We start from the raw sequence: 243,811 nt of genomic DNA, 5'->3' as shown, positions 1-243,811 counted from the left end.
ACTAGACGACACAGTATATATTGCATACATATATACCCATGCACCTTTTCCTCCTTCAGCACCTTCTTCTTGACTATGGAGCCAATGTAACAAGTACATTTCGCCACTGTGAAATCAATAAAGTCAATCAATCAAATTCAGCTTCAGAATGATGCATCTGGATTGCATTTAAGTAAGGACTTTGAATAGACTTTGACTACAGTCCAGGCTTTGATTAGACCACTTTAAAACCTTCATTTTCTTAATTCGGAGCATTTGTAAGAAGGATTTACTGGTGTTCAGAGGAGTCAGTGACCCTAAGAAACTGATTTTTGTAGACCTTTGACAGTGTGCCTTGAAACCTTCCTGCTCAATATAAGTGCCTGATAAGTATGTTTTATCATCCAACCAAGTGGTTCCTTAGATAGACTGTATGCTTTGTAATGTCATATCTATTCCAACGAACCAAAAGCAATGGATTCATAATTATAAATTCCAGTAGAGCTCTGAGTGAAATAGTCAAACTGAAAATATTTTCCCATATACTGTAGGCAAAAGAAGCACCAGACTAGGTGTTCTAGACGCATAAAAGTTTTTCAGATAGACATCAAGGCATGCATTAGAAAAAACTGACCGTTGCAGGAAACTGAATCTATCAAAACTGAGACATTTACGGATATGATTAACACGCTAAAAGGGACTGGATCCTCCAAAGAGATGGGAGTGAAAGGAGATGAGATCATTCCTCATTAAGCTCTAAATGTCACCACTGAGTCCCACAGTATCACAGGCAAAACCATAAAATTAATAATAGAATGCTATTAATACTTTTCTATGTCTTTTTTTCCACTACAGCTGGAAGCTACAGCTTGTTTGAGAGATATAGATATGTGCTACCACATGACAGAAGGCTGTATAAGATGTCAGTCTAAAGCCAACAGTAGGTGGGAGTGAATGTTTCCCTCAACCCAGCAGATAATAGTACATTGACAGCAAAAATAACTAGATCATTATGATTCATTGGTCTCTGGGTTTTGGTTTTTATTTTTGTTTGAGTTTCGATCACTTCCTAATTCTTTATTAGCATATAAAATATCTTGTCACACTCAGTTCATTGTTCCTTAATGACAGAAATTTGCTAATTTTTTGTTCAGTCTGCATGTTTTCTCTGTTCCTCACTTGTTCCCAAGATAGTTCATCTGGATCTGATGGCATTCTCCACTTTTCCCTCAGTAAATAAGCTTGCTGATTTTCACTCTTTTTGCAGGTTATTCTTGTTACTTGTATCTGCACACACAAAAAAAGTCCAATAAGCTTTATTGGAATGGCAGTTTTAAACATATTGCCAAAGCACAAGTAAATACAAACATCTATTCAATTTTTTCCAAATAAATTCAGAATCAAATTTATTTCCAACTTAAAAGGAATCTGACTTGGTGTTGGTGGTGCAGACAAAATCGATATACATACAGAATACGGGATCTATAGATGTATACGGTATAAACGCACAATATATACAATACATGGTAGATAACTATGTAACATATACATAGGATGTTGTGTATTAATGTAATGTAGGAAGCCTGAAGATGCTATGTTGGTATAGCTTCTAGGTCCTGAACAGGGGAGGGAGAGAGGCAGTGTCAGCATCACGTCTGCAGGCCTGGTTGATAAGGCTGGTAGTGGATGAGAAGAAACTGTTCTTGTGCTGCCAGGTTTTGGTTCTGATGGACCGCAGCCTCCTGCCAGAGGGAAGTGACTGAAATAGTTATATAATGTAATGTATGCATGGATCATGAAGTTCAGACCCAAATGCAGAAAACCGAACAGAGAGACCAGGGAAAAGGTTTAACGGGTTTTATTGAAGAGGTTAAACAGAGGGAGAAGTGTTGCTCTGAACACTGCTCAACCGGAACTGTAAAGTGAGGGGAAGACACAGCGGTTAGTTCAGACTCAGTGGGGAGTTTGACTCGTGAACTTGGAGAAAAGGATTTGGTTGCCAACTCACGTTTCCAGAGAAGTTGTTGAATCCTTGACTCCTGTCTGTGTGCCGTGGTTCCAGTGTTTGTCTGATTCTGTGGAGGGCGGAACAGGGTTTACCCAGAATGCGGTTGTTAGATGGAGAACGGAGAAATTGACTACCACTCAGATTTCCTGCGGTACTTGAACGGGTCATAGTGGAGAATAATCCCTTTCTCAGTGAGAAGCTCAAACGATCTCTTGGGGAAAGTGGATCCAAACCTCCTGTTTGAACCCCAGCTCAGTTTGAAGTTCAGTTGATCCTTCCAGGGAGAGAAGGTCCGAGAAATCCAGTTTGCAGGATGACTTCTTGCCGAGAGGCAAAGACAAAAACAAAGTTAAACTCAGGTTGACAAAAACTCAGTTTGACTAGAGTACCCTAAACTGGCAAACACTCTGGGGTCGAGGTAGTGGCAGTCAGCAGCTTAAGAACACTCCGTTTAACGAGGAAACCATCAGCAGGTGTGTGAGGAAGCGAACCAGTACCAGGCGCCTCCTGGTGGATGAAGGAGACAAACACAGAAACACAAACACAAAGACAGGAGTCCTGACACTTGGATTTACTAACTCCAAGTCCTACCCTGCTATATACTGGAACAATTGTGTTAAAGATGCCTAAACATAATACAACATATACTCTTATTCCTTTTTTATCCTTGTGCAACATCTGGAATGTTTCTATTTCTACTTGAAATCTGCACCATGTGCATCCAAAGTTGTCCGCATTTTGGTGCTTTCTCAGCATAAAAAAACACAACATCTATTTTTAATCTTCAATCAGAGAATCCATCAATTGCTGAGTCAGACAATGAGGAGGAATAAGACTTTTATAGTGGTGTCAATCATTGAAAGGATTAAATATACAAAAACATTATGGGTGATGATTTGAAATGTTCCTCTAGACATTGATACTAAACGGAATAAGATCTCCAACAACCAATTTTCTTTTTTGTGTAATCAGAATATAACTCCAGGGTTAAATCCAATGCATCACTTTGTTTTTAAGGTCTAATTATTTACTTCTGGAAGCAGAACTGTTTATCAGTTTCCATATCCTGGTTTCTGTGGGATTTCCTGCAGTGCATGCATTACAAAGCTGTTTGCACAAAAGATAAGAGCATCTTCAGAGAGTCATCAGAACAACAAATTAAGCTCCAGCAGGTCAGAGATAAAAAAAAAATGCAAATGCTTCCAGTCTGAATGTTCTGTACTATCTTGACAACCAGCAGATGACACAAAGACAAGATATGGACAAAATTCAAGTGACTGGGTGGTCTTTACTCTTCATCTATTCTACAATTATTTCATTACATTAAAACCTAAAATAATTACACTCTCATGAAGCTCGAGAGACAGTGTTAGACCATGAAATAAGAAAAGCTTTGAACCCAGCTTTACTGCTGAACCATAGAGTTAGAAAGTAACCTATGAAGGCAGCGGAACAAACATGGATTCATTTTATTTACATAGATTTTTTTTCTGAAGATTATTTATGGAAGTTTAACAGAAAAAACACAAAGAAGCAGATTTAATCTGCAAAATGAATGTTAATCCTCACATGTTTTTTTCAAATTAGCAAATTTATGAGTAAAATTAGCTACATTTTTGTTTTCCTACTTCTTTTAAAAATATTTTTTACAAAAGATACATATATAGGTATGGCACATATTCTTTAAAATGTGCCATACTTGTTAGGACAATTCATTTGTGGCTTAAGCAGGGTAGAGTTTCTTTTACAGCTTTTGACTATCATTACACTGTCACAAGTACAGAGCAATGAAATTCACTCTCTGCATTTAACCCATCCCCTCGGGGAGCAGTGGGCTGCCATTGTGCGGCGAGTTTTGCAAATAACAATCTTTCCAAGTCCTAAATCCTAGCTGCCAGTGCAGTCTTTGGTGGAGGCAGTGTGGAGATCCCTCTTATTGAAGCAATAGTTGTCATCACTGAATGCAATCTCAATGCACACTGATTCTGCAGCTCTCAGAAATGTCATATCTCCAGAGAAAAGAACCAAAGTTGTTCCTCCAAGATGTCAAGCTTTCCCCAGCAGAGCAATATTCATCACAGGCTACATCCACAATCCATGTCTGTAGAACGGAGACGATGGAAAGACCTGCCAGCCACCCTGATTTCGATGCCATTGAAAATTTTTGGGGTCAGATTGTGCTTGATGCTTGTTGACAATTTCAAAGCAGAGCAGTAGATACTTTTTAGGAGTGGATCCCTGATGAACTAGAGATATAAAGGCTGAAGATGTTAACCCAGAGTCTGTGGTAAATGAAATGTCTCAAGGTATTTTTTGCATTTTCCAAAATATTCTTGACTTTATGGATGAAAGCGAGACAGACGCTAGGGTCTCAACAGGCGCCGCCCTGATCCCGCCCACTTTGATGGTTTAAAACAGTTCATGGTGAGTCTGAAGTCTGCTGCAGGGAAGCAATACAATAGATCAATACAAAGTGAAATGCTATGTTTACTCGTACTCGTACTCGTACTCGTCGTCTCCCGCTTTATCCGGAATCGGGTCGCGGGGGCAGCAGACTAAGCAGAGACTCCCAGACTTCCCTCTCCGCAGACACCTCCTCCAGCTCTGTTGGGGGAAGCCCTAGGCGCTCCCAGGCCAGCCGAGAGACATAGTCTCTCCAGCGTGACCTGGGTCGTCCCCTGGGCCTCCTCCCAGTGGGACGTGCCTGGAACACCTCCCGAGGGAGGTGTCCAGGGGGCATCCGAAGAAGATGTCCGAGCCACCCCAACTGACTCCTCTCGATGTGGAGGAGAACCGGCTCTACTCTGAGCCTCTCCTGAATGACCGAGCTCCTCAACCTATCTCTAAGGGAGAGCCCAGCCACCCTGCGGAGAAAGCTCATTTCAGCCGCTTGTATCCGGGATCTCGTTCTTTCGGTCATGATCCAAATTTCATGACCATAGGTGAGGGTAGGAACGTAGACCGACCGGTAAATTGAGAGCTTTGCCTTTTCGCTCAGCTCTCTCTTCACCACAACAGACCGGTGCAGCGTCCGCATTATTGCAGCAGCCGCACCGATCTGTCTATCGATCTCCCGCTCCATTCTTCCCTCACTCGTGAACAGGACTCCAAGATACTTGAACTCCTCCACTTGAGGCAGGGACTCTCCTCCAACCTGAAGGGGACAAGCCACCTTGTCCCCTTCAGGTTGGAGGAGAGTCCCTGCCTGATATCTTTATTCACACAAATTAGCTGTGAAAGAAAAAAGATTTAATCATTTCATATACTTATTTGAAAATTTTACAATTGAATTGCCCAATTTGAATAATTATATTGTACATTTATTTTGTCACGATTAACCCTCCATAGCTGTGTGTTGCCTTTTATAACAAAAAGGTAATTTGACCCAACAGTGATTTGGTGAGTGAGAGCTGGCAGGTGAAATAAGAGATTTTTATTAGGCTATATTTCATTATTATTATTATTATTATTATTATTATTATTATTATTATTATTATTATTATTATTATTATTATTATTATTATTATTATTATTATTATTATTATTATTATGTAATAAATTGGTATAGTGGCAGGTACTGAGATGACTGTGTGACATGTATCCTTAAGTAGATTCTGCTTTTCACCAAAAATCCCCCCCAAAATGAGCCTTCCTCAATTAGCTAACCTGTTAAAATTCTAGTGAAAACATTGCAAAGGGAAAGATGTGAGAGAAAGGAGAGAAAGAGGAGGCAGGCTGAATACTGGCATCAGAAAGAAAGACGGCTGGGTGCCTCTGCCTGGCTGCAGGAGCTTGGCATTCAAAGGATATTGGGTTGAATTAAGAATGCATTAACATGCGGTAGGTGGACCTATTTAGTTTAGTTTAGATTGAAAGTAAAGACTTCTTTAAACATAAACTGTACAGTTTGTTTCACAGACATTTCCTGAAAGCAAAAATTATCTTATATTCCACAGATATTGTTTGAAATATCTTGCCTTTGGATCTGTTAATTTTACACCAAAAAGACTAGCCTGAAACAGATCAGGTTCTATAAAAAACAGAACCCCTAGTGAATCCAGAAAACAGGAGCATGCTGAAGGACAGCAGGTCGAGCTAAAGGGGTCAGTTGCTTGATGTGAGGGGCTCTTGGGGAGGGACGTCAGCAAAGCAGTGGTTCTGTCTGCCTCTGTGGAGTCCCCCCCCGCTCCCCCCAACACTTTCTCTGGCTTGTATTTGATATGCTGCTCGTGTCGGTGGGATCCTGTTTGCTTTTCCGTAGAGCAGAATGGTTTGGTGGATCGGAGCCTATCTGTCTCAGTATTCTTCTCTGTAGCTCAGAGGCACCGAGTCTCAGCGCCAGCTTTCCTTCCTGTCTCTGTGCAGGGCCAGGCCTGCAGTGCAGGATGGGAGATAACCTACTAATCGCTGGCTGGATGCAGCGTCTGCAGCACGATAAGGTCGAGCTTCTTCTGCCAGTAAAGTTTAAATGTCCCACTGTCACGTGTGTCTATCAGCTGTTCCTCTGGTATTTACTGCTCTTTAAGTTAAAAAAAATATGGTTATTACATCCCAAAGAAAATGTATTTGTCTCTTTTGACTTGATTTGCACATATAGTTTTAATCATACATCTGTGCAAATCAAGTCAAAAGAGACACATAAAACATTTCAACAAATAATAGAAAACCTAAACAAATATGTAGCCCTCGTATTATCTCCGTCAGCCATGTTTATAAGCAGTGACAAAACTGTTTTTCCTTTACGTACCAAGATGGGCATTCTCTTGGAACACTGTGTAATTTATATATTAGGCCCACAAGGAGAAATCCAACCTCCATCTCAATGAAGGAAAATTTCCAACATTTGGACTTTTCCTATTCCATCACTTTAAGGTCTGCAGTATATGAGAGTTTGTGGCTAGAATTGCTTTAGATTATCTAACCTTTGGCTTTTTCTCCCCATCCAAGTTGAAAAGAACTCTTAGAACCAACCTGTTTTTGTGTGTATGGTGCACCAGCTCTTTTTTAATAATTTTTTTTTATCAGTTTTGAAATAAGTTTGATCAAGGTTTGGCTTTGCTTAAAATATTTTTGCAAACGTCAAACGGTGGGCTTGTCATGTGGCATTGAATGTAAACAGAAAGTTGGAATTATTTCTAAGTTGTGACGCTCTTAGAACCACTTTGCTTATGTTTCACAATGTTTTGACCAAATGTGTAATGCCATATTCCATTTAGTCCTAGACACTGATAAGGAGTGTTTTAACATACACATAGACCGTGAGAGTGATAAATAAGACATCCAGTGCAAGTGGCTTTGCTAAAAACATCTGCAAACCTACTCATTTTTGTCTTCATATTTTGAAACGTTGTGCTCATCACATAGCATTGGATGTGAACAGAAAATATTGAAACCTCCCAACCTGTCATCTTTCTCCATTTAAGTTAATCTTTAAGTTTAGTCTAACCAAATACTCCGCCCCTGGAAACAAAGCTTTATACTTAGTTGGTTAAGATCAGACACTGATGTAAAAACCTCTATAGAATCTGTTCCATTTTTCATTTCCTCCAAATCATAGAAAAATTAAGAATGTGGCACCAATTTTATTTATTTTTTTTCCCTTCACAAATTAATGATCTTGTTTATAGTGCTACTTCTTCAATTAGTGGTTCATTAAACAACAAGAAGGTAATTATCCAATGAAATGGTCTCCCTGGAATATTACTAAATTGGTGAGAAAATGACCCCTACTCTCATAGAAAAGTCTGGATTATTCTGGAAAAATATTAAACAACTGTATAAAATGATGCATTAACAACAGCATAGGTTTCATCATTAAAACAGGAGAATAATAACAACCCTAACTTGCTAAACTTACAAAGAGCCATGCTCTGGTGAACCAACCATTACTCAGCTCTCAACAGTAATGGCTTCACAGGATTCTTTATAAATAGAAACAGCACTATTAAAGTTTACATTTTTGGTACCTCCCAAAGAGGATTATTTTATCTGGATTTGGTGAGACATCCCCTAACAGTAAAACCTGATCCGTCTTTGAACTGTTTTCATCCAGTTAAGCTTATTGACTTATCAAAATGATTAGCTTAATTATAACCTTCATCTTAAATGTTAGATTATCTAAGGAAGATTTGGCACCCTGATTAAAATATGAATGATATACCTTGAGTAAATTGCTATTTTCCAGAGGTTTTATTAAATAATGAAAGCCTTACTTTAGAAACGTTCATTTATAAAGATAGCTAAATATACAAAAAAAAATGAGATCTCATTGTTCTTTCTTATCTAAAGTAGTTGGTAATCATGTATGTTCTGAGATCATTTGCACTGTAATGACCTGTTCAGAGAGTTTCTGTCAGGTGTTCATCATAGCACTAAAACAACACTGATGAAAGCTTAACGATATCCTCGTGTCCTGAGATAACAGAGTTTCTGTACTTTTCCCGTTAGCTTCTAGTGCTGCATCTGATACAATTCTTTAAAATGTTCTCATTGAATGGTTCTTCTGTTAAAGTTAACAGTAACAGTATCTTCATCGTGATCCAGAATTACCGTGGAGTACCAGTGGATTCTGTGCTTAAGAAAATATGATTTAATATATATATCTATATATATATATAGATATATATACATATATGTGTGTGTGTGTGTGTGTGTGTGTGTGTGTGTGTGTGTGTGTGTGTGTGTGTGCGTGTGTGTGTGTGTGTGTGCGTGTGTGTGTGTGTGTGTGTAGGTGTGTCTTTAAAACCTGGTGGGGACAATTTCCTAGCAATATGCTACATTTTGGGGACTCATAGGTACTTGTGGGGACCAACAACTGGTCCCCATAAGGACAGTTTCTCTTCTTGGGGTGGGGGTTAGGTTTAGGACTAAGGTGTGAATTGAGTTTAGGTTAGGTTTAGGGATAGGTATGTGTCGGTAATGGTTAGGGTTAGGGCAAGGGTCATGGTTAGGCCATATAAATTAGTGGGAAATGAATGGAAGTCAATGGAAGGTCCCCACAAGGATATTGTGACACAACATGTGTGTGTGTGTGTGTGCCTTCTGTTGTTTAAATGATCAGATGGGATTAGATACATTTTGACTGTTATGCTGATGACACTCAGTTATATTTCACTATAAGTCCTTATTAATTAATCAGCAGACTTTAAAATTTAGGGAAAAATATTGGACAAAACAAACTGTGTAGTCAGTCCACCAAACTAGAGTGGAATTTATGTATTTGACTTGGAACCTGTCTGTTTGACTCAACAGAATTAATTTCTTTTATATATAAATATATTTTTTTTTCTTTTGCAGTGTTACATGAATAAGTGCCATGTATACAAACTGAACTGAAAATTATAGAATAAAACAAGTGGCTTTAGATCACATTGCATTTCCTCAAGTTGTGGCTGTGGTGGTGCCTATTTCATATGGACGGTCATGTTCAGTGACACAACAATAATTTCTTCTGTATGAAACTCAATGAATTTTCATTTCTCTGTTCGTTTTAGAATTATTATATTATGATCTCTAGTCTATATTTTCAAATAGGAAATGTCTCTCTTTCAGCAGAGGGCATCTAATTCAGTTTTAGGCTGCTGATGGGATGTAAATAAACATATCACTAAGTTTTATAAAATCTCTCTCATTGTTCTGCCATTTCACAACCTGACATCATTTTGGCCACTTTATTGAAAAAAAGGAAATTTTTCTGATTTTATTTAAGATTGTGAGAAAAAGATTTTATGTGGTTTTACGACGCATATCTGTTTTAAAACATAAATCAAAAAATGAAATAAATCAAAAATGCTTCCCATCTAGCTGCTTGTCCCATGAACAGCTGCTATCTACACGTATGTAGGGGACAGAGTGAGAGCGCGCTACGTTCCCTGATGTGTGGTCTTTACTGGAGCAGCCTTGCATCTGCTCCCCTGCATACGATTGTTTTTGGAGCCGGAGCCGTCTAGGCTCTTCCAGCCTTAGGGTGAAGGACCAGCTATTCTGTCATTTCTCCATCTATTATCGTGACCTGCTGACCTGCTGACTGTCTGTGTGCCGGCCTATAGGTTTTAGGAGCAACTGTGCACAACTGCTTGAGAACAGCTGAGCTTCTGAACAGATCCAGGGAGCTGCCTCTCCTTCACAGTCTGATTTGGAGGGGTGCAGGAGCTGAAGGCAGAGAAGGTGCAGGGTCTAAATATATAATGGTCAGCAGTAGGACCAGCGTCTTCCATCTGGTTCTTTCATTATTTAGTCAACATTTTCATCCAGCCTGAATTATCAGTCTCTCTATAGTCCACAGGATGATTATCTGAAAACTCATTCAGAATGAAAAATATTATATAGTTCATAAAAATGTTTTCACCTCATTTTTAAAAACTCTTAAAACATTCTTATGCATACGAAATCGCTTACCTTCAGAATTCATATTAATAGTACACAGCCTCGTTAAATGTAATGTCATTTAGGAAGAACCATTGCAGTTCTGCAAGCGTCTCAGAGGTTCACTATAAGAACGGGAAACTTAAGACAGCACATCAAACAGCACAGCATGGTGAAAAATGGTACTGGCAGCTTTTTGGCTTTGAGAAAGCACTAAATATCTATCCTAACCACATAATGAAAAGGCAGATGAAACTACAAATGCGTAACCCTGAAAAAAGAAACCTGTTAGAGTTTGCAAAACAATTAAGACTGGAATAAATGTACACCTACTGAGTGGATAAGTGCCCTAAACACAAAGCTGGGGCTGCATTGGAATAGTATATATAAAATATATAAAAGTGCTAAGAAAAAGCCAAGAGAAAAAAATCTAAATAGAGTTTAGAATCAGTGTCACATCTAAATATTGATTTTCAGATATGCTATTGTTAAAAATAAGTAGAAAATTGTGTCTCATGATGAGCAAAGCTGATAGAAACATGCCCTAAAGCAGCTGTTACTGCAGCAACAGGTGCCTCTAGAAACGCTGACCTAATTACAAATGTATATCAATGTTGAGACGTTTTTGTTTTCAAATAAGGGTGAAAACCAAAAACTCACTTTGACTTTACAAATGGAACAAAGTGAGATGTTTCAAAATTTTAAAAGGCACTATACTCGTGGAAAACTACAAAAAAAGGGCTGCATTTGTAATGATTCCCATATATATGTTTAATTTCGCTTTAATGAAACTGTTAAAAACATTAAACTGTAAACAATAATCAAAAATTAGAAGAATATTTATAAAATTAGTGTGCTTGCCCTTATTTTGAGCACATAAATAAAAGGAGCTGCCAATACAATGAGTATTTCGGTCCTTTAAATAAGAGTATTCTATATATTTTTTATTAATTTGTTTTAACACACCATACACTTATTTCAACAAAAGTTAATTGACTTATATTTTAATATTTGCAGTGTACTTCAACATGATGGAATTATCTTTCTATTTTTGGTCGGACTTACAATAACATTTCATCCTAAATGTATTATTAGCGTTCTTAGACACTGAAGAGGCCTGATGATGTAACTGTCCAAATAAGTGACAGCTCATAGGGTGGTGGTGGTGGGGGGGTCTATGTGACGTCAGATCCTGCAGCAGTTTGTCGGCGATAAGGACAGTGAGCAACTTTACATCCACAAATGCGGTTTCACTCGTCTTATCGCCGTTCTGTGGAAGGTTCTGAGTAGTGCAAACACAGTGGAGATATGCTGTCTTTTCTCTGACTGTAAGTTCATGCCTTGCTCATGAGCCCTTTCTGGTTATTAATGATATCATCGCTGCATTCTGATTGAGGACGTCTCCCCTGCTGCTTTATGTGATTATGTCCTCATCCCTGAGTAAATACTGACAGGACAGGATCAGCTCCTTCACTTCTGACTCCCTCATTTCTACAGGCTGTGCAATTTATTAGCCATTGTGACAGTTTCCTGTAAAGCTGGGCTGAACATGACGGAAATGGGGAGGTATGCAGATAAAGTGCTTAGAAACATGGATCACAATAGCCATTGTGTTTTAGATACAGGTCAGTCTGTAAACCTCCACAATATTTTTCCACATACCTTTTAAGGTGCAATGTTTGTTCTTTCTTGTTCTTTAAAATGTTGGGCCTAATAATTTCCCTGAGTAACGAGCAAACATTTCTTTATGGAAAATTACAAGCTGGTAGGTAGAGAAGGCTAAAAAACAAAAGGAAATACCTTTCAGCTTCATAATAAGGGAGGGAAAAACTGCATTAATTGAGGATTTTTGGCTGGAAATATCATAAATTAGATGCTGCAAATAACCAGATCAAATTCAAAATCAACATTTGCCACCCTGACAAGAGAGGCACTGTCACGCCATGAACTTTTAACTGGGAGTCGTAGGGACAATAACCTTTGACCTTTCTGGTTGTATCGCTCCAGAAGACAACAATGAGGACACGTATGGACATGCAGCTGTTAGAGCATGCCAGGAGATGTTTAATGATTCTGCAGCAGCCGTCGGTGGGCTTCACAAACTGATCGACAAGCAGCTGTCACATCCTCTTTGCAAATATGCCTGCTTTTTATTTTGCTGGATTTGTGTGAGACTTCTAACAAGAGCAAACAAGACTAAGATGAAGGATGTCAGCTTAACATTACTGACAGGATTTAGGATTTAATAGATAGAAAATGTTGGACTGTTGGTTTAACTTTGGACTCACCTGTAGTTTAGGAGAATCACGGATCAAAGGTTTGAAATTTTAAGAAATAAAAGATCTCCTAAATAAAAGTGTATAATTATATAAATATTCAAGCTTTTTAATTTTCTATTAAGTTAAAAAAAGTAATATTATCTGCCCTGACTGTCAAAGTCAGTGGAAGGGCCAAAGATTATCAACAAGGTGATTGGTCTGCAGGTAAACTGCTGTTCAGGTTATCCAATTAGATGTTAGAAGATAAATGATTTCATTATTAGTGCAGCATAGGAAATGATCAAATAAAATATATACTTCAATTAAATCATGTTATTTAAAAATGAGTATTCCATATAAACAAAGTATTTGTCGGCCTGTGACCGTTTTGTTCCCTTAAAAATGTGAGGAGTGTGTATGACTTTATATTGGATTTAGTTTTCTGTTATTATTATTATTAAGTTTTAATTTATGACTACTTAACGGTTACCTTTTCTGTTTGGAATTTATCCTTTATAGGTTTATGTTTATACTTTTTGAATTTAGTGTTTAATATTAGTTTTGTTATTTGGGTCTTGCCATGTTTAATTTTTGCCGTTAGGGGTTTGCCATATTAGTTTTTCCAGTTGCTTTCTAATCTATTTCTCACTTATTCCTTAGTTTTAGTTTTGTCTTTGCTTTCTGAAGTCACTATTTCCTTACTCTGTTTTTCCCATCCCTTCTTCAGCCCAAAACCTTTTTGTTAATTAAAATTAGAGAATTCCTTGTTGTTGTATTTCCTCATCTCTTCTACCGTTTGCAACCGTTTCCTCCCTACGTACCATCTCAGTTAATTTACTGTATTTATCTGGTCTTCAGTTCATTTCTGTTGCCTGTTTCTTGAAGAGAACATTAAACTCTGTATAAACAAATCATGTGGCTCCCCAGCGTCAGTTTGCATTTTGGTCCAGAATAACTGATAATGGAAATATCTCTAGAAGACTATTTTATCGATATATTGATTTTAAGAAATGAACAACATATAAATTGATGTAAAATGTATCAAACTAACAGTAGCTCAGCATGTTTACAGTTTGAAGTGGAAACATCAGTAGCAGAGCAGCAGCTGCATGAAGGTGGTGAAAGTTGTTCCCCCATTTTTTTTTTTTTTTTTTTTTGCAGATCAAAAACAAAACTTGGGAAAAAAAAAAAAGGATGCATCAGTGACCTTAATGGCTCCCATCACTGCCCTCTCCAGGACCTTCTTCTCTGCCATGTTTATCTAGAAATGAAAATGTTGGGTAACAGTTTGAACAGCAGTGGGCCGAGCACACAAACTAGAGGGACCCCAGTGGCCAATGTAGTGAAGTTATAGAAACTCTCTCTGTGTTAAGACTAACTGGCTTTAGAAAACAGTCTTCAGGCTGCTGCTGGAGCCTTTGATCTAAGGGCGAGGGGGGCTTTATATACATACTCCAAACACCTGTTTTGTTTTTTTTTGCTTGTTTTTTTCTCAGCCTTTTATTGTCATTACACTGTCACAAGTACAGAGCAACGAAATGTACTCTCAGTATTTAACCCATCCCCTCGGGGAGCAGTGTGGGACTGAGTGTCTTTGCTCAGAGACCCAGAGAGGCAGTCTGTGGGACTGAGGCTCGAACTCAGAACCTTAGGATTCCAAGTACAATGCCCCAACCACTAGGCTGCCACTCCCCAAAGCAGGCAAAGGGTCTTCCCTAAGGGGCAGCTCATTCCCCCCAGCTGGAATATGAACCCAGGCCTTCTGTTTTTAGAACGGGTGACTAACCACTTGAACTAGCCAGCCACCAGTTAACCTGACAGTCATGTTTTTGAGATGAAGGAAATAGCATGAGTACCTGGAAAGAACCCATACATACATGGATACTCTCAACAGAAGGCCTGGCTGGAAGGCAGCAGTGCTTGCAATTGCTAAACATCATAACAGCAGCCCCATAGAGCTCTATTATTTCACACAATCATGGCATTTTTACAATATTTCATCTGTAACTGTGTAAGGCTGATCACAAGGTTGTCTGAGGTATGTGGTTAGGGTTAAACAATGAGAAATGGGTGCAACTACTTCTTCTATTTGCCAGCATGAAAAAAGAACATGTTTGACGGCCCAGATTGAAGAGACTCTTATAGCTAAATTTGATATTAACCTGTTAACCTGGTCTCTGTATTGTGGAACTGAAATATCTCTATTTATTTATTTATTTATTTTTTGACTTAGGGATGATATTTCTTATCCTAGAGAGCCTGCTTCCACACAGCTGTATGTTGTGAAGGCGTTTTCCTCTCTAATGACCCTGTGACGCTCATTACTGGTGATCTTTCTGCTCGATCAGGCCTTTTTATGTCGCAAACTTGTTTGGTTTTAATGTAACCCTGAGTAGAAACCTGGCCTCTCCCTATGTTGTTTTTTTATTACAGCTGCACCCCTCTACATAATCATAACAATGCCACCTACCGTCTATGGGCATATATTTGTTTAAATCTGATGCCAGGTCCACTAGATAGGTTTAATAAATCTCCTTTGTTTGGTTGCTGGTCAATATTTGAGAACAAGGAATATTGTCTAAATCTTATTTTTAATCTAATGCAGCTGCGCCATCTAGTGGACAAAACATTTTATACTTAATTTACCAGTTCCCCAGATTTCTGAGCTACTGCACTGCAGAAACTGAAGTGAAAAATAAAACATATCCCCTCAAAAATCTATGTTACCTTTAGCTGTGCTCATTCCTACCCCCATCGATGGTTCTAGGAGGGACCAACTGGGGCCGGCGCCCCTGTTGAATTGGCCCTGGACCCTGTTCTGAAAACATACACTGCAAAAATTTAGATATAAGTAAATTTTTAAAGGGTTTATTTTTCCTTGATTTAAGCAGATAAGTAAAACATTTTGCCAATGGAATTAGATGATTTACACTTAAAAGGAGAAAAAAGCATCCATGCTGTTATTTTAGGTGCGTAACATCCAATAATCCTATTTTAAGGGCAAAAATATGTTGCTGTAGCATTTAATTTTATTTACCTCCCCAAATGATGTGAAAAAACACTTATTTAAAGAAATCTGTTCCAAATTTTAGGTACAATTTTCCAGTCTAAGATTAAATTGATGACTTATGATGGTCTGTGCTGAAAGGAAAGTTCCTTGGACCAATTTAATACAATTTACACTATTAAATATGCAGAAATTACTGTCAGCTTCATGCTTCAGTTGTACTAGAGGTCCCCAGGTTCATCCGTTAGATCAGGGCTCTGGCTCTTTTAATAGACAGTATACACAGCTTCAATATGTGACAGTATGTGATCTTCTGCAATAATTACTGTGGAGAATTTGAAGCTTTCTGCTTTCCTTTGCAAAGTTATGATTGTTTTGGACTTTTAATTTCGGTTAATTTTGGGGTAAACATTTTTGCACAGGATTCAAAATGTCAGAGTATTTCAATTAATGAAATTATGTACAGTAAAATATCATTACAAGATTCAATAAAAAGGTATACATCTTCATATTTAGTTTGATAAAACACACAATGCAGTTTCAGTTTTCCCCTTATTTCACAGTTTTTCATTTTGGGTTAACAGGAATGTTTCTCCTTTCCAGCTGAGTTTTTTTTTTTTTGACAGTTTTTATTATCTAGAGTAACCCGGGTCCTGTCACTCTTACAAATAAAATAAATTATCTTTCTTTTTAGATAGATCGCAACACCTTTAATTTGAGGCAAATACAGATTTTTTTGTTGTTGTATTTTTCAGCAGCGTGTTATCACTGCAATACAGTTTCCAGAGCATTAAAATGGAAAAAGCTCAGCTCATTAAATAATTTTTATTCATCGTTGCATTAATTAGATTTTTATACTTTGGAATTATTTAATTATGACCAAAGTTAAATGCAATTCACTTTATTTATCTATACCACCAATTCACAACACGTCATCTCAAGGCGCTTTACATTTCAACCAGATCATACAGCCAAACTGATTCAAAGTTGTCTCTCTAGGGAAAACCAGTTTTTTTGCATTGACTCATTGATTCAGAGACAATCCCTCACACTAATCATGCATATAGTGACAGTGGAGAGGAAAAACTCCCTTTTAACAGATTTCTGTTAAAAGATTTCTTAGAGTTGTAGTAATTTTATTTGGGGTGGATTTTGTCCCATTATAGCTGCAAAGGACATGAAGAATTTGAAACTTAATTTTAAAAACCCAATTGCATGTGACCTGAATCAGATGAATAAAAACAACTAGAAAAAAATAAATAAATACATAAATAACATCTAACATCTATATATGAGTATTTTTAAGGTAAATTCCAAATTGAATTTTTTTTTTTTTTTACAAATGTCTATTTACAAAATGTGTTCTTTGCTTGTAAAAGTAATGGGACAAAATTCACTCCAAAGTAGTGCTAATAGCAGTAGGGGTAGTCTAAGAGCAAAGAAGCTTCTGGATGACCTGGAAATAACATGTTAAAGAGAAGTAAAGCAGTTCACTGCCAGGACTCCTCTGCTGAGGAAATACTTGATGGATCCTGTTTGCAGTTTGCTGTTGGATAAGCCAGTCCAATTGGAGGAGAATCTAGTCTGATCTGATGAGGCCAAAGCTGAAGTCTTAGAAGTCACTACAAACACCAAAGTTAGGAGGAAGAATAGTTTCGAGTTTGAAGAATGAGACAAAATCCAGATAAACTATGCATGTTAGTTTGATCACATGCATAGTTAATGTAATTTACACAGATCAGTTAATAGATGACTCTAAAGGCATTCAATGAATTTATCCTTAACTTTATCTGTGGACTAATTTGCTTTGAATTGGTTGCATGAGAGGATTACTGATGCAGTTTATGACTTCTGGGGGGATTTTCATGCCCAGTAGATGCAGTTACTTAGAAAATGTGTAATTTTTCTTTAATACTGTTTAAGTTGATTTTTATCAAAACTTAATCCATCAAACTTAAACGTGGAGAAAAACAAAGCACTTCAAAGTTTAAAGAGTTTTTTTTTATTAATTTCTTAAAACAAAAAACAGTATTTACATCAAAATAATTACTTTTTTTTCCAGTATCCTGGGCGGCCTCAAAATGGGAGGTAATGTTGGGCTGATTAGATCTGAGCGCATCAGTCTTTCCATGGTGAGGTATTGCTGTGGGAAGTTGGCACTAGGTTCTTAATTGGACCTTTTTTTTTTACATTGTTGAAGTAATTGGGTCGTATCCCCACACAATGAAGAATAAGAACCTGTTTCTTGCCTTTACTTGATCAGTTGCTCCTTTGAGCAGCGTGTTAATGAAAGAGTGGCACTGATTAACATTTAACGGCACCTCTCCTCATCAGTGTTTGCTTGGTTACAGTCTAATAATCTCTCCTCAGTGGTTTGGTTTTAAACAGTCCTCTTGTCGCTCAGCTCCATGGAGGAATCGGTTGTGGGCCCCTGCTGTGAGTGTAGATCTTCTGAAAACACAAAAACAATCCAGTTTAAACCATTTTTCTTTTTTTGTTGTTTAATTCAATTCAGTTTATTTAGATAGCGGCAATTCACAAAACGTTTCATCTGAAAGCACTTTACAGTTCACCAGATCATACTGTCAAATTGATTCAAAGTTTTCTATACAAGAAAAACCAGTTGATTGCATCGACTTATTGACTCCTAGGCAATCCCTCACACCCAGCATGCTTGTAGCAACAGTGGAGAGGAAAAACTCCCTTTTAACAGGATGAAACCTCCAGCAGAACCAGGCTCAGTGTGAGCGGCCATCTGCTGAGGCCGACTGGGGTTCAAGGAGACAGAAGCAGAGATACAAAAAAACTTGTCAACCAGCTCCACAGGCGGGCCCGGTTTAGAGATGCACATCTAGGATGAGTTGCAACATTTCAGCGAAGCCTCACTTCTCTTCTAGAATTTGCTTAAAAAAAACTTTTATGCAATGTTGAAACTGGTGTTGAGCAACGTTTCCTTGGTACCTTTATATACATTTTTCTTTGAAAACTGACCTGTTGTAATAATTTTGCTTCTCCTCTATTTAACTTGTTCTGAGAAATGAACAAATTTGGATGTCAACATATTTAACACTACCCTATGAGTCAGGAAATAAAAAAAATATCAAATAAACAATAAATGTAGCGGGGGTTACATCTCCAGGAAGTTTGTGATACAGCATTGATGATCAAAGTTACAACTCTATTACAGCCTCAGATTTCACTGCATTTCTCAGTGCGACCAACGTTTAAACAGCTTAGAAACTGTCACTGGCTTTTATTTTCATTTAATCTTGAGTTCTGGTTTCTAACCTCATTTTAATTTTGATATGTTTTTTATTATCTATTAGCTAGTTTAGCTTAGTTTTAACTTTTTAACGTGTGTAATTTCAGTTTAGGTTTTATACCTTTCAGTCATACATTCCAGAGGCAAGACTAAAAAAAATTCAAATAACAGCATTAAAATCCCAGACAAGGACAGACAACAACACAATTGACCTAACTGCCATTTCTGCCATCTACTGGCGTAATGTGGTACAGCAATAAAAAAAGCATAAACAGCAACCAATAACCTCACATTAATGCATTACCATAAAGAAATAAATGAAAACTGAGTACATTCACTCTCAATTTTCTTTTCAGTTAGGCCTTAAAAAAATATTTAAAAAAAATAATTTTCGATATTTCATTAGTTTTAGTTAACATTAATTTAGGGCTGCAACTAATGATTATTTTGCGAATCGATTAATCTATCAATATTTTTTTTATTAATTGGACAGCAAAAAATTCCTTAAAGAAGATTTTTTAATGAAATTAAACCAGGGGAAACTAAAACTTTTCCACTTGAGGAGTTCTGGACAGAGCTTACTGACAGTCTTTAAAATGTTTACTGCTCTAAGTGGGTTGCTCCCTCAGCTCAAGGCATGTTTTACAGTCTCTATACTCCATTTAACGATTAACCAATTATTAAATTAGTTGACGATTATTTCAATAATTGATTAATCACGATTAATCCGATTAATTGCTTGAGCCTTGCTTCTGACGCAAAGGAAAAATGCATCAGCAATGATCTCATCAGGCTTTTTCCTTCAAAGGGATTTTCAAATCAACTCAAAAGCTTTGTTTCAAAGCCTCAAACCAAATCCTTAAAAAATATTTATTAAAGCTCTAGGGGACGATTTTTTCAGAACCTGAAGTCAGCAGCATATTAATGCAGGTCTGCATGGTTCACCATTCTTAAAGGTCCAACATTATGCAAAATTCAAACAAACATTTAACAGTTATATGTGTCCTGAAGCCTGTGTATGACGTTCACTAATGAAAGAAAATGATTTCAGTGCTATCACTGCATTTCTCCAATGCTTAGCTAAGTTGTGCTCAAAATGGACTGAAAAGCCCTTTATGATGTCATGAGAGGAATAAGCTGTGGTCTGTAGCAGCCCTTCACTCAAGCTACAGCCTTCATCTATGCTGTGTTCAAATTCAGGGGCTGGATCCTCCGAAGGCACGATTCGTAGGCCGATGAGGTCATAGCGCAGCGCTAAGGCCTGTTCGGGTTGGGAGACTCCTTGTTATGCGGCCGACATATGCATCCTTCTTTTTGCCCATTTTCAAGGACAGGTCCGGTGTTTTCTACGTACCCTCGGGTACGTAGGAAACCTAAAAAAAGTGTGGCATGTATTTCGATTCAGCTTCCTGAGTAGGCCTCAACTTTACCTGGATCTCTTTAATAAACGGGCACATTTTCATTGAAACCCTGTTATTGTAACTCAGGCAGTATATTAAGCTTTGTTCCCACTGCAGGTCTTAATGCTCAAATTCCACTTTTTTTGTGGTCCTTCTCATTATTTTTTAAATGCTGCCTTTATCTGTCTACAACTGTTAAAAGCTCCAACTTTACCCGCATGTGAGAACAATAAGTGCATCTCTGTGTGTAGCACAACTGTAAAGAAGGAGAAATAGGTGTTATGGCACAAAAGAAGCCATCTACTGTGTTAGCAGGGGTTGTGGGGGAAACGAGTGAGTGAGTGAAACTCTTCCTAAAGGGACGCTTTAAGGAGGTTTGACTCCAGTTTCAGCACAACAGAGTGTTTGGATGTGATAACACAGAAAGGAAAGGTTAATCACTTCACAGAAACCCAGTTTATTAAGAACTTTATCATGCATGGGTTTTTTTGATCAAACATGTCAGCACCTCTACTCCCTCCACAGGAAGGAGACTTGAAACAATCCAGAGTATCGGAATGCAGCGAGGGCGGATCATAGCATGCCGTCTAACACAAAGACTGAAACTAAAGTGTTTTTATAAGATCCACATGCATTAACTCCATGCTCCTTCTCTGCGCTCTATTGCTTTTTATTCTCCCAAGGTCCTCTCCTACTCGCTCGTTGATCCGTTTCTGTAAATTCATGTAAACTTTTCTCACTTTGAAGGTGAAACCAACCTGAGAAAGTAAACTTTGGCTACTTTCTTTACGAAATCCCGCCTCTTGCGAAAGCACTGTTTTTGCTACAAACAAGTGATGGTGAGATGAAGCTTCATGAGGCATTGAAGCATTTGGGCAAATTGCTTCCATGATGCCCACAGTTCATGAAGCTTCATGTCACCACCTAGTGGTGGAGCGCATAACTATAGTTAGTAATATAGTCTGTGATAGTTTTGCAATTGTTTTTGTTGTTATTTTACTTTTTAAGTTCCTTTGAAAATTGTTCATGATTGGTGTTTATAATAAAATATTTTGTACCTTACTCGTGCATAAAAATGTCATAGAAGAGAACAATCTTTTAAGGTACACTGTTTTTCTCTCATTTTAGTTAAATAAACTCAAGTAGACAGACAGCAAACTGGGCAAGGATGAGTAAAATGAATGATGTTAGTCATTTCTATTCAAAAATAATGGTTTCTCCACAGTTTTTGGTTTTAATTGGGTTGGAAGCTATGTTCAACCAATCTTTTGGTTAAAACAACCTATTTGGCAGTTTATTTACCCAATGTATATTGGTAAAAGGGCAAACCAATGCAAATTGGTCACATCGGCAAAAAGTATTAAGCATTATAGCAACTTTTAAAAGCTTACAGCAGGACTTGTACCAACAGCCATTTGATTGGAAGGCTGTCTTACAGCTGACACCACTTACAGTAGTAACAGTTGCTTTGAAAGCAGTACTACTAAATACTAATACAACTGTAACCAGTGGCTTGCTCAGATTATGACCGTTATATTGTTAAATCTGACCAAAATTATTTTAACCAACTAGACTGTTTGTTTTTGCAACCAATCTATTCTTAGAATCTATTCAAACTCTATCCAACTGACCTCAGCTCTCCTACAAACTCCTACATCTTGACTGAATACTGAGGCTGTTTAAATGTTTGACGAATTTTGCAGGCGAAGTGGTCACATGGTATGGCGGAATAGCGAGGCTTCGTAAGTCGTAGGTTTTGGCCCCTACCCTAAATGAAGTAAGCCTTGATAGTTACTTTGCAGAAACACCCCATCCACTACTTGACACACACTTTAAAGCCTCAGCTGATCTAATAACATCACTATTAATTCAATTCAGTTTATTTATATAGCACCAATTCACAACATGTCATCTCAAGGCACATTACAGTTCACCAGATCATGCAGTCAAATTCTTTCAAAGATTTCTGTCTAAGGAAAACCAGTTAATTGCATCGACTCATTGATTCAAAGGCAATCCCTCACAATAAGCATGCTTGTAGCGACAGTGGAGAGGAAAAAACTCCCTTTTAACAGGAAGAAACCTCCAGCAGAACTGGAACTATCTGCTGAGGCCAACTGGGGTTCAAAGAGACAGAAGCAGACATACAAAAGGCAACTGTAAAAGGCAGCCCCGTCCAGGAAACACACAGTCAGGCAGACGAGTTCTAGTAACATTAGCAAAGCAGCTTCATGCTAATTGCTAAAGTGAGTTTCTTATTAAATATTTTAGTTTTATCAGTGTCATGAATGTGTTCTAACAGCACTCACAATATGCACTAAAATTTATGTTGAATATTTATGACGCTGGTTGTTCTCTGGATTTATAAATACCACACATGATAACTATCTACTCACTAAATAACCTCTGAGATGAATTGGATGGACTGATTTTTCAGTATTTAAATTCATGCCACACTTTTCAGATCTGTAATGTTCCCTCCACATCAGGAATATGTAAATCCAGACAGAACACAGACAAGGCGGTGGCTGTAACATGACGAGACGCGGATGGTTGTGGCACAATTAGTTGTACTTTTTGTTGCAGCTTTCAGTCAATGGAAAGAATAAGGTCATAGGTCAGCAATGTCCTCAGCAGCTGGGGCATTCTCTACCTCTGAGCTTGCAGACAACCGAGTTGCCACTAAAGTATTTAGTTATGTCTGCAGTTATGGAGAATTAGTAAGAGAGCCAGTGTGAGCCTTGAATAGAAGCCTTCAGGAAGGCCCTCACCCTGGAGCATGGTGAAAAATCTTAATGTGGGAGTGGTCAGTCGTGACTTACCTTCAACAAGTCGCTGGACTGCTTTCCTGTCTTCAGTAATATACATGGTGGTGATGAGAAAAAATACTCCTCCTAAGATCCCAACGAATGGACAAACAAGGAGGCTGTACATCAGGCTGCGGAAGTTCCAGTCATGGGTTTTAGGATTAGATGAGCGTATGGCGTCGGATATCTGGGGAAATGGAAAGGAGAGTTAAAGACAAGAAGCAAAAACCCACAAAGGCTGCAAAGGGCAAAAAAAAACTAAAGAAAAGGATTTCTCACCACTCCTAACAGGTAGGGACTCCCAGCGTCACCAAGGAGATGACCAAAGGTGATCTGTAGAGCCTCGGCTGTTGCCCTTCTGGTTGGTACGACAACATACTGAAGAAATCGAGTAAAATGGCTAATTAAACCGAGAACCAGCAGAATGCTTCATAATTCATCAGAAATGATCCCAGTTTGACCTCACCAGTAAGATGTCAGCCAGGACAGCCCAGTTCAGGGACAGCAACAACTCACCAAAGAAAATAAATACCTGAAACGAAAACATTCAAGTTATAGATGATGGGGGAAAAAAATATGATAAAGTGATGGTAAAATAAAAAAGGTGATTAAGTCACTTTTTATTTTTTCAATGAATGAAGAAAATGTTAATCTAATAGACAGGGGTGGATTTAGCAAATTTGGGTCCCTAGGCAAAAACAGGCAAAGAGACCCATTATGCAGATACAGAAATTTTAATAGAATAGACATACATTATTTTTTGCTACCATTTCTCCCTCTCTTCTTCTTCCTTTTCAAGTTGTTCTCCTCTCTATGTTTTATGCTCAGCTGACTTTTCATGCTGTATACAAAAAGGAATGAAAGATTTTTTCCAAGCACTAAGCTCACTTAGCTGATTGCTCCTTTCTGCGTTTCCAAAAGGACGACGGCCAAACTAAATAACCCAGTCCTCCTTTTCACTGCTTCTCTGTTCTCCATTTTTCATTTTCATCAAATAATAGCTGCATAAATCTTGACAGCAGACAATATAGAGGAGAGCAGGAAGCGTGGTTATAAATCTACTTGCTCTGGAGAGCAGAGTTCACTGCTTTTAGATGTTGTAGCCAGAGTCTCCAGTAGTAGAAAAAAGTTGTTACATTTGACGCTAGGAGCTTTTTTTAATAAATAAATAAAAGTGCTAGAGGGGTCTGAAAAGTCGCTAAATAAAGCAAAAAAAGTGCTACCAGTAATTTGGCAACACTGCTCTTCTCATTGTTTGTGCATTTTAGCGAAAGGATTTTTAATACTTGTAAATACCATACTTGTAAACAGAGTTTTATGGGGCCCCCAGGAACTCGGGGCCCTAGGCAACTGCCTAGTATTGCATATTGGTAAATCTCCCGCCTGCTAATACATTCCTTGTTTTATTTCTCTAGATTTAATGGAACTAATTTGGAAACTGGGCTACATTTAAAGACATGTTCGAAGAAATCATGAAAAAAAAAGTTTCTGCCTTTTATGCATTTTAAGAAGAAACCACATGACGGTTTGTTTTAAAGAAATTTTGAATGGCTAGTTAAGAGCTAAATTCCTCTATTAAAATATTAGAAACTTGATAATTTAATGCAGTGTCTCACGTAAGCAGCGGGAACGCTCGAGGATGCAACAAAAATGGTGATGAAGAGGCAGGGGACTGATCCGAGCATGCCCACTGCACAGATGAGCGGGTCAGCATGTGAGAACTTATCCCTAAAATGTCTGGACAAGGTGGTGCCCAGAGCTCCTCCCAGAATGCCCGTCGCCACCGTCACAGCACCAAATATATAACTGTGGAGGAGAAAGGCAGCAATTATTGAAACTAATGTTGATTTTTTTAACTTTAAGACAAATGCAGGTCAAGGCTGGAGATGAAACCTGTCTGTGGAGTCGCAGGTGTCGCCGGTGCATGAACGTTCAACACCCTTGGTCATGTGAGCCCTGGCCAGGAAGGTGGGCAACCAGAAAGCCAAGGCCCCGGTGAGGAAGGCCAGAGCCGTCACTCCGAGTGACGACCACACATAACTTTTACTGAGATCAGAGAAACATCAGAAATAAGATAAAAATTCCAGAAAAAAGTCCAAAAAGTTTATTTTTTTCTCTCTTTTTAACATCGTACTTCTTCAGAAGATACTTTACATCCTCCTTGTAGGAGCTGTGACCCGTCACTCCATCTCCGTGGGTTTCTGCGGCCCCTCTGGGTGGGTTAGGACAAAGGAACACCATCAGGATGAGTCCCACTACACCCATGATGGGAGTGATCTGATAAAAGCAGGGAAAAAGCCTCATTTATTTCTACACACCTGTAGAAAACCTCAGTGTTTATAAATGCTGCAGATCAGTGGTTTTGAATTGTAGGGAAAGTTATACCCTGAGAGCCCAGCGCCAGTCCCCTGTGAGATTAGCACTCCCTGCCCCTGTGATGTATCCAAGACCGCTGAAAACAAGGAAACAATGTCAACAGCTTAGAAACAGGTTGAACTTTACGAGAAATAGAGTTAAATAAAACAAGACAAACATATAAAAGGGTCAAATTAGTATAAAGACTGAAAACTCTGTTTTCATTTTTAAACAGAGAGGCTGCTTTTAGCCAATCAGAGAAGGATGGAGAAACCTTTCTTCCTGATGAATGAAAGCCGCTTTAATCTTCACTTCTATGGACTAACAACCCAGAAAAACAGGAGTTATAACTTAGACTGGGATTTTTCCCCCAAAGGGTTTTAATGTTTCTCAGGGTTTAAATACACCGGGTGGAAAAATGTTTTTTATTTTTGTCTTATTGAAGATTCTTACTTTTAACAAAACAACATTTTATACCAATTATTATTCACATATTTTTTTTAGATAAAGCCAAGTTTATTTATTTTATTTAAGCTTTTCACGCTTCGGTTTGTGCCATAATTCCAGCAGCTCTATGTTGTGTTTTATTTTCTACTGTTAAAACTAAATTTTAAAAGTTTCAAACAAGAATAGAATATCACTGAACAAATTTTATTCTAAACAGAGAACAATATCAAACACGACCCTTCAGCTGTTATGTAACTCAGCAGTGCAGTCTTCACAATCCAAATACTTAACCATATCTACTAGGTCTTCTTTTTCAACATTCAACTTCAACTTCCCTAAAACGTATAATCCTAATTTTGTACTATTTTCAAAGTATTTCTGCTTTTCTCGCCTTTAGCTCTGTCAGACTCTTACATGTCCCTCAAAACTTTGAGCTCCCTCTGTTTAAGGAACCACAGGCGCCTCATCATCATGATCTTTGCTTTTGGTAAAAATACAAGGAGGTTTTTTCTTCCCACTTTCACTACATGCATATTTGGTATGAGGGACTGCTGCAAGACAGACTTAATGCAATCAGACAAGGTAAAGTGTTGTGAATTGGAGCCATACAAAAAAAACCAAATTAAACTGAATGGGAGCAACTCTTTTCATTCAGTTCAAGTAGAATCGGAAACAAAACTTGAAGCGTTTGCATGTTCCTCTTTTCTGTAGTAATAACTCATCACCACTTCCACTAGTTTCTCTCTACGGAGTGAGTTTTGTTCCATTATTTTGCAAGTCAAACACACATATTGTAAATGGAAATTTAAGAAAAATGCTATCCAGAAATTAAAGTTTTAAAAAAAATTAACCTCTTAACATCCACCTTATTTTGGGTAATCCTCGCCTATTTTGCATACCCAGATGGAAAAGCAAATAACTTGAAGAACTGCAAATAACTGTAAGCCCAAATTACATGTGCAATACATTATTTGAAAGCTTACACTCTCTAGTTTCCTAATATATAAATTAAAATTGGTTGACTAGAGACCAACCTGCATCAGTTCAAACATGACTCAAAGTTTGGTTTTTTTATTCTCGGAAATGTTAGGTCTTTTTTGAACAGCAGTAATAAAGACATTCTTGAGGAAAGGCAGGTTTTATTGTATCATATTTGTTCTGCATCATGTCAACCACAAATGCAGAACATTTCAGACCTCTAGCTATAATAGTTCCAGAGCTGTGGCGATTGGAACTTTTGGTGTCCCAAAGGCTCCACCTGCTGGTAAAAATTTTACCGGTGGAATTTTAGGAATTCTGAATTATTACAACTTTGCTGTTTTCCTAGACAGTGACTTTAAAATGTATATATATATATATATATATATATATATATATATATATATATATATATATATATACACACATACACACACACACACATTTCTTTTTTAGATTGTATTTTCCAGATCACGTTCTCTTTACTTCTAGGTGCGGGCTTTCCTCTGGATTGATTGGCAAGGCCAAATTTCTATTAGCAACAACATTTTTATTGTTCAAAAGGAATCTTTGTTTTGGGCTCGAAGTGAAGAGAACATCTAGAAAAGACAATTTAAAAAGAATGCAATTAATAAAATTCCTTCTAAAAATAAACACATTTAAAAAATTTGCATTTGGAAATATTAAATGGATAAAACTATAAGAAAAAAAGAGTTTATACTAAAGGAAAAGTCCTATCATATTTAGAATTCAAACCTCTGAAATTACTTTAAATTTGAAATTATTACATACTGTTCAATAAATCATAAGTGTTTTTAACTAAGAGTAATTTTCATTTGAATGTGCTTTACTGGAGGCATCCATGTTTGTCAAAGAACACTACTGCCACCTACTGGTTTGTGACGTCACGGTGCGGTATCGGCTGTTGATCAAGTCCCAGTGCTGTATCTGGTGTTTGTCACAATGCGCTATTATCCAAGTCATCTTGAAAACATTCTTCTTCCAAATGTTGGCTACATATGACCTGTTTTTTCTCTGGCCAGAAGTTTGATGGCAAATAAAGATGAAAGATGAAATAACTCTTTTGTTTCACTTTTACCCGATGTATTCCAACATCCAGCTGCCATGCACATGGAAATTGTCAGTTTAACTGTAGCTCTGGTGAATCTCAATGGTGAAGTCCTCTGGAAATCTTCAATAATTGTTGTTGATTGCAGATGTGTCTAGTAGTTCCCATTGATTTTGCTTGTAAAGCGGGGAGAATGGCGCTAGGCTTACCGCACCGTGACGTCACTGCTGGAAGATGGCAAGAGTGAGGTGTTACTATATTTGGGCAAAAATGGCCGCTCCCAGACTGAGTGATCGCAACGAAAATTATTAAAATTTTTTTTACTGATTAAGGCTAAATTCATTAAATCACCCCAAACATATTAGTTTTAGGTATTAATAATAATCCATTAATTATTTCTTGCTGACCGCAGTTTTCCTTGCAGCAAAGTTACTTTCAAAACCCTTTTTTTTTCTTTTTTCTTTTATTAAAAACCTTTTTAAAGTTTTATTAATGGACTGCATTGTTTTCAAATTTCCCCTCATAAAAGCTTCTTTAGATGCAACATGATGTAACAAAATCCAACCCATATCCTCCTTACCTGCCTGCAGGCATTTTACTCTACTATGCTGTATGCCTTTCTGCGCACTGCATCTGAACTTCACAAAATATCTCCATCTTACTTGTTAGTAACTACAAAAAATGCATCAGACTATTCACCAACGTTCCTTGCCCTCCCTGGAAGCTTTTTGCTTGCTGGCCTTCTGTTGCACTTTTTAAAGTTTTCTCAGAAACAGTGTCTAATGTCACTCTAGGTAAATACATGTAGGAAAGCAGTCAAAATAATGTACAAAAATATTTGAATTTGAATGTGGGGCTTTTTAGTAAATTAAGCATTTCACTAATCTGGAACAAATAAAAAAAAAAGCCACAATGAAGAAGAACTCCAATATGACGGTTGCAGTGCACCGTAAAAACCAAGAAGCATATCCTGTCTGATGCAACTCTGTGCAGCAAATTAGAGCTATGAAAGTGATCTAAGCACAGAAGTGCAGGGCTATTGCTTCGACTAATCATTGCATACATTGATAAAACTGTAGTGGAAGAGCCAACTGAGGCTACTGAGGGAGCTTCTTACCTTCCTACAGGTATGAAGATGTAGAAGATGCAGATCATGACGCTCCGCTGACCCCCTGAGAAAAGATCTCCAATGATGGTGGGAGCAACGGTGGAGTAGCTGGCCTCTCCAACGCCGACGAGTGCTCGCAACAGAACAAGAAGCCAGAATTGCTAAACAAGTCAGAGAGCACAGGAGCGTTTCAAACATTATTCTAAGAACCACAGACATTCTCACTGTTTGGACTCATAACGGCTTTTATATCACCTAACGAAGCTTGATTACTAAAACTTCAAGGGATTTTATTTGGATTTAAACTGGTAGATCCGCACAAAATAATGCATATAATGGAAAAAAGTCGAAATCTCGATAAGTCATTTTTTTCTTAAAATAAGTGCATGTTTTCTTGAATTGAGGAGGTAACTGAGACACTTTGCCAATGGAATGAGACAATTTCCATTTAAAATAAGAAAAAACTATCTGATTGTTTTATTTCAAGTGTTTATTATCTAATTATCTTATTTTAAGAATAAAAATCCTCATTCCACTGGCAAAACATCTTATTTACCTACTCAAATTAAGGGTAAATACACTTAATTTAAGAGATTTTGAATTATTTCCAAATCATTTTTGCAGCATAATAGTGAAGGTAAATACTGCCTGTGAAATGTTCAGCTCCCTCTTCTCTGATGGTTCAAAATAAAATTAGTTACTACCCTGAATTGTAAAATGCATTTATTTGGATTTTACAACTTTAAAAGTTTCATCATAGGAAGGACAATAATCAGAGAAGCAACCAAGATGTTCATAGTAACTGAGATCCAGATCTTTCCAGTTTTTCCTCTCGCCACAAGCATGCTTAGTTTGAGGGATTGCCTTCAGGTCAATGAGTCGATGCAATCAACTGGTTTTCCTTAGATAGAAAACTTTAAATCAATTCGACTGTATGATCTGGTGAACAGTAAAGAGCCTTGAGATTACTTGTGTTGTGAGTTGGCACTTTAGAAATAAACTGAATTTAATTGAAATTTTGTGGAGGAATCTGCAGCAGGAATGTTAGAAGTCATCAACTACATAAAGTAGAGCAACAAAATAAAGCCTTTGTTAAAACTATGGAAGCCCTGTTTGCATTTTACAACAAGCGGATACAAGGGAGATTTTTTACAGCAGGGCTCTAGAAGCTGGTCCTAAGGAAAGATTGATAGAAAGAAAATTTAAGATGAACTTGACAGAAAACCTGCTAGAGGCTGAAAAATGTTTGAGACTGTCACAGAGTCAACTATAAGGACAACAGCCCAGAAAATATGGCCAAAGCTATAATGGGGGTAGTTTTGATGAATTAAAGAGGTTTAGTTAAATGTAAATGTAAATCAGACTGATAATTTGTTGCAAGAGTTAAAAACAGGTGCTGGCAGAAAAAAAAAAAAAAAAAACACACTCTGTGGGAAAAAAAAGAAAAAAAATATAAGTAAATGGAAATGTTAAAAAGAGACTTTTCATTTTGTTACAGCTTTTGCTTTATTTTTTCAAACAAATAAAGATGACCAATGAAAATGTTGCCAGAATCAAGCAGACCAATACAAATGCTCCTTCGCTTTGGATTAATGAAAAAGTGAAGACAATCTCATTTGTAAATCGCAGTCTGGATAGAATTCAATTTAGAAAACTCAATCTGAACAAGAGAGATGTAGGGGGGAAAAACATAATAATAATTTTTATTATTTATTCTTATTCTTTAAAACATGTATTTTCAAAGAATGGTTTTAAAACCTTCATGCATTTTTTTTCTTATTCACAAAGCGTGTTCCTTGTTTGCAACAATAATGGAAGAAAACTGCATCCATAAAAACCCAAAATGACTGCGGCTGCGATTGCAGTGAGAAGTTAATCTTGCAAACAGTGACTCTACATATTATTGACTTTCACTTAAAAGAGAGAAAAAAATCCCTCCACATCACAACCATCTACTTTCCTTTGCATTGAGCTGTTAAATGGAATCCCAATAAAATTTTCTTAAAATAGTAAAATACTTCATCAAAGGTACATATAAAGATTAATCTCTGTTAAATGTATCATTTTGCTAAGAAGACCAGACAGAAGTTATAGCAGCTGCAGCCTGATCTATGGCTTCTGCAAACATCAGTTCCCGTTATCTTTATTATCTTAAAATAAAGATGATGTATCCAGCATTTTTATGAATCATCTTCTTCATTACATAAAGCCTGAAAATGGTTGTCGGTTTGAATCCCAAAAATCTAAATTCAGTCCATCTATAATTTAGCTGCACACACTACTGACACCTGCAGATGTAAAGTTGACCAAAAACCAGACTTCTACTGTAAAAATAGAAGCCGACGGTAAAGAACCTAAATGTCAGAGGAAGTGACACCATCTGACCACTTCTCATTTCTCCTTCATGTTCTGTCAAGTGCATAGCCTTCGAGCTCAGCAGCTTCCACTTACCGACTTGCTGACAAAGGAGCTGCCTGCTGCAGTCAGGAGCCACACACTCAGGCCACACAGCATGATGTATTTGCGATTGTAGCGGTCCCCGAGGTAACCAAAGAGAGGGGCCAGGAGCAAGAAACTACAGATGAAAACTGCGGATGAATGACACATTAGGAGTTTATTTACAGTGAATAAATGATACTTCCTGTCACATCAAACATTGATGTTGACTGTTCATTGATTTTGGGGATTTATTTTTTTTATTTTTGGCTTCTACTGTAGTTTTAAAGACTTTTTCTGCTACAATTACATTCTGAAACACCTAGGTACACAGTCACGCTATATATCCGTAGCAAAAAGACCTAAATCCAGTCAATCATGATAAACGAAGCCTATAATTCCAAGTAATTGTCTCTTTAGTGTTTTTTTAATTCCTTTTTAGGCCTAAATAGAACCCCAGCACAGGGTGCAATGAGCAGACATAAACAGATGTAGCGCCCTCTGCTGGCAGTATAGCTGATCCCTGATTGGCCTGTAATGCCTTACTGAAAACCAATGGCTCAGGGGATAAAGCTTAAAGCTTCGCTAACACCATTAGCACTATTAGCAAGGACATGTCCTCGTGTGTCTATCAAGTTCGCAGAGACAACCAGATTTATCCCTCTTTGAATCAAACACTGTCTTGCTCTTTTTTACACTTAATCTTGGACTTTTTTTCTCAACGACACTGGGAGTTGGAGACTCACTTTTTTGACCAATTGTATGCAGGCACTGTAACATGGTCCATGTCGCAATGTGTTGTTATGGTAAATATATACAGAAAGGCTATTTCTACTAACAAATTAAGAAATGCTTAAAAAACAAGAATAACAAATCTTACATAGTAATAGGATGACATCATTTATCCCAAAAATTTGAAAGCGTTCAGAGTGAGATACTGGCGGATACTATAGATGTGGGAAAAAATTGATATGCCGATATATCGTGATTTTCGACTGCCCGAGATAATATCGATCTTTCAGTTCCTAGTATCGATTTTTCTAAAACGAAACATTTTACCTAAAACAATGAGGGACATTGGGCTACCTCTACGCTTAATTTGATGACTGGGAAAATTATTGCAATTTATAGTGATATTGTATTATTGTGTTAATACCCAAGTATCGTAAAACGGATCGCATCGCAACACCCATGCCAATACTCACCCCTAGTGCATACATTTTTAAAATGTCAAATAGCATGACTATGTACCTTTAATGGAGCTTGAGGGAAGCTAATGCGCTGCACCCCCACTTTTTCAACATTTTAGGCATACAGCAATGCTGGGAATTAAGCTTAGGTGAGATATGCGACCTTATTTGCATGTACTTGTCTAGCAGTGATTAATTTTCTCTTACATGCAATTATGCTTTTTTTTCACATATTTAAAAATAAAATAAACAAAAAAGAACCACGCGTGTCATAATTTCTCCAGAGATGCTGCCTCATACCTGTTTGCAGCAGTCCAGCCGTGCTGTCGTTGATTGTGAAGAATTTCTGGATATCTGCAAGAACGCCTAAATAAAAAAAAATAAAAAGCCACAATATCAGAGGATCAAAAGGATGTTGTGTGATTGAATCATTTTGCCTCTACGCTTGCAACATCCTTTTTTGTATGGAGGGTAACGAGCGCCAAAATATGATATATATAACTTATTAAATATTTATTTTAAGGTGTTAAAATATGGAATAAATTAATAAATCTATAATAACTTATATAGAAGCTCGGTCATCCGGGAGGGACTCGGAGTAGAGCCGCTGCTCCTCCACGTCGAGAGGAGCCAGTTGAGGTGGCTTGGGCATCTGTTTAGGATGCCTCCTGGACGCCTCCCTGGTGAGGTGTTCCGGGCACGTCCCACCGGGGGGAGGCCCCGGGGAAGACCCAGGACACGCTGGAGAGACTATGTTTCTCGGCTGGCCTGGGAACGCCTTGGGGTTCCTCCTGAAGAGCTGGAAGAAGTGGCTGGGGAGAGGGAAGTCTGGGCCTCCCTTCTTAAGCTGCTGCCCCCGCGACCCGACCCCGGATAAGCGGAGGAAGATGGATGGATGGATGGATAACTTATATAGACCTCAGTTAAATACATGATTTTATTTTAAGAAGTAAATACAATTATTTTATGATTTAATAAATCATTTGAAGTTCTTGAGCTTTAATTACACTATGAAAATAATAACTGTCTTAGTCATTGTTTTAGTTGTCTTATCTTGCTTAATTACAAATAGCCAATCAGACGCCAGAGTTTCTATGGGGCGGCCCTCATCCCGCCTCTTTGGTTGTGATGGAAGTGTGACGGTTTAAATCATTTTATAGTGTGCACCAGCACAGGAATATGAAATTATTTATTTAAACTTAAAATAAGTACGTTTACTTTTCAGATGAAATCAATAAATGTAACCAAGGCCCATATAAATAATCATACATTTATTAAATAAATTCTGTATTTCTAGCTTTAAGAAAGTAGTGAAAATGATTTAAATAATTATTTCACAAGTTATTTGTGGTATTGTTTCACTGGTCACCCACCGTAGTTTTCTATCTTTTTAATAACTGATGATTGTTTCAAATTTTCAGTGATTTTCCATAGTTATAATACAATCTTCTACAATATACAGTTTGGTCAGAACCAGAACCAACATTTATCTCTATAACAAATTAAAATGAGCAACACACGAAATCAGAGTCCTCTTCATCAGTAAACACATAAACTTTATAAGGGTGTCAGGAAATTAGTATAAAATGGTGGCAGGAAGAAATGAAACTGTAAAATACTATAAGAGTTTCTGTCTATGAAAATGTTTGGTTTTAATCCTAAATGTTAGCAGGGATGGACAAAATGGCAGCATTTGGGGAGAAACTGGCAAAGGTGTGATATGGCCTCTAAAAATCTTACCTGCTATCGTATAGCGCTCCATGTAGTTGAGCAGGTTGACATAGCAGAGAACAGCTATAGCTACATAGGCACGTCTTGGTGAAATGGCTGGATTGTCTGTTGCCAGCGGTGCAAGTGAAGAAACGCTGTTTACAAGAGCGCCATAATGTAGACCTGAGCTGGAGCCCAGGCTGCGTCGAGGAACTGGGTCGTCCTGAGAGGGGATTCCAGATCCCTTTTCCTCCATAGTACTGAAACAATCTAAAACACAACGAAAAACCATGTCAATTACAACATACAATTTTTGACTACATATGACGGAAATTAGTCTCGCTGGTACAGAGGTTTACAGTCGGGGAGGATCATACTGTTTGCAGACGATACTGTGATCTGCAGGAAGAGTTAAATACCAAGCTGACCGAATTTTCTATATTTTTGCATTACTTTTAAACTTAGCAATACTTCTAGAAAATTCTATGATTACGACACGACACAGAGGCCCATTATGCTCATCCAGTAGGCTGAACGAGGGTTGAAGTTTATGCTGCAGAATACTAAGGGAGCGAATAACATATCAGAAACGCACTGTCAAGTACAAACAAAAGAAAATCCATACTCTCCATGACAACAAATAGGTGTCAAGATACAATTAAGCTGTTTGACAATAGAAAGTATTTAAAGATAAGAATTGGATTGACCTGAACTAGAATGAAGATGTGTAAAAAGCTGTTAAGCTGTTAAGCTTTAATGTTGTATAAAGCACTGAGAGCAGGGAATCAATTATTGTGCCAATTATGAGTTATTTCTTCAAATTAAATTTTCTCAACATGTTTTTAATGAAAATTTCAATTTTACTATATTTCTAAGTATGAGATCAAAGCCCTTTGCTGAGTAATCAATCTTTTCACAAACATGTCTGCATAAGTATGCTTTTAAACTTTACAGCAGTTCTGAATATTTGCAATAACTGCCTCCGTTGTGATTAAATCTTAGAACAGTCGATTACTCCCCCACACCAATAGTAAACCCCACGATGTGCACCATCCCTTGTGTGAGAAGATCAACTGATTTTCTCAAAGCTTTAAGATAAAAAGCCCACAACCTAAACCAACATATTTCAGCTACACACAACCCGCTGTAAGGGCTGCCGATGCTTTGCTTTTGAAATCCTATTTCCTACAAGTAACCCTGTTTGTGAAACATGTGTTAACACAGGAAAATTCACAAATGCACATAGGCTGATTTCACAACTGTATAAAATATAGGTGTTTCAAAACAAAAGAGAAAGCAGAAGGAAGCTGTTTGCTAAACTGTTTTGCAGCTCCTCCAAACCACACAAACTGTTACGGTATGCAGCAATGGTTACCCGAACATTTCAGCTCTTTCTGTAGATTCACACTAAATCTATACAGCTCTGAAAAAAATAAACAACATGAAAAACTTTTGAATACACTGCAACGCTAAATGCATTCTGTATTTTTAAAACTGCACTCACAGAAAAGCCCAGAGTCTTTGTGACTAAGTGACAGAGTCCATGGAGTGATAACACTGAGCCTATTGTGAAGGGATCTTCTCCAAACAACACCCTCAGCAGACTGGCACTGTTCAAAATTCAGCCTCTACACCTAAAGTCCTGCCTGTTTTTTAATCCAACCTACTGTAGCTGATTATGTAGTTAGTGTGTTTTGTTTTTGTTTTTTTACATGTGGGACATTGAAGAAGCTGAAAGTGTCTAAATAGGTAGAAAGAAAACCAAAAAACAACTCACCTACGGTGCGGGTTAGACGGTGCCCCTGGGAGAATGATTTAATTATCTCCTCTCATTTCATATTTAAGGACTGGATGTGAGAGAACAGCCTGCTCCTCGGTGACTCAATGAGGACTGAGGAAACTAACGGTTATGTCGTTTCTAGCTTGACTCAAGATATATTAAGTTAGTGCAGAGGGCCCATCCCACTCAGGGCTGGTCATATGCCTCCAAATTTGGCTTGACACAACACTGCTTAATGTGCTTCTTCTTTCTGACTTTCCCCACTTCTATGTAAATGGTAAAATGGTAAATGGCTTTTTTTCAAGTCAGGAGACTTGACCAAAGTGCTTTAAACTACACTCAGTCATTCAGCCATTCACGCACACACTCACACACTATGTTTAATTTTTCTCCCAGAACATGTTTAATGGTGTTTCATTCTTCAGGTCCATTTATTGGGACCTTTACCCTTCTTAGTAGATAGAAAGTGTGCAGGTTTCAGAGCATAGATGAATATGCTCAGAGTTCAATCAGCGGTAGACCTCTGATATGTTACCATTATATAAAAAAACAAAAAACAAAAGTGGGTCAGCTCTACCTTTTTGTCTCCATTTTTCGGGGAAATATCTGCATGTTTAGAGCCGACTTAATAACAAGGAAAATGTAAATTAAAAAGAGGTGGAAACCCCTCAAACAAAGCTACTTTATTTCTGTATCTGACCTTTTTTTTTATTTCTCTGGTTCTTGTTGCATCAGTTGTTAACCTGATTACACTTCTGTAACAAACATGCAAATATCCCGCTTTGATCCTAATTAAAAGGACATCAGAAAAAGAAAAAAGAAGTCTATTTTTTTCTAGTTTTACTAGTTTAGTTATCAGTACAATCTATAACAGAGGAGCAGAACCACAAGAGTGAGTTCACCCCTCATAGGACGGTGCTATTGCTATCTATCAACTTCCTCCCCCTCAGAGGATTTCTAAAAATGTAATCAGGTTTGAAATAATTCCTCACCTTTACTTTTAAAGTAAAGTAAAACACAATAGCTGGAAACTTAAAGTGGGAGATAAAGATCAGAGACTTGATTAGTTCATCAGCTTTGCTTTGCAAACTCTTAACAATCAATACCCTGATTGCTTTTTATTGCCTCACAATGTGAGAAAAGAAACAGATGTCTGTTGGTTTTCTCTAACTCCACCTAGTGTTCATTATTAGTAAAGTTTACACACCAAATCTTTTAACAAATCTTATAAGACAAACTGTTCCGACGACTTAAAGTATCTTGCTGATGAACAGCAGCAGATGTCTGAACATTTCCTGAACGTTACAGAAAACACCTGATTTCAGTGATTATCACCTTACTGTGTTGCTCAACAACATCCAACTTCAGGAAGTTTTTACTTGTTCAAAATCAATGTCATGATTTCCATTTTTTTTTTTCTTTTTCACTTATTATTACATTGTCAATTTCAATGGATTTAACTGCCGGCTGATTTTTATGTCTTTAATGGAAGGGTCTGTAAGCTTTCAAGCACAACTATAAAAAAGATTTTCATGCTGAAGTTTTTTTTTCTCTCCTGGGTTTCAGAAGTTATGATGTGAAACTATCATTTTTAACTCAGACCAAACTAAAATGTATTTATGCATATAGCACAGAACTATAACTCTCTCATATGAAAAATAATCATAAATTAAAAAAAGCAATCCAAGCACGTTAAAGGAGAAGTGTGGTCATATTCAGAATTCAAACTTCTCAAATTATTACATACTGTTCAATAAATGATAAGTGTTTTTAATTCAGAATTATTTTCATTTGAATGTGAGGCATCCATGTTTGTCAAAGAACACTACTGCCACCTACCGTTTTGTGACGTCACGGTGCGGTATCGGCTGTTGATCAAGTCCCAGTGCTGTATCTGGCGTTTGTCACAATGCGCTATTATCCAAGTCATCTGGAAAACATTCTTCTTTGAAATGTTGGCTACATATGACATGTGTTTCGCTGGCCAGTTCAATTGCAAATCCTCCCTCTTCAATTCAATTCAGTTTATTTCTATAGTGCCAATTCACAACACATGCATTTCAAGGCACTTACAGTTGACCAGATCATCCAGTCAAATTAATTCAAAGTTTTCTATGTAAGGAAACCAGTTGATTGCATCGAATCATTGACTCAAATACAATCCCTCACACTAAGCATGCTTGTTGCGACAGTGGAGAGGAAAAACTCCCTTTTAACAGGAAGAAACCTCCAGCAGAACCAGGCTCAGTGTGAGCAGCCATCTGCTGAGACCCACTGGGGTTCAAGAAGACCGAAGCAGAGATACAAAATAAAGCAACTGTAAAAGTTATAGTTTTACAGTAGTAAAACTGTAAAACTATAACGTTTAAGTATAGCTCTGGTGAATTTCAATGGTGAAGTCCTCTGGAAATCTTCAATAATTGTTGTTGATTGCAGATGTGTCTAGTAGCTCCCATTGATTTTGCTTGTAAAGCGGGGAGAATGGCGCTAGGCTTACTGTACCGTGATGTCACTGCTGGAAGATGGCAGGAGGGAGGGGTTACTATATCTGGGCAAAAATGGCCGCTCCTAGACTCGATGATTATGAAGAAAATTATTGTTTTAATTTTTTTTACTAACTAACACTAAATTCATTAAATAACCGCAAATGCATTAGTTTTAGGTATAAATAATGATCCATTGATTGTTCCTTGCTGACTGGACTTCTCCTTTAAGCAGTGGCACTTATCAATTAATTGAATGTCCTCTGCACATAAAAATAACCGTCTGAGGTTCTCAGCAGGACATTTCATTTCAACGGCTCCTTACTTTGAAAGTGATGCTGAAATCAGGTGCTAAATATGCATGAGTGAAACAGCTGCAGAAGTTGTGCCTTTGAAAACGTTTACCCAGAGGTGACAAACATACTGATATTCTTTTCTTAATTAAAAGTACAGATAACTGCGTTAAAAAAAAGGTCTTTGCAAAAAGCAGTGTAACGACTCAACCCCTTTAAATAAGTAAAAGTAAAAAAGTACAGGTTCTACAGCGTACTAAAGCATAAAACTAAAATGAAGTTTTCATCTTAAAGCACACAAAATAATGTCAAATATAAAAAAAAAAAACAATTTAAATGCACAGAAAATAGATTGATTTTCTTCTTTTGTTGGCTTTGTTTTCAGAGATGACATAAAGTACTGAATCTGTTTAGTTTCGTTCAAGTTATTAACGGGGGGGTATGGTTAGGGTGACTGCAGATAAGGTAATATAGCCTGAACTGAGGTCCTGATTGAGCAGCTGATTAGTTTTCACAGCATTTAAGTTGCAAAGAGCATCAACAGTGACACAGAAATTAAAAGAATTTAAAATCCAATAAAGGGGGAACGGATGGGAAAAGACCTGCATCTTAGGATCTGATCCATCAACTGCTATGTTTTGCAGGCAGGCCCAGTAATTTACTGGGTAAATCTGATAGTTTGCATATTAAGGGGAGATATAAACGTCGCCTTCCAATGTGGAGAAAAGAACAACAGAAAAAGGAGTGGGCTTCATTAACAAAGAGCAAAGAAGATATGGGTGCAGCAGAAAGGAAACCTGGTAAGAACACTGATAAGGTCATAGCTTTTCTTTCAGAATTTGCTCATGTGTGTCACGGCTTGCAGTTTACATCACTGATGGGAAGTTGCACCATCAAAGTGAAACAGGCTGTAACCAAGATACTCCCACCACCATGCTTCACTGGCAGCGAAATACATCGATTTCTACTCTATGTTTCTGATCTGCATGGTGATGAAGCCACAAAGCTTCACTAAAGTTCTCTAAGTTTGAACTTTTTTTTACCCAACTGTTTCTTCAAAGTTGTGAAAAATCAAAAAAGAGCTAAGCCACCAAAGGCGGTTAGCCCTGCAGATCTGGCCCTGAGCTCTGTACTGAAAACTAAATATACTTCTAATGATGATGTGTGCTGAAGCAGACATACAGTTCCCTTAGAACCATTTCTTTTTTTTTTCTTTGCAGTTCTGTTTCAATTAGGACTTAAACATAAAGGTACCAGCTTCAGTTGTGTTGAAATAGGATCAAAGTTTCTATTTGATAAATGTTATTTTAACCAAGTATAAAAAAACAACAACTCTAATTTGTCAAAGTTGAATTGATTAGTTTTAATTAATATTTTATTCTGAATCAGTTAAAAACTCATCATTTTAATTTAAAGCATGCAAAGGGTTAGATTAAAAAAATAAAAATATATTAAACTCTTTGAATGTTTCATAAATCACTGTTCAATTATCTGAAACAACTGATAATCTATACTGTTCACCAAGACTGACCAGTTTGCTTTCATTAGTGCTTCGCGCACTCTTGGCATTCTCTTTCAGAGCTTCCAGATGCAGTCATCTGAAGTGGTCTTCCAGCTGTCTTGAAGGAGTCCCCAGAGATGCTTAGCACTTGTTGGCCCCTCTGCCTTCACTATGCGATACAGCTCGCCATAAACCATCTCGATTGGGTTCAGGTGTGGTGATTGTGGAGGCCAGGTCATCTGGTGCAGCATCCTATCACTCTCCTGCTTGGTCAAATATCCCTTACACAGCCTGGAGGTGTGTTTGGGGTCATTGTCCTGGTGAAAAATAAATGATGGTCCAACCAAACGCAAACTGGAAGGAATAGCATGATGCTGCACGATGCAGTGTCACCAGCAAAGCACCCCCACACCATCACACCTCCTCCTCCATGCTTCACAGTGTGAACCAGGCATGTAGAGTCCATCCGTTCACCTTTTCTGTGTCGCACAAAGACACGGTGGTTGGAACCAAAGATCTCAAATTTGGTCTCATTAGATCAAAGCACAGATTTCCACTGGTCTAATGTCCATTCATTGTGTTCTTTAACCAAAGCAAGTCTCTTCTGCATGTTGCCTGTCCTTAGCAGTGGTTTTCTAGCAGCTATTTTACCATGAAGGCCTGATTCACACAGTCTCTTTTTAACAGTTGTTTTAGATATGTGTCTGCTGCTAGATCTCTGTGTGGCATTGACCTGCTCTCTAATCCGAGCTGCTGTTAAGCTGCGATTTCTGAGGCTGGTGACTCGGATGAACTTATCCTCCACAGCAGAGGGGACTCTGGGTCTTTCTTTCCTGGGGTGGTCCTCATGTGAGCCAGTTGTTTTGTAGCACTTGATGGTTTTTGCGACTGCACTTGGGGACACTTTCAAAGTTTTGTTAATATTTCCGACTTAATGACTTTAATTTCTTAAAGTAATTATGGCCGCTCATTTTTCTTCAGTTAGCTGCTTTTTTCTTGCCATAATCAGCTGTGTATCCACCTGACTTCTGCTAAACACAACTGATGGTCCTAACCAAATTTATAATGCAAGAAATCGCACTTATTAAACCTGACAGGGGACACCTGTGAAGTGAAAACCATTTTTAGGTGACCAGTAATGGTGCAGTAATCCAAGCAAAGAGTGAATACTTTGAAGAAGCAAGAATATAAGACATATTTTGTGTTGTTTCACACTTTTTTGTTAAGTATATAATCCACGTGTGTTAATTCATAGTTGTGATGCCTTCAGTGTGGATCTTCAATTTTCAAAGTCATGAAAATAAAGGAAACTGATGAGAAGGTGTGTCCAAACTTTTGGTCTGTACTGTATATATTTGTATATTTAGTTTAGCTGTATTAACCTTCATCTTTTAAACACTTAAACCACTTTGATCTGATTTTAAACCTCGCTGCAGCACACTGTCATTTTCTGTTGGGTTTTAAATAAAAGCAAGATCATGTATTAAATTATTTCATTTGAATTTCTCCAATGTGAGATCAATAACGTTCAATTATTATTCGATTAGAATAATAATTAAACGTAGAAAAGTAAGAAGAAAGTCATACAAAGGAGTAAAAGGGTGAAAATTGGGACCAAATTTGAACATTTGGCCTAATGCAAAACAGCGTTTGGAGTAAAAATAAAAAAATTACATTCACAGCACCCTGAACAGACCAATCCCCCAGTTAAACATGGTAGTGGCAGCATAATGGTGTGGGAATTCTGGTAGGAGGTTATGAGAGATAAATGGAACTAATTAATGGGCAAAAAAATGTGGTTCTCCCTCCACCAGGACCACATTCCCTGCAGCCAATGTTACAAAAGCCACATTATACAAATTAACCACATGCTTCCTGCGTTTGAACCCGAAGCTAAATCCAACCAATAGTCTATGCCAAGAAAATCTATGGACACTTTAGGGAAAATCTATGTCAACTTGAGCTAATTTGCTTTGAATTAGTTAAAACTTGTAAGTAATTTTATAAAAAGAAATACAATTCCAATGAAATAAACATTTATTGTGGCAACATGTGGAAAAGTTTAAGAGGAAGACATGCAAAGCAGCGTTTGATGGCATTAAGGATGCAACACTGGGGATTCTCTAACTCCATTACCCTCAGACTCTGAAGCAGATTCTGCCTTTCAGCAGAGTTTCAATCATTTTACAAATATGTGCCACTTAATGTTGCTAAAGGGTTTTTTAAAGAGTGAGTTTTCTCATCCGCTTACTGATCGATTAAACTATTCACGTTAACATCCGTAACACATTCACCAGCTCTCTCAAATGCTTTATTGCTTTACTTACTTAGACTCGGTTCAGAGGATGGCGGTAGAGGGTCAGTCACAGCAAACGCTGCACTAAAATTTCCCACGAAGAAGAAACGTCGGAGGTGGGTTAGAAGGCGGCGAAGAAGAACGAGGAGAATGCTAATCGGAAAATAGGAGAGACGGGTCCTGTTTGGTGAACGTGAAAACAACGCTGTTACCTCGAGTTTCCCCCCCTCCCCTGAACAGATCTGCACCCCAACCGGTAAACTATGACAGAGCCTCAGTCAGCGCTGCTACTCAGGAGACAGCTTGCAGGTAATTAAGCCTCTTTGGAGAGAGCTGGGTACCTGGCTAACAGCGGCTCTTTGCTACTTAGCTGTGATATTGTGCTGGCGCAAACTGTTCGTATTGGACCGTTAATATTCAATGACATATGAATGTGTAACTATTTAAGCGGAGCCAGTCTGACTGCATGTCTTCAGTAAAGAGAAAAATACCGCGTTACTGTGATGGGATATAGAAATGAAATGATCTCTCAGTGTTTGCGAACTGTCACTGTCCAGAACCGACGACATGCAGCTGTCAGGGGAGCTAACAGCTAGCCTGCTACTAGCCATACCTGCCGTTACTCGATATGTTTACTGGAATCGTTTTAACCGAAATAATCTAGTTACGTTTGGCTTTTTCCCAACATGACGCGTATTTTCTCAACACTCTTTCGAGTATTATTTTATAACATAAAAATAAAGCGATGTGCCAGTAGTTGGGTCCGTTTTCTTTCCTAACCGCTTTAAATTGTTACCATATTTAGCCACCGCACTATAACCGTAGGCTAACGTTAGCAGCTGCTAGCGACGCCAAGCTAACAAGCTAGTGCTAACTCTCAGAAGCTAAAGCTAAGTTTGTATTAAATGCTTGAGCTCAAGAGAAACTGGTTTAAAAGTAATATTGTAGACATTTTGAAAATGTTTATAAACTCATTTTTATTTAAGAGTTGAGCCTTAATTTCAATAACGATAAACTCATCTTTTGAGATAAACACAGGTTCGTACTTATTAAAAATATGAATATTCTTTCTTTCATGGTGTCTAAATGATTAGATCAGAGCTTTGAAGGAGGGTGGCGACTCATATACTGTAAATTTTTTTTCCCCTCTCATACAGCTGGTGGCAGCAGTAATACTCTCAATTGGAATATTCAAAACATTTTAATTTTTTGTGGTTAATTTTACACATCAATATGCTAACATTAAACATGATAAGTACAGAATTCCTGCTCTTTTCAGAGCTAGATTTTGTGTTTTATGGGGTAAAGAGAAAATGATGTCTCTGCAAGTCATTTAGGAATCTTCAGAGAAATCAAAGATAAATAACAATTTAAATAAAAACTTAGAAAAGAATCAGTTTATGTAGATATTAGTGCTTGTAAATATCAATTTTAAGCAGAATGTTTAAGTAAGTAATGACAATGATGATTGATTTAAGCCCCAGAACTCAAAACTGAGTTTTATCCACTATACCTTTTATCTAGAAATTACGGATTTTTTAATATATTTGTTAGCAAAGGCTGTAGGAAAGTATAGTTTGTCTTTATTTAGAAAATATGGATGTTTTGCTCGTTCATTTTCCTATTGGAACAGTGTAGATTGACCGTGAGGTTCTGGTGCCTATCTACTTTTGGCCACCCCTCAGTGTACATTGGTTATTGCCTGGCCAACCTTATAAAAAGATTCTGGCTACACCTCTGATTTGGATAGCCTTGAAACCCTAATTCCAAGATTTGTATCTTAAATATAGTTTATTTTAGGGTCATTACAAACTCTGGACCATTTAAGATCCTATGGTGAAAGAAATTAGCCAACAGTTTAAAGAACTTTAAGAACCATTTTGAATAATCCTATTGGAGATGATATGACTGATTTAGAAATGTAAATTAAGTGCCTATTAAAATCCCAGAATAGGGTAACTTTTCCCTCAATTTAGATGGATGGGAACTTATGGCAGGGGGCAGAATTGATCTTGTTTTTATAGGTATTGCCACAAAGCTTAAGGCAACCCTCCTTTTATAATTGGCCTGTTAAGTTAATAAAGGTTTGTTATTAGGGCTGCAACTACATTTTTTTTTTGCTATCATATTTTTGATTAATAATCAAATAGCAAAAAATTTATTAAAGTAGATTTTGTATAGAATTTAAACCAGGCGAAGCTTAAACTAAGCCCTTTTAATATTCTGAATAGAGCACATTCAGGAAAAAAAAAACACAAGATTTCATCTTAAATGCAAATGTTTATATATATTTTTACAATACTGGCTTAACTCCTGCTTTGAGTGGGTTACTCTTTCAGCTAATGGCATCCCTTAGTCTCTATACTCAGTTGCATGATTAATCGATTACTAAATTAATTGAATATTATTTCAATTTGATTCAGCCAAAATGTAAAAAAATTTGGTTTTACCAGTTAAACGAAATGCTTTCAAAAAGTCTTAAGTCCACAACCACTGGAACTTGGATATATATTAGAGCTGAAACAATGAATCGGAATAATCGCGATGAATTGATTATTAATTGATAATTAATAATCACTGATTATTGAAAAAATCGTCAACTAATTTAGTAATCTATTAATCTTTAAATGGAGTTTAAAGACTGTAAGACATGCCTTTAGCTAACAGAGCAACCCACTTGGAGTAGTAATTATATCAAAATCATTAAAAAAAAATTTACATTTTGCATTTAAGATAAAAAAACAAACCAGTATGCTCTGTCCAGAACTCTTCAAGTGGAAAAGTTTGAGTTGTACCTGGTTTAATTTAATAAAAACCTTCTTTAAGGAACCTCTTATAATCCGATTATTAATTGATTAATCTATTATTTATATATATATATATATATATATATATATATATATATATATATATATATATATATATATATATATATATATATATATATTAGCACTTTTGACTTGGACACCTCTTTTTGATCTTGGAAGATATCTATTGACTTATCAGACCAGTTGAAATATCTTTTGAGGTGTGGGCACTTAGGATTATTATGTACCATCTGGAATGGTTAGTCCAGTCAGTGATTCTACAGCTTTTGTCTCATCATATAGTTTCTTTATAGAGTGAAACCAAATGGTCATAAACTGTCTAAAACTTTTAAAGGAACAGTTTTTGATCAAAGCATACATTGAATATTGATTGGTATAGAGTAGTGAGTCAGTTTCTGTTGTTTTGGTTGTAATAAAATGAAAATCTGAGCTAATGGGACAACAATGAGATGATCTTAAAAACAGGAATGGTTTCATAAATGAACCCGATTCTTTGCTGATACCAGAGCTCTGTTCGTTTTAATGCTGTCATCTCTGTCCTTCTTTTAAGTAGCTGTCATATACTGCGCTCTACAAGCAAATTAAAATGTAATAAATAAAAATGTGATAAATCAAATGCAGATGCCCATAAAGGGTTTAACGTTTTTGTAATTTTTTTTAACATGGATAAAGCCCATTTTTTTTATCAGTCTAGAATTTTCTTCGTTATCAGGTCTGATCTAGATAGTAATTGCTGGTGCATCTCTAGCCTCGCGCTTAGGGCCGGATTTATCAAGATCCAATTTTGCGTGCAGTAATTTGCGCTCGCAAACTGGAATTTTGCGCGAGGGGCTGGACCATGGTTTGCGGGGGATTTAACAAGAGCGATTGCGTAACTGGTGGCAGGTGCAAAACTGTTGGAGACGCCCTATTTAAATGATGGTTTTGCGCATTTTGTGGTTTGCGGCAAAGTAGTTTGTAGTTTCTACAAACTACTTGTAGTTTCTACAAACTAGTGCATTAAGAAATTTAAATCTTACAATGATATATAAAGAAAAAACTTTGGCAGCCTTTATTCCCTAAGGTGGTATGTGGCTGAATTTCTACTTCACTGCAGTAAAAAAAACAAAAAAAAAACAGGTGTTTTGTATTGGCCTGTAGAAAAATGCACATACCAAATGGCTCACAAGAAGTGACTGTGGATGAGATTACGCATCCCCGCAGCATTGGCATGTTGCTCCACAGGCGCAGGGGGAGAACCCCGACCCCGTCGGACAGCACTTCTGAAAAACGAGATTGGGAGATCCCAGCTCTCGCTGCAACCGTACGCTGGAATGACCCAGATGCAAAAAAAGTGCAACGTTGCAAGGAGTTTTGTGATATCTGGTATTGCGTGGGTCCTCCTTGTGGCTGGCTCCAAATCCATTCGGAGTTCCCCTAACAGCTCCAAAATGGCAATGCTGGATAAACAATATGTTTTGATGATCGTTTCCTCGTTCGTTCCAAAAATATTCACACGGAGTGAAAAAATGCGTTCTCTGCGTCTCCTTGCTTCATTTCGATGTCTCCTTCTTGCGACAATAACCGCTGCCATGTGTGCGCAATTGCGCATACAGACCATTTGCACCTTCTTTTGAAACGTGTTAAATATAGAGTCAGATACCGTTAGCAAAATTGTTTTTAGGTTTGATAAATCACTTTGCGAGTGCTAAATTAATATATTTACATGTTCTCCTCCCACAAGACGCACTTTTGCGTGTAAACGCCCCATATTGCATATTCATTGCAGAAAAAGTACTAAATGGATAAGAGGCGCTATTTAGCACATTTTAAAGACCAAATCCTTTTAGCACGCTGTTGATAGATCAGTTTGTACATTTTTTAGCGTGCGCAGTGAAATGGCTCACGTTTTTATACACGCAAACCTTTGATAGATCCGGCCCTTAGAGGAGATACCAGACAGAAGATGCTTCCACTAAGAGAACTGGGCACGGTTATTGGAGGTCCTCACCCCCTGAGCAGGACTTCTCTGCTACTGTGTTTAAGGAGGAACAGTTTGGTTTTTGCCAGACCTCCAGTCAGTGGGCCGCTGGCATGAAGATGTCTGTACATCCTCACTGCCTGGCAACACTCACTCACTGGCATTTGCCAGGGGACAGCAGAATGGGCTGGTTCTGGACTGGTTCCATGTTCTTTTGAAAGCAGGTTCTCTCTGACAGACCTGAAATGGTCTGGAGTGTCTGTAGAGGTTTGTGGTCTCCACATTGTTCAGTAAACTCTTCGACACATTGTTAATTGCTTTACTGCAGCATAATAATGGCTCATATGGCAATATTATGCAGGCAGTTCCTGTGCGTGTGTTCATACAATAAACCCTCGTCTCGAGTCTGGTGCCGTCTCAAAAGCACAAAAAATACTTTAAATATGCGTACATAGAGTTGTTCTAGTCGTTGTTTTAGTTGGTTTTAGTCGACTAAAACTGAAAAAGGTTTTAGTTAGATTTATGTTGCACTTCATAAAACAGTGAACCTTTACAATTTTGAATAAAAACCAGACTCTTTACCAGACTGACAGCTTTTGCCTAGATACTACAGTAGCTGGTATAAAATCCTGCCGTGCAGTTCATCATTGCTGTGGGGAGGTGAAAACTTTGTTTTATAGAACTCAAATAAACTTTTTTTTATGAATTAATGTCCTACTTTATAAAAAGCTGTCTCACTAAAACTGTGAAAATAGCAGATCTAGTTCAACACATCATATTGGTTAATATAGCGGACAGACAAGCTAACAAAATGTACCCTGGGCCCTAATCCACGGCACTATTGTCTCCGGGGTCGGGCTCCTCGACGACTGGGCCCCTTTGGGGTTTGACCTCAGGGGTCAGGCTCCTGGAGCTCTCTTCTGCCCTTCTCTGGTGGGTGCCCAGTCATCTTGGGTTCTTTAGATATGTGTGGGCAGATCACCTCTTTATCGGCTCAGGGCCCTGTAGGACGAGTCTGGGGCCGCCCACACCTGCTATTAAGAATCCTTTCCTTCTGAAGAAGCTTTGTAAATCCTTTATACCCGAGCAGACCCAAGCATACGTACCACAGGAGTTTGGTTCCAGTTGTTTAAAGATGCAGGTATAAACCACCCTGACTAATATTGTGTAATCACCATAAGGTTTTGACTCTGACACATGATTATCTAAGGATACTCGCTGTTCTCGAAGCATTTTCTGATGTTTACTTTGGTTGTCTGTTGTGTAGTTGCTGTTATGTTCTGTTTTCTGTTTCTCTCACCTCATACAGGTATGGAAGCAGAGTTTTTAGAGTTATTTTATATCTTCTGTGTCTATTTTTGCTTTTTTTGTTTTATTTTCTCTAACTTTTCATGTACTCTTTCCTATCTCTCGCCCTTAGTTCTTATCCCCTCTTCCTTTTTCTGTCCCAAAAAAGAAAATTAAAAACATCCACTGGACTTTGTTTCCAAGTGTGAAAACTTTTGGCTTCCCATCAAAAGCTTCTTGTATGGGAAGCGAAACGTCTTCGAAAGTCCATTGGGTTTTTTTGGGTTTTTTTTTTTGGAATGACTGACCTGGATGACTAAGAATCTTCACCAGTGTATTCCTTTTTCTGTCTCCTTGTTTGTTGTATAGGATTTTACTCCCCAAATAATTTTTAAGTTTAATATACAAGTATCAAACGGAACCTTATAGCAACAGTCATACTGGTCTGCTTAGCAAAGCTGTTGACTATGGTTGGCTCGCTCTGGGACGTCTATTAACTGAGCTACAATTGGAAAAACAGGACAAAAAAAGAGAGATTCAGAAGATTGCACATACCTCGTCCAGTCAAACCAACATATATCACAAACTGTTTTTGTCTTTAGTGTGTAGGCGATCACCATATTCGGTGGGTTCAATCCCCTCAAAATGCGTTAAAATGGTCTCTCTTTTTTTTTTTTTATCTATAAACAGGGTTTCTGCCATGTCCATTTGAAGTATTTTAGATTCTACACTAGAACTAGCCAAATCCAGTCTAGATTTATTTGATGAAATTGCCCCTTACTGAAAGGCTGCCTGCAAGCTGTGAATCAGATGCCAACTTCAGTGATACAACTCTTAATTTTAGCAGGGTCAGCTGCAAATTAAATATAGCTCCTCTAATAATAGCAGCCTTTCAAAAGCAGCCAAGTTCAAACCACATCTGGAGTTTTGATCCTAAATGTTGTTCTTTCCCCCTAGGATTGGTTATATTAACTGTCAGAGGAATAAATGTGCCCCTTTTATTCGTTTAAAAAAAAAATCATAAGGCTTCTTGTGCTACTCGTGCTTATTTTTCACTTTGGGCGGTTTAAAAAAGATCCTGAGAATGACAGACATGTACTTGTCTGTTTTAATGTCAGCAGTGTAAAGTTATGGGTGAAACTAGTGCAGTTGTTGTGGCGTTCCTTAAACCCACCAGACAGAGGTTAACCCCAAGCAGGTCTGAGCTTTGCAGCTGCAGCTCTCTGTCCACCAGACAACAATCTTCATTCAAAGATAATCTGTTCAATACTAAACCAATGCCAGTGCTGAAAAAATATGGGCAGACAAACTGATACATGAACCGGCACAAATATTTGACTGATATTTGTGTTCTGGGTTTTAATTATTTTATTTACTTATTTTTCTTTTTTTTTCTTTTATAGATACTAGTGATGGGTTAATGAGGCATCTTGAAGTGTTAGGAAATATTGCCAAACTCTATCGATACTCTCACAGAATACTGACACCTGCTTGACATTTAAAGAAACTACTGGCAGCTTATTTAACAGGCAAAACTGAATTGATTTGATGACCAATTACAATGATATAATTTAAGTTACTGTAGGTTTTATTTTATTTCATATCAATGTTTAAATTGAAAATATCTTTGATATTTTTAGATGCAGCTAATAATGTAAACATATATCATAATGTGAAAATTTTGGGGAAAATGTCAATGAGGATGCTTGTGTACTATGTTTTTAAATTATAATTTTAAAACAATAAGTTCAGTGAAAACGGTAAATAAACTAAGAGTCGGTTTGAAATGAACTTTAATTCAGATACGTTGAGTGATAACTGAAAGGAAATGTATGATATGGCTAAAACGTTCCTATTCCTTTCAGGCTGGTCCAAAATTCTTGATAATTATAATGATAAACCGCAAAATATGGGACTTTGTTTTTTTGTTTTTGCAAATGCATAATGTTGACATCTACGTTTTTAAACACAGTTTAGTGTGTCAGTCGGTTAGAAACAACTCCTGTATTGGTCACATGACTTCCTGGAAATGACACGCGACAGTGCTTTGCTCTATGGGCTCGACGCATCGGTGTTGCTGGACCCATCCCTAACAGATATTGATCATATGCACATGCATGGCGCAGATTCATTGGTACGTTCTTCTGCCGTGCCCTGACATCACATAAGATGCATGCATTGCGGCCTCCCTTCATTTGCTACACATTGTAAATGTTATCTTTAAGATTAACCCCCCAAAAATCTGCAGCAATTATTTAGGATCGGTTAGACCGATTTGAAAATAATCAGTACTGGCATTTGCCTTACAAAAAAAAAAAAAAAAAAACACCTGTAGATTTCTGGATATCAACATAACACCATTGTGATACTGAGGATTAATATTGGTTATGATTAACATTTTTATAGTTGTATTCTTTTCCTGCAGTGCAGTGTCACGATAGATGGGGAAAATCCATCCAACACACTATAATGCATGATCAGTTACTTCATCTTGTTTTAAAGATCATTTTTACAATTCCTTTTTTCTTTTTTAATGAAATGTGTTTAAGATTTACATCTTAAAAGGTAAAAAATCTAACAAGAAAATATTTTATTTAATGAAGTAAATTTTGTTGCGTTGTTGTTGCAAGCAAAGATGAAGTGGAAATTTGAAAAGAAAAATTTAATCCAGAAATGAAACTGGAAGTAACTGTGCTGTTTTCTGAAATTTTGTCTCTTCAAAATTTGTTTTATATTTCAATATTTCTCAGATTAAATTTTACAAACTTCATTCTTTTCAAATTGTTTCACAGATCACATTCTTTTTCCTTCAATCCCATTACAAACGTTTGCTCCTGACCAATAAAAATGTTAATATTTGTCAGTATGAGGAAAGCCTGCCCCCAGAAGAGTGGGATCAGTGAAATGCAATATGTAAAGAAAGCAGTTTTAATGGAGAATAATCGATGGATCATTATTTAAATCAGTGGTGATTTATTGAATTTAGCGTTAATCAGTAAAAAAAAATAAAAACTAATTTTTTTGTTGAGATACTGAGTCTGGGAGAGGCCATTTATGCCCAAATATTATAACGCCTCACTCCTGACATCTTCAAAGAGTGACGTCACGGTGCGGTAAGCCTAGCGCCATTCTCCCCACTTTACAAGCAAAATCAATGGGAACTACTAGACACATCTGCAATCAACAACAATTATTGAAGATTTCCAGAGGACTTCACCATTGAAATTCACCAGAGTTATAGTTAAACTGACAATGCCCACGTGCATGGCAGCTGGATGCTGGAATACATCGGGTAAAAGTGAAAAAACATTAGTTGTTTCACCTTTCCAATTCATGATCCTCCCCGGGCGGGTTAGGGTTAGGGTTCGTCGTTGGATCGCCAACTTGAAGAGAGAGGATTTAACATCAAACTTCTGGCCAGAGAAAAAACACATATTTAGCCAACATTTGGAAGAATGTTTTCAAGATGACTTGGATAATAGCGCGTTGTGACAAACACAAGATACAGCACTGGGACTTGATCAACAGCCGATACGGCACCGTGACGTCACAAACCAGTAGGTGGCAGTAGTGTTCTTTGAGTACATGGATGTCCCCAGTAAAGCACATTCAAATGAAAATGACTCTTAATTAAACCCACTGATCATTTATTGAACAGAATGTAATCATTTGATATTTAAAATAATTTCAGAAGTTTGAATTCTGAATATGAGCGGACTTCTCCTTTAAAAAATGAGAGGAAGGGAAATTTAAAATAAAATCAAACTTTAAAAATATCAATTATCAAAATATAAACATTTAATAAATAATTTTTAAAATTATAATCTGAGAAAACAGCAAATTTACTCACAAAACCTTTTTTTAAAATAGTTTCTAAAAGTTTAATTTCTGTCATATAATCTTTTTTTCTTCCAATTTTCATTTACAAAACATGTTTGTTGTTCGCAACACTCAAACAAAAATCCTTCATAAATGATGTTTTTATATAATTACACATATATTTTTAGTATTTATTTTTTTTAGGTCGGTTTTCTCTTTTTTTAGTGTAGAACTTGGGAGAAAGACTGCAGTGTTGCAACAGATGTTCTTCCAATATTTATTTTGTGTGTTTTTTACCAACATGCATCTTCTTATGCGATTCCCTGAGCGAGCATGGCTCACTGAGCCAAATGTTGGCTCGTCTCCGGAGCACCTTTGGAAAGTCAAAGCATCAGTAATCAGAAATCGTTTGGATGCTTTCTGTCAGCTGAACCGTGTCATTTTGATCTCTGTTATCTAGAGCTGAACAAAAACCCAGTGGAGGGATTCTCAGCAGGCCTCATCGAGGACAATGATCTCTACAGATGGGAAGTCCTCATCATTGGGCCTCCAGACACACTCTAGTGAGTCAGAGAGTTGATTTTTCATCCGTTGAACCTTTTCTAACTGGGAAGCTGCTTTGATATCAGTCTATTTTCTTTCTTGTGTTCACAGTGAAGGAGGAGTGTTTAAAGCTCATCTGACATTTCCCAAGGATTACCCCCTCAGGCCACCCAAAATGAAATTTATCACAGATATTTGGCATCCCAACGGTACGTCACTTTGTAGGATACTTGAACTCATTTCTCTTCCTGTTTTGAAATGGTTTAGGATATAAATGTGTATGTGCTTTTTTTTGTAATTTAGCTTATGTTTAAAATGCCCTTTCAAAAGTTTGTTTTGGTCTCATTTCCTTGGATCTTAAAATTAAAGAAGTCTGGATTTTTTTTAAATCAAAATTAGAATTTTTAATTGTTCAACACTAGAACTTCCAAGGCCGTCATTTTGATGATTGTAAGATTTTAAAGGGAAGTAACTTTATTTACATTAATCACGTTAACTGACTTAACTGACTAATGTTAACTGACTTTTTCTCTTTCTATATTTCCTTCATTTTCATGTAGTTTTTTAAAATAAAATAAAATAAAAAGTAAAAAAAATAAAAAATAACAAAAAATAAATATGTTTAATTTTACCTCTATCTCGCACAGCCACATTTTGACGGCTCTATTACTTGCATTGTAAATTCTTTCAGTGGTTGATTGACATTCGATACCGTTGCCTAGCAACTAACATTCTACCTCCATCTCTTTTGCTACGTTCACACCTAAAGCAGCAGAAGCAGCTAGTTTAAATGCAAAGTCAAAGGTTGAGGCTCAGCAAAAGGTCCCGCAGCGCATCTGAGCAGCAGGAGCGGCACGTCGTGAGGTTCTGAGCATCTGATGCACGCGATGCGCTTCAGAAGCAGTAGCTGCTGGAGTTGGGGAAAAAAGTTAATTTTGCTGCTCAATGCGCCACATCAACTAATCAGAGGAGCTTATCTGGATCTGGCTGGGGGACGGACAGAAGACAAAGAAAGGATAGGTTAACTCCGCCCAATGCCTATCGGACCCCCTTTATCACCGCGCAGTTGGAGCAGCAAATTTGATTTATCCGCGTGTCAGAAGTAAACTTATACAAGCATCATAAATAAAACAGCAAGCGCATTTTTGCTGCTCTTGCTGCTTGCGGTAGCATTAAACTATACTGAAAAACGGCTTTCAGAAAAGATCTAAAAGCGAAACAGGCTTTAGAAATATATTGATGATGGTGATTCGGGCGGAGAGGAAGAGACCGATGAGGAGGACGTCTCAGTGACCCATCAGACAATAGTGAAACTTATTAAAGTTTTGGATAGCACTGCCCACACCTCAGCCGGTCCACTCAGGGGCCCTAAAGCCAAATCAGAGCCCTTGATCTACTATAATCTCACACAGGTTGGGCGTGGATCGGTCTGATTAGATAATTAGAAGGTATTCTGTAAAACGCGAAGGTGGCTTATGGCTGTACTTTACGATCTCCTGGACATAGCAGCTATAAATACCTTGGTTTTGTTCAGGAGCTGTTTGAACGTCACCGTCTCACTCAGAGATTTTATCTTTACCGACCGCATGCGCTCCGCAGGTTACCAGCCCCTCCCCTGCAGTAGAGCCAAAAAGACGCTCATATGTTTGTCATAAATGTGAAAGGGTGGTGCAGGAAATATTCGGGGATAATCAATCAATTTCTGTAAATTTATTTCAAACTTTGAACCTGTGCAGTAAAATAGTCTTTTACTGATTTATTTTGAATACCAATTTAGACCACAAAAAATGGAGTACAACTTCCCTAGATTTTTTGAATCGTCTTCTCTGCTGCATTAAACTGCTTAAATGAATCAGTTCTTTAGTTAAAGCCATTGGATTTTTGTTTTTCTGTTTGTAATTAAAACTGAAAGGAAAAACAAGTTGGATAGCAGATAAAAAATAATGTCACATTTCACATTTTAAGAAGGTTTAGTTTTCTGTATCATTTCTTTTAGGGAAAAATTGCATTTTAATTTTTTTTATAGTGTTTATGAAGTAGTTTAAGCCTCTGATTGGCACTTTGATGATGTTGGAGACTTTGTTCTCCACCTTCTGTTTCGATGATCAGTAGTGTTTAGATCCGCTTGGCCGGTCGGATACATTTACTTAGTTTCTTTGGCCGGGCAGTCGGTCGTCTTGGTGGTGAGTTTGGGGTCGTGATCCTGTTAGCATTTTCCTCTCTGACCGTTTCCCAAGGGTAGAGATCAGGTTCTGCTTCAGTATATCACAGTACGTGTTAGCATGGACGTCCACTAAGACAGCAGCCCCACACCATGACGCTCCCACCGCCATGTTTATCTATAAGGAAAACATTTTTTGCCGCACACTAAATACTATCTAAAACAAATTAGCTTATCTTGATCTCATCAGACCACAGGAAAAAAAAGCAAAAAACAAATCTGGACCCGAAAATATAAAAGTCTTATATGAGCCTCATATGGCAACACAGGCTCTAAGTGTATTACCAAACAATAAAAAAGACTACGTGTGCTTAGATATATAATAATCATTCATGATTAAATGTTTATCCTGGAGCAAATGTCACATAGTAGCATGAGGTGAGGGAGGAGCAATGAATGCTCTCACCGCGTGGAATCCACAATGCGCCGCTTCACTTTCCTTCACTGCGAGGTTTAGGTTTTGTTGCATTGATGAAATTATAGAAACACGATAAAGGAATCTTTCTATGGTGGACGTGTTTCTGTTGGGAGGCGATGATTGAGTCACAAGGAACCATTAGGAGCTGACATCCATCAGAGTAGAGCTCTAACCCTAAAATCCCACATTTTCATGGAAGAAAATGCACATCAAAGCTCTACCTGTTCTATCTGTTAATGTTTTTTACATGCTTGCAACAAAACTATCACCAGTGGTGGAGTTAGGAGATGCAATCCACTTCTTAAATCTAGTTTTGCTCTCCTCTCATTTATACAGAAGATCTGCGATCATACTTTTTCTCTCAAATTTAGCATGCCTTCCCTGAAAATGCCTTTCCAATTTACGGTACTCTTGATTACAAATGATTTGGTCCATTCTTTTTTTAAATCCTCTGTTCTCATCAGGTACCTTCCTTTTTTCCCTTTGGGATCTGCGTTGAAACGTGTGTTGCAGGCTATGATCTGATCTCTATGGTGCAAATTTTTGTTGAAATGTTTACATTTATTTTTTGCATTTATTATACAAATGTTTACAGCATTAGAAAACATAGTGGTTGCCGACCCCTGACCTAGTGTGTTCATAGGAGGCTGAAAAACCCGATTAAAATCTTTTCTAAACATCTTTACTTTGAGTGGAACTAGTGACAAATGGCAGCTAATTTATTTCATTTGTTTTTAGTTGACAAGAGCGGAGACGTCTGCATTTCTATTTTGCACGAACCTGGTGAGGACAAGTACGGCTATGAGAAACCAGAGGAGCGCTGGCTGCCCATCCACACCGTGGAAACCATCATGATTAGTGTTATCTCTATGCTGGCAGACCCAAACGGGGACTCGCCTGCCAACGTGGATGCTGCAGTAAGTCAGCTTCCTAATAGTGTTTTCTTAACCACAATATGTCGATATTGGAATTTAATATCAAACATTTAATTGGTTCAAGAGTGATATCATACCAAGTATCAAGTATTGTTGCACTAACTGGGCTTTAATCCAATGCCTACTGAAATAAGCGAAAACATTTTGATCTTCTAAGTGGTTTGTTGATGGGTTTTTTTTGCAGAAAGAGTGGAGGGAAGACAGACACGGAGCATTCAAAAGGAAAGTCGCCCGCTGTGTACGAAAGAGCCAGGAGACGGCGTTCGAGTGATATTTATCCAGGATCTAGCTTCTTTTCTGTTTTCAGGGTAAGGATCCCACTTTTCCAGCTTCAAATTATCAGAACAAACTGCTACTTTATTTATAATGAAATGGATGCAGCAGGTTAGATACTAACCATTCGTTAGATCGGGTTGGATAGTGTGAGAAGCTTTCAGTTGATTCTCCTCAAACCAAAGCTTTATTTTATATTGAGGTAATTTGATGAGTTGGATGTTTAATTTAAAGATCAATATGAGAATAACTGTAGAGTTTTAAAACGCTTCAATGTCCTACAGCCTCTTGGAACAAACAATATAAAGGAAAGTAAATCCTTCATGTTGACTCTGATTTTCATTTTAAAGCCTTTCCTATGATTTCCAGATTCAATTTGAGTTTCCTAGTTTTTATTTTTATCTTATGGAAATCTGATTTTAATGCATTATTAAACGTCTACAAGTGGAAAGGAAAGGAAGGACAGAAATGTGTTGGGATTAATTAAAAATAGGAAATAGGAGTGCATTTGTTAAACCCATGAAAAGGTCAGTTTGCAAAAAGAAAAAAGAGCTCTTGTGTTTTTACTGTGAGAGTAAATAAGCATCCATTTGTGCTTTATTTACAGCTGCTAAAATGTAGATTTAATTAGGGCTGATTGTGATTAATCGATTATTTCAATAATCGTCAACTAGTTCAGTAATCAATTAATGGTTAACTGTAGTTCAGAGACTGTTAAACATGCCTGTAGCTAACAGATGGCCCAATTAGAGCAGTAATTATGCCAAGATTGTGAAAATGGAAAAATATTGTCTGTCAATATGCTCTATCTAGAACTCCTCAAGTGGAAAAGTTTAAGTTTCACCCGAAAAAATAATCGACTGATTAAACGATTTGCAAAATAATCGTTATTTGCAGCCCTAGATCTGATACTCCTGTTGTGTTGTACTGAAAAGGCATTTGCAGTAGTTTTGTAACTGAGTTCCTCTTAACTCCTTCGTTAATAACGATCAGGAAACTCCTGCTTTAAAAAGTGTAGTCAGCAAACTTCTCCCTTCTGAGAATCTCTGTGTAGTTGGCAATTCAGCTCCTTACGTTTCTTTCTGGCAGTTCCAGATCGTTTCTAAATGCATTTTTAAAGAGAGCATTTCTCCCACCTGATGCAACAATTCAGTTTATGTATATAGCGCCAATTCACAACACATGTCGTCTCAAGGCACTTTACAGTTCAACCAGACCGTACTCAAACTTTTCTATCCAAGGAAAACCAGTTGATTGCATTGACTCATTGACTCAAAGGCAATCCATCACACTAAGCATGCTTGTAGCGACAGTGGAGAGGAAAACTCCCTTTTAACAGGAAGAAACCTCCAGCAGAACCAGGCACAGTGTGAGCGGCCATCTGCTGAGGCAGACTGGGGTTCAAAACAAGAGTTTTTGTTTTCGATGTGACATACCCCAAAATTTTTGTAGAAGCTTGCAGCACCATGCTCAGGCCAGACCAGAGATGGATGCTAAAAGGTATGAAGTCAGAATTCTGACATAAATGCACACGCTTCTTAAATACAGTACGAGCAGTTTTATTTACAACACACACGGATAAACCACTCTCCATGCACATTTTGAAAAAAATTTTCTGAGTTTTTGCGGCACAAGTGGCTCGCTTTTTTCGACAGTAGGCTGACAGGAAAGGGGGTATGAGAGAGGGGGAGAGACATGCAGGACCATAGGCCAGATTCGAACCCCTTGTTGCCTGCGTTGAGGACAAAGGCCTCTGTACATTGGTCATTTGCACTAACCTTTGCACCACCTGCACGCCCACTTTTTGAACAATTAATGTCTGCAGATTTAATACCATGATGCCCCCAATATAGAGAGTCGAATATCTGTCATTAACCGACAGGTTTTTTCTGTTAAAAATGCTTGAAACATAAGACAAAAAGCTTTACATTGGCTGCAAACTGATTAGAAACTGATTCAAGCCTCACTTTTCTCAATATGAGCAGTGAAGATAAAGTAGCTTAGCTCATATGAAGTTCTGCTACTGCTGCCAGAACGCATTCATGACTGTGTTAATCTTGAAGCAAACAGCTATTAGCCTAAAGATGCTTGCTGTTGCTAGGAAGAAAAGGCTACTTACTGTTTTAGATTTAGGCCATGTTATTAATCCCACCAGGGGCAGTTCGTTTGAGCTGCATAGGAGACAAAGATAAACATAATTTATTATCTAAAAAATGTTAAAAGAAAATATAAGAGCTTGGTGATTAGAGTTAATAATAATAAAAACACAAAAAAATAGTAAAAGATCGCACAGTTTAAAAAACAGACACAATACCGAGTCTAGAAGTCTGTTTTGTTTGAAATAAAACTGCTCATTATTCTGATAAACCAGACTAAATGTGACATTAAATGTGTAATTTAGTCTGGCCCCAAAGAATGAAACATCGAAAGATTGTTAATGAGAACAACCTTTTGTTTTTCAAACCATGTCTGTGCTTATTGGCCAAAGCTCTGACCAATGAGTGCAACTGACTGTGACGTAGGAAGCGCAACAGAAAGCTGCTGGGGGAAAGTAAACAAACAGCCTGTCCGTAAAATGGCGAATACGTCCTTCTTAAAAAAATTAATGAGCGTAGAGCCTCTTCCTGCTCATGTTTCAACGAAAACTCCCAAGTTTAATCTTTCCAAAACTGATTCCAAAGATAAGTCTAATGAGAACTGTTTAATAGTTGTTGCCATCTTCCTTGTTGCGCTTTTTCCAGCGTTGCGCAGCTTTGTCGTCCCGCCCTCAAAACCCCGCCCGCTTTGAGTCCAAAAATTCAAAACACATCTCTGCGTTGTGATTGGCCCGCCAGTTCTAGGGCCTGGGGCATTGATGGAGGCTAGACCACTCGCAGGCCAAAAGGATTTTGGCCACTGGCGGGTGCGGCTAGTTTACCAGGCTAACTGTTCATATCAGTATTTATTAGGGTTCAACGATTTTATCAAAAATTTAAATCCCGATACTTATTCAACCAACATTGTGATTTTAGTGCGATTTTCCTTTGTACTATCTGTAAACATGTAGACATTTCATTCAAGGGTTACAGTTTTTTATGACCTTGAAAGCTTGCTTGTCCAGATTCAATTGTTGCAGGACTGTCCTGTCACCGCTGTGTGAAAAAGTATCAAAAACTATCATGCATGGATATTCATGCTAGCTGCAACTCTCCCCTTCTGTGTGGCTGCAAACCAACCTTAACTGCCACCGAAAGGGCTGGAGTGAGAAATTTGGTGTCTTGAGGCTGATTTATACTTTGAAACCAGGTCGTCTGCGTAGGCGTTGCAGTGAACAAAAAGACGTCCCCGCCCCCTCCGCAGACACTCTGCTGCACCTCTCCCAAATTGTAGGTGAGCGCAGACAGTGCTGCAGACAGGAGGCTGGCTTGTTTTGTTTTTATTACTGAAATTGCAGAAAACAGCTCGTGAAGTTGGACCAGCTAGAAGACCAATGTGCGCAGGAACGCGGGGACCCTTTTCCCGCCTGGATCTCCGCTATTTTCGCCGTCATGTCCCTCCGTTGTCGCACTAAACTCGCCCCACTTCCTCATCGCCTCGGCCGTATCTAGACCCACAGCGTATATCGCAGACCACGCTTCAAAATTGAGTTAAATCCATAATGTCTGCGTCCAGCCACTGTGACACTTTCCTTGATGTTCTCGCATTTAAAGATAATGTGGAAGATTTTTTAGAAGACCGGCCCTCTCCACATAAAAAAATAAGATAAAATGCACGCCCTGTTTAAAAGTGGCTGTTCTCATATCTTATACAAACTCACTGTGTCCACCTACAGCAGGGATATATAGTGGACTTTATAGCAAACTCAGTTAACTGACCGTTCGGAAAGATGATCGCTGCCTTTTGCTCCATTGGTCACAGACTCCTCCTCCATGCCTGCGCTTCTTTGTCATTAGCTCCACTAGCAACAGCTCATGGCAACAGAGGGCCGCTGTGACAGCATAATGCTTTGTGAGGAGAGCTTTCTGCGCTTCTTCTGAGGCTTTTCTTTCTTCTCATGCACTTTGTAGACACTTTTTCTCTTACGACCCTTGGCCATTTTCAAAGAACGGGATGGGAAAGGTGAGCTTCAATGACTCTATGAAACCGTAGCTCACCACACATATACGGCTGAAAGTGCACATGTGCAGAAAAAGATAGCCAACGGGACAAGCGCGTAGTCCTTACATAGAAAATTTGACTATATTTTAAGGTTGTTTATAATATAATCTGCAAGTGATCCAGAAATCAGAAAATTAACAGCAAAATACAAACATGTTTATTTAGTATCGATATCAAACCAGATTAGTATTTTATCCCGATATGTTTGATAACCCTATAGATGTATTTTATGTAGCTGCTCATTAAAATGGGGACAAATCCCTGATCAAGGAAAAGGTGGAATAAGGAAAAGAAGAACAAATTGAAATCAGTTTTTTTTGGTCATTCATAAATTTTGAATCTAAATAATTAGATTTTATTTGTTCATAAGCCTTGCAAAGGGAACTGCTTTCTTTATCCACAAAAAGGTTAATTGAATGGCTTCAATCAATAAAACCTATTTTAACACTGCACATTTTTACTGAGATTTTCTTTACATAGCACTACTTTTGTTTTGAATTTGTGGTTTATACTTGACAAAATATGTGTAATCTTAAGCGATTACTTGTTTACCATGATTTTAATCTGTACCTTTTTTTTTTTTTTTTTTTTAAACAATAGGCTTTTTTTTTTTTTTTTCTTCTGAAGGTCTCCAATATGAAATCCAAGATGGCACTGTTTCCTGCACTCTTCCACCCTGTCGCCAGCCTCGTCCTCCTCCATTTAGGCTGGAACAGACTGGCCACTATGGGCTGCAATATAACATTAATGTGACTACCAAGGCTGACAGAAAAATCGCCAAGCAAGTGCCAACACACACACAATAAAGAGAAAACATGCACCCAGAAGATGTTTAAACATTTTTCAAGTTTCTGAACTGCTTCAACATTCAGGAGGATATTGTAAAGACATGTATATAGCACAGACTAAACCGGATAATATATACGCTCCCTTTTCATCCATCAAGACATTTAGACCAAATATTTAGTGCTGGTATGGACAGATTTATTTTTGTCTTCTCTCAACTCCAGCATGCGATAGATGTCATTAGGCTGTTTTCACAGGAGGTCTTAATCATTTTGCTGCCGGAGGAACATCATCTGTGAAGAGGCCGTCTGAGCGACTCACCTGAGGATTAACCCCAGAATATATTGGAATGGATTTTATGATCTCCCAGATCTCACCTCATCATATCTAAACCTGGACTTTTTTTTTTCGCCTCTTAGTCTTACCATATTTTAATTTGGCTCAATCAAACCTGTCTTTTTTGTGCATGCTGTTACCTTTTTTTTTTTTTTTTTTTTTTTTTTTTAAGTTTTTCAAAAGTGCCTCCTAATAAATTTCTTGGCCACTCCCCCCCCTGTATTTGCTAAGTGTTCAAAGTATTTGGAGAAATTGTCATACAGTATGCCCTGCGATGGACTGGCGACCTATCCAGCGTGTACCCCGCCTCTCGCCAATTGACTACTGGAAATAGGCACCAGCACCCCTCGCGACCCCAACTGGGACAAGCGTGTTAGATAATGGATGGATGGATGGTCATACAGTATGAGTTCATTTAATAGCCGGTACATCGGGAATCTATAATTAGGGTATTTGTAACAGTTTTTGGTAGTAATAACCCTCCTAGCAAAGATTGTATCTGCTCATTTGTATTTGCTGATACAATTTGAGGTCCTACTAGTTAATTTTACCAGCGATTTGTTCCCTTTACTGTGTTCAAAGGAGCCGTTATGCATGCTTTTTTTTCTTTTCTCCTTTGGATGTTTTTGGTGTTTTTTTTGTTTGTTTTTTTTTTTCTTTTGAAAGTGTTGGAGTGTTTCCACTCGATGTTTCGGTGTGGCCATTTTGTTTTGGCGTCCTTTGCCCTTATTCACAAGGAATATGCTAATTCTACCCTCTGATCTAGCGCAGTTATGCTCAGTGTACAAAACAGAATGCTGATGTATATTTTTATTCTGATGAAACCCGTCACCTGTAGTGAGTTCTTCTGAAACATGACCTTTCTTTTTTCAATAAGCCTGGGTAGTTCGGCTTTGTTTTTTTCCCAAGCGTCATGCAAATGCAGCTGTGGAAATATGGAGTGACTTCCATTATTGTTCCAAGCAAAATAACATGTTTTATAAAAAAAAAAATCTAGAAATTGAAATATTCTTAATAAAACAAAGTTTAGAATAACCTTGCTTTTTCTCAGGTTTTATTGATCAAAAATAAATTTTTTGGACCATTTCAAAATTTCCCATTTTTTTCAGTTTTTTTTTTTGTTTTTTTTTCAAAATTTATTTCTAGATTTCATGCTTTCAAATAATTTTTTTTGTTCTCAGGTTCTTTTCAAACCCAATTAGACTGTTGTTGCTAACATCTAGCAGACCAGTAGAAATCTGTCCAGAGTTTGGATATAATGCAATTTCAGAATCTTGAGCCCAAAAAAAAAAAGATATTAAAGAAGAAAAAAACAAAACAATAAAATGTGAGACAGTCAAGTAACGCTCAAATTGTTTTTTGATTAAGATGTTTTTTAAAGTTTAATTTCTTGGTTACATATATATATATATTTTTTTACATATGTTTACAAAATGTGTTCTTTGCTTTCAACAATAATGAAACAAAATTCACTCCAGTGGAAACAAGTGTTTAAATCTCTGCCGATTATGCACGTATTCCACACTTAGACTGGAGAGCTGTTAACCTTTCAACATAGGTGCACTTCAACTGTGGCCAGATGCAATCTAAAAAAAAATTTGCAAACATGAATAATTAGTGTTTTAATACTGCCTCTCGCTTTTTATCTTAAAGGAGCTCGCCTGTCCTTCACTCCTCAGCTGTAATATTTGTGAACTTGGCTGTATTGAGGAAAACTGTTTATGGTTCCAATCGGCTTCCAACCAAGAGTTAGCACACCATAGGGCGGTAGCTTGGTGGGAGAAGAAAACCTCTTTTTTTGTTATTATTTTTTGCTAGGGGGACACAACTACTGGATGGAGCAATGGATTGTGAGCTTTTCGCCAAAAAGTCCTTTTCTCTTTTAAAACATTGAAGATAAGTTGTAGCTTGGTCTTCCAGCATGACAACCTGATATAAAACTGAGACTTGGAGCTGCTCTATTAAAATCTAGTTTAAAGTCTTGAACTGTACTAGCCGCTTTTCTTGGAGGATGCAGTTGAAGGCTTTGCAGTCAGAAACTCTAGAGAAGATTAGAATGGAAGAGTGGCCAAAATCTGCAGCAGCGCTTAAACCTCGTCCATTACAACACAAACTATCTGCATCTAGAATTTTAAATAAAGGTTTGTATACCAAACATCAAGTTCTGTTTCCAAACTACGTCAAATGCTTATTTTATGCAATAAAATGCTAAACAAGGGAAGTGTTGGCTTCGTGGTTAGAGCAGTGCGCTTGTGCTCTGAGAAGGTTGTAAGTAGCTGCTTTTGATCCCCACAGCCTCCAATCTGGGTCCCTGACCAAGACCTTTAAGCCCACACTGCTCCTCGGGCACCGCACAGTGGCAGCCCACTGCTCCCCAAGGGAATGGGTTAAATGCACACAGTCGATTTCTCCATTTTGAGATCAATAAAGTTCAATTTATTTTTGTTATTTCATTCATTTATTAAACCACATATCGTTCTGGGTTTTATTTTAGATTCTGCCTCACAGTTAAAGTTTATGTCAAATATGGCAGACCTCTCCCTTTTATAGGTGGGGAAACTTACAGAATCAGCAGGTGTGTTGTCCTGCCATGTTACAAATCTGAATTCAATATTCATCTCCATTGGCTGGTGATAACTATCAAAATGTTTTCTTTGTCTTAAATCTCAGGACAGATTTTGGTTAAAGATGGATTATGAAAACGAAAATATCTTGAGATTATCTAATTAAAGTCAATTTAGTCTAATTACTACAATGAATAAACATTACAGATCAGTTTCCACTCATGCGTTCCATATTTTCTGAAGTTACATAGCATCTAATGCAGCAATATCTAATTTCTCTCCATGTTTAATTTTCCAGATAAAATAAGTCACCGTTTGTGTTTTCACACGGCTTACCTGATGTTTCGACCCCAGATTTGGTTTCTACTATAAAGGACAAGACTTCAGCACAGCCTTATCTTTACCCATTCCCCTGCCCAGTGTAGGGTTTAAAGGAATGCTTTTTCCATTTAACAAGCAGGTTTCGTTCATAATTTATGTAACTGTACTGAATTAATCGCTAATGTTCAAGTTTCAAAGTCTATCTTATGCTTTTAGATTATTCCTAAGCAATTAACAGACTTCCACATTTCTTCTTATAAGCTACAAATGTCTGCCTGGCATTCCAACAGTCCCACAGCATGATGCAACCGTCACCATGGTTATTTGCTGGTTCAAGTGTAGCTGGTGGCCGATGCCTGGTTTTTTCGCATATTATCTCTAAAAAGGCGTGTTTGTTTTTTGCAAAATGACGCCTTTATAAATTTTAATTGAAACAGATCTGTTTGGGGCAAAGGAGTCGAGCTGTGCTAGTATACATACATTTTAAAACAAAACAAATCCCTTTTCCCAAATAACTGCAGGAATCCTGACTTGATATCTAGATGGGTGAACCTCTATTGTCCACAGCCCGGTTCAGGTGCGCTGTTGTTTTCTTAGATTTAAGGATATGACTTCATTATTCTAAAAATGTTTTCTGATTTTGACAGTATTTACATGTTTGAGGTTGTCATGCTGAAAAAGTTACATTTTTAGCTTTTGAACATCAGTTTCCATTATGAATCATTCCTGTTTACCCCCCACCTTGAAAAATAAGGATCTAACCCCCCTCAGGATAATGCTGCCACTACCATATGTCACTGTTCACTTCTTGGTGTTTTTGTACCAAGCATGCTTTTTTTTTTTTTTTTTTTTTTTTTTTTTTTGTAGCCCATAATCTTTCACGATAGCTGGACCTTTACACACGTCCCATAAAGTTCTGGAGAGTTTAGCTTCAGGTACTGATTCTGTTTTCATTCAGATACTTCAGCTCCTTCAGCCAAACCACACAGACCACATGTATGGAGAATAAAGGAGATTCATCACATTTTGGATGCAGCCATAATTTTTCAGAAATTACTTGTCCCTGTCTTTTCATTGAATTTGGAGAATTTTTTCACGTGTCTTTTCTGCTTTGATTCTGCTTCCTTCTATCTGCCATGTCTCTGTGTGCTTTATTCCTGACCGGCTTCTGTGTGCAGTGCGGATGAGCTCTTCAGTCTTTAACGTTTCACATACATAAATCCTAGTTAAATAAATTGAAACAAGTTGCTTCAAATTATTTAAGTGCAAAATCAAAAAAAGACTAAGCAATGAAACCAAACACTGCTTCAAACTTTACAACTGTATACATTAAAGCATGTTATTTTAGCCAGAAATGGTGCTAACATTTAAAAGCAATCAGACTCTTGGTTTGTGTTCTTTTACACTTATTTTCAAAGAACTGTGGTAAAACAAAATAATCACATATATGAAACCATATTATTATACCCCCAAACCTCACTGTATGAAATATACAGTAGAAAAATTATGTGAACTAATGTTATTTTCAGAAGAAAAAACCCAGAGCAATTAAATCAAATGAATATTACGGTTGTACTTGGTTCACCTGTTCGCTACTGAAAAAACAGGATTCTCCCATCAATCGGTTGATGAATGGGCCAGTGTCAGTGGGCTGGTGTGTCATTTATTGACTTACTAATCAAACTGTGGTCTTGGGATTGATGGGATGGATGTATCTGTGGTGTGGGCTGCAGCTTCTGCCCTGTACCGATGATTTTATCACATGTATTGGAAATTTGTTTTGTTTTGTTTTTAGTTATTTAAACATCCAACATACAAAATGGGACTGGGATTATCCACTATGCCCTATGCTTTGGCCGAACATTTTTTTTGTTGTTGTTGTATTATAACTGACGGCTGTATTTCATCGGAGTTGGCCAGCTGCAACAGCTCTCTGAGGTCTTTAACCCTTTATAGGGCACTTTGAAAATCTAAATTTCAAGCCTGTGTTATTGGAATCCAGGACAAGACCTTATTATCTTTGTAACATTGAAAAAATATGGATATTTTGATTGTAAAAATTAATGTCAATGTAAAAACAAGAAACACCAAATATAATAAGAAAAATAAAAATGCTTCTATTAGGAATTCATGAATAACACTCAAAGTAAAAGAAACACATTTTTTGGTTTATAACCTTAGAGATATTAATGCTGATTCTTCCACTTACATTTTTTTCAGTTTATAAACCCAAATATAATATTTAACTAGTCTTTAACTTTACCTTTTTAATTAGCTTTTTACCTTTTTTTCTTGAATTGTTAACTTTATTTTTCTTTTAAAGGGTATGCAAGTGATCAAAGATGGTCTCTTGCCCTATAAGGGGTGAAACTGCAGTCAAATTTATTCATATTTTTTATTCATATTTTTACTTCATTTTGAGTGGTATGTTTTTCTTTGTTCTTAAAGGCAGATGTGACAAACTATATTTTTATTCTTAAATCTATATATTTGGCTTTGGTGTAGTTTGGTGTAGTACTACCAGGACTGTACATGGTGATTCCCACCTTTATTTTTTTTTCTTTTCTTTTCTTTTTTAAGAGCTTCAAATGCATTTTTGTTGTACATGAAGCAAATCCACTAAGCTTCGCTGCAGCCCACTCCCATCTGGCTTCATTGAGGCTGCATTTAAACCTGGTTCTTTAGACATGAAGGCCAAACCAGAAACAGATTATCCAGACTGCTATTTATTTTTTCTAAGAATTTGATCAAAACATGTTTTTTTAATATTGTCAATTTAATTGTTGGATGCTGGTATAGCAAGGGTCCGAGGGTGTTAAATCCATAATAAACAAGCTTGGGGGATTTTATTGGGGCCAGTGGATAAGTGGGGCCCAAACAATCTTGGATGAGTCCAGGGTTTAATGGAGAAGGGTGGCTTTTTTTAACTACTGGTTTAACCAAGTTATCAGTTCATTCAATGAAAATTTTTATCAACAGCTGTTAAATAATGTACATGATATCAAAAAGAAAGTGGGGGGGGGGAATTAATACAATAAATAAATGAAATAGGAATGCAGGAATAATTGTACATAATGGAGCTTAGTTGGAAGTGCTCTCCTACATCCACCTGAGGTACAGCCAATCAGCATGAAACCACACCTCCACGAAAGCCGGTCGGCATCCAAAGTTCATCTTAAAAGGCCTCTGATCCGCAACACGTTGTGTGACTTTATTCAGATGACACCGTTTCAACCCACCTCCAGCTTCTCCTCCACCTTCGTAGCTAAAGCTTCATCAGAGTGTCACTCCTACCAGACTCCTACTGTGTTCCCTGTCTCATCTTAACTGGTCTGGCAGAAGACCGCCATGTTGAGCCTGGTTCTGCCAGAGGTTTCTTCCCAACGGAGAGTTTTTACTCTCCACTGTCGCTTCATGCTTGCTCATCATGGACAGATTCTCTCAACCTGTGTTATCCAACTGGACTTCCATCTTCCAGGTCCCTGAGTGAAGCTCTAGTTATCAGCTCATGCAGTCCACTGGATCTCCCCATAAAGCTCAGCAGACCGTCTCACTAACCAGCAGACTGACCAACTTCATCTATCTCCACTCCACTCCTGTTCATGCATATCTATCAAAATTAAGCACTATGTTTCCTGCTGAGCCTCTGAGCGTTAAAGACTAAGCAATTGTATCAATACATTTTTCCTAATTGTCTGTTCTCTACATGTGAGTTTTTCAGATTGAATTGTGATAAGACAGGTTTATAATTCTCTCCACTTTTAACCATAGACAATTGTGAAGTAGAGACCAAACCTTTTTGCATTCAATTCTGTGCCAGACTCTTTTCCAGTAAGTGAGGGAAGTAGACAACGAGAAAGTCTTGCAACAGAAGTATCCATTAAATGGGAGACAGGAATCCTATCTCACATTTAATGGATCCTTCTGTAAACCAGATCCTGTCATAGGATCTGATTTCTGACTAATGATGCCTTCAATGACCATAATGTGGCCTGGTGGAATGGCGTTTGAAACAATTGCAAATTCCTTAGCGATTTCCCGAAATTAAAAAATGTGCAACAGAAATTCTCTCTAGGTGAACAGCATTCCCTAACTATTAAACATCTGTCTTTTCTTTTCTTTTTTCAGTTTGTCCAAGTAGAGGGACTTATTATATAACTGTTATTTCAAATTGTGAGGAAAGTAATTTGGGCTTTTAGATCATTGACCAAGAAAGCACATATAATTTTTAGAATGCTGAAAGTTTAAATTATTTATTGTTTTTAGAATTTAAGTTACAAAGTAAGACAAAATCAAAGGCAGGTTCCTACTCGGATGATTAAGGCGTAAGGGAAAGCGTCATGTGACCACCCATCCCTCAGTTAACGAGCTTTTATGAAGCATTTGAACGCAGCACCACCGCCCACTATGAGCCGCTTCATCATATCGCGATAGACACCATCGGTCCGCGGAGCTGAAGCAGAGCAACATGGCGGAAGGTGAGATAATAATTTTTTTTATGCCTAACTATTTCATACGCACCCGCTTTTGTTTTATTAATCTACCTTTTAAATGATGTTACTCAGAGCCCTGGCGGATTAACAGGCGTAGCGCTGTCAGGGCTCGTTTCTCTGAAATACCGCGATACTATCTATCCTCAGGCTCATCAGGCAAGTGGCTAAAATCTGCCGTTAGCGCCCGTTGGGCTCTGCTAGCCGATTATTTGTGATATGAGTCGGCCGAACTTGGCAAAGATTTAAAAAAAAAGTGTCGCTGCGTTAGACTCAGAGGAGCAAACATTTAGAGAGAGAAAAAAATAGCTGGAAATTACAGAGAGAATGCTAATGTGTTTAATGACTGTAATAATGTCAGCGTCATGTTTTACACCGAGCTGCCATTCTAGTTGGGTTCAACAACCGTTAGCTGCCTGTCCCGTTCCTTCAGGACGCCTGTGCGCGGTAACATGGTGCTGTCAGGGTCCCTCCAGCTCCTCCTGGCATCGCTGCCAGCTTTTCAGGGCGCCTCCTATAATAAGCCTGGACTCGTTAAAGGAAAACACCGCAGCCAGCGGCGTTTAAGCTGCTCGGATTAAAAACAAAGGCCGACTTTAAATGTTTGATTTTTCTTTTTTTTTATGCATAATTGAAATGATTTAACTCCCGGATGAATCCATAGCTTTCTGTTCCTATTATGTCGCCTTTCCTGTTTGGTGCCAATCAGGTGGTTTTTCTCTATTCCTCATGACCAGGGAGCTGCTCTGCCAGTGAACTACTCAGTAACTGTGCTGCCTCAGCACTATTGCTTCACTAAAACTTTTACTGGCTTAAAAGAAGGAAACAGCCCCAGGAACTCTGCACACTCTTAACTTTTGTCACCTCAACTTGAGAGAAGAGAGGAATGTGGTTAAAGCAAAAGGATCAAATAATGTGCTTCCTTTAAAGTGACTGTCTATTTGAATAAACTTGTAAATTAGGGGACTTTAATCTGGCCTATTTGCAAAACACTTTAGTGGAAAGCAAGCATTGCTATCAATCCTGAAAACACCTGCTGAATCGTAAAACATGGCAGTGGTAGCATCATGCTGTGGCGGTACTCCTCTAATTTTAAAATACAAGAACATACTGCGTAAAACCGTTAAGATTTGGGTGAAGGTTACTTTCCCGCACAGAACATTGACCATTAACATGCAACCAGAGCTACAGCGTAGACGTTTTAAACTAAAGGCCCTGTCAAACCTTGACGATTTAGACCAGCGTATGCCTGACATGCGGAAAACGCTGTCATATGGTGGAGGAGTTATGGGTAAGTTTGGCATAAGTTATGAGCATGCTGGCACACGTCGAAATATGACAAGAATGTTTCGACATATGCCATAAGTTCCAGGTATGTTATCTGATCATTGAAATGTAAGTTACTCATAAGTCGTGGTGTCTAGCTTATCCAAAACCTCTGAGTAACTTGTGCATAACTCATCAAGAACTTCTCTCCATCGCATATCAACGTATCTGATATGTTCCAGACGACCGCTGAACCCGTTTCTAGCTTCCAGCTACTGTTTAATGGCGTATTGGCAGCATTTTGGTATAAAAGGGGTTCACAAGAGGAAACCAGCAGTTCTCCTCCAGACTTCATCCCCATCATAGGGTGAGCTAGAAGGTGAGGATGGATCCTCCCTGCGTTCACGCCCACCACCAACAAACGTCCTAGTAGACACAAGGCTGAATCTGCTGCAACTGCAAGCCTTCTTTCTTTTTAGCAGCTAGGTTACTACCGTGATCAAAGACATCTTTGTACGCAGACCGGGCACCTTGGGGCGCATCACTGCTCCCCTCAGGACACTGGCCTGAGGGGAGCATTTAATGCGTTATGCATAAGTTAAGCTGTCGTTGGACATACGTTATGAATACGCTATGTATACTCCCTAAATTGGAAAAAAAATTCACAGAAAGTTCAGCGTATGCCAGCATTATAGGAGATTCTGGGACGTCGGGCGTACGCCGGGCGCTAACAAAGTTGGGACCTAAATCTGGAAAACATTTTAGTCTAGTTGTTCAAGGTTAGTATTTATTCTCAGCAAAATGTGGTTCAGGAAAGCTTTGAACTGAAAGCATATGACACCCTTTTATTGGTAAGAATCATGAAAAAAGGTACCTGTCAATTTAAAAAGAAAAACATTGTATAAGTTGTGGTCTGAAATTGTATATAATGCGAATAAATGTAGTTTTTTTTTCCTTGTTGTTAGCTCATACATACTTGTGCCATCAAATTATTCATCTGTTGGAAAATAAGTTCCAAAGCAACTATGCAAAAATATAGGAACAAGAATCTATAACCCAGGATGAAGCTTTCACTCCTCACCAGTGGGGGGCAGTAGTAAACCTCAAAGGTTTTTGTCAGCCACCTTTTATATGAAAAGAGAAAAACAGAACCATAGATAAAACATAATACTGCACTATTAGCATTTCTGCTATATAAACCATTTGATCGATTTTTTTAAATTTTATTTATTTATTTTTTTTGTTGCTTTCTTCTTCTGCTTGTTTATCAGGCGATCAGCCTTTAGGTGCAATACCTCCACCAGCCAATAAGCAACCACCAGCTTTATCAGGAGTTTTAGATTTTTACTTCTACATTTGTAATCTTAACTATTTAGAGCCGTCACACTTTGCACTGCAGTTAACTTGTAAATTAGCCAAATGTAACTTTTTTAACTTGTATTCTCACAGATAGAAGTACTGTTATACCTCAGTACACTTAAATTATAATTTCCGACACATGTAAATATTCTTACCGCATATTTTTCCCTACATAACAATCAGCTGGAGAGTATAGAAAGCTGTAGAGCTACCTCTTGTTTGTTTTTTTTTAAAGCTTAGTGCTTTACAGTCAAGTTTAATCTATTTTTGGAGATGGATCTTCCTCACCTATTGTCCTGTTGACCTTGTCGTTGGACAGAGGAGGTGGCCAAGCTGCAGAAGCACCTGGCCCTGCTGAGGCAGGAGTATGTTAAGATGCAGCAGAGGCTGGCCGACACGGAGAGGCGCTGCGCCATGCTTGCCGCGCAGACTTCCAGCCCGGCTTCCCCCAGCTCTGCAGACGCCGACACCTTCATCAGCCGCCTGCTGGAATTTGTGGCCAACCTCTATCAGCAGGAACACTACAGGTGAAGGACACACTTGTTTGAACAGATGCCTCTTTGTCATTTTCTCGATAAATCACGACCAATCTGCTGTTCTTGCAGCGACGTGAAGGTGAAAGTGGCGGGGGATCAGTACTGTGCCCATAAGTTTGTGCTGGCTGCTCGCAGTGATACCTGGAGCTTGGCCAACCTGGCATCCACCACTGAACTGGACCTTACTGGTGAGCACCACTGGTTTTTGATCCTTCTCAGAAAGCCGCCTTATCGGTCTGAGAAGAGAGCAGATATCCAGAGAAAAGACAAGATGACTCAGCTCTGAGTTCAGGGTCAGTGCCAGAATATAGGAAACTCTCATGAGATTTGGGCTTAGTTATCAAAAGCTGGAACGAATAAAGTAATCAAAACAAAGTTAAATTGTGCCTGATTATAACATGATAAATGAAAGAAACATACTCTACGCCGTTTTTCCTTTCTCTATTCGACCTCCTCCAGTTTCCTAAACCGAGATGCTTCGCTCTGCTGGAGAGATAATCTGACCTTGCTAAATGTTTCTAATTGCTCACTAAATCTTAACTGACCCCACAGGAACCTGCACTGAACTGTGATTGGTTCAGATCTACATCCCTGACAGATTGACATCATCATAAAAAAACTAATTTTTGCACAAAGAACACGTCCTTGTTTCACACAAGCAGCTGAAGTTTGATCAAGATACATTACTGATTCTGGTGGAAAAACTGTGACTTTCAAAAATTGATTATATCAGAAATGGAAAATTTATGAAATCACGTGGAGTATCTGCACTCCTACATCTATAGTAAAGAAGGCAGCATTTTTAACGCATCCTGTCTTTTAAGCCTCTCTGTAAAAAGTAAATATATATAAAATAAATATTTTGATGGAGATGAGAAATATGCTTCCTGGTATGTTGAAAAACCAATAGTTTACATCCGATCATTTAATGAAATGGCCTTAGTTTTTGGGAATTTATAAGAATTATCCTCTAATTTGTAGTTACTAATCCATTGTTGCTATATTTCATTTGAAAAACTGGATCTTCTTGATGTTCTTTTTCCTGTTTGGTGGGATTGGAATTGCGGATCTTGAACTGAGCGGGGCAAAAAATAACTGGGCTCCGTATTTTGACTGACGAAGAAGGCGTAAGTGGACGGTGAAGTGAGGAGGAGTAGCGGTGGATGTGGAACAGTTCTCATCGATTAACATGACAGACAAGTACTCTGCATGATGTACGTGAGCAGAGTGGGGTGGAGCGCTGATGGAGTATGTGGAATCTGGGGGTTAGAGTTGGTTCACGGAGTTACGATCCTTGGGTTACGACTGTCCAGCTTTCTAAAACAGGGCCTTGATTTAGATCCATCCTATTAATCAGATTCTAAGCCGCTGGCTGGTTTTAATCCCGCTCTACCACGGCAGCTCTGCATTCGGTTATAATCCAGCTCTCTGTTCAGCTCTCTGTGGGTCAATACACTTCTTTGTTAATGAATAACGCAATATTTATCTGGGGATGTGTTTGCTTTGTGTACTGTCAAAGTTTGCCAACAGATATATTTATTTGTCTTTGAGTAAATCACAAAATTTCAATCAAAGGGAGAAGTTTGATCTGGATAATTTTTTACTTTTGTTTATTCTTTTTATCGGTTGTCAGATTGCAAAGCTGAGGTGGCTCTGGCCATGCTGCATTGGGTCTACACAGACCAGCTGGAACTCAGCAGGGATGATGCTTTCCTCGTTGACCTGATGAAGCTAGCCAACCGCTTTCAGCTCCACCTGCTCAGAGAACGGTCAGACAAACTGCTCACACTCTTTTATCCTGACGCACACACACTGCGCTTAAAACTAAACGCCTTCGGTCTGTTGGAACAGGTGTGAAAAAGGTGTGATGTCATCTGTAAATGTGAGGAACTGCATTCGATTCTACCAAACGGCTGAGGAGCTAAACGCCACCACTCTAATGAACTACTGTGGGGAGATCATCGCCAGTCACTGGGTGAGTGTCTCTAGGTTTGGATCAGGGAACCCCAGAAATGTAGCTTATAGTTCTCCAACATTCATCTAAATGTATCAGTGCAGTCTCTCCAGAATACTTTTTTTGGTGTCATTTTGTGTTGTTTATATATATATATATATATATATATATATATATATATATATATATATACCACGAGGAGATGGCAAGAAAGACTGCCACAGCTAAATACCTACAAAGAAGCAACTGGATAGCACAGTAGGTAACACCGACGACTCCGGCACAGGTGACCGGGGTACATCATGCAGTGGACCATGGCAAGGGAAGGTCCTTTGTGCTTAGTGGCCTACCTCAGGCATGATACCGCAAATACAAGAGCCATACCGGCTCGGACGTCGCCCGGGTTAACAAGGTCCGCGTCAGTTGCTAGGGAACCAGGGCAACTTGATGACAAATTGGCTACTGGAACAAGACATAGATGGACTAGAGCAGAAAACTTGGTACTGATGAAATGCTACTATACAAGTGTCCCCAGTGAGAGAGGTTACATGCAGAGACTATGGGAATTATGGCAGCTCCAACAACCATCATCCACACTGACAAAGAAACAACTACTAACTTCTAACATCCGCAAACGGCAGCTCCTATCACAACTAGAAATTGATGAGGTACAACTGACATGCTGCAGTAAGGAGGAGTCAGGAGGAGTAAGGACAACAGGTCAGTAGGGAAATATCATCATCCCAACACACAGAGATTGGGTCCCCAGCCCCAACAACAACAAGCCCACTAAACGTAAGGGCGGCTGACCTACGACGGCTGATCATGACCAAACTGGATCCCCTAGTACGACGTCCAAGACTGCCAAGGCTAAGTGACAGAGTACCCTCTGAAAGCCTTCTAGGAGATGTAAATGCAGCACTACATACTATCGACATCACCTACTGTAGACCTACTAAAAACATAACTGAGACCAACGAGCTGACCTACGCCACAGCTACAGTGATCCTAGAGATGCTTGGCTATAAGATAAACACCACAGGCCACAAAGCCTTCTCCCCCATGGAGGAGAAGGCTGGAAGCCAAGATCAAGGCAACACGAAGACAGGTTAGTCTCAGACCTGCAGAAAGGTGTAGGGAAAAGGTTACCTAAGTACAACAAGCTGTCCATTCCTGAGGCTCTAGAAACTGCCAAACAAAGACTCGCCGCCCTGGCCACCCGCCTAAAGAGATACAAGGGAGAAGCAGAAGCCAGGAGAATAAACCAGGTGTTCTCCACCAACCCATCCAAAGTGTACTCACAGTGGCAGGGTAATTCAAGATCAGATCCACCCAGGGCTGAGACTGAACAGTACTGGAGAAACATATGGGAGAAGAAGGCATCCCACAACACCAATGCTCAGTGGTTAGAAGATCTTAGAACGGCAATCTCCCAGAACAAGAACCAGTAACCATTACAACGGCAGATGTCCAAGAAAGAGCGGCAGGTATGAAGAGCTGGACAGCACCAGGCCCTGACATGATCCAGACCTACTGGCTGAAACACCCTACACACCTACTTCATGCACGCCTCGCAGCACAAATGAACCAACTGCTGATGGATGGGACCCACCCAGAATGGTTAACCCAAGGACGGACAATCCTGATCATGAAGGATACCCAGAAGGGAACAACCCCATCCAACTACCGGCCAATAACTTGCCTATGTACAACATGGAAGCTCCTGTCAGGCATCATAGCGGCTAAGATGAATAGGCACATGGCTCAATACATGCACCCTTCCCAGAAGGGAATAGGCAGTAACACCAGAGGAGCCAAGCACCAGCTACTAGTGGATAGAGCAGTCACTCGAGACTGTAAGACCAGGCAGACAAATCTGTGCACTGCCTGGATTGACTATAAGAAAGCCTATGACTCAATGCCACATACATGGATACTGGAATGCTTGGAAATGTACAAGATCAACAGGACTCTAATAGCCTTCATCAAGAACTCAATGAAGCTGTGGAAAACAAGTCTGGAAGTCAATGCAAAGCCAATAGCACAAGTCACCATCAAGTGCGGCATATACCAGGGTGATGCACTATCCCCGCTGCTGTTCTGCATAGGCCTGAACCCCCTCAGCCAGATCATCACAAAGACTGGCTACGGATACCAATTCCGAAGCGGAACAATCATCAGTCACCTCCTCTACATGGATGACATCAAGCTGTATGCCAGGAGTGAGCGAGACATCGACTCACTGATCCACACTACCAGGATCTACAGCAACGACATTGGGATGTCATTCGGACTGGACAAGTTTGGTCGCATGGTCTCAAAGAGAGGGAAGATGATCAGAACCGAGGGGGTTGAACTACCAGAAGGCCACATTACAGATGTGCAGGACAGCTACAAATACCTTGGGGTGCCACAGGCTAACGGAAACCACGAGGAGATGGCAAGAAAGACTGCCACAGCTAAATACCTACAAAGAGTAAGGCAGGTCCTGAAAAGTCAGCTGAATGGGAAAAACAAGATCCAAGCCATCAACACATATGCCCTACCAGTCATCAGATACCCCGCTGGTATAATAAACTGGCCAAAGGAGGAGATAGAGGCCACTGACATCAAGACAAGAAAGCTCCTCACAATGCATGGAGGGTTCCACCCCAAATCCAGCACCCTGAGACTGTATGCCAAGCGTAGCGAGGGAGGCCGAGGGCTAGTGAGTGTCAAGACCACTGTCCAGGATGAAACAACTAAGACCCAGGAGTACATCAGAAAGATGGCCCCCAAAGACAAATGGCTTGGTGAATACCTCAGGCAGGAGAAAACCGAAAGCGAGGACAAGAAAGAGGAAGGAGAACCATCATGGAGGGACAAGCCACTGCACGGCATATACCACAGACAAATAGAAGAAGTGGCTGATATCAAAAAATCCTACCAGTGGCTGGAGAAGGCTGGACTGAAGGACAGCACAGAGGCACTAATCATGGCAGCACAAGAACAGGCACTCAGTACAAGATCAATAGAGGCCAGGGTCTACCACACCAGGCAGGACCCCCGATGCAGATTGTGCAAAGATGCCTCTGAAACAATACAGCACATAACAGCGGGGTGTAAAATGCAGGCAGGAAGTGCATACATGGAACGCCACAACCAGGTAGCTGTCATAGTGTACAGGAACATCTGCCATGAGTATGGGCTGGAAGTCCCAAGGTCAAAATGGGAGACACCTCCTAAGGTAGTTGAGAATGACCGAGCTAAGATCCTATGGGACTTCAAGATCCAGACTGACAAACAGGTGATGGCTAACCAACCAGACATCGTGTTGATCGACAAACAGCACAAGAAGGCAGTAGTGATAGATGTGGCAATCCCAAGCGACAGCAACATCAAGAAGAAAGAACACGAGAAGCTTGAGAAATACCAAGGGCTGAAAGAGGAGCTAGAAAAGATGTGGAAAGTAAGAGCAGCAGTGGTGCCAGTGGTAATTGGAGCACTGGGGGCTGTGACCCCCAAACTGGGAGAGTGGCTACAGCAGATTCCAGGTAAAACATCAGAGGTCTCTGTCCAGAAGAGCGCAGTCCTAGGAACAGCTAAGATACTGCGCAGAACCCTCAAACTCCCAGGCCTCTGGTAGAGGACCCGAGCTTGAGGATGACACATACCACCCCACGAGGGGTGAGAAAACAGTTTATATATATATATATATATATATATCAATCGATTACATTTTTTTAATCGCATCAATGCCTGAGTTAACTCGCGATTAATCGCATTTTAATCGCAAATTTTTTTTCTGATTGAAAATCATTTAAATACTCTCGATGACATACAAAAAATACATACAGGCTAGGTTTGTGCCAATGTTCTTTTTTTAAAATGAAAACAGGTCACAGACACTGATTTATGCCATAGAAATATATGGCAAGAAGATGGGGAGGCATGTAGCAAAAAATAACAAATATGTAGCCAAAAAAAAGGCCCTGAAAACAGGCTGATGTAAAAGACAGTCTTTACAGTTAATACAGTCTTTTGAACAAAGACAAGCATTTTACCCTACTGCTATAAAATGCAGTACAGTTAACATTAGATGTTAATTAACCAAGATAATAATGAACAATTTTCAATCAATACATCAAAATCAATAGACCGACATCACTAGATGGAGGTAGTCTATGCTCTAGAAAGTTACTTTTCAGCCTCTTAACAAAAATGAGAACACACACACACCCACCCACCCACCCACACACACACATACGATACCGACCTGTGGCGTGCACAGACAGCAATAGTGCCGTAGCAGATTCCATTTCACCTCAGTAATCTGTTTTCTCAGCGTATTTCAGGTTGCTACTAGTTACCAGACACTCAACTTGTTTGTTGGTGATGGGGCTTAAAGAAAAGGCACTAGCGTCACCCAGTGTATGAGCGTCTTTTTCCCTTGAGGAGCTCCGCTCTCGAAGCCTATGAGAAATGCATACACTGGGGGAAAATAGCCCCGCCTTCCCGCAGGCTGCAGCGGGATGTACTTGGAAAATTGTACCATAAAACCACATAGCGTTAATCTCACGTTAAAAAAATTATCGCCGTTAAAATGGCCTCGCGTTAACGCGATAATAACGCGATAATTTTGACAGCACTAATATATATATATATATATATATATATATATATATATATATATATATATATATATATAATTTTTATTTTTCTGAGCCATCGCCCCACCTCAACACAAACACACAGAGCACACAGACCATCATGAAGGTATTGGTAGATTAAAAACAAGCTGATAAAAAGGTTGAGTGATTTTTTTTTAATCCTCAGTTATATTACAGTTTTCTACTGCAGAGATGATCTATTCTCCATTTCAGACTGATCAGGGGAGAAAAAAAAATTATTTTAGAGAAACTTCTTTTTTTTTCGGCCTTCATTTTATGTCTTTATTGCTTCTCTGTTCAGGATGATCTGCGGAAGGAGGACTTCAGTACCATGAGTGCCCAACTTTTGTACAAGATGATCAAATCGAAAACAGAGTACCCTCTCCACAAAGCCATCAAAGTCGAGCGTGAAGACGTGGTCTTTTTGTATCTCATAGAGATGGATTCACAGGTGGGATATCTTCCACCCTTGTCTTCATTGGTTCTGTCGTTGAAGGATGGTTTAACGTCTGCTCTGTCTGCTCTCAGCTACCAAGGAAGCTAAACGAGCTGGACAGTAACGGGGACCTCGCTCTGGACCTGGCGCTTTCCAGGAAGCTGGAAGGCATCGCCACGACTTTGGTCAACAACAAGGCTGATGTGGACATGGTGGATCAGAGCGGCTGGAGCCTCCTACATAAGGCTATCCAGAGAGGTCAGGACGACTCGCAGAAACTACACTATTTCTGGTCTTTAGTAGGGCTGTCAGGCAGTTTTAAAAAATGCATCTAAAAAATTAATTACAAATCCTGTAATTAATCACATATCTGCTAAAGCAGTTGAAGGGAACACTGGTCCTAAGGGGCTGCAGTCCTTTATCTTTCCATGCAGCTCTGCTCCCACACAGCCCATCAAGTTTTGAACGGTGACTACTGAGGTTAGGCTCGAGTCAGTTTACTCAACACGGCTTCCACCATTTTGAAGCAGAAGTGGCGCTGAGATGTGTTTGAAACACACCCGTCATGTGACCACTCCGAGCGAAGCCTCCTTATGTCACACTTTGTGTTGAGCTTGATGGTAAATTCAAACATTAAGTGTTTCAATACTACTGAAGTATTTAAGGAATCGGAAGGGTGACTCACACCGCAGGTTTTCCCATTTAATGTTACTCAAAGACAGGGAAAGAAATGGTAAATATTTAAGTCTAGTTTAAAATTGATTCACAACAGATTAGAGCTGTGACATTTAATGGTGACTAATCGATTATTGAAATATTCTTTAACGAATTTACTAATTTATTAATTGTTAACTGGAGTATAGAGATTCTATAACATGACTGTAGCTGATAGAGTGACCCACTTAGGGCAGTAATTATGCCATGATGGAAAGTGGAAAAGTCTTAGTTTGCCCTGGTTTAATTTAATTAAAAAGTCTCCTTTAATAATAGCTGAACTCTGACATTGGAGAAATTTACCTCTGCATTTAACCCATCCCTTTGGGGAGCAGTGGGCTGCCATTGTGCTGCGCCCGGGGAGCAGTGTGGGGTTTCTCAGAAACCCAGAGTGGGATGTGCGAACCGGGTACCTGCAACCTTCTCAGAGCACAAGCGCACTGCTCTAACCCACTCCCTTTGCTATCTGATTATTAATCGAAAACACAATGGCCAGATTAACCTATAAATAAAGCTTCGATAAAAAGACAATTCTTCTGTTTGTTTTTTTTAACAATAATTACAAATCCCCTTGCTTAGATTGATGCTCCTGTTAGTCCCCTGAGTCGATTATATCAACATTGACCAGTGATACAGGTGGGAAAGAGCGGCATGTCTTCTTCTTCTGGTGTTGGCGGTTGGCAAACAGCTTTAAGTTCCCTATCGCCACCAGTTGCCCGAGCCGTTCAGTGGGTCAAATTTAAAAAGCTTGTGCATTGAATTGGCACTCTGAATTAATTGCAATTATTTTTTATAAGTCATTGATTTTTGTTGGGATTAATTCATCTATTTAACACTTTAAACTGACAGCCCTTGTTTTTTGTTTACCTTAAACAACATTTTTAAATCTTTTCCTGAAGAAGAAAAAACAAAACATAGCTTTGTTTTGTTTTTTTTTAACTAGGGGATGAGTTTGCCTCCATCTTCCTGATTCGCCACTCCGCTCAGGTGAACGCGGCCACAGTGGGGGCCGTGGAAACCCCTCTGCATTTAGTCTGCTCCTTCAGTCCCAAGAAACACAGCGCAGAGACGATGAGCAGCATGGCGCGGATCGCAGAGGCTCTGCTCAAAGCCGGGGCCAACCCCAACATGCAGAACAGCAAAGGCAGGTGGGTCACATGATGCCAGCTTTGTGTTGGTTATTGGATCGTAAATTTAACTGCAGTGCAAAGTGTGACGGTTCTTTTTCCTGCATGAAGGACTCCGCTGCATGAGGCCGTGGCATCGGGAAACGAGGCGGTGTTCAACCAGCTGCTGCAGTGCAAACAGTGAGTTTCTCTGTGGATCACCAGAGGTCCTCATGTTCATCTCTCTACTGCTGACTGAAAAATCAAACCGTTTGAATCATTTGGACACAACACTTCCTGGCAAAAAAAAAAATTATTTTTCCTATTTTAGGACATTTCAACCACTAACTTCAACTCATCGCCACCAAATGAAAAATATTCTTAATAGGTGGAACAAAATGAGTGTTTTCAGAATAAACATTCTATAAAATTTGAGTTTTTATTTTCCATTTACCCCAAACTACAACCCAACACAACCTTTCAGCTTGCAGAAGTCCTAACCCAAAAATATCTGACTTATGTTCAACTTTGCATGTTGATGTTGGCCTTTAAATTAAACCTGCCGGAACAGAAGATCCTGAGATTTTTTTATTTAGCTCTAGAGCGTGATTTTAGTCCTGGACCTTCTTCCTCTTATGATGCTAAGGTGACCAGATTTCTGCAATCTAATCTGGGGACAATTCCAACTCGTAGATGAAAATAAATGCATATCATGACAATTAATATAGGAAACGGGGACAGTGATGCTTTCATCCATTTTTACATATTTATTGATATTCAAACAACAAAAAATCAAGTGTAAAAAACAGCAGAACAACTTATATCTCTACTTAAAATAACTAACTTTCTGAAGATATAAACGTAAGGTCACCAATTGGTTCTAAAACATCTTTAGACAAACCCTAAAGACTTGTTTTGACTTAGAAAACATGCAAATTGATCTGGTTTGGAATTAGATTTTTTTTTTTTTTTATTTAACCTATAGGTATGAACGAGACTTTTAACACAATGATCAGCCCAATTCAAATCAAATGAACTGAATAACACACTCACCATAACACAGGGCAGCTGCAACCGGTTCTGTTTTAAAAGTGGTTTTAAAGCTGCTCCTCATCTATATGCTAACAGCTGCCAATCAGCTAGCTAACAGCTGTTTCTGTGTGCAACATACTAGCATGCTCTTTCTACCTTAATAACAGTCTGCACGCAACATTTCACCCTCATTCATAAAATGGGAAGGTCTGAGACATTTCCTGGGACAGCTTAAGCCGTGGACAGGTGGTCCAAACTCGGACTGTCCCCGGAAATCTGGATGTCTTGTCATTGTAGCTAATGCTATTGATAGCGTGCCACCCTCCTGTCTCCCTTCCACCAGTCAGACTCACCTCCAGGCCGTCACTCGGTGTTGCTACCTCTGTAACTTATCATCTATTTTGTAAGGGAGAAGGAGATGTTTGTACACTAACCATAGGTGCTAATAGCTACATAGCCAATGTTGCTGATGCTACATCCTCCTGAATGGACCCTGAAGGATCGAGATGGAAAAAGGGGTTCAAATGAGCTTTACATTTTTATTCTCTTATAACTAATCAAACATGAATTGGAAGTTGTTTTGAAAATTATAATTTGTTTAATACCAGGTTATGACTTCTTTAAACTTTGGGTTCACAAACTTGCAGCCTGTCACCCCAAAAATAACAGCTGCAGACTTCGCTCTGGTCTGATACCTTTAGTCCGATTTTTAGCTACTTTTTACTCTTTAGTGGAACATATGCCTTCATTCTAGGACTAGTACCTATTTTTGGTTGTCGAGGGCCTATAAGTCCCTATGACAGGCTGGATCAGGTCCACGGGTCCTTGACTTTGACACATATTACCCTTAGTGACCTAGGGAAGCCTTAGCCAAAACGCTAAAACATGAATTGTACATCTTACTCCAAAATTGGATCAAATCTGTCATGTCCCGTTTCTAACGCTTCCTACCTTGTCGTACCATCAGCCTGTTTGGTCCTGTGCTGTAGCAGAATCTATAGCAGACTTTCTACTCTCTCTTCATCTCCATTTCTAATGCATTTTGATACAATCATACAAAATGTTTCAAATGTTCTCCTAGTACTGCTTATAGAGGGCTGTTCTGGTATTTCTGGTATGAACGCCAGCCTTCAGGAACCGCTGTGGCTGATGGTGGTTTCTTTCTGTTTATGCCAAAGCTTGGAATGATGATCCCCAACATAAAGACTAATTCAAAGCTGCCACTTTTCAGGAAGATCTATGTGCTAAACCCCTTTGACTGTAGCTGCTGTCTACTAAACAGTAAAACCTAATCCAGTGTTTGCCTGTTCATGGAAAACACAGATATTCAACACCACAGTTATTAAACAGCAATTATCCCAAGCCAGGTCTGTCTACTTTGAACCTTTTTCCTGTTTTTAAAAACTTGAATATATGTAAAAAATAGTTTAATTTTGGTATACATACAGCCTCAGAGGCCGCCACAATGCGGTGGAGCCCTTCTGCTGGTGTGCTGGTGAAGATTCTCAGTCATCCAGGTCATAGTTATTCCAAAACAAAAATAAACAATCCAATGGACTTTGTTTCCAAGTTTGAAGACATTTCGCTTTCCAATTTAGGAAGCTTTCTCAATTCAAAATGTCAGGAATAGCTTTGCGTTGCTTTATTCAGTAGCCCAACAAAGCCTCGTTTTTGCTTAGACAACATGCAAATTGCAACGTACGGAAGGATCCATCTGAATGGGGGTCATTTAGACTTAGACAGATTTATTTTGTCATTTTGTGTATACAAAAAAAACTGTCATTTAAAACAGCTCTAGACAGTTTCATTGTTTAAAGTGCAGCCTTGAACAAGTTGAAAAAGTTTGGTTTCTTTGTTAGCCTGCAATGCCCCATACCCGTCTCTGAAAGGGGGGTCGTTAGAGGGAATTATTGGCCTGGCTAAATGGGTGAGGTCTTCTTTTCCCCTGTGAGGGCGTTGGGGTTGCGATGATGGCGAGAACTCAGTTGCTGCATTGTTGGCGGTTTGCTCAGGGCCGCAGTCCTGCTGGAAAAGTGTAGCAGATTCTGCCTCCAATTCTGACCAGCGTCCCCTAACCCCACTAAAGACGGGTACCATGGGTTCAGATTATGTGTTCAGGGTGTTTTCAAGGTTAAGGAGGTAAAGCGGAGACAAAAGTTACCCTCAATGTTTGTTTGTACAGAGGTTAAAAACATTCTAATCTTAAAGCCCACTGAAATGTACATTTTTACTCGGTCCAAGATGTATAATTTCCTAGCTGACATACTAGGTGGTCAAAAGGCGTCTATAACTTCTCGAAGTGTGTCATAGTCAGACGCACTTCGAGAGCCTTTTTGTTTTTCATGTGCTGTTGAGTTTATTCAGAAACTTCTGTTCTTTACTAGTGTCTTGTCTACAATGGCAGAAGCAGTAAAGAGAGTGGCTTTGCTTTATTTTCTGTAATGAGTTGTGGACAAAGGGAGGTTTAAAATGAAAACATCATTAATACATGCAGTCAGTTCATCAGGATAATAATCCTAAATATCCTGTAGCCATAGACCCCCTTAGTAATTCAGCCATGGCTCCCTGAAGCCAAACAGGCTTTGAAGGTTTTCCCACCACTGTCATTAGCGGCTGGAAGTGAATATAAGCATTTTCGGGTGGTTAAAAAGTGCAAAAATCATAATATATAATAATATTTAGATATATTATTCAGGTATTTATAAACCGTTTCAGTTTGGTAACAAAATACTTTGGAGTGATCAGAACATCCTCACTTTTCTTTCTACATGATAAAAACATCCTCCAGGCTTTTTACGAAAGCTAGTGAAATGTAACACCTTAAAAGGAGAAGTCCGGTCAGCAGGGAATAATCAATAGATCATCTATACCTAAAACTGATAGGTTCGCTGTGATTAATCAGTAAAGAAAATAATTTCGTATAGCGCGTTGTGACAAACGCCAGATACAGCACTGGGACTTGATCAACAGCCAATACCGCACCGTGACGTTACAAACCGGTAGGTGACAGTAGTGTTCTTTGACAGTCATCGATGTCTGCAGTAAAGCACATTCAAATTAAAATTACACTTAATTATAACACATAATGTTATATATAAAGTACTTTCAAAAGTTTGAATTCTGAATATGACCGGACTTCTTCTCCTTTAAATATATTCTTGTTTATTTATGCTGACAGCTAAACAGGAACAGAGATCACGGCTTGGATGCACTGACAGTCTTGCTGCGAGCTCCCAGACCAGCTTCTCTGATTTAATTTTTTCCAATTTGAATGTCTGACGCTTTAGACTGTTTGATGTCCATCAATGCTTGGAAGCTCAAAATTCTTCCAATGAGTCGTCAGACATCCGAAACGCTCCGCAGGACGTCTCCGTGCCCCATGATGCGTGTCCACCATAGAATTTGCATGGTAACTGTCTGCCTCTTTGGTGTGAACGCAGCTTTATGCTTGGAACACGCCGCATGCAACAGCCTCCTACTTCAGTTCTGGGACCTGTTTGTTGCAAGAAAGTCATAAGCTTTGGAACGCTGCTGCTTTACACTTGTCACAAAATGCGAAGGATTACAGAGGGATGTGAATACTTTTCCGATTCTTCCAGGTTTTCTGACTTATTTTATCCCCATCTTGACAGACTTGACCTGGAACTGAAAGACCACGAGGGCAGCACAGCTCTGTGGCTGGGTCTGCAGCACATCACCATGTCCTCAGACCTCTCTGTGAACCCATTCGAAGACGACGCCCCGGTCTTAAACGGGACCTCATTCAATGAGAACGGCTTCGCAGCTCAGCTCATCAAGAGAGGAAGTAATCCTGACGCGCCCGACGCTGCCACAGGTATCGATCAGTCGTTTTATTTTCCAGCAAGATGTGGTCAGAAGGTTCTCAGTCTCACGTGTTGCCTTCCTTACAGGAAACTGTCTTATGCAAAGAGCAGCTCGCGCCGGCAATGAGGCTGCGGCTCTTTTCTTAGCAACCCATGGGGCAAAGGTCAACCACATCAATAAATGGGTACGTGCTGTCGGATCCGTCTTCCTTATGGGTTCAGTCATTAGAAAATGGTTCTTGGTATTCGGACTGATTATTGACTGATTCTCGTACGTTCAGCTGGATGAAAGGTGCTGATTCTGTGTGCCTTCCTACAGGGAGAGAGCCCGCTTCACACGGCATGTCGCTCGGGCCTGGCAGGCCTGACTGCCGAGCTGCTCCAGCAAGGTGCCAACCCTAACCTGCAGACCCAGAAGGCTCTGCCTGAGGACGGCCAGGGCGTGGCTCTGCAGACGCCACTCCACATGGCCATCGCCCACAACCACCCAGACGTCGTCTCCGTCATTTTGGAACAAAAAGGTAGGCCAAGCTTTATTTGACAGCTGGGATAAATAGTTTCTGCTCTAATGATTTGAACATCCTGATATCTAACCTGTCCTAAATGACTTGTTCTGGTTTGCAGCTAATGCACTTCACGCAACCAACAACCTCCAGATCATTCCAGACTTCAGTCTAAAAGACTCCATGGACCAGACGGTTCTGGGTCTGGCTCTCTGGACGGGTACTTCATATCCATTTAACAGCAGGATTTGTTCTGTGGTTTGTTTTCTGACTGATTCAATCGCACCCTGCCAGGTATGCACACTATTGCGGCCCAGCTGCTGGGTTCTGGGGCCTCGATCAACGACACTATGTCCAACGGACAAACTCTGCTCCACATGGCCATCCAAAGACAGGACAGCAAGAGCGCCCTCTTTCTCCTGGAACATCAGGCAGACATCAATGTCAGGTAAGATCTACCAAGTTAATCCCTCCTGTCAATAAGGCATGTTTAAAAACTGTTTCTGGTTCTGAAGATAAAGACACAGACAAAGCTTTTACCCGGATGCCTGGGCATTTTATGTGGTACCATGAATATATGATAGTTTACCTTAAATTAGAATTTTAATCGGGCACAGCTTTGACAGCCCACCTGCAGCTCTTCAGGTTCTCTCCACAACCTCCCCCAATCACGTTAGACCGACACGTGAGACAGAAGCTAGTCCTGCAGTTAAATCTCAAAGCATTTCAGATGCCTCGCTGAAAAATTAGGAAGGTGGACTTTATAGTGAATTATATTTTTAAGATGTATTAATTGCTTTATTTAAAAATATACTGTAACTAAGAAAAGCACCAGAAAGCTTAATATGATGCTTGGTAGTTTTTATTCTTTCTCATAGTTTTGTGCACAGACCCCTTAAAGGGAATGAGTCTAGGGCCGTTTCTCAATATGTGTCCTTGTGCGTTCTCATGTGCTTGTGAAACATTGGCCTCTGTCCTAGTAGTGTTCCATTTCACAAGAACAGCAGACCGAGAACGGACAAAATCCCCGGATGTTGTTCTCGCCCCTTTCTATTTACCCAGCATGCATCAGAGCAGACTTGTCCGTTCTTGAGATTGACAGCTGTCCCAGCATGCACTGCAGCAGCAGCTGCTTCCAGGGAAGCGCTCACAGAGCTCAGAGTATTAAGTTAAAGGTTTTCTTTTCTGTAGCTGTTGTTCTTTATAAATATGTTTTAAGATCATTTGAGGCTCATTATACTTTTAAGTGTTACTATATGGTCCATTTACCGATTAAAGTGCGTAATTTGAAAAAAATGTCCAAAGTTGAAAGGACCGCGGCAGCTAGCCGACCTCTGAGGCTAACCTCAGCCAGGGCTAACATTAGCCTGTCTGCAGCAGCCCTCTCTCTGCATCGACGTATGTGAAGAACCGCTGGCTATGATGGTGATTTCTTTTTGTTTAGTTTTATTTGGCAAAATGTTCATTTAATTTGTGTTTATCTGACTTTAATTATTATTCCGCCACTAGATGAGAAAAGTAAGATTTATTATTATCTAGATGCTATTAATAACATGAGGGGAAATGCAGCTCCAGACGCGCAGTGTGTGGTGATGCCATCAGTACGTTTCTGTTCCAATTGATCCATATTTATGCTGCGTGCTCCCGGTCTCCCAGTCTATACTTTCCTGTGTTCTTCTCAAGAACATACTTGGGAAGGACATGAGTGCTTAACTTGTGAATTGAGAAACGGCCTAAGTGTCGGACTTTCCTGAAATCGATCTGAATACCTCCATGTTAAAAGATGTCGTCGACCGCAAGCTGTGATCCGGCTCAGCTTAGGTGTCTTGTCTGCATTCATACGATTCATCCAGCAGCAACTTTTCTACTTCCAGAACACAAGAGGGACAAACGGCACTACAGCTGGCCATCAGCAACCAGCTGCCGCTCGTGGTAGACGCCATTTGCACCAGAGGGGCTGACATGACGATTCCAGATGAAAAAGGGGATCCTCCGTTATGGCTGGCTCTGGAGAATGGCCTGGAAGATATTGCATCCACGCTGGTAAGAGAAGAAAACATGACGCTGCAGGACAGGTGTTACTGTGACAAGATAGAATGGTCGAACAATCGGCTGGGTTTTGTTAGAATACATTTCTCAGCTGATTTATACTTTGCTAACCCTCAGTTTTTGTAAAGATTAAACCAGATTTTTCATTTTTATCTGCTGTAAAAGAATTTGTAATAACATTTGTAATAGTTTTGGAGGCTCGGCTGCATGAGTCTAAACAAGGGAAAGAAAAAACATCCCGGAGCAGAAGTTAAGTTTAAACTGGAGAAGATATTTTTTTCATTTGATAAAAAAGCTTCTGAATCGGTAAATATGCTCCATTCAGATCTTCTCCAGGAGGGAAGTTTTAGCTTCAATGGGTTCAGATGCTCTTAGCTGGGGGTCAGCAAGCCACGGCTCCGGAGCTGCATGAGGCTCTTTAGCGTCCGCCTTGCAGCTCCCTGGAGCTTTTTCAAAATGTATGAAAATCTTTTTTTAATATGAAAATAATTATGTTTTCCAGTGCTGTAAACATTTTTATAATACCGTAAATTTTCGGACTATAAGCCGTGACTTTTTCCCCATTGTTCGACCTTGCGGCTGATATAACAGTGCGGCTTATCTATGGACCTTTACAGCTAACAGCCACTAGAGTTATACCTAAATCTATGGATTTTACCATCCACCATGTTGACGTCACATTTGCTTCAACACACAAGTATGGTAGCCCTTGGCGGGGGAATGCAGAGGTCCTCTGGGAGCAGACTTCTTCCGCGAGTAGTACGAGACAGAACGACAGCGAGAAAGACGGACGTTAAACATAAAAAACCTGCTGCTTATAGTCTGGTGCGGCTTGTATATGTACAAATCATGCAAATTAGCTTCTGCGGCTTATATTCAGGTACGGCTAATAGTCCAAAAATTATGGTAAATAAATTTAAACAATAATTTGCGTCATAGCCATAGAGGTCAGTGGTCATAACTTGCAACCAGCGTGGCACGCTGCCAGGTAAACAAAGCTGCAGGTGTGTCTCGGCCCATGGATTCCAGAGGGAAAATGGGAAGATAGCTGATTAGAAAAGAGGATTCAAAGAAAAGATCAAATCATTGTCATTATCAATGCAAAAGGATTGCCCGCATTTTTGCTTTGTAATGAGATGTCGTCAAAAAATAAAAAGAATCATTTGGAAAGGCATTTCCAGGAAGGGCAAGCTAAATATGCAGCCGAAACACCAAGCTGGGAGGGAGAGAAAAAGTGCGATTGCAGAACTTCTGGACAGATTAGAGGAGAGCACAGATGGATTTAAGAAGTGGATTGCATCTCCAAACTCCACTACTGCTGCTTTAGTTGCAAGGATGGAAAACCATCCTCAGATCAAACAGGTAGCGCTCTGATGCAGGGATGTTAACTTTCTTCCATTTTTTCCCCCAAATCCTAAAAATATAAATCACACCAAGGAACGATGGTGGTGGTAGGGTTGGGAATTGAAAAGATTTTCACGATTCCGATTCCCTTTTCGATTCTATGAAACGATTCAATTCTTTATCGATTCTTTTTTCGATTCCAATTTGGGGGAAAAAGGAGAACAAACAGTTTGATTATCAGCATCAACTTTGTTTACTTAACTATTGCACAATCTTACAAACTCAACAAGATGAAGATGTCCACAGGAAATGTGAAACTGGAGTAACATCCGTGTTTAAATGAAAAATGAATACAAGAACAAACTTAATAACCAACAATGTCTAATAACAAATGATGGGATAATAACCTATTTTAAATAACAAAAAATACTAATTATAAAACAGTAGTAGGGAAAATTAACAGTTCTTTTGCAGAAAGATGAGCATATCTGCTTTTTCTGAAAGGATACGGGATCTTTCAGGGCTTATGGTGTCTCCAGCCGTGGAGAACACCCTCTCAGATGGGGTGGAGGAAGCCTGCACACAGAGGTAGTTTTCAGCCAGTCCAGATAGCAAGGGCAGCGTATCTTGCTTGTTCCACCACCACAGTGTGGCGCTATCCCTGCAGGGGATGGAGGGCAAGCTTTTATAGAGCTGGATTTCCTGATCTACCCTCTGGGCTAAGGAAAGACGGGGCTTTGATTCACAAAGTGACCGCAGCTCGTTGTCTTCCTCCTCGAATAGTTCTTCCAACTTGCGTAACTTGCGTAACTTACGTAACTTGCGTAACTTACGTAAAAAACGTGACGTAAGGCGTGCTCCCCAGAGCCGACGCTCTAGGCTCTGGTGCTGCGGGAATCGAAAAAAGAATCGTTCAGCAAGCTGCCAAACGATGCCATGGAATCGGAAAATACGGAACCGGTTCTGAACAGGAACCGGTTTTCGATTCCCATCCCTAGGTGGTGGACGATGTGGGATTTCAGGGTTAGAGAGCTCTGCTCTGATGGATGTCAGCTCCTGCTTGGTTCCTCATGACTCAATCATCTCCTCCCAACAGAAACACGTCCACCATAGAAAGATTCCTTTATCGTGTTTCTATAATTTCATCAATGCAACAAAATTTAAAACCGCGATGAAGGGCGGTGAAGCGGAGCGCGATGGTGGCTTTCACTACTCCTCCCTCACCTCATACTGCTATGTGACATTTGCTTCAGGATAAACCTTTAATAATGAATGATTATTATATATTTAAGCCCACATGGTCCTTTTCTATAGTAGGATAATACACTTAGAGCCCGTGTTGCCATACAAGGCATATATAAGAGTTTTACATTTTTGTGACTCCAGACAGATTTGTTTTTTGTTTTTTTTGGTCCAATATGGCTCTTCGATCAGTTTGGGTTGCCAACCCCTGCTCTAAGCGATTTCCTAAAAAGCACTATTTGCAAGCTGCTTCTTATTTGTGGAAAAAAAAGAAAACAGGTTAGGATGAATTATTGAAATAATAATTAGTTGAAGACTTAAAGGTGCTGTAGGTGATCTTAGAAAAATTGTTCCAGCATATTCCAGCTATATTTTTTAACATACACAAGCATGCCTCTCCCTTCAGAGCACCCCTCGAAACCACGCCTTTAAAACACATGAATGCTGTCTGCAGCGAGTCGCTGATCTGGCAGCTGGCAGGGAGACAGACACAGCACTGATGATGTAGAGTGATATGATTACTCCTCTGAAACAGTTTAACGCCTAAATTAACTTAAAATGCCGAAATCTGCCAGCAAAACTTGTTCATTTTTATTATCCTGATGCCTGAAGTTTGGATTACGTACATGAAAAAAGCCTTCCAGCCGCTGCGGCAAGGAGGCGACCGGGCCAGAGGCTGCCGTTGAATGGGATTCCTAGTGACAGGACACCGCTGGTGTACGGAGGTCTGAGCGGCTCCAACAGAAGTAATATTTGAAGGCAGGATGGTAATCTGGATGAACTGATTGCACCGAATCTTCCAGACCTTCTATTTCACTGCTCGCTAAGCGGCTGTGGGGAGATCTTTAAGCCACATGGTAAAAAATGCGTCAGAAAAGATCTCCTACTGCAACTTTAAACTTTACAAATGTGTCTGAAGCGGTATTTTCCTGCATCCAAACTGCAGGCAAACGTGCATCACATGTGACTTTTCATAGTCTAAACAGTTGAGCTCTGATCTTTTCACCCCCTTAAAAAAAAAAAAAAATCAGATTTAAGCCGCTTCCATATGTGGCGCTAAATCAGATACGTTCATTTACAAAGCATCTACAGTGAGATGCGTCATCCTTTTCCATCACTGCCGGGTCTCTCCACACTTGAACAGGCATCAAAAATCAGCTTCTGGAGGTCATAAAATATGTTCCAGCCGGAGCAACAAATCACTACCTTCTAGCTCTGCCCCTGCATATGGAGAGTTCTTGCAGCAGAGAAAAATCACATTTTTTTTTTTTTTTGAGCATGCAGTCACTTAATCAGACTGAGAATCTTCTAGCCATGTTCACCATCAGTTTTCTCTTTGGAATCTTTTCACTAAAGGGTCACAGAACCACTGTTGTCTTTGCTTGAAACTTCTTAAACATGCAATTCAGGAAAAAAAATGTTGTAGACACTTCTGTGTTTTTCTGTGATGCCCTGCAGGTACGTCATGGCTGCGATGCCACCTGTTGGAGTCAGGGCCCCTCTGGCTGCATGCAGACGCTCCTGCACCGAGCCGTGGACGAGAACAATGAGGTCTCTGCTTGCTTCCTCATCCGCAGGTTTGCTACACATCAAGACACACGTTGTCCTAATCAGGAACACTCCTGTTATTTTTAATGAAGCAATGAGGCATCATCTCCAGGGTTGGACAAGTTACTTTTAAGTTATTCAATTACTTTAAGTAACTTGTAACTATAACCCATAAGTAATGTTATGATCTAAAGATTCAAAGAATTGAGAAATGTTCATATTATTTTAAATACAACCTGAGGTTCAATGATGGAATATAAAGTGTTATGGATTAATAAATGATTAATTCAAAGGTCCACACATCTGAAAACTCTTGCCGTCTGTGTACGCCACAGGTCGGTATCGCGTGTGTCTGTGTGTGTATGTGTGTGTGTCTGTGTGGTGTGTGTGGGTGGGTGGCTGGGTGTGTGTGTGTTCTCATTTTTGTTAAGAGGCTGAAAAGTAACTTTCTAGAGTATAGACTACCTCCATCTAGTGATGTCGGTCTATTGATTTTGATGTATTGATTGAAAATTGTTCATTATTATCTTGGTTAATTAACATCTAATGTTAACTCTACTGCATTTTATAGCAGTAGGGTAAAATGCTTGTCTTTGTTCAAAAGACTGTATTAACTGTAAAGACTGTCTTTTACATCAGCCTGTTTTCAGGGCCTTTTTTTTGGCTACATATTTGTTATTTTTGGCATAAATCAGTGTCTGTGACCTGTTTTCATTTTAAAAAAAGAACATTGGCACAAACCTAGCCTGTATGTATTTTTTTTGTATGTCATCGAGAGCATTTAAATGATTTTCAATCAGGAAAAAAATGTGCGATTAAAATGCGATTAATCGCGAGTTAACTCAGGCATTGATGCGATTTACGCGATTAAAAAAATTGAATCGACTGACAGCACTAGTTGAACTAGATCTGCTATTTTCACAACTTTTGTGAGACACTTTTTTTTTATAAAGTAGGGCATTTATTCATAAAAAGGTTTATTTGAATTCTATAAATCAAAGTTTTCTGTCCAACAGCAACGATGAACTGCACAGCAGTATTCTATACCAGCTACTGTAGGATCTAGGCTAGAGCTGTCAGTCTGGTAAACAATCTGGTTGTTATTTGAAATTGTAAAGGTTAACTTTTTTTGCAACATTTTTCATCTTCCAGTCACAGCTTGAAGAGCAGAGTTAGTCAGAGTTGAGCGCGCAGTATCAGACGATTCTGGATTATTTTTACCCCTGCTGCTGCTTGCATGGTCCATCTGTGTTCATGCAGAATGTGCAGCGCTGCTAGGCAGGCGGGCAACACGACCAAACACAGCAGCATGGCTGATACTGCTTAGTTTGTCTAACAGGTTGCAGCACAATGATGCATTTGAAATGTCTGACAGACCACCCGCTAACAATTCTATTTGGCCTCGTCCGGTTACCGAAAAACTCACACCTGTGACTCGTCATGTTTAGCTCGTCAGTTCTTGTTATCCTCATTTAAAAAAAATAAAATAAACATTTCGTCATCATTAATGAAAATGACACTGAATTAAACGCGGTCATACTATTCCAGAAAAACATGAAAGGACTGTATGCTCCCAGGATTTTTTTGTGGAGAAAATGTAAACATGCAGGTAAAATCATTTTAGCCCTGAGAAGGTAAAGAACGTTAATTAAAGGCAGCAGCTGTCTGTCAGTGACATGAGGGGCTTTTTTAATGAGAAAACCATTTAGCTATTTAGCCTTCAGTAGCGCTTTACTATAAGAATGCTGTCATAGAATATGGGGATCTGCGCCTTGATCTCTGCGGTGCCATTGCATGCGCCACGAGTGCCTCATACCAGCAAACTAGTCCTTTATCCATGGCAAGAAACTAATAATGAATCTGTAATGGCCAATGCAGCACTCAGTTTTACACACTAATTATTTACAGTTACTGGAAAAGTAATGCATTCACCATAACACGTTAATAATGTCAGTAGTAATGTCCCCAACATTGTCCGTGTCATAGAAGTGTACAAAAGCTTAGAGGCCTGGGTAGTCTTTCATCCGTTCTGTGGGTGTGTGTGTTCAGTGGGTGTGATGTAAACAGCCCAAGGCGACCTGGTCCTAATGGAGAAGGAGACGAAGAAGCCAGAGATGGACAATCGCCCCTCCACCTGGCGAGCAGCTGGGGTCTGGAGGACGTGGTGCAGTGCCTTTTGGAGTTTGGAGCTAATGTCAATGCACAAGTGAGTTCAGTCTGGTCTTTGTGTTTATTTATGATCCTGATATGTTTTGCTTTCCAGCAGAGCCGGTTGTGAATGTAGCTGCTCATGATGTTTTCTTTACTTTTCAGGATGCAGAGGGCAGAGCTCCCATCCACGCTGCTATTAGCAACCAGCACAACGTCATCATCCAGCTCCTCATTTCCCATCCAGACATTCGGCTCAACCTCCGCGATCGCCAAGGAATGACACCGTTTGCCTGCGCCATGACGCACAAAAACAACAAAGCTGCTGAAGCCATCCTAAAGCGGGAGCCAGGTGCTGCTGAGCAGGTAGCGCAGTAAAAAAAAGACGCCTCTGTAAAGCTCAACTGCACGAATCTTTCAACACTAAATGATCCCCATCTGCCCAGGTGGACAACAAAGGGAGGAACTTCCTCCACGTAGCTGTTCAAAACTCGGACATCGAAAGCGTCCTGTTCCTCATCAGCGTCCAAGCCAATGTCAACTCCAGAGTTCAGGACTCTGCCAAACTCACGCCTCTTCACCTGGCCGTGCAGACTGGCTCCGAGATCATCGTCCGCAACCTGGTACAACAAACCTTTATCTAAAGAATCACTTCAAATGTTTCTGGGATTTCTGACATTCACTTTATTTTCCATCCAGCTTCTTGCAGGAGCCAAAGTTAACGAGCTGACCAAGCACAGGCAGACGGCGCTGCACCTGGCTGCCCAGCAGGACCAGGCCACTATTTGCTCCGTACTGCTGGAGAACGGCATCGATTTTGCTGCTGAGGATGAAAATGGCAACAACGGTATGTCATTGATTAGAAAATGCAGCGCTTTTTGTTTTTCTTCTCTTGCTCCGGAAAAATGTAACCTTTTATAGACAACTTTTTCTGTCAACGTCACAGATTCATCAGATCGTTAGCTGGACGCAAAACAAACCGACAACTAGGGGGTGGCCACTATAAACCAGCACAGGGGCGGCTACACAAGGAGCTTAGATTAGCAGATTGTTTTGTTACTGGTTGCCAGATAATGGCTCTTTCTCAATGTGCGTTCTTGAGCGCTAGAACGAGATTGCATCAAATCCCCGGATGTTGTTCTCACCCCGCCCTCTTTACCCAGCATGCATCAGAGCAGACTTGTTCATTCTTGAGATTTACAGCTGTCCCAGCATGCACTGTGGCAGCAGCAGCAGCTTTCAATGGAGCGCTCCATTGAAAGTATGTATGTATGTATGAATGAATGAACATTTTGCATTTAAGATGAAAAAATAAATACTTCATCTGCCAATATGCCATATCCAGATCTCCACAAGTGGAAAAGTTTGAGCTTCAAATGGTCATTCCAAAAAACAATCCACTGGACTTTGTTTCCAAGTTTTTGGACGTTTTGCTTCTCATACAGGAAGCTTTTTAAATTCAAGATGTCAGGAATAGCGTTGAGTTCCAGGCTTTATGCAGTAGCCCAACAAAGCCTTGTTTTGGCTTAGAAAACATGCAGATTGAAACGGATGAACGGGTCCACCCCTTTGGAATGGGGGTTGTTTGGCCTCTTTTGTTAGCCTGCAGTACCCCATACCTGTCTATGTCTCTTAAAGGGGTTGTTAAAGGGAATTGCTGGCCTGGCTGAATAGGCAAGGTCTTCTGTTCCCCTGTAAAGGGGATGGGGCTGCGATCATAGCAGGAAGGGATTACCTCAGTTGCTGCATTGTAGGTTTTTGAAAGCTAAAAAACTTTGATTCCAAGTTTGAAGACACTTACTTTTTTGGAATGACTATGAGCTGGATGACTGAGAAACTTCACCCACAGTTTCACTTGGTGTAATTTCCATATGCAAAATAATTGTTAGTTGCAGCCCTGGTTGGAGCCATCAGACCTGCTTTTACACACATTCTCAGTTTTGATGGGAATGAATAAATGGATCCATCCAGCTGCTTCATGCATCTTATCATTGATGATTGTTTTGGATGTTTTTATGCCTTTTAAAAAATGAGTGTTTTTGTGTTTTCATTTTTTTGGGTGAACATGCCGTGTTGCATGGATCTAATTTTAAGGTTTTGCAACAACCAAACAATTTTGAAAGGAGGCGTTATTCTTGTCTTTGAAACTGATGCCATGCAGGAACCAGTCAGTCCAGTTTAACAGCAGCAGGTTGGAGTAAACAGGAATCACAGTCTAAGGTGGTGGAGGTTTGGGGCAGGGCAGCTTTACACTCCAGCTTATCCTCACATGGCCCGTGTTTTCACTTGCTTCCAAATTATTTGAAGGGAGTTATGTCGTTGAGAAACATGAATAAATGTAATTTTTTTTACTTTAAATGAAAGTCTTATTTTTATCCTGTCAGGATTCTAATAGTCATCCTTTTTTCTGCCACCGTTTCTCCAGCTCTGCATCTGGCTGTGATGCAGGGCCGCCTTAACAATGTCAGAACCCTTCTCACAGAGTCCAACGTTGATGCCGAGGCCTTCAATCTCAGGTACGCCAACCCTCTCAGTTACATGTTTCACTAAAGCCAGGCATACATTGTAAGACTTTTTTTTTTTACCCTTTTTGGGCCGATTTTCCAGTCGTACGTGAATTTCAGCCTCATCGTGTGTCATGTAGCATACAGGGGGTAACGAGGGGCGATCAGCCTCTCACGACCACCTCCCCATCAGGAATCATAAGGTCGGGAGAAAATCAAACATGTTTGGAATTCAGTCGGCCATCTTAAGGTGATTGTGGACAAATTCTGCTGTCGAAGCAGAGCTACGAGCCGATTTACCAGAACCTCCACTGCGCATGTGCAAACAAGGGAGTTCTTCTTCTTCTTCTTCCAGATTGACGAGTCTGTTCAGAGCTGAGTCCGACATGATTTTTCAGACGTACATTGTGAGCAGGTGGATCACATCAGAGCATCGGGCTGCAGTGTGAGAACATGCATTGTGAGCTGTGAACTTTTAAACCGTGTGATTTCATCATACAGTTTGAGCTGTAGCTGCGTGCAACGATATCGCACAGTGTATGCCTGGCTTAATGTGCAGAAAAACCACCATGACAGCAAAGAAATGGGAAATATTAAAGGAAAAAAAATCTCTGCTCAGGGGTCAGTCACTGATGCACGTGCTGGGCCATTATGGTAAAGAGAACGCGGCAGCCATCTTTGAGTTATTCCTGGAGTGTATGCCAGAATATCCTCTAGACAAGCCAGATGGAGACGGGAATGCTGGTACTGTTGTGTTAATTTTCATTTTTACTTTTCTGCACATGCTGCCTTTTGGTGTAAAAACAGTCTGTGATCATATCTGCTTCATCGCAGTTCTGCTTCTGGCCTACATGAAAGGGAACGCCAACCTGTGCCGCGCCATTGTGAGGGCCGGGGCCCGCCTGGGGGTCACAAACAATCAGGGCATCAATATTTTCAACTACCAAGTTGCAACAAAGCAATTGCTTTTCCGCCTTCTAGGTGGGTTTTCATGCTTTTTTTCCTCCTCTGTTTTTTCTTTCTTCGTGTAATTAAACCATCTTCTGGTTCCAAAGATATGCTGTCCAAAGAGCCCCCTTGGTGTGATGGGTCCAACTGCTATGAATGCAACGCCAAGTTTGGCGTTACGACACGGAAACATCACTGGTTAGTCAGCCCACTTTTCTTCTTACGGTGGTTCGCAGGTTTCAGAACAACAAATGTGTCACAAACTCTGCTGCTTCTGTGTTTTTGGTCAAAGTTTCTACCGTTTAATGAGAATCAAGCATGAGGCTGTAGAGATCCAGTCACAGATGAAATAATTGGATGATGCACATATTTATATTAAAACATAAATACCCCCATTTTATATAACCAAATATATTATCCATAAATGGACCGTGTTATTATTATTGTTATGAATACTATTATTCCAATTATTATGAGGAGCAGTAGTATTATTTGCACTGTGTTGCTGCCCTATTTTAACTACAGAACCACAATGAAATGAAGGAATAAACTATTAAGTGAATCTGTCAGTTGGTTCTGTTTGTGTTTCTAAAATAACAATTTCCCAGAGAATCCAATCACAGATTTAATATAAACTGCCTGAAAGCTGCCTGTAGATCTTCGTATCAGTACTGCTGTGTTTGATATTACCGGTAATAGGAATGCCTTGCTTAGAATGATGGAGCGGCATCATTCAGCCGATATCACATCCAGCTAATTAGTCAATCCCAGAGCCGATATCCGATCAGTGCATCTGTGTTATAAAGGCTAGAATTGAATGCATTAGGTTTGTAATGGAGAATATGGGTTTTAAAGGCCTTTGACCTTATTCTGGGGTTAGTAAACCAGTGGTTAAATTTTTTACCCCCCAAACATTTAATGAAGCTAATAGTGTTTAGTTTTTTCTTTCTCTGTTTACGTAATAAAAAATAAAAAAAATGTTACACAAATCTTAATTCAATCAAACAAACAGTGATGCATAGCAAATGCAGAGAGCAGCAGTGCATGCATGCAATCTTAAGGCAAGGCTGCTGAACGAATCAGTGAGCGCATGCACTCGTCAATGCCGATACAAGAAAACACAATATTGGCTCTTCGACAAAAAAAAAATTGTTTATTGATAAAATGGCATTCCTACAAGCTATTGCAGGTTTTTAAAGAACATTTTGATTTACCATGGAATGAAAAAGAATGATTATTTATTTTTTATATAAAATCTATTGAACAAAACCCAAAATCAGTCCTTGCTCTTTATTATTATTGTTAGTTTGAAAATAAAAACAAAAAATAATTTCTTGTTTAAAATTGCAACAGATTTTCTATTGCAGATATTTAACAAAATAATGCAACATTTGCAGCTGTGAACAACTTTTATTTTCCTGGGCTCAGACTAAAATGGCTCTTTGGATCAGAAAGGGAACAGAGCTCTTAGATTAGAGTCTAATCTAAGGCTCTGTAATCCAAAGGCGTGTCGCTAGAAGTGTCGGTGTCACGCCATGCTCTACTGTGCCGAAAAAACATCAACATTGCTGGTTTATTGCAGGACTTCTTCCCATCGCTTCTCTTCTTCCAGCAGCGTCTTTAAAGCAACCATTTTGCTGCTCTGATTTAATCAGACAGATGGGTGGTGCAGGCTGCTCTGAGTTGTCCATAAAAGGAGTGAAATGATGCTGCAGGATCCAAACGACAGAATGGGTTCCTCTGTAATAACTGTGTAAACTATTGGAGTTCAGTCCAATTTATTAAAGGAAATGAGCTTCTTGAACAGTTTTCACAGTTCAAAAATTAGCTTTATTTTTGTTCAAAAAAGCTCAATGAATGAATTATTAAGCTGAAAGTACACACACACACACACACACACACACACACACACACACACACACGAGTTAATAATCAGATGAAAATGAAAAAAAGTGGAAAAATACTTGCTCCATAAATGTTTTGTGGTCATCAAAATGCTTCAGTGTTATTCTATGGGACAATTAGCACAATCTGGCCTCAAAGCTCTGGAACCGTTAAACCTAGAGGTCTGAAATTTTCTGCAGTTGTTGTTGACATGATGTGGGACACATGTAATACAATGAGACTGTTAAAAAAAAGACCTATTATTTTCAAGAAGGAAAAAAAACAACTTTGAGTCATGTTTGAACTGGATCAGTTTAGGCTCTGTTTTAGTCACACTGCTTTTATTTATATTTTCAGAAACTAGAATGTGCTAGCTTTCAAATGACATATCACACATGTCACTTTACAGTTCCTCAGTTATTTGCTTTTACATCGGGGGATGCAAAATAGGCAAGGATTACCCAAAATTAGGTGGGTTTTTAAGAGGTTAAAAAGAAGCAGCAGAGTTTGTGGTAAGATTTCTCTCCTGTGAGGATTTAACTGTTAAATAAACCAGCTTTTAGAAACGATCTTGTCCAACACTTTAATCGGTCCCTTTCTTCCTCTCTAGCCGCCATTGTGGGCGCCTGTTGTGCCACAAGTGCTCTATAAAGGAGATTCCAATCATCAAGTTTGACCTGAACAAGCCAGTCCGAGTGTGCGACATCTGCTTCGACGTACTGACTCTGGGCGGGGTGTCCTAATGCCACGACCGGCAACTCTTCCATCGGCCATGGCCGACTCGCCACTGCTATTCAGGAACACCAGGAGAACGGACACCAGAAGCAGGAGATTCTAAGGACCTCCATCTTTCTACTACTCCGGCCTACGAGGAAAAGCTATTAATCTTCTAGAGGGAAACGTTTTCTGTTTGTCGGCTTCAATCAAAGCATCTTAAGGCAGATATGAGCAGCTCCACCAGCAGCAGGATGGAGTTTCTCAACATCAGTGATGTTTTTGCTCCTGTTATTACAGGCAGAAATCTGGATCCTCCCAAAGCAGAACCACACAGCATTATGAAATGAATAATTTATATAGATTTAATGATTCATGCAGTAATCTGTCACATTCTTATGATTTTCTAATAACTGACCCAAACAAAGAATTAAGGTTATTAAAACAAACTGAATTAAACAGAAGTGCTTTCATAGTTGTTCCAGCAAAGAACATGTTGAGTAAATGGAAATTTGAAAACCATGCCATCCAGAAATGAAAGAAAAATGGGAAAACTTCTAAATATCAATGTTTTTATAGTATCTTTGATTTTTTTCCTCATTCTTTTTTTTGAGATTGCGTTCTTTTCACGCTGTGTTTTGGTTTTGCAGATTCTTTTCACTTTAAGCCCAATTGGAAAGATGGCTACTTAACCAATGAGATTGCAGCTCCTCACTGCAGAACAAACATCCTGGAGAGAATGTGATCCGTAAAATGCAATCTGAAAAAGAGAAATTTGGAAAAATAACATTAAAATTTTTTTAATAAACATTTAGAAAAAATAAAATCGTATTAGGTTTACAAAGTTTTTTTTTTTTTTTTTTTTTTTCAAATTTCCATTTATAAAACATGTTTGCCTCCAGCTGTAAAATAATCTTTCATCCACTAAAATAATGAAGAACCTGCCAGCTAAATTCATCTCATGTTTATGCAAACAGTTTATTTTGTAGCCTTCATACATCAATTATATCTTAAATCATGTTTCAAAAAGGCTCACTAATTAACATTCCTTTTTTTTTTTAACCAACCATGATGTGCTCATTCCTACCTGTAACCATGGCGACCCATCCCATTTGGTGCACTTTATCAGGAGCATTTCAGATCACTGAGGGATGTGGACTAAGAGGAACAGCCGAGTGGAGCGGCCTCTTCAACTATTGTTCAATTGTACAGATAAATGTGTGATATTTTTTGACCACTACAACTGTTTTGTACTTAAATGCAGTTTGTGCTTGTCATTGTGACAAACCTAAAAAGAAAAAAAAATGATTTCGCCTCTGTTAATCTTTTATGCACATTGTTTAATCTTTTATGCACATTGTATCGTATCTGTACGCTCAGATATCTAGCCTGTCTCTTCCTGGTGTATTCTTTTAGAGAAAGGGAGGACAACTTTACATAAAGGTCATCGACAAACTGTCCAGTGTCTCATATTCTTTATAAAAGGGTTCATTGTGATTTCCTTTTCTGAAATGTTTCCTGCAGGGATGACTCGGGCCTTGTGTTTTTTCCTTTTGACCAGACTCAGTCATCTCCCAGCATGCATGAGTCAGCGTCTGAGGCGCAGCCATCGTATTTCTGCAGGTTGGGATCTTCTGCTGCTGCAGACGGATCTCTGATGCAAACACACTGCACACGACCGGAAACGGGGGAGAAAAGCTTTCGTGGTACACCCTTCCAGTCTCTTATTACTCCACCGCTGCATAAGAGGGAAAGGAAAAGAAAAGCACTATAAATGCGGATTGATTTTTATTTTTCCCTATAAATGTTTCATTCTGTGGAACGTCAGCCCCCAGCCATTTTCATACCTCTTAGTGGAGCACCAGACTCTTCCGCTTCGGCCTGAGCTCCACTCAGAGTTGCAGGCTGGAAAGTGAACCTTCTCCGCCTCGGACTGGGCCTTCAGTCTCTGGCCCTCTGCTCGTAATGCTTCCACCTCCAGCAGGGCCTCTGTGGGCTGTCCGCTCTCATCATAGAACCGTCCCACCACCAACCCTGAAATTACCAACATTCTTCAGATAGGATTTCCACCTACAGATCAGTGCACAAAGGATATTTCACATTTAGTCTTCACCATTTCAGTTTTACATCTACAGCACCTTCATGTATACAAAACATCTATAATCACGCCAAGAAACGTCATGCATTTAATCTGGATTGTTTTAATAGTGGGATAAAACACTTCAACTAAAGCATTATTATTAAAATTATATTCAGTTTCTCTGAGTTGTACATATAAAAAAAATGCCTACAATGCATCTTCAAACTTCGAAACAAAGTCCAGTGGATTGTTTAACTTCAAATAAAAAAAAAGCCCCGTTCCTCTTATCTACTCTTCAAAATAGGCAAGACAAGATGTGCAATTAATTTTCATTGGTCAGAAAATGGACTCTTGTCCAAACTTGTGTCTAAATCCCATATTATTGAACGAGAGCAAATTTTATACTGGTATTATGGTTAGATTAGGGCTGGTTAAAAATGAAGAAACATAGTTTTGCCAAACAAAACGGGGTGGACTGCTGTCTGCAACAAAATAAAATGAGAAAATAGATTATAAATATGTTTTACAGACGAAGTTCACCAGAAGATGACTCCAGCAGGTGACCTATCCTGCTCTATACATGACCCTTTTTAAATAGGTTTAGACTCAGTTTAGCATAGAAATAAATTGATCCATGTAAGAACTGGTTTTCAAATGCATAATGAAAATCTCATTAGAGCAACAAATTTACAAAGTATGCTGAAAGGAACCTTCTGGCGAGAAAAAATGAAAATGTCTTGTCGTCCTATCAGTGTTTAGGTTATCAACTTAAGTCTGACCCAGATGGTGATAATAGTAAAAATGTGTTTTAACTTAGACAACTTTTATCGTCATTTTGTACACACACAGTACACAAAAAGAAATTTAATTTTGTGCAGCTTTCACAACATTTCCATTCTATAAAGTGCAGCAGTGATCAAATATGAACAGTGGGAGAAAAAAAAACATGGTGCAAAATTGCATCGATACAGAAGTTCAGAGCATTAAACATACATGGTGCAAATATGCAGTAAAAACACCTGAAGATGATGAAAAATATGGAGAACCAGCAGAGTCACTAAAAAAAGGTGAATTGTAATTGTACATTTTAAATAAAAATCTATATTTTTAAAATAGCTGTATTTTTTAAATCTACTATTAAATACTTAAATTTGAAAATTATTTTTCAAACCATAAATGATTAAATGATTCAACCTGCTTGAACTTTTCAACATTTCGCCACATTTCAGGCCTCATACAAAGATAGAAAATTGTACATTTTTTGTAAGGAATCAACAAGTGGGACACAATCATCTAGTGGAACAAGATTTACTGGATATTTTAAACTAATAAATAAAAGCGGGGGGGGGGGGGGGGGGGGGGGGGTGTGGAGATGCAAAATGAATAAGCTCCTTTACTTTTAGTGCAGCAAACTCTCTCCAGAAGTTCAGTGAGGATCTCGGAATGATCCAATGTTGATCTGAAAGACTGACGATAAATAAAATCCACCTCTGTATAAATGCACCTGCTCTGTGATTTTCTCAGAGGTCTGCTAAAGGAGCAGAGAGCATCATGAAAAACAGGGAAAACACCAGGCATGTCCCTGATACTGTGAAGAAGTTTAAAGCTGGATTTGGATATAAAAAGATTTCCCAGCATAGAAAAGTGCTTGGGCTAAGATTAAAGGAAAATAAAATACGAGACATCCCGGCTCACAGTCCAACCTGGAAGGTGGCAGTAATGCACCTATACAGGTGCTGGTCATAAAATTAGAATATCATGAAAAAGTAGATTGATTTCAGTAATTCCATTTAAAAAGTGAAACTTGTATATTATATTCATACATTACATACAAACTCATATATTTCAGATGTTTATTTTGTTTAATTTTGATGATTACAAATGACAACAAATGAAAATCTCAAATTCATCATATCAGAAAATTAGAATATTGTGAAAAGGTTCAAAATTGATGGCCCCTGGTGCCACACTCTAATCAGCTAATTAACTCAAACCACCTGCAAAAGCCTTTAAATGGTCTTTCAGTCTAGTTCTATAGGCTACACAATCATGGGGAAGACTGCTGACTTGACAGTTGTCCAAAAGACGACCATCGACACCTTGCACAAGGAGGGCAAGACACAAAAGGTCATCGCTAAAGAGGCTGGCTGTTCACAGAGCTCAGTGTCCAAGCACATTAATAGAGAGGCGAAGGGAAGGAAAAGATGTGGTCGAAAAAAGTGTACAAGCAAGAGAGATAACCGCACCCTGGAGAGGATTGTGAAACAAAACCCATTCAAAAATGTGGGGGAGATTCACAAAGAGTGGACTGCAGCTGGAGTGAGTGCTTCAAGAACCACCACACACAGACGTATGAAAGACATGGGTTTCTGCTGTCGCATTCCTTGTGTCAAGCCACTCTTGAACCACAGACAGCGTCAGAAGCGTCTTGCCTGGGCTAAAGAGAAACAGGACTGGACTGCTGGTGAGTGGTCCAAAGTCATGTTCTCTGATGAAAGTAAATTTTGCATTTCCTTTGGAAATCAAGGTCCCAGAGTCTGGAGGAAAAGAAGAGAGGCACTTCATCCACGTTGCTTGAAGTCCAGTGTAAAGTTTCCACAGTCAGGGATGGTTTGGGGTGCCATGTCATCTGCTGGTGTTGGTCCATTGTGTTTTCTGAGGTCCAGGGTCAACGCAGCCACATACCAGGAAGTTTTAGAGCACTTCATGCTTCCTGCAGCTGACCAACTTTTTGGAGATGCAGATTTCATTTTCCAACAGGACTTGGCACCTGCACACAGTGCCAAAGCTACCAGTACCTGGTTGAAGGACCATGGTATCCCTGTTCTTAATTGGCCAGCAAACTCTCCTGACCTTAACCCCATAGAAAATCTATGGGGTATTGTGAAGAAGAAGATGCAATACACCAGACCCAACAATTCAGAAGAGCTAAAAGCCACTATTAGAGCAACCTGGGCTATCATAACACCTGAGCAGTGCCACAGACTGATCGACTCCATGCCACGCCGCATTGCTGCAGTAATACAGGCCAAAGGAGGCCCAACTAAATACTGAGTGCTGTACATGCTCATACTTTTCATGTTCATACTCTTCAGTTGGCCAACATTTCTATAAATCCTTTGTTTTTATTGGTCTTCAGTAATATTCTAATTTTCTGATATGATGAATTTGAGATTTTCATTTGTTGTTATTTGTAATCATCAAAATTAAACAAAATAAACATCTGAAATATATGAGTTTGTATGTAATGTATGAATATAATATACAAGTTTCACTTTTTAAATGGAATTACTGAAATCAATCTACTTTTTCATGATATTCTAATTTTATGACCAGCACCTGTACATTGTTTTCCAACCACCTTTAAAATACACAAGAAGAGGAAATGATTTCCCAAGCTCTTAACATCCTAAGGAGCATTGTGCAATTAATAATATTGAAATAGAAGGAGTATCAGACCACTGCAGGTCTATCAAGACCCGCCCGTCCCTCTGAACTTCAGCTAAAACAAGATCGGAGATGCAGACAAGAGTTCATCAGTCTGGATGAACTGCAGAGATCTACAGCTGAGGGGGCAGACTGTCCATAGGACAAGAATCTTAAAGAAAAACATTTAATAAAGATATCCATAAAAAGTATTGTTTAAAGTTTGCCACAAGCCACCTGGGAGACACAGCAAACGTGGGAGTAGGTGCTTTGGTCAGATGAAACCAAAATCAAAATTTATTTAAAAAGGTTATGTTTGGGACAAAAGCAGCACAGTTAATCATCCAGAACACACCGTCCCCACTGTCAAACATGGTGGTGGCAGCATCATGGTTTGGGCCTGCTTTTCTTAAGCAGCTAAAGGGAAGATGGGTGGAGCTAAATACAGGAGAATACCTGTTGGAGTCTGAGACTGCGATGGAGATTTATCTTCAATGTTTTTAGAACAGCTCAGTAGCAGTTCATTATTGGCTCAATACTTTGGTTACAGTCTATTAATGTTGTTAGAACAGCCTAGTAACAGCTTAATAGCTGCTTAGTTATAGCCTATTAATGTTTTAGAACAGCTTAGTAACAGCGAACTAGCATTTTATTAGCAGCTTAATAACACTTTAGTTACAGTCTTAATGTTTTAGAACTGCAGGTCATTAACAGCTTAGTAGCAGTTTATTAACAGCTTAGTAACAGTTTACTCACAGCCTAATAATGTTTTAGAACAAGTTAGGAACAGTTTAGTAACAGTTTATAAACAGCTTTTGAACCTTTTAGCAATTGATTTTTTTTTTACAAGGGTCAGGCAAAAACTAAGTGTGAGAGGGGAAAAACACTAATGCAAAAAGGATTTATTAGAAATAGATTTATCTTTTTAAATGTGTTATTAAAAATGTATTTATGATCATATTGAAGAGTGTTTTTTTTTTACTAGGATTAAAGAATTAAGTAAATGAACACAATTAACTGTCAAACTTGCAAAACTTTAACACTGGCTAAAAAGTAAAACTCAGAAATAATCCTTAATAATTTAATTTAAAATACCCAGTTAAAATGTTTTTCAAGTTGTATTTCTAATTCCAGTAATCAAATATTTATTTTTTCTTTTTGGGTGACACCCCTATAATGTGCTCCCCACAAAATAAATAAATAGAAATCTAAAAATCAAAGCGTCCTTACCAACATGGTGGTATTGCCTGTGATAAAAGTCCAGCCAGTCATAAAGGGCCCCCACCTGCAGAGGAGACAAACTGGACACATCATCTATCAGCCCACTTTCTGTAAAGTCTCCCGTGATGAAGGCCAGGGAGGCATCTGTCCCTGAAAACACAAACAGTGTTGGACACAGCAGCACATGAGCATTATTGGTTAGAAATCAGTCAGAGGCTGCATCACCTGCCAGAGAGTGATAAGCACCACCGGGTCCATAATGTTTGTGTCCTTTCTGCACATCAAAAACCTGCCCCAGAAGAGCCAAATAAAGACCTTTGCTGCCCTCCTCTCCATTGTATAGAGACAGGTCCATCCTGTTTAATAGCCGGGCTCCTGGGGGCCCCTTCTCTGACTCATTTCCCACATTAACAGGCGAATCGGGAGTGAAAAACAGCACTGCCGCTAAAACAGACAAACACGTCACCAAAGCGTAACTCAGCATGTTTGGTTTTCCGTCTAAGAACATCGCTTTATTCTTTTAATGTGGAAAAGGAGAGAAGAAGCTGGTCCTACAGATCCACTGGTGACTGAAGTGCGCATGCGCGAACGGCTCAGCGATCCACCGGCGACTAAAGAGCGCATGCGCGAACGGCTCAGCGATCCACCGGTGATTGAAGAGCGCATGCGCGAGCAGCTCAGTTATCCACCTGCTGCTTCTCTTTGGTGTCAAAGAAACCAGATGTTTGCATTACCGCCACATGCTGTTATGGAGTGCGGCTCAGAGATGTCTCAGTTTAACTATGTTCTGTCTTTGTTAAAAAAAAAAAAAAAAAGTATTAATACTTTTATTGAATTTACTCGTAGCATTTTAATTAGATAAAATGTTTATTTCATTCTTCTAAATTCCTTCAGCATTAATCTGTCTCTCATATATTTTACTCACAAAAATAATATTTCCTATTGTCTCATTTCCTTCGAATATTGTCAGTTTCTACAGAGCCTTAGAACTGACAGAAAAAATGAAAATCCAGCAGTAAAACTATTTCTGTTATGTTCTCCCTCATTTTCCAGCGGTAAACAGAAAAATAATGCATGAACGTTTAGTATTAAAATCTTTATCAATAATAACAAAGTTTAGTTAGATATTTATATACTCAGATTAAATCACAACCATTAAAAGCCATCTATAAATCTTTGTCATTCTCAGGAGCAGCCTGAAGCAGCCACACCAAAATTCTTTTTTTTTTTTTTGTCATTACAACTATAGATAAGTGAAAAATAAGTTCTCAGCGCCAACATAAAAATAATCTGTTGTTTAATAAAGTTATAGTGAAACCTCACAGGACAATATTTTCACAATCCTAAACCTATTTTATTTTCATTTGTACATTGATACAGTTATGTTTTTTTAAGCTGTTATTATTTTGAAACAATGCTTTTTAATGTAAGGTTTAAAGTTGGTGTATACTTAACTTTTTCGCATTACAATAACTTTTTTTGTACACAATTTACAATAGAAGTTTCAATAAAAATGTAAATGATAATCTTGTCTGAGATTAAAATGAGAATTCTGCCTTTTTCCTCATATTATACTGAAATAAAATGTAAAAATCAGTTAACTTTTTAAATTTTTTTTAATGGCCCTAATCCTCTTCTATATAAACATACTATTAATGTATATTTTAATCTTTCTATTCGCTCTTTAGCTGTTGACGCATGCACAAAAAACTTTCCGGGGTTTTTTGGAAATAAAAACTACATACTTTTGTGCATTTTTTGTTTAATTTTAAGGATTTTGTATTATGTCAGTGTTAATGATAGGAATAGTAGTTAGAGCATGAGGTCAAACAGTTGGAAGAGAATTTATAAAGCCTAAAATAATCTGCGCATGCAATCAAAGGTGAATTTCAAAAGATTATTAGAGCTATTCCCCAAAATATTTGATGCACAGCTAAAGGTTTTTATGAGAACCCTGTTTACAGAACCCCTGTGCTACCTGGACATCTGATTAATAGGCACAGTATCACAGATAACAAGCTAAAAAACTAAAAAATTAGGGAATGCTTTACTAGTACTTTGTTTCCTTTTGTATCAAACCCAAATTTTAAATCACATTTCTTCTCCAAGTCTAAAAGAGTTAAAATTAGAACAAATTAGTTAAAGCTTCCCATTCCTCCTAAACCCAAGAAAGTCCACTTTAAAATCTTTACAGGTGTTTACCCCTCTAAGGAATTTCTTAGACTTCGATTTGCCATTGATGATAACACTTGTTTATTTTGTGACAGTGATATTGAATCTACTGAACATCTTTTCAATGAATGTATGTATTGCAAAGGTTTGTGGGATGACGTGCACTACTGGCTTTTCCCCAAAATTCCAAACTTACCTCAATTCTCTAAGAAAGATGTTATTTTTGGGACTCTGAGAAAAGTAAGGAAGTTTGAAAGACTACTAAATATAATAATCATCATAGGCGTGTTTTTCATTCACAAATGTCCATCCATCCATCTATTTTCTAGCACGCTTATCCCAATTGGGGTCACGAGGGGTGCTGGTGCATATCTCCAGCAGTCAATGGGCAAGAGGCAGGGTACACCCTGGACAGGTGTCCAGTCAATCTAAGGGCAACACAGAGACAAATAGGACAAACAACCACTCACACACCTAAGGGGACTGTAGAGAAGCCAATTAACCTCAGTTATGTTTTTGGACTGTGGGAGGAAGCCGGAGTACCCGGAGAGAACCCACGCATGCTCAGGGAGAACATGCAAACTCCATGCAGAAAGACCCCAGGCCAGAATTCAAACCCAGAACCTTCTTACTGCAAGGCAGCAGTGCTACCCACTGTTCACTGAGCAGCCCAGTTTTCTTTCCCCTCTTTTCACAAGGAACTCTGCCACCTCTTCTTATCTCTAAAATTCAGGAGCACAGAACAAGATGCAGAACTGTACAATCTGATTAACAATCTGGAGCTGATGAGACACCCCTAATGTATGTGTGCTTGTATTTTCAGTTTTTTTTTTCTTTTTTGTGCTTTATTTGTTTATATTTTTTTTAACTTTTTTGTATTGTTTTATTTGTTCTGTAAATGTGGAAGCAATTTGGGTCGGCTCGTCAAAGTTTTTCAGGTTTATATATATATATACACCTGGTCTACTGTATGTGATGGTTTATAATAAAAAAAAAAAAAAGTTTATGTACCGGAAGAGGATTTTATAAAGCCTAAAATAATCTGCGCATGCGCAGAGGAGAGACGCAGAGGACGTTCTTTCCTCCATGTTTACGTAGAGTGCGTGAATGCGGTAGTGGAGTCCTGGCTGTAGGTTGACGTTACAGAGATCTGTGTACAGACAGAACCCCTACCAGCCACACCAGCGGGGGCCGTGGGGTCTACCAAGGAGAGCCCGAGGCGGGTTCAACCAGCATGGGGAACCGAGACAGCGGCTGCGGCGGAGGGAGCGGCGACGAGGAGGACATGGAGACGGAGAGTCCCGGTTTCGCGGAAGACAACCTGGCCTCTGCGGCCATTGGCGGAGCCGTCGGAGGCACCGGTTCAGGGAGAAACGGAAGAGGGTCCAATAACCCCCCCGCGGCCACCGAGGGACCCCCCAGCCCCGCGGTCCTCTTAGAACAAGTGAAACTCAGAGAGGCGGCCGCCCGTGTCAGCGACTCGGGGGTCACCATTCACGAGTCCGTCCTGTCCGGGAACGAGGGCGTCCTGATCCGGTGGCTGGAGGACCGGCTGAACCGCGGCGAGGATTCCGTCAATGTTGAGCAGTTCTGTGAAATGCTGGAGAGCAGAGATGCTCCCAGGAATGAATGCGAGGAGGTACGGCAAGCAAAACAAGCCAAAAAGCTCCAGTGTGGTTTGTCATTTCTTTCTTTTAGGTCCCAGGAATGACAGTTTGACAGCTGTCAGCGGCTCCATAGCGGCTCCACTGCTGTAGACAAATGGACAGAAATAAAGTCATGTACTTTAGATAACCATGGATTACATTATAGAGTATATCAGGTGCTTTTATCTCCAGGTTCAGCCTCTTTGTTGTTGCTTTGCTGTGTGCTGACTGACAGCCAGGTGCTGTTAGATAAGTTTCTGCTTAAGTCTGCATATTTGATTCTCTGCGGGCTGACAAAGAAACCTCTCCTCTCTTATGGGTGAACTTCCTCAGCAAAACGTTTAGATGCTCACATACAAACAAACAACCAGAAAGCTTTCATTTCTATGAGCCAGTAGTAGTATTTGCATGTGTAAAGTGCGGTTGAGTTAATGGGATTGATTTTGTCTCCATGTAAGGGTTTGTCATTTTCTTTCTCCCTGATCTCAGGCGTTTGGACAGTTTGATGCAGAGGGGGATGGAGTGGTGGACATAGAGACCATGCTGATTGCACTAAAGAACTCCAATGGAGCTAATCTACAGGGAGAACTGAGTCATGTGATAAGACAGCTCCAGGCGTGTTCCCTAACACCAGGTATGTATATTGGCAACAGGTCCCATAAACCTCACGCTGTTTGGTCCATGGAATGTATTTTGGAACAACCTTATGTGATGGTACACAACGTACATAATGCTTGTAGAGTTTAGGGAAACCGATGCTTTGGTTTTTATTTTGAAATCTTGAAAATGTGGCATAAAGGCTTATTTAGGCCATCTTTGTTGACTTATCCTAAAAAAAGAAAGAAAAAAACAATGTCTACCTTTTTCCACTAATTGAAATGCCTTTAAATCCACATTAACATGAATTAAACACACTGTAGTAAAGAGATAAATGGAGGCAAAAGATGTCTTTCACTCATCAATGCACACATTCAGCGACACACAGGAGCTCTTTCAAGCTGGGCACCGTTTTATTCACACCTGTCCCATCAACCAGGAATCAGAATCAGAAATACTTTAATAATCCCAGGGAGGAATTACTTTTGTTACATAATCTGTAATAGAGTGACTATAGGACCAGTTTGATAGAAGCTCCATCTCGCCATCAGTTTGGGGTCCTTGGCCTGGAAAACTTTGAAGACCCCTGGACTAAATATCACAGGGTAGTCTATGAAAAAACTGGTCCAACTCCAACATGACTGGCATCGTATATAGACAGGCTGAGAATGTGGAGCATCGATCAGAGAAGCAACATAACAGCTGTTCTGTCTCTGTTTAGGAGGGAGAATCTGTTCACTGAATTACTATTTGTTGTCCAATACATAAATAAAGTGATTGTTGATCTAAAAATAGACAGAAACGGTAAAGGAAAAGACAGCAAGGAATAATCAATGGATCATTATCTATACCTAAAACTAATATGTTTGTGGTAATTTAATGAATTTAGCGTTAATCTATGGAGTGAATTTTCTGCCAAAACATTGCATACAAAAAAGCATGTTAAGCACACACGAAGACATAGAGAAATTATAAGTTAATATAAACACAAGTATAGATTTAATTACTAAACTTGACAAAGGCTTAAGTAATATTCCCACTGGGTTTAGTCTATAATATGCTCACATACACTCTATTTACTATTTCATTTTGGTTATAGGTATAGGGTTGACAACAGTTTTCAATGGGGTGAGAACATTTAGACACCATGAAACAGCAAGAAAGGTGTTGAAACGAACAAGGAGCTGCTGGCTTTCAGAGAAAGGAGTAGCCGCTGGTTTCAGCTTCCTGTTTTGAAGCCAACGCTTGTGTTTTCTTTTTTTAATCAATATCACTGGCGATATTCTGCTATAACATGTGAAGGAAAGAATAAAATAACCGCTCATCTTTCATAAACAAAACATTACTGAAATTTTATATTTAGTAGGTTGGAAATGAGGCGGAATGAACTCGATCAGCTCTTTGTACTCCGTGCACGCTCCAAGCGAGGGGATACAAAATGTTGCAGGGATAACTACATCGGCACCTGCATGTTTAACTTGTTTTGTTTGGATGGCGCCTCCTGCTGTCGGTTAGTCAGAATGACAAATCTTCATCTCTCATGTGACTTTTGGCAGAAACTTGCCGTAGAATGCGTAAAATTGTCTCGTACGCGTGGAGAGGCTGTTTTGTATGCGAGCAGAGATTATTTTGTACTCTGGGACAAATTATGAATTATATTTTGAATGCAAAGTTAGATTCCGGCTTGTAAAACAAATTTTTTTGTTTGCAACATTCAAGGATAGTTTGAAAAACATGCGTATTTGTGAATGATAAGATTTGTTTGGGTGAAACATGCTTTATTTGTTTGCAACATAATATGTTTTTTTGTATGCAGTGTTTTGGCAGAGAATTCACTCCATATTAATCTTTAGAGAATTAAGAAAAATAATTTTGGTCACGATCATTGAGTCTGGCAGCGGCCATTTTTGCCCAGATATAGTAACACCTCCTCCTGCCATCTTCTGGCAGTGACGTCACGGTGCGGTAAGCCTAGCGCCATTCTCCCCGCTTTACAAGCTAAATTAATGGGAACTACTAGACACATCTGCAATCAACAACAATTATTGAAGATTTCCAGAGGACTTCACCATTGAAATTCACCAGAGCTATAGTGAAAATGACAATGCCCACGTGCATGGCAGTAATAATAGCGTGTTAAGACGAACAGCAGATACAGCACTGGGACTTAATCAACTGCTGATACAGCACCGTGACGTCACAAACCAGTAAGTGGCAGTAGTGTTCTTTGACAAACATGGATGCCTTCAGTAAAGCACATTTAAATGAAAATTACTCTTAATTAAAAACACTTATCATTTATTGAACAGTACGTAATAATTTCATATTAAAGTGTTTTCAAAAGTTTGTGACAATTTCAGGCAGGAATAGGTCAAACATGGAATTAGGTGCTGTGGTTAAATGGAAGAAAACAAACACTCTTCGTCGCCCTGAGACACTGCTCTGGTGTGGAACCATATGTGGCTCTGTCAAGCTGTGGGGATGATTGTCTGATGATGGCATGGAATATATAGAGAACACGTTTGAGTTAATAACAAAACAAAGTTGAAAGAAAAAGTTAGAGGCTATAAATACTCGGGAGTTTGGTGAAGATTCTCATTCATTCAAGTTGGGACAACGACCCCACATCCACAGCTAGAGATCTAATCGAAGGGTTTAGATGAGAATATAAATTTATCTGATTGGCTCAATGAGAGAAAGTGCGAGTGAAAATTGGTATTTTTAATGCCACTCTTATTTCACGGTACACCACAGTGAACAGGTTTTCTGAAAGCAGCAGCTTTTTCAAGATGCCTGATGGGTTAAACATTAGCATAGCAGCAGCTCTGCTCCTTCTTCTTGTGTTACAAACAACAGATGCATATTTTGACCTATTGTACAAGTTGGTGTGACATGGCAGAAACACAAGAATATTATGCCACCAGACAGAAGTGGCATGTCAGTATAGCTGCATTATGCCACTTTTTAAAACTGCTAAGTTTAGGGCTGAAACAATTAATCCTGATTAATCGGTTATAGAATTAATCGGCATCATATTCAGTAATCGAATAATGGTTAACTGCAATATACAGACTAAAACATGCCTTTAGCTGACAGAGAAAGCCACTTAATTATACTGAGGCCCCGTCCACACGAAGTCAAAACGAACACGAAACGCTGATATTTTCCAAAACGTTTGTCGTAAAGACGGAGACGTAAAATAAATGTGATCGTCCACACGAATGCATGAAAACGCTGCAAAATGTATGCCAGGCCTGTAAGTGGCGCTGTGGTGCCAAAGCAAAAATAAGTGACGAAATGTTGGGCATGGGCACTAATATTTATACATGGTTGCCCTGCGGGTCCATTTTCGTGGTTCAGTCAAATTCAGGTGCTGAACTATGTGGTCGATATTGCTCTGTTCTTCCTGGAGATATTCCAGAAGAAGAAGATTCTGTTGTAAGCCCGACAGCAGGGTGAGTAGCATGAGCAGCAACCATTCAACACAGTACGGCGCCATTGTTGTTGTGATACTGTGTCGCGCATGTTTAGAGGCGACGCTATGACGCATGCGTGTAAAAAAAAAAAATGCGGTTTGAGCTTAAAGATGGAAACGCGAAAACGGCGTTTCAGAATCTTCCCACTCTGAAGGCTGAATAAAAAAAAAGATCGTTTACAGACCCCCGAAACGCCGGCTTCGTATGGATGAGAGGCTGGTTTGGTGAAAAATTTGTGCATTTAGGCCAGGGTTCGGCTTCGTGTGGACGGGGCCTGAATTGGAAAAATATATATATTTTGACAAAAAATGTTGTCAAAATGCTCTATCCAGAACTCCTTAAAGGAGAAGTTCGGTTTTTTACACTTTAAGCCCATTTTCTGTAGTGTCCAGAATGGAATCGAATGATCGACACCAAAAGTTTGACAATTGCTCCTGTCTCTGCTTTTTGGCTCATTTAGAATCCACCCCTGGCTGCTTTAGAATGGCTAGCATAGAGCATGTCCGATAATGTCCTTAAAACAACCTTAAACGTTCTTTTTTAAAAATATGCTACTCACCGGGTCGTCAGCGCTGTTCAATGACGTTCCAAAAAAAGTTTCGTGAAGAAAAACCGTTCCTGTAGTGTTTTATTTAGCATTTTGTAAATCCCATTGAGTTCTGTAGGAATAGTCAATATTCCCCTGCCACCGGAAACGGAAATGGGGCCTGTTTACACAGTTGTAGTCTTTTCGCTTCACTCTGTGTACTCCGACGTCGAGAATCAAGAATCCACCTTTCGTATTCCATTTTCAGATTTTTTTAAAGTGTTTAACAGAGACGTTAGCACCTCGACGTCGGAGTACACAGAGTGAAGCGAAAAGACTACAACTGTGTAAACAGGCCCCATTTCCGTATCCGGTGGCAGGGGAATATTGACTATTCCTACAGAACTCAATGGGATTTACAAAATGCTAAATAAAACACTACAGGAACGTTTTTTCTTCACGAAACTTTTTTTGGAACGTCATTGAACAGCGCTGACGACACGTGAGTAGCATATTTTAAAAAAAGAACGTTTAAGGTTGTTTTAAGGACATTATCGGACATGCTCTATGCTAGCCATTCTAAAGCAGCCAGGGGGTGATTCTAAATGAGCCAAAAAGCAGAGACAGGAGCAATTGTCAAACTTTTGGTGTCGATCATTCGATTTCATCCTGGACACTACAGAAAATGGGCTTAAAGTGTAAAAAACCGAACTTCTCCTTTAAGTGGAAAAGTTCGACTTTCATCTGTTTTAAATTAAGCAAAAAAATCTTCTTTAAGGAATCTTTTGCTAGCCGATTACTGATCAATTTATGAAAAAAAAAAAAAAAAAAACGTATGGATTTAATCTTTAGTTGCAGCTTTAGCCTCTTTTATAACTGGCATACCAGTTTGAAAAGTGGCATATGCCGTTGGTGAAAGTGGCATATGCGGTTGGTGAAAGTGCATAGTTGAGAGCTTAACACAAAGACTTGAAACTTGTTCCTGTCTTAATCTGATCAGACTGAGTTTCAGCTCTTTGGTAGGGATGCACGATATTGGGATTTTGGCCGATATCCGATATGTCGATATTTTAAAACTCATGTAGCCGGTAACCGATACCAATACCGATGTTAAAGCTGGACAAAAATAAGTAGTCATTGAAAATAGCTGTTTTGTTATCCATTTCTGACACTTTGAAAAATAATATACTCAAATATATTTTTTTATATGCTGATATCAAATTGATTTTAAAAATCGCGGTATCGATCTATTTTACTTTCAAAATCTCGTGAAATTTCATCGTTCTGTTACAAACTCTGGAGATATTTAGCAATTCTTGTGAGATTTTTTTAGTAAAATAGATCGATACCGCATCAATATATCAACATATAAAAATTTCGTGGATGATGACATATAGCAATATTTAATTACCGTAGTAAAAGAGATTGATATGGTGTTTTTAAATGGCAATATATCAGCATATGAAGATATTGTGATATTTTAATGTATCAATATTTTTTCCCTCGTCTTTAGAAGTTTTTAAGTCTGTAAAAAATATGTTTTTGAGGAAGAAGAAGAAATAGTGCTTTTTTTTTTTTTAGACTTTAGAAACTCAGAAGCTGATCAAATATCGGGTTAAATATCGGTGGGGTGGCCGATGTCCGATATTCAGTTTTCAGGCCGATACCGATAGGGGGCCGATTATATCGTGCATCCCTACTCTTTGGTGCATTGTCCAAATGTTATGGGTGGCAGAGACTCTGTAAAACTTAAAGTTTAATGCACAGCAAACCGTTAATATTATTATTTTTTCAAAACATAAACAAAACTAAAAGTACATTTCTTTCACTGCGCAGTTCTTTAAGGTTGAACATGTTGCACAGCTTTTTGCTTAATTTTATTTTTCCTTACAGGTTTTGTCGACATATTTTCGAAGAGCAAAGACAGATTAGGATCTCACGCCTCGAAGATCCTCAAATTCCTACACAGGAACCGTATTCCCAGCAGTGCCATCCCTTTCCCCATTTTAGAGGGCTACAACAGCATCTGCACCATGAGGTCCAGTGTGGTTCAAGACTTCTTGGAGTTCCTCCTGCAGAAGGAGAAAGGTGATTAACAGCACAAGGTTGTTTAGGAATGTTCTGACGGTTTTTACTAAGTTTTTGATCCTTTTTATTCTCTGCGTGTAGTAATGCATGTTTACTTCCTTGCTGCTGTGGAGAAACTGTCCTCACTGGAGCTGATTTCTTTCAGATTTAGATATTCAGTACAGAGCAGCGCTCGACCGTGATCCGGATGTAGATAAGGTCAAGGTGGTCACCCAGTGCTATAGCACTATAGAAGCTTCCTCCAATGTCCCTGATGTCTATAAGATGACCAACGGAGAAACGTCATCTTTCTGGCAGTCGGACGGCAGCGCCCGCTCACACTGGATACGGTAAGAATGCTGGTAAACATGTCTGAGTGATCCTGAAGCCACGTGTTTGTTTCTAAGCTTCCTTCCTGCATTCTGTTCCAGGCTGAAGATGAAACCAGATGTGGTTCTGAGGCGTCTGGCTATAGCCGTGGCTTCCAACGACCACAGCTACATGCCTCAGCTGGTCTCGGTATCTGTGGGGAAGACACGGCGCTCCCTGCAGGAGATCAGAGACATCCGTATACCCAGCAACGTCACGGGCTACGTGGCTCTGTTAGAGAACGCCAACATCACCCACCCCTGTGAGTGAAGGTCCATTCCTCATTCTTAAAGCCAATAACTACTCTACCTTCTTTGGTAGCTATTTAACCCTAAATAAAATCCAACATAACCTAGTAGGTCAGTAATCATCTTTTAAGTTAGTTTGTGTGTAATTTGCTGAAAATATTACTGTCAAATGAGAGAAGATGAAGCATGATAGTGGCAGAATCATGCTGTGGTGATGCTCCTCTTTAGAAGTGAGAGGAAGCTGTTTATATAGGGTGGATTGGAGCTGAGCTTCACTCTGTGAACATCCAACATTAAGTTCCAATGACCCGATCAAAGTCCAGAGGATCTTAGGCAGAACTAAACAATTCATTTTCAGATACAGCCCATAAAAAAAAATCTGCTAGATTCGGCTACTTTATCATTTCTGTTGTTGATCTATCAAATACAAAACACAGAGGCCTCTCGTACTCCGAAAATGTTCAAGGCAGGTTTATTTAGAAAGTGTATTCTGCTGCGCTTTATAAATAAATAATAAACAATAAATCAATGCATTTCATTGCATTGATTTTATAACTCAGCCCGGGACTAATCCATTTAGCTACGGTGACTAGCTGCTAGCCGCGGCCTTCATGTATCAGCTTCTTCTTCATCTCCATCTCAAGCAGAAACGGTCACAGGCCGGTGGCTTCTAACGGCTCCTTTGGCAAACAGCACCGCCGTTACTCCAGTGGTTTAATTTAGGTCACCAGAGCTGGATTAGCTCTCCTCTGTCTCTGCTGCAGCAGGCGGGTTCAGGAAGCACTGTGTTCTTGGTTTGGTTTGAATCGCAGGAAGAACAAAAAAACAACAGAATATTACATTAAGCTCCTTCTGAATCATAGGAAAGGTAGTCTGACTCGGTCCAGTGTTCACAGACCTCTCTGGAGGGATTTGGTCGCTAGACTTCAGCTGCGAAGCGCTTTAGAGTCTATACAGGTGAATATTCTCAGTCATCCAGGTCATAGTCATTCCAAAAAAGTAAAAAATAAAAATCCACATTTCTAAGTTTGAAAACATTTTGCTTCTCATCCAGGAAACTTTTTTTTAGATCAAAATGTCAGAAATAGCGTTTAGTTCGAAGCTTTATACAGTAGCCCAACAAAGCCTTGTTTTTGCTTAGAAAACTTGCAAATTAAAACGGACGATCGGGTCCACCCCTTTGGAATGGGGGTCGTTAGGCTTTTTTTGTTAGGTCTTCTGTTCCCCTGTAAAGGGGTTTGGTAAGTGATTAACTCAGTTGCTGAATTGTAGGTTTTTGAAAGCTGAAACCTGAGTTCATCCCCTCTGTTTAAGTTTGGTTTTTCTTTCTTGCTTTAGAGTCTAGTCTTAAAGGGGAAAACCGTTTTTTTTTTTTTTTTTACATTTGCCCCTTGATTTTACGTTATTACATCATGTTCTACTCACCCATATTAGTTTTGGTTCTTTTGGAGCCGTTCTGATAATATTCGGTTAGGTTATATCCAAGTAATGTCTTCCTATGGGCAACGAGTTTAAGGCACAAACTAAACTGTTCATAATTTATCTTTTATGGTACGCCAATATTCATAACATGTAGGCAAATCACTGTCCCCCAGATATCCACGGTTAGATTTTTTATATTTATATATTTTTTAAAACAAAGCGGAGTGTGTATGACGTCATCTGCGCGCTGGACTGGAGTTGTGACATGCAGCCCCGGCCTACGCTGTACCTCTTCTATTCATTCAGCGAGCTAATCTGAATCATTCAATTCAATTTTGAGAGCGAGATCCTCTGTGGTAGTAGCACTAGACATCTTCCAGGCATGTGAGTAAAACTAGCAGGAGTTCAGCGGACAGGATGAATGAATGGTAGCCGGCACACAGAGGACGTCATACACACTCCACTTTGTTAAAAAAAATATAAACATAAAAAATCTAACCGTGGATGTCTGGGGGACAGTGATTCGCCTACATGTTATGAATGCTGGTGTACCATAAAGAATAAATTATAAACAGTTTAGTTTGTGCCTTCAACTCGTTGCCCATAGGAAGACGTTACTTGGATATAACCTGACGGAATATCTTCAGAACAGCTCCAAATGACACAAAACTCATATGAGTGAGTAGAACATGATGTAATAACGTAAAATCAAGGCCCAATATAAAAAATGGTGTTCCCCTTTAAGCAGCTGCAGCCTGCTGGCAACAGGAAGTTGAACGGAAATAGTTTGAATGAAGTACTTCCGGTTACATAATCAACATTTGATTCCAACAGCTTATTGGTGTTTCAGCAATTTTACAGTAAATTGGTGAAGCATGAGAACTAAAATCTCTGGTTCTGTTTATGCACACTCGGTTTGAGACAGAGCACGTGAGAGTTTATTTAAGTGATGAACATTTTTGCACTGGACTATAGGTGACAATAGATAACAACCAACATGCGGATAATGGAAAGTTAAAAAAATGCACCCAGATTCTTTGCTTATTTTCAATGGCATTAAAAATAAAAGATAATAAAAATAAACAAATTGAACTTTATTGATCACAATGGAGAAATTACCTCTATGCGTTTAACCCATCCCCTTTGGGGAGGAGTGGGCTGTCATTGTGCAGCACACAAAGTCGTGGCGTCCAGCTTATCCAAAATCCATGAGTAACTTGTGCATAACTGATGTGTAACTTGTCAAGAACTTCTCTCCAACGCATATTAGGGGTGGGTATTGCCAAAGAAGTCACGATTCGATTCGAATCACGATTCACAGGCCACGATGCGATTCTATCACGATGCATCACAATACTTGAATTATTGCGATGCACTGCAATATTTTCTCCTCCATGTTTTGTTTTTGAATGACTCGGCGCAGTATCCCACGGCCGGAAATGCTTGTGACACAAGGCAGCGTGCATCAACACATCCGCAGCGACATCTACTGGACTGGAAGTTGTATTACACTCGTTTTTGGCTGATGTTCGCCAACCATTCATGCAATTTTATTTATTCATTTTTTTAAATTAATAATCGATACTTGGCATCAAGAATTGATGCAGTAGATCACAAAAATTAGAATCACGATGCATCATCATGACGATTATTTTGCACACTCCTAACGCATATCAACTTATCTTATAAGTTCCAGATGAGCGCTGAGCGTGTTTCTAACTTTGAGCTACTGTTTAATGGGGTATTGGCAGCGTTTTGGTATAAAAGGTGTTAACAGGAGGAAACTGTCAGTGATGGATCCTCACTGTGTTCACGACCACGGCCAACAGGCGTGTGTTGTGCAGAAGTTAGGCTGTCGTTGGACATAGGTTCTGGCCTCCTATGCCAATTTTCATACTCTTTATAAATTTTGCCATACGCCAAATTTCAGCGTATGCCAGCGTTTTAGAAGATTCTGGGACGTCGGGCATACGCTGGTTAAATCGCCATGGGGTGTAAATGTATATTTTAACTTTTATTTGGTTCATAGGGACATTCATTTGTTTAATGGAATATTTTTAGTTCGTTTTTTTTTATTGAATTTCCAGTAGCTTGAGACAGTGGGTTTAATAAAAAGCATTAGTTTAAAGGAAGAACAGGAAACCAAAGCAAGCAGAATATTATGTTATTAACAGAAACATTTATTTTAGGGATGAAAAAGTAATAGCGATTAATTGATTATTGAAATAATTGTCAACCAATTTAGTATTCAATTATTGGTGAACTGGACAAGAGACTCTAAAATATGCCTTTAGATGACCTTTAGTGACCCACTTAGAGCAGGAACTATACCAAAACTGTAAAAAGACATGTAAACATTTTGCATTTAAAATAACAAACTTTTCGTCTGTCAATATGCTCTGTCCAGATCTCCTTAAGTGGTTAATTTTATAAAAATCTTTAAGAAACCTTTGTCTATCGGATTAATAATTGATTAAAAAAACAATCGACAGATTAATTGTTAATTTTTTATTTAATTAGTTAAGACTGGGACATTTATCCACATCAAAGCCCTGCTTAATAAACATTATGCTCTACTTTTTCCTAAGAATCTAAATTCTATTTTTCAAAATAGAGAAGAAATCCAACTTTAATACAATAAAAATAAATGTTTTAAATAATTTAAATAGAAATGAGAAAAAAGAATAATTATTTTGTAAACCAGTTAAAATAAATAGGTGATTAAAATAATCCCTTATTAGTGTTTTTTTCTTATTCTATTCATGTAGTAAAAATGGATCTAGCTAATCTCCTTTATTGGCTCTATATATTTAAAAGTGTTCTTAGTTGTTTGTGTTTTTGTCTGATTTATTCTCCTGAACAAAAATCCCAGACGTCCAAATCAACATCAAGCGATGCCTGAGTGACGGATGCGACACGCGCATCCACGGGTTGAAGACGCTGGGTTACCAGATCACCAAGAGCAAAGAGGTGTCCGTATCGGACGCCTCGGCCATCTGGTACCTGTCTCTGCTCACCTCTTTGGTCACCGCGTCCATGGATACCAACCCCGCCCTGGCTCAAACCGTGCTCCAAATCACACAGTAAGATCCCTGGAGGCTGCAGCACCGCGCAGCGCTTAGCTTGTCGCTTCTTTTTTTTTTTTTGGCGATGCCAAAGATGAGGTTTTTTTTGCTTTACAGGAAAGCCTTGCAGCACATGCCTCCACTGTCGCTGACGCCATCCTCCACTGAGTTCCCCAAGTTCTTCTCCCTAAACATACTGGAGGAGGTGGACGGCTTTCTCCTCCGGATCGCAAAGTAAGCTGCTGTTCGTTTTATTGCACTTCTTTCCATCGCCTGATGATGTCACTCAGTTTTTCCTGTCTTTTGTCCAGCTGCTGTGTGAGCCCCGATGCAGAGATGACTCTCTTGGCTTTTGCTCTGGCCAGAGGCAGTGTGGCCAAAATCCTCCAGGCCCTGTCCTGCATCAGCGATCATCTCCAGATCAAGTACAAGGCCTCATCCGTCATCCTCTCCATGGCTTCTGTTAGGCTCCGGTTGCTTTACTGTAACGGTAATTCGACTCATCCATCATCTGACTCTCATGACTAGAAGGTCACTTGTTGAACCGTATAGCGATTGTTTGCAGGGAAGCCGCTCCAGCTGCACCTGCAGGCCTGTGACGTCAAAAGTAAAGAGGAGAAGTCAGGCCCAGAGAACATGCTTAGCGATTCTTCTACCGGAGATGGTAGCGGCCAGCTGCAATCGACCTCTAAATGAAGGATGTTTGAGCGCGTGGTCAGCTCTTTGCTTTTTCTCCAGGTTTTCTCACAGAAAGCGGCAGGAAGAAAGCCAGCGTGATCCTGTCCACGGAGGACCAGAGCAACTTCCAGGTCACTCAGATGAAGATCAAAGTAAGATGGTGTCATCAGGAGATGAGTGAAAACGTGTGCCGTGGTGGAGGACCATGCAGATTATCACTGAAGTCGCTGCTCATGTGCGCAGGTGCGGAAAGGAGCCATTGGGGCCAAGTGTGGCTTGGTGTTCGCCTACATGGAGGACGACTCCTTTGATGCAGAGAAACATTTCAAGAGGTTCAAAAAGTACGACTCGTGGAACTACAAGGACTACAAGGAGTTTGTACAGGACAGGTATGGTTCCCTTCGTTGAACTTCAGCGTTTAAAGAAGGGCTTGAGTCTTTTCATATTTAGTGTTTTTAGTTAATTAAGTGAAATGTTTTTTTTTTTCCTCTGATATTCTAACACCAACAATTCTTACTTACACACTTCTAATAAAAACATCTTTAAAATGAGCAAAATAAAACAACTGATTATAGATCTAATTTGATGCACAAGTACCATAAACTGTGTGATAACGAGCAAAAGGTCATCGTTTAAAAAGTTACAATGTTTAAAATTGTGAAAGACCACATCATAAAAATCTTTGTTAGATAACGTTAGTAAACAGAGAACCTGGCCGTGGAAAAGTTTATAGCGTTTCTTTTTTTCTCCCATAGTGGATGATGGCTTCAACTCTGATTTACTGACATACATTAGTTTTAGCAAATGGCCAACAGATAACTCACTTATAGTTCTAAAAGGCTTTATTTTCTGTAGTTTGATTGGATTGGTTTGTGAAATTAAACTGCTTTCCAAAAAAAAAAGGTTAAACCTCAGTAGATATTCATTATTTAACAAGGAATCAATTTATTTCATTTAATTAATTAAATGGTAATTTAAATAAATGCTTGTTGGTTTTAATTTGGTTATCTTTATCCGATATAAAACTTGTTGAATTTTCTAGAGGAATTAAAATTGAAAAAGAAAGAAACTCAAACAGGAAATCAGAATGTGGTCCATTTAGAAATTTGGGAGGTCTGTGTGGTTTATTACCTTTGCCTGACCTGCAGTGGGAGGATGTCAGCGCAGAATGAGGATGAGCCGATCGGCTGGTTTGAGCTGGAAGAGGACTGGAATGATGTGGAGATCAAGCTGCAGCAGTGCCGCGTCGCCAAGGTACTGACCTGTCTGTTCCCTGATATCATTCCTTTCTTCGATGTTCAGCTCTTTGTATTTCTAAACCCATTCTGCTTATATCTCTCTTCTTAGTTCCTGATGGTGAAATTCCTCTGCACCAGGCAGGACTCAGCCGAGCGGCTCGGTGTGCAGAACCTCAGCTTCAGTGGCTACCTTTGCCCCGGAACAGAGAGGCTGGTTGACCTGGACGACCTCAGCAGCCAGGGGGAGAGTCTGGATCATGATGCTGTCTCTGGCCTTTGTCTATTAAACAAGACACTTTTCTTCATACAGCAGCTCACACGAGACACGGTAAGGGGGCACCGCTCGGCTGTGTTGCTGGCATCATCCAGTTTCAGCGTCCCGTTTTCCTCTGAATAACCGTGGTGGTCTTCCTGGAAGCCTGGATTTCTATTTATGGGGGGCTCCTTCTAAGAGATAAAGTTGGAGGAATAATGGAAGGAAATCGGTAAAGAATCTAGAACTTAAACAACACCAAAGAAAAACTATAAACAGCATTGTTTTCTAACAATACAATAAAACAATAACTAAGGAAGGATGTAGAGGAGAAAGGAAGGTAGTAAAAAGTAGATTAAAATAAGGAAGGAGGGCAGGGAGGGAGGAAGGAAGGAAGGTAAGGGAGAAGGGGCAAGTAAATGCAGGAAGGAAGGAAGAGAGGAAGAATGTACAGGAGAAAGGAAGGTAGTAGAAAGTAGATGAATCAAAGTAAGGAAGACAGGAAGGAAATAACGAAGGAAGGTAAGGGAGAAGGGGCAAGTATATGAAGGAAGGAAGGAACTAAGAAAGGATGCAGAGAAGAAAGGAAGGTAGTAAACAGTAGATGAAAAGAAGGAATGAGGACAGGGAGGGAGAGAGGAAGGAACTAAGAAAGGATGTAGAGGACAAAGGAAGGTAGTAGAGAATAGATGAAACAAAGGAAGGAAAGGGAGGAAATAAGGAAGGAAGGAAACGGTGAAGGGGTAAGTAAATAAATAAAGGAAGGAAGGAACCAAATGTATTTTGCATGTTTTGTCACCCAGAACACCCAATATCAGTCATGCTGCTCTCTGGTGGCCATAAGAAGGAATTGCAGATTTTACAGCATGATTGCCTCCCAGTAACAATCTACACTTTTTTCTGCAGGATGCCTCACACTTCAAGCAGAAGTATCTTCTGGACTTCGGTGGTCTCAGCCTTAACCTTTTCTGGAACTTCTACAATAAACTCAGGGAGATGTGAGTGATCATCTGTTAACAGCAGACATGTAGCAGCAGCAGATTTTTGGGGGTTTATTTTCTGAATTTCAACTTTTTGTCAGATGTGTCAAAACACGCATTTGAATTTATGAACATTCACAGAATATTTAAAAATGATTTTGTAAGACAAGCTAAAAGAATCTAAGGTTGCACCTGTTTTGTGGAAGTTTGTGTTGGTCTTTACTGTTAAATCCTCCTTTCATTTATTAGAGCCACACAAGAGGTTTAAGTGCAAACCCACGTTATGTGTATCCAAAAAAAGGAAAACCATTTAGACCTGATAGAATAAGGTAATATGCACCAAGCATTCGTCATGATCATGTTTAGATCGTTCTTTTCTGGGCCTAAATAGAATTCCACCACTGGGTGCAATCAGCAAACATAAACAGATTTTCACCCTCTGCTGGCAGAACTAATCAGAAAGCCAGAGGGTGACAATGATGGCAACTACATAATAGAGACCTGGCAGTGGTTGTAGAGCAGCCCCTCCTTTACAAGCAAAGTCTGTGGTTGGGTCGCGTCAAAAGGTCCTTCAGCGCGTTATGAATAGGAGGAACAGCGCGTTATCAGCATTTATGCATCTGAAGTGCTTCACAAGAGTTGAAAAATCTGAACTTTTGCTGCTCAATGTGCTGCAAACTGAACGCCTCTTAAGTATCTGGTGAATCCAGACATCGGTATTGTCTGGCTTTTTTTTTAGTATATAAAGTAAAGCCATTTTCATTTTATCATCAAAGATGATGCTGCAGACGCGTCTTTGCTTTTCAAAGTTAGTTTGGTTTCATTCCAGAATAAGTTCTAGTATATCGTCCCCAGAGCCCTACAAAAATTAGTTTTTATAAAACACACAGGGACACGACATTAAGGGAGAACCAACTAACCAATAAACCTAATAACTAACCAACTACAGTAACTAACCAATCGACCAAATAAATATCCAATCAACCAACCAAATAAATATCCAATAAACCAACCACATACTAACCAATCAACCAACCAAATAACTAACCAATCAACCAACCAAATATCCAAATCAACAACCAAACAGCTAACAAATCAACCAGCTAACTAACTAAACAAATAACTAAACAGCTAACCAAATAACTAGCCAACTAAATAACTAGCCAACCAAAAACTAACAAAATAATCAACCAACCAAATAGCCAACCAACTAACCAAATAACTAACCAATGAACCAACCAAATAACTAACCAATCAACCAACCAAATAACTAACCAATCAAACAACCAAATATCCAATCAACAACCAAATAGCTAAATAATCAACCAGCCAACTAACTAAACAAATAACTAACCAAATAACTAGCCAACCAAAAACTAACCAAATAATCAACCAACCAAATAACCAACTAACTAACTAATTAACCAACCAACAAAATAACGAACGGACGAACCGAATAACTAATTAAATAACCAATCAAACAACCAACCAAAAAAATAACTAACCAAACAACTCAACCAAATAGCCAATCAGCCAACCAAATAACCAACCAGTGAACAAATTAACCAACCAACCAAATAACTAACCAACCAAATAACCAATCAACTAACCAACCAACCAACCAAATAACTAACCAACTCACCAAACAACTCAACCAAATAACTAATTCACCAACCAGCCAAGTATTTGTGTGGTATCCCAGAGTGTTGTAACTCTTTAATAATTGTAAATCTGCATGAAGAACTTTATTTATTACTGAATTAAGCAAAAACACACAAAAACAACAACAGCTTGAAGGACGCTGTAATATTTAAGAAAAAAACCTCGTATGCAACCAGCGGGAATTACTGGAGTATAAATAAGTAAAAAGCAAAAGTCAAATTGTGACCATTTTATCCACGTGGCTGCAGCTGATCCAACTGATTTCATATCAGTAGAGGAGAGCTGTACCTGGAATTCACAGAGCAAATGTGCAACTATTATACCTTCTGCTCTCAGGATTTTTAAGGCTCCTCTGGACTCCTTGGAGCTCCTGTAGGCTTTGCTGGCAGTGGAGTGACATCATCTAAATTAGAAGTTACAGCTCTCCAGCTAAAGGAAGCTTCTCTATTATTTCAGCAAATACAAAATGAACAGGTGTATCTTTTCATTGCCGACTGGTTTGGTTAGCTTAGCAAAGCTAACAGCGGTCCTTAATAACTAGAATCTGATAACGACTGTGTCTTCTGAAATAAACTATCAACCTCTCCTAATCCGACACATAATAAAGAATAAGTCAGAGCTGATCCATCTCTAATGGACCCAGTTAGAGGAACTCTGCAGACATGCTTGTGATAGAACATGCTCAGTGATTTTCTCTGTTTCAGTGAAGGAGAGGAGGTGTTGAAAAGCAGAGTTCTCCTGCTTCAGTTGATGCAGAACTGTTTCCCCATGCTGCCCAACCCCACGGAGCCCCAGGACACAGAGGGGAGTAAAGACCCAGAGGAAGGAGCCTCTGCAGAAGCAGGTCCATCAGTGTTTAGCAGCAGGGATCCTCCGGGTCCCTCTGAGGCCGTATCAGAGCTCTACGCTCACCTCTGTCACAGTAAGGACCTGCAGACCTTTCATCTTTCATTAGTAGAACATGCTGTTCTCCGGTGTTTGTCATAAAAGAGATAAATCGGTGTAAAGTGAGGCATGATCTTTGTGTTGCAGTTGTTGACGGTCCAGAGGGAGAGACGACAATGGAGAAGATTTTACACAAAGAAGCGGTTAAGGCCATTCTGAATGGAGCTGCTGTTTTCTTCCCCGATAAACTCAACAGGCGGGACAAACTCTTTCACATGATGGTGAGGTTAACGCCTCATCTCTCCGTAAATTAAATGCAGACGTGGACAATTCTGATTCTATTAGAACAATAGAATCTGATATCAATTCATTAATATTTGATCCATTTTCATGTATTTTTATGATTTTGCTGATCTGCATAATTAATTTACTAATCCTGATTCTAATCTGCTGTTTTGTAGAAAAATATAAGTGAGGACGATCAGCCAGAGTCTGTGAAGGTGACATTTGAATCTCTTTGTAATTATTTCAGGTAAATATCTAAAATCACTCATGTCTATTTTGTTTCCACATCGGTAGTGACAGACCAGTAATAGATGTTTTTTTCTTCTCCCAGTAACCAGGATCCCAGCGGCCTTCTGCTGCTGCCGCCCAAAGGAGCTCCTTCAGACTTCGACATCAGCCCCATACTGTTAGTCATGGAGACGCTGCTGCTTGTCGCCTCCAGAGAGGTGATCTTTCACTCTTTGCTTTTAGTTCTCAAAGTGCTGGAGCCTTGAATGAAACTTTTCCCATCAAACTTTCTGCCCATCTATCAGTGTGAGGTTCTGATGGTGGATGGGAGGACTGGAGCCAGCAGGACAGTGCTGCTGTCCTTGTTCTGGGCGCTGCAGGGTAGCTTGCTCTCCTGGTGCTACCTGCAGCTCAACAGTGGAACCTCCACAGCTGCTGCTTCTGAGCTGGCCAGAGACATCCTCCTAAAATGTGAGCCACAACAACAATTAATCTCTTATCTTTTCTCTTGTTAAAGCCAAAAACTTCAATTTATTTGTGTTTATTTTATGTGATGGTCTCAAGTAAGAAGTACTTAGAAAATACTTAACGGATCATTAACGGATCATTTGTCTATTAAAGGGACAACACTTTGTAAGACTGCTTGATCCTTAAAGTCGTAGGGAAATCATATTTAAATGTCAAATCATTCTGGCTTAAACATGTATATAAATTTACTCTTTATCAGACCATATTGTCCCAAAAGTTAGAAAATTTCACTGCTGCTCCTTTACCGGATTATAAAATCAGTTGCTTTTTTCTGAACATCATTCTCATGGAGGACAGTGTAAATGTACGCTGCTTTACCTGCTGTCTGTTTTTTCTGTGGTGTGCCTCGATGACTCGTCATCATGGCTTTTATATAAATATCCTGTTTTATTTGGTGTGTCGGTGCATTTTGGCATGCCAATCAATCGGCACACCACTAATGTACAGCAAGGGTCAAATTCATGATGTTTCCTTTCAGAAAAATTCAAATTGCTGAATGTGTTTCTCTAGATGTGGATCAGTTCCTTGGAAGTATCAGTGCTGTGCTGGGTTCCCTCCTTGAAAGGTTCACCAGCAGTGAAATTACAGACAAACTGGGCAGCTCCATCCTGGCCACAGTCTTCAGACAGATGGTAATACATCCTCCTATCTGCACCGTGAACACAATTCAGAACGGAATGTTTGGCTAACGCTTGCTCTGCTCCCGGCAGATGATTTTCCTCCTGGAGCTGTGTTTTTTGGACATCCCTCACAGTGTGCTGCTGAAGAGCTTCTCCTCGCTGGTGGAGCTCGTCAAAAAACTGTCAAGTGACACGGGAGACATCTTCTCTAAGGTCAGTTGATTTTAGCCGAAGGTGCAGTCTTCGGTTATGTTATGAAACTTTTTCACCATAACTAAAACACGCAGGTGGATCAAGAAAGCTCGCACCAGCCCCAGAAGCCGGTGGTGCTCAGGACCTGGAACATGGAGTCCCCTCACAACTACGAGAACAGCCGACATGAGACCACCGTCTTCGCTTGTCCCGGTGCAACCTCCTTCGAGGTGGAGTTTGATGAACGCTGTGAGACAGAGAAGAGGTCACCGACACACTGCAGCAACTTCCTCAGTTTGCATTAGATAACTCTTAATGAGGATTCTAACTCAGCTTGGTCTTTACAGATATGACTATCTAGAATTCACCGACTCCAGAGGCGGGAAGGTGCGCTACGATATGAAGGTTGGAAGTGAAAAATGGCCAAAGGTAGGAGACCCTTAGCCAAGCAGCGATCCATACGTAGAAAGCAGCTTCGCTTGTTTTTCCAACCCGCCCATCTCTCTCTGCTCCTGCAGAAGGTGACGTTCGACACTGGCCGTCAGCTGCAGTTCTTGTTCCACTCCGATAGCAGCAATAATGAGTGGGGTTACAAGTTCACTGTGACGGCGCTGGGTCTGCCAGATATCACCATTTCCTGGATGTCAGACCTGCAGCTGCTGGTGGCTCGTCTCATGGGTCGCCTGGCATCCAGAACCCTGGCGCTGAAATCCCCCCACGGTGAGCCTAAGAGAAACACAGTAGTGGTTTAAATTTTAAATCCAGCTCCAAACTGAGATATTTTTTAACTTTATTTAATTTGTTGAATATTTTTCTTTGCGTTTGAGCTTTATGTCGACCTTTTAGATGTAAATTCAGTTAGATTGGTGGGTTTCTCTGTTCTCCAGAGATCCGCAGTGTGAAGGAGCTTCCTCCAGGAAAGATGTTACACGTTCAGGCTTCACCTTTATGGAAGCCCATCCTGCGACACGGCTTGTGTGAAACACGGGACAGGAACCCGACGAGAACAGCCCCTGAGCAGGTACGGAGTAACGGATGTCAACAAATAATGGACTAACCATCAATTAGGGATTCAAATTGGTTCCGATTACTTGATAATGTCTGCTTAAAAGGGATTTCTTTTAGATTTGAAGTGTATCATGGGAAAAAAGTATTCAACTATTTACTCCGGTCAGATTTGATTTACAACATAATTCCTAATTTAACCCTGGCTATTTTCTCCGAGGCCATCAGTCAGAGAAACGACTGTGTGTGACCAGAGGCTCTGCAAGAGGAGAGTTATTCCTCTGAGGAAGAGCAGCTTTAGTCGGTCGGTCTGTTAGAGGCACAGGGGAGGAAATCAGACGCATAACTTATAAGATGTTCACTAAACATTTGAAAAAATTACACTATAACTACATCTGCATATTTATGCTGTAGTGATTGTTTCTGTTTTCTTTGCTGCAGTGTTTTGTTTTGTTGTTTTTGTTTCTATTTAATCTCATGTCTTTACTATCTGTACTTTTTTAAGACGTCATGTTGTATTTGTTATTTAATTGCGCTTTCCCGTTCAAATACATGAATCAAATCAAATATACCAAAAGTGGAGCAGATGAGTACGCCCCCTACTGTCCAGGAGGAATAATCACCTTTAAAGCCCCTTTCCTTCAAATGTTGCTGGAAAAATATTTGTTTTTTTCTGTTTGCTTCACCATCATCTTAAAATAATGGATGTTAGGGTTAAACAATAATAATTAAATTCAATTCAATTCAGTTTATTTATATAGCGCCAAATTCACAACACATGTCATCTCAAGGCACTTTACAGTTCAACCAGATCATACAGTCAAATTGATACAAAGTTTTCTATCTAAGGAAAACCAGTTGATTGCATTGACTCATTGACTCAAATACAATCCCCCACACTAAGCATGCTTGTAGCGACAGTGGAGAGGAAAAACTCCCTTTTAACAGGAAGAAACCTCCAGCAGAACCAGGCTCAGTGTGAGCGGCCATCCTCCGAGGCCGACTGGGGTTCAAGGAGACAGAAGCAGAGATACAAAAAGCAGCTCTAAAAGGCGGCCCCGTCCAGGAAACACACAGCCAGGCAGACGAGCTCCAAGGCAGCTCCCATGTCAGAGGACGAAGAGAGCACATCCACTCAGTCACGGTCAGAGAAACAGGACCACACTGGAAAACAGGCCGATCTCCAACATCTATAAACAAGGGTGTTGATAGAAAAAGCACAGCTGATGTTTCTTTCCAGGATGACGTCACAGCCAAACAGGAACAGACGAGGCAAAGCTACTCTGAGGAAAAGCAGAGAGAGCAGAAGGTTAGAGATTGAACTAACAGATTCTGCAGAATAGGAGAACAGAGAGAGAATGAAGCAGAATGATGAAATGGGGGTCCCTATGTCCTCCAAAAGTCTAAGCCTATAGCAGCATAACTATAGAGATAGCTCAGGATAACCTGAGCCACTCTAACTATAAGCTTTATCAAAAAGGAAAGTTTTAAGCCTAGCCTTAAAAGTAGACAGGGTGTCTGCCTCACGGACTAAAACTGGTAGTTGGTTCCACAAGAGAGGAGCCTGATAACTAAAAGATCTGCCTCCCATTCTACTTTTAGAAATTCTAGGAACCACTAGTAAACCTGCAGATTGAGAGCGAAGTGCTCTGTTAGGAACATAAGGAACAATCAGATCTCTGATATAAGATGGAGCTTGGCCATTTAAGGCTTTATATGTGAGAAGGAGGATTTTAAATTCTATTCTTGATTTAACAGGAAGCCAATGAAGAGAAGCCAGGATAGGAGAGATATGATCTCTCTTTTTAATTTTCATTAGAACTCTGGCTGCAGCATTTTGGATCAGCTGAAGGCTTTTAACTACAGTTTGTGGACTTCCTGATAGTAAAGAATTACAATAGTCCAGCCTTGAAGTAACAAATGCATGGACTAGTTTCTCGGCATCACCCCTGGACAGGATATTTCTAATTTTTGCAATGTTCCTCAGATGAAAGAAGGAAATTCTAGAAACCTCTTTGATATGGGATTTAAATGACAGGTCCTGATCAAAAATAACACCAAGATTTTTTACTTTATTATCTGAAATCAGTTTAATCCCATCCAAATGAAGTGACTGGCTAATCAGCTTCTTTTTCAGAGACTCTGGTCCAAAGACTATAACTTCTGTTTTGTCTGCATTCAGAAGCAGAAAGTTAAGAGTCATCCAGGTTTTTATGTCTTCAAGACATGCCTGTAATCTATGTAATGGGTTAGCTTCATCTGGATTTATAGACAGATATAGCTGGGTATCATCAGCATAACAGTGGAAATTAATCCCATGCTGTCTAATAATTCTACCAATTGGGAGCATGTATAAAGTAAAGAGAATTGGTCCTAGCACTGATCCCTGTGGTACTCCACAGGTAACCTTTGAGCGTGTTGAAGATCTATCATTAACATGAACAAACTGAATTCGATCAGATAGATAAGATTTAAACCAGTCTAGTGCTGTTCCTTTAATTCCAACAAAATATTCAAGTCTTTCTAAAAGAATATTATGGTCAACTGTATCAAATGCAGCACTAAGATCCAACAGGACGAGCACAGATACAAGTCCATTATCTGAGGCCATGAGAATATCATTAGTGACTTTCACCAGAGCTGTTTCAGTGCTATGATGAGCTCTAAAGCCAGACTGAAACTCTTCAAAAAGTTCATTATGGTGGAAGTGATCGCAAACTTGTTTGGCAACTACTTTCTCAAGAATTTTGGATAAGAAAGGAAGATTGGATATAGGTCTATAATTGACCAAGTCATCTGGGTCAAGAGACGGTTTCTTAAGCAGAGGTTTAATTACAGCAACCTTAAAAGCTTTAGGTACATATCCCTGTAACAGAGATAGATTAATCACATCTAAAATGGAGGAGGAGATCAAAGGGAATACCTCCTTAAATAACCTGGTTGGAACTGGATCTAACATACAAGTTGAAGGCTTAGATGAAGACAATAATTTTGCTAATTCAGAGAGTTCAACTGGATCAAAGCAGTCTAAACCCGGTTCAGATTCCATGACTACCTCAGGTACAATCGCGGATAGAGGAGTGCTTATGATCTTGTTTTTAATAAGATCAATCTTATAAAGAATCCCATAAAATCATTGCTGCTAAGAGCAGGTGGAATGGACGGTTCAACAGAGCTATGGCTCTGGGTGAGTTTGGCAACTGTATTAAAAAGAAATCTAGGATTATTCTTATTCTCCTCTATTAATGAGGAGAAGTATGCTGCTCTTGCTTTACAAAGGGTCCTCTTATACAGCAGTAAACCATTTTTCCAGACTAGGAAGGACTCTCGCAGGCCTGTGGAGCGATATTTTTTTCTCCAGTTTCCTAGCATTTTGCTTCAAAGTACGCAGCTCTGCATTAAACCAAGGAGCAAGCTTTCTATTTTTAACGGTTTTCATTTTCAAAGGAGCTGCGTTGTCTAAGGCAATACGCAGAGAACTAGCAACCCCATCAACAAAATCATCAACCTGTGAAGGGGAATAAGCTAAGCTTTTGCACTCTGCAGCACTGCTCAGTGACACAGAGGAGAGAGAAAGTGAAGCAGATTCTTTAAAATTTATAACTGCACTATCTGATAAAGATCTACTAAAATTGAACCTTCTTTTGGGGGAGGAGAACTCTGTTAAAGTAATCCTGAAGGTTATTAGAAAGTGGTCAGAGAGGACAGGGTTGTGAGGAAATACTGTTATTTCTTCACATTCTATGCCGTATGTCAGCACAAGATCCAAAGTATGAAGATGAGAATGCGTGGGACTATTCACATTTTGAACAAAGCCAATAGTGTCTAAGATAGCATTAAAGGCTGCTCTTAAGCTATCGCCTTCAATGTCAGCATGGATGTTAAAATCTCCCACTATGATGACCCTGTCAGTATTTAATACCAAATCAGAAAGGAACTCTGAAAACTCATCTAAAAATTCAGAGTAAGGACCTGGTGGACGATACAAAGTTACAAAAAGAAGAGGTTTTCTTGCCTTGAAATTTGGATCAGGGAAATTAAGGGTTAAATGTTCAAAAGAGTTGTAGGTATTAATTGTTTTTGGAGTAATCAGTAAGTCAGACTGGAAGATTGTTGCTACTCCTCCTCCTCGCCCAGAACTTCTGGGGATGTGAAAATTTAAATAGCTTGAAGGAGTTGCCTCATTTATGCTCACATAATCCTCTTTCTGCAGCCAGGTTTCTGTAAGGCAAAACAAGTCAATGTGATTATCACAAATCAAGTCATTAACTAGTAGACTTTTAGAAGAAAGCGATCTTATGTTAAACAGACCACATTTAATTGTTTTAACTTTTTCCCCAATTGGAGTTATTTTGATTTTAATTAGATTATCATGATTTACTCCTTTGGAAATCTTTGCTAATTTATTAGATTTTGGTCGTGGGCAAGACACTGTCTGGATGGAGTAAAGAGTGGGTAACAGTAGAGAAGCTGCAGAGATGTGTGTTAAACTACAACTCTGCTTCCTGGTCTGCACCCTGGGTGGTCAGGGTTTTGGAGGACTAATAAATGTGGCCAGATTCCTAGAAAGAAGAGCTGCACCATCCAAAGTGGGATGGATGCCGTCTCTCCGAATCAGACCAGGCTTTCCCCAAAAGGATTGCCAATTATTAATGTAGCCCACGTTGTTTTCAGGACACCACCTAGACAACCAGCGGTTGAATGACGACATGCGGCTAAACATGTCATCACTGGTCAGATCAGGGAGGGGACCAGAGAAAATTACGGAGTCCGACATTTTTTTGGCAAACTTACACACCGAAGCAACACTAATTTTAGTGACCTCCGATCGGCGTAACCGGGTAACCCCGGTTAAGTAACCCCTTATTGTCCTACAAATCAACCAACACAAGACACAACACAAGTTACTTTTCTGCAGACGAGGAGAGAGGACACAGACAGACTCCCTGAAATGTCTGTGGTCAACCCTGCTGGGACCTCTCTGCTCCCTGCCGTTATTATCAGACTTCAAAGGAGTAGCAGGAGGGGTCAGAAGTTTACACATTCAAAAAGGGGGTGCAGGTTTATTGCCGGTGGTTATCAATCATCTGCAACAGCATATCTGGATAAGATCAGGCCCTTCCTGGAAGAAACATTTGCTATCCCCGATCAAGTTAAGACAACACATCATTCCTAGAAGGCCAAATGCCTGAAACTTAGTTCAGATAAAATGATGACATTTGCATTTTTCTAACAATGACTTATGTTCAGGTAAACCCTAAAACCCTGTGAAATCCCATAATTAAAAAGGACACATTTTTCCATGATTGGTTTGTGTTTTTGACCCTTCTTTGTAAAACCCTCCCTGTTTTTTTATTGGGATTTGTAGTCGGACGCATCAAGTTCAGATGAGATGTTGTTCTTCCTGGAGGACTTTGCCCGTTGGAACCCTTCACAGGAACCATCAGACCACAAAGCAGAGCTAATGCGGACCCTCGTGCAGGCTTGCAGAAAGCACCCAATGAGCAGTGAGATTGTGGCGGGATCAAAGGTGGACCAGGCTGTGAACGCCATCTGGGCGGCCATGGTTTACCACACGCCGGCCCTCAACCAGGCGCTGAAGGCATACGGTAATGCTAGCTGGGAATCGTCTTTCACACTCAGGGGGAATAGGTTGGGATTCCATCCTTCCACCTGTCTGATTCGTCGTTCTTCTCTCTTCCTGCCAATAGTTAATCAAGATTGCAAGTCCTTTCTGTGTGAAGAATTTGTGCAGGTTTACCTTCTGGCTGACAGCATCAGAACCTGGATGGTGAGGAAAACTCCAAGGATTTATGTCTGTAGCAGATCTACTCTCCTGATTTCCCTTTACTAAAGCTTTTTATTTCCCTCTCAGCTGGAGATGAAGCAGCGATACCTGGTCGGCAAAATGAACACATATGATGATAAAGAAGGCAGTCAGGAAGAGGTTACCATAGACTCGCTGGGTAATGATCCAGATAATTAGATTCTGAGGCTCCGCCCCGTACCGAATGTTTGCTCACTGATTGATTGTCTTTTCTGTCAGCTGAGATGTGCATCGAGAAGAGCCTCTTGCTGTTTCGTTTTGCCCCGTGTGGAAGATCCTGTCAGGGTGGCGAGCCGTCTAAAGCGCCAGAGGGCAGCGTCTCTCCGCTGCTCCGCTCCAAATCCGTGTCAGAAGGAGACTTCCAGCCCAGCACCTCACTGGGTCCGCAGCCGGGCCTACCTGACGACGCCAGGCAGGGACAGAACCAGCCGAACCCTGAGAACCACAGGGGAGGCCATGGCGAGCTCTCAGAGGGTCTCCCCTCCCAGCCCAAGGAGCCGGCCTCCCCCTCCACTTTCCCCCGTAAAGCACCGTTCAGTCGCTCTCGCCTTCGCCTCCTCTCCTGCCGCTCCCTTGAGGATTCCAACATTGTCCCCTCTGTCAAAGAGCGCTACCCGATCCTGAAACACATCCTGAACTTCATGAAGGATCAGGCTCTCACTACAGCAAGGTGAACATTGAATCGTTTAAAATACTCACTTCTTTTTAGATTTACTTCGCCACATTAAGAGCAACAGTTTTTCCCAGTTATTTCTAAATCGATTGATAACCCCTAAAGTTTCTAACTTGTAATAGAAAACAACATCAGAATGTGTTTGTATTATAACTGTACCTATTTAGATTAAAAAAAAAATCTTTTGGATATTCTGGGAATTTAGAGGGAAAACTGCCCCAAATAATAAGCTCTCCTCTCGGCAGCATCCTCCACACCCTGGCCCTGAACACAGCGCAGGCCCTGAGTGTGTGCAAGGTGCTGGAGACGATTCAGCAGTGTCTGCGTTCTCTGGGGCAGCCGCACCTCTTCCAGCCTCCCTGCATCCTGTTCCTGCAGGAGCTGCTGGCGTGTCAGAAGGACTTCACCAGGTAGATTCCAACCCATACGTGTGAACATCTGGGCCTGATTTCAGACTCTCATCCATCCCTTTTCTGTCTTCAGTTATTTCTCTCAGTTATCGGACAGCGGGGAGAAACTGGGAGAGGAGGTCAGACGCTCTTACCACCAGCTGGTTCTCATGCTGGTGGAGGCCATGCAGGCTTTCAACGATCTCAACGAGAAGTGAGATGTTCCTCTTTAATTATATACCAGTTTTTAACCAGATTTAAATTTTTAAAAGCAAGACCTGCAGTGATTAGCAGTGATTAGCAGTGATTAGCAGTGCTTAGTGTGCGGTAGGCTGACTGAGATTTCTCTCCCCAGAGCTCTGCTCCCAGCCCTGTCGTGTGTGCAGAGCTGCTTTCTGCACCTCCTAGACATGAACTGGGAGGTGCAGGACCTGCCTCTCTTCCTGAGCATAAAGCTTCCAGACCTCCTTTTCGCCATGTCCCAGGAGAACATCAGCGTTCACGACATCGCCATCAGGTAATCTAAGGCAGTCTGATGACATCATTCTTGAACAGGGAGAACAGGAAGTAAAGATGAGCACTAATAAAAAACCAGTTAGCTAGAAGAAATGAATCCCAAAACACAAAAGAATAATAGGTAGGAATTTTTATCTTTGATTTGCCAAATTTAGACCTTTGACTCGAACTAATGGATCATTTGGCTTTTAATATGTTGATAAATTATTTTCTCTGAATTTTGGCACTTAGACCCTCCTGGATCAAGATTTTATCACGACCCTGTTCTATGTAAACCGTTGTAGGTACCAAATCTGCTCGGGCCCTGTGCATGCCAGTGACGTCACACTACATGATTGGCTGAACGTTGCCACATGATGTAAAACATTGTGATTGCCTAAACAACGATAATAACATCACGCAGCGTCAGTGTGCTTAGTCGGGAGTATCTGTACACTGGAAAAAATCGAAATCTAGATGTCATTTTTTCTTTAAATAACTGAATTTCTCTTGGATTGAGGAGGTAAAAGAGACATTTTGCCAATGGAACAAGACAAATTACACTTAAAATAAGGAAAAACAATTGCATTGTCTTATTTCAAGTGCATATTATCTAATTATCTTATTTTAAGAGTAATAATCCTCATTCCATTGGCAAACTTTCTCATTTACCTGCTCAAATTAAGGGTAAATACACTTAATTTTGGACATTTTTACTTATTTCTAGATCGTTTTTCCAGTGTAGCGTTAGCGTGTCTAGTGACCGATGAAGTTTTACCTGATCGATAACAAAACTAAAAAAAATCTGTTTATGGTGAACAAAGTCACTGCAAGACCGTGGTATAAGGGGGGGGGGGGGGGGGGGGGGGGGGAGCTGGGCAGCGCTGTAACTAGCTGTGCTCAGTAGCTAATAGATTAGCCTCTTTTAGCGCGGTTCATTAGCCATATTCTGCTACACTACTTTTAAGTTCCTGTCAACAACAACCGTTTGTTTTCTACAAGTACAATAACTGTTTTATTAGTCTAAAATCTATATGAAAGTCATATTTTACGATGTTCCATTTGTGCTGCCCTGCACTCAGATCTTAATAAAAAGAATAAAAATAAGCTGAGACGTTTTGGTCACGTTGTTAAATGGCAGAGCTCAATCTGCACTGGAAAAAAATCTAAATCTAGATGAGTCATTTTTTTCTTAAAATAAGTGCAATTGTTCTTGGATTAAGGAGGCAAAACAGACATTTTGCCAATGAAACGAGACAATTTACACTTAAAATAAGAAAACACAATTGCATTGTGTTATTTCAAGTGCATATTATCTAATTCTCTTATTTTAAGAGTAAAAATACTCATTCCATTGGCAAACTCTTTCATTTACTGACTCAAATTAGGGGAAAAGGAATTACTTTAAACCCTTTTTCCTTATTTCTAGATCGTTTTTCCAGTCTGTCTTAGAAGGCAGTGCTTTCCTTCAAAATTGATTGTTTTTTACTTTCAGCTACTTTAGATCGCCAATGGAATGTAAAATAATAGCAAATATTGGTGATAATATGTTGAAACTCCAAAAGAGATTTTATTCTTAAGAAACGGGTGCAATACTACGGAAGAGGATTAGGGCCACTGAAAAAAAAAAGTTAACTGATTTTTTAAATTTAATTTCAGTATAGTATGGGAAAAAAGTCAGATTTCTGACTTTTTTCTCAGAGTTCTGAGATTAAAGTCAGAATTCTGACTTTTTTCTCAGAATTGTGACTGAATTCTGAGAAAAAAGTCAGAATTCTGAGATTCCCATGTTAAACTGAAATAAAATTTTAAAATCAGTTAAACTTTTTTTTTTCAGTGGCCCTAATCCTCTTCCGTACAATACAGTTTGTTCCATTGAATTTGCCATATGCTGACATCATAAGAACGAGCAGATCTGGTACCTACACCGGGACCAACTTGGACACTCAATACAGCGTCAAAATATAATGATTTTCGGGGTATTTCCTAATAGAATAACAGTATTACGAAGCAGTGAAAGCTGTATGTAGTGAAGGACAATCAGGTTCAGACACTTCCAAGCATTGCAGATATGAATTATGATAGTTAAATCTTTGGGGAGCAGATTTCATTTATTGGTTTAAAACCTGCTGTGAAATGTGGAAGAATATGTCAGAATCCTACGTTTTACTGCTGTTATCTAGATAAATGGGCATAAATGTGGATGGACCACTTGGTGTCTGATTTGATCAGTTTTTTTATGACATCTGATGAGTTAATTTTTGTTTTTAAAATCCCCCGTCAGTCAGTGGACAGAGGAGGACGAAATCGCAGACTACAAGAAGAACCAGGAATGGATGGATGAGTGTATGGATGGCATGTTTGAAAAGTGGTACGACAAGATCGATGAAGAGGACTCCATGGAGGACAGGAGGAAGGTATTTTAAAGCCAGCTGAATTGAAAGGAGCAGTCTGCGATCACGGGAGACTTTTTTTTCCTTTGAATTCTGTTCTCCAGTGTTTGCGTTAAAATAATTTTGTCCCTCAGATGCACATGTTCATCGCCCGCTACTGTGACCTACTGAATGTGGTGATCTCCTGTGATGGCTGTGAGAGGATGGCTCCCTGGCATCGTTATAGATGTCTGCAGTGCATGGATATGGACCTCTGCAAGACCTGCTTTCTCAGTGAGCCCCTGCACCCAAACGCAGCTACGATGCTACATTTAGTAAATGTGGTCCAGTGTATTAAAATATACAGGGATTGATGGTGAAATGAGTCGAGGATAGACGCAGGATTGAAATCAACTCAGAAAAATGTGGATAAATAAAAAATATTGTATTATAGTTGTGATATTTTAGCGTTTCTGATTCTGGAGGCATAATGAAACCTTGAATGTGCTGCAACCAGGTGGAGCCAAGCCTGAGGGCCACGAGGATGATCATGAAATGGTCAACATGGAGTACGCCTGTGATCACTGCCAGGGCCTGATTGTTGGCAGCAGGATAAACTGTAACGTCTGTGAGGACTTTGACTTGTGCTTCGGTTGCTACAATGCAAAGAAATATCCTGACAGGTAGCTGGTTAAAATCCCTCCTAAAGATGCTTCAGTTTTACTTCTCGTTGCAGTTTTTCATTCTTTTTTCCTCTGATTTTTAGCCACTTGCCCACCCATCGCATCACCGTGTATCCTATGGTGACCATACGGATCAGCGACCGCCATCGCCTCATCCAGCCTTACATCCACAACTACTCCTGGCTCCTGTTTTCCGCTTTGTCTCTGTATACGTCTGAGCTGAGCAGTGAGAGGCAAGTGGAGGGAGAATGTTTGGACGGCAGAGCCCTGGAGCTGGCTTCAACGCTGCAGACTCAATGCTCCCAACTTATCACCGACTGCCTGCTCAAAGGTCAGACGGGCAAAGGTACAGACAATAAGCTTTATTATTTTGTTCTATACTTGTTCTGCATGCCTGGACCACCAGAAGGCAATGTTTTGTCTGCAACATTTGTTTTAAGGGAGCACTCTCTATGGTTTGGGAGTCCGGGCGTGTGTTTCCCCAGTGAAGGAATAAAGTGACGCTTTTGCATCTGAATGAAAAGTGGAGTTATGTAACTAACAGTTGGCGACATCTAGTGGTCAGATTGGAGAACACATGGCAACCTCCAGCAACAACTTTCTTGATTTCAGTGAAATCTGGACAGAAACATTAAAAGAACTTAAGGAGGGAAAAAATAGAAAAAAAAAAGATAACAGGGAAATATGTGGAAGGACAAAAAGAGGAAGAACAGGAGAAAATAAAGTGAGGGCAGAAGTAAGGATTTAAAGAATACAAGAATAAGAGGATCAGAAAGAAAGGAGGTGGAGGAAATGGTTTAGAGGGAAGGAAGGATTAAAGAAATGAGAGAATAAAAGAAAGATGAAGGGAATCAGAGGGATGGGGTGAATGGAAGGAGTGGAATATGGATTAAAGAGAGGATAGAGAGATGGGGCTATGTCGGCTATTAGCATTTAGTAACAGCTTTTCAAACCAAGAGCATTGCTCTAAAGAATCATCATCACACTTCTCAGCAAAAGCGAATGTTTAATTTCTCCCCCTGTCCCATGCTAAGGCCTCCGCTCCTCCAACTTGCTTGCTCTGCTGTCCTCTAATGAATCGGTGTCAGAGAGCGAGCTGGGTCCGGCATCTCCTCAGACCTCCCAGGAGCTGAGTTCAGCCACAGATGCCTCCTCGCTTCCAGGCAGCACCGCAGCAGTCTGCTCTCCCTCGTCTCCTAAGGAAAAGGTCAGGAATAACCAGACGGTGTGCAGCCGTATGAAGATTAAAACACAGTGTAGTTTGTTAATCTTATCGGTTTTTTCATCCCCAGCTAAAGGACAAAACTGCAGAGGAGCTGAGTATTCCTCCTGACCTACCCATGCAACCAGATGGAGATAAAAAGCAGCTGGTTGCTCAGGACACCTTAGACTCAGGTATTGTCAGCCAGGACCCTCTTTCTGCTCTAGTTCGATGTAGGTCCTTAGATGGCCTGGGAAGGGCTCCTCGCTGCACAGTTTCTTCATTAATCCCTCTTTATATTTTTCTTACTAGGCCGATTTTGTCAAAAATCATGATTGTGATTATTTTGAACCAGTGTTGCGATTTTGATTCGATTTTCCTTTGCACTAACCCAAAGGATGTAACTCTGTGATGAAAGTTGGTGGGGACACTCAGGTGGTGGCTGATAGACCTACAGTTACTCCAACAGAACGCTTTCATTAGGTTTTTATATTTTCCCAAAAAATGAGCTCAAACATATATTTATTGAATGCTTTCCAATTGTTGAGAACATAAGAGAACCATAATACACTGATATTTATACAGTTAGAGAGATGCCTTTTAGTGCATTACATATAAAGGGCCCCAAATAATGAATAACAGCTGATTCCAATGCCAAAATTTATATATCATGCATCTCTAGAAGTACAATCTCAGTTCCATCCAGAAAAATATGGATATGCAGCATTTTAATTACAGCATAGCATATTTCTGCTAAGATATATTTTATTGCATGTTGCATATCGCAGTAAATCTGTTTCACCTTTAAATCTGCAGCTCTTTCTACTTCTCTCTGTGCTCTGTTTAAAAAGATTTATGAACCTCTTTACTTATATAATGATGCCAGAAACAAACATTCAAGATATGTAGAAGCTCTGCAGTCTGATATTGTCTGTTCAATGAGAAAACATGTTAATTTAAATCTATCTCTGGGAGTCATGGTCCTGAGAAGCCAAGCTTTTTTTAACTGGTAAAGAAAAACAAACTATGTTTTCTCAAGCTTCTTGCGTTATAACACTAACTTGTATAAACTTACAATCTGTTGTCATTTTTAGCTGAAAAAGCTCCGTATGTCTAATAAACATCTCGGTGGCATCTCGATTTTTTTTTAACCAACCCATCTTTTAACTTTTACTTAAACATACATAGAACTAGCTGCCGGTTAATAATCACTGAGTGCTGTTATATGTCTCTCTTCAGCCACGTAGCTACTACGTACACAGCGAAATTTGACTGCAAATCAGATGTCTCAAAGCGACCAATCCGATGATGTTACACCGAGAGGCGGGACATGTGAGCAGCGCAAGAGAGGGGAAAAAAACAGACTCAAAACACTCTGAACAGTTAGCTGCACCCAACCTCTGTTAGCTTTGGCTAAAGTAAATGAGCGGAAAGGGGAAAAATAATATTAGTGGGGACTGTCCCCACCAGGCCTAGATGGTGGGGATATGTTCACAGCAGTCCTTCAGAGAGTTACGCCTTTGCACTAACCCCAAGCTTCTAGATGTTTCACTTCAGTCTTTCAGTTTTTAAAATCTTGCTTACCCAGAGTCCATTGTTGCAGAATTTTACTGTTAAAAAGTGCTTTCTCCGACCTGCATGGATCTGTGAGCTAGCTGCAACTCTCTCTACCTTTCTCTGTGCCCACAAACCCACTTTAAGACTTTTACCGCCAACTAGAGGGGTAAAGTGAGAAATGTCATGTCTTACTACTTGTTAAGTATAGGGTGATTAAAAATTGAGAGACAATGCGATTTGGAAATTGTGTTTTGTTAAATTGCGATTATATTCCACGTGTAATTAACTGCCCGGCCCTATTCCTTACCTACTTCCTCAGCGTCAGGATCAGGACCAGGGACACTCAACTCCCCGGCATCAGATGTTGTCAAGGAGACGGATGAGAGGCTGCCGCAGGTTCCCCTGCAGGAGCACGTGTTTTCTGAGTGCTCCAGAGAGAGGATCGTAGGACTGCTGGCAGCCATGCTCCCATCAGCAAAGCCAGTATGTCAAGCTAAAGGCTTTTACAGGGTTTATATCCAGTTCATATGTAAGGGCGCTGAAAATAACAGTAGATTGAACTGATTTACCTTTTCCTCCTGCGGATTAACTAATAGTAAGGATTTTTTAAAGAATGATCCTCCTGGAAGCCCATTAAAAAAAAACATCACACATTTTATCATCAATAGTGATTATAACTGTTGTTTTTTTTTTTTACTATTATTTTTATTTTCCTTTTTGCTTTCGTTACTCAAATCTTCCCTCTTGTGACCCCAGGACAGCAGCCTCAGTCTGTCCAGCCTGAGCTCCATCCTGCCGCACCTTTTCAGAGCAGTTATCTCCAACGCCGGCTCTCTGAACGAGACCTACCATCTCTCCCTCGGCCTCCTGGGTCAGCTGCTACTTCGAATCGCTCCGGCAGAAGCAGACGGCGCCGTCACAGAGGCGCTGGCGGACAAATACGAGCTGCTGACACAAGGAGACGGCGCTTGTTCAGACACTCAGGGCTGGAAGACCACCCAGCTGCTGTTCAGCCTCGGGGCGGTCTGTCTAGACAGGTAACTGTCCTCAAACACGGAGTTAATGCGTGGAATCATGTTTAAGATGCTGATGTTTGAAGCTTCTGTTCATCTGCTTTAAAGGAAAAGTCCGGTCAGCAGGAAATAATCAAAGGATCTTTATCTATACCTGAAACTAAGTTTGCGGTGATTTAATAAATTTAGCATTAATAAGTAAAAAAATAAAAACAATAATTTTCATTGCTATCACCGAGTTTCGGAGCGGCCATTTTTGCCCAAATATAGTAGCCCCTCCCTCCTGCCATCTTCCAGCAAGAACGTCACGGTGCGGTAAGCCTAGCGCCATTCTCCCGGCTTTATAAGCAAAATCAATGGGAACTACTAGACACATCTGCAATCAACAACAATTATTGAAGATTTCCAGAGGACTTCACCATTGAAATTCACCAGAGCTATAGTGAAACTGACAATGCCTACGTGCATGGCAGCTGGATGCTGGAATACATCGTGTAAAAGTAAAAAAAAAAAAAAAGAATTATTTCACCTTTCTGATTCCTGATCCTCCACAGACGGGTTCATCGTTGGATTGCCAACTTGAAGAGGGAGGATTTGCCATTGAACTTCTGGCCAGAGAAAAAAACGTAATATGTATCCAACATTTAGAAGAAGAATGTTTTCAAGATGTCTTGGATAATAGCGCGTTGTGACAAACACCAGATACAGCACTGGGACTTGATCAACAGCCGATACGTCACAAACGTCACGGTGTAGTGTTCTTTGACAAACATGGATGCCTCCAGTAAAGGACATTCAATTGAAAATTACTCTTAATTAAAAACATTGATTTATTGAACAGTATGTAATAATTTCATGATTAAAGTATTTTTAGAAGTTTGAATTCTGAACATGACCGGACTTTTCCTTTCAGTTAGTCTGTGTGACATTTGCTGGACCCATTATGCTAGAATGCCATTAGAGTCGTTCCCAGACCTTAGCTGGACCTCATGTTGTACTGAGGTGTCCCTGCAGCGGCTCTCTGCAGAACCACTGAAGCTCTTGTTTTGCAGCCGTATCGGTCTGGATTGGGCGTGCACCGTGGCAGACATCTTACACACTCTTAACACCTGTCCTGAGTGGAGCACGGTCATCGCTGCCTTCACTGACCACTGCATCCAGCAGCTTCCCCAGACTCTAAAACGGACCAACCTTTTCACCCTGCTGGTGCTGGTGGGCTTCCCTGAGGTATGTGTTCAGCTTCCCTGCAGGCGCCACTCTGCCGCAGAGCGATGCTAAGCCATAGTTTTCCTTTTCAGGTCCTCTGTGTGGGCACCCAGACGGTGTTCATCGACAACGCCAACGAGCAGCATAACATGATCCTGCTGAAACACTTCACAGAGAAGAACCACGCTGCAGTGGTAGACGTTAAGACACGCAAGAGGAAAACCGGTTAGTCCGGTATTAACAGTTGACTGTTATTTGTGTTCAGATTAAACATGTTGGTAATCTGTGTGGGTCTTCATTTACAGTGAAGGATTACCAGCTTATCCAGTCCCAGGATTCAACGACAGCCAGTCTCCCAGCTCAGACAGGGAGTCAAAGCTGCCAAAAGACTCTTCTGAGTCGCTACCTGACCAATTTCACCTCCATAATTGGTCATTTATTACAAGCGAACCAGGATAACGGCTTTCCTGATGCTGTGGAGGCTTCCTGGGTGCTTTCTCTGGCCCTCAAAGGTCTTTACAACACACTGAAGGTAGCTACCCCCAAGGATCCATAGCCAGTCTTATCTCTTCTGCCTGAATATAACATTCATCTTGGTGCACTTTGCTCTCCTGTGTAGAAGCATGGCGTGGAGCACGCACACGAGGCCATCCAGCAGTCCGGGCTGACCCAGCTGCTCGTCAGGAAGTGCAGCAAAGGGACGGGCTTCAGCAAGCTGTGGCTGCTGCGAGACCTGGAGATCCTCTCCATCATGCTGTACTCTTCCAAAAGGGAGATTCACTCCATGGCTCAGGACCCCGAGCGGGACCAAAGGGAGCAGGAGAAGGAGCACGACTCGGACCACTCCTGCGGCGGCGTAGACGAGGTCGACACCAACAAGCCCGACCCATTGGAAGGCCTCGATGAGGAGACGAAGATTTGCTTCCTGGTGATGAGCGACTCCTTGTGGAAAGACTTGCAGCAGAGTAAAGTGACTGAGAACGTCCCCATCTGAGCATTTGGTTTGTTTATTTTTGAATCCAGATCACCCATGATGCCTTAAATGCTCCCCTGCCGATTCTGCGAGCCATGTATGAGCTGCAGATGAAGAGGACGGACTCCTTCTTCCTGGAGGTGCAGAAGAGGTCAGCATCATTGAGATATTTAACCTCTCTGGTTCATTTAAAACTCAAATATTTACTGAAATACACCTAAATAAAATCAATCTGCTATCACAGAAGGACAGATTTCACATACATATTACACATACGTTTTTTTCGCAGATCACATTCTCTTCAATTCAAACTCAATGCAAACACTCGCTCTTGATGCAAATATTGACCAATGAAAATGTATTTACTAACGTCTTTTTCGAAAATAAGGGATCAGAATTCAACTCATAGTCATGCGTTTATTTTCAGGTTTGATGGAGAAGAGATCAAAACGGATGAGAGCATCAGGACTCTGGCTCAGAAATGGCAGCCTTCCAGGAGGCCTCGCTCTGAGGAGAGAAACACCAAAGCTGTGGACACTGACATGATAGTGATTTCCTGCATGGTAAGGAGACTGAAACTTGTTTTTGTTTGTTTTTCCCCAAAATATATTATTTCAAATCTCTTTTCTCCTGTGTCCTTATCCACTCGCCCAGTCTAAACCCAGCCACTGTGAAAAGGCCACAGAGGAAATCAATGTTGTGGCCCAAAAGCTCATCACCAATTCAGAGAGCGACTTGCAGCTCAGCTACGCCAAACAGAGGCGCTCCAAAAGCTCCGCTCTCCTTCACAAGGAGCTGGACGTCCGCAGCAACCGGGCAGTTCGTCAATACCTGGTGAAGGTCAACCAAGCCATCGCCACACTTTACGCCCGCCACGTCCTGGCCTTGCTGCTGGCCGACTGGCCCGCGGAAGCGCCGCTGAGCGAGGAGGCGCTGGAGCTGAACGGGGCCTCTCATATGGCTTACATCTTGGACATGCTGATGCAGCTGGAGGAGAGACCCCTCTGGGAGAAGGTGATGGAAGAAACACAGAGGAGTTTGAAGCTCCAGTTTGATGCAAGATGGCTTTAAACATCATTTTGATGGGTTATTTCTGTCATTGGTCAGATTCTGCAGAGGGTGCTGAAGGGCTGCAGCCAGAGCATGCTGTCCAGTCTGTCTCTCACCGCTTGCCAGTTCATGGAAGAGCCGGGAATGGCTGTACAGGTCAGAGAGTCCAAACACCCATATGACAACAACACCAACTTTGAGGTAAGTGGATCGTTTTGGCGACATATAAACTTCACAAGTTCTATATTGTGAGTCTAACAGTAAGATTAACAAATAAAACATGAGAACTGGTGCCTCTTAACTGGACAAGTGAATTTATACATTTAAAGAAACTTGACACATCTTTATAGGCACTTGCTTATTGTGTGGTAATGTTGATTATGGTTTAGAGCTGAGCTAAAACTATAAATTTACTTTTTAATAATATTCAACTCTATGTTGGACCGTTTAAAAATGTTTAAAAGTTTTTCTTTTCTGTTTTTTTTATAAACACCGGCCAAAAAATGTCAATAATATGAAGGCAAACTGTTTAAGAAGGCCGTATACAAACTTTTTAATGGAAAGTTAAGTGGAAGGAAAAACGTTGGTGCAATAGGTTGCGCTTGCAATATAAAAAAACATCAGCTTGTACAGGATTGTGAAACAAGAAGAGTCGGAGCATCAGGAGATGAACCCAGGACACGGGGTCTAACCGTCACATTTCTTAATTCAATTCAGTTTATTTATAAAGCGCCAATTCACAACACATTTCATCTCAAGGCTCTTTACAGTTAAACCAGATCATCCAGTCAAATTGATTCAAAGTTTGCATCGACTTGGCTCGACGGCAATCCCTCACGCTAAGCATGCTTATAACGACAGTGGAGAGGAAAAACTGGTAGTTGGTTCCACAGGAGAGGAGCCTGATAACTAAAAGATCTGCCTCCCATTCTACTTTTAGAAATTCTGGGAACCACTAGTAAACCTGCAGATTGAGAGCGAAGTGCTCTGTTAGGAACATAAGGAACAATCATATCTCTGATATAAGATGGAGCTTGGCCATTTAAGGCTTTATATGTGAGAAGGAGGATTTTAAATTCTATTCTTGATTTAACAGGAAGCCAATGAAGAGAAGCCAGGATAGGAGAGATATGATTAATACATGTGAAGCAACTTTAAAGCTCTTCCATCTCCCTTTATGAAGATGCTGATCGATTTTACTGCAGAACTTTGCATTAAGTCTAATTGTCCATCAGCTAAACCCCTTTATATTACACTTAGTTTTACATTAGCAACCTGCTTCTCTAATCTCTAATTTGAGATACACATCATCCCGAAGGGGGGAAAAAACATTCTTTTTATAATTTCTTTAATTTGTCAAGCTGGGATAAATCATTCTAATGGCGTTTTGAACCTTTAGGACAAAGTGCACATCCCTGGAGCCATCTACCTGTCCGTGAAGTTTGACTCCCGCTGCTACACGGAGGAAGGCTGTGACGAGCTCATCATGTCCAGCAGCAGCGACTTCCTCCAGGACGTCCATAACTTCAGCGGATCTCCTCAGAAGTGGTCTGATTTTGAGATCCCTGGTAAGAACAGCTGTTTGGCCTTCAGTCCTTAAATCACCTGTTTTCTAATTTAGCTTCCTGACCAACCTTCCTGTTTCAGGCGACACCCTTTACTACAGGTTTATGTCTGACATGAGCAACACAGAGTGGGGATACAAGTTCACCGTGACGGGGGGCCACAGAGGGCGCTTCCAGACGGGTAAATGACCCCACCTGATGATGACATTCCTAAACCAGTCATCTTAAAGCCTCATTTTAATCGTTTCTCTTCAGGGTTTGAGATCCTAAAGCAAATGTTAGCTGATGTTCGGTTGCTCAGCCATCTGCCGTTGGCTGACATCTGGGAGTGGCAAGTGGGCGTGGCCTGTCGTCAGACTGGAAGCCAGCGACTTAAAGCCATCCACCTGCTGCTCCGTCTGCTGCAGTGTCAGTGTGAAACGTGAGTCCACTTTTATATCGGCCAATAAAACAGCTTTTAATTTCCAGATTTGGAAATGGACTTCCAGTAGTTCCTCATCCAGTAGTTGGTGCTCCTCACCTCAACAGGTGCTTTGCATGGAGCCCTTGATAAACGTCTTAGTTGTGGCAACAGAGATTAGTTAAACTATGTGTTTAATATTTTGCATGAGTGCAAACTAGGTCAAAGTTGGAGCTCATGCAAAGTCGGTGTAGGTACCAGATCTGCTCGGGGCCCCGCCCCTTCTTCATCATCGTATGGCAACTTCACTCGGACAAACTGTATTCCACCTGTTTCTTAAGAATAAAATCTCTTCTCGAGTTTCAACATATTATCACCTATATTTGCTATTATTTTACATTTCATTGGCGATCTAAAGTCACCGAAAGTAGAAAACAATCATTGTCAGTCTTGAAGAAAAGCACTGGCTTCTAAGACAGACTGAGCTCTGCCATTTAACATCCATCCATCCATCCATCCATCCATCCATCCATCCATCCAAAGACCCCCATGATGAACACAATATTTGGATTCAGCGTTCCCTCGCCCGGACGCGGGTCACCGGGGCCCCACTCTGGAGCCAGGCCTGGAGGGGGGGCACGATGGCGAGCGCCTGGTGGCCGGGCTTTTACCCATGGGGCCCTGCCGGGCTCAGCCCGAAGAGGAAACATGGGTCCCCCCTTACATGGGCCCACCACCCATGAGAGGGGCCATAGGGGTCGGGTGCAATGTGTGTTGGGTGGCGGCCGGGGGAGGGAACCCTGGCGGTCCGATCCTCGGCTGCAGAAGCTGGCTCTTGGGACGTGGAATGTCACCTCGCTGGTGGGGAAAGAGCCGGAGCTAGTGTGTGAGGCTGAGAGGTTCCGGCTAGAAATAGTCGGTCTCACCTCAACACATGGTTCTGGTTCTGGAACCAGTCTCCTTGAGAGGGGCTGGACATACTTCCACTCTGGAGTTGCCCACAGTGAGAGGCGCCGGGCAGGAGTGGGCATACTTGTTGCCCCCCATCTCGGTGCCTGTACGTTGGGGTTTACCCCGGTGAACGAGAGGGTAGCCTCCCTCCGCCTACGGGTGGGGGGACGGGTTCTGACTGTTGTCTGTGCTTACGGGCTGAACAACAGTTCAGATTACCCACCCTTCTTGGAGTCCTTAGAGGGGGTACTGGAGGGTGCCCCTCCTGGGGATTCCCTTGTTCTGCTGGGAGACTTCAACGCTCACGTGGGCAATGACAGTGAGACCTGGAGGGGCGTGGTTGGGAGGAATGGCCGCCCTGATCTGAACTCGAGTGGTGTTCTGTTGTTGGACTTCTGTGCTCGTCATGGATTGTCCATAACGAACACCATGTTCAAGCATATCGGTGTCCATATGTGCACATTGCACCAGGACACCCTAGGCCGCAGTTCGATGATCGACTTTGTCATCGTTTCATCGGACTTGCGGCCGTATGTCTTGGACACTCGGGTGAAGAGAGGTGCTGAGCTTTCCACTGACCACTACCTGGTGGTGAGTTGGCTCCGGTGGTGGGGGAGGATGCCGGTCAGACCTGGCAGGCCCAAACGTGTTGTGAGGGTCTGCTGGGAACGTCTGGCGGAGTCCCCTGTTAGGCGGAGCTTTAACTCCCATCTCCGGCAGAACTTCGAACACATCCCGGGGGAGGTGGGGGACATTGAGTCCGAGTGGACCATGTTCCGTTCCTCCATTGTCGAGGCAGCTTATCTGAGCTGCGGCCGCAAGGTTGTCGGTGCCTGTCGTGGCGGCAACCCTCGAACCCGTTGGTGGACACCTCCGGTGAGGGATGCTGTCAGGTTGAAGAAGGAGGCCTATCTGGCCTTTTTGGCCTGTGGGACTCCGGAATCAGCTGATGGGTACCGGCGGGCGAAGCGGCATGCGGCTCGGATGGTTGCTGAGGCAAAAACTCGGGTGTGGGAGGAGTTTGGAGAGGCCATGGAGAAAGACTTCCGTACGGCTCCGAAGCGATTCTGGTCTGCCATCCGGCGTCTCGGGAGGGGGAAGCAGTGTAGCACCAACACTGTTTATAGTGGGGATGGTGTGCTGCTGACCTCGACTCGGGACGTTGTGGGTCGGTGGGCGGAATACTTCGAAGACCTCCTCAATCCCACCAACATGTCTTCCATTGAGGAAGCTGGGCCTGGGGACTCTGGACTGGGCTCTCCAATCTCTGTGGGCGAGGTCGCCGAGGTGGTTAAAAAGCTCCTCGGTGGCAGGGCCCCAGGGGTGGATGAGATCCGCCCGGAGTTCCTCAAGGTCCTGGATGTTGTAGGGTTGTGTTAACTGACACGACTCTTCAACGTTGCATGGACATCGGGGGCAGTCCCCCTGGATTGGCAGACTGGGGTGGTGGTCCCCCTGTTCAAAAAGGGGGACCGGAGGGTGTGCTCCAATTACAGGGGAGTCACACTCTTAAGCCTCCCCGGCAAGGTCTATTCGGGGGTGCTGGAGAGGAGGGTCCGTCGGATAGTCGAACCTCGGATTCAGGAAGAGCAGTGTGGTTTCCGTCCTGGTCGTGGAACGCTGGACCAGCTCTACACCCTCAGCAGGGTCCTGGAGGGTGCATGGGAGTTCGCCCAACCAGTCTACATGTGCTTTGTGGACTTGGAGAAGGCGTTCGACCGTGTCCCTCGGGGGGCCCTGTGGGGGGTTCTCCGGGAATACGGGGTGCCGGGCCCTTTGATACGGGCTGTCAGGTCCCTGTATGACTGGTGTCAGAGTCTGGTCCGCATTGCCGGCAGTAAGTCGGCCTCATTTCCGGTGAGAGTTGGACTCCGCCAGGGCTGCCCTTTGTCACCGATTCTGTTCATTACCTTCATGGACAGAATTTCTAGGCGCAGCCAAGGTGTTGAGGGGATCCGTTTTGGTGGCCTTAGGATTGCGTCTCTGCTTTTTGCAGATGATGTGGTCCTATTGGCTTCATCAGGTCGTGATCTGCAGCTCTTGCTGGATCGGTTCGCAGCCGAGTGTGAAGCGGCCGGGATGGGGATCAGTGCCTCCAAATCCGAGGCCATGGTCTTGAGCCGGAAAAGGGTAGAGTGCCTTCTCCGGGTCGAGGGGGGTGTCCTGCCCCAAGTGGAGGAGTTTAAGTATCTTGGGATCTTGTTCACGAATGAGGGAAGAAGGGAGCGGGAGATCGACAGGCGGATTGGTGCAGCGTCTGCCGTGAAGCGGGCGCTGTACCGGTCCGTCGTGGTGAAGAGAGAGCTGAGTCAAAAAGCGAAGCTCTCGATTTACCGGTCGATCTACGTTCCTACCCTCATCTATGGTCATGAACTCTGGGGCATGACCGAAAGAACGAGATCGCTGATACAAGCGGCCGAAATGGGTTTCCTCCGTAGGGTGGCTGGGCTCTCCCTTAGAGATAGGGTGAGAAGCTCGGTCATCCGGGAGGGACTCGGAGTAGAGCCGCTGCTCCTCCACGTCGAGAGGAGCCAGTTGAGGTGGCTTGGGCATCTGTTTAGGATGCCTCCTGGACGCCTCCCTGGTGAGGTGTTCCGGGCACGTCCCACCGGGGGGAGGCCCCGGGGAAGACCCAGGACACGCTGGAGAGACTATGTTTCTCGGCTGGCCTGGGAACGCCTTGGGGTTCCTCCTGAAGAGCTGGAAGAAGTGGCTGGGGAGAGGGAAGTCTGGGCCTCCCTTCTTAAGCTGCTGCCCCCGCGACCCGACCCCGGATAAGCGGAGGAAGATGGATGGATGGATGGATGGATGGCATTGTCAGTCTTGAAGAAAAGCACTGGCTTCTAAGACAGACTGAGCTCTGCCATTTAACATGGTGACAAAAACGTCTCAGCTTATTTTTATTCTTTTTATTAAGATCTAAGTGCAGGGAAGGACAAATAGAACATCCTAAAAATTACTTTTGTAGAGTTTTTAGACCAAGAAAACAACAGTTATTCTACTAGTAGAAAACGAACGCTTGTCCTTTGCACAAAGTTGAAAGTTAGCTTAATACGGCTAACTGATCGAGCTGAAACAGGCTAATCTGTTAGCTAATTAGCACAGCTAGCCACAGCGCTGCCCAGCTCCCCCCCTTCATGTCATGGTCTTGCAGTTACTTTGTTCACCATAAAGATATTTTTTCAGTTTTTTTTAATCAATCAGGTAAAACTTAATTGGTCATTAGACACACTACACTTCAGATACTCCTGACTCTGCACACAGACGCTGCATTATTTAATTAGCGTTGTCTGGGCAACCACAATGTTTTATGTGATGTGGCAACATTCAACCAATCAGGTACATTAACATGAACTCAACACACTGTAGTAAACAGATAAATGGAGGCAGAAGATGTCTTTCAGTCATCAATGCACACATTCAGCGACACACAGGAGCTCTTTCAAGCTGGGCACCGTTTCATTCACAACACCTGTCCCATCAACCAGGAATCACAATCAGAAATACTTTAATAATCCTTTTAACAAACGAAACCTTTGAAGACCCCTGATTTTGCGTAATGCGCATAACTCGAGCAGATCTGACCACCTAAACACTTCATGAAGAGGTACCAGACAGAGCGGTACCATCTCCCTGCCTGGCTGCACACTGCTGCTCAGCTGGCAGAGGGATGGCAACACGTTTTCCTTGTTTAAAAAAAAAACTGCTGTTTATATTTCTGACCAGTGACTAAAAATGTTAATTTAATTTTAAATCTAATCTACAAGCAGAATGTTTTAAGGCTAGCTACATCAGCACATAGCATGGCTAATTAATCTGAATTATTATAGAGCAGAATGGGAAAAGGGTACTTTTTATTTTTCATTTTCTTAAAATGCTTCTACGTGTAAAAGGACTGAAATAATTAATTAATTGATAATTTATGTAATTATCAAATTATTTAGTTGAATTAAACCATTAGCAGGAGTAAACAGACTATAAAACATGCTCTTTGCTGAAAGGATAATATTGGTGTTGGCTGACATCCATCTTTTTTTAAGAATATCAGTATCAGTCTGATAAGCAGAAACGGGCTGATATGAACAATTTTCCATTAGAGATCGATTTTTTAAAGAAGGATACAGATTATTTTAACATCAATCAAACTAACTGATCTGTAAAAGTGAAACTCTGGTATTAACAGGAGCTTTGTTTCTCTCACTGCGTTTCTGACTCTGGCCTTTGCTGGTGTTTGTTCTCCAGAGCCTGCGAGCTAACGCTGCTGCGGCCGCTATGGCAGCTCTTCATGTCCATGGAGAGCAACCTGAGTCAGGATCCTACCAGTATATCGGTGCTGCTGCCTCTTCACAGAGCTCTCACTGAGCTCTTCTTCATCGCAGAGGCCCGGGCCATTGTGAGTACACATGGACGCACTAATAATACTATATAATGTATACTAATATCTACTAATATTCTTTCAAAGTTAGCGACTTCGTCAGAAGATTTTTACAGACAACCAGTCACAGAGGAATCCTGTCCCTCATAATTTTCTAATCAGCTTCTGCTGAAGCTACTGATCCAACGTTTTATTTGGATGATATCTGGATTTGAAATATGCCGAGGCAATTCGTTTAACATTCGGGACTAAGCTCCAGGTTTCAGAAACCTGACATGTGAACAATTAACTGAAATAGAGAAACGTTTGTGAACTAAATGACTGAAAGAACCCAAAACACAGCAGTCGATATGAGGGGTTAGTCCTTGGGGCCCTGTCACCATGGCGATTTAGACAGTGCATGCACGATGTCCTAGAATCTTCTAAAATACTGGCACACTGAACTTTCTATCTAATTTTTAAATTTTGGGCGCATACATAGCGTATTCATAACGAGTCCAGAACTTATGTCCAACGGCAGCCTCACACTAAGCATGCTTGTAGCGACAGTGGAAAGGAAAACCTCCCTTTTAATAGGATGAAACCTCCAGCAGAACCAGGCTCAGTGTGAGCGGCCATCTGCCGAGGGGAGACAGAATGAGTGAAGGAAGGGGAAAGATGAGCTTTATAAACAATACGAGATATAAAAAAATGAAAATATCTGAATGAATGAATGAATGAACCTGTAGAACTGACATAATCACTAGAAGGCCATATTAGCCTTTTCTGTCTGACTTCATCAAGTCTGGGACAGAAGCAGAGATACAGAAAGAAGCAGAGATACAAAAGGAACTTGTCAACCAGCTCCACAGGAGGCCCCATCCAGGAAACACACAGTCAGTCAGATGAGCTTTGAGATCCAGTTAGTAACAGAATGATGATGAAATCTTTTGGTTCTTTGAAAAAGTAAAAAAGCCATTTTTTACCCCATCGATCGGACACAAGAAAAAAAGATTTCTCAGGATTTATTGGTCTCAAGTTTCAAGAGTTAAAAAAAACTCTGACGGCAATAAAATGAAACTAAAAGATTTCCTGATTAAACTAGAGTATCTAGTTCTAGATCCTGTCTTCGAGCATCACTGGAGAAATCAGCTGTTCCTGTTTGCTACCATAGAGACGTTTCTTCAGCTGAACATGTCAAAAAGGGAGATAACAGAGTTTCTTCCTTTTCCCCCGTGTTCCCTCATCTCTCTGCTTGATGACCATGTTTACCTCTAAGCCCACCTGCTCTGTCCTGGCTCGGGGCCAAAGCCCAGACACCATCTGCCAGATGGCAGCGAGCCACACAGGCTCAGCTTGGGAGAGACAGAGGTGCTATCTGATCTTTATATTCTCCCTCTCTTTATTCTCTCATCCTGAATTATTTAAATGCATCTCTGGGATTAAAAGTGCGTCACAGGCAGGAGTTTCCCATCTGTAGATGCAACCCAGACAGACAGTCACTGGAAGAACAAGACCTTTCTTAGACCATCTGGGTCTGGCTGGGGACGCCCCGAGTGTCTGATCTGTCTATAAAATGACATCAGCGGAGCCAAGACATGTTTTCTGCTCCTGCAGGAGGAAACATGGCAGCTGACAGACAGCAGGGGGCAGTAGTGGTGCTCAGCAGCGACACAAAGGATGTCCTTCATAGACATTGCAGTCCTGAGTCTGCAGTGGTTCATGAAGGTGGTAAAATTAACCCCTGGACTTCACGCTGCAACAAGAGGATCAAAAAGAAGAGCTGTTTGCAAGACACGAAAAAAGTTCCAATGCCGTCCTGCAGATGCAAAGTTTTAATGAGGATGTAGATTTTATTTAAAAGCTGTTCTTCCTGAACGTGGACTGGAGGCAGCAGAAGCCTTTTATGAGCTGCTGTAACATGCAAAGCTGCACCAACTGTCATTTTCCTCCACAGCTTCGCCCTGGAAAAGTCCGTCCGTCTGGTTTTCCATCGTTTTCACTCAAAATGGGCCAAAAATAAAAAGACAGATTTGGAAATGTACAGGAATCTGACATTAAAATGTGTTGCCTCTAAAATGAAGGACGGGTCGGCGTCCTGCGTGAGCTTTCCCTCCACAGGCGTCCACCCTGTGGTCTCAACGCTCAGATTCTGGAGCTTATCGCTCGGTCAGATGTGACCATATTAGGCGTGAGCCGGCAGGAAGCTGGCCTGAAACATCGAGCATTGATCCCAGCCCTTCGTCTGCACTCAGTGTTCTAGTCCCCTGAGATTTGGTGTACTCCTCACCCCAGGAAGCGAAGGATATATTTAGAAATCAAAACACAGAATGTCACGCTCCACTGACTTGTTCATTTGGTCCAAGAATGTTTTTTTTTTTTTCTTCAGCATAAACAGGGGATGCTGGGAGATGAATATGAAAGCAGGGTTCTGGATTTTGTCTGCAGAGCTGTAAACTCTGGGTTTCAGACTCTGTGGAGTCTTTTCTGTGTTTATGGGGGATGAAATGTATCGCAGCACCTTGCAGATTTAGATGGAATTTAGTGTGAGAGTTAATTTAAAGCAGGAAGGAAACGATGCATCTAACAATCTGAAAAGTGTGGCATGCATTTATTTCCACAAGAAGTGAATTTTCTTTTGTTTCGGTGATTTGAAAAATAATTTAATTTAATTCGTAAATAGTCTCACAGCATGTCGGAGCGACATACCCTGTCTGTTAATGATAGTTCTACATCTCTGTGTGTTGGAAATAATGTTTCACATAAGGCCTTCTAACTTTTGTTAGTATATGTTCCTGTGCTGTTTTAGTTTCTTAAGTTCACTAATGCGACCCGTGTGCCGAGGCTTTAGTCCCTGACGAGGCCGTTGCAGGTTCCAGTCCTGGCCTTTGGACCTATGCCGCTGTTTTCCTACCGTTCTTCAAACCCGTTTCCTGTCTGTCTAGTTGGAATAATAAAATAAATTTAGTGACTTTTTTTTAGTACATGGTTTAACATAAAAGGGCTAAAAAATATTTTAACCTTTTATGTTGTATAAAAAGATCTTGATGCAAGAGAAAACTCAGAGTCTTCAAGAAAATGACTGATTATCGGTTAGTTGTTGGTTGATTGAAATCAAGTAATTTTATATAAATTCATTAATCCATTACTGTAATTCCTACAAAGTACAGATTTTTGTTCTGTCATTAGGAAGCATGTGTTTGCTGTGTCCTCTACGTACCTGAAGGAAAACCAAACGAGACATTTTAAAAGTCCAGTTAGCAAGGAACAATCAATGGATCATTATCTATACCTAAAACTAATACGTTTGTCGTGATTTAACGTTAATCAGTAAAAAAATAAAATAAAATTTTGTTGCGATCACTCAGTCTGGGAGCGGCCATTTTTGCCCGAATAGAGTAACCCCTCCCTCCTGCCATCTTCTGGCAGTGACGTCACGGTGCGGTAAGCCTAGCGCCATTCTCCCCGCTTTACAAGCTGAATCAATGGGAACTACTAGACACATCTGCAATCAACAACAATTATTGAAGATTTCCAGAGGACTTCATTGAAATTCACCAGAGCTATAGTGAAACTGTCAATGCCCACGTGCATGGCAGCTGGATGTTGGAATGCTTCGGGTAAAAGTGAAAAAAAAGAGTTATTCCACCTTTCCGATCCATTATCCTCCACGGACAGGTTCATCGTTGGATCGCCAACTTGAAGAGGGAGGATTTGCCATTGAACTTCTGGCCAGAGAAAAAACACGTAATATGTAGCCAACATTTGGAAGAAGAATGTTTTCAAGATGACTTTTATAATAGCGCGTTTTGACAAACACCAGATACAGCACTGGGACTTGATCAACAGCCGATACCGCACCGTGACATCACAAACCAGTAGGTGGCAGTAGTGTTCTTTGATAAACATGGACGCCTCCAGTAAAGCACATTCACATGAAAATTACTCTTAATTAAAAACACTTATCGTTTTTTGACCAGTGTGTAATAATTTCATATTTAAAGCACTTTCAGCAGTTTGAATTCTGAAGGTTTTTTCCTTTTTGATGATCTTCTTTAGATCATTTTATTGAGTTTATTCCACCACCTGAGCTGTGGGTCCCTGCAGCTCCTCCAGAGTTAACATGGACGTCCAGACTTGTCTGACCGATGCCTACAGGTTTAGGTGGACCACTTTATGGTGGTTGGCTCTGCGTCTATTTACTTATTGTGTGATTATAAAAGAATTTTTTTCTGTGTCCTTTTGGGAAAAAAAAATCCTTTTTCTTCTAGTCCCCGGTTATTTTCTTCAGAGGCGCTGCTGCTTTTCTCCAGCTGTCAGCGGCTGGGGGGGGGGGGGTTCCTGGACAGATAGAGCGATTTAGTGAGGACAGTTAACCTACCATGACAATTGTTCTGTTGAAAGCTGTCAGCCTCCTGCTGTTTGTTTGTTTGTTTTCTTTTTTGTGCTGCAGATTTTCCAACCAAACTTGTCTTTATTTCCCAGAATCAAGGAATCCTTCAGGAATACCTGCTGGCCATGACCACTGATGAGCAGCTCCTCAGCCACACTACAATGGTAAAACCATTTCTCCTGTTTAGACCAACATTTAGGGGCTGCTCCGAAGTCCTTCTGAAATCCCTCCTTCCCCAGAGTTTCTCAGGTCATGAACCACGATCTCTGCTGTCAAGTGGTTCCCTGGGTGGAGGAAGGTAGCTGTCAGAAGCTGCCCGCTCCCTGAAGTGTTATGTATCTGTCTTTCAACCACGCACTCTCCTTATTGAATGGTCCTCAGTCGCTGTGAGTCAGCTTGCTTAAGGAGACTCAGAGAGCTGCTGACACCCAGCAGGTTCCCTCGGCACCCCCTTCCTCTTGTTTTTTTTTTTTTTAAGTGTGTGGGCTGTGCTCAGAGCTAATGTATTTGATAATTACAGTCCATTAGCATTTAGAGGCACAGCGAGCCCCAGCGTCCTCCGTACCAACGGCGCTGGAACGCACCGGTGGGCCCTAAAGGCGGCTCAGAGAAAAACAAAACAAAAAAACACTGTGGGTGGTTCTGCTGAGCAGTTACCTAACACCTGTCAGGTGGAAAAACAAAAACCGCGAGTAACTCGGCACGCCTGAATATTTTTTTCTTTTTTTAGAGAAATAGCCTGAAGTTTAAAATTTCACCGCTTTCTGTTTTGGTGTTTAGTTGTTGTCTTTAGAAGGCTACTTAAAAATGATTAGAAAACTGAAAACCTCAGTCTGAAATAAATACAGTTTCTTATTTGTGGTTAAAAGTCGTTCATAGATTCTTAAAGTTGGTCAGTTTAATATCAAAACTATTGAATTCAATTCAGTTTATTTCTATAACGCCAATTCACAACACATGTCGTCTCAAGGCAGATCATCCAGTCAATTGATTCAAAGTTTTCTATCTAAGGAAAACCAGTTGATTGCATCGACTCATTGACTCGAAGACAATCCCTCACACTAAGCATGCTTGTAGCGACAGTGGAGAGGAAAAACTCCCTTTTAACATGAAGAAACCTCCAGCAGAAGCAGACTCGGTGTGAGCGGCCATTTGCCGAGGCCGACTGGGGTTCAAGGAGACAGAATGAGTGAAGGAAGGGGAAAGATAAGCTGTATAAACAATACGAGACAAAAAACTAAAAATCTCTCAATGAATGAACCTGTAGAACCGACCTTATCACTAAGACTCCATATTAGCCTTTTCTGTCTGACTTCATCAAGTCTGATTCTTCATTAAAACATGGTTTCTGCCTGTAAGTCTCACCCAGCCATTTTAACCTGTTCCTGGTTCGGATGGCGGCCCATTTGCCTCATACTTTATTCTCTCTGTTGAAGATTCGGTGGCTTTGTTTCAGATCTCTGTTCTCTGTCCCTGATGTGGTCCTGGCTTTATGGAGTGAACTTTCGTCCATTATTTTTGCACCAAACAGACTTTTTTGTACATTAAAATAAAAAAAAAAAATGCTGAAATGACATCCTCAAAAACAAATTTATTTGTAAAAAAGGTCTTTAAAGTAGCTTTGTTGTTTTATCAGATTTTCTTTCTTTTTTTCTTTTTTTTACAGATTTTATACTTTGAAATTTTATGGTTTTTAAACTTCATTTTCAAATATTTTTTTCTACCGATTTCATATTTTCAACTCAATTTAATTGCTGTTCTTAAGATCACGTTTTAAAACTTGGCAGGATTTCCTCTGGAGCGAGGAGTAAAAGCGCATTTCTGTCCGTCTGCTGGACGTTAGCAGAACATGGAATTGGTCAAGAGCGAGTGTTTGGATTGGGCTTAAAGAGTAGAGAATATATAATTTAAAACACAATTTGAAAAGAATACAATTCATGGAACAATCAGAAGAAGATGCGTTTAGAATATATAAAAAAAGTAAAATCTGTTAACAACATTTAAAACAAGTTAATATAAAAGTTTAAAAAAAATTTAGATCTATAATCTGTAATAAAAAAAGAAATATTTTAAAGATTAAAATGACAAAATCAATTTGAAAAAAAAAAAGATTGGCTACAATTTCTTTAAGTTTTATTTTTGGATTGCATAAATTTTACATGCTTCACTTGTGCTTTTATACATTTTGACTTACGAAAAGTTTTTTTTGCTTCCAAAAAAAATAGAACAAAATTCACTCCATAAAGCTTCCGCCTTGAAATAGACTTAAACTCAGAGTTTAAGAGCTATTTAGTGACTAAAAGGGGCAAAGGTTGCCTGGTTGGAAAATAATCCCACATCACCATGGCTCCACCTCTGTGTCTAACACCAGCTCCCCATACGGGTTCACTTTAATGCCACTTGTCCAGAGAACAGAGTTCTAGAAGTCCTGTGGCTCATTGAGATCCAACATTTGGAGCTTAAATAGTTTTTCTTCCACCTCCCAATCAGGAACGATTCTCCAATCGTGCGAGAATTTTTCATTCAGGCCGGCTTTCGCTCTGCTGCGTAGTCTAGCATACAGGGGATAATGAGGGGCGATCAGGCTCTCATGACCACCTCCCGATCAGGAATCGTGAGGTCGGGAGAAAAATCAAACACGTTCAAAAATCAGTCGGCCGTCCTGAGGTGGCCGTGGGCAAATCGCTCAGAGGGCAAACAAGGACTCTTCTTCTTCTTCCTCCTCTCAGATGTAAACACAGAAGCATGGCAGGGGTGCGATTGAGATGGAGTTCTTTCTGTAAAATTGACAGACCGTAGTAGCAACTTTTGCTCAGCCATGTCTTTGTCTAAATAAGTCGTCGCCTTTTCTTTTAAGGGCTTTTAGCACAAAATTGCACACATTGCCAAGGCAGCGTGTTTCACTCTAGTGAGCTTCATATTCCTCTTCAACTCGTTTGGCTTACAGATAGACGATTCTGAGTAGCGCCATCTCACTGCGGAGCGGAGTCCCATGTGGTTTTTACACATACAGCATAAGCAGGTAGATCGCATCAGAGCGTCGGGTCGCAAAGTGTGAGAACATACATCGTGAGCTGTGAGCTGTAGCAGCTGTAGCTGCGTGCAAAGATTGAAAAAATCCTACTGCGTATCCCCGGGTTTAACCGTTCTAAACAAGTTGCAACTGTTCTGTTTAGGCAAGAACTCCGCAGACCTTTACAAGGAAGGACAGCCTCTTCATTTTGATGGGACTGAGCTGGTTTAAAGAGCCAAACTGAGCCCAGCTCGGTGGCATTGTTCAGATGTAACATCCCAGTTGTTTGTGAAGAAACTCTGGAGTTATACTCACTGATGCATTTTTTTGTTTATCATTCAGGCTCTGAAAAACATTGCTGCCATCAGCCTGGCCATCAACTACCCCAATAAATCCACTAGGCTACTCAACATGGCCCAATGAGAGGCTTCTCTGAAGGAAAAAGAAGACGGCGAGCATCCTGCAGGGGACGCGTCCCGACTGGCCTCCTGGAGGAGAACCTCCCTCTCCATCCAGCGGGACGAGAAACTGCAGCGCTGCAGATATGAGCGGAGGAGAGGACACTCACGGAGCACTTTCCACTATTCTTTACAATCCTGTTTGCCTTAGAGGAATCGTTTATCAGCATGTGCTTTCACAGATGTAGGGCAGTTTGTGGGGTTGGTTTATTTTTATTTTTTAACTGATGCTCTCCTAAATGACATGAAGTGTGCCAAATTAGCATCCTTCAAGAGGAAGTACGTTCTGTAATTTCCTTTCCTTTTCTCCCTCTCCTGTTTCTCAGAACAGCAGCCACTCTAGATTATAAATTGATCACGGTGAAAACGGGTCACCTTGGCAACTTCCATGTCTCAGCAGACCCGTAGAGCATCCTAAAAATAATGTCCAGGACATTGGAGTCCAATTAGTCACCACAGAGTTTACAACTGGCTTAGTTTCATCTCATTTGCCCATTTTTGACATTTCTTACTCTTTGTCTTGTAATCCTTAATCAGCTTTAATTACAGAAAAAGATGATCGGACTGGACCTAATCTGATCTAATCTAATTTAATCTAATATAAGACTAATGACTCTGGTGCAGGGTGCTAAGCTAAAGTTTCTTGGTTTTCCCCTTAAGTGAGTTTTCACTTGCTTAATCACAAGTTAAATAAAACGAAAACAAAAAAGAAAACCTAACAGGTTGCTAACAATGTTAGCGCCTGATTCCCAGATTTTCTTTGGGAGAAACTAAATAATGCAATTTAAAATTTGTAAAGTCTTGAATTATGTTAAATTGATTAATTAAACATAGAGCAAATTATTAAACATTGATTATAGATACTTTAAAGTGCAGTTATAAAAAAAATGAAACCTAAATGAAAACCATGCTAATTGGAATTAGGGATCCATTTGTTTAAAAACCTCTGCATGCATCCGGTTCTCCATGGATCCGTCACAGAGACACTGTTCTCTCATTGTTTTTATATTTGATCCACATCGGTTGATTCAAACCCAACTTTTTTTGATCACAATTGGAAAGAAAACTGCCAAAAACCGGCAAAACAAAGGCTTCAAAGAACTGTCTTCCGCCCACTCATTGATGCTGAAGAGATGAAGCAGGAGTCTGTAAAAAAGCACGTATGTACAGCACCAGATCCTGCCCAACACAGGTACCATGTAATCTGACATTTAGCATCACTAACCTGGCACCTTATTAACGCTGCCATGCTCATTTAGCTGCATTTGTGAATTTATTCAACTGTTGGTTAAACAAAAAAACTAAACCTGAGCTGTAGTTTTATGCCAAAGAACCTTATCATTGTGAGCCATAAATCATCCCAGAAAGTGCGTCTGTGATTGGCTGGAGCAGTGGACGCCTTGACACACCCTTTAGTTTCTTTTCCTCCTTGATTCGCTTTCGATTTCTTTTTAAGTTTCCTTCCCCTAAAAGAAAAAGGGCTGCAGGACGGCTCGGTGGTTTTGTTTACACAAACATCAGCTGCAGTGAGGGGAGAAGAAGAAACGCCTCACCTATTTATGACGTGCCTACAGTTCAAAGTAAAGCAATCACAATTTCTCTCATGTTATTCTGTTTTAAAGAAGTATATTGTTTAATTGAAGTTTTTTTTTCTAACTTTTTAGTTATTTTGTTGCTTTCTGTTTTGCTACGAAACTTGATTTAAAGCAAACTAATTTGAATGTAAATACCTGTGAATATCAGTTGCACAGAATAAGGACTTTAATAACGAGCCCCGTTCAAAAAGAGAGAAGGAAACATTTATCCGGCATTCAGCAATGGACATCTGGAATCCCGCTTTGGATGCACCTTGTTCCTCGAAGTGCTTGGGTTGAAATGTGTTCCATTTCTAATAAAAACAGAAATGAATTAAAAATAATAATAAAAAAGGCTCTCATGGTTTCTTTGTGTCGTGAACTGATGTTGAGGATGACCCACAGACTCTGGACCAAAGAAGGAACATGAGCCAATTGTTCTTTCCTTGTGCTTTAACTTTATTTTGAAACAAAAAAAAACATTGAATGGTTTTAGTTTCTGCCTCAAAACTAAAACGGATTAAATCCTCCATCTTTATTTCCGTTGAATCCATTGGTGTGCCCTTGTTTATTGTGCCCCTCCTGTCCGGCTCCTTTATCTCTCCCATGCCTGTAATATGGGATGTCAGGGACAGCCCTGATGATGAGGGTGATGATCACCGGGGCGATAATGACATCAAATGGAGGAAATGCTCAATAAGGCTCCAGATGATTCAGTGCCCCTCTGAATCTCTGTAGCTCCACGCTGCCATGACTCAGCTCTCCTCCTATTGCTCCCCCCCTCAGCTCCTACAGTAGCAGCCATTCAAAATGGCCCTTCCCAGTCAAAAGCCAACCAAATGGCAGCAAAATCCCCTCCAACTTCCAGCCACTGGCCTTCTCCTCTTATTTACTCTGACTTCCCCCTTTAACTGAATTACAGGGTCTAACCAGGAGCTAACACTTCTCTTTAGATCTTAATGTCCGTAAATCATGACAGAGAGAATATTTTAGATGTTTAAAAAAGAATTGTAGGGGACCAGTCGGGCCCATCAAGGAAAGTGGGGAAATTTGGAATGGCTACTTTGCAGACTAACGAAACCAAACAATGCCCGTTCCAAAGGGGCAGACCCGTTTGTCCGTTTCAATTTGCATGTTTTCTAAAGAAAAACAAGACTTTGTTGGGCTACTGTGAAGCCTTGGAATCAACACTATTTCTGACTTTTGAATTAAAAGAAGCTTCCTGGATGGGAAGAGAAACGTCTTCAAACTTGGAAACAAAGTTCAGTGGATTCCTTTTTAAGTTTATTTGAATTCTGATTTAAAGTGAAATTAAATTGCAATCAGTATTAAAATAATAATTTATGGAAGCTTACTTCATGGCATCCACATAATCTCAGTCTCTTCTATATGTATACATCTAGATTTTTTCTCAGGACATCAGTAAAAATTTCTTCTCAAGCAGAAGGTCAAACAGGATAAGAAAGACAGATATCCAGTGGTTTGTTGGAGTGCTAAGCTAACATTAGCGTGGTTCCAGTTAATGAGGATGTCCTGCTTCTGATAATCACCCACCGTTTTCTGGGACGTCTGGCGTTTCAGCTGCTTTCTGTGAAGCTTTTTTCGATCTTTAACCTCTTTAAGCTAATTTAGCAAACCTCACTGAGCAAGTCACCTGATGCGGACAGACAGGGAGGCCAAACTTCATCTTGATCAGGATGTTGTGGAATTCAACATCAAGATGAACTCCAGTACTGATCATTAAAAAAAGATTATTTTGAAAATCATTCTGTTGAGACACTGTCCAATGATTAAACATCTAGGCACTTCAATCTAAAGGTCATTTTATCCAATCGGTCACTGGGGGCATACCAGACCCTCAACATGATACTGCCACCACCTTGTTTCAGTTCAGTGTTCCTTGATGTGTTAGCTTTACATTAACTCCTCATTTTGTTTTAAAAGTGTGTCAAAAAGACTGAATGATTGTTCAATTTGAGCGTGAAAAAAACATCACCATCCAACCTTTCTGCTAAATGTCCAGTTTTTAACAGCTTGAACCTTGTAGGTTCTTCTAAGCAGGTCCAGAGTGGGTCTAATTTCAGTTCTGTCAGTTTCTTGCCTCAGATATGCTCACTTCAGAATCAGATTTACACTTACAAGGAATTTGACTTGGTGTTGATGGTGCAATTAGAAATTTATACAGAATCTATAGCTATATACACTTCTCATTAAAAGAACACTTTGTAATCAGTATATAGCATCAAGTTCATTAAACTTCTGGGATATTGATTTAGTCAGGTATGTATCAGAGGGGGTTGTTAATCAGTTTCTGCTGCTTTGGTGTTAATGAAATTAACAACAGGTGCTCTAGAGGGACAACAACGAGACGACCATCAAAACAGGAATGGTTTTACAGGTGGAGGCCACTGACATTTTTCCCCCTCCTCATCTTTTCTGACTCTTTTTTTTGTATTTTTTTTTTACCAGTTTTGCATTTGGCCAGGGTCACTGTCACTACTGTTAGCATGAGGCGCTAGCTGGATCCTACAGAGGTTGGCAGGTAGACAGGCAGTTACTCCAGGAGAGCTGGACAGGGCAGTAGAAGGTCTACAACCCATCAACAAATGGTACGAACAGTAGGCCTACACCACACAACTGAAATAATAAAAAATTAGAAAAATAACAAAAAACAATTATAGAGCAAGATAATAAATATCTTAATAGTTACAGCTAAATAGCTGAGAATCTAATTAAGCTATAATTAGTATAAATAAAGCCACTCAATAAATAAATAAAAAGAGAAGATAGAAGAAAAAAAATAAATAAATAAAATGAAAAACAGGGGGAGGGAGGGGTAAATCAGAAAATACATGGTGTCATTGATCCACTGGTTACTGGGAGGGGCTAGAGTCGACTTCCAATGTAAAGAAGGCGGCATCTTGCCAGTAATGAAGTAAATGCTAAGATATCTAATTGGTTAGAAGTAAATCACTTGAGGTCCTCTGGAACCTCCGGTGTCACTGTGGGCAGAGACTTTTATAACCACAGAAAGTATTTTTGACATGGTATCAAAAGCAAGAAAATAGTGGACAAGAATAAAACATATGGGATAAATTGCAGGGTGAGGTGACATTTGCTGCATTTGTCGGTGATGCTGGGATACATTTGGGACACTCGAGTTTTAGAAAAAGGGACACTAAACAGTACTTTAAACTGAGCAAGTGTAAGACGGGCGCAGAATGAACTTGAATAAATTGTCTTAAGAGCAGCATCCCAACAATCATTCTCCAAGTTTAAGTTCTTGACCCAGGCATCCCTACCTTTAGTAATTGGCAAGCAGTCAAAAGACAGAAGTTCATTATAAATTTTTTAAATAAGTGACTTTTGAAGTTGGTCAGGATTTAAAAGCTCCTCCCACTGTTGAGTGGGCGGTAAGAGGGGGGACAGAGGAAACAAAATTTTAGCACAATGTCTAACTTTGAAAGTATGGGAAAAGATGAGAAGGTGGGAGATCAAACTCTTCTGAGATATCTGCAAAGCTGCAAAAAATACCATCTTTGTAAAAGATGTCTTTATTTGGCTTTATTATGCCATGTTAGGAAGGTTGGATCTTTAAATGAAAGCTGAAATAAATTATTTTTTAGTGTAGGGTTTAAAGTGGATACTGCCTTAAATTTGTCTCCTAAATTGATACCAAATTTTAGTGTGGAAAGGACTACTTGATTGTTTGTAAAACCAGAGAGGTTAGATGGGACAGAGGACGAAAGTAGGGAAGATAAGGATGAGGAACCGCATGACTGTGCCTCCAACTTGCACCACGGCAGATTTAAACCAGAACGAGATTTTATGAATGTGAGCTGCCCAATAATTTGGAAGTGACAGTCCACCATTGAACTTACATCTATGGAGTGTGGATTTGCGGATCCTGGGAGCCTTTCCACATCATAAGAAGTTAGAGAAAGTCTGATCAATTGTATTAAAAACTTTTTTGGTAGGAAAAGTGGGAGGCGGTGAAATAAAAACAGAAATTTGGGCAAAATGTTAATTTCAACTGCGTTATTTCATCCTATTAAAGATGGTGGTAAACTTCTCCATCTATTTTATCTTTGGACAATAAAGGTGAGAAATTAGCAGAAAAGAAAGAATTTAACATTTAGCAATGTTGATACTGAGATACCTAAAGCCAGTCAAGTTTTAATTAAAAGGAATATCTGACTTTGTGAGCTTTAAGGCTGAAGCGTTAATAGGTTAATAATTAACTTTTAGAGATATTCACTTTGTACCCAGAAAAAGAGCCGAATCTCTGGAAAACAGATAAAATTGTGGGGATGGAAAAGCAGGTTCTAAGACATACAACAATAAATCATCAGCATAAAGTGACAGTTTAAATTCTGTGCTAAAACGTGAAATCCTAGTAAAAGTAGAGGAGGATCTAAAAAAAAAATTGACAACGGCTCTATCACTAGTGCAAACAATAAAGGAGAGAGGGGACAACCTTTTCTGGTGCCACGGGTTAGAGTGAAGAAACTATACTGGATGCAATTAATGAAGATGTTTGCTTGTGGAGAGACGAAAAAAACCCATTGCCTCGTCCAAATTGCTTTTTCAGCATCAATTGAAATGACTACTTCAGGTGTTGTTGTGTTAGTTTTAGAGTAAATAATATTTAGGAGTGTGCGGACATTAAAAAACAACTGTCTCCACTTAATAAACCCAGTTTGCTCATGTGAGACAATAGTTGGTACAATGTTTTCCAGGCGTGAGGCCAGAGCTTTTGCAAGGATCTTAGCATCTATATTTATTAATGAGAGAGATCTATATGAGCTGAAGAAATTTGGATCTTTATCCTTTTTCAAAAGGACACTTATGGAGGCCTGCCTTAAAATGTGAGGCAGAGTGCCACGTTCTAACGATTCATCATACACAGCAAGCAGCAAAGGGGACAGTTTATCTTGAAATTTCTTTAAAAATTCCACTGAAAATCCGTCAGGGCCAGGAGCCTTGTTATTTTGCATGTTTCTCACAGCACGTGTGACGTCCTCCACGTTAATGGTTAGTCAAGTTTCTCAGCAGCATCTGAACTTATCATTGGAAAATTCAGGCTATCTAGGAATGAATTCATTCCAGTGGTGTCAGAAGCAGACTCTGACTCATATAAAGAGGAATAAAATGAATGAAAAACAGAATTGAACTTCTCTTATTGAATCAAGACTTATTTTCACCAGGATTTACAGAATTTTTTTTTTTAAATCAAACAATGTGATTTCCTGGATTTTCCTTCTCATAGTGTCACACGGTTATTTAAGCTAAACCTATGTTGGTAATTACAGACCAAATCTTTTTAAGTAGGATAACCTGTATATTATTTGCTGAATTAATATTTTTCTGCCATCATTTGTGCAAAAAGGTGAATGAAATATCCAGCCTGGAAGAAAGACTTTGCACTTAATATGGGCACCAAATAAATTTGCAGATGTAAAAACTTTGCAACCTCTTATAGAAATACCATAACGAATATCATTAATCATTGTTGCAACAAACACATTTTCTTGATAAAAATGTAAAAAAAAAAAATTAACTTTTAAAACATTTAAGTAAAAAGGTTTTGAGAGTAATTTCGCTCCTAGATTATTTTGAATTATTTACATTTTTTCACACATCAAGTGTTTTTCATATTGAGTTTTAGGAATTGCATTCTTTTCATGTTGCATTTACCACATTACATTCTCTTCATTTCTGGGGGCAAGCTTTCCTCCGGTGTGAAAAAACATTTCATTGGTCTGCTGGAAGTTAGCAACAGCATTGTATTTCAATCTGAAAAACTCACACAGAGAGAAAAGATAATTAGAAGAATTTTATTGATATGAAAGTATAGTCTTTGGCGCTCAGACCTCGGCAGGAACATTCATGCTGAATTATGCTTTAACATGCATAAGTAGATGAATGAGAATAGGGATGTTCCCCCTGGCCTGAAACTGGTGGTGGTTTAGTTAGAGCTGCTTGACGAGGTGATCAGCTTGAGCTGAATTGTGGGACTAGAAGACTGAGGGAGCTGACACCGGGGCTTCACTCAGAGACTCGTGATATAGAGGTCCTGCTTGGTGATGCAGGTACTAGAACTGTCCATGATGAGCAAGCATGAAACGACAGTGGAGAGGAAAAACTCTCCTTTGGGAAGAACCTCTGGCAGAACCGGGCTCAACATGGTGGTCTTCTGCCGGACCAATTGCAATGAGGCGAGGGATGGTGACAACTGGGATTAATACTCTCTGATGAGGTTGAGGTAGAAGTCATGTCGTGAAGGACGATTCAGCTACGATGGTGGAGAAGGGGATGGAGGTGGGTGAATTGTCGTCTGAATCGAAATCCAACATTGCGATTGCTGGATAGCGGGCTGGGACGAGGATTTGAAGGTGCTTTTAAAGTGAAAGCAGGATGCTGATTGGGCTTCGTGGTGGAGTAGTTCAAAGCTGATTGGCTCGCATCAGAGACAGATCAGCTTCTGATTGGATGGAGGTAAGCCAGAGTTTCTTCAATTGAACTTCCGCTAGAGCTTCATTTGTTTGTATTGGGCTTGAAACAAAGAGAATATGTTTGTATTTGTAAAAATATACATTTGAAAAAATTAAGATATTAATCTGTAAAAAACAAAGATGTATATTAGAAAAAAACAGTTACTCTCAAAAAGATTTTTCAAACTTGCATTTTCGTTTCTCCATATTTTAGTAAAAAAAATTGTTCTTAGCTTGCAAGAATAATGGAACAAAATTCCATAGATTTTGCCCAGTACTGTCGGATCCCAATCCTAGAGATGCTCTCAGTCACATTTAAATTATGTCAGTACCCATCATCAGAGGAGTCATCGGTGGCCTCTCCAGGTACATTTCTATAATGTTTCATCATTGATCTCTCCCTGGCATTAACAGAGGGGCGTCATGCCCCTCAGCTCCTCTTTCATCAATTTTCCCTCTCTGAATCTTTCTGCACCTTGAACCTCATCCATCCCCACCACCCTGCTGATGGAGTCACTCCCTCACTGAAGGAAACTCCCTTCTTGACCTCATCATAATGAGACCTACTTCTTTACACCCTCCCGGGACACGAGGCCGTATTGGGTCACCTCTCATGAGGCACGGGGATAATTGGGTACTTTAAAAAAAAAAGAAAATACAGTGAGAATTAAGACACAGCAAAGGCATAGTTCCATATTTAGCACATCCTATTGTGTGCTTGCATTGGGAGAGAGAGAGAGAGAGAAAAGCTGGCTGTTTTTGATCTAATTTCTGGCCTCTCGTCTATCTTGGTTAGAGACAGGCTGTTATTGGAACGGCCACCTGTGGCACCCGGAGGAAGCGGACTGCACTGGATAGCTGAGGCTTTCAACATGACAGCCTGGTGCAGAGTGTGACAGCTAATCACCATCATTAGGGTGAGAGGTGTGTATTACTAAAAGGAAAAAGGGGGCTGTGATGTGTTGGCGTGACCTGCCATGTGTCAAATGGAAAGCCCAATAACTGACCGTCAGAGGATGGACCCATCTGCTGGTTCTAGGTCAGAACCAATCATCTGTCTACCATCCATGCTAAAATAGAAACAACTTCTAAATGTTTAAGACAAATTTTACTCTCATTTATCTTTTACACCTTTGGCTGTGTTTCAGCCGAAAAATTTATTGCATTCTATTTGAATATCTGCGGGAAACCAAAACAAAGTGATAAATAAACAAGGATTCCAGCACATCAGCCTTGATTTGGATTTCTACACAATCAGTTTAACCTTTTAACTTGATAATGTAAATCAGCTAATATCTTAAAAACAACGAACTTTCACTCATCCTCTATTAACAACTGGAGACCTTCCACTCCATGCATATGTGTGCATGAGCTGTAGCACAGCCAATCAAATTAAACAGATTTGATATGGGTGGAATTTTATTACATTATTGTTGGAAACAAATATCTTTTGTAAATGTAAATTTAATACAATGCAATTTAGAAATGAAGCAGAAAAAAAAAAAACTTAATCCAGAAAAAATATTTTGAGAGCAACTTTGCAGGGGGTTTTCAGAATTTTTATTTATTTATTTTCAAATTTATGTTTGCATATTGTATTTATTTTGATTTAAATCTTAAATGATTTTTTAAAACTATATAGTTCAATTTGCTTTATTTCTTATTTTCAGATTCTCCTCACTTCTGGAGCCAAACTTTCCTCCGGAGTGAGGAGCAAAGCTGCATTTCTATTGGTCTGCTGGACATTAGCAACATCTTTATTGGTCAGAGTGATTGTTTGTTTTGGGTTGAAGTGAAGAGTAAGTGATCTGTATAATGCAATTACAAAAAAATGCACTTAAAAAAACTCAAATCTGAGAATGTTTTCTTTCCTGACCTTGTCGTCTGGGATGGGTGGCGGCCCAGAAACCTCAGTACAGACTCCCAGAATTCCCTCTCCTTAGACTCTGCCTCCAGCTCTGCTGGTGGAAGCCTGAGGCGCTCCAGGCCAGCATAGAGACATAAACCCCATTTACGGTCCTAGCAGCATGGTAACTAATATTACGTTTGAGTGTAAATAACAACAGAACTGGACCTAATCATGCTAAACTGGTACTAGCCCATCAGTAGGGCTCGGCGCGGTTCAGTTCTGGCTCATTTCTCAGATAACAAAGAGAGCATGAAGACATCGCATCATCTCCTTACAGTCAGCCTCCGTAATCATGAAATTTCAGACATTCATTAAAATACTAGCTTCCCTAGTATTTCTAGTGATGATTCTGCTTAGCAGTGTGATGATCCTTAACGTCTGTCGTTGTTTCTTGCGTCTGTAAGTCCTGATTAGACTATCATTTGTCGTATCCACTTCCCAAAAGCCGACTCCGTCAAGTAATTTCACCAAAGGCTGCCTTCTTCGTCTGACTTTCCACGAACAATGAAATATCACAATTATAACCATACTTCCTGAATGTTAAGGGCGCCGCCATGTTGATTTGCTTGTTTACCTATAGAGAGCAGTAGTACCATAGATTGTCACTAGGAGGTGAGGAACTGTGCAAGTGTGATGTGTAAATGGTTATAAGGAACCTTGATCGGCGCGGTTAACAGGTCCAAGCTTTGTCCGAACTCGGCACGGATTGGAGGGTAAAGTAAAAGGGGCTATAGTCCCTCCAAGGGGTCTTGGGTCGTCCCCTGGTCCTCCTCCTGGTAATAGGTGCCTGGAACACCTCAGAGGGAGGCGTCCAGGAGGCATCAGATAAAGATGCCTGTGGAGGAGAAGCGGCTCTACTGCAAGTGTCTCCAGAAAACCAAGCTCCTTACTATATCGTATCTCTAAGGTCGTCCCCAGCCATGACCTTTAGCAAGCAGCTCATTTTAGCCGTATGCATGAATCTGTAGGAGTTAGATTCAGTGGGGTTTGCAGACTTAACCCCAGAGGTCCAGGAGAATGTGTGGGAGTACGTTGGATTTCCGGTGGGGCTGGAGAGCGGGCAGGCAGGTGATGAAGACTGAGAACTGCTGCACATAAGGAAGACCTTCTCCATGAAGGTCAGAGATAAACTGAGCTTCCATGGCTGTCTGAAACAATAACAGTCCACATTAAAGAGATTCACAAGAAGACAAATTTAAACAAGAATGATATTTAGCTGGTTTAGGTCTTTGGCTGGAGATGATCCTTTGCCTGATTATTTACACACTAGTCACCTGTGTGCAGCAACATGGATCAGACCTGCCACCAGCAAAGATCCTCTCTGTGACAGGAAGCTCACTCAGACCAGCAATCTTATACCTGCAAAGAGGATGAAACCCAAAAGAATAGAAGCAAGAAAAAGAATGTAAGACATCAAACAATGCAATATTTCACTAGAGTATCTTATTGGTACTGATCTTACATTTAAAGAAGTGGGTTTCATTTTCTAATATTAACCTCTAAAATGCTAGGTGGCAGCAAAGAACCGACAACAAGACAACAAGAGGCTATTTTTCAGATCTCAGGAGGTTTTCCAGAGCAAATGCGCTACATGTATTCTTTTTAATGTATCAGGATGAACCTTATCGAGACACGTTTCAATAAATACCCTATAAAATAACCGAAGAAGATCATTATCAAAACTATGTTTTTGTTTATTTACAATGTTTTTGGTTTATTAACTTTTTTGACCCAAGATTAAAATGTATGAATAGTTTGATCAGAAATACACAGCCCTTCTAGGCGTAAAGCTTTCTAGCTCTAATCTATCCATGCTCAATTAATTCAGTTCAATTCTATTAATTTATATAGCGCCAATTCACAACACATGTCATCTCATGGCACTTACTGAGACAATTCAACCAGATCATACAGTCAAACTGATTGAACCCCAGTCGGCCTCAGCAGATGGCCGCTCACACTGAGCCTGGTTCTGCTGGAGGTTTCTTCCTGTTAAAAGGGAGTTTTTTCTCTCCACTGTCGCTACAAGCATGCTTAGAGTGAGGGGTTGCTTTTAAGTCAATGAATCGATGCAATCAACTGGTTTTTCTTAGATAGAAAACTTTGAAACAATTTGACTGGATGATCTGGTGAACTGTAAAGTGTTTGGATATGTCATGTGTTGTGAATTGGCGCAATAGAAATAAACTGAATTGAATTGAATCCGGTGAAATTCACTTTTCTCATCCTTTAGCTTTTACTCACAAAAAAGTTTGGTGTCACCATCTTTAACCAACCAAGATATAATTTGATTGTTGCAGCACTTTTCTGTTGCATATATTGCCGACCCTCTTCCCAGATTGAATTCGTTTATAAGTATTACACATTAGGTAAGCCTATATTTAGAAGAGACAGGAAAGTCATTTTTGATGCCTGGTTTAACAGAGTTAGTTTGGTGTGTTTTTGTGTGGATAAAGATATAGAACCAATCCCAACTCTTAGAGTTTTTTTGGAAATAACTTTTTCAGAGTAAACATGGAACAAAAATGAGCCTATAGATTGAACGTTTACTTTTCTGTCAGCATTTATGCATAACAGTAGGATTTTTAGAACGACTGAAACATTCATGCATTTTTCAACAAGCTCTCCGATCCTCATTCTGCACACATTTCAAAGGCATAGCTCAGGAGGAGGAAGATATGGTTCAGCAAAGGTAAAGCAATATGCTTGTAGGAAGATTAAAAAAGGAAACACACAGAGTTGTAGTTTCTTCAAGCATTTTTCATATCCTGCCAGATTTATTATGAGTGCATCAGCACTTAATTCTTTCATGAATGTATTCCCTTTCATAATTTCCTAGTCCTTCCTGTTAACTTGATGGGAAAGTCTGCTTTAATCGCCTCGAACTGAACTAGCAGGTGGGGGTGTATACATGAACTGACAGGAAATCAAAACAGAGCATTTAGTAAGTGTTCTGTCGGAGATTCACCTCCTACTGGGACAAAGCTTATTCAGCAGTACCCAGTGGACTGGCAGGAGGCTCCTTCCCCCTCAACTCTGCAGCAGTTTATTAAAGCTATAGATAAGACAGGACAGGGAGGACAGGGGGGGGGATGGAGGAAAATAAAAAAAACTTTCATCCCACAGGTTGGTATTAAAGATGACATCATCTAGTCGTTTAAACTCCTCCTTCTGAGAAGTTATTGTACTTGAGTCACCTGATTAGGTTCTAAAAAAAATCACAGAAGTCCATTTTTACATAGGAATTTATCAATGAGATGTTAGGAATCCAGTTTCTGTGTTTTTCTCTCTCCACCACCAGGTGGTGCCCTGTCCTCGTTGGGCCTCCCTGCACACCTGCGGCTCGTTGGGTCATTACTGGAGGAGTACTTGAGCAGTGGGCTGTCACTACCTCGACGCTAGAGTGTTTGCCAGTTTTTGGTACTCAAGCCAAGCTGAGATTAGCTGACTCTAACCTGAGCTTTGTTTCTCTGAGACTTATGTTGTTTTTTGTCTTTGCTCTATGGGAGAAGCCTTCCTAGGACTTACTGAGTTTACACTGAGCAGGGGAAAACCTCCACATGATCCATTCAAGTTCCCATCGGAAATCCAAGTGACAGTCCGCTCCATTACTCCTCCGGGTCCAACATATGTCTACCTGTCCGCTCTCCAACGAGTTCCCTCTTCTCTGGATAATCCCACACAGACTGGATTCAAGGATTGACAAGAGCCCCCTCTAACGTGAATCCCTCTTCCGCATAATTTAAACCACAGTCTCAATTCCCAGGGTCCCTGAACTGATCTTTGTGATCTTCCCATCAGACTTTCCAGTTCCGGTTCACCAGTTCACTGAGTTCCAGATCCAACCCCTGTTCTCATTACTACAAATAAACCTGTTAAACTTTTCTCCGTGTTCTCTGAGTGGTTTCTCTGCACGTGGGTCAGATTCCCTAAACCGATCGTGACAGGAGAAACTCTTACTTCATCATTACCCATCGATGAGGTTCTGATCATGCTTCAATGTAAAGACAAGGCAAGTATATTAACAGACACTTCAAAGTCCTGGACTAATAATATAAGAGGATAAATGTACAATGAAGGATAGCTCAGTAAAAAAGTCTCACTAAACAGATCTTATATTTTTGCTGGGGGTTTGTTCCAGATTAGTAAAGCATAACTAGAGCCTGCTTCTCCATGTTTGGTTCTGCTTCTACAGAGTAGTTAGAGTTAGAAGACCCAAGAGGTCTGGCTGTTGATCCACTGCCAACAGGTCTATAACATATTTTGAAGCTCAGCCCTTCAGTGATTTCTAGCCTGACAGAAGGATATTATTCTTTGAGAAACGGGGAGCCAGAAGCAGGATTTTAGAACTAGGCTCATGTGTTCTACTTTTTTAGTTCTAGTGAGAACATGGGCAGCAGAGTTTTGGATCATCTGCAACTGTCTGATCAACTTTCTAGGCAGGTCTGTAAGGACACAGCTGCAATGACCAATTCTACAAAAGATGCACAAATTATTTATTTTTCAAAGGTCTATAGGTGATTTTAGTCCTTTAATCCTGGAGATGTTCTTCCAGTGATAGAAGGCTGACTTTGTTCCTGTCTATATGAGCCTCTAAAGGTTCATGTCTGAGTCCATCTCTACACCCAGATTTAGAGCCTGATTGCTGCTTTCTCGTTTAATTATCTGAAGCCGGGTGTCAACATTTAAAAGCTCTATTAGTCCAAAAACTATAACTTTGTTCTGTTTTGATTTACTTGAAGAAAATGTAGGCATATTAGCGCAATGACTTTTTTTCTATCACTTATACAGCACCAGTGTGTCATCTCCATCGGTACAACCTACATGTTGTTTATGCTAAACCAAGAGCTTAAATAGGTCAAAGTGCTGGGTTAACAATTACTTTCAGTGAGGAAAATAAGTATTGGACATCCTGCTATTTTGCAACGTCTCCAATTTAGAATTTGTGGAGGGGTCTGAAATTGTCATCATAGGTGCATGTCCACTGTGGAAAACATAATATTAAAAAAATCCAGAAACCACAATGTAGGATTTTTTAACTATTTATTTGTAAGATACAGCTGCAAATAAGACCTGAGAAGATCAATGTTTAAATATTTGGTACAGTAGCCTTTTTTTGCAATGACAGAGGTGAAACGCTTCCTGTAGTTTTTCATCAGGTTTGCACACACTGCGGGAGGGATTTTGGCCCACTCCTCCACACGGATGTTCTCTAGATCAGTCTGGTTTCTGTACTTTTGTTAAGAAACACAGAGTTTAAGCTCCCTCCAAAGATTCTCTATTGGGTTTAAGTCTGGAGACTGGCTAGGCTACAGCAGAACCTTGAAATGCTTCTTCCAGAGCCACTCCATTGCTTATCCTTGCTGTGTGCTCCGGGTCATTGTCATGTTGGAAGACCCTGCCACAACCCATATTCAATGCTCTAACTTTCTTAGGATCATTGAGACCCCAAAATTTTAGATCTTGCATGGAACCCCAATCCGAGGGAGACTGACAGTCATGTTTCATGCTTCTTCCATTTTGTAATGATTGCTCCAACATTGGACTTTTTTTCACCAAGCTGCTTGGTGAATTTCACCATTGTCCTTTTCAGCCTTGTGGAGGTGTACAACTTTGTCTCTAGTTTCTTTGGACAGCTCTTTGGTCTTGGCCATCTAGTATTTGGATTTTTACTGATTGTATGTGGTGGACAGGTGTCTTTATGCAGCTAAATGCCTCATACAAGTGCATCTAATTTAGGATAATAAATGAAGTGGATGTGGACATTTTGAAGGCAGACTAACAGGTCTTTGAGGGTCAAAATTCTAGCTGATAAACAGCATATATTCAAATACTTATTTGCAGTTGTATCTTACAAATAAATATTTAGAAAATCATACATTCTGATTCCTGGATTTTTTTTAAAGATTATTTCTCTCGCAGTGGACATGCACCCAAGATGGGAATTTCAGACCCCTCCAAGATTTCTAAGTGGGAGAATTTGCAAAAGAGCAGAGTGTTCAAGTACTTGTTTTCCTCACTCTAAAAATACCCAGACAATAGTGTACCCAATTATTAGCATTGTTAGTTAATTGCTAATCACTCAAGAACCAGGTAAGGATCAAGTCTAATTGCTGCTTAAACAATAGCTAATGATAAACTTAATATGCTATAAACCCTCAGTTAATGACCACTTCCTCATTATTTATCTTTTTTTTTTTGTTTCTGTTAAACTTTAGTCACAATAAAACCTGTCAGTTCACTTATCATTAATATACCATTAGATGGGTTTTGCTATGCTTGAAACAATGTCACACAATCTGTTGCTAACCATTAGTTAGTTATCATTATTAACTAATCTATTCTACAGGGTTATTTTAGGGCGTCCTCATGAAATAAGTGTTCAGGTGTCAAGGAAAAAATGTGGTAATATCTTAGGTCTGAGGAAAAATTATGTTTGTGGTTTTAAAAATAAACCATTAACTATAGGAATAAAAACTTCCCTCTATTTTCCATGGTTCATTGTGGGGAAAAAAGAAATTGGTCAAGCTTGGGTAGCAACGCCGGAGGACGGTGGAAATAAACTGTATCTCAAACTCAAATATTTGCTCTGTTGGTCAAGATTCCACTCAATTAAAAAAAAGTTTATCCCTCATGCTACGTTCACACCTTAACGTGCTTAAAGCAGCAGAAGCAGCTGGTTTACATGCAAAGTCAATGGTTGTGAGAAAAAAAAACTTTCAGGAGGAGAAAAAACAGTACAATAGTAAAATAGTGATCCTCTTTGAGCCTCAAAGAAAAGAAAATAACGAGGAGCAGGTGGAGCAGGTAACCGTGGTGTATCTCTCTCCAGTGTTTTTCTTTAGATGTAGATCTCATTATGTTTTTACTATAGTCATATGAACATTACCTGTTCTAGTTTCAGGTGCTGCACAGTCCCGTTAAATGAGGCTTTGCTTTATAGAATGTGCCAGGTTTTTCCTCTTTTCTTTAATAACTCTTCATAATCTGTCCAAGTCAGATGTGGGAAGTTGTTTTAGTGTATAGCACAGAGATAGAAGTGAAAAATATCTGTGCAGATCTGCCCACCCTGCCTAGTCAGAGCCTCTCTATACACTGCCAGTGTGACGTGGGAAAAAAAAGTTGGAGATTAAAAAGTTGTAGCAGCAAAACCATTACAGTCAATATTTCAGCTGCAACAGAGCAATGTTTTAGTGATGCCCTTTTTGTTCTAAGAAAACTGCTTAAATTTCAGCAACTTGCTGTTGTAACACCTTTTCGTTTTGTTTTTAAAAAGACACTTTGTGTCACATCCGTCATTATCTGATTGGCTGAAACCTGTTTCAGCTAACATTAGTCTCACCTTTAAAACAGGGCTGTACTTGCTCCTTTCTAGACTGATTAGTGGTTTGCAAGCCCTACAGTACATTAGTCTAGCTGCTTTATATATTATCACTCTTATTATGGGTTCAAAATGAAAAAAATTATTGATTATTGATGCAAAATTAGAAACTTCATCATTTTGGTAGAAACTAAATTGATTCATTTTTTTTTAACAAATGTTAAAAACTTAAAACTCTTAGTTTCATCTGAAACTCTTACTGACATTAAGAGCTAAACGAATCCTCTCTAAATGTTTACCAGTTCCTGTGTCACCTCCATATTGCCCCATAGTACAGTTGATCTAAATAGCTGCTGGATATTCTAACCTGATCAAAATGATGGCGCACTGCAGCTCCAGGCTCCATTCGCCCCACATTCTTTTGGCCCAGTTTCAGGCCACACTTTGATGCCCAGCGATTTGCTGCAGTAGACTTCTTGTAGCTATATCATTAACTTGCAGCACAATCTAATTTTCTTGAATGTTATTTGCACTAGAACCCATTTAGATTAAAACGTGGACAGTCTAGTGAAATCAAGGCGGTGAAAGATGATACTTTAATTCCTCCCCTTTTATTGAGCCCTCATTGCAACGCTGCCTCAGGAACCTCTCACTAAATGGCCTTGAAAGACAACAGAGTTTCTGCATGAATGAAAGAGAGCTGGTTAATAGTTAATGACTGCATCTATTATTACTTGAACCTGAAGCAACGATGCATTTGAAAAACAAACTCCTTTGCAAGATTCCAAAGAGGAAAAAAACGTGGTCTCTCTTGCTAGGAGGCAGACCTTGGCATAAAGGAATGATAACAAAAAAGCTCCCATTTCATATGTGGCAAGAGCTGAAAAACAAATTTTAAGTAGTATTCTGTCACCTTGTGTTCAGGGTTTTCCTCGTCCCAATCATCAGCAGGCTGTGATGGAGCCTACGCACTCGCACCGCGGGGAAGCAGACTTTCTGCCACTGGCAGCTGCTTCATCACTTCAGTTAAGAGTCGGGTGTCAGAACCACCTGTGTCAGCTCACCACAGGGGGCTGGTTCTGTTAAACTTTACTTTGCAAACATTCAACCCACTAAACCTCTCACACTTTGTCGTATTGCAATTACATACCTCAGTAGGGATGTCATGTGACAGAACCCAAAGTGGATGTTACCGTAGAAGAATAGAAATGCATCCTAGAAGTTTCAGTATCTTTGCTGTGCCCTCTTATACACTGCTGGCCACAAAAAAGGGTTACTCTCTAATATTTCGTGGGACAGTCTTTAGCTTTGGTTGCAGCATTGATTCCCTACAGTGTTTCCATAAGATAAATTTTCTCCAGTGGTGCATCAATCTTTCAACAAAGATCTAGCATCAATGACTAGAGTCTGACCACTGTGCCATATTTCAATGGGGTTAAAGTCTGGGCTCTGTTATGGCCAATCCGTGAGTGAAAAAGATGTCTCATGCTTCCTGAATCACTCTTTCACTATTTGGCATTATCATCTTGGAATATGCTGATGCCATAAGAGAGGAAAATATATATTGATAGAAAAACCTGGTCAATCAGGCATGTACAGGAGGTGCTAGACATGATGGGTGCATCACTTCACCCTGTTGCAGAGTGAACTAATCAAGAACATATGATTAAACGTATTTTATTCATATAGCACCAATTCACAGCATGTCATCTCAAGGTCTGCTGGGGCCAACTTGGTGTTCAGGTAGATAGAAGCAGACATACAGAAAGAAACAGAGATGCAAAAGGTAACTGTCAACCAGCTCCACAGGTGGCCCCATCCAGAAAACACACAGCCATGCAGCCTAGCCCCCGAGCCAGGATGAAAGAGAGCCATACAGTTAATCACAGTCAAAGAAACAGGACTACACTGAAAAACAAGCCAAGCTTCAATATCTATAAGCAAAAGTGCTGATGGCAGATGAAGCTACTGGGATGAGAAAAAAGCAGGTCTGAATGAGGCCGAGGTTCACATAATTATTTGTTTCACTCGTTTGTTTTTGTGTACCAGAGTAAATCCCAGCAAAATGGATTGAAGTATGTGGAAGAAATGGGACAAAAACAGCAAAGAAAATCATTTTTATTTAGTGAAATGGAGAGTAAGTAAACACAGTGCTCTATGTAACCTGTCTTCTAACCATGTATCTTTCAGACGATCTGCTCTTATTGCATCACATCAAAAACTTCTTCAGCCCCGCCTCTTTCCACCTCTCTGAGACTCCATGCCTAATTACAACCGTGTCTTTGTTCCAGGAAAGCAGACTTCAGAGATACATTCTCATGAATCGCTTTGCTTCATCTGAGGACTAATCATATCCTCATCATCAAACCGTTGCACTTGCTCATTATCATGTAAATTAGAGTCTGAAAAATCCAAAGTTAAATTGCTGCTCTTCTATGTTGAAGACTTTTTTATGGTCTGCTGCTTGACAGATGGACTTACAGCAGAGCAGCAGGGCTGCAAGGTTTGTGTGTGAATTTGCATGGTGGGAACCACGACATGATTGCAGCTGTGTATATCTCCTAGAAAGGTGTCTGGCTGACCCACTAAATGCCTAAAAGGATGACCTGTTTTTAGAGACGCAGTATGACCTAATCTACCTTGAATAATTGTCAGAATACGACACGATAAGGAACATTGAAATACAAACCTGTGAATAATTAAACACAATGCCTCCTTGAACAGAGAAGAAAGAAACAACAGATGCAACTTTATTAATAGTTTGGTAAAACTAAGAAGGAAAGGAAAGCCACAATTAAAGGTACAGAAAAGCTCTTCAAAGTATTCAAACCCCCTGCAGCGTACATCTCCTAAGGCGATTATGAGCTGGTCAATACTAAGGTTTTCTCAATGCAAACTGAGGGGTCATCAAACTGGTGACAGAGAGTGTTATTTAGCAGGGGGGATTTACCATTAGGCAATACTATGCAGTTGCCTAGGGCCCCAAGTTCCTGGGGGCCCCATAAAACTCTGTTTACATGTATGGTTAAAACATCTATTCCTTATTTGTGCACATTAATTATGTTTTTGATAAAAACCCTTTCGCTAAAATGCCATTAGAACTCTTATAATATTAAGTGTGTCTCAGCCCCCCCTTCAGTGTCCACACCATTGGATCAGTCTTTTTGCTGCACATATTCAGAAAGGTCCAAACAGACAGCAGCAAACCATTTGAAAACAATGTGAAGAGCAGTGTTGCCAACTTAGCACTTTTGTTGCTATATTTAATGACTTTTCAGACCCCTCTAGCAGTTTCATTTCATGAGTTTTTTTTATTTCTGCTCCTGGAGACTTTGGCGAAAACATATAAAAGCAGCAAACTCTGCTCTCCAGAGCAAGTAGATTAGTAACCCCGCCTCCTGCTCTCCTCTATCTTGTCTGCTGTCATAATTCATGCAGCTATTATTTCATCCAAATGAAAAATGGAAAACAGATAAGCAGATAATGGATTGTCGACAGTGAAAAGAAGGACTGGGTTATTTACTTTTGCCTTTTTGGAAACACAGGAAGGAGCAATCAGCTAAGTGAGCTCAGTGCTTGGAAAAAATCTTTCATTCCTTTTTATATACAGCATGAAAATTCAGCTAAGTACCAAACAGAGAGTAAAACAACAAAAAAAAGGAACAAGAAGCAAGGGACAAAACATAGAACAAATAATGTATGTATGTTCTATTAACATTTCTGTATGTTAATAATGGGGCTGTTTTATGTGTTGTCTTCTGAATTCAGAGGGGCCCCTGCCTGTCTTTGCCTCGGGCCACAAATTTCCTAAATCCCTCCTGTTATTTAGAAACATGATGCCCCACAATATGATAAAGCAGATCTGTCAGTAAGTTGTGGGTTTGGGGCATATGCAAACTGAAAAACAGTCAGTCCAGACTCTCTAGGGCAGGGGTCTTCAACGTATTCCAGGCCAAAGACCCCCAAACTGATGGTGAGATGGAGCGGGGCCCCCTCATTATATATATTGTATGAAATTGTGTTATATCAAGCTGGTCCTATAGTCACTCTATTACAGATGGAGTAATGTAACGAAAGTTATTTCACCCTGGGATTATTAAAGTATTCCTGATTCTGATTCCTGGTTGATGGGACAGGTGTTGTGAATGAAACGGTGCCCAGCTTGAAAGAGCTCCTGTGTGTCGCTGAATGTGTGCATTGATGATTGAAAGACATCTTCTGCTTCCATTTATCTGTTTAATACAGTCTGTTGAATTCATGTTAATGTGGATTTAAAGACATTTCAATTAGTTGAAAAATTGCAGGGGGGAATAAAAAAATAAAAAAAAGTCTAATGAGCAAAACTTTCACGACCCCCATGCAGTACCTCTGTGGACCCCCTAGGGGTCGTGGACCCCCTGTTGAAGACCTCTGCTCTAGGGCATGTTTACTTATGTCTAGATGGTTTTTGCAATGTGTAATAATCAAAATCAGCTGAGATTAAGCCAATTTTGTCAACACAATTTTTCCCTGTGCACAATTTTCTTTTTCAATTTGCATAAAAGAACAGAAAAAAGCAGAACATTATGTCATTACTGAATACAATAATAGCCAAATTTAAAGATTTCCCCACTTTCCTTGATGGGGCCTTAGCTGGCACCTACAATTTCTTTTTAAACATCAATATTTGTTCTAAAATATTCTTGCTGTCATGATTTGTGGACATTAAGATCTAAAGAGAAGCATCATCTCCTGGTCAGACCCGGTAATGCAGTGAAAGGGTAAAGTCTGAGTTAAAAATATGCAAGAGGGGGTCACTCCAGTGGCTGGAAGTAGGAGGGGAATTCGCCGGGAGTTGGAGGGAGGTGGGCTGTCATTCGGCTGGCGTTTGACTGGAAAGGGCCATTTTGAATGGCTGCTATTGTATATTCAGCTTTCCCGGTAGTTTAGACGTTTCACCATCACATATAACAGCTGCACAGCCCACACAGACCCAGTTCATATTATCTCATCCTAGTTTGCATGCAGTCTTTCTCACCGGCTGCCAACATTTGGAAGGCAAATTGCGAACATGCTCAGGGTTGACCAGCCATCAACTAATGTCCAACAACCAGTGGCCTTTATCGTCCTCTAAAGCACTAGATTATGCCATTGTTTATCTTCTTTTTTCAGTAACACCCTTCGTGTCAACAGACATTCTCCAGTGCTACTGACATTCTACAGTGAAGTGCCTGAAAAATGTTGGCCAATAAACATTTTAACATTTTCTGACTTTACAACAATGTAAAACCAACTCTAAGTAACTTTTCAACCTTAATAAAATATTTTCATAACTTATTTGATTATAAGTTGACTTCCAGCTAGTATAATGACCTCTCTGTCATGACCTGATTGGGTCTGTATTGCTTTGATTGAGACTTTGAGGAGGGTGGCAGTAAACCTGCCACACAGAACAACTCCAAATGTACAGACTGCTTTACGGCATACTTCACTTCCTCCTTTTCTCATTTATTATTAAGACAGAAGTCAATCTAAGTTTCCCTTAGAGACTGTATATCGGTGCAAACTGTGCAGGATTTATATTCAGACAATTCAAAATAGTGAAAAAACGAAGACTATTTTTTATGACTATGACCTGGATGACTGGGAATTGTCACCAGCATTTTCAGGCAATACAGCTCCTTCCTGCTGGTATCTATACACCTGTTTACTATGAAAGTATCAAATATGACTTATTTATCTGTTTCAAGGCTGTAAACTTGTCAGCACATTAGTTGATTATTAATCAGGTGAGGAGGGGGGAGTGAGGGGAGGTGGCAGTGCAGAAATACGGTACAAAATCAAAGCTACACATCTATTATTTTCAACATCGTCAGATGAAACTGTTTCACCACAATTAGATTCATTACCTGATTATCTTTCACAGCCACTGGAAACAGAGATGTACTTCAATCCAACTGCAGGCGACCAGGAGATCAGGAATTTACGAAGTTATACTGTGGTCGTCATGGGAAATGCTGTCTTCCTTGAGGCAAAACAATACAGCTTTTGTCCACTGGAGGAAGCAAAAATAAACCAAAACTGAAGGTTCTTTAAAACTGCTTTAAATTTTGCCACAAGTAATGTAAGGGATGAACCAAATGATGAGAGCATGGTTCTCTGATGATTATGTCCAAAATAAACTTTTGGGCATTATCCGTGACTGACTGCCAAAGCAGTTCATTAACCTGAACACAACTATGTGAAGTGACATGGTGGAAGCTTTATGCCGTTGGCATATCTTGGCTGTGACTCCATCCTGGAGAGACATATCAGCTGTGCTTCTGCCATCAACAGCTTTGTTTGTGGATGTTGGAGATCGGCCTGTTTTTCAGTGTCAGCCTGTTTCTTTGACTGGCTGGATAAGCTCGCCAAATCCTCTGACATGGCTGCTGCCTCGGAGCTCGTCTTCCTGGCTGTGTGTCTCCTAGATGGGGCCGCTAGTGGAGCTAGTTGACAGTTACCTTTTGTATCTCTGCTCCTTTTTCTATGTCTGCTTCTGTCTTGTTGCATCCCAGTCTGCTTCAGTAGATAACTGCTCACACTGAGCCTGGTTCTGGTTACATCACCTGGACGGGGCCACATTGTGTTTCCTGGACGGTGCCGCCTTGTCTTTTGTATCACTGCTTCTGTCTCCTTGAACCCCAGTTGGCCTCTGCAGATGGCCACTCACATTGAGCCTGGTTCTGCTGGAGGTTTCTTCCTGTTAAAAGGGAGTTTTTTTCCTCTCCATGCCTTCGAGTTAGCCTGACGTAGTCCGACTCAATTCTAGTCAGAATATGAGTCTGATACTGCTCCATAGAGCTGTGATTATGGGGCGTGTTTTGAACGAACCAGGAAAAAAAATGCCTCTGCACTCAATTGGATAGACCTACAACCAATAAGAGCAACGGAGTGCGTGACGTATGTTAAGCGAGGCATAGTTGTTGTCCACAAAAATCAAAGCGTGCAGTTGCACGCCTATAATAAGAAGATGAGACTTGATCGTGTTTCTCTGTTCCTCTTTTAAAATTAATTTGCTGTCGATATCTTCTAGAACAGACCTAATAGCAGAATCTACTCACCTAAACTCTCCAGCGGCAGCCATTATTGTTGTCACCCAAGCGCGCGTTGGTCACGTGGTTGATTATGTTACTGTTGGTCATCTGTCCATCATCGTATAAAGCCCGCCCTGATAATTTGATTGGATCGCCTGACAGTGGGCGATAATACTCGCGCTACTATGGAGCAGAGCCAGACCGAACTTCCCGACCTCAAACTTTGTGGGCGGGACTAAGTTCGGAATGGCACCCAGGCTACCTTCAAGTCAGTGAGTCGATGCAATCAACTGGTTTTCCTCATATAGAAAACTTTGACTGTATGATCTGGTGAATTGTTAAGTGCTTTGAGATGACATGTGTGGTGAATTGGCGCTATATAAATAAACTAAATTGAACTGAATTGAAGTGATGGAGGGAGTTTTCCTCTCCACTGTCGCTACAAGCATACTACAATAATGGTGAGAGGGATTGCTATTGACTCGATAAGTCAATGTAATCAGTTAGTTTTCCTTAAACTTTGAACCAATCTGACTAAATTAATCTGGTTGAATTGTTTCAGTAAAGTGACATTTTGTAAATTTGCGCTATTGAAATGAACTGAATTAAATCACAGTGTTGTGCCACTGAGACAAACAGGACCCCTCCTGTGAGCCACTGAGATAGAAAAGCCTTGCTGTTTAGCCTGCTAAGCTCCAGCTGGATGGAAACTCAGCTTTCCAAATGGACATGAAAAACAAGGTTTGCAGGTCTGGTACAATTAGGGACAGAACAAACAATATGCCTTTTGATGATGTTGATCATTTCATGTGTTTACTGATGGGTAAAGAAAAAGCTAACAGGATGAACTGCATGCTATGCTATGCTACAGGAATATGCTGTGATCTGCTGTTGAAGCTTGGACAAGCTTTATTTCACTAAGGGTTTAAACACTGATATAACATTAGTGTTCATGTGTCCCTCAGATGATTATTACATTTCCATTACTAAGTATGACCATAAGTCATTTTATGAAATCCTGATGTCTATTTGCTGCTTACTAATTCAAAGAGGGTAAAGAGTCATTTAACTAAAAGTTATTGGTTGCTGATTAAGCAAATCATTTAATAAAACATTATTTGGCCAAATAATGTTTTATTCACCTCATGGATCTGCATTGTGAATTGGTCTGAAAACTTTCCAATTTCTCTAAATTACTGAAAAGCTAATTTAATCATATCCCAAATTCTTCCAGATAAACTTGGGCTTCAAACAGAAAATCCATCTTAAACTTTAATATGGTTTTCAACCATGTTCCCCTTTCTCTTTGTACATAGTAATTTAGTTTAGTTTCACTAGTTTTAGTTAAGAGTTTTCAACTGAAATATGTTTGACTTGGAGCTTAAGGATTTTTGTTAATAAACTCTTATATTTTAAACAGAAGTTGTGTGGTGAATTTATTCCATGTATGTCCAGAATTAACTATTTGGCCATGATTAGAGCTCGAATCACTCTATTATTTTTTGTCCTAACACACAGCTAGTAGGGTGTGTGTTCATAAACAATATATACAGTGGGGCAAAAAAATATTTAGTCAGCCACCAATAGTGCAAGTTCTCCCACTTAAAAACATGAGAGAGGCCGGTAATTTTCATCATAGATATACCTCAACTATGAGAGACAAAATGAGAAAAAAAATCCAGAAAATCACATTGTCTGATTTTTAAAGAATTTATTTGCAAAATATGGTGGAAAATAAGTATTTGGTCAGTTACAAACAAGCAAGATTTCTGGCTCTCACAGACCTGTAACTTCTTCTGTAAGAGGCTCCTCTGTCCTCCACTCGTTACCTTCATTAATGGCACCTGTTTGAACCCGTTATCAGTATAAAAGACACCTGTCCACAACCTCAAACAGTCACACTCTAAACTCCACCATGGCCAAAACTAGAGAGCTGTCAAAGGACACCCGAAACAAAATTATAGACCTGCACCAGGCTGGGAAGTCTGAATCTGCAATAGGTAAACAGCTTGGTGTGAAGAAATCAACTGTGGGATCAATTATTAGAAAATGGAAAACATACAAGACCACTGATAATCTTCCTAGATCTGGGGCTCCACGCAAGATCTCAACCCGTGGGGTCAAAATGATCACAAGAACGGTGAGTAAAAATCCCAGAACCACACGGGGGGACCTAGTGAATGACCTGCAGAGAGCTGGGACCAAAGTAACAAAGGCTACCATCAGAAACACACTACGCCGCCAGGGACTCAAACCCTGCAGTGCCAGACGTGTCCCCCTGCTTAAGCCAGTACATGTCAAGGCCCGTCTCAAGTTTGCTAGAGAGCATTTGGATGATCCAGATGATGACTGGGAGAATATCATATGGTCAGATGAAACCAAAATAGAACTTTTTGGTAAAAACTCTACTCATCGTGTTTGGAGGAGAGAGAATGCTGAGTTGCATCCAAAGAACACCATACCTACAGTGAAGCATGGGGGTGGAAACATCATGCTTTGGGGCTGTTTTTCTGCTAAGGGACCAGGACGACTGATCCGTGTGAAGGAAAGAATGAATGGGGCCATGTATCGTCAAATTTTGAGTGAAAACCTCCTTCCATCAGCAAGGGCATTGAAGATGAAACGTGGCTGGGTCTTTCAGCATGACAATGATCCCAAACACACCGGCCGGGTAACGAAGGAGTGGCTTCGTAAGAAGCATTTCAAGGTCCTGGAGTGGCCTAGCCAGTCTCCAGATCTCAACCCCATAGAAAATCTTTGGAGGGAGTTGAAAGTCCGTGTTGCCCAGCGACAGCCCCAGAACATCACTGCTCTAGAGGAGATCTGCATGGAGGAATGGGCCAAAATACCAGCAACAGTGTGTGAAAACATTGTGAAGACTTACAGAAAACGTTTGATCTCTGTCATTGCCAACAAAGGGTATATAACAAAGTATTGAGATGAACTTTTGTTATTGACTAAATACTTATTTTCCACCATATTTTGCAAATAAATTCTTTAAAAATCAGACAATGTGATTTTCTGGATTTTTTTTTCTCATTTTGTCTCTCATAGTTGAGGTATATGTATGATGAAAATTACCGGCCTCTCTCATCTTTTTAAGTGGGAGAACTTGCACTTTTGGTGGCTGACTAAATACTTTTTTGTCCCACTGTAACAGCCGAAATAATATCTGATTAAATAAGATATTTCCCACCCCTACGGGGAAGGGCAATAATCATCTTAAAGTATCAGAAATATAAATTCCCTGCTGGCTGGGTATTGAAAACATTAAAACATATAAATAATAACCCTTCCAACCTGGATGAGCTTGGAACATTAAATCCCAACAACAGTTAGCACTACTCTGTCAGTCTGTCACGTGAACAATGAAGTTTGAACAAAACAATGAAGTTTGGGGTTTAAATGAGACAATGTAGGAATCATTCAAAGAGGTAATACTTTAGAAAAGCCTGTGGGTTTGTTGCATCCTTCCCAGCACCAGCTAGCTGTACCCTGGATGCTGTGTTGTAGCTTTTGATACTCTTACCATCTTGTCCCATATGCGGTAATTTACTGTACGTTGCTGAGCTTTGCATCTAGGCCATGTGGGCAACCTGCCTCCTGCTGCATGTGTCTGAAATGGAGCTCCATGGCGGTAAGACTGCAGTATAATCAGGGCAGTGTTTTATTTAAAGGCTGAACGTGGGCACTGAGTTTTCTCTAGGGGGGGTTGAGGCTTCACAGGCTGACTTTCACAGAGGTGATAGGATCTCCTTGGAACTTTTAACACATCAGCCCTTTTTTGTCAGGAGCCCTCCGACGTCGGACAGCTTATTTCAGTGTTTGTTAGCTGCTTGGACGTGTGATAAAAAAAGGAATTAAAGCTCTGACCTAGATGGGAATAAATCAGAGGGAGGGTTTCATGTGTTTATGCCCACATGATCAGATGTTTTATGCTTTTCATTAACAGTATAAACATGTGGGAGGACGAGTGAATGTGATATTTGCTAAAGTGCTCATAAAAGCAGGAGAGGTAGGCCTGTTAATATTATGAAAATGACCCTTTTAGTAGGTGACCAAGGCCAAGCCATTGCAGGAAAAGTACAAAAAACGGCAAAAGCTCCTTCGATCCAATGGCCAGCAAAGAAAGCAACCATAACAGGTATTAGAGTTCCATTTGATCCAGTTTGACATAAAACTTACACATCAATTTAATCCACTAATTTTTTCTCCAATTAGGATTTTTTTTATTAGAAAACCCAGAACCGTACAGCAGCATTGTACAAACACTGTCTTCAATACATTTAGTTGCCCTTTCTCCTCCGTCATGTTAAATTTGACCCCCCCCAGTAATAAAACCTTCTCTCTGCTTCCTCAATGATGTCAATAGATTTTAGTGACTGTAGAGCGAACCCTTCAAAGCTCAGAGTAAACAGAGAAAATAGGTAGCTCAGGCCGTAGCTCATCACTCCCGTGCTGTCTGAAGGTGTTTGCTCAGATTTAGCAGGGCATCAAGTTTGCATTATCACACATCCAGGTGTTGAGGAGACGGGTGTAAAAGTGGCAGGGTGGGATGGTGTGTAGGAAATGTGAGAGATTCAAAATAGCCTGAAGGGAAAAAAAAACAACAAAAAACACCTGTTTAATCAACGTATCAGTCAATGACGGCACTGTTCTGAGTGTCTGGTTATATTCCCTCCACTTGGTCATCTGTAAACCTTAGCATCAGAGTCACAGCAGCTGAATGCATTCAGTAAGCTATATGTGGTGAAGACAACATTCTGAGGTTTAAACAAGAGCTAAAGTTAAGAAGAAAGAGGATTTAAGTGACTTTGAATATGTCTTCAATTCAATTCAGTTTATTTATAAACTGTAGCGCCAATTCACAACACTTGTCATCTCAAGGCAGTTTACAGTTCACCAAATCATCCAGTCAAATTGATTCAAAGTTGTCTCTCTAGCGAAAACCAGTTGATTGCATCGACTCATTGACTCGAAGGCAATCCCTCACACCAAGCATGCTTGTAGCGACAGTGGAGAGGAAAAAGTCCCTTTTAACAGGAAGAAACCTCCAGCAGATCCAGACTCAGACAGAGTGTGAGCGGCCATCTGCCGAGGCCGACTGGGGTTCAAGGAGAGAGAAGCAGACATAGAGAAAGAAGCAGAGATGCAAAAGGCAACAGTAATCCAGCTCCACAGGCGGCCCCGTCCAGGAAGACGAGCTTTATCAGAGGATAAAGAGAGGAGACAGCAAACAGGCCGATCTCGAACATCTAAGGCCGATCTCAAAACTCTAAATGAATGTCTTCTTTGGGTATTTTAGAAACTGCTCATCTTTATCAATTTTAACTCACAGAAATCTCTCCAATACAGAGAAGAATAAATAGACAAAATGCCTGTTTGAGGTCAGACGAGAATGAGTAAACTGGTTGGAGATGATTAGAAGGCAACAGCAGCTCAAACAACCACTGGTTTTAACTAAGTATACCAAGGACCATATCGGATTAAATAGGCACTACGGAGTCTTCTAATGATACTGCCACATGTGGCCAAACCACAGATCTGCAGCCTCTTCTGCTCGTTCTCATAGCTTCCGCATGTTCTTAAAGGAAAGGTGCAGTCATATTCAGAATTCAAGCTTTTGAAAGTACTTTAAATATGAAATTATTACATACTGTTCAATTAATAATAAGTATTTTTAATTAGGAGTAATTTTCATTTGAATGTGCTTTACTGGAGGCATCCATTTTTGTCCAAGAACACTACTGCTAATTACTGGTGTGTGACGCCACTGTGTGGTATTGGCTGTTGAGCAAGTCCCAGTAGTGTATCTGATGTTTGTCACCAGATGCTATTATCCAAGTCTTCTTGAAAAAATTAATCATCGTAATGTTGGTTAAATATGACGTGTTTTTATCTCTGGCAAGAAGTTTGATGCGAAATCCTCCCCATTCAAGTCGGACGAACCCGTCAATGGAGGATCATGAATCGGAAAGGTGAAATAACTAATTTTATTTTCACTTTTACCCGATGTATTACAACATCCAACTCCCATGCACGTGAGCATTGTCAGTTTAACTATAAGTCTGGTGAATTTCAATGGTGAAACCCTCTGGAAATGTTCAATAATTGATTTTGATTGCAGATGTGTCTGATAGTTCCCATTGATTTTGCTTGTAAAGCTGGGAGAATGGTGCTAGGCTTACCTTACCATAAAGTCACTGCTGGAAGATGGCAGGAGGGAGGTGTTACTATATCTGGGTAAAAATGGCCGCTCCCGGACAAATTTATTAGATTTATTTTTTTACTGATTAACACTAAATTTATTAAATCATAGCAACATAATAGTTTGTTTTTTTGTTTTTTTTACTTTCCAAGGGCTGGAACTTCTGACCCAGAGTACATTCAAGGCTCATCAAACGATGTTAGAGGCATAAAAGGTGAAATAAAAAGGCTATTTTTAAGATATTTTAAAAGTAATCCCTCCAGTGTGATCACTGACCTTACTGATGCAGAGATGTTATTTGATTTTTTTTTATTTTGATATACTCTAATAATCCCAGAGGGAAATTACTTCTCTGCATTTAACCCATCCCCTTGGGGAGCAGTGAGCTGCCATTGTGAGGCGCCCGGGGAGCAGTGTGAGGTTAAGGGTCTTGCTCAGGGACCCAGAGTGGCAGTCTGTGGGAGTGGGGGATCGAACTCACAATCTCAGGATTGAAAGCCCTATGCCCTAACCACTAGGCTGCCACCCCCCCATACCATACCAAACATGGTCCAGGAAAGTGTAATGTCTCAGTACATACTGGTACATCATGTATTACCACAGCTGGGATGTCAGTCAGCCTGTGAGCTCTGGTGGATTCAAAAGGTATGATTTTAATCCAGGAAAAGCTGAAGCTCTTTTATTAAAGGATAAATTTACTGAGATTCATTCAAAATTCCAATTTAATAACATGGCAGACTGAATGCCAAGTCACATTAGGGGGAGTTTCTCTCCTCAGTCACATAATTAGACTCTCCATCCTGCAGCTCTTTTCATTTGAAAGACTAAATCTTCTGAAAGTTGACATGAATGAAGCCCAAACCTCCTCCTTACCGGTGGACTTCTACGTTTTGATTGCTTTGCTGATTTTAGGGGTAATTTCTGGCAGAAATCACTGATCAAAGCTGAAACTGTTCCTTACACATATTTCACATGCTTATCTGTTTTGATTATTATTGTCATTAACTTAAGATAGTTTAACTATAACTTTTGCACAGAAACATCTCATAACATGCAAGTTAGATCTATGCACCATAAGTGTTTAATAAAAACCTTTTAATGTGTCTGTTTATTGACAGAAACTAAACTCCACAGCTTATTCTCTATTTCATTTACCAGTAAGTCTCTTCAGCAAAAATATCGGCAAAAATCCCATAAAACTAAGGTTATAAAACTATCCCACTTTTCATATTTTTGCCTCAGTGTTCAATCCATCTTTTCTTGCCTTTTTTTCCCTCTGCGTCGTATCCAGAGAAAGTAAAAATTACAGTCTATGTTCTGTTCTACATAAACTTCCTCTTCCTTAGAATGTGGGTGTTTTTCAGCTACATCTCCAAGACGGTTTGTAGGCTGTGTTGAGTACACTGATGACATCCTTCCACACTCCTAAGCTTCTCTAAACTTGGAGCTAACACATGCTCACACAAGCATGGTGTGTGACGTCTTAACCAGTTTGGCAAAGGTTAGTAATCCTATTTGATTTAGGAAATAGTCTCTGAGGAAACTTGAAACCTCAAAGGCATCTGCATCTGAGAGCAGTGTTTGCAAGTCATTTTAAACAAGCTTTCTTAATCGTTCAAAGAGGAAAAAACATGTTAGGTACTCTTTACATTTTAACTCAATATCTTCTTTGTGTGTAACAGTGGTTTAGCGTCATCGTAACAACCATGTAACACCAGTATAACTGCCACAAACTTTAATTTATTTTGTGTGGACTTTCATTTATTTTGGACTAAAACTACATTATGGTGAAGTGGAAAAAAATTCAGAAGTGCGGCTATGCATATGTATTCAGTGCCTCCGAGTGGATAATTTCAGAACATGAAACATTCATTTTTTTTTCAGTGTCTCTTCTAAGAACAAAACCCCCAGACCAAATATGAGCGGAGTGGTGTATGCAGTTCAATTCAGTGAGGAATGCTCTGATCTTTATATTGGAGAAGCCAAACAACCTCTTTACGGACGCATGGCTCAACACAGAAGAGCGCCCTCCTCGGGACAAGACTTGGCGGTACATCTACACCTTATGGACAAAGGACATTCTTTTAAGAACCAGAATGTTCACATTTTGAACAAAGAAGACAGGTGGTTTGAAAGGGGCGTGAAGGAAACCATCTATGTTAAGAAAGAAAAAACAACCTTAAACAGAGGGGTTGGACTCAGATTTTAACTTTTAAAAACCTAAAATTCAATGATTCAGTTGATTTCTTCCCACTATCATTATAACCCCAACCCCTTTACGGGGGAACAGAAGACTTCGCCTATTCAGCCAGGCCGAAAATTCCCTTTACAACCCCCCTTTCAGAGACATAGACAGGTATGGGGCATTGCAGGCTAACAATGACCCCTATTCCAAAGAGGTGGACCCATTTATTCATTTCAATTTGCATGTTTTCTAAGCTAAAACAAGGCTTTGTTGGGCTACTATATAAAGCCTGGAACTCAACGCTATTTCTGACATTTTGAATTGAAAAAGCTTCCGGGATGAGGCAAAAGATCTTCAAACTTCAAACAAAGTGGATTGTTTTATTTAACTTTTTTGAAATGTGTCTCTACTGGTTCCAGAGACTGACATCAGTTCATATGAAGCTCAGTCTGATTGTTTAGTTTAGCTAATAATTTACAACCCCATTAGCTTCCTGGGTTCCAGCAAAAATAGTACATTAATAAAAGAGAAAGCGGCATTTGCAATCTTCAAGGATACATTGAAAAAAAGCATTAAATATAAAAAAATGTGTTCTAAAAAATTTAAATAAAAGGAAGCAGATGAAACTCTTCCACAGGGTTCAAACCTAATATGCTTCTTTCTTTGAATACTCTTAATTACTGAAACAGGATGAATAAGCTGATCACCATGAACATCCGAATTGACAGAACCCTCATTTGGATAAGTTTTGGCTTTGCTCTTGGTATAATCCCCACTTCCAGGTGCCAAAGTTCTGGTTCTGTTATGTTTTTCTTTTTCAGTTTTCAGTATTCAGTTTTGTTTTGCTCCTTGTTTTCTAGTTTTAGTGGTTTATTTCTCATTTTGTTGTGTTCTCTGGCTATTTCTCAGTTAAGGTCACAGTTCTGGTTCTGTTGTGTTTTCTTTTGAGTATTCAGTTTTACTGTGCTCCTTCTTTTCGAGTTTTGGTGGTTTAGTTCTTATTTTGTTGTGTTTTCTGGTTATTTTCAGTCTTCAGGTTTTTGTTTGTTGCCCTCTGCTACCCTCTTGTGTTCTCCTTTTTCCTTAGTTCCTTTTCTGATTCTTCCCTGTTTACACCTGCTCCCAATCTGCTCATTAGCTCTCTCTTTTTTTCAGTCTCCCTTAAATACTCTTGCTTTTCAGTTCTTCAGTGCTGGTTCCTCGTCTAACTTCTTGTCTAACTTCATCCAACTCCGTCTCTCTGAGCCTTCCTCCTCGTGATAGTATCCCCCCTGATGTCTCCATGGTTTATGGTTTACTTTGACTTTGTTTTAATGTTTGGATTTTTGTTTTTCCTGCCTCTGTGTTCAGTTAACCTTTCATTAAACCCACAAAAAAATCACCTCTGGCTCCCTGCCTCTGCTTTTGGGTCCTCACACCACAACCAAATCTTGACGCCAGGGGGAATTTGCACAGTTCCATATGTTCTCTGGTTATGAAAAGAGGTTCTTACTCTGGTACGGTGGCGTCTATTATAGTGCAAATATCTATGCAACATTCTATACACAGACAAATGTTGGTGACTTTTGTTCTTACCAATTCTTGAAGTACTTTATTTGGAGCTGTTCATTTCTTATATTGTCTATCTTGCTTAAAGCACCTATATCATAAAACATTGTATTTTCTTTGTTATAATGCTATTTCTTCATCAAAACGATCCAAATTTTTTGTTCAATTTGATTAATGCATGTACTAGTAATTATTGTGAATTGTTCTTTGTGAGCAGAAGCCGCTGTCCTGAGTAGCGATAATGTCATAATCCTGGCGAAGACGGTTGGCTTTTTCCACCGGCTCCTGCTCACCTGCCCAACTGGCCCTGCGGCTGATTACTGCTGATCTGATTCACCTATTTATGCTGTTTGCTCTCCTGCCATCATGGTTTTTGCCTTTTTTCCTGTCAGCTCTGCTCAGTGTGATATTTGGTCTGACTGCCAGGATTTTGCTGGTTAGTGATGAAGGTACCAGATCTGCTCGGGTCCTGCATCATGCCAGTGACGTTACGCAACATGATTGGCTGAACGTTGTCACATGATGTAAAACATAGTGGTTGCCCAAAGAACTATGATAACATCACGCAGCACCCGTTAGCGTGTCTAATGACAGATGAAGTTTTAACTGATCAATAACAAAACTGATTAAAAAAAAAACTGTTTATGGTGAAAAAAATAACTGCAGGACCGTGGTATAAAGGGAGGAGCTGGGTAGCGCTGTAGCTAGCTGTGCTCAGTAGCTAACAGATTAGACTCTTTTAGCTCGGTCAGTTAGCCATATTCTGCTACACTACTTTTCTTTTTTTCTACAAATAGAATAACTGTTGTTTTCGTCGTTTAAAATCTCCACAAAAGTCATTTTTATTATGTTCCATTTGTCCTCTCCTGGCCTCAGATCTTAATAAAAGAATAAAAATAAACTAAGACTTTTTGTGTCACCTTGTTGGCGACATGGCAGAGCTCAGTCTGTTCTAGAACGCAGTACTTTCCTTCAATGATTGTTTTCTACTTTCAGCTACTTTAGATCACCAATGAAATGTAAAATAATAGCAAATATAGGTAATAATATGTTGAAACTCCAAAACAGATTTGATCATTAAACAGGTGCAAGACAGTTTGTCTGAGTGGAGTTGCCATAAAAAGGGGCAGGGCCCCGAGCAGATCTGGTACCTACACCCGCCTGTTTTAATGACCTCAGCTTGGATTCTCCCTGGATACCTCTTCGGCTCTCTGATCACCTGGTTTCTGAAACTGTTCTGGACCAGATTTCGGCTCTGGATTATCCCTAACGGACACTGTTGCTTGCTCTGTGACGCCTGACTTGTTTAAAACATTCAGTTTGTCTGCTGAATTTTGGGTCCAAGGTTCAGCATCCGTTACATATCCGCCTTCTCCAGAAAACACCTTCATTGACCATGCTGCGTCTACCAAGTTAACTAAAGCCCAACTTTTTTATGGGTGACGTGAGGCAGAGAGTGTCATCATTTTTGCTCAAGGTTGAAATTAAAGTGGCTCTTTCAGCAGCTATTCCTCACAGTGACAGCAACATTTAGCTAATGTCTAATGCTACGTTCACATCTGAAGCAGCAGATGCAGCAGGAGCAGCTAGTTTACATGAAAAGTTAATGGTTGACGTGCATCAAGGTGCAGCAAAACGTCCCCAGTGCATTTTGAGCAGTAGGAGCAGCGCCTCTGAGCAGCAGCCTATCCGAGAAGCTGATCTGGGAGCTGGCAGGGGGATAGAGACAGCACTGATGATACGGATCACTATGATCACTCCTCTGAAACAGTTTATTAATGCCTACATTAATTTAAAACGCCGAAATGCCGGCAAAACTTTTAACTTTTATCATCCTGGTGCCTGCAGTTTGGATTACATGAAAAACACCTTCCAGCCGTCGCAGCAAATAGCGTAGAGGTGACCGTGCCTGAGGTTGCTGTTGAAAGGGATTCCAAGTGACTGCGTACCGCCGGTATGTGGGGGTCTGGGCGGCTCTGACAGCGAAATAATATTTGAATGCAGGATCGTAATCTTGATGAACTGACTGCACAGATAAAGTTTTCATGTTGACTTTCTCACTTAAAAATATATTAAAACTACTTTTTACCCACTGTTCATAGCAAATATAGCTTCCATTGTTACAGGCAAAGTGATGATAAGGTAGCCCTGCCCAACCCGCATCAGACCAATCCCATCCATCACGCAGCTAGAGCAACAAAGATGCTTCAACAGCGCGTCAGAACTGAACTTGTACAGGCATAAAAAATGAAGCAGCATGCGCGTTTTTGCTGCTCTTGCTGCTTGCGGTCTGAACGTAGCATAAGTCAGGAAAGTGTGTTTTTTTCGCTTGTGCCAGTTCTCAAACTTTCTTCACTCCTCCCAAACAAGAGCCTAATCACCGGAAGTGTCATCCATATGGAGAGAGGGGACATGTAAGGTAACCATCTTTTTTCCAGGTTGGAAAAATGGCTCCAATTATTTCATTACAAATATGCCTGTAGTCAGCGAGCATTTAATCTAGATTAGAGCCAAATAACTTACACAGCACTGGATACTGGTGAGGTTTGCTGTCTAAAATATGGGATAATAATCAATAAAGACAAAACAAATCTAGATAAAACCAGCTCTGAAATAACACTGTTAAGAAATACTTGAATAAAAACAGTTTCTGCATTAAGCGTTAACCAGGCATTAAGAGTTGTAATACCTGGTTAACTACACTCCTAATGAGTGGCTGCTGCAGCTGATGGAATCCAAACCGTGTTTAGAGATTTTGTCCGTGTTTGACAGGAGTTGGGGAATATAAAAACCCTATCCAGAGCTAAGAAAGCTCCTGCTAAGCTCACAGCTTCTTCAGCTGAACTGGCTGCTCGTTTTGAACGTCCTGCAGACCTTTTTTGCAGTTTGTCCTGTGTGTGCCTGCGTGTGAAGCATGTGCAAACATTTATGCTGCTCATGGCTTTTCGCCCTTCTCTTGCGTTCAGTTAGCCCATATTGCCTGTACCTACACATCCCTCCTCTCTCAGGTGTTCTCTCATGCATTCCTTGCTGGATGAACCTCAAGTATTGCATCAGACAGGGACATAAACCATTACCCTCCAAGGCTTCAGAGAGAGCCCAGAGCAGTGAGTTAATCAGCCCGTTCAAGTATGTATGGGGTTTATTTGAACAGCTCAGTCAGGAAGAGTCCATGTAGCCCAAACAGGAGGATGGGGCTGGGTTCTTCGATAGAGAAAAAGACAATACAGAAGGGAAATCTAAAAAAGAAAGGAAATGTCAGGGCAGCCTGTCCGGCATAACCAATGAGACTATAAAAAAGAATGAAGCTTTGCAGAGGAGCAGCGCTCCCTGAAGCATCAACATCCGCCAGCCTAATCTCCGACCTCCATCAACATCCCTCCTCCTCTTCTCTCCGTTTCCCTGCACTCCATCTGTTCACTCCAGCAGCCGTGGTGACACCCAGACGTCAGCCAGAGAGCCCCCAGAGAGGCTCCCAGAGGTTGCTTCCAGTGAGTTTATGACATGACAAATGATCAAGGTTAATTATCTGTCTGGGTCTAAAGATGTGACAGCTCATTAAGACTTTACAACGCTGTACAATCTCCCCTCTTTTTTCAGTTAAAATTCAACACCTCTGACAGGGGTGGTGGGTAGTGGTGCATCCCTGAATAAGTGAGCAGAGCATGACCAGACAGGCCAGATCATGAAACAATGCAGGAAGAAAGTCAGAGTCATGGCCCAGCATGCCTGCTTTCTAAATGCCTCAGAGCAACCTGTGGAGGGAAAACAGGTTCCTTAATCTTCATGCTTCGCCACAATAAAATATGCCAAAAGGCTTCATTTTACCAAGTCATTGGAAATGGAAGAACTTTAGCAGAGTATAAATATTTGAAACACCTTATAAACGTCTGTACCATTGATATTCTCCATTTTCTGACACTTAATGACTCAAGTTACAATATACCTCATTTAAATCTCCTTTTATAGAGTAGAGTAATAGTAATAGTATTTTCCCCACAAACCAAACTCTAAGCACTGTGATGTGTTACCCCTACTAAAAATCTGGCTCAACCTATGGACCTTAGAGGACACCTGATAATCCTAAATATAAACATGTGGCAGAACCTCCATTTAAATCCAGGGGTTCTGTGAGGTTTTTACAGAACATTGGTAAACAAACAGCATCGCAAAGAGCAAGGATATCAACAGGCATGTCAAGGAGAAGGTTGCGGAGAAACATAAAGCAGGATTTGATTATAAATCAGTATTCCTAGCTTCAAATATCTCACTAAGCTATGGTTACAATATTACACTAAAAAGAATGCTTACCTACCGAGACAAGGCCATCCATCTTAAAGGTGCATAGTCACATTATACAGCTCAAACCAAATGGACCGAAATCCAGTTGATTATGATAAAATAGACTATATACTACATGAGTCTGTACAGATAGTGTTTTGACTTTTTAGCCTAAATAAAACCCCAGCACCAGGCAAGATGACCTGACAACTCCATCCATCCATTTTCGTTCATGCTTATCCCAAGCAGGGTCGCGAAGGCTGCTGGTGCCTATCTTGAGCTGTCTAAGGGAGAGAGGCGGTTACACCCTGGACAGGTCGCCTGGCCATCGCAGGGCAACACAGAGACACGTAAGGACAATTTAGAGAAGCCAGTTAACCTAACAGTCAGGTTTTTGGACTGTGGCAGAAAGTCAGAGTACCGGGAGAAAACCCACGCATGCTCAGTGAAAACATGCAATCTCCATACATAAAGACCCCAGGCCTGGAATCAACCCCGGGACCTTCTTGCTGCAAGACAGCAGTGCTACCCACTGAACCACTGAGCAGTCCCTAGAAAAAGGAGCCTTTCAGGTTTTATTGGCCCCGTGGGACGCCAGAAGCAGCTGATGTATACTGGCAGTCAAAGCCACAAGTGGCTCGGCTGGTCAATGAGCCAAAATCTAGGGAGTGGGAAGAGTTCATAGAGGCTTTTAAGTGATTCTGGTCCACAATCCACTGTCTCAGGAGGGGGAAGCAGTACAGTACCAACACTATTTATAGTCAGGGTGGTGTGCTGCTGGCCTTGACGTTGGCGGAGTACTTTGAAAACCTTATTAATCCCACCAACACGTCTTCCATTAAGGAAGCAGAGCCTGGTGCTCCAGCTCGGGTTCTCCCATCTGTCGTGCTGAGGTCACTGAGCATGGTTAAAAAAAATAACTGTTACATTTTTTATATTTATATTTTTTTAAAACAAAGCGGAGTGTGTATGACATCATCCGTGCGCCGGACTGGAGTTGTGACAGGCAGCCCGCGCCACAGGCGGCTACGCTCTACCCCTTATATTCATTCGCCTAGCTAATCTGAATCGTTCAATTCCATTTCAAAAGTGAGATCATCTGTGGTAGTAGCACTAGACATCTTCCAGGCATGTAGGTAAAACTAGCAGCAGCTCAGCGGATAGGATGAATGAATGGTAGCCGGCGTGCACACTCCGCTTTGTTTAAAAAAAATAAAATACAAAAAATATAACCGCGGATGTCTGGGGGACAGTGATTGGCCTACATGTTATGAATGCTGGCGTACCATAAAGAATAAATTATCAACAGTTTAGTGTGCCTTCAATTTGTTGCCCATAGGAAGACTAGGAAGACGTTACTTAGATATTACAAAACCGAATATCTTCGTAACAGCTCCAAATGACACAAAACTTATATGGGTGAGTGGAACATGATGTAATAACGTAAAATCAAGGGGCCAATATAAAAAAAAACTGTTCAGCTTTAAGGCTCTGGATGTTGTGGGGCTGTGTTGATTAACGCGACTCTGCAACATTGCATGGACATCGGGTGCAGTTCCTCTGGATTGGCAGAATGGAAAAAAGGAGACTGCAGGGTGTGTTCCAGCTTCAGAGGAATCACACTCTTAAGCCTCCCTGTTAAGGTTTATTACGGGGTTCTAGAAAGGAAGGCCCATCGGATGGTCAAATCTTGGATTCAGGAGGAGCAGTGTGGTTTTCGTCTTGGCTGTGAAACACTGATCAGCTCTACACCCTCAGCAGGATCATGGTTGGGCAAATGGGAGTTTGCCCAACTACATGTGTTTTGTGGATCTGGAGAAAGCATTCGACCGTTTCCCTTGGGGGGTCCTGTGGAGAGTATTCCGGGACAGTGGAGTACTGGGCCCTTTAATAAGGGCTGTTAGGGCTCGGTATGACTGGTGTCAGAGCCTGGTCCGCATTAGTGGCAGTGGGTCAGGCTCGTTTCCGGTGAGGGTTGGACTCCGCCAAGGCTGCCCTTTGTCACTGATTCTGTTCATAACTTTTATGGACAGAATTTCTAGGCCCAACCAAGGTGTTGAGGGGATCTGTTTTGGTGGCCTTAGGCTCTCGTCTCTGTTATTTGCAGATGATGTGGTTCTATTGCCTTCATTAGGGCGTGATTTACAGCTGTCACTGGAGCAGTTTGTGGCCGAGTGTGAAGCGGCCAGGATGAGGACCATTGCCTCCAAATCTGAGACCATGGTTATGAGCCGGATTAGGGTAAAGTGCCTTCTCTTGGTTGGGGAGGATGTACTGCCCCTAGTCGAGGAGATGAAGTATCTTGGGGTCTTGTTCACAAATGAGGGGAAGATGGAGCGGGAGATCGACAAGTGCATTTCTGCAGCTGTGAAGCGGTGGTGTACCTGTCTGTTTTGGTGTAGACAGAGCTGAGCCAAAAAACTTTCCTACCCTCATCTATGGCCATGAGCTTTGGGTCATGACCGAAATAACGAGATCCCGTACTCAAGCGGCCACAATGAGTTTTCTCCGTAAGTGTGTCTGGGCTCTCCATTAGAAATAGGGTGAGGAGCTCAGTCATCCGGGGTGGACTCAGAGTAGAACCGCTGCTCCTCCCAACGAGGGGAGCCAGTTGAAGTGGCTCGGGCATCTGGTTGGGATACCTCCTGAACGCCTCCCTGGTGAGGTGTTCCGGACACGTCCCAGTGGTAGGAGACAAAGTGGGAGACCAAGGACATGCTGGAGGGAGTATGTTTCTTGGCTAGCCTGGGAACGCCTTTGGATTGCAGATATGCAGATATGCAGAAGAAGATGGATGGATGGATGGATGGATGGATGGATGGATGGATGGATGGATGGATGGATGGATGGATGGATGGATGGATGGATTAAGCAAATTACTATCATTTAATAAAACATTATTTGGCCATATAATAATTTTTTTGTTCACCTCATGGATTTGTATTGCAATACCAATTGCTCTAAATTAGTTAAAAGCTAATTTGATCACACCCCATATTCTTCAAGATAATCTGGTTCTCAAACATAAAAATCTGCTAAACAGTGTTATCGTTGCATCATCTCATTGATTATGGTTTTCAGCCATTTTTTCCCCTTCTTTTTTGTGTCAGGGTGCTCCAGGGATGTCTGGCCGGCTCAACTCGGCTTTCTCTCCCTTTCTTCCGCAGGTGGCTGCTGATGATCAAAGAGGTGCTGAAGACAGGTGTTCTGTGTCTCTTGGCATTTCCTGTGGAAACGTCTGTCCACTGTCCGCTGTCAGCACTTCTGCGCTAGAGTGTTAGCCTTACTTGGTCGTCTGATCCGAATTCCTCTTTGGAGACAATCCCGTGAATGCAGGTTTCAGCCGAGCAGACCAGTCTCAGATATGCTCAACAGTTCCAAGGTTCCAAGCCAAGCCGTCTGTCCCCTGGAGATCCCAGCACTCTTCCGGCGCAAAGCCGGCTGACCGCCAGTTCGTTCCATGAACCCTGTCTTCTCTCCCCAGTGTGTTTTTCATGTTGGTCAGGAGACTCTGCACCATGACACTTTCTGCGTAGTAGTTTAGTTGAGTTTCACTAGTTTCATTTGTTGTTCTAACACACAGACAGTAGGGTGTGTGTTTATAAACAATATATGACAGTCTGAATAAAATCTGATTAACCAACATATCTACCACCCCTACTTGGGTGGGCAATAAACATTTTAAAGTTGCACAACACCTCTATAAAACAGAGAACAACAGATGTTACAGATCTGGCAAGGCTAGATAAAGCAAAAGATAAACAAATTGGGTCTTTCGTGATTTTTATTTTGATCAGAGAAACTAACGGTGGCCACAGACGACAACAACAAGCTGTTTATAAAGTTAAAGAAACCTTTATTTCACACATATGTAACATTAACTTTCATGTATTTCCAGATATGCTCAGTACACTTGATTGCCAAAATATGACCAAAACAGTCTTTTAAACAAGTCTGCTAGCTAATACCTCCAATGTTTTATAAGCCAAGCCAAAGAAAGCAAGGTGAGCCTTACCTGTATCTATAACCCTTTTCCTGCCAATGTCACAGTAACATCAGAGCGTTAGCTTCAGGAAAAATCAACTTACAACTGGAGGTAACCAATAAAAAGCAGCACAGGGTTGGCCAAAAAATGTCATCTTGTGTTTTTGGTTTAAAAATTCAGGGAGTACAGGCAATTTTTAATTTTATTGCATACCTGCTGCAACTGCCAAACACAAAAACTGACATCAACTGCGGTTAAACGCATTATAACGGGTGGATAGAAAGATCATAAGCTAAGGTAAACAAACTGGCTTACATTAGTAAGGACAATGGGTTGGTTAAGTAGAGTTACATACAAATTTCCTGTAATGCTACGTGCAACTTATTAAAATTTAGTACTTTTCTTGTAATGCTTGAATTTGAAATCAATTTCTTGAATTTAGCTGGTAGTTAGCCAAGTTTGTCCATAGTAAAAACTAGGGTGAACAGGCTAATATTAGCTTTAATGACTTTTTATTAATATACAGTTTCTATTTGCTATACAAGCCCAGTGTCTCTAGCAGGTAGGTATAGATCTCTCAGGCCACTGGACCGAAGGTGATCCTCTCAGATCCTCCATAGACGTAGTGATAGTATAGGGGTCAATCGGTCTCTTTCCATTCATTGAAGTACATTTTTTAAGTAACTATTTCAGTTCCCTATAGTAAGCAATGTTACAATACAGATCAAATCTGGTTTTTCGATGCAATTGTGAAAAATAAAAGTTAAACATAATCCTGTGAGCTACTGTTGTTTAAAAATTCAGGGAGTGTTTCTGCCTCCAGCAATGCCCCGCCCACAAAAATATATCCCAGTGTTTACCAGCTGAAAAGGAATCAAGTTTCTAAGGAACAATCACAGAAGTTTAAGAATTATATAACTTAAAGGTTATTGAGTTCGGATTAAGTAGACAATTTTATAGAATATTATTTTACCAAATAATGTTTTATTTATCTACTTGGATTGAAGTGTCATTTGGTTTGAATACATTCCTGTCGCTCTTAATTAGTGTAAGACCTAATTTGACCTCATTCCAAACGCTTCAAGATAAACTTTGGTTCTCAGTCATAAAATTCATGGTGAACTGTGATCTTGCCACATATTTCATTGATTATGGTTTTTATCCATCTCTTTGTGTACACATGAGTTTATTTTAGTTGAGTTTCACAAATTTTATTCAATAAATTTCAAGTGATACATGTTTGACTTAGAGTTGTATTATTTTTGTCAGTAAATAATTATATTGAGTAGTCTAGTTGTAAAATAATACTAAATACCTAAAAAAACATATATATAAAATATTATTGCTTGCTGTTAATATATAGTAGAAATTTTACACATTCAGTAATAAAATGTCACAGGGGATGGTATGGGAGGATGTTCATTTCAGAAGGGGAATGATTTTTAAGATTTTTTAAGAAGGCGGATGCCATCCCCCCTCAACACAACTACTGATTATATTTTGTCTGGAGGTTGTTGTGCATTTATTGCACATAATTTCGAAGTTATCCGTTTGACACTGATTTAAGCCCGAAACAAACTTTAATTTTTTTTCCTAACAAAGGCTGGTTAACAAACATGATTAAAAAACAGCATCGGCTTTAATTCCGGGAAGCTTTTTACAGACAGTTTCAGACATTTTGGCAGGAAATGTAACAGCAGCAGAGGGGACAAATACATTTACAAGTCACACTTTCATTGCTTTCTTATTAACTGAGTATTATTTTAAATCCATTGCAAAACTATGCACATCTTTCTTCTTCTCCTTTATTTCTCTTTCCTTTCAGAGTCATGACAGTTAGCCCTTCATGCCCTCTTTCTCTCATAGATTTCCACCATGATACTTCTAACTTCAACATCCAACTATCAGACTAATCACTTTTTTTTATTGATACATTCCAAACAAAGTACATTCAAATTTTTGGGTGGGGACATACGAGATCTAAAGAGGTAGTTACATATTTGCACTCCACTTTGCATATCCTGTTTTCTGATCATTCTATTTCTCTTTTAAATGTTTGACATCCAAGCTTCTTTCATGAAGGAGATTTTCAGGTCTGAATCCTTGGTCACATCATGAAGCCATATCTCTTCCTTTTTGCAAAAGATGCATTGTTTGCTGAAGTGTGTCACAATTCAGTGAGGTCGATGGGATCATAAAACAGGACAAACTCGTTCCCACATGTGCAGACTGGTAGTCAACGAAGAGGAACTCCCAGGTGAAGTTCATCTGACAGTGACGTTGCTCTGTTTGGCCTTTCTCTTCACAGGACTCAAATAGAGGAAGTTAGTCTCTCCCATCTTTAATAAGGTCACACATTTATTTCGAAAGAGGAAGTGTTGATATTCAAACTGAATGGTAACTATCCTCGGCCATCTGTTCCATGTGACACAGTCTGTCTTTTCAGTCTCACACGCCTAATTCCCTCCTGAGTTGTAGGCGTTTCTCCCAGAGGCGTGGTCAATTCAATTCAACTCAATTTGTTCATTTCTGTAGCACCAATTAACAACACATGTAATCTCAGGCACTTTACAGTTCACCAGATCATCCAGTCAAATTGATTCAATGTTTTCTATCTAAGGAAAACCGGTTGTTTGCGTCGACTCATTGACTCAAATGCAATCCCTCACACTAAGCATGCTTTTAGCGACAGTGGAGAGGAAAAAGTCCCTTTTAACAGGATGAAAACCTCCAGCAGAACCAGGCACAGTTTGAGTGGCCATCTGCTGACCAACTGGGATTGAAGGAGATACAGTAGAAGCACAGATACAAAAAGCAACTGTAAAATGTGACCCTATCCAGGAAACACAAAGCCAGGCATACGTGCTCCAAGCCAACCCCCATATCAGAGGATTAAGAAGCACATCCAGCCAAGATGGAGCTTGTACGTTTAAGGCTTTACATGTGAGGAGGATTTTAAATTCTATTCCGGATTTAACAGGAAGCCAGTGAAGAGAAGCTAGGATAGGAGAGATGTGATCTCTCTTTTTAATTTTCATCAGAACTCTGGCTGCAGCATTTTGGATCAGCTGAAGGCTTTCAACTACAGTTTGTGGACTTCCTGATTGTAAAGAAATAAAATGGTCCAGCCTTAAAGTAACAAATGCATGGTCAGGACTGATTGCTGCAGCCACACCTGGCTGCAGTTCTCTAATCGACCTCTGACTATTTAATAAGCTGTCTGATAACTAGCATCCAATGATTGTTGGTTAGAAATCAAGCCAAAATACTAACCATTAAAATGTCCTCCCTGTTTGACAAATTTTCCATACCAAAGATCTAAGGGGGAGCATGACTGGTCCTACCCCAGACTCCTCCTGCAAAAAAATCTCCTCTCTTCAACGGGTGTCTCCTGCAGCTCCTTTTTTCCTGTATCTGCCCTCTCTTTTATTTACTTCTCAGACTAATCTTCCCAAAAGGCATGCAAACCTCCCCCTGAGAGAATGGTCTCTCTAGAGAAAAAACAAACACAAGATCATCTTCTTACCCTGTCTTTGGAACGAACCAACACTATTCTACAAGGAACCAGAGCGCTGCCATCATGTTTTTATTGTTTATTTTGTTTTGTTGTTGTTGCTCTGAGTCGTTTCCTCGCATGTGGGTCAAAAGTTTACCTCAGATTATGACACTTCCTCAGCTACAGTCATTACCCCGCCGTTGCTCTGCTACACTGGAAAGAGGTGCTGATGAGAAAGGGCCATCTGTCGCTCATTAAAAACCGTGGAGAAGAGGGAAGAGCAGGACCGCTACTGGACACAGCAGGCCTAATCCACACACACACAGACAGTGGGAGATAAAAAAACTCCTGTGGGATACTGGATCAACAATAACTCCAAGTCTGCCATGGCAACTCTGAGAGAAGAAAAGCTCATCAAGCTGCTTCCCTGTTAGGAGTCCTCGACTAAATTAGGAGACAAGTCAGTGGGATTCTGACTGAACAAGGAGGCAAAGGATTTTTTGCCTCCTAAAGCTGTTTTTATCTGCATCTCAGTATGGACATTATGATGCTTTTAAACAAATGATCATATATATATAAAAAAAACAATGTACATTTGAGACTATTTGCTTAAATGGCGTTTTTTTTTAAACATGGCCTGTGTTCAATTAAGGTGATCAGGGTATATCTGCCCATAAAAACTCAAATCAGATCCCAATAAGAAGCCAACTAAAGTGAATTAGAATTCAAAACCACTAATGAACCTAAAAACCATTTAAGTTTTAACAGGACTATTTTGAATGTATGAAGTTATATCAAACTCTAATAATCAGTTAATAAAAAAAAAAAAAAAAAAAATCAGTTAATATCTCAGTTGTAGAAAACTTTGACCGCCGCTCCCTTCAGAAATTAGGTAAGATGGATTGGTTGGTCTCAGAGCTACAGCCTGATCATCAATCTTAAAGACACAAATGTCAGGACTCCTGTCTGTGTGTTTGTGTTTCTGTGTTTGTCTCCCTTCATCCACCAGGAGGCGCCTGGTTCTGGTCCGCTTCTTCACACACCTGCTGATGGTTTCTTCGTTAACGAAGTGTTCTTAAGCTGCTGACTTCCACTACCTCGATGCCAGAGTGTTTGCCGGTTTTGGGTACTCTAGCCAAGCTGAGTTTTGCTGAGTCAAACTGAGTTCTTGTCAACCTGAGTTTAACTTTGTTTTTGTCTTTGCCTCTCGGCAGGAAGTCATCCTGCAAACTGGATTTTTCGGACCTTCTCTCCCTGGAAGGATCAACAGAACTTCAAGCTGAACTGGGTGTACAAACAGGAGGTTTGGACCCACTTTCCCCAAAAGATCGTTTGAGCTTCTCACTGAGAAAGGGATTCATCTCAACTACGACCTGTTCAAGTACCGCAGGAAATCTGAGTGGCAGTCAGCTTCTCCGTTCACCTACAAACAACCGCATTCTGGGTAAACCCTGTTGCGCCCTCCATCGAATCAGACAAACACTGGAACAACAGCACACAGACTGAGGTCAAAGATTCAACAACTTCTCTGGAAACGTGAGTCAGCAACCAGATCCTCTTCTCCAAGTTCACATATCAAATTTCCCACTGAGCCTGAACTAATCGCTGTGTCTTCCCCTCACTTTTCATTTCCAGTTGAGCAGTGTTCAGAGCAACACTTCTCTCTGCATTATCTCTTCAATAAAACCTGTTTAACCTTTTATTCTGGTCTCCCTGTTTGGTCTTCAGCATTTGGGTCTGAACTTTTGTAAAATCATGGCAACAAAGACAGAATCAAACGTCTATTGTGTTTAACCCCAAAGTGTCATGAAGATAAACCTTTAAGGGAGAAGTCCGGCCAGCAGGGAATAATCAATGAATCATTATCTATACCTAAAACTAATATGTTTGCGGTGATTTAACGAATTTAGTGTTAATCAGTAAAAAAATAAAATTTTTGTCGCGATCACTGAGTCTGGGAGCGGCCATTTTTGCCCAAATATAGTAACACCTCACTCCTGATATCTTCCAGCAGTGACGTCATGGTGCGGTAAGCCTAGCGCCATTCTCCCCGTTTTACAAGCAAAATCAATTGGAACTACTAGACACATCTGCAATCAACAATTATTGAAGATTTCCAGAGGACTTCACCATTGAAATTCACCAGAGCTATAGTTAAACTGACAATGCCCATGTGCATGGCAGTTGGATGTTGGAATACTTTGGGTAAAAGTGAAAACAAATGAGCTATTTAACCTTTCCGATTCACGATCCTCTACAGGTGGGTTCGTCGTTTGATTGTTAACTTGAAGAGGGAGGATTTGCTATTGAACTTCTTGCCAGAGAAAAAAACACGTAATATGTAGCCAATATTAGGAAGAAGAATGTTTTCAAGATAACTTGGATAATAGTATGTTGTGACAAACACCAGATAGAGCACTGGGACTTGATCAACAGCCGATACAGCACCGTGACGTCACAAACCTGTAGTTGGCAGTAGTGTTCTTTGACAAACATGGATGCCTCCAGTAAAGCACATTCAACAGTTATCATTTATTGAAGAATATGTGATAATTTCTTATTTAAAGTACTTTCAGAAGTTTGCATTCTGAATAGTACCAGACTTCTTGTTCAAGCCTTATGTGGTTGCACTGGGTGGTCTTTTATGCAGAACATTATGATTTACATAGGAAATGAAGGTTGTGCAGCACCATCAAACCTCCTATGCAAAGCACATACTTAATATGGAACACCACAGCATCTCTGGTAAAAGTTACCTTTATGATAAAGATAAAAGTGGTGGAAAATGCTAAAAAAGGCTTAAACGTTGTAAATACAATGTACAGATACTGAGATCTCAAAACGTCATTTTTTTTCGGTATGCGTTTGACCCAAGAAGATCAGTGTTTGCTGCACTGCCACCAGCCTCAACTAATTTGAATTCATATCAAAAGAAAAAAAAAAAGCCTAGCTTTCTATTTTGATTCAAAAATCCCCTCCCCTGCAAAATAAACACAATTCTTTAATGTTTCCGTAAAAAAACATGATTAATTTATGTTTCTTGTCAAGCAAACCATCCTTTTAAGCATTTCCGTTGAAATCCCCTATCCTGCGTAAATATGATCAGAACATATTTGCAAAACAACTAATAGGTAGAAATGTAATTCAACTAAGTAAAGAAACCATAACTGCACTTAAGTTTTTCTTATGTAAGATATCAGTTCCGACTTAACATGCCAAACTTTTTAAATTAAATAAACCTATAAGATTAAGTTTTTATTTTATTTTAAAAGTTTAGGTAACCTTGAAATGGGCTTTAATTTAAAGTGTATATGGAGACAGAATAGTATTTTGTCCTCCTGAGCTTATCTGTGCAGCTTTCTGTGAATGTCTCCGAAAGCTGGGCTCTGGTCCACTCATAAGGAAAATAGCAGATTTATGAAATAAATATGGTTATAAATAAAAATCTCAGTCTTTGTTGTATGCAGAGAAACACAATTTCACTTTTCAAACCTAGAAATCACTAACGCCGAATGTGTTTTTCAGGTCAGAGTTTGGACTTAAGTTCAAGAGAAACACATTCTTGTTGCATGTTGAGGGAAAAAAGAAACAGTGGAATTTTCTAATTACTGTACTCACTGGCCAGACTAACTATTATTAGCAATACACACCTACAACCATGTGTTCCTCTCCATTTTCTGCCTTATAGCACAAACAGTGTGTGTTTTTCTGGGCCCGTTCTTGATGGTTAACCTTTTTTTCTCAGTGCATGTTTTTAAACATGGCTGTGATCTATAAAATTCAAAAACAAATTCCCTTGCATTCAAAAAAATCCGGAGCATTGGATTAATGTTAAGTTGGCAGCTAGAACTGCAGCTTAAAGTCTAATAACACGTTCAGACCCCAACCAGCAGGAGCAGTAAGAGGCATGGACCAGTAATGGGTACTGCAGGCTAACAAAGAACACCAACGACCCCCATTCCAAAGGGGTGGACCCGCCCTTCCAGTTCAATTAGCATGTTTTCTAAGCCAAAACAAGGTTTTGTTTTGGTCCACTCTATAAAGCTTCGAACTCAATGCTAATTCTGACATTTTGAATTAAAAACGTTTCCTGGATGGCAAGCGAAATGTTTGAAACTTGGAAACAATGTCCAGTGGATTGCTTTTTTTTTTTTTACTTTTTTGGATTCTCACCATACATATTGTTATTATCATCTCTTTTTAAATACAAAAAAATGCTCATCACCACAATGTTTGTTGCTACGGTTTTCCTATCACTGCCTGTAATGTTTTTCATAAGGAACTTTTATTTATCCAAACTGAGTTGTAGAATATCACGCATTGAAGCCTATGCTCTTAAATCATAACCCTAAATCAGCTAAACAGCTTATACCAACTTTTCTTATAACAACTAACTGCCCTAAAATATAAATTAATGATCACCAATTAGTTCTAAAACAGCTCTACATACAGTAGATGACACCGTACCAGATTAGCACCTTACAAAGATCTTTTAATCACTCTGTTTGGATTTTATCTGAGTCTCTTTTACTCATGCCAGCTGCAACCCATGGACGCCTGGTCACACTAATGTTAAGGTATGTGTTAAGTTAACCTAATTTTCATAGGCATGTAGATGTGAACAGAATGATTATTTGTTGAACTTTTTTGAAGAAGTGGGGGAACAATGTCTCCAAAGGCAGCCAGAGCCGTCGGCTAAATGTTGAATACATCCATCCATCCATTTTCTTACACGCTTGTCCCGAGTGGGGTCACGAGGGGTGCTGGTGCCTATCTCCAGCTGTCAATGGGCGAGAGGCGGGGTACACCCTGGACAGGTCGGCAGATGTTGAATACATGTTTGGATTAATTTTTCTGCCTTTTCTTTTCCTCATGTAACTGTCCCCTTAGAGGCCCAGAGGTCTTCAGGCCCCACAAAAGGGGAAATTCCTGTTAACCACCCAGAAACCCTTGCACCCCGACGCCACCCTTTACCCCCAAACCAAGGACACAGTTCTAATTTTCTTTTAGTACACTATCAATTTATTCATGTTATTATTCTTAGGAAGTACTTACAGTAGAGAGGTACGTTCCTAGCTTTTATCACCTGATTTTATTTGTTTAAATATTAATAAATACATTAAAATAAATTAAACCATTGCTGTTGCAGTTTCCTAAATTTATCCTTCATGAGATCTTTTTCTTTTTATCCAGGAGATGGAATTTCCCCAAGTTTGATTTCAGTAATCTGGTCATCTTAGCTTACATTCTCATATTGTAATGAGCTGTATATTGGAGAGCTCCAAATGTGAAAAATTTGTTTCCTCTGGCGGAGGGACTGCTGGAAAAAAGGTAATCTAATGCAATTTGTAGTGTCTCTTTATAGAGATAAATGTTATGAATTGGTATTATTATATGTTTGGACTGTCCAGTATTGCACTAATTGGATCTTTCTATGACAGTCTGTCATCAGCAATGGCACCCCTTCAGGCCTGTGTTCTTTCTCCTCAGCTCTTCTCCCTGTACGCCAACAGCTGCACCTCCAGTCATCAGTCTGTCAAGCTTCAGAAGTTTGCGGACGAGGTTGACCATCTGGCAACCTGGTGAAGGGATGAACAACCTAGAGCTCAACACTCTAAAAAAAGTGGAGATGGCTGTGGACTTCAGGAAGAACCCAGCTCCAGCTATCCCCATAACCCTCTGTGACTCCACAATTGACACTGTGGAGTCTTTCTGCTTCCTGGAAACTATCATGTTACAGGACCTAAAGTGGGAGCTGAACATCAACTCCCTCACTAAGAAATCCCAGCAGAGGATGTACTTCCTGTGGCAGCTGAAAAACTTCAACCTGCTAAGGTTCTACTCCTCCATCATTGACTCCATCCTCACCTCCTCATCACCATTTGGTTCGCTGGTGCTACCGCCAAGGACAAGGGTAGACTGCAGCGTGTGATCCGGTCTGCACAGAAGGCGATTGGCTGCAATCTTCCATCTCTCCAGGATCTGTATGCCTCCAGGACTCTGAGGCGTGCAGGGAAGATGGGGCTGATCATTCACCCCAGCGACAAACTATTTCAGTCACTTCCCTCTGGGATGAGACTGCGGTCCATCAGGACCAAAACCTCACACCACAAGAACAGTTTCTTCCTATCAGTTTCACCAGCTTTATCAACAAGCCACAGACCGGCGTTACTATGTACACAGTCTACTGTGTATGTGGTAATGTGGCCTTTTGAAGTTTATTGCATGTTTTCGAATTTTGGATTTTCTTTATTTTTGAACTTGTTTGCTTGTTTTCAATTTTGTGTGTTGCATGTTTTTTTTGGGGGGGGATTTTGTTTGGAGGCCACATTGCTACTCACACCTGGACACGCCCACAGAAACGGCACAGGTGTTCCCCATCAACCAAGCAGCGTGCCGACTGGGACGCTGATTAAAAAGGCAGCTGTTTGGTTGGAGAGACACACCGGACATGGGAAGGTTTGGTTGGAGAGACACACCGGACATGGGAAGGTTTGGTTGGAGAGACACACCGGACATGGGAAGGTTTGGTTGGAGAGACACACCGGACATGGGAAGGTTTGGTTGGAGAGACACACCGGACATGGGAAGGTTTGGTTGGAGAGACACACCGGACATGGGAAGATTTGGTTGGGGAGACACACCGGACATGGGAAGGTTTGGTTGGGGAGACACACCGGACATGGGAAGGTTTGGTTGGAGAGACACACCGGACATGGGAAGGTTTGGTTTGGAGAGACACACCGGACATGGGAAGGTTTGGTTGGAGAGACACACCGGACATGGGAAGGTTTGGTTGGGGAGACACACCGGACATGGGAAGGTTTGGTTGGGGAGACACACCGGACATGGGAAGGTTTGGTTGGAGAGACACACCGGACATGGGAAGGCTTGGTTGGAGAGACACACCGGACATGGGAAGGTTTGGTTGGGGAGACACACCGGACATGGGAAGGTTTGGTTGGGGAGACACACCGGACATGGGAAGGTTTGGTTGGGGAGACACACCGGACATGGGAAGGTTTGGTTGGAGAGACACACCGGACATGGGAAGGCTTGGTTGGAGAGACACACCGGACATGGGAAGGTTTGGTTGGAGAGACACACCGGACTTGGGAAGGCCGATCATGGAGGGAGCCGGACGGAGCGGGTGAGAGAGAAGCAGCGGGAGAGGTTTGGGAACTGACGGCCGGAGGCCCGCTGGAGCGAGGTGCAGAGACGCACGCCGGAGCGAGGTGCAGAGACGCACACCGGAGAGACGCGCACTGGAGCGAGGCGAAGAGGCCCGTCATGGAGCGAGGCGCAGAGGCACGCTGGCGAGAGGCGCGTGTTGGAGGTGACCTCGCTAAGGCCAGCTATGGTGGAGAGGCCCACACGCGCAGCGTGCCGGAACGAGGATCCAGCGCTGGGGTGGACGGTGCCCTCCATTGTACCCGCCAAGTGCGCATCTTTTAACAGTCTGGCCCATTGACTCTCTGCTCTTCATCGTCTGTATTTTTATCTTTCTTTTTAATCTTTTTCCTTTTAACTTATCTTTTTATCTTTTTTATTGGACTTTAATCGATGAAACTTTTTGAAGCGCTGCTCACAATCGCCGCAGTCTGTTTGGTTTTATGTTTTTTTTAAGATGATCGCACCTCTCGGGTGCCACATGTATAAAGTATATGGCTATATACTATACATTTTATATAGTATATATATGTGTGTGTGTGTGTGTGTGTATATACTATATTTAACTATAGATTCTGTATTTTGTATATATCTAATATGTCTGCACCATCAACACCAAGTTAAATTCCTTGTAAGCGCACACCTATTTGGCAATAAATTTGATTCTGACTAGATTGAATTTTTGCATATTTGTGTATCATTTGAAATAAGATGGACCAGATTGACCTACATGAAATACCTAAACATGAGCTTTGTTTTGAACGGGGACTAACAAGGATAAGCCTAACTAAATTAAACTAAATCAATGATTAAAAAAGCATAAAAATCTCCATTTGGCTTATGCATAAACCACGAGCAATGGGTGTAAATTACATTCATCCATATCCATATATTATAAACTCCTTTATCAATAACATAAAATCCACATATAATGCATTAATGTTTATGTTTGTGACACAACATAAGGAAAAGTTAAACAACCTCACAGACTCCACATAAGAGCAGGTATACTTGTCAGCATAGGTATATTTTAGACACTGTAAAAGTGCAGAGTCTGCAAAAACAGCCAGAGAAAAGATGTTTTTCTGTTTTTTTGCAGTTTTTTCCTAACAGGGGTTCCGATAACTGGACTGACAGACTACTTATCTGGCAGATAACTGTTGTTTTTTTTTGTTGTTGTTTTTTTTTTTTCAGAAAGAGGGGAAAAATCCAAGTATTCAGAATAAACTGGCGAAACACAACAAAAGTTTGTGTAGAGACCATAAAGTGATGATAGGATTTTACATCAGAGCATTAAGTTGGACTCTCTACTCTCCATTACCTCTCTCTACTCCAATATGCCTTTGATTTCCCAAGTTACTAATTGCTACTCGTGGCAGGTTGACAGGAGGTGACAGGCGATGCTGTTGCAGAGCTCTGTGCGTCACCATGCAAGAAGTTTTCATTGGTAGTTTACATAATATTCCTTTGGGGGGAATTGAGGGACGTGACACTAAATTTTCTTTGATAGACCAATTGATCCTTAACGGTGATAAGTGTGGCAACATAATTAGAAGAGACAAGGAGTCATCATATTAGGAAAACAGAATGTATTTTACAAGTTTGATATTCATTTTATTTGAGAAAGTTTTATCAGAAGAGTTATTAGTTCTTTTACTGACTGAACATGCTCCCAGATATTATTAGCATTTTTGGGGTAACCAGTAGACAAAACTGAAGCTGGCATGTGGATCCATATTCAGTATGAAAGCTCGAAGTAAGAACATTTCCCTGCAGCAGTGAAGTCACACAACAAAGGACTCTGGACAAGAGAGCTTTCTTTACCTTCAAAACAATGAGATTCTGGAGCCAAAGAAATATATGCTTTGATTAGTGCAGGGCAAAATTGAATTACCATTGCAACGTGTCTTCAGTGCAATTAGAACCTTGAAGGCACTCAGTCAGCAATGTTGGCCTATATGTGTCAAGAAACGGGACAGATTGACCCACTATTCAGGGCAGACAGATAGCGGGAAGTTTCAAAATGTTAATGACAAAAATAAAACAGAAACAGAACAAGGGCTGCTGTGGATCAGCTGTGGGGAAAGGCAGCCGCTACAGCTGGCACTCTGGTTGTGGGAGAAACACATGTAAGTGACCATGATAATCGGACAGAAGATGATTATCCGTGAGTCACTTACCTGGTTTAGCAGTTCAGTCCATCCTCTTGGGTGAGGCACGATCCAGCCGACTGACTGCCAACGAGATGCGGCACTGAGCCGTCCAGAGTGTCCCCCATGCATCAACCCCAGTCAGCAGGCAGGAGACCGATCCAGGACAGGGAAACAGTTCAGAACATCACAGTTCAGAGATCCAGGAATCCGTAGCCGGGTCAGGAGTTCCGATGCAAACGGGAAGAGACAGATCCAGGGCTCCAGGAATCAAAAGAGCTTTCATGCAGTGTGCTATGAGTCCAGCAGCGAGCTAAGACAGACACTTTCAGATGGAAACTGGCAGGCCCAGTGGTTGAGAGTAACAGACACAAGGCATGGTACCAGGAGAACTGCAGAACTTTAAACTGGCTCCATCCAGGAGCCAGGATCACCTGACTTAAAACTGGCTGTCCTTGCACATCTAGCCAAAACTGAGTGGGTTCCACAAAGAAGAGCCAGGATATGAGCTCCCGCCGACACGCCGAGCCAAACACGAAGAGAACGGGCTCCATGGAGGAGAGCCGGGACACACTCAGGAGACAGCAGACGAACATGAACATGAACCATGAAATTAACTCAAACTAACAACACAGGAAAAAAAACATGGAGGAAAGATGAATAATGATCTGGCCCCAACAGCTGGGCTGAACCGCATAGGTGGATAAGATGAATGATAATTAGAGCGCAAGGAGGGTATGGCAGGTGAGTAATAAGATCAGCTACTGGGGGCTGCGATCCTGACAAATGTTTATAAATAATTAATCCACTTTATTGTTTAAATATAACATCAGTCCATAATGGCTGACCAAAAACAGACCCAAATGTCTTCATTATATATTTATTTTGTATACACAATAAAGTGTATACAATGGATAACTAAAACAGTTATGGAGAGTTTGAATTCAGAGTTACTAAGATATTTAGATAAATTCTCTATTTTCACTCTGTTTTCCTATTATCTTTCTACATTTTATACATACACCTAATTCAACCTCCTTACAGAGACAGAAAATGGTTTAATAATGGCTATTTTGCTTGTGTGTTTACTGTATTCTTTAGCTGTGCTAAATACTGTATTGGAGCTATAATACTATAAATTCTAAAATGTTTATCAACGTTACTAAAATTGGTATTAGTGTCATGGCAGGATAATACCATTCATAGAAGTAAGGAGGCAGATGAGGAAGAGGAAGCAAAACATTGTAGCAGAACCCATCGAAAAAAATTAATAAATAAATACTGCTATTACTGAAAACTGAGATTTTTTTACATCTAAAAGCAGAAAATTTGTTATCTCAGAGTTAGCTTTAAAGTCCCGTTTAGTAACTTCTTTTGCTTGTTACTTGCTTTTAATTTTCATAAAATTTTAGATTGATTTATCATTTAATACATGCACACAGTTGAAACAGGTGGTGTGTGTGTGGGTGGGGGGATGGGTTGGGGGGGGGTGGCGGGGTTAATAAGAAGAAAACAACTTTATCTTTTTTTCCAAGCATTTAATTTATTTTAATTTATTTTAAGGGGGAAAATACTCATTATATCGGCAGATCATCTTACCTTCTTAAATTAAGAGATACATTTATTTTAAGAAATGTGTACTGATTTTTCAGATCAATTTTTTTCATTGTGTGCTGAAATAGGGTAGCATTTGCATCAATGATGCTATTGGATTAAGGGCAATTTCCGACCAAGCTCCTACTCAGCTTTTTGACACAGTCAAAGGAAACACCCCATATTTAAAGGACAAAGCCTATGCAAACCTACTATGCTATAAAAATTAGTTTGTAAGGCCTTTTAAAATAAAACCTAAGACAGAATAATTAAAACAATACAAAAATTGTAAACTACCACACTGAAGGTGCAATGAATAAAAAATAAAACAAATACATATAAAGAGTAGAAGATGAAGATAAATGTAGGTCAAATTGGGTTAAAATTCAAGAAGAAAATACTTTTTAAACTTTATAAAGAGTAAACAGAAAGAAATGAAGTGTGCGTGAGCTGAAACAGGAGCTAATTGCACATTCTAGGAACCATTTCTGCACAGGCTCTGCTCCTTCTGGGTTTATAACATCTCTTTGGAAAAGTCAAATTATTAGAACCATTGACCAAAGCGTTTTTCACTACCATGGTGATTTGATAACAGTTACCTATTCTGCCTGCAGAGGTTCTTCCAATTGGCCATAGCCCTCTTCAGGAGATCCTGCTGATTTTCCTCTGAGTGTAGTTTTGCACTCTGGAGAGGCAAGGCCCTGATAAATCATTTGTTTTATTTGTATTTTTATTTTAAATATAAACTAGGAATTACAATGATACTGAGAAGGCTATAAAGTGTCCAGGATTTCAAGAAAACTCTCATCTTAGTCCACTGAAGGCGGTAAGATAAGAACAGCTGAAGAACATTTTGATACCTCTGATGGCATTGGTACCATCAAACTATGAAGGACATAGTCCAATAACACTCTGAGACAGACGCTGCTTCTAGCCAAGGCATAAACATCCAAACAAAAGCATAGAGGTGTGGTGTATACCCTCCAGTGCAGTCAGAAAGTTTCAGATGCATCATTAAGGAATCTATGGAGCAGCTACTGTTTGGGTAAAAAAAAGTTGCCTTTTTAAAGGGGTGAGATGGGTACTTGTTTAGAGGCAAAACAGAAGCTGGCAGCATTATGCAAGACAGTGGATTGAAACACACTATTAGGCAAAAGCACTTCAATAGCCACCCTCAAGGCCACAGGCTATGTGAGCTCAACAGCCTGTCTGGTGACACACAGACATTTCTCAACTTTGTATATGTAGTTAGGATTCCCATTGATTTCCAGTCATTTTCAACCCTTTCTATGCCCTAACCCTAATAATAAACCTATTGCAAGTGAATGCATGACGCTACCTTTAACCTTAATGCAGCACGCACTTCAGTCATAAACCTAACTGTTATCAAAAAATGAAGTGAGGACCAGCAAGGAGCTCTCACTTTGGGACAAACTCCTCGTGATGTTGAAAGTGGTAAAAAAAAAATAGTCCTCAGTCTGATGCAAAAATAGAAGAAGAAAAACACACCCCTGCCATGTTGCCTTTTGCTATTCTTCTGGTGATTTCCTTTGGCTTCCAAAAATTTATATAGTTTAACCCAGACGCTTACCCTAACCCTATCCATTACCAACATATACCAAACACAACAAGTCAAACAGCATTATTGTAAAAATATTTGGAACCAATGACCAGTGGTGTCAAAAGTACATACATTTCTTACTTAAGTAGAAGTATAGATACTGTAGGTTAAAAAACACTCTGGTAAAAGTTGAAGTATCAACCTGACCTCTTTACTCAAGCAAAAGTGAAAAATTATGTGCTCCAAAAACGACTTAAAGTATAAAGTAACCTTTAAAAAAACAGCCAGATGCCACTGTATGAACTGAAAGCTCAATTATTCGACTATTTCGAAATATTCTCTGAGATAGGGCCAAGAATAAGGGAGGTCTTGTTGGTCTCCCTCTCCCGATACGCTCTCGCCTGTGTCCGACGTTTCAGACATTTCAACATCATTTTCTGAATCCGACATTGTAGCGTGGCATAAATAATTCACGTTTGCAGTTTGAAGAACACCTGCTTGCTTCTGATAATTTCCTTTAGCTAACCAATGAGTGTTTGCGTTATATGACTCCTCAAATTACTAGTTTTTACTAGATGTGGATGGCGCCACTGATCTGCATTGGATGGCGCAAATGACGTGAAATAAATATTTATAAACATTAAACCAGGGGTAACCCATTTAAAATCAGCGGGGTCCGAATAAAGAAAATCATCAACTAGTAAAGATCCAAAGACATTTTTAATGATCTGTTACTTTAAATATAATTTAACACTGAAATAAAATGAGGTATTTATGCATTCATGTTATACATTGAATTTTTAAATAAAAATGTTTCCATTTTAAAATCTAAAGTTTTTTGAAGTAGAGAACAACATTCTTTCAGCAGTGTTGTGGTCAAGACCACCTAACCCGAGACCAAGACAAGACCAAGACCAGAGTGTATCGAGACCGAGACAAGACCAAGACTTTTAGGGTCCGAGACCAAGTCAAGACCAAGACCAGAGTGTATCGAGACCAAGTCAAGACCAAGACCAGTGCCAGTATGTGACAATAAAATGTAAAACATGATCAAAATCATTATAAAAATCATTAAAATCATTAATCAAAGTTGATCAAAATAGTATTTTCTCTGCCGTTCATGAACAGTACATACATTTATGTTGTTTTTAAATGTGCTATTTCAAAACAATGTGCAAAATTCTGTAAAATGTGTAAAACTGAAAAAAATACCATTCATTTCTCGTTTCTCGCTCATACAGATTAAAGCTATATTATATAACTTTTCTTGAATAAATATCTGTCACCAAGTTGTGAAAATATATTATGAGATAGATAATTTGTTGAAAAAATAGATTGATCTCCTTCACTGCATTTACCAATGAGACAGGTTATTGCTTGGATTTGAATCCAAGCATCCAATAAAAAGAAGGATCTTAAAGAAACTGATAATATTCTGATGATTAGTGTTATTTCCACAGTTGTGGTCTTGACCAGTCTTGAAATAAAATGTCCTCAGCGCCCGAGACCGAGACAAGACCGAGACCAAATGCGGTCAAGTCCGAGAGGAGACCGAGACCATCAAAAACCAATCTCGAGTACTACAACACTGTTTTTCAGTTTGGTATACAGACCTGATTGCGCAAGTGATATTTAGACACTGTCGTCAGACAACATGCGGTAATGTATAAATGTTTTAAATCAGGTTGGGTCCAGATTAGCCAGCAGGTGGGTCCGGATCCAGACCCCGGTCTGCTAATCTGTGACCTCTGCCTTAAACCGAAGCCAAGAGTAACGAGTAATGTTTGTTTTAAGAATGTAAGGAATAGAAAGTACAGATATTTGTGTTAAAGGCTAAAAGGTCCCTAAAGAAGCCTTTTGGATGAGAGGGATGATGTCTGGTGTGGAGGAAGATGCTGCTGTTACACTTGTTGTTTATTCTGCTTTTATACAGGTTATATACTTTTTATAAAAGTACTTTTTTTCTTGCTATACAATTACAACCACATGCAATGCGTGTGATGTTCCTGCAGGAAGAATATTTAGTTTTTTGCTCCTTTGACATCTTTCTCAACTATTTTTTTTCTTTAGTGGGTTTTTCGTTTATCGTTGATAACTGTCCTAAAACAGTATCGTTAGGTTATTTGTCCATCTAAGATGGCTTCAGGTGGAGGTCTGTGTGAGTTGACGTGCTGCTGAGGATGTACTCCTCTCCCCTGTGATGGCTTGATAGGATGTAGATATAAAGAATGGATTAACGAAAGAAAAGCTGATTAAATGGAGAGAAGTTTACCCGTTTGTCCTCAGTGTGAGTTTTCAGTCTTAGGCCTAACCATATCAGCATTGGAGCTCCATTAAAAGCCTAATAGTATTTGCTCTAAAATGCTATGTTCTCTTTTCAGTGTTTGACTTGGGAATATCAAAGGTGACTCACTTTCCCTGCCTCCATTATTCCACCTCAATGATCTTCATCTTAAATGTTTATTGCTCCCCAATTTATTGGTCACAAAATACAGTTCACCAAAAAAAAAAATGGAAAAAAATTAAATCTAATTAAGTAGTTTTTTTCCTAAAATAAGTGCATTTTTTCTTGAATTGAGGGGGTAAAAGTGAGACATTTTGCCAATGAAAGAAGAGAATTTACACTAATTTACAATAAGTAAAAATAACTCTATTGTCTTATTTCAAGTGCATATTATCTAATGAATTTATTCTAAGAGTGAAAATACTCATTCCATTGGCAAACAATCTTATTTTCCTGTTTTAAATGAAGAGTAAATTCACTTAATTTAAGACATTTTTGCAGTGCAAAATAATTGGATTTAGACTTTTAATTTTTAAACAGAACGCTACTCCTTAAAGTTTATAGGAGGTAATAAGAAAAGCAATTTGCATGTTTTCTAAGCAAAAACAAGGCTTTGTTGGGCTACTGTATAAAGCCTCGAACTCAATGCTATTTCTGACATTTTGAAGTGAAAAAGCTTCCTGGTTGCGAAGCAAAAAGTCTTCAAACTTGGAAACAAAGTCCAGTGGATTGTTTTTTTTTACTTTTTGAAATGACTATGACCTGGAGGCCTGAGAATCTTCACCAGCATATAGAGAAAATATCCAGAAATACAAGGAGTACAATTCCAATACCATTTCTGTTAAGCTCCTTCCTCTCCTTTTACCCCTGCAGGCCATTTTGAGGTATATCGGTTTTTTACTCTGCTAGAAAACTGACATGTCTCCCAATCCTTGCTGGGAACCCAAGTTTAGTTGGAGAGGAAACAACCATCAGTTTTTAAATCCTGCCACAGATTAAACTGGAATCAGGTGTTGGACTTTGACTGCACCACTCTAACACACAAACATTGACCTTGTGGCTGATCTTCTCTTGTGGTCTATCAGTTTAGGCAGACAGCCATATTTTTGTAGGATGCAGCTTTGTCATTCCCTCCATAATGCCAGCAGTTTGTTTACCAATTTTCTCTCACAAACTACTGAGGTCTTCATAGAACAACTGCATTTATACTCAGATCAATTGTACTGGATTTTATTTAGAAGTATTACCGTGGAGGAAAACAGACATGACCAGGGGCGGATTTAGGAAATTAGGGGCCCTAGGCAAAGACAGGCTGGGCCCCTTGGAATTGAGAAGACAACACATAAAACATTCTACAGATACAGAATTTTTATAGAATAGACATACACTATTTTTTTATGTTTTTGCCCTCTCTTTTTGTCCCTTTTCTTATTGTTTTTGTCTCTATGTTTTGTACTCAGATGATTTTTCATCAGTGTTGGGAAAGTTCTCTTTCTATATGAACTAGTTCAAAGTTCAGTTCACACATTTTAAAATGAACTACTTTAGTTCATAGTTCATAATTCAAAATTTTGAACTAAGTTCACAGTTCCAAAAAATAAACTAGTTCATAGTTCTTTTTTTTTTTTCATGTATTGCTCAATTACACCATAGCCTACTGTAGAACCACAGACAGCAATTATTTTATCAGTTGTAACACTGAAACTGTGCATCAGATTTCATCTTCATATCCAGTTTTGAATCCTTATCCAACCAGGGTTTACATTAGCATTGAGGGGACAGCATTTCCCCATTGTTGCTTTAACGCTTTGTTGCTGTCCATTCACTTCACACTAGTAGCAGCTGCAGCTTTCACCCCTACAGTATATTCTCAAAAACATCAGGAAAAATGTGCTGCTTGAATGGTCTTTTTTATGAGGAATTATTAAAAAAAACAGAAAAGTAGTCTTTAAGGTGCAAATGTTTTTTTAATTTTAATATTTTTTTCCATTTGAAATCCCATTTTAGTACATACTAAAAAGGAAAATTATACCAGGCAGGTTTAAGTGCGGATTTTTTTACTGAAAGCCAGCGGGCAAAGTTTGCAGAGAAATGTAAGATTGCTTACTGGAAGACTGCTTTTCATGCTGTCTCAAAATAAATGAAAGATTTTTCCATTCACTAAGCTCACTTAGCTGATTGCTCCTTCCTGTGTTTCCAAAAAGGGGACGGCAAAAGTAAATAACACAGTCCTTCTTTTCACTGTAGACAAGCCATGATCTGCTGATCAGTTCTTCATTTTTCATTTGGATGAAATAATAGCTGCATGAATCATGACAGCAGACAAGACAGAGGAGAGCAGGAGGCGGGGTTACCAATCTACTTGCTCAGGAGAGCAGAGTTCGGTGCTTTTATAAGTTGTTGCCAAAGTCTCCACTAGCAAAAAAAAGCCACTACATTTTACGCTAGGTCCTTTTTTTTAAATAAAAGTGCTAGAGGGGTCTGAAAAGTCACTAAATATAGCAACAAAAGCACTAAGCTGGAAACACTGCTCTTCCTAATGTTTGTTTTTAAATGGTTTGCTGCTGTCTGGTTGGTCCTTTCTGAACATGTGCAGCAAATGGACTGATCCAATGTGGTGGACACTAAACGGGGAGGGACACAATATTATAGGTGTTCTGATGGCATCCAGCACATCCAGCACATTATAAGTGTTCTGATAGCATTTTGCTAATTTGCACATAATTAATGTGCACAAATAAGGAATAATTGTATTAACTATGTAAACTAGGCTACTGCCTAGTGTTGTTTAATGTGACCCAATGTTGTGGGTCTGTCCACATGTAAAATTATCTCGTAACATCAAAACAATGATAAATGGTAAAAGGATGTTCTTTTAAGGGTTTTTAATGCACAGCTGAACTGCACTATAATTTTATATCTTTACCCCATTATTGGAACAAATTTGTCTGGCACACATTTTCTGGAAGTTGCTCTTTCTAGTGATTTGTGAAAGTAGGTTCTCTAAGAGGAGAACTCGCTGTTTTCATAGCTTTGGACCATAAGCCTTTGGTCTCATTACCCTAAGCAGTCCAGTCATGCTTGAAAAAAAAGAAGACATTAAATCAAAGCACCTCATCAGCATAGAGATTACTGTTCACTCCAGTCAACATTTGTTAATTTGATACATTTATTATGTCAGTAAATTATTGAAATCTATCCTTCAATCCTCTTTATGTCTTTAACTACATGTCACACGATAAAGCTTGCAGAGTGGTTAAAGGGCAGGGATTTAACAGTAGTAAGGAGCTTCAGAGCCCAGTAATTTGATTTTGGCCTGGCTGAATTGTGGTTGGCGCTCTGGGGCATTGTGACACTGCGTTCCCTGCATTCATGTTAAATCGTTCCGAGGGATATCAGCTGCAGAACAGCAATTTCTGTCAGAGCCAGATGGGACAATGAAGTGATCTAATGCTGCTGATAAGTCGTGAAATCCTTTCCATCTTTTACTTTCCTTCTAGCATCTGCTTAGTTCTGCGTGACCATAAAAAAAGGGAAAAAGTAAAGCCTGGGCCTGAGATGAGCTATCTATTAGACAGACATCACCAGCGACGCGGGTAATTGCTTCACATGTCGCGTTTGATTCCACTACAGATGGACTGACTGACAGGATGAGCCCCATCATCCCACGGTGACTCATCCGGTCCGAAGTGACGGAGCAGCAAACACTTTCCCTGCCTGGATGTGGTGGCGGTGGTGATAATGATGCTGATGATGATGAGTGTGCAGTCATTTCAAAAAAAGAAAACTTTCCTTCAGGGAGAAAGCTAGAAATGAATAGTGGCAAGAGTAAAAAGTGGGCTGTCAGTTGTTGTTCAATTTAATCGAATCATGCACATAAATGATCATTAATCACAGATAATATTAAAGCTCTTTTTAATTCTTATTGTTTGAATCATGTCACGATAATAAAGACAAATTGAAATAAGTGTAGGTGCAATACAGGGAGTTCACAGAAGGCAATATATGATATTAAATCATTTGCCGCATTCCAAGCAATTATCCATCCATAATCATCTGCTAATTTAAGATCAAGTCATGGATCTAAGAGGTGTAGAAAGACTTTTCCCCTCACCGCTCTGATTAACACTACCAGAGAGGATAAATGTATTTATGGAGTTGTAGGGGTGCTGCTCTCTGGGTGTGAGGATGTTTGCTAAAGGGCCACAGCCACCTCACCATCATTCCAGCAGCTGTGGATTGTTAATGCCTGACATAATACAGTCTCACTCCCAACTCGTAAAATTTTGACGCTTGGTCAAGGCCCCTACCTGTCAGATAATGAGTGGACAGGGGTACTCCTCTCATCATTTGTTGACACGAATGGTACATGACAGGCTTTTCCTGAACTGTAAAGTAAAAACCTACTACTAACCCATACCTAACCCCAGCCAATAAATCTGAAGAAACAGTAGTTCAATCTGAAAAACTCCCACAAAAGAAATACAATTAGAATAGTTTTATTGATACATTTACTTTAGTCTTTGGTGCTCAGACCTTGGCAGGAATGAAGAGATCCACTGGACTGCATGAGCTGGTACTAGTGCTTCCCTCTGGGACCTGGAAGCCGAGAATCCAGCTTGGATAACACAGGTTTCATAGACCTGTCCATGATGAACAAGCATGGAGCGACAGTGGAGAGGAAAAACTCCCTTTTGGGAAGAAATCTCTGGCAGAACCATTCCGAACATGGTACTGCTGCCGGACCGGTTGAGATGAGACAGGGAATGCAGTAAGAGTCAGGCAAGACTGACCCTCTGATGAAGCTTTGGGGGGGACAAGGGGCCTGGAGGTGGGTGAATCGGGTCATCTGAGTCCAAGTACGACATGGTGCAACCACTGCCAAGGCTTTAGGTAGCTGACTGAGACGTGCGTCCTTTTAAGATGAGCAAAGGATACTGATTGGCTTTTGTGGAGGTTTGGTTCGGAACTGATTGGCTTGTGACGGAGGCGGACATGGGTAAGTAATTGTTTATTCAGTTGAACTTCCACCTAGGCTCCATTATACATTTTATCACACACTCCTAAAGTTACCAACACTAAGTTTGGGTAAAAGATTTAGCCTGCGTGCAACAAGATATCAGCAACTTGTCATTATCCCTGTGCCTTAAAAGAGGGGTAAAAACTGACAGGCGGGTATTCGCTGAATTGGGAGTGAGAACGTGTTGGAAAAACTCTTGGTAGTGTTCCCCCTCTATGGCGCTGGAGAGGATTGTGTGAACATCAGGTTCATGGGGTGGCTGCAACAGAAACCCTGGGGACCGCAGGAGCCTCTGGAGCAGGCATCCCCAAAGTCGGCCCTTGAGGGCCGCTGTCCTGCAGGTTTTAGAGGTTTCCCTGTTTAGCACAGCTGATTCTGATGATTGCAGTTGAGCAAAAGCCTGTTAACCAGCTTTTAATTAAAATCAGCTGTGCTGGAGCAAAGACACCTCTTAAACCTGCAGGACAATGGCCCTCGAGGACCAACTTTAGTCCTTATGAATTTTTTCATATGTACGCATGGATGCATAACTAAAAATTAAATATCTGTTTTTATTTTATTTTCAAGCTTGGAAATGTTTAAACATATTTAAACTGTGCTCATTCCATGGCCTCTGAAAATGAAGAAATCGCTGATGTTCCTAGGTCTTCACTTTGGCTCCAGAAAAATGTTCCTAAAGATTTGTAGTTCTATGTAATGTGTCCCAGTTTGTGCTGGATTAGTTTACTCTGAACTCCCAGTTAGGTTTTTCTGTTGGTTTCATTTTTTTTTTATATAATCATTAAAACTTTGTCCTTATCAACTAAAACCTGTGCAAATTTCCTGTATGTGGTCACTGATGAAAAATATAAATATTACCCATCATAATTTAATCAGCCACAGGCGGCTACGCTCTACCCCTTCTATTCATTCGGCTAGCTAATCTGAATCGTTCAATTCCTGTGGTAGCAGCACTAGACATCTTCCAGACATGTGAGTAAAACTAGCAGCAGTTCAGCGGACAGGCACGCACGGATGATGTCTTACACACTACGCTTTGTTTAAAGAAATGTATAAATATGAAAAATGTAACCGCGGATGTCTGGTGGTCAGTGATTTGCCTACATGTTATGAATCCTGGGATATAATAATGAATAAATTATGAACAGTTTAGTTTGTGCCTTCAAGTCGTTGCCCATAGAAAGACTAGGAAGACGTTACTTGGATATTACAAAACCGAATATCTTCTGAACAGCTCCAAATGACACAAAAGTAATATGGGTGAGTAGAACATGATGTAATAACGTAAAATCAAGGGCCCAATGTAAAAAACAACAATGTTTCCCTTTAAGCATTCAAGATTCAACTACAAGGCAGAAATTATCCAGAAATGTCTCCAAGAGAGGACAGCAAAGTAGAAATCAGTGCCAGAATCAAACCAAAAAAAAAACAAAAGCCCATCTCTTGTTTCTACAGAACTGCATCTGAATAATAACTAAATAAGAATGTAACATAATTATATTTTCTGAAAATGTTACCTCGATAGAACTTAACCAAACTGTGGAATAAGGTGGCAGTCATCTCCCCATACCAAGCACAGAAAACTGGCTTTCAGAAACCAGCTTTTCTCCCACCTTTTCAATAAGTCAGGACAAGCTGCATCTCTTCTTCTTTTATTGTAAAGTGTTCTTTTCAATTTTCACTGGAAACATTTAATTAGTTTAACTTGAAATAAAAGCTGGATAAACTTTTCTTCAAGAAATGTCCCTAAACAGTTTAACTCCTCTCGCTTTCTGTCCATCTCTCTGTTTATTTTCAGCCGTATAATTACACAGACAAACAGCACTCTGGCAGTTCTTTCTGATGCCCTGAAAGTAATTATCTCCTTAGTGCCTCACTGAAAGCTCTGTGCCATTTAAAATACCATTTGAGAATTCATATTATTATATTATAATTAAAAATAGCGAGCTAATATAACAGCACATTAGCCCAGACTCCCCTGACATAACCCCCCCCCCCCCTCTTGTCTTCAGCTCTGCAGCCAGCGTGGCATCCTGTTGTGCCAGACCGTGAAATGATGACTTTGTCATTGATGTTCGAAGCCTCCAAACAGGGAGCAGATGAGGAAGAGACTGCAGACGGAGGGAGAGGGTTTATTAATGATGAAGCGGCTGGATGGGGACGACTTGCCACTTGGGCTGCTTGTCAGGTACAGCTGCTCCGGACTTGGGGGTGACTCATTTCACCATTATCTCCTTGATACAAAGTCAATGGAGGCAGCAGCTGTTTTGTCCGCCTGTCTGCAACACCGGCGCCAGAGCTCTGCTAAAAAGCTGGCTGATTTCTCTTTACAGTTCCTTCAACAAAAATATGCTGGGGTTTTTTGCATTGAAAGAAGCTTTACATTGTATAGGAAATTTATAAATTATTTCCCTCTCAAAGATTTATGTTATCCTCCTTTAAACACTTTAATATTTTAGTTCCTTGAGCCGATCTTAACATCAGACAAAGATAACCTGACTAATAGGAAAAGTAATTGTATTTATTAACTAGAGCAGCTATCCAAAGCAGCTGGCCTTGTGAGAAAGCCTGAACCACCCTTGATGAGGAAAACTGCTTCTGAGCATTTGTGATGATTGGTGCTGATTTACAGTCCGGTTTTCATGCTTTTGCCCAATAAATGATGTCCCACATGTTGTGCCATATTGTAATATTTTTCTTGCCATATCGGTTCTTTATGCTAATTAATTTTAGCTTGTTTTCACATGTATTTTTTATGTTTCCATTTAGTCATGCCATTGTTTATCTCTGGTATTCATTAGGTGTTCTTCGATAGCTTCTATTAGCTTTAGGCCAGCCACTCCCTCACTGATGTGTCAGCCTACTGCTAGTCTTTCTCCACCCCCAAGCCAGGTCAGTTTTCCCAGTGGTCTCAGCATTCACTTCTATGATCAACAAGAGATCTTCACAAATAAGAAAAATAAAACTCCCTCCCAAGTCCACATTTCCAGCTGCCAGAGCGCCTCATCTTGAGGAGTTTCACTTATGGGACTTTTTTATGGAGAAAGAGAAAATTTGTTTAATTTCATGCCTCACCGCTTAGTTTCCTGTAACCAACTGTTTCTGAGCCTCAGTCTGATCCCCCCATCTAGTGCTCCCTCTCCAGACACCCCTCACTACGCTCTGGGCCGTCCAGAGACCCCTGAGCACCCTATGTACTGTCCAGAGACACCCGAGCCCCATGTTGGACTATGCTGTGAAACAGAGCTTTATCAGAGTTAGAATAAGAACCCCTTAGCGGGTTTTTCTAGTCTTCTAGGACCCTCCAAAGGAATCCATTGCCATTTGTAGTGCCGTCTCTCTGTGGGTCCAAAGCAGTGCCTCCTTTTCGTGGGTCCCAGGCTGTGCTGCCTGTCCATAAGCTCCTGTGCCGCAGTTGGCGGTCCCTAAGACTCCTGTGCCGCAGTTGGCGGTCCTCAAGGCTCCTGTGCCGCAGTTGGCGGTCCCTAAGACTCCTGTGCCGCAGTTGGCGGTCCTCAAGGCTCCTGTGCCGCAGTCTGCAGTCCTCAAGGCTCCTGTGCCGCAGTCTGCTGTCCTCAAGGCTCCTGTGCAGCAGTTGGCAGTCCTCAAGGCTCCTGTGCCGCAGTTGGCAGTCCTCAAGGCTCCTGTGCCGCAGTCTGCAGTCCTCAAGGCTCCTGTGCCACAGTCTGCAGTCCTCAAGGTTCCTGTGTCGCAGCTGGCGGTCCCCAAGGTTAGCCAAGATAAAATATAACAAATTCTCGAAACCTTTTATAATTAAGATGTTTTAAATTTAATTTCTCGATTGCATTTTTTATAGTTCCTTTTAGAAAATCTTTTCTTTGGTTACATCATAATGGAACAAAATGTCCTCCATAATAGACACCCTTTTTGATTATTTGTGGTTAGCTGTAATTATTAGCTTTAACATCGTCTTGATAATAATGACTTACTTTGGATCCCACCCTGTCTGCAGGAAGCCGGGTTTTGGTGGATTCTTCTTTGTTGTCCGATATCTTTTGACACCGAAAAGTTTGACCCCCAGGGTAGACACCATGTGGAGGCACATGAGCCAAAGTAGGACTTTGGATCACATGCAGTGATACAAACACAGATGGTAGACTTCTGAGTTCTGGGTGTTTCTGAAATTATTTAATTGATTGTGAACTCAACTGAATTCAGTTTATTTATATAGCGCCAGTTCACAACACATGTCATCTCAAGGCACTTTGCAGTTCGCCTTCTTAGTTTGTTGTTATTTTGACCCATTCCTTTTCAAAGAACTGGTCTAACTGAGTTGATTTTGGATACCAAAGTGTTACACATGCTTTTGAAGCTAACCAAAAATTTCTATTAGACCGAGATGAGGGCTTATTCCAACTAATTCAATTCCATTCAGTTTATTTCTATAGCATTAATTCACAACATATGTCATCTCAAGGCACTTTACAGTTCACCAGATTATCCAGTCAAATTGATTCAAAGTTTTCTATCTAAGGAAAACCAGTTGATTGCATCGACTTATTGACTCGAACGCAATCCCTCACACTAAGCAGACCAGATGAAGTTACTATGAGAAAAAGCAGAGAGAGTATAATGTTAGAGATTGAACTAACAGATTCTCCAGAGTAGGAGAATAGAGATAGAATGGGGCAGAATGATGAAAAAGGTGTCTCTATGTCCTCCAGCAGTCTAAGCCTATAGCAGCATAACTATAGAGATAGCTCAGGATAACCTGAGCCACTCTAACTATAAGCTTTATCAAAAAGGAAAGTTTTAAGCCTAGCCTTAAAAGTAGACAGTTTTAGTCCGTGTCTGCCTCACGGACTAAAACTGGTAGTTGGTTCCACAGGAGAGGAGCCTGATAACTAAAAGATCTGCCTCCCATTCTAGTTTTAGAAACTCTAGGAACCACTAGTTAACCTGCAGAGTGAGAGTGAAATTCTTTGTTAACACATTTGGCTCCTTTTACTGCTCAAACTACTCAACCGTCTTTGGTTCTGTGTGAATGTACAGCCTTAGAAATGGCTCTGTAACCTGACGTGAATGATGGAAATGATGTAAATGATGTACGCTTCGCTGCTTTGCAGTTGTTGCACTGTAATGACAATAAATTTGAATTATATGCTATTTGAATGTATTCTATTCTAAGTTAATTTCTCTTACATGTTCTTGGTGATGTTCTGTATTTTGAGATATTTATATTTTTAGTTAAGGTTTATCAAAGTGTCTTGTTGATTGTTGAGCCAGCTTGGTGAGGAAAGCCCATTTTCTTCTGAAACATTTAAATTTATTGTGATAGTCAAGTTTGCCAAAACCAGAAACACAACAGCCTGTTTGTGGCAAAACACAAGCAGAAGAAACTGATGAGGGGGAAAATATTGTTTCTCATCACTATCTTTTTTTTTTTGTTGCCTGAGAGGCCATGGCTCATTTTCCTCATGCAAAATGAGAGCTGCAGGCAAAAGAGAAAGGCAAATGCTATCGGCCGGCTGACGGTGCTGCTTTAGAAATGCTGTGTGACTTGCTGAGATCAGCACAGCTCCCCAGTGTGTGCTAGAGATGGGAAAGAGGTTAGCGAGCTGAAGGAGAGGCTGTGGTGGGGTTTTCCTTTATCAGAAGAGCACTGACATTTAACATTGCTGTCACCATCATGTCTGATTCAAACACTTTAGCTCAAAGAGCCACTCATACCATTGTTTCATTGTGCTGTGTAATGCTGCTTGATTACATGTAGCTCTTCAAGGAAATATTTATTTATGTTCTGAGGCAGTGAAAAAGAAGTCCCAAAGTGAAGGGGCAACTTGTTCACATTTAGCTTCGAAGAACTTTACGAAGACAGGTACCATCACAGGACCACAGTGCTGGAAGTTACATAAACTCCAGGTATATATACTCTATTTTTCCTGCTATGAGAGAAGAGGCCAGCTGTGAACAAGGACAGATTTGGAGCATGATGTTCCTCTGAGCTTGTGAGGTCCCAGTCCAGCACCGGTGATCTCCAGCAGCAGACCCATTTTTAAGTCCGCATGCGGTGAGGAAATTGTGCCGCAGTAACCTTACACCCTGGATAAAGACGGAGAGAAGGAAAATCTGGAGCACCGGGTTTTTTTTTTGTGCTTCCATTTGGTTGGATAATTCTTCCCACAGTCTGCAATGAATCTGCAGAATCATTCAACATCTGCTTCTATGTTGTGGCCTCCTCATTTTGCCCTCAGGCAAAAGGTTTGCAGCAGCTTGGTCTTACAGTTTGGTAATCAGTAAAGATCATTTGGGACACAAACAATCATAGAGCAAGAAAAGTGGACTTTCCAAGCCCTGATTATGTTATGAGATTTTACTGCTACAGCTTTTCAGATTGGGACTATTTTCCAAGAAAATCCAGAAAACATGAAATGTTTTAGAATAGTGTTCTGCAAAATCCTGTTGTACCAAGCACTGTCATGGTTTTATCAAGTGCTCCGACCCACATGCAGGAAACCTATACAGAGAGACCAGGGGAAAGTTTAACAGGTTTATTGAGAAGGTTGTGGTGAATCCAGTGTAGCTCTGAACACTGCTCGATCTGGAAAGTGAGGGAAAGACACTGTGGTCGGTTCAGGCTGAGTGGGAAATTTGATTCTCAAACTTGAAGTGGAGAAATAGATTGCAGACTCACGTTTCCAGAAAATGGTTGACTCTTTTGACTCCAGTCGGTGTGGGGGTGTTCCAGTGTTTGTCTCATTCGATGGAGGGCGGACAGGGTTTACCCAGAATGAGGTTGTTTGTAGATGAACGGAGAAGCTGACTGCAACTTAGATATTCTGCGATACTTGAATGGGTTGTTGTGGAGATGAATCCCCTGCTTAGAGAGAAGCCCCAAACGATCCTTGGGAAAATGGGTTGATCAGAACCTCAACCATGAATCCTCAGCTCAGCTTGATTCTCAGAAGATCCTTCCAGGGGAGAGAAGGTCCGAAACACCCATTTGCAGGATGACTTCCTGCCAAGAGGCAAAGACAAAAACAGCGAGGTTAAAACTCAGGCAGACAAAAACTCAGTTTGGCTCAGCAAAACTCAGCTTGGCTAGAGTACCCAAAACTGGCAAAACTCTGGCGTCGAGGTAGTGGCAGTCAGCAGCTCAAGAGCACTCCATTGATGAGGTAACTCTTTGCAGGTGTGTGAGGAGACTAACCAGAACCAGGCTCCGCCTGGTGGAGGAAAAGAAGACAAACACAAACACAAACACAAACCACACAGACAGGAATCCTAACAACCACCTTGAATTTGTTCTATTTAATACGTGAAAGAAGAATAGTTACTGGAAAGAAAGCCTTATCAGTGGATATAAGAACCATCATATTGTCATTTTGTATACACATAGTATATACAAAACGAAATTTCGATGCATACAGCTTTTCAACAGTGAATGAGCAGCTTACAACAGTGCAATAAACATCACCATTTATAAAGTGGAGCAGAGATCAAAATTTAAACAGTTTAGGAGAAAAGGAAAGCCAGGTTTGTAGGGATTAGCTTTTAGCTTCACAGTTAGCTCTGCCGTTGCATTTTCAAGATACTGTTTCTCAATTCACGAGAATGCGAGTACGTACTCGCGTTCTCGTCAAGTCCGTTCTTGGCGAGAACGCAGGAAGATCGGACTTGACAAGAACGCGAGCACGCAAGCACGTATGTGTATTGGAACAGAAGCGTACTCGTGACGTCATCTGCTGGTCACTCTGGTCCGCTCAACATCTGACTTTTTTTTTATTTCGCACTAACTCTGTAAACAGGCCACACAGGGAGGCTTAAATGTATAATGTTATCGCCTCAAACAATTTCAAAACATACTTTTGAAGAACAACAGCAGCAGAAAAGGGAATGTTTAACTTACCACTGTGAGCGCTGTCTCGAATCAAGCTGCGGCCGCGGTGCATTCTGGGGAAGCGGTCAGTCTGAAGAACGCACAAGTCTGCTCTGATGCATGCTCGATAAAGAGGGCGGGGCGAGAACAACATCCGGGGATTTGGTGCGTTCTCGATCTGGCGTTCTCGAGAATTGGAACGGTACTCGGGCTGAGGCTGATGATGTGTCACGAGTACACGAGCACACGAGAACGCTCAAGAACGCATATTGAGAAACGGCCTTTGTCTTTCACACTGGAGGAGGAGCAAACCACGCTCCTCCTCCAGCGTGGTTTGCTCCACGGGTCTTTTGTGTTGTGGGCCTCTGGGGTATGTGCTGGAAGCACAGCTAAACCCCTTAAATGGTCGAGAGTAGTTGTATCTATGAGTCGAGAAAAAAACCCTTGATGACCATAGCTCCAGCAGGCGCTGAAATCATAGATCCTGGATTGATACATAGTCTGTAGTGTGCTAGGTGGCATATTTTGGAAGAAATTATTGCAGATTGTTGAAGACCTCTAGCAGCCACTGCCTTTATGGCTCTGCCATCTTGACCATATAACCATTGAGGAGCTCCACCAAGATCCACTGCACAAGTGAAAGGTCAACACGACAATTATTAGCTCCACAAATTTGGTCAGATGTGACCTGTATGCAAAACTACCTGTGCGGTGAAAAACAACAATGCTCATTAGCCTGAGCTCACCATTTCCACAGGGAAACATAGTGGTCACAGCATCATCCATTGGGGATACTTTTCTTTTGCAGGGTCAGGGAAGCTGGAAAGAACTGATGGGAGAGACTGAGCAACATGAAAAAAGGGCAAACATGGAAGAAAATATAAAGACTTGAGGTTTTGGAAGAGGGTGGTTGTTCAGTTACACAAACCAAACATTAGATGCAGTAGGTTAAAAGTTCCTTCTGCTCATTTGAAGGTTCTCTCACCTCGACATACCATGCATAAACGTTCTGAAAATGAGCTAAAAGTTCTTAAAATAAGTGTATTTACCCTTAATTAAGATTCTGTCCCAGTAGAATGAGTATTTTTACCATTAAAATAAGATAATTAGTTATTATGCACTTGAAAGAATAGACTTCAGTTGTTTTTTTTCTTACCGTATTTTAAAAGTAAATTGTCTTATTCTATTGGCAAAGTGACTATGCACTTATTTTAAGGAAAAAATGACTTACTTAGATTTACACTTTTTGCAATGTACAATGTACTGTTTCAAAGTATTTGAAACAGCTCCATATGACGGCAGCCAGACCCACTTTTTGGTAAATTCTGTTAGTAATTGTTTTACTACATGGTTATCAGAAATGTTAACAGCTTTGAGTAGAAACTGTATGTGACATATATATTGGCAAAGATCATGTTCTGTGTCCTAATTGGTTGCGAGTCAAAAAGCTTTGCACAGGACTTACCGATTTTTAGATTCTTGTTCGGTGGAGCAGGTTGTACACATTCACGTTTTTATGAAGTAAAGGAAAAAAAAAATCTTTGTAAATCATTTCAAAAACTTTTTTTCTGTTATTTAATTTACTCTAAAAAACAAACAAACATACAAATAAATGAGAATGTAAAGCAATATTGTCATGATGCATAACATACGCACACCAAAACCAATACCTTGTTGAAGCACCATTTCATTTCAACATTAAGTCTTCTTTGATAGGAAACTAGTGTTGAGGGCATAGAGCCTGGAATCCTGAGGTTCTGAGTTTGAACCCCACTCCCAGCGACTGCCACTCTGGGTCTCTCAGCAACACTCTTAACGCCACACTGCTTCCAGGCACCCCACGGTTGCAGTCCACAGCTCGCCAAGGGAATGGGTTAAATGCAGAGGTAAATTTCTCCAATAAAGTTCAATCATCATAATTATAATTATATAAACTGTCTGCTCCACACACCTTGAATTGGTAGCATTGGCTAATTTCACCATGCAAAGTTTTCCTGTGACATGATTCTAGAGTAGACTTTGGCGCAGACACAATACGAGTCAGGAAGCGGTTTAGAATGTTTATGGAGAAGTTTTTACAGGGAGATAGTTTGGACCGGCCAAGATGTTTAGGGAACTGCGGCTTAGTCTCGAACTGCAAGGGGAGAGAGGTCATTAGACGCAGGCAGGAGGAACTGAGTAATTAAGATATGATGCAAACTCCTTACAGTTCCTTGGAGTGCGGAGCAGATGGAGGAGAGGTTGGATGAGCCCACAGAGATTGAGTTTGGCTGAGATGGTGGGGCTTCGGCTTGAGAGCTCCAGAGGGTGGACAGGCAGGTGAGCAATCGAGGATAGATCTAGGAGGACTGAGTGGAGAACCGGCTTGGAGACTGCAAGGCTTCTAGGAGAGAAGGAGGACAAGGAGTTAAGCTTGAGTCTACGCATAAAGTTTAGTCTTAAGAGAGCTAGCAGGTAGGTTACCACTATGTGGAATTCAACCGACTGGCGTCCGTCCCAGGGAATCCACTCCTCTAAATACTGCTCCCTGATTGCGTCCAATTGGAACTAGCTGGAGGCTTGTCTGGGCTGGAGACTCTGAGGAGGAAAAGGTAAGAGAAACCCTAACACAGCTCAGCACACAATTCTGTGGGCCCAACATTCTGATCATTGGTTTATCTGGACTCTGGTTAGCAGCATTGATTTCTTGAATTTTGACAAGTGCATAAGGTGTTTTTTTTATTTAATTTGAGTTTAATTGACATTTTTTTGTCAAAAAACAACAACAAAAACCCAAATTAACTTCCATAAGTATACGTAAGAAGCATCAACTCTGAGTTTGCAAAAAAAAAAAACTAATCCAGCCATCCATTTTCCGTCACGCTTTATCCCAACTATGGTCATTAGGGGTGTTGTTGCCGGAGAGAACCCGCACATGCTAAGGGAGAAAATGCCAACTCCATGCAGAAAGGCCCCGGGCCGCGAATAAAACCCAGAACCTTCTTAACAATGACGATTGATAATAATTGAACTTTAATGATCTCACATTGGGCCACTCAGTGGCGCAGTGGGTACCACTGCTGCCTTGCAACAAGAAGGCTCCGGGTTTAATCCCATGCCAAGGTACTTTCTGCTTAGAGTTTGCATGTTCTCCCTGAGCACACGTGGGTTCTCTCCAGGGTGTACCCCGCCTCTCGCCTGTAAAGTGCGAGATAGGCACCAGCACCCCTCACAATCCCGCTTGAGATTAGCGTGCGGAAAATGGATGGATGATCTCACATTGTAGAAATTTACCTCTGCATTTATCACATCCCCTTGGGTAGCCATTGGGCGGCGCCCGGGAAGCAGTGTGGGGGTTAAAGGTCTTGCTCAGGAACCAGGAGTGCCGGCTTTGGGGATTGAAACGGGTACTTGCAATCCTCTCAGAGCACAAGAGGACTGCTCTTATCACTAGGCCAATACATCCCCCACTGCTGCAATTCAGCAGTACTACCCACTGCTCCACTATGCCACTGGACAGCCCTGATGAACCAATGACATTTATTTAAAAGCAAAAGCAGATTCATTCTGCTGATATTTGGCTGAATGCTAAATCTCTATCAAGTGTTGTTTTGTATACTGAGACTGAAATAGCCTCTTTTTATTGATTATAATTTGTTGATTTTTGTCTACTTCTTATTCATAACACATATCAGGGCTCCTCTCTATAACACAGATCAGAGCTTTAGAGTGGCACCGAGAATTGGAACGGTACTCGGGCTGAGGCTGATGATGTGTCACGAGTACACGAGCACACGAGAACGCTCAAGAACGCATATTGAGAAACGGCCTTTGTCTTTCACACTGGAGGAGGAGCAAACCACGCTCCTCCTCCAGCGTGGTTTGCTCCACGGGTCTTTTGTGTTGTGGGCCTCTGGGGTATGTGCTGGAAGCACAGCTAAACCCCTTAAATGGTCGAGAGTAGTTGTATCTATGAGTCGAGAAAAAAACCCTTGATGACCATAGCTCCAGCAGGCGCTGAAATCATAGATCCTGGATTGATACATAGTCTGTAGTGTGCTAGGTGGCATATTTTGGAAGAAATTATTGCAGATTGTTGAAGACCTCTAGCAGCCACTGCCTTTATGGCTCTGCCATCTTGACCATATAACCATTGAGGAGCTCCACCAAGATCCACTGCACAAGTGAAAGGTCAACACGACAATTATTAGCTCCACAAATTTGGTCAGATGTGACCTGTATGCAAAACTACCTGTGCGGTGAAAAACAACAATGCTCATTAGCCTGAGCTCACCATTTCCACAGGGAAACATAGTGGTCACAGCATCATCCATTGGGGATACTTTTCTTTTGCAGGGTCAGGGAAGCTGGAAAGAACTGATGGGAGAGACTGAGCAACATGAAAAAAGGGCAAACATGGAAGAAAATATAAAGACTTGAGGTTTTGGAAGAGGGTGGTTGTTCAGTTACACAAACCAAACATTAGATGCAGTAGGTTAAAAGTTCCTTCTGCTCATTTGAAGGTTCTCTCACCTCGACATACCATGCATAAACGTTCTGAAAATGAGCTAAAAGTTCTTAAAATAAGTGTATTTACCCTTAATTAAGATTCTGTCCCAGTAGAATGAGTATTTTTACCATTAAAATAAGATAATTAGTTATTATGCACTTGAAAGAATAGACTTCAGTTGTTTTTTTTCTTACCGTATTTTAAAAGTAAATTGTCTTATTCTATTGGCAAAGTGACTATGCACTTATTTTAAGGAAAAAATGACTTACTTAGATTTACACTTTTTGCAATGTACAATGTACTGTTTCAAAGTATTTGAAACAGCTCCATATGACGGCAGCCAGACCCACTTTTTGGTAAATTCTGTTAGTAATTGTTTTACTACATGGTTATCAGAAATGTTAACAGCTTTGAGTAGAAACTGTATGTGACATATATATTGGCAAAGATCATGTTCTGTGTCCTAATTGGTTGCGAGTCAAAAAGCTTTGCACAGGACTTACCGATTTTTAGATTCTTGTTCGGTGGAGCAGGTTGTACACATTCACGTTTTTATGAAGTAAAGGAAAAAAAAAATCTTTGTAAATCATTTCAAAAACTTTTTTTCTGTTATTTAATTTACTCTAAAAAACAAACAAACATACAAATAAATGAGAATGTAAAGCAATATTGTCATGATGCATAACATACGCACACCAAAACCAATACCTTGTTGAAGCACCATTTCATTTCAACATTAAGTCTTCTTTGATAGGAAACTAGTGTTGAGGGCATAGAGCCTGGAATCCTGAGGTTCT

At 40.3% G+C, this 243,811-nt stretch overlaps 5 protein-coding genes across 7 annotated transcripts; 3 read left to right on the top strand and 2 right to left on the bottom strand.

Annotated features, from left to right (window-relative positions):
• Positions 1-17,598: 17,598 nt before the first annotated feature.
• spns3 (spinster homolog 3 (Drosophila)) lies at positions 17,599-36,312 on the bottom strand. The gene is made up of 13 exons (XM_038302085.1): positions 36,156-36,312; positions 34,409-34,648; positions 32,969-33,034; positions 31,494-31,630; positions 29,052-29,203; positions 25,471-25,537; positions 25,220-25,362; positions 24,979-25,131; positions 24,702-24,891; positions 23,552-23,617; positions 23,365-23,463; positions 23,101-23,272; positions 17,599-18,067 (listed from the first exon to the last, which is right to left on the bottom strand). The coding sequence occupies exons 2-13, from the start codon at positions 34,632-34,634 to the stop codon at positions 17,997-17,999; spliced, it is 1,542 nt and encodes a 513-aa protein (XP_038158013.1). The 5' UTR covers positions 34,635-34,648; positions 36,156-36,312; the 3' UTR covers positions 17,599-17,996.
• Positions 36,313-42,839: 6,527 nt separating this feature from the next.
• On the top strand, positions 42,840-63,150 carry ube2g1a (ubiquitin-conjugating enzyme E2G 1a (UBC7 homolog, yeast)). Of its 2 annotated transcripts, none has more exons than XM_038302082.1 (6): positions 42,840-43,040; positions 53,086-53,188; positions 53,280-53,377; positions 56,546-56,724; positions 56,927-57,050; positions 61,780-63,150. In XM_038302082.1, exons 1-5 carry the CDS (start codon positions 42,995-42,997, stop codon positions 57,011-57,013), a joined length of 513 nt encoding a protein of 170 aa, XP_038158010.1. In that variant the 5' UTR covers positions 42,840-42,994; the 3' UTR covers positions 57,014-57,050; positions 61,780-63,150. The 2 variants fall into 2 exon arrangements, with proteins under 2 accessions (XP_038158010.1, XP_038158011.1); XM_038302083.1 differs by having other exon boundaries at positions 61,753-63,150.
• A 6,477-nt stretch (positions 63,151-69,627) lies between these two features.
• ankfy1 (ankyrin repeat and FYVE domain containing 1) lies at positions 69,628-102,867 on the top strand. Its single transcript, XM_038302075.1, has 25 exons — positions 69,628-69,637; positions 72,594-72,801; positions 72,880-72,998; positions 74,444-74,579; positions 74,662-74,785; positions 79,715-79,864; positions 79,942-80,107; positions 81,507-81,711; positions 81,802-81,870; positions 86,334-86,536; positions 86,613-86,710; positions 86,845-87,046; positions 87,150-87,248; positions 87,323-87,476; positions 88,903-89,071; positions 93,122-93,240; positions 95,261-95,417; positions 95,525-95,725; positions 95,806-95,982; positions 96,059-96,206; positions 97,785-97,875; positions 98,483-98,607; positions 98,698-98,844; positions 98,919-99,009; positions 101,306-102,867. The coding sequence occupies exons 1-25, from the start codon at positions 69,628-69,630 to the stop codon at positions 101,436-101,438; spliced, it is 3,501 nt and encodes a 1,166-aa protein (XP_038158003.1). The 3' UTR covers positions 101,439-102,867.
• Positions 101,020-108,711, bottom strand: LOC119794484 (neuferricin). Its single transcript, XM_038302076.1, has 4 exons — positions 108,362-108,711; positions 108,146-108,286; positions 103,257-103,443; positions 101,020-103,147 (listed from the first exon to the last, which is right to left on the bottom strand). Exons 1-4 carry the CDS (start codon positions 108,642-108,644, stop codon positions 102,973-102,975), a joined length of 786 nt encoding a protein of 261 aa, XP_038158004.1. The 5' UTR covers positions 108,645-108,711; the 3' UTR covers positions 101,020-102,972.
• A 2,678-nt stretch (positions 108,712-111,389) lies between these two features.
• On the top strand, positions 111,390-166,779 carry zzef1 (zinc finger, ZZ-type with EF hand domain 1). Of its 2 annotated transcripts, XM_038302074.1 has the most exons (54): positions 111,390-111,947; positions 112,444-112,588; positions 118,447-118,641; positions 118,787-118,970; positions 119,052-119,251; positions 123,532-123,742; positions 123,842-123,958; positions 124,036-124,214; positions 124,290-124,388; positions 124,463-124,554; positions 124,646-124,791; positions 125,551-125,656; positions 125,750-125,968; positions 126,800-126,891; positions 129,240-129,457; positions 129,568-129,701; positions 129,882-129,952; positions 130,037-130,151; positions 130,239-130,404; positions 130,972-131,093; positions 131,172-131,294; positions 131,369-131,538; positions 131,621-131,702; positions 131,792-131,993; positions 132,161-132,294; positions 137,647-137,887; positions 137,990-138,069; positions 138,154-138,244; positions 138,325-138,775; positions 139,024-139,188; positions 139,262-139,381; positions 139,523-139,684; positions 141,947-142,079; positions 142,190-142,328; positions 142,552-142,717; positions 142,801-143,063; positions 143,752-143,924; positions 144,010-144,112; positions 145,795-145,958; positions 146,232-146,512; positions 147,541-147,715; positions 147,787-147,919; positions 148,000-148,226; positions 148,314-148,622; positions 148,718-148,818; positions 149,095-149,230; positions 149,322-149,681; positions 149,775-149,918; positions 151,117-151,285; positions 151,365-151,463; positions 151,538-151,703; positions 156,876-157,026; positions 161,473-161,544; positions 164,736-166,779. In XM_038302074.1, the coding sequence occupies exons 1-54, from the start codon at positions 111,543-111,545 to the stop codon at positions 164,814-164,816; spliced, it is 8,982 nt and encodes a 2,993-aa protein (XP_038158002.1). In that variant the 5' UTR covers positions 111,390-111,542; the 3' UTR covers positions 164,817-166,779. The 2 variants fall into 2 exon arrangements, with proteins under 2 accessions (XP_038158002.1, XP_038158001.1); XM_038302073.1 differs by lacking the exons at positions 111,390-111,947; positions 112,444-112,588; positions 118,447-118,641; ... (2 more) ...; positions 123,532-123,742; positions 123,842-123,958 and having other exon boundaries at positions 123,986-124,214; positions 145,795-145,985.
• The last annotated feature ends 77,032 nt before the right edge of the window (positions 166,780-243,811 follow it).

Source organism: Cyprinodon tularosa, unplaced genomic scaffold, assembly GCF_016077235.1.
Source record: "Cyprinodon tularosa strain WSP-4 unplaced genomic scaffold, ASM1607723v1 ctg481, whole genome shotgun sequence".
In the NCBI taxonomy this organism is placed as follows: Eukaryota; Metazoa; Chordata; class Actinopteri; order Cyprinodontiformes; family Cyprinodontidae; genus Cyprinodon; species Cyprinodon tularosa.
This window is presented reverse-complemented; position numbering and strand designations above follow the sequence as displayed.

Bases quoted from the DNA above. Each gene is read 5' to 3' on its own strand.
- spns3 (XM_038302085.1), bottom strand. From the start codon at position 34,634: ATGGAGGAAAAGGGATCTGGAATCCCCTCTCAGGACGACCCAGTTCCT. The intron at 31,631-32,968 runs GTATGAGGCAGC...ATTCATCCGCAG, and splicing joins GGCTGGACTGCTGCAAACAG to TTTTCATCTGTAGTTTCTTG. The intron at 25,363-25,470 runs GTATAACTTTCC...TGCTTTTATCAG, and splicing joins ACTGGCGCTGGGCTCTCAGG to ATCACTCCCATCATGGGTGT.
- ube2g1a (XM_038302082.1), top strand. From the start codon at position 42,995: ATGACAGAGCCTCAGTCAGCGCTGCTACTCAGGAGACAGCTTGCAG. The intron at 53,378-56,545 runs GTACGTCACTTT...ATTTGTTTTTAG, and splicing joins AGATATTTGGCATCCCAACG to TTGACAAGAGCGGAGACGTC. The intron at 56,725-56,926 runs GTAAGTCAGCTT...TTTTTTTTGCAG, and splicing joins CTGCCAACGTGGATGCTGCA to AAAGAGTGGAGGGAAGACAG.
- ankfy1 (XM_038302075.1), top strand. The intron at 72,999-74,443 runs GTGAGCACCACT...ATCGGTTGTCAG, and splicing joins CACTGAACTGGACCTTACTG to ATTGCAAAGCTGAGGTGGCT. The intron at 98,845-98,918 runs GTGGGTTTTCAT...CTGGTTCCAAAG, and splicing joins ATTGCTTTTCCGCCTTCTAG to ATATGCTGTCCAAAGAGCCC.
- LOC119794484 (XM_038302076.1), bottom strand. From the start codon at position 108,644: ATGTTCTTAGACGGAAAACCAAACATGCTGAGTTACGCTTTGGTGACG. The intron at 103,444-108,145 runs GTAAGGACGCTT...TGGTAATTTCAG, and splicing joins CAGGCAATACCACCATGTTG to GGTTGGTGGTGGGACGGTTC. The intron at 103,148-103,256 runs GTATGAAAATGG...CCTCTTATGCAG, and splicing joins GTCTGGTGCTCCACTAAGAG to CGGTGGAGTAATAAGAGACT.
- zzef1 (XM_038302074.1), top strand. From the start codon at position 111,543: ATGGGGAACCGAGACAGCGGCTGCGGCGGAGGGAGCGGCGACGAGGAG. The intron at 119,252-123,531 runs GTGAGTGAAGGT...CAAAAATCCCAG, and splicing joins CGCCAACATCACCCACCCCT to ACGTCCAAATCAACATCAAG. The intron at 137,888-137,989 runs GTAATGCTAGCT...TCCTGCCAATAG, and splicing joins CCAGGCGCTGAAGGCATACG to TTAATCAAGATTGCAAGTCC.